The 288,358-nt window shown below is 36.9% G+C and overlaps 1 protein-coding gene and 1 long non-coding RNA gene across 4 annotated transcripts; one reads left to right on the top strand and one right to left on the bottom strand.

Annotated features, from left to right (window-relative positions):
* Positions 1 to 48,093: 48,093 nt before the first annotated feature.
* NECTIN3 (nectin cell adhesion molecule 3) lies at positions 48,094 to 181,053 on the bottom strand. Of its 3 annotated transcripts, none has more exons than XM_054481521.2 (9): positions 180,691 to 181,053; positions 140,379 to 140,720; positions 133,841 to 134,137; positions 130,556 to 130,673; positions 126,466 to 126,617; positions 107,724 to 107,862; positions 105,582 to 105,663; positions 57,068 to 57,130; positions 48,094 to 56,280 (listed from the first exon to the last, which is right to left on the bottom strand). In XM_054481521.2, exons 1-9 carry the CDS (start codon positions 180,848 to 180,850, stop codon positions 56,101 to 56,103), a joined length of 1,533 nt encoding a protein of 510 aa, XP_054337496.1. In that variant the 5' UTR covers positions 180,851 to 181,053; the 3' UTR covers positions 48,094 to 56,100. The 3 variants fall into 3 exon arrangements, with proteins under 3 accessions (XP_054337496.1, XP_054337500.1, XP_054337494.1); XM_054481525.2 differs by lacking the exon at positions 180,691 to 181,053 and adding an exon at positions 180,358 to 180,463; XM_054481519.2 differs by lacking the exons at positions 48,094 to 56,280; positions 57,068 to 57,130; positions 105,582 to 105,663; positions 107,724 to 107,862 and adding an exon at positions 117,394 to 119,135.
* A 1,806-nt stretch (positions 181,054 to 182,859) lies between these two features.
* LOC129033269 (uncharacterized) lies at positions 182,860 to 207,590 on the top strand. Its single transcript, XR_008501566.2, has 4 exons — positions 182,860 to 183,070; positions 183,389 to 183,597; positions 200,240 to 200,395; positions 206,992 to 207,590. It is a non-coding gene; the product is annotated as an uncharacterized LOC129033269 (long non-coding RNA).
* The last annotated feature ends 80,768 nt before the right edge of the window (positions 207,591 to 288,358 follow it).

Raw genomic sequence — 288,358 nt, 5'->3', positions numbered from 1 at the left:
AATATTAAACACAAGAAGAAGCTATGGGAGACAAAAAGAAAGAAAAATGGAAAGAAAACCAAAATATTATTGAGAGTGTATTGTGTACTGAGTACTTTCAATACGTGATCTCTTTTATTCTTCTGCAAGATTTTTCAGTGTAAATAACCCATTTTTTGTAGAGGCAAAAACTGATGCTCAGTGACTTTAAATAATTTTCTCAAGGCACACAGGTAATAAGAAGCTGAATATGATTCAAACCAAGTTTGTTTGTCTCCAAATCCTACACTCCCTTAATGCAACACATTGTCTCTTTGGTTTATAGTCTGTTTGGGGAGAATAGATATATATGTAAATTGAACAAAACAAATTATACCAGAGAAAATTGAATTGACAAATTGATGATTGATAATATTGATAATCTCATAATACAGATTGAAAATAGTTTTGGAGTTCAAAAGCAAAGAAAACCAAAGAAGTCTAGAGATGTCAGAGAAGTCACCTTTGCAGAAAAATTGGCCATGTTTTGTTAAGCCTTGAAGGATGGGGATGGAATTTGACTGGGGGTCAGGGGCTAAGAAAGTATGGGCCATTTTAGGAAGAAAAAATAGGAATTTCTTAAGAAAATGTGTTAAGACCAAATATGAAGCATGATATGGAATGTAAAGGATAAAGAAGTGTAATGGTGTAACCACTGGAAAGGGTCAAAGGAAATAAGAGAGAAAGATGATTTTAGGTGAAAGGCAATAAATTGTTTTTTTTAAATTGTTGAATCTAGGGTAACAGTGAATTGTACAAACTAAAGTATTAGTAAAATAAACAAAATAAAATTGATGAGAAAATAGGGCTTGGGGTAGAGACCTGAGAGGTGCTTCAACATTGAGATACTAATTGAATTTAAGCATCTTATTGATAAAGATAGGAGCATAGGACAAGAGACAGAGTATGCTGAAAATCCAGTTTCATAATTAGAGGATCTAGTGAAAGGTCATCAGAAACCTAGGAAGAGACTCAGAATGATGTGGAGACACAAAAGCCAAAGTAGGAGAGTGTGTTAGACATGACAGACTGAAGGAATGGCTTCAACTCTCCACCACTACCTACATCTACACTTTTACCTTGGCAATGGTTGTAGTGCTCCAACCTTAAACTTTGGGTTTATCCATGTGACTTGTTTTGGCCAATGTTGTGTGTAAAGAAGTGATTGTGCTAGCTCCATGCCTAGCCTTGTGAGGCTTTACATGTTTCCACTCAGTTTTTGTATCTCTACCATTTCCATGAGAAGAACATGCCCCAACTTTCTTGTTGGTCATAAAAAGAGGATGTGCAGAAGAGCCTCCCTGGATGGCATTAACATAAAGCAAAGCCACCCCAGCAGCCATGAGCTGAAGCAAGAGCCACCATAGAAAGTTATCCTATATCAACCAAATCCCAAGCAACCTACGAAAAGAATGAGCAGTAATATGTGATTGCTGTTTCATGTCACTGAGTTTAAGGTTGGTGTGCTATACAGTTACACTAAGCCTCAGGATAGTCGACTTTGGCAAATATGTCAGAAATGATATACAGAAAAGACTATTAAGTTTGTAAACAGGATAGTCACTATAGAGCTTAGAGAATGAATGATGACGTTTTAGGAAAGTAGCAAGTGCAAAAACTAGATTTCAAGGAATTAAGCACAGCAGAAGTGTCCAAGAAATAAAGTCATAAAAGGAGATCACATAGTTGAGGAATCCTGAGGTTAAAATAAACAAGAACATTTATATGTTAGTATCACATACTATTGGAAGTGTCCTAATGCAGAGGGAAGGATTCTTTGTGCAGGGGTGAACGGCTTAGGGAGGCTAATGACAGTTTAACGGAGAAGAGTTCTCAGAAATCAAATAGGAATAGAGTACAACACAGAGAATAAAATCAGTGACTTCTGCAATCACCAAGGCGATATAATAAAGGAACTGAAGTCAGGCAGTGTCAATAGGCCTCATTTCATGAAGGAGGTATTTTTTTCAGGAAAAGTATCGAACTCTGTTGATTGCCCATTACAAAGTGTAAAAGAGTATCATATGCTTGTCTCTGAAATTTCTGTTGTCCTTACATTGAAGAGGACCCTGAAGAATCAAATTTGTAATCAAGACATGCATTCAAAAAATCATAATACAGTTTTTGTGATGAGAGAAGGAAATTGACATACTCTATAAAATTCAAGTCCGTTGCTCTGATTTTAGGATATTTCTAAGTGAGTAATCGTAATTTCAAATTGGAAAGTGAAAGATCAAGTTGGTCACTATGTGAGGAAAGACACATGTTGTGCTGGTATGTTGGGAGGAAGTATGGCGCACAGATGTTGTTTCCTGTTGCCGGGCCACTCCAGGCTAACTAGAATGCTGCAAACTTAATGTTTCTATTACCTGGAAGTTCAAGATATTTTCTTTTGTTGAACTGACTCACAATCTCCAGTCAAATATATGGGCAGTATCTGTCTGGAAGCCCTTTAACATGACATAGTAGGACTATGGAAAATGCCTATAAGCAATTTATAGATGAGGCTGGTTCTATTTTTGAACACTGGTTTCCAATGATGTGCCTCAAATGTATTACAGTCGTCTGTGCAAAATGGAATGAGAGCCGCCTTCCTAAGATGTATTCTCAGCAGGGCTGCTGCTGACTCACCAGGAGAGAGAGTGAGCCCCACATCAACCATGCCATCATTGGCAAGTTCTTCTGCCTCATTTCCTTTCTAATAGCAAGTCAGGATAATATTTACTTTGTCTGCTCTCTTCCCAGTGGGGAGTTATGAAACCTGCCCCATGGTGCAGCACCCCTTCCTGCCTACATACCTCAGGCTATATCTAGATCATCGGTGAAAATTGGAGACTCAGATGTATGGTGCCACTGGCCCACTGGCTTCAGCCACACCTGTAAGCAACTGAAACCTGGGTTAATGTATCCCCAGAGCATGGTCAGGTGGGAAGAGCATACTTGTTAGGGAATGGGAGAGAGTGTGGGAGGGTGAAGGAATCATCTCTTAGGAGTTCCAGTAAAGAAAATACAAATACATTCTGCAATTGAAAGAGATGAGAATTCAGCAATCTTGCATACTCCTAGACAGTCATCTCCAGAGGCACATTTGGAAGTATTACTTGGGGCAGGAGAGAGGAGTGCAGGATGGATCTTATGATGTTAGGTAGAATAACCCTAGGTCCCCCAGGATGAGATTTAAAATTTTTCCTTTGCAGATGTCAGATCGCTGATGACTGGCATGAATAAACTATATAAATCATAAAATGAGAGTAGTTTCCTAATCAATGAATAGATAATCTGTGCTGGATATTGTCTGTTAAAAATCAGAACCACTCCATCCTTCTAAGCTCTGCTCTATAGTGCAGAGTTGAGAAGCTCAAAAACTGCAGTTCCCATACTCCTTTGGGAATCTAACTGTAGAGCCCAGTGAGATTTGGCCAATGAGAAGCACTTGTTTGAGATTTTGGGGATAGAAAATATGAGCTTTGTTCCCTAAGCTGTAGATCAGTGTGTAGATATCCGCAGATGGCAGTTGTGGCAGGGATTTTACCTGAGGCCTTCAGGCATTCTCCTGAGAGCCACCCAATTCTCCACACAGGAGTCAGCTGAGACCACTGATGACAGCTTCCTAAAGCCTGTTCTTCCAGGTTTCCTGGAAGCAACCTTTCTTACCTTTGCTTCCCCAGCCTCTCAACGTAAATCTCCAATTGTGCTGGACTTTGATTTCCTTGATTAAACTTCTTCTTACTTTAAATACCTAGAGTAACTTCTGTTTTACTGACTAAGCTCTGACTGGTAATCTATATGCTTCTGATTTTAAAATGTTTATAAATGTTAGAATATCCTGGTTCTTGACCCAAACTAAGTACAAGCAAGCCACATACTCATCTGGGTTGAAAAAGCACAGTTCATGCTCATGAATTCATGAGTACTATGCCTTCATTCATGCAAATAATATTTATTGAATGCCTCCTAGTGCCAGTGCCATTTTAGCAGTAGAAGGAGTTTACATTCTAGTGAGAGAAGAAAGATCGTAAACAAGTAAAAATACGATGCATCAGATGGTGATGGGTGCTATGGTTTAAAAGGGGAAGTAAAGGGGGCATGGTGCTGTGGGGAGGGGGTTCTTTAATATGTGGCAGTTGAGAAAGGCCTCATTGATAAGGTGATATTTGAGCAGAGATCTGCAAGAGATGAGATAGTCATGGAACTGTCTGGAAGAGGAGTTTTCTCTCAGTGTAAAGTCTTTGAGGCATGAACATGCATAGCCTAAGTGAGGAAACAATATGCCTGGGGCAGAGTGAGCAATAGGGAGAAGAGAAAGAGATTGGGTCAGAAAGGTGACAAAGTCTTATAGACCATGAGAAGGATTCTGGCTTTTACTCTAAGTGAGATGGGAAACTGCTTCACTGCATAGTTTCAAGTATGTATTGCTTTTATATGAAGAAGACAACAAACTAAAAGACACCTTTATTTTAGAAAAATAGAGGTTGAGAAAATATAGATACTCCATTCTATCCTCAAAACTACACTGCACCATGGTACCCACTGGTCAACAACTCCTCAAACATAATCCTATCAGCTTCTTGATTTTTATTTGAAAATCCCAGTTTTTTCCATCCTAACAATCTGGCTTTTAAAGTGATTATAAAGGAATTTTCCATCTAACCTTTTCCATAATTTTCTGCAAACTGCAAAATAAAGGCTGAGTTCCTTGGAGGGATACAAGATAATGTTGGATTTAAGGAGAGACAGGAGGCTGAAAAATAATAATAACTTAAAGCTAAGAGAGAAACACATGTAATTTGGCTGAGATGACTTCCCCGGGAAGAGTGCCTACTTGATATTACAGTGTCTCACTGGAGGGAGCTGCGGCACAAGTAGCACCATGAAAGCTTTTCATAGCTGCACTCCACATTCCACTGTGCTGAAGAAGACATCAAGAGGCACTCCTCCCTTGGAAGAGTTCAGTTCAGTTCTTAAGGGCTAATCACAAATACTGCACTAAGACTTGTCCAAGCTCAGGGACTCCAAGCAAACCTCCTGAAACAAGCAGCTGAAAGCCAAATGGGTATTGGAAGAAAATGATGGAGGCATCTGGGGAGGAAGAAGAGGGGAGGGAAGGAGAAGAAGAGAAGAAAAAGAAACAGAATGTTTCCTGTCCGAGGCAATACTCAGCATCTATTGTGAGGGGGTGAAGGGAATCCCTCAGCAAAACACTGGGAGACAAAGAGAGAAAAATAGCTCAGTTTAATTAACTGAGCTTAGCTAGTAACACAAGAGGAATTCTAGTTTGGCTTTAGAAACATTTTTAACTCAAAAGAATGGAAGAGGTTATTAGAGCTCCTATTAGCTGTTTGGTTCAATCAAGCCCTTTTCCTCATAAACACCTCATCTAAAGCCTCATTTGGGAAAATAACATACATCCAATAAAAAATAAAAACCATCCATCTCTATGTAGACATGAGAATATTTTAAAATATCAATTGTACAGCCAGAATTCAGAGGGTTGTTAATATACAAATAACCATATTTTTAATAAAGGCACTCCTGTCTCTAATAGCTCACCACATCAAGACCCTCTTCCCTATCCCCAGCCTTTCTCCTCCCACCCTACACACACACACACACACAATGCACACCACACTTTTTCACTTCACTATCCACTTTGGGTGTCACATATTTACACATCCATACACACAAGGTTGTCTTTCTCTCATCTACTTCAGTACTGGACACATGTCGAATGGGGATGTTCAACCTCAGGGCCATTATTCTGCTTCAGTTATTCTGTTCCTGGCATGTATGTTAGTCAGGTTCTCCGGAGAGACAGAACCAACAGGATGGACAGCTATACAGATGAATGGATAGATGATAGATAGATAGATAGATAGATAGATAGATGATAGATAATAATGATGGAGGTGATGGGATAGATAGATAGATAGATAGATAGATAGATAGATAGATAGATAGATAGAAAGAGGGGATTTATCATGAGAATTGACTCATGAGATTATATAGAGTTTGAGAAGTCCCTTGATAGGCTGTCTGCAAGCTGGAGACCTTGGGATGCCAGTAATGTGGCTGAGATCAAGTCCAAAAGCCTCAAAACTGGGAGAGCTAAAGGCCTGAGAACTCAGGGGTACAAGTCCCAGAGTCCAAACACATGAGGACCTGGATTTTCAATGTCCAAGTGATGGCAGTAGCTGCTTCAGATGGCCTGTTGCTGCCATCAGGCCAACTGCAGCAGAGAGATGCAGTGAGGCTGCATGCTCCCTGGAGCTGGCAGGAGCCAGGGACAAGTGAGAGCCCTGCCCCTTCCAAGTTGGGGTGGGAGCTCCCCAGGTGCCACTGTAACCGCCCAAATCATGGCTGCAGACCTGGGTCTCCCAGTCCTTAGAGCCCAGGAAAGAGAGGCTGCAGCTGCCCAAGTTGTGGCTGCAGAAATGAGCCTCCCTGTGCTCTTGGGGGGCCGGGAGCAGGCAGGGCTGCCCCCACCACCCACAGCTGCACCCACTCAAACCATGGCATCACTGCACTCTTGGGGGGCCTTGGAAGGCCCCCCACCCTCACAGGCTTTGAAGCACCTGCCCCCACTGCCTGGCTTCCCCCTGCTGTCAGTGCCTGCTCCCATCTCCAGGTGAGGGGCACCATGAACAGCAGGAGGAGGTAGACAGATTCCTGGGTGGAAGCAGATGGGTCCCTGATGAGACCCCACCTTCAGGCCAGGCTGCCTGTCCCAGGGACCAAAGTGGGAACTTGTGGTGCCTTTTCCAGGCCCACCCATGGCCACCAGTGGACCAATCAGCATGTTCCTCCTCCCCTCTGAGGCCCATAAAAGCCTGAGGCACAGCCAGAGAAGAGCAGATGATGGGCAGACCTGCTGCAGAGAGGAGCTACCCTGTCTGCTGATAGCAGGAGACATTAGGATGACCAGCAGCAGAGAGGAGCTACCACTTCAGGGCCTCCTCTCTGCTAGGAGCTGGGGGACAATGAGATGGATGGGATGGCTTGCCTGCAAAGAGGAAAAAACCACCCCAGGACCTCCTCTCTGCTGAGAGCTTCAGAGACCACAGGACAACCTGTCTGCAGAGAGGAACTTCCCACTCCAGGGTTTCCTCTCTGCTAGGAGCTGAACACTCATAGGGACACCCTGGCTGCAAAAAGGAGCTGCCTCCTGCAGGTCTCCTGTGAGCTGTTCTATTGCTCCATAAAGCTCTTCTTCATCTTGCTCACCCTCCACTTATCTGCATACCTAGTCACAGAACAAGAGCTCTGGACCTGCTGAATGGTGGAGCTAAAAGAGCTACAATACAAACAAGGCTGAAACATGCCCCTTGCTCCCCACATTGCAGGTGAAGAGACAAGGCTATGGCCTCTCAGGGAGCCCAGATTTGGGAGCTCCCAGAGCCAGGACTGTGACTCTTTCTTTGGGATCCTGCAGTACCTGGCATCTCTGAGATTCCAGGCTCCACTGCATTCCCCAGTGCCAACCAAGGAAGCTGCTTGCAGTTCACCTGGTCCAGCTGCAGCCTTGCAGAGAGCTGGCACCCATACTGGCACCTGGAGCTGCCCATCCAGCTGCAGCAGCCAGTGTGTCTGACTGTGCAGTGACCAGACTCCATGTTCACTCACACACCTCTCACGGCTCCATGCCTGACTTGCCCTTGGCAGGCGTGGGATCCAGGCTGGTAGCATGAGCCAAGTGCAGTTGTCAGACAGAGTGGGTGAAACAAGCCCAAGGGACCTGAGCAAAACTCAGGCAAGTGTACCACTGACCAGAGATTTCAGGCCAGAAAACTGTCACACCAAAGATCCTGTAACACATGGGCAGGAGAATGATGTGCTAGTTTCAGGAGACAGAGAATGTGAATTCACCTTCCCTCTGCTGTTTTATTCTGTCTTGTTCCTAGCCAATTGCATGATGCTCACACACAATGAAGAAGAATGTTCCCCACTCGGTCCACCAACTCATATGCCAACCTCCTTTGGAAACACCCCCACAAATACACCCAGTTATCTAGGTATCCCTTAACCCAGTGAAGCTGACACCTAAAATTCACCATTGCAGCATGACTTGAGAAGCATTGAAAGCCTCCCTCCCCAGGAGAAGGAAATAAAGGGTATTCAATTAGGAAAAGAGGAACTCAAATTGTCCCTGTTGCAGATGACATGATTGTATATCTAGAAAACCCCATCGTCTCAGCCCAAAATCTCCTTAAGCTGATAAGCAACTTCAGCAAAGTCTCAGGATACAAAACCAATGTGCAAAAATCACAAGCATTCTTATACACGAATAACAGACAAACAGAGAGCCAAATCATGAGTGAACTCCCATTCACAATTGCTTCAAAGAGAATAATATACCCAGGAATCCAACTTACAAGGGATGTGAAAGACCTCTTCAAGGAGAACTACAAACCACTGCTCAATGAAATAAAAGAGGATACAAACAAATGGAAGAACACTCCATGCTCATGGGTAGGAAGAATCAATATCGTGAAAATGGCCATACTGCCCAAGGTAATTTATAGATTCAATGCCATCCCCATCAAGCTACCAATGACTTTCTTCACAGAATTGGAAAAAAACTACTTTAAAGTTCATATGGAACCAAAAATGAGCCCACATTGCCAAGTCAATCCTAAACCAAAAGAACAAAGCTGGAGGCATCACACAACCTGACTTCAAACTATACTACAAGGCTACAGTAAACAAAATAGCATGGTACTGGTACCAAAATAGAGATATAGACCAATGGAACAGAACAGAGCCCTCAGAAATAATGCTGCATATCTACAACCATCTGATCTTTGACAAACCTGACAAAAACAAGAAATGGGGAAAGGATTCCCTATTTAATAAATGGTGCTGGGAAAACTGGCTAGCCATACGTAGAAAGCTGAAACTGGATCCCTTCCTTACACTTTATACAAAAATTAATTGAAGATGGATTAAAGACTTTAATGTTAGACCTAAAACCACAAAAACCCTAGAAGAAAACCTAGGCAATACCATTCAGGACATAGGCATGGGCAAGGACTTCATGTCTAAAACACCAAAAGCAATGGCAACAAAAGCCAAAATTGACAAATGAGATCTAATTAAACTAAAGAGCTTCTGCACAGCAAAAGAAACTACCATCAGAGTGAACAGGCAACCTACAGAATGGGAGAAAATTTTTGCAATCTACTCGTCTGACAAAGGACTAATATCCAGAATCTACAAAGAACTCAAACAAATTTACAAGAAAAAAACAACCCCATCAACAAGTGGGTGAAGGAGATGAACAGACACTTCTCAAAAGAAGACATTTATGCAGCCAAAAGACACATGAAAAAAAATGCTCATCATCACTGGCCATCAGAGAAATGCAAATCAAAACCACAATGAGATACCATCTCACACCAGTTAGAATGGAGATCATTAAAAAGTCAGGGAACGACAGGTGCTGGAGAGGATGTGGAGAAATAGGAACAGTTTTACACTGTTGGTGGGACTGTAAACTAGTTCAACCCTTGTGGAAGTCAGTGTGGCAATTCCTCAGGGATCTAGAACTAGAAATACCATTTGACCCAGCCATCCCATTACTGGGTATATACCCAAAGGACTATAAATCATGCTGCTATAAAGACACATGCACACGTATGTTTATTGCGGCACTATTCACAATAGCGAAGACTTGGAACCAACCCAAATGTCCAACGATGATAGACTGGATTAAGAAAATGTGGCACATATACACCATGGAATACTATGCAGCCATAAAAAATGATGAGTTCATGTCCTTTGTAGGGACATGGATGAAGCTGGAAACCATCATTCTCAGCAAACTATTGCAAGGACAAAAAACCAAACACCTCGTGTTCTCACTCATAGATGGGAATTGAACAATGAGAACATATGGACACAGGAAAGGGAACATCACACACTGGGGACTGTTGTGGGGTTGGGGGAGGGGTGAGGGATAGCATTAGGAGATATACCTAATGCTAAAGGATGAGTTAATGGGTGCAGCACACCAACATGGCACATGTATACATATGTAACAAACTTGCACGTTGTGCACATGTACCCTAAAACTTAAAGTATAATAAAAAAAAAGCCTCCCTGACCAAAACAACACATCTCAATTTTAGCTAGCCACATTTCAATTACTTAATAGCCACCTGTGACTAGTGGCGTCAGTCTTGCTCTGTCTCACAAGGTTGCTGTGTATAATATGATAACTTACGTGAACACATCCTATAAGCTCTGAAATGCTGCTATATGTATGGTAGTCACAAACTCAATGATCATTTCATTCTGACAGGTGCTATGTCAATGATGATGGGCTCTATTTCCCCATTCTACTTTCTTTATAATGGTGAGCCAAGATCAGGACACAAACAATGCCAATGCATTTGTAGTTGCTACTACATTTGTGGTCTCATGGAAAGAGCAGAGGATGTGGAATCAGTATGCACAGAGGTGAGTTCTTGACCACATCCTCACTATACAACTTTGGGAAAGTCTTGTTTCACTTTTCAGCCTGTTTCCTTATCTGTAAAAAGGAAAACAATACCTCTTCTATGTATACCACGAAACTGCTGTGGAGATAAATGAATATAATAGCGAGCAAGTAAATGATTATATATTATAAAAGGCTGGGTATTGTCATTCTTGTATTCTTTAAACCTAGGATACCCTCACATAATTATTGCTTAAGTACAAAGAACATAGATAACTACAAAAACTTCAAAATTTTATTTTTTAAATTTTTAAAAATATTTTAACTTTTATTTTAGGTTCAGGGGTACATGTGCATGTTTGTTATATATGTAAATTCATGACTCGGGGGTTTAGTATACAGATTATTTTGTCACTAAGTATAATACCTAATAGTCTTTTTTTCCCTGAACCTCTCCCTCCTCCACCCTCAAGTCGGCTCTAGTGTCATTGTTCCCCTTTTCTGTCCATGTGTTCTCATTGTTTAGCTCCCACTTATAAATAAGAACATGGGTATTTTGTTTTCTGTTCCTGTGTTAGTTTGCTAAGGATAATGGCGTCTAGTTCCATCCATGTTCCTGAAAAAGACATGACCTCATTCTTTTTTGTGGCTGCATAGTATTCCATGGTGTATATATACCACATTTTCTTTATCCAGTCTACCACTGATGGGCATTTAGGTTGATTCCATGTCTTTGTTACTGTGAATAGTGCTGCAATAAACATACATGTGTATGTGTCTTTGTGGCAGAATGATTTATATTCTTTCAGGAATATACCACAAAAAACAAACAACCTCATTAAAAAGTGGGCAAAGGCCATGAACATACAGTTTTCCAAAGAAGACATACATGTGGCCAACAAACATATAAAAAATGCTCCATATCGCTAATCATTAGAGAAATGCAAATTAAAACCACAATGAGATACCATCTCACACCAGTCACAATGGCTATTATTCAAAAAGCCAAAAACTAACAGATGCTGGCAAGGTTGTGGAGAAAAGGGAATGCTCACACACTGCTGGTGGGAGTGTAAATTAGTTCAACCATTGTGGAAAGCAGTGTGGTGATTCCTCAAAATTTTGAATATGTTTCCTATTCATTATCTTCTCTAACCCAGAACCACTTTCAAGGTTTGGTGTGCTGGGCTGTGCTCTCAGATGTGATACCCACAAATGTCCTCCATGCTGAAGAATGCATTGCTTTTGCAGAGAGTATGGGGACAGTGACCCAAGCAAATTCAGGTTAGAATGATGTTAAGAACATGGGATTGAGTGAGAAATAGCCAGTTGTGGATGTTTGTCCTGTTACTTGCTCTCTGAGTTATTTTCCTTTTTGAACCCCAGTTCCCCATCTGTGAATAAAGCTACTGCCTGGCATTGTTATGAGGCCTACAGGAGAAAATCTAGTAAACACCTAGCACTGTACTTGGCCCATAGTGCACCCTCTTTAATCTGTAACTTTTTCTATCATCATCTTGGCATACCAGATACCTGACACATCATGTTGGGAGAGTGAGACAGCTTTTGGTTCCAGAGTGGCCTGGCCATTTACCTAATTTGGTTTTTTTGTGTGTGCAGAGGCTGTTGGCAGATTTGTTTAGTGGGGACAGTCAGTTGGCACTCAGCTTTATAACTTCTAGTCATTTAGTCATATCCTGCTGGACGCTGGACACTCATTATTTCTGAAGAGCTAGAGAAGCAGCTCACAAGACTGATGGCTCCTTCCAGTCTGGCGCATTCTATGGGGTCTCTCTCACAGCACTTGGCTTCTCAGGGAGAAACTTTCTCTTTGATAAGCTTGGGCAGATTGAGCCCTGCCTCACATGTTCTCACATCTGCTATGCACTCTGTGAGGTTATTTTAGCAATGATCATGATTCTGGGTGGATAGTTGTATGAAGCGCTTTAATCCCATCAGATCTCAAATGACTTTCCATAGCTCACCTATTGTGAGGGGCCTCTTCTCTAGGAATGATATTGTTCCAGAGGCAGACACTGGGAGCACTGGAGGGAATGGCACAGGGCCAGAGCAATGACGTCTAGCAGATGTTTATCATTATGACCAACTGTGCCTTCAATGATAGAAGGTTGATCGATCTACCATCCCAGTTTGCCTGGCACTCAGGGGGTTGCTTGGAATGCAGGACTCTCTTCAGAATGTTGAGAAGCCCATCCTCAAGGGCAGTAGGGTAGAGAAGCGCTTTCCAAACTTTAATGTGCATAAGAATCACCCGAGGACCTTGATAAAATACAGATTCTGATGCAGAAGGTCTGAGGTGAGCCCTAAGATTACTCATGTCTAACAAGCTCCCAAAGTGAGCCACGCTTTGGACAGTGCTGGTTTAGTGGACCTACATGAGGCTTTGGAAAAACCTGGGTTGGCATCCTAGCTGCAGCTCTTCCCAGATATTATTCTCACTTTCCTTATTTGCTCCATCCTCCTGCCCTTGAGGATCCAATCACTTCCTACCAGGGCTCACTTCCAACATTGGGGATTATAATTTGACGAGATTTGGGTAGGGACATAGATTCAGACTATATCAGAAAGCCAAGAGTTTGGCCAAGCAAACATTTGCTAAGATTAGTATAGATAGAATAAAGGCAGATGCTGTAATTCATCAGGACAATGGAAAAAAAGACCCAGAAGGCATTTCTGAGAACTTTGTGGCTGCCACACCTATCACAGGCCCAGTGATCCAGGGTCTTGAGGACAGAATGGTTTCAAGGAGGAGCCCACATTGCTCTGGAGCCTTGAGGCTCACTGCCCAGGGTCACCTGAAGTTTCTTCTCCACACATTACGGAGGAGTTCCTTGGCCACCCCAACTATGGCTCATGTAGGCCAGGTTTAGCTCAGGCTGATCCTTTAGAAGGCGCAAGCACTAAACCTTAGTGACATCTACACAGTGCCAATTCTGCAGCTGTGCAGACTGCAAGAGTTGGGCAGGCATGGCTACCTCCACCTAGATTTCAAATTGATATCTCAGGGAGCCTAAGGACATAGGCTGAGAACTGCCACAGGATCAGGGCTGCCACAGAGAGCCCCCAGTAGAGAAATTCTTAATGGAGCCATGGGGCAGGGCTGCTCTCAAGATCCCAGACCTGTAGTCACAGCAGTGTGTAACTCCAGCCTGGGAGAGCCACAGGCACCACCAGACTCCAAAACCTGAGACCTGTGGCATAAGCTGTGTCCAGAAAACCTGGCTGTCTAGGGTCTCGGGGGCCCAACTCTCACACCAGGGTGTCTAGAAGACAAGACATGGAGTCAAAGAAGATTATTCTCAAGCCTCGAGGTTGCCCTTTTGGGTTCTGAATTTGGTCAGGATCCATCAATCCTTTCTTCTTTCCTATTTACCCTTCCTGAAATGGAAATGTCTCTCCAAAGCCTGTCCAACTATTGTATTTTAGAAGCCTGTAACTTGTTTGATTTCACAGACTCACAGTTGAAGAGAAACTTGCCACAGGATGAATTATACCTAGAGTTTCACACATATCTGATTCAGATAAAATGTAATTGAGACTTTGGACTTGAACTTTAAAGTTGATGCTGAAATAAGTTAACACTTTTGGGGCTATTGAGATGGAGTGAACATATTTTGTAAGAAGGAAGGACGTGAACTACGGGAGGCCAAGAATGGAATGCTATGGTTTAAATGTTGTGTGCCCTTCAAAATCTATTTGGAAACTTTTCACTTAATCCCCAATGCTGCAGTATTAAGAAGTGAGACCTTTAGGAGATGATTAGGCCTTGAGGGCTTTGTCCTCATAAATGGAATTAGTGCTTTATAACTGGGTTGGAGGGAACTAGCTAGGACTTTTTTCCTTCCACCCTTCCACCATTTGAGGACACAGCATTCAACCCTCTGGAGGACATAGCAGCAAGGCACCCTGAAAACCAAAAATAAAATTCTAATCTCCTCAACTTATTGAATGGATCTCTCTCTTGGCCAAGGTGATCCCCAAGAAACCTGAAAAGCTAGTTCAATCCATGACTGGAAGTGGGGATTGAACATGCCTCATTATTTCCTTCTCCTTTATGAGTTTAGGCACAACTGATTAGCATTAACTTTAAAACAGAGATCTTGGCCAGGCGCGGTGGCTCACGCCTGTAATACCAGCACTTTGGGAGGCCGAGGTGGGTGGATCATGAGGTCAGGAGATGGAGACCATCCTGGCGAAACCCCATCTCTACTAAAAATACAAAAAATTAGCTGAGCATGGTGGTGGGCGCCTGTAGTCCCAGCTACTCAGGAGGCTGAGGCAGGAGAATAGTGTGAACCTGGGAGGTGGAGCTTGCAGTGAGCCAAGATCGCACCACTGCACTACAGCTTGGGCGACTGAGTGAGACTCCGTCTCAAAAAAAAACAACAACAACAACAACAGAGATCTTAAGGCTAACAAAGCAGGCTCTTCGTACCATAAATATACAAAATTCCAACTTGACTTTGGTATAGCATCACATGACAGATAGTAGGCCCTGAAGCAAATCACGTATTTTACCCTAAAATATATTTCTTTGACATATTTTGAAATGGCCCTGCAAAGCTGTCTCTTGTGGGAGAAATTTGCATCCTGTAGAGAATCGCCTTCTCTTACTAGGTCTTTTCCAGAGAGTCTGGCACCTTTTAAAGTCCAGTAAGTGACATTTACCGTCTATTCTCTCTGAAGCCTGCTACCTCAAGGTTTCATATACATGACAACAACCTTGGTTTCTACAACTTCCTCTTATCTTAACTCAAGCATTTCCTTATGCTGACTTCAAACACTTCAGGCAAAGTTTGACACTTTCAGCTGACTGCAAATTGGGAAATCTTTGAATCCACCTATGACCTGGAAGGCCTCACTTTGAGATGTCCCATCTTTCCTGGCTGAACAAATGTATACCACACATATATTGATTTATATCTTGGCCTGTATCTTCTGTGCCCCTAAATGTATAAAACCAACCAATTGCCTTGGGCACATCTTCTCAAGACATCTTGAGGTTATGTCACAGGTCATGGTTCTAAACATTGCCAAAATAAACCTCTAAATTGACTGATACCTGTCTCAGATACTTTTTGGTTTACAACCCTCTTGGAAGCAGGCAGCAAGTACTTAACAGACACCAAATCTGCCAGAACCTTAGGATCTTTGGGTTTTCAGTCAAAATAATTTCATAGCTATCTCTCATAACTGTGAGAAATAAATTTCTGTTACTTACAAATGACCTAGTCTAAGATATTTTATTATAACAGCACAAACAACTAAGTCACCCACCAACACCTACTCACATCCATACAAACTTTCTGTTCCTCTTCCCTGCTTTATTGTCTCTCCCAAGCACTTATTAACATCTAAAATATTTTATTTATTTATTTTCTTTTTGTTTGCCTTTCTCTTCTGGAGAAAAAATTCTGGGAGGTCAGGCATTTTGTCTATTTGTTCAGTGTTCTAGCCCCAATACCTACTAGAGGTTCTGACACATAGTAGGCCCTGAATAAATATTAATAAATAGATAAATATTGTAAAATTTTTGATATATTAAAACCTTCTATATAACAAGATAATCAGAGTTAGCCAGATTGAGAAACATATTAACCACAAAACTAAAATGTATTCTGACTTCTATTCCCTTTATAATTTTTTTCTGTAGTATTTATGACTTGAGTTTGAATGCTTAAAAATGCCTAGGCAGGTGTCTATAAATTTTCACATGTGTACCTGGGCACAAATGCACACACATACACAGAAAGCTTAATACAGACTACAAAAAATATGCACTATAGATGCTTCTTTTGTGGGAAAGTGAATTCTTCATGAGTCCTGAAATGCAGCATGGTGCTAATTGCCTTAGCAGAAAGCAGGAGAAACTTGTCTTGAAAAGAAAGGTAGTCCTGATTTCTGTATAAAGCAGAAAGATAGAGAAGAAAGAGTATTTGTGTCTAAAAGGCTTCTTGACTGTTTCGTGATGGCCTTAATTTAGTGTTAGTGGTTTAATTTCCAGGTTACACCTCCTCCCTTCTTAAATAGCACTTAGTGTAATTGATGCCAAGTTGATCACTGTGCTGCCAAGAGAAATGTCCATAGGGTAGGAACCGCATGCTGTTTTACCTGTGCTTAAAGAGGAAAATGTCACGCATCTCTGAAGAAACAATGTTGACTGAAAAATAGCACCAAGTCTCAAGCAAGATCTTTGTGAAAAATAAAGCATGAAGCACAAAATGAGTAAATCTTACCATTATCTAAGAATTAAAATGATGATTAAGGTGATTATCTTTTTCTTCTTTATTTTTAAATAGTTTGTAAAATTATAACAATAGGTATGCATTATTTTATAATTATTGACAACATGGTGTTATGTAAAACAAAGTGTAAAACAAAGAATATTCTCAATTTTATTTGGAGCTATAAAAAACTATAAGACTATGCAGAAGCACAATAAAATGCTAACAGTGAATATCTCTGAATAGTGGGATTATTGCTAAATTTTATCCCATTCTCCTTTGCTTTTTATTGTTGTCTAAATTTTGAGCAGTGAGTGTATGCTACCTTTGTAATTTAAAAATAAAGTTGGTTAATTTTCTAAAAATTGTTACCACCCTCTATTTACAATGACAAAGCATTTTGTTTGTCTGCCTTGGGTTTATTTTTAAAAAGTTTCATCTTCTTTTCTTGTGTCATACTAATAAGAGGAGAAAAGGTTTAATTTAGGGGAAATAAAGGAGTATTTCCCTTAAAGTATATCACCTTTTAGAAGAAATCTTTCCATCCCACCTTTTCCTGTGATTCTCCATCACAGGTTGAGAAAGTGCAATCATGAAGCTTTGCACCCCAGGCTTACATTCTTTTGAATCTAGGGCTACAGCATACTTCAAGATCAACCAACACCATCTCTTTCACAGTGGAAGAAAGAGAGTTCCTGGGAGAGAATGGGATTTGTTCATGGTCACACAGTGTTATGGACATTATAACAAAGCCAGGTCTAGAACCCTGGCAAGAACATGCGTCTCTGTTTTCTATGTGTTTATTCTGCCTATTCTTTGCATTCAGAAATAGAATATGAAAAGAATTCCAAGTGTAGTGCCTTGTATATAGAATACTCAGTAAGTGAATAATGAATGAATAGGTAAATTAACTAAAAAAAAGTTGAACATCAATAATCACTACTTTATATAGTGAAAAAGAGGCTCTGGAAATAAACATCAATTCCTTTTTCTTGTCTTAATAAGAAAAAAGAAAACAGAGAAAGAGCTACCTTAAAAGTAGAAAGTCTGCCACTGTCTGTGGCACATGTTGGTAGTAGGTGCCCAGGATTACCCTCAGAGAGGCAGCCCAAATACCTCTAATGACAGAAATGCATGGAAAGACCCACATATATCCTTCCCTGAGTTTAAGTGGCCCAAAGAACTTGGAGGAAATATGAAAGTGTCTATATTTTCCTGGCAGGTAAAGAGAAAACTTGATTCGGTAGTCACAAGGGAGTTCCTGTAAGAAATTGATTGAAGCACCTCTAAAACCCAATGGGATGTTGCTTCACTCAGTGGAAACCAAAGTGGCTAACACATGACAAACTTCAGGTAGGAAAGGGAGGTTTAAATGCACCCTGGAGGCCTTAAAAGGAACAGAAAACATTTAGTCTTAAAAGCAGGGATGGTTTTAGAACCAAAGACAACATTTTCAGAATTTAGTAAGACTTACTAATAACAATGCACAGGCTTCTCAAATGATGGCTCTACATAAAATGCAGGGCTTGCTTTTCTTCTATCATATTCAAACCAATTAAATTTTCCTCAGTTGCTTGGCTTACTCTATAAGGCATACTCATTTCATACAACTTGGTAAGCCACATCATTCACAAAACATGGCAGCTGTCAGAGTTGACAGAAAATTCCCTACCATCCTCATTTCAAGATGCTCCAATACCACGCTTCATATTTGTCCATCCAGAGATACCTTTTCTGAAGATTTTAAATTGTCTTTTTTTCTTTTTTAGAGGAAAGGTCTTGCTCTGTTGCCCAGGCTGGAATATAGTTACATGATTACAGCTTTCTGCAGCCTCAGACTCCTGGGCTTAAGTGATCCTCCTGCCTTCGCATCTGGAGTAGCTAGACCTACAGGTGTGTATCATGAGGCCTGGCTGTATTTTTAAATTTTTTTGTAGAGAAGGGGGTCTTGCTGTGTTGCCCAGGCTGGTCTCAAACTCTTGGCCTAGAGTAATCCTCCTGCCTCAGTCTCCCAGGGCACTGGGATCACAGGCCCTTTTTTCATTTCTACAAATTATGGTTGTGTCAGTCTATTTGTGTTACTTGAAAGAAATACCTGAGACTGGGTAATTTATAAAGAAAAGAGGTTTATTTTGGTTCAGTTTTGAAGGCTGTACAATATGGCATCAACATCTGCTCAGATTCTGGTGAGGCCTCAGGAAGCTTACAATTATGGCAGAAGGCGAAGGGACAGCAGGTATATCACGTGGCGAGAAAGCAAGAGAGAAGGGGGAAGTAATCAGATCTCATGTGAACTCACAGAGTGAGGACTCATTTATTACCACAGGGAGGGCACAAAGCCATTCATGAAGGATCTGCCCCCATGACCCAAATACTTCCCACCAGGCCTCACCTCCAATATTGGGAATCAGATTTCAACATGAGATTTGGAGGAGACAAATATTCAAACCATATTATTTGCCCCTGGCCCCCAAAATCTCATGTCCTTACTTTGCAAAATAGAAATTGTACCTTCTCAATAGTCCCTAAAGTCTTAACTCATTTCAACGTCAAGTCCAAAGTCTCATCTGAGACTCAAGACATGTTCCTCCCACCTATGAGCCTGTAAGATCAAAAACAAGTTATTTACTTCTGAGATACAATGGTGGTACAGCCATTGGGTAAACATTCCCATTCCAAAAGGGAAACATCAGTCAAAAGAAAGGAGTAACACACCCCATGGAAATGTGAAACTCAGCAGGGCAGACATTAAACCTTAAAGCTCCAAAGTAATCCTTGACTTGATGTCCTGCACCCAGGGCACACTGAGGTATGGGGTGAACCCCTCAGGTCTTGGACAGCTCGACCCCTGTGGCTTTCCAGGGTACGGCCCCCAAGGCTGCTCTCATGGGTTGGAGTTGAGTGCCTGCAGCTTTTCCAAGCTCAGGGTGCAAGCCATTGGTGGATCTACTGTCCTGGGGCCTGGAGGGCAGCAATGCCATTTCCACAGCTCCAGTAGGCAGTGCACCAGTGGCAGCTCTGTGTGGGGGCTCCAACTCCACATTTCCTCCAAGCATTGCCATAGGAGAGGCTCTCTGTGGGGGCCCTGCCACTGTGGCAGGCTTCTGCATGGGAACCCAGGCTTTTTAATACACCCTCTGAAATCTAAGTGAAAGCTGCCAAGTCTCCTTCACTCTTGCATTTCGTGTGTCCACAGACATAATACTGTGTGGAAGATGCCAAGGCTTATAGCTTGTGCCCTCCAAAGCAGCAGGTGGATCTGTACCTGGAACCATTTTAGCTGAGGCTGGAGCTGGAGTGGCCTGGATGTGGAGAGCAGTATCCCGAGGCTACACAGAGCAGCAGAGCCCTGGACCTGGCCCATGAAGCCATTCTTTACCCCTAGGTCTCTGGGCCTGTTATGGGAGTGGCCACCGCAAAGACTTGAAATGCCTTCAAGGTCTTTTTCCCATTGTCTTGGCTATTAGCATTTGGCTCCCTTGTAGTCATGCTGATCTCTCTAGCAAGTGGTTCTCCACAACCCACTTGAATTCCTCCCCTGAAAATGCTCCTTCCTTCTCCACCACAGGACCGGACTGCACATTTTCCAAACTTTTATGCTCTGCTTCCCTTTTAAATATAACTTTGAACTTAAAGTCATTTCTTTGCTCCTGTATCTGATCTAAGCTTTAGAAGTAGCTGTGGCCCATTAAGTTCAACCTTCCACAAAGCTCCAAGACATGGAAACAATGCAGCCAAGCTCTTTCCTAGGGCATAACATGGGTGACCTCTGCTCCAGTTCCCAGTAACTTCCTCATTTCTGTATAAGACCTCATCTTACAGGTCTTCATTTCAATAGACCTCACTGTTCATATTTCTATCGACCTTTTGGTCAAAATACTTAAAAACTCTCTAAAAAGTTCCAAACTCTCCCTCATCTTCCTGTCTTCCTCTGAACCCTCCAAACTCTTTCAACCTCTGCACCTTGCCCAGTTCCAAAGCTGCTTTCACATTTTCAGGTATCTTTATAGCAATGCCCAACTTCTTGGTACCAATTTTCTGTGTCGGTCTACTTGTGTTACTATAAAGGAAAACATAAGACTTGATTATTTATAAAGAAAAGATGTTTATTTTGGCTCATGGTTCTTCAGGCTGTACAATCATGGCACCAACATTTGTTCATCTTCTGGTGAGGCCTCAGAAGCTTACAATCATAACAGAAGGTGAAGGAGGAGCAGGCATATCACATGGTGAGACAATAAGAGAGAGAGGGACATGTCAGGCTCCTTTTCAAACAAGATCTCACATGACCTCACAGAGCAAGAACTCACTCATTACTGTAGGGAGAGCAGCAAGCCATTCGTGAAGGATCTGCCCCCATAACCCAAACACCTTCCACCAGGCTCCATCTCCAACATTGAAAATCACATTTCAACATAAGATTTGGAGGTGAAAAATATTCAAACCATATTAATGACACACGTGAGAAGTTTTGTTACATATACATAATGCATAGTGATCAAGTCAGGTTATTTAGGGTGTCTGTCTCCTGAGTACAATACATTTTTGTTAGGTATAGTCACTCTGCTCTTCTATAAATCATTGAATTTATTTATTCTATCTTACTGTATGTTTGTACCCTTTAAGTCACTTCTTTTCATTCACACTTTCCTCCCACTCACTCTTCCCAGTCTCTGTTATCTATCATTCTACACTCTATCTACATGTAATCAAATTTTTTAGTTCCCACATATAAATGAGAAATAACATTTGTCTTTTTTTGTGCCTGGATTATTTCAGTTAAGATAATAACCCCCAGTTCCACACATGTTGCTGCAAATGAGATGATTTCTTTTTTATGGGTACATAGTATTCCATTGTGTGTATGTGTGTGTGTGTGTGTGCATCACATTTTCTTTATCCATTCATCAACTGATGAACACTAAAGTTGATTCCATATTTTTGCTATTGTGAATAGTACTGCCATAAACCAGTGAGTGCAGGTATGCATTTGATATATTGAGTTCTTTTACTTTGGGTGGATACCCAGTGGTGGGATTGCTGGATAGTATAGTAGTTCTATTTTTGTTTTTTTGAGAACTCTTCATACTATTTTCTATAATGCTTGTACTAGTTAATATTCTCATCAACAGTGTATAAGAGTTCCTTTTTCTCTACATTCTCACCAACAAGTATTATTTTTTTGTCTTTTCAATAATAGCCATTCTGACTGGAGACTGGGGTAAGGTGATATCTCATTGTGGTTTTGATTTGCACTTTTCTGATGATTAGTGATGTTGAGCATTTTTTCTAATACTTGTTGGCCACTTGTATGTCCTCTTTTGAGAAATGTCTTCTCATGTCCTTTGCCCACATTTTACTGGGATTTTTTTTTCCTGTTGAGTCATTTGAGTTCTTTGTGGTTTTGGTCCATTTGCATCACTGTAAAGGAAAACAGTGCGATACTGAAGCCATTTAGATCTCAGAAAGGGTGTGGGCCAGAGCACAAGCTCCTTCCTTGGAGCAGTTCCATCCCATCCCAGAGTATCCCAGAATTGGGACTGCAAATCTGTTCTGTTTCCCAGAAGCTCCCTATGTTAGTAACAGGGGTAGGGAGAGTCAAGTGATTCTCTTGTGGCCCAGATCACATAACATCATAATGGGGATGTGAGCTGCTGGAAGTCTCTCATTCACCCTTTCCACATGTTGGAAGCCACCCCCAGCTCCCAGCCAATACTGGCCAAGCAGGCTACCTCTCTTTCTTCCCCTTTCCCACTTTTGATGTTTCTTGTCACTTTTGTGTTAAATTCCAGTATTCTCTTGGATAATGTATTCGAAGTGTGACTGTCCATATACTATTTTGGTTCTTCCAAGTGGAGGAAGTGGGCATGAAATACTTCTAGTCAGCCATCTTGAAGCCCCTCCCACAAATTACCTTTTTAGGAATATTTTAACTTCAACTTTGACCCAGGTGAACCAGAATGTGAACAAGATAATCAGGCTTGCTTTCTTTCTCTCTCTTTCTTTCTCTTTCTTTTCTTTTCTTTTGAACTTTTTCTCTCCCAATTCTGAGATTTTGGTCTTGGATTTTCTTTATGGGATGAGAAAACAAGAGGTCACTAAAGAATATTGTGGCATCACTGTCTTGCGTATTATCAGGTGGGTACAATGGGCAACAATATGCATCTAGTTCTCATAAAGCTTCAATTTACTTAGATGCCTCTGTTATTGAAAAATAGGCTCCTTTCCTCAAAATGGCCTCCACTTCTTTACATTTGCTAAAACCATTAACTAGATTTGTTTGTTTAAAAGATGTTTTCCAGACATAGTTGTCCGGGCTGGAAGAAAATCTATCATGAGCTTTCACCTTTTTAAAAAAAGCCTTATGCACAGAAATTGCTTAATATGCATCCATTAGATACATAACCCATAGAAGGCAGAATAACTACCTGACAAAAGTGTTCAGATCCTAATCCCTGGAACCTATGAAAATGTAACCTTACATGTCAAAAGAGACTTTGAAAATGAGATAGTTTAGGATATTGCAGGAGGGATATTATCCTGTATTTTGTGGAGGAATTCAATGTAATTTCAAGGGTTCTTATAAGCGAAAAATGGATTCAAGAAGGTCAGAGTAAGAGAAGGTTTGAAGATGCTACCCTGCTAGCTTTGAAGATGAAGGAAGGGCCATGAGCCAAGGTGTACAGTTTTTAGAAGCTGGAAGAACAAGGAAATAAATTTTCCCTTCAAGCCCCCGGAACAAATGCAGCTCGGCTGATGCCTTAATTTTGGCCCAGTAAGACCCATTTCAGACTTCTGCAGAGCTGTAAGATTCTAAATTTGTGTTGTTTTAAGCCACTAAATGTGTGGTAATTTGTTACAGCAGCAATTGGAAACTACTACATAATCCAATTGAAAAGAAATATTTGAGAATCACTTTTCAATATTCCTCACTCTTTTCTTTAAAGAGATGATTAAAAGATGGGAAAAGCAATCCCAGAGATTTCTGATATGGACTCTTCCACTAGACTCTTCCAACAAAACCATGCCCCTATGACCCACAAGAATAAGCACAAAGAACCATGCCCACCTTCACTTTGGCCAACATGCATTTCACAAAGCTATATGCAATCACAGCAATCAATTCTAAATTAGAGAGTATTTTGCTCTGAAAATCAGCTCTCTGGCCTCCTGTTTAACTCCAGATTATAACAAATTCAAATACCTCTGTAGCACATGAAACAAAGACATTGCCTAATGTGTAATTTGGGAGGGAATTTAATGATACATCTGTCTGTTTTGACAAAGCACAGCCTTGAAGTATCTATTTAAAATAAAATCAGCAGATTGGCAACAATTAAAAATGAAAGCCTATAAAAAGTTTAGGGAAAAAAAGCATTAAAGTCTAATAGCTCTTGGTTTATGTGCCAGCACTATAGTAAATATTTCCAGCACCAAATTTCTCTACTGAAATCTTGGCATTAGCTACTGCAAAAAATACCACCATTAAACACATACACAAAATCCATCTTTTATAAAGAATAGGCAGTGAGTCCATCTGGGATCCAATAAGACTGAGAATCCCTAATATTTCAAGGTATTTTATTGGATGTTGCTAAGCATTATCTTTCAAATCAGTAAGGTAGTAGAAACACGCTATTACTTTGTATAAAGTTCCTTGAAGCCTTTCGGATACTACACTAATGTTATTTTACCTGAGCAATTTACTAAGAAACTTTGGAAGTTTGTGAGTTTAGGATATTTTAAATGATCTTGGAAATATGCTATATAGCCATAAAATGTATCTATATTTTTTCTCAAAATCTTTAGAATAATTACACCTTGAAACAATATGCAATGACAAGAGACAGATACTGCAAAATGAACTTTTAAATGAAGTTGGTCATAAAATTGCAGAAATTGTCAGTGACTGAATGATACCTGTGAGAACTCTGGGGGCAAAAGTTACTGCCTATGCAGCAGCCCCAGCCCCAACACCTACTCTGCCGGCCTCTGAGACATGAATTATACCCCAATGGCAGACCTCTGTTCCCTCTTGACATTAATTCTTCTCTGCTGTCTGGCTCTCATCATACTTTGTGTCTCATTAGGTCTTCTGCTTCCTTTTCTCAAATTAACTTAATTAATTTACTAAAATTAACTTACTAAAATATATCTTATCTGGTGTCTACCTAGTGACGTAAATTCTCTTGGGTGGGCATGGCGGCTCATGCCTGTAATCCCACATTACTTTAGGAGGCCGAGGCGGGCGGATCACGAGCTCAGGAGATGGAGCCCATCCTGGCCATTATAGTGAAACCCCGTCTCTACTAAAATTACAAAAACTGGCTGGGCGTGGTGGCTTTCCCTTGTAATCCCAGCTACTTGGGAGGCTGAGGCAGGAGAATCTCTTGAACCCGGGAGGCAGAGATTGCAGTGAACGGATATTGCGCCACTGCACTCCAGCCTGGCAACAGAGCGAGACCCTGTCTCAAAAAAAAAAAAAAAAAAAAAAAAGTATCTTGCACAAGTTCCTTATGCTATGGTGAAGGCTTACACTCAGTGACTCTCCCAAGAATTACAAATGGGGACTTCCTAAGAATTCTGTGGTTTTATGGAGCTAATGAACTGTGTAAGTGGCTAGAGATGATTTGTGGCATGGCATAGGACTGCAAATGCAGACATTTATTATCTCTATTATCATACCTACTTCCTAAGAATATAATTGTCCAGGCCTCTCCAAGAAGAAAGTAGAAGTAGAAGAGAAACTGATAAAGGAAATCATGTGTATTCATTTTTTCAGTCAATATTTATTGTATACCTACTATGTTCCATGTCTTGTGCTGAGTATTGGAAATACAATGGAGGATAAGATGGACACAGTTGTGGCCCTTTTTTTCATGGTTAAAATAAATGCTAGAGATCCAGCCATTATATATACATTCCAAGATGTAGGGAGGGATAAAAAAAAAGTGCATATCTCTTCCCTTTAAGAGAGGAGTTGCCTACACTTTCACTTAAATTCCATTGACCAAAATGGAATTTTCTTAGCTTTGTTGCAGGACAGTGTGAATATTATCACATATTTTAGCTGTCGGTCTATGTCCAGCTCAAAATTGGTAATTTTGTTTCTATGAAAGAAGAAATAGATTCTGGAAGTTCACTAGCATACTCTGACACTCCATCTTTATTTCTTTTGTATTGAATAGCATGTAACCTAACTATAAGCACAGAAAATATTTTGTTTGTATAATAATCAAATGTGACAATGAAATATATTTTGTAATCTATAAAGCGTCACATAAGTGTAGAGTATTATTACTGAAGATAAAAGTCTATTAGCTGTTAATTCAGAAAATTGGTACTTTCAACACCCATTGTCTGAAAGGTGTATAGTAGGGAAGGACAAAGATCAATTACATTATTTATCGACCTCTTCCCTGCTAAACTAGCAATTATTTCAATTTCAGATGTATTTGGTTGTTAATTTGTGTTATTTTTATTAACAGATTGTTTTTAAAATATTTAGTTAGTGTTTTCATGCAGAACATCTGTTCTCAGGAATTTCTGTCTAGAATGCACCACATACATTTCTTATTTGTTAAAATGATTCAGATATAAATTCATTCATTCACTCATTCAACATATGTCTACTGAATGCCTATTTTGGGCAGGTACTATTTTAGATCCCAGATGATAGAGCATTCAATATTTTAAAAATGCAGTGATGGTTAATTTTAGGTGCCAATTTGAATGGATTAAGAAATACTACCTAGAGAAGTGGTAAAGCATTAATTCTAGGTGTTTCCTGGAGGGTATTTCCAGGGTAGACTGGCATGTGAGTCAGTAGACTGAGTGAAGAAGATCTGCCTTCAGTGTGGGCAGGCAACATCCAACTGGCTGGGGGCCAGGATGAAACAAAGGGAGAGGATAGGATTTCCTCTCGCTCCTTGAGCTGAGACACAATCTTCTACTCCTGCCCTTGGACATCAGGACCCACAGCTCTTCAGCCTTGGGACTCCAGGACTTAATAACATCAGCAGTCCCAACTCCACCTAAGAAGGTTTTCAGGCCTTCAGCCTCAGACTGAGTGTTACACCATTGGTTTCCCTGGTTCTGAAGCTTTTGGACCTGGACTGAGCCACTATACCAGCATCCCAGGGTCTCCAGTTTGCAGTTTGCAGAAGACCTGTGGTGGGACTTCTCAGTCTCCATAATTGCATGAGCCAAATCCCCTAATAAATGCCTTCTTTTATATGTATCTATCTATATCTATATCTATATCTATATCTATATCTATATCTATATCTATATCTATATATCTTACTGTTTCTGTCTTTCTAAAGAACCCTGACTAATACACATGCTTTTATATTTTAGTGGTGGAAGAGGGGGAAAAATTAGAAAAGATAATCTTTCTTTTTCTTGCTTTTCAATTTGTGTGGGTGATACGAAAACAAAGACACAAACAAGACCACTTAATGCCTCTTCTATAATGATAAAACAAGGATAACAATGGTAAAATTAAAGGCGATACCCAGAGACAGGCAAATTTGGAGGATTGCATGAACCAGTTGAACAAGTCACTACTTTATGGTAAGAACAGGAAAAACAGTAGAACAAGAGAAAAAAGTTGATAAATGTTAATTAAAGAAATAAGCCCCCCCACCCCCCAGCATCCCATTCCCAACAAATGGTAATAGTGCAGAATGTTTTGCTCATGTGGGCATGACTGGGGATGAGAACAGCTGGAAGAGCAATAGCTTGCTTTTATTGTCCTTTGATGTCCTACCCAGTTAAAAAGCTCATGGGCTAAGTGAGCAGAGGCAGTGCCACCCAATACAGAAAAGAGATGGCATCACCAAGTTGGATATGAATGGGAATTTATTTATCCATCTAATCATTGTGCTACTAGGGCTACAGATAAATAAAATAGACATAGTCCCTGTTCTCATGTAGTTTCTAGTCTAGAAAGATTATATACATTAAATAAGAACAAGTGTATATATATATATATATATTTGTGTATATATATATACTTGTATATATGTATATACACACTTGTATATATACATACACGTGTAAAAAATATATACTTGTTCTTATATATAATATATATTCAGAGAATTAGTTATAGGTATATATAATATATATAATATATATTCATAAATTATATGAATTATGTAAATATATGAATTATATATATTCATAAATTATATACAGTTCTCTGAAAGAAAAGACAGTGATAAAGAATTATAACATGTGGTTCTGACTTTAATTGGGGATGGAGAGTGGTCAGTGGAAACTTTTCTAAGAAAGAGATATCTGAGCACAGATACGGGTGAATAGATGTTAATGGGAGAAGAGTGGGCCGCTTCTGGGAAAGCAATAAACATTAGAGGTTACTGCTGAAAAGAATAGATTTTTGAGACCAAAGTCACTCAAAAACTCACAGTGTGTCCATATTACAGATGATTCATTTAAATTATATATTGTAGAGCATTTTCCATTAGTTCAGTTTAATATGTCCCTAGCACTGGTGTGCTGGAGCCAGCTCGTACGGACTCACCAGAACCTATTCTAAGTGTTTTTCCCAAAACCTGCATTCAGTGGCATCAAAATGGTAACATGAAATCGGCCATAGCAGGAGTATTTACATTATGGAAATAATTGTAAAATTGGCAAATGCTACAAATCAGGGCTTTTCTTTCCCCCTCCAGAAAGCTAGCTGTAAAACATTTATTCCAGGATGTCCAAGTGAGAATACCTGGAGAAAGGCAATAAAAAGCAGTAATTAAATTAAATAATTCTAATTAATAAGTTGATACAATATTTTTATATTTCCATAGTGGTTTAACATCTTTATAGAGAAAGCATCAAGGTGATTTTGGGAAGAAAATAGAATAATCAGACATTCAATTTGCTGTATCTATTGTAAACTGATTAATAAAAATGATTCTAGAGTATACCAAGTCTGATAATATCACTTCTAAAGAGAAAGTTGGTAATTTTTTGACAGTTTTCAAAACTGTCACTGATTCACATTGCCTTTTATCTATTCAACTCTAATCATTCAAAAACCATTTTCTAATTACTAATTATTGTGCCAGGTTCTGTGAGGAAAATACCAAAGGAAAATAATCCTAGGATGCACAGAGTTTTCAATTTAGTTGGAATGAGACTTTAAAATAAAAAATAATATTTAAATATTAGAAGACCACAAATGTGAATGAATGGCTCAAATATTATGAAATATAAGATAGAACTGAGGACAGATAAAAGTAATGAGGGAAGGATAACCTCCCTGAGAACTTAAATTAAGCTGGGTTATCAAACATGTGTGGAATATCATTTTATTGTTATAAAAACAATATAACATATTGCTGGTAGAAATGTAAAACGGTGTAGCTATTCTGGAAAAGAGTTTGGAAGCTTCTTACAAAACTAAATATGTGCTCACCATAAAACCTAGCAATTGTATCTTTGGGCATTTGTTACTGAGAAATGAAAATTGATGTTTACCCAAATATCTGTACACAATTGTTTATAGTAGCTTTATCCATAATAGTCCAAAGCTAGAAATGAGCCATAGTTTGTTTAATCATTTACTCTTCAATGGAGTAATGATTAAACAAACTGTAATAGATCTATACCAAGGAATACAAATTGGTTAGATCTCAAGGGAATTTTACTGAGTTTAAAAGCCAGTCTCAAAAGATTACATATTATATGATTCCATTTATATAGCATTCAAAAAATGGCAAAATTATAGAGACGGAGAACAGATTAGTGGTTGTCAGGGGTTAGAGACTGCGGAGAAGGAGGGAAGTGGCTGCAGCTCTAGAAGGGTAGCCTTAGGAATCCTTCTGAGGAATTGTATTTGACTGTGGTAGTGATCACAGGAATCTATACATGTGATAAAACTGTATCAAACTAAATGCATAAACACACAAGTGAATACAAGTAAAGCTAGTGAAATCTGAATTAGGTCCATGAATTGTATCAATGTGAATTTTTTGTTTGTGATATTGTACTACAGTTTTTCAAGATGTTACCACTGGGGGAAAGGGGATAAAGGGTATATCTTCTGTATTGTTTCCTCCAACTGCTTGTGAATCTACAGTTATTTCAAAATAAAATGTTTATTAGAACGCCATAACATACCATAACATAATAGTAAATAGAAAAGAGAAAATAGTTTCCATAATGCTATTCCATCACAGTATTATAAAAAATATGGCCATTCCTTTTATTCATATGGATAATAGTCAGATAAACACAAAGAATGGGAGGGGGATTATTAGAATATCCAAATAATAATGTGTGATTCTAATAAGACAAAAAATTTCAGTCTTATTATGTACAAATATAGACTATGAGGAGAAAATAGTACAGAACTGCATTACTGACTCTGCTTTATTTCTTATTTGTCCTATCCCACCTTTGATCAGTATGCCATACTACCTGCATCATCCTTGGCTCTCCTGAGGGATACAATTTCAAGATTCATAGCTAGAACATCTGATTACCATTTAGAGCAGAATGCTATACAAACTGTTAGCTTCCTTCCCTGCCTCCTCTTAATTTTTAAAGATTCAGTGACAATCAATACCCCTATAGTGACTGAATCCCAAAGTCTTGGCCTGCTGTTGTGTTGGAATGTAAAATTTCAGGCTCAAAATGGCAGTGAACCATATTTTTTGTCAGATAACGTACAAACCTATGCATTAATCTGCCCGTTTAGTTGTAAATCAGAATCATGGGGATTGGATTTTTATATACGATACTCCCCTCCATCCTCTCCCAGCCACACATTCAAAACATGCATGTTTTATGTTCTTCTTATAAATGAATATAGAAAATTATATAAAACTTACTGATAAAAACCAAGCCATAAATTTGACATTTGAATGCTTTCTCCTGTGTAGCCCCAGGTAACATCCAAAAGTCACAATTTAATTTTAGACCCAGAGTGAAAGGTTTATGACTATGTTATTCAAACAAACACATGTTGCTGTGAAATACCACCCTGGCCAGGCCATCTGTTTATCTGGGCAATTTCATTTAGCACACAGATCTGACAGATAAATCAGCTGCTTTTTGGACTACCAGGAGACTATAGAGAAGCCCAAAGTCTGTAATTCAGCTTTGGCTCATCATTGGCCAAGTAAGAAGTTTTAACCAGAATCAGTGGCAAGTGGCTGATTTGAAACAGCAGGCACTATTTCTCTTTCTATTTCTGAAATCTCTATAGAAGATCCTTCAAGTTCAAGTTGACATAATAGTCATATGTGTGTCATATGTGTGATCCAACCAGGTATTATGTTGAGAATATTAATTATATTATTTGTCCCTTCAGTTATTTTTTATGTGATTGTTTTCAAAGCAAATATGCGTACGGTCTTAGGTTAAAAGAAAGTAGTTAGGGTTAACTGACTATTATTTTGTTGTTTAATGAAGATCTCACAGGTAAATTTAATAAATATATCTAAAAACTAAAAATATGGAAAGCAAAATAAATTCAGATATTATTCATTTGCATTTCGTAGTGTAGAATAGTGAAAGGAATACACATTGAGCTCAGACACATATTCAAATATCCACTCTCTTTCTTAACTAGCCGTGTAGCCTTGGGCAAGTTACTTTACCTCTCTGAACATCACCTCTCTGAATCTGTTTCCTCACTTGTAAAACAGCAGTAAGGAAAACTATTCCTCAAAGTTTCATGAGAAGTGACTCAAATGAGTGTTCAATGAATGCTCACTGAAGTGTTTTCATTGAGATTTACTTGAGTAACAGAAGTTTTTGGATTGTTGTAAGAATTGGCCCAATTAACTGGCACACCATAGGTGTTCAATAAATGCTTGAGATGATTGAGATTTTTTTGGGTAACAGAGTGGAACCATTGAACAGGAACTACCTTCAATCCATGGTGTGTATGTATACTGGTTAAGAGTACAGATCCTGAAGCAAGACTGCTAAGCTGTAAATACCAGCTCTGCAACATCTTATTTATAGGCTTGGACAAGTTATTTCATCTGTCTATTCATCAGTGCCCTCATCTGTAAAGTCTGGATAATAATATCCTACTTACCTCATAAGAATTAAGTGACTTAATATAAACACAAATGTAAAGCACTCAGCACAAACTAGGTTTGTAGCAAACACTGGGTAAGTATTGATTCTCAGTATTATTATTACTGTATATTGTTTAAAATGCATATTTCATAGCTTATATCTATCACTAGTCAACTATTTTCAAAGACCTTATTTTGTTTCATTTCCTATCGATCATTTAATAAAACTACTTTTTTTTCTACCGATTTATATTTTTAAATGCTTGGGTAATTCTAGCTCTCTCCCTTCCTTTCCTGGTTCATCAAGTCTTCCTGGGTGATTACATTTCAAACGAGAGAATCAATGACCTTTATGAATCTCTCAGGAAGTAGAGCAGGCTCTAAGATTCTATTGAATGTCTGATTTTTTTTCTCCTGGTAAGCCTTAAGGCTTGACATTCTCTAGGGTTCCTTCCTGCATTAAAATTCAGTGGGGAAATTCCTTTCCACTCTTGGAGATGATTAGGGAGAAGGAAACAAGTTTATCTAAACCTCCATGGGAAATAAATGATGAAAATGGAACTAAGACATTGTTTCTCCCTCCTCTTCTTTAATGGTGACTCTATTAATATACTTCAAGGCCATTCTGTCACAATGGATTTAAAAAAGAAAACCTTTTATTTGGCTTTCCATTTTATAAAACAGAAAATTCAATGGTTTTAAATAAGAACTTCTAGAACCTAGCTTCACAGCAACGTTCTCCTTTGCAGTGAAAAAGGTGCCACTGCTGTTCTCCAGCAGCAGGACAAGTATTTTGAGTGAAGTTTACCTTGGGGGATGGATTTGCACTTCTCCTGAACACTCTTAACATTCTGTCTCTCTATGCTCTGTCTCTTTTTGGTTGCCTCAGGCTAGGAACATGGGCTTTCTCCATAGCCAGGGCACAAGGCACAGCTGCCAGCCTACACCATCATCAAGCCCCTGAGGTGGTTGCGACAGTTCTGTGCTTTATCGACCAGCTCAAAAACAGTATAAGCCAAAGGGAATGGGGCAACAGCTCATCTCAGTACATTTGGCTGAGAGCATCTTCATCTTCTAAAGTAAGGGGACCAAGATAAGAAACTATCTTTAAAAGAACATCCTGAGACGTTTCTCCTTCTTTCCTAAGAAAAATTCTTGAGTTCTCATTGTCTTTCAGATCCTGCGTCACATCACATCCAAGAGATATTTGAATCTTCCTGGAATTCAAGAAAGAACAGTTCATACTTTGAAGATCAAGATCTTAGAGATAAAGGAGACCTTATAAAGAAGAGGGGGTACTTACCCACCCAGTGTGGTTCAAAAGGCTCTGGGAAGCCCCCTGAAGTTTCTCCCTCTCTGCCTACTCCACAGTTAGAATTGATTATTTAGATATTTGCTGCAAGTAATTTGTAGTTTGAGATAAATTGTCTTTAATTGACCTTTGAAAAAAATGAAACTACCACTGATAAATAGGAGAGGACAGATCTAATTTTTAAAAATGGTCATCAAATATATAGAGTGTTTTAAAAGCTTAGAAGTGAAAACACTAAAGCTCCTTTAGGAGTAAGGTTAGAGATGGCTGAAAGCTGCCAGCCTGCTAGTCCATAGATGGTAAAGTAATTATGCACAAAGTTATCCAGGAGCAAGGGCATCAGAGGGAAGACTGCTGCCAAATTTAGGTTGGAGTAATTCAGCCTGAGTTGAGAGGGAATCCCGAGCAAGACTTCATGGATTCTCCAGGGCTTTCTCAGGACAGTCAGTCATAAGTACAGTGCTATAAGAAACAGATGTGCTGGGACAGCTTGATTTCATGCATTTTTTTTTTTTTTTACTCAAAAGAAGCATTTTACTAAATATAAGTAAATATGATCTAATTTGTATATTTTAAAGACTTTTCCAAGACAAATTGAGGAAAAGTATCCTTATTCCACATGTTCTGGTTTGAGGTTAGGAAAATATAGCCTTTATAGTAAAGAATGCATAATTCAGAGCTGAGCAACTCTGTGCCAAGGGAAAAGGACTGATGTTGGGCTACAAGCTGAGGCAAGTGTGGGAGTCCTAGGGGTAGAGGATGCCTCACCTAACTAGAATGTGGGAGAGAGGCAAGGAGCTCAAAGCCTGCCTGCAAGGCCTTCCAACTGGAGCAAGTCAGCTGCAACAGGGAGGAAGGGAAGATCCTGGAGCAGTGTTTTACACTATAGTTGCACTGTGGCTCAAAACACCAGACCACATGTGGGCCCAACCCTGAAGGCATTTGAGGTTTGCCTCCTTTCTTACTTGAGGACCTGACTCCTCCATCCAAATATCCATTCTCTTACTCTTCACACAAAAGACTCCAGGGCAGTTTTTCTAGGATTTTACTTAAAAAAAGTTTGTTTCAGGGAAAATGAAATAACTTTAAAATAGTCAGAAGACACCTTTTGTTCTTGAAGTTCAAAATTACTTTCCGTCTTCCTGTGTATGTCTTGAGTCCATTTGCACTTCCTTTAGTGAGAAGCTCCACAGTTTATGCCAATATTTTCATATCCAGAGAGGGAGGACCTGATATAGTGAGCCTACTCTGTACACTTTTCTCTGGAACTCTAGCAAGAATCATGAGGACATGATGGTCAAAGTTAGCTGTTCAGTTTAAATTCTAGCACTCTTATTGCATGGGTGTGTTAGTCTGTTCTCACACTACTATAAAGACATACCTGAGACTGGGTAATTTACAAAGGAAAGGTTTAATTGACTCACATTTCTGCATGGCTAAGGAGGCCTCAGGAAACTTACAATCATGGCAGAAGGGGAAGCGAACACATCCTTCTTCACATGATGGCATGAAGGAGAAGTGCTGAGCAAAAGGGGGAAAAGCCCCTTATAAAACCATCAGATCTCGTTAGAACTCACTATCACAAGAACAGCAGCATGGGGGTTACCACCCCTATGATTCAATTACTCCCACTGGATCCCTCTTATGACATGTGGGGATTACGGGATCTATAATTCAAGATGAGATTTGTGTGGGGACACAGCCAAACCATATCAATGGGTTCATCTCAACAAAGGCAATTTTATACCACTATGATTGTCATACTGAATCCCTTGATAGTTTCCCTTTAACACGAAAAAATAAGAGTTACATACATAAGCTAAGAAGCTGAAAGGTTGTAATAACCTCAAGCAGTGTAACAAGAAAACTCACTGGGAGATGGACATTACTATTTTACTTGACTATTTCTCCTATCAACCGCTGGAGGATCCATGACTCAACAGCTCCAGTAGCTAAAAATGCTTACATTGAATTCAAAGTCTAACTATCTATGTGTTTTTTATTCTATTTTTGAGGTTATAAATGTAATACATGTTTATTATAGAAAATATGAGAAAACATAGAAACATAAAAATAAAATAAAAATCTATTTTAACCCCATAAAGGAGTGCTGTTAATGTTTTAATGTAGGGACTTCAGCCTTATTTATAGAATATACACATACACAAACACATGAACACACTGTACCACTGTGACATAACCAACATCATAGAATATAGCATTTTGAATTTTACTGTTTTCACTTAATATTATTAATATTTCCCATGCTTTAAAATATTATTTGAAAACATTTCAATGGCTGCATAATGTTCCACAGTATAAATGTATCATTATATATTAACTTTTCCCTATTAATGAGTTTTTGTATTATTTCTCGATATTTGCTATTTTAAATAATAATTTAATAAACATCTTGATACATGAATCTTTGACTGTTTTGCTATATCCTTAGGGTAGGTTGCTAAGTGGGAAATTATTGGGTCAGAGAGTATGGGCTTTTCAGAAAAATGTGTTAGTTTATATTCCTAGAAGCAGTGTATGAGAGTTTATATTATCCCATTTTCAATACTTAATATTATAATATAAAAATTCTTTATTACTACAAGGAGTGAAAAATGGACAATTCATTATTGTTTAAAGCTTTTTAGTTTTAAAGAGGTTTCCTTTTCATAGAGGAGAGAGTATAGTTGAGTGTATAGCATATTTTCTTCAAACCATGTATAGTAGGCCTACCCATAGGGCTTCCCTTAAATATCATAAATGGAACCATTTGGTAGTAACTATGATACTCTCAGTGCAAAGCACACCCTCAGAGTTTCAAGAGAAACTTACCAGACTCTGAGAGTGTGCTTTGCAGAATCAACACATCAGAATGTCAGCTGCAAAAAAGAAGAAGATGGGGCAGTTCTCAAGCCCAGGGTATCACCATGGAAAGGCCAGACTGTAGTCAGAACTCCTGCTCTAGCAGGAGGACTTTGGACACTGAGAAAGAAGATGCTGGAGGATAGAAAATAGTCTTAGAAGATGTGGAAGGAATTGAAACAAACACTGTTTAGTAGCTCCTTTTGCTGAAGATGTTCCTATTGAGAAGAAAGCTTACGAAGTTTGCTAAAGTAGGCAGAAATCATCAAACACTCATATAGCAGTGGGTATCAGAGTGAGACGCTTGCTGGTAATGAAGCAGGTCAGACCTACTCATCTGGTGAGCCAGCCTCCTGTCAAGCAGCAGATGGTAGAAAGATGTCCATCAAGGAAGGCACAGCATTCCATCTGGAGGATAAGGTGGCAGCTCTTACTCAAGCAGACAGTACTTAGCAGGGAGGAGTATCTTGAGTGATCCCTGATGGGTGTATATGACCCTAATAGGGCATGGAGAGCTAAATACACTGTCTGCCCAAATGTGAATCTAGGTCAGGGTGTTTCAACATGCAAAAGCAGACCCTGAGCCCTTGTCTGTGGCTCACGAGAAGGACCAGCAAGGGTAAGGGGGACACTGGATAACCTGAAGATCTAGACCAGTTATCAGGTCAGGTCCTTGGGTCCAGGACATCCAAACAGTAGGCCAGTTACTAGTGTTCATGTCAAGCTACAGGCTGGCAGAGGATATCCTCAATACGTATGACATTGATTCAACACGTTCTACTGCCAAGGCCTGAGATTGGGCCCAGAGCCTGCAAACAGGTGAGGGATGAGAGGTCTCAGCTATGGTATCTGAGAAGACTGAGATGGCAAGACTTAGGACTGAGAAGACTGAATTGGCAGGGAGCCAGGAATGTCTTCAGAGAAAACAAGGAAGCTGCTATCAAGGACACCCCAGATGAAACTCAAAATATTGCATTTCATTGTCACCATTCGAGCTCCTGAAGAACTGCAAACTTCAAATGATAAAATAAATTTATGGGTGAGGAAAAAAAATAGGTATATTAGAAGAGGTCCAGGAGGGATTGAACAAAAACTGCAAATGTTTAGTAGATGAAGAGGAATGAAATGACCAGCCAAAATGAAGTGTGCATTAATACCAGCAAGGGGGGATTAAAAGCAGGAGATGGATTTGTAGGGACACATTTTTTTAAAAGCCTGCTAGCAAATCAAGAGCATGAGATTAATGATGACTTTAAAATGGCTAAAGTATTGAACTGATTTCCTTAATCTGTCTTTAATAAGAGAAATGGAACCAAACAGCTATTTCAATTAGGTGGTAATGTAGAGTTTGCAAAAATGTCCACAGCTGGTAGGGAAACCTGGAGCCTGTATAAATATACAGCTCAGCAGATGTTGATGAGATTCATCCTTGAAAGTGATGCCTGCAAATAATCCACACAAGGCAGAAAAGGGGTAGCCAGAGTGGGAGAGAGCAGGAAGAATGGGGAAGGAATGAGAAAGGCAGCCAGCTATTTGGCACCTACAGGAGTGCCATACAGGGTGCTGGAGGAGATAGTTATTATGTATGTGAAATCTATAAGATATCTTCATTACAGTCCTAGAAGGCAGGCATTAAAGTGTGTTACAATCCCAGGAAATACTCATTTGGAGAAGTAGTTCAGAACACAGGTAAGGAATTGTAGGTGGCAATTAGCATCACCATGTTTTTCTATGTGTCTTTAATATATTCAATAGGTTGCCAGGTCACTATGACAAAGCTTAGTTTTGAACACTATATGTTAGATTTTATGCTTTCTAGCAAACACTTGCCAAACACATATTACATGTTTCATCTGTGTAGGGTGGATAAAGAATGCAAAAGTATATATCCAGTCCCAGCCTTTGTGAGCTTATGAACTTATGGAAGCACTAAATAATAAATCAGCAAATAGTGCAAAACGATGTAAGCCAAACTGTGAGCATGTGAGGTGCAGGTTCACAGGGCCAAGCCAAAGAACGAAGGTGCTCACACTGGCTTTCAACATTAGAGAAGATACAGAGCAGGTGGCACTTGAAATAGGCTTTCAGGATGGAAAGATCTAGGCATAAAAGAGAGGGTGGGCTTTTCTTGCAGAGGTTAGATTAGCAGGTAGTATGTGTGGGGGAGGGAGGAATAAAATAAATGGACTGGAATAGAGAGTTCATGCTGGGAAGTGGAAGGGGACCAAGTAGAAAGGAAGACTGCCAAGCTGCAAGAGGAGTACTAGAAAAAACAACAGAACATGATTTGGTCAGCAAGGAGTTATTTGGTGTTCTGGAGTAGGAAAGCAACATGAGAAAAGTGGATTTTTAGGAAGACTGAATCAGCCCTTGGGAGGCAGAAAGGATTAGAGCATGGATTGTTAGGAGGGTATGCCTTCAAAGTAAACTCTTCCCTTTTTCTGCTGCCATTGTGATCTAAATTACCACAGTCTCAGCTAAATGCTTGAACTGGTCTCTTAACTGGACTCCCTGCCGCTGTCACTTCCACCTTTGGTCAATTTCAACAGGACAGCCAGAGTGATCCTGTTAAAGTATAAGTAGATTACATCCCTCCTCTGTTAAGAACCCTCCAATAGCTCCTCTCACACTCAAGGAGAAGCCCAAGTCCATACAATGCCCCTCAAAGGAGTACCTAACCCAGCTCCCACCTCCCATTCCTTCCCAGACCTCATCTGCTATTTGTCCCCTCAGTCCTTGCCATTCTTCAAATATAGTGGGCCTAGCCCTGCTGCAGGACTTTTGCACTTGCTGCTCTGCTTAGATAATTCATAATTCTTCCCTCGAATGCAGGACTCCTCCCCCTCTATCAGGTCTTCATTTAAAGATCAACTCATCAGTGAGGCCTGCCCTGACCGCCCACCCCCACCCCCCATCTAAAACTGTTTCCCCTTCCCTTGTTTTTTGCACTTATTACTCTCTAGCACTCTCCCATGAGTTTAAAAACTCCATAATCCATGGAACGACATATGCATGTGGTTACTCATATATATATATATATATATTTTTTTTTTTTTATTAAACTGTTTACTGTCTCTTCCCTCCACTGCCCTGCTGAGACAGAGATTTTTGTTTGTTTTGTTTGTTGCCGTATTCTCAGTACCTAGACAGGAACTTTGCAGGCACTCAATCACATTTATTGAATTGATGGATGAATGAATGCAGGAAAATCACAGTAAGGTGAGAATGGTTGCAGATATAAAGTGGATGAGAGCTGAAGAAGGGAGGCAAGGGAGGTAACTACAGAGAGATTGCATAAAGATGCCAGAGGCTTTGAATGACTTCAGGAAGAATTAAGAAAATGCATGTCTCTTCAGCAGAAGCACTACCATTACTCAACACGTCTGAAAGATGGGCTGATAAGGCCAGAGTTTTATGAAGGGGAATCATCTCTGAAGCATGATAAACATCTGAATGAGACCCATTAAATGACTTGCTATATGAATAAATCTCAACTTTTTCTTTCCAGGATATTCCTAATGAGGTTTTGAAACACATACTTTCCCCCATTCTATCTTTAATTCTGCTTGATATCACTGCACAAGCACTCATTTTAATACTAGTTAGAATTCTAAAATCAATATTAGTATGTTTTCACTTTGAGAGCTCATTTTTAAGGTAGCATTTTGAGGCTTTTTATTACAAGTATTATAATTCATTGTTTTACAGTTAGAAATGTCAAGGAACCTCACATATGTGGAACTTGAAAATAAAAAAAATACATATATGAGATGAGTAATATGAAGGAAAGGAAAATGAATGTGAGAGTGAAAAATATTGAGAATAAAACTAAGAATGGATGGGGCCAATTATTTTTCCTAAAGTGCTGTTATAAACAAACACTTGTGGGACTGGAATTGAGGTTAGATCAATGCAAGAAAAAGCAAATGGGATGGGGGTGGGGGAAAGTGTGCTCTGAGATGGAAGCAGAGGACCTAGGGGGAGGCTCTGCATCAAATGCTTACCATCCTATCAGCATCTTCTGTCAATATATGGTCCAGATGGCCTAAAGACAGACTGGGAAGCTTAGAGGACCTGACGAATTAAGAGAAGGGGTAGGGATGGAGGTACCAGCACGATGGCGCCCTCTACGTATGTGAAGCAGGGTTTTAATCAGCCCATACACTTAGGTGTGCAGGAAATATCACATCTCTTTATTTTCTCCTACTAAACTTCTTCTAAATCCATGCCCCCATACAACAAAGTGAGCTGGAAATCCAAAGCTATTCTTGCAGCAATGTTCTTATGCTTACCTTTTCTATTTCAAGATTGTGCCAGAGTCCTGGGATCCCACATAACACGGTGGTGGGGTGGCAATTGGAAATTACTGCTCAGACACCTGTGTGTCAGCCCATGTGTCTCTTTAGGTCAACCACTGTGTAGTTTCCTGGCCAGGGACTAGAACATAGGACAGCCCAGCCTTCTATATTTACTCAGTAACCTCTCCCTCTGAGGCTCTGCTACATACACAAGGAAATAGGGAAATATGAGACAACATGCTTGTCTATATTTCTTGTGAGACCTTTTATTTAGTTCCAGAGAAATTGTTTTCTCTTCAAACTCTATTTTCAGGACAATGGCTTTAAGATCGGGGGGAAATTAAGAAAGGAATGGGACAAATATCTCCTAAGAGGAAACATAAAAGGGGGAACAGGTAGGGAGAAAACATAAGTTAATAAATTAAATGTCATTTTGCCATTTGTAGAATCTCCCTATCCTGTAAATAAATTAATAGTAGCCCAACAGAATGAAAGTAGCTCCAACCTCCTTGAGTTCCTCTACTGGTGTGGTAGACATGGAAATGCGCCAGCTCTCAGCCCTTCCTGTGGTAGCTCACATCCAGACTAAGGGAGGCAGGGGTATCAAAGTCTGGCTATTTCAGCCCAATGTGGAACAACTCAGATGGGCCATACCTGCTCCAGAACTCATTGCTGGGGTGGATCAGGGCCTCATGGACCTGTACCAGTTCTTCTGTCTCTCTGCCTAATCTTGCTTCCTGACCCTCCCTTCCACAATTGTTTATCTGTAGAAAAATATCCTTTGTGCCACACTCCATTTCCACATCTGCTTCTTGAGAACTCAACCTAAAAACATTTAAGAATGGCCCCAGAAAATAACTAAAATGATGGGATTTTGGAGCCAAATCCCTACCCACCTAACAGGCAATGAGGACCTAATCGATGATAGATAAAATACAGCCATCCCTTGGCACTAATTGACAGTCCAGTGGGTGGTCAAATGGAATAGTATGTCTACAGAAGAGAATGTACTAGCAGGTGAGATTTATCAGGTGTACGAGAAGTGAGAGGGAAATAGTAACTCTAAGGACAATGGGATTACATGAGTATTGCTGAGGGCCATTGATATCCTCGATAATAAAAAGATGCAGGCAATAGGCAACTGAGAGCTAAATATGTAAGCCATGAGATTTCCCTGGTAGTTTTCAGAGAGGTGTTCATATCCTACAGCAGGAGGGTAGAGGAGCTGAGGGTCGAGCTCAGAGCTAATACTGATTTCTAGATACAGTTAAACGCCCAACTATGGCAGAACTGTTACTCCAGCCATGGCTGGGGAAAAACAGGACCCTGACACTTGGGATAGGAACATCTAGGACGATTTCCTGAAAATGCTGAATATTAAGGTGACAAACTCTCTTGGTTTTCCAGTGACAGGGGAGTTTCCTGTGATGTGGGGCTTTCAGTGTTAAAACTGAGGCAGTACTGGGCAAACTAGGGCTGTTGTTCACTCTACAATGCCTCCGAATTCTGTGAGCCTAGAGAAGTGGCCTATCCTCCTACTTAAAGCTAGCATTTCCTTCTTGCTTAAAAACAATGCTGTCTCTTTCCTCCAAGACAGCACATACCCCACTCTCAATATCCGCCCCCGCCTCCACCTCTCCTCCTGCCTACTAGGTGTATAAGTAGGATTAATTCATAATCAGCCCAGGACACGCTGAGCCTGACAAGGGAAAAAAGGCACTCTATTCCAAAGAAGCTGCAAGTCCGAGCCAATATATACTGGCAGATGCCAGGGCAGTACCAGTGGGGCTAGATTTTGAGACTGCTTGACCAAGAGGAGTTGGAACATAGGATTAGAGAAGGGAAAGTTTACTGATTTGGGAACACTCTCCGGAGACACAGGATTTACACCTTGGCCTTGGCAAGGCCCCAGGAAATGTTGTCACCTTGCTACTAGGATGGCTCCTAGCAGCATGGAAAAGGCAATGGCCCATACTAAGCAAAGACGGAGTGCCAGAATTTCCCTGGCAGATGGAAGAATGGCTTAAAAGGCTCAGGGAAGTGGATATATTAGACTGGAAGTATTATATATTTATGTGAGGCCCAAATACCATCCAAAGGACTATGTTTCACAGAAAGGCACAAAGGACACACCATTTACTAAGGCCATGAGGAATACACAGGTGAGGGGGTTCAGCCTCACTAAAATGTTAAGAAATGAGGAAAGGACCTCAAATGGATAACAAGCAGTGGTGATAGGACCCCAGTATAAGAGGCCAGGTAATGATGTGTAACTGCCTGAAGCAAGGCACGTGGATACAATTATCCTAATGAGTGGCAAGGTTGGGGTGGCAGCAAAAGGTGCCTGATGTGCAGTTATGGAGATGATTACAGTGGTTCCTAGACCAGCAGCATCACCACCTCCTGGGAACTACTTAGAAATGCAAATTCTCAGGATCCTCCCCAGGCCTATGGAATCAGAAACTCTGGGGCTAGGACCCAGCAATCTGTGGTTTAACAAGCTCTTTAGGTTATTCCAATGCAAGCTAGTTTGAGAACCACTGAATTAATAGAACATGGCCTCTCAAAGATTACAAAGGTAGACAGGTAACAGAATTTGTCATTTTGTACCATCAGAAGAAATTGAGGGATATTTAATAAGGAAGCTGGAAGCTGATAAATAAAAAGTTAAAAGGTTTTGCCATTTCTGAACTTGAGACAGTTTTCAGACCTATAATTTACTGAATGACCACAGGTCTCCACGATGAAGGACCTTGCAGAATCACAGCAAGTATTTATAACAAGAATTTCCCCTGTTCTTGTCCAAAGAAACATATGGCTATTTATTTAGGCAGCTGTACACTGTGGACGCCAAATATTTCAAGGACTCTTGGGCCCAAGTTGACATTGATAGTTGGAGTCCCTAAATGTCATTACACCCTCCCTTCATTAGAATGAGCACATACAGGAAGCTGGTAATCAGTGCAGCCCTGAAGACCCACTTGATGGTCACTTCCCCAGTCAAAGGTATAGACACACCTGATAGTTGGCACAATATCCACATAGGTCCTTGGCCTGTGATTAAGAGTTAACATAATGAGGAAGTCAAAATGGAAGTCCCTAAAACTGCCTCCCTGCTGAGTCAAATAGTAGATATATAATAATATTGCCTCCCATGAGAGATGGCAGAAATTGTGCTACACCTAAGCCTTTAAAGGATGATGGTCCCTATCATATTTCCATCAAATTCACCAGTCCAGTTCTTGAAGAAACTAGATGGACCCTGGAGGATGACAGTAGACTCCCACGAACTCAGAGTAATATCCCCAATTATATCCATTGTGCTAAATGTGGTATCTTTACTAGAGCAGATTAATAAGGCATATGTGGCATATGTGGCCGTGGATATACCAAGTGTTATTTTCTATTCTGATCAAAAAAGAGGATCAAAAAGAGTTCACATCCATGTGGAATGGGTGACAATATACCTTCACAATTTTGACTCAGGACTATATCAACTCCACTGTCTGTTTCATAATGTAGTCAAGAGAAACCTGGAATCATTGAACATCCCAGGGAATACCTCATTGATCCACCATATCGATAGTAGGATGGGCTTAGAATTGGCATGACACATGTACTCCAGGGGGTGGGAGACAAATATTCCAGAGCCTGAAATGTCAGCAAAATATTCAGAAATGTGACCAGAGGTAGCTAGAATATTTCCTCTAAAGTGAAAAATAAATCATTGCCTCTTGCACCTTCCAGCATAAAAAAGCAAGTTCGAGGTGTGGGAGGCCTCTTTAGGTCCTGAAGGCGCATATTTCACACCTTGGAATACTGCTTTCAGCAGCTATAGGGAGTGGAATCCTCTGTGGCCAGAACAAAGAATGGGAGAGCGGTGGATGTTTCTGTAAACCAACTGCAGGAGAAAATAAGATTGCCTGAAAACACACCAATGCCACAGGCCATGCCTTCATATTACACTAAATCAAAAGTAGTGATTCTTTGGATTAGGGTGTAGGGCACAGACCTTGGGTGTTGAATTCAGCACGGTGACAATCACTCTGACATGCTCCAGTATTTACAGGGATAACAAGGCTGACTTTGGAAAGCAGGACTATGCCAGGAAATCCAGGACATCTGGCTGATTCACAGCAGGGCACATCTGTGCTAGAATGTCCTTTGCATTTTAGAAAAGACTTTGCTTTTTCTTTGGCCAAGAGAAGAACAGGATAGTTTGCAGATAAAATAACAAATTGTTCAAGTCCCTTTGCCCTGCATATTCCTACTTGGGAATTTACAAATTTGGGAAATCAGTAATTGAGTTCTGATTAAATGATCAGGATGTCTCTTGACAATAAATAGTTCTACCTCTTCTACACTGAACAAGGTAAGATAATACTTCTGCCCAGTAAAGCTGCTTCTATCTTTGCTTTAATTTAAATGGACAAATATAGGTGAAAGCATCAATCCTTCACTGAACTTTTGGCTTTAACACCAGTAGGAAGGGAAGTACTTAGAAAAGGTTGTGGGAGCCCCAAGAGATTGTGGATAAAAAGGATTGGTTATTCTTAAATACAGAATATGAATCTCCATTTAGAAACATATTAGACCAGAATTTCAAAGGGCTATTTAATTTTTATTTTTTAGAGATAGAGTCTCACTCTGTCACCCAGGCTGGGAGGCAGTGGAGAAATCACAGCTCACTGCAGCCTTGATCTCCTGGGCTCAAGTGATCCTTCCGAGTAGCTGGGACTACAGGTACATGCTCCCATACCTGGCTAATTTTTCTTTTTCTTTTTTTTTAAAGATGGGGTCTTACTATATTGCCCAGTGCCCAGGCACACCTTGACCTCTTGGGCTCAAGCGATCCTCCCGAGTAGCTGAGACTACAGGAACATACCTCCATACCTGGCCAATCCTTCCTTCCTCCCTCCCTTCCTTTTTTTTTTTTCAGAGATAGGGTCTCACTATATTGCCCAGACACACCTTGAACTTCTGGGCTCAAGTGATCTTCCTGCCTTGGCCTCCTAAAGTGCTGGGATTACAGGTGTGAGCTACCTTGCCTGACTTCAAAAGGTTATTTAAAATATGAGATAAAAACTTTATTTTTTGGATAATTCACCCTCTAATCTCAGGAACTTTCTTGCAGCAATTTCAGAAGGTGTAGAACAATTTTTTTTCCATGCATATTGCTGTTTTGGTAGGAACAGAAGTCTAAAGTTGAGGCTTTTCCTGGAACCTCTGGAAAAAAGAAACTCACAGGCAAAATGTCTGACTGCATATTGCATATCTAACTGCTCAGACAAATCTTCTCCAACTTTTGACTCTCACTGTTGAACTCTTGCACAAACCATCCATATGTACGGAATGTCTGTTCTGTTGCTTGCATGGCCGTTTACCATCTATTCAACACCCAACTGCAGGGTAAATGCACATGAAAGCAATAACTTAGTGTACCCTGAGAATGACCATGTATGGCATATGTACCTGAATGTGTTTGCCAAGCTAGAAAATCCAAGAGTGGCCAACCTGGAGATTTGTTCCTTGTCTATGAGGAACATCTGAGCCCCTAACCCATCCTGTGGAACACCAGCCATACAGGGGATTGAGGCCCTAAGTTTGGGTTGAATGAATTTGACAGATGAAGGTCGTTAGGTAAAGGGTACTAAGTGAGAATGTTATATAAACACCTTTTGCAAGCAGTTGCAGTTCTTCTGCCCAGCCTGCCACTCTCTTCCCAGTATGTAAGCCCCAGTGAAACCCCCCGTCTTGTTTGTTGGCTCCAAGTCTCTTCTTCAGCCTCTTGAATGTGGTGCCATCTCCATTACAGTCAACAGGGGTTTGGCACAACACCAAGATACATGTTCCAGGAAGTTTTCTGGATGGATCAGAACATGTTAACTTCTGTTGCTTTGCCTTTATTCCAGTGTGGTTTTTTGTTTTTTAAACATTTTTGGGAGGATGCACGTTTATATACTTATTTTACCTTGTGGAAATGTAGTTATGATTCCAGAGTAATGAAGGCTGAGAAAAAGCAAAAGGCTATCTGGGAGTTTCATAATACAATGAGAAGAGGTAAATATTCTCCCTCCCACTGGATGCTTGTAGGAATGGAGAAGACCAACGACAGCTTTGAAGATGTTAGCTATGTTTAGTGATTACTATATGTCATGCAGTCAGAAGTGGTTACACCAATAATGTGCTAGAGTCAGCTGGGACCAGCTTGCAAGTGCTGATAGTGCACATCCCTTCTCAGCTTGAGGTTCAGTGATGTCAAGCTGGTAGCTTAAAACTGGCCCTGGTGATATCAGGTACACCATGGAAATCAGCAAATGATGCAACTCAAGGTTTTTGTTTTTAAACCCAGCAAGTCGATTTATCAGCACTCTACCTTGTACATTCTTTTTAGTCTTCCATATCTATCTTTAACAGGTTCATGCTTTCTTCTATATTTTTTAACATATAGAGTGTACTTATGATACCTATTTTAGTGTGTTTGTCTACTAATTCTATCCTCTAGGTCAGAGGTTGGCTAGCCATGGGCCAAATCCAGCCTACAGCCTGTTTTCATACAGTTTATATTTATAAGCTAAGAATGGCTTTATCTTCTTAATAGGTTGTAGAAAACAAACATCACTAGCCATCAGGAAAATTCAAATAAAAGACACAATGCAATACCACTTTCCACTTATTAGAATGGCTATAATAATAATTAAAAAAAGAGATAATAACACATGGTGAGAATGTGAAGAAAGTAGAGCCCCCATTCACCGTTGGTGGAAATATAAAATGGTACAGCAGCTTTGGAAGACAGTTTGGCAGTTCCTCAAAAAGTTAAACCACAGAGTTGCCATATGATCCAGCAATTAGATACCTAGGTATAGATGCAAGAGAAATAAAACATGTGTTTACCCCAAAACTGGTACACAAATGTTCATAGCAGCATTATTCATAATTCATAATTATTTCCAAAAAGTGAATGACCCAAAAGTCCACCAAGTGATGAGCAGATAAAATGTGATATATATCCATACAATGGAATATTCTTCAGCAATATAAAGAAATGATACATACTACAACATGGATGAACTTTAGAAATATTGAGTAAAAGATGCCAGTCACAAAGAATTATATAGTATCTGATCCCATTTATGTAACATGTCAAGAATAGGCAAATCCACAGAGATGGAAAGGAGATTAGTGGTTGCCAGGGACTTGAAGGAGAGGTGGATGACTGCTAATGTGCATGGGTTTCCTTCTGGAGTGATGAAAATATTTTAAAATTGATTGTGGTGATGGTTGTACAACTCTGTGAATATACCAAAACCACTGAATTTAACACTTTAAAAAGATGAATTCTATAGTATCTAAAAAGTTATTTTTAAAAAAGCAGTCCCTAGACTCTGGGATTTCTAAGACCAGTAAAACATCCCCAAATCAAAGTTCAGGAATCTATTATAGATGCCAACTTTTCTTTTTTGGGGGTTGGAGTGGGGGAGGGGGACCAGTAAATGAGAACATTTAATGATCATTAAGCACCAATATAATTTTATAAAAGAAAAGACATTTTAACTCCTAAGGATTAATCAGGAATAAGCAATAATTATTTAAGTGGAATAAATGTAGCTTCACTAAAAAGGTATTAATTGTAAGTAATTACAATAATAAGTAACATCATATTAAAAAAAATTTCCAATGCTCCTTGAAGCATAAAAGCATTTCTACTATTATTTTAAAAATCTTTTTAAAAAGGACTAAAGTATAGAAACTTGGTTGCCATAAAAGATGTTGTTTAAATCTTAAATTTAAATTTTATAGTCATGTAATTAGGTTAATTTTTACATGTATTTTAATTTACTGATAATAATGTAAATGAAAAATCTTAGTTGATAAAAACTTTATTTAAAACATGTAGAGAATCATATAGTTCAAAGCTGCAAAAATAAAAGACAATTTCTTGTAACTTAAAAATAAAGTATATATCTAGAAACCACCACATTAACATCTACTATTTATAGTACAATCTCCAATTCAAAGCTAATCTTTGTATTTCTGTATTTTGCAACTTTTGAGCTAGAATCTTCCTCCCTATCCAACTATACTGTTATGTAACCCCATTGTTTTAACATTTAACAATACAACTTGGGTATTCTCTGACAAGCAAGAATATATACTATTGATCACTTCTATACACCAAAATAAAAACAGTTCAAATGACTAGAAACTAATTTTACAAAAGAAAAAAAAACAGGTTAGTAAAACATTTCTTTTGAAAACAATGGGTGAATTAGTATTCTAAATTGAGCTAGAGCACATTTTTGCTTGAAGACTCTCCATATTAGGCACTATGCATTTATATAGTACAGAACACTTGCAAAATGCTTTTCACCATTTATTAGGACTCACAACACCTGGGCGCTGGGGAATAGCCAGATTACCTCAGTTTACACCGGGAGAACCAAGGCACACTGTGAGATATTGCCAGGGCCAGAGTGAGACTTCATTAGCTTCTGACTTCTTGTAGGAAGAGCCAGATGTTTCTTTGTGGAGGACATTAATTTGTTTAATGATAGGAGTAAAAGTATGTGGGATTTGTTGTGGGAAAATTAATTTGGGCTCCATAAATAAAAAGTTCAGAGCATGGATAAGGTAGAGATTTCACTGTGAAAAGGGTCAATGAGGAGAAGTTAAAACCAGATATAAGGCTCTTTTCAGACAGATCACTTTTCAGAAATAAAAATAGCAAAACGAGAATAGGAAAAAAAAATAGCTATAGAGTTTCTCATTTCTAACCCAAAGGGCTTTGATAAAATCACTTTAAAAGAAGGATCTCTCTCTTAAAACAACCCTTAAACATCTTATTTTTTCCTCCTCATAAAACTCCTGTGAGGTAGAGAGCACTTACAGGGATGAAGCTAAGAAGCAAAGAAGAGTTTAAAACCACATGGATAGTGAACAGGCTGGAGCAGATGTTATGTCTTAAAGCATTGGCTTAGAAATAGAAACAGAAGGTAGAGAATAAACAGGAACTTTTATGGATGACAAGTGGAATAATCCAGGGATCTAGCAGCAACACCAGCTACTTAAGATTTCTTTTAAAAAGGACTTGGAATTTCAAGTATGCAATGAGGCCTAAAATGACAAACACTTGTCTGGGTATTGAAATGCTCAGCTGAAGGGAATATATGCAATATGTTCTCATAAGACCATGTGGGAAAAAGCAGAGGCATAAAAGAGCTACAACCTGGACAAGTGCAACCTAACACATTTAGGACAAACTGCTGTTACCTCTAGTTAAAATATAATGGGCACTGAGCCATCAATAAGGCTTGAAAGAGGAACTTAATTTAGCCTGATCAACATGCTAGGATAGGTTTTTAAAAAATACCAGTCATTACTGGAAAGGGTATTTAAAACCAAAACAATGGCGCCCATTCACTTGGAAAATCACGTACAACTCTGGTATTCATAGATCCACTGTGAGTTATTAGGGGAAATTAACTTCTGGAAGAGACACATAAACATCTCTTCATGGCTGACAGACACATCTGTAGTAGGATAGGCCACAGTTCTAAGCCAGCATAGCAAATCTGATATTCTGGATCTCCAGGGAGGCTTTCCCTCAAGGTCTCTAATCAAATTCACAGTCAAATTCCATACCATGATAATAAATACAACCAATTTAGGTCATGGTACTAAGGATCCTGCTGGGTCATAGGGCACCTGATTATAGGAACTTTATAAATTGTATTGCTGGGAAAAACCACAAGAGGACAACTGTTTGGTTTCCCATCTTTTGATGCAGCAAAAGAATGATACAGCTCACCTGGGTTTTGTTTATTAAAGATTGTGTGGGATGGCATTTATAACCTAATCATCTTAAGTCCATGAGTATATCTCCTTGGGTCCAGCCGATATGCCTCTTCTATAAATCATGTGCTAGTGGCAGCTGTAAACACAGATACAGAATGGGAGCTTTTAGAGGACAGTACCCTGCCCATTTTCAACTCATGAAAATGTTGTTTTCAGTAAATATATATGGTAATAATATTCAAAACGTCTATTCCTCTGAAATTACGGAAGTTAATCCTAAACCTCACAACTTTAAGATACAGAATGTAACTAGTACTTTTTGACGTAGGGAGGCATGTTGTTTGATATATATCATAACCTCAGCCCCCAAACACTGACTAGAATATTCCAGCGGAAGGATTAATGGGATGGATTTATTCATAACTAACGGAATGGAGAATGTTTTTGTCAATGGTAGTTCCTCTCTCCTTGAGACCCAGAGGGAACTTATATGTCATTGCCCCAATTGAAAACATATGACAAAATTTTTTATGTTCTTCTGAATTGTTTATGTTCCCTTTTATCTTTAGTCTACTCTGCTTCAAACTTCTACAGTCAAATTAAAACTTGAGTAGAGAAGAAAAACTCAAAAATAGAAAAAAACATAGAAGTAACCTAATGTTTCAAGTATTGAGAGAAGTTTGCAGGAGTGGGATTCTCTTGTACACGTGAACTGCAAAATGTTTTTTTGAGCTGCAAATTTTAAGTAGACATTTCTTTCTCTCTTACACACACACACCTAAGAATGAACAGGCTATCTGTCACTAAGGATAAATGCCAGTTCACCTCTACGCAGCAGGTTGTTGAGTTTAGAGTGGTAAAGAGCTCCACCCCACCCTAGTGTGAGGGTATAATAACCTGTGAAATCTTTAACAAGTTCTGTTATACTTGATATAATTTTAAAAAATTATTTTGGCATATGTTAATCAGTCATAATAGTTACTCTGGGGGTGCCTGCTTAACGTGTGACATATCCTAATTGGGAATACAACTTCAGGGCTATTAGCATTTGAAAAAAATTCTAGTCACTTCAGACACTACCACAAAAGCTTTATCTGTAGCTTAACACAAGAGACTTTGTTAATACGTAAATATTTCCAATGATTCATATTAATGGTGTTAAAGATATGTGGATTGGCCCAAATATTGTAGGGCACCCTAGACCTTCCACGAGCAGTGTATAAGAATCTGACAAGCCCAGCAGTTTGGGATTTCTAACTTATTCTTTTAGAAGTGAAACTAAGAATTGACTCGGCTGACTGAATCTGCTAGAATATTGCTGGATTCACTTCTAATAACTCTTCTAGGTAGGATAATGTTGGGTTGCACAGAAGGACAGAATTGGGACTTTTTCAAGCTTACAGGACAGGTTGCATGACTGTTCTGGTGCCTGCTTGCTCATAAACACACATGACGCAGCACTTGGTCTAAGACCTGATTTCAGTGTAAAGTACCACCTGGTGAGGTTGGGAGCCCTATAGCCCTCACACATTTCCATCTACTGAAGGCTACCAAAACAACCTAATAATTGTGAATGCCCAAACTGGCAAAGGCCAGGTTATAATTTTCTCTAGCGGAGGAAACCCAGTACTTTTATAGATATAACAACATTAATCCAGTCATAGTCTACAGTTGAAATAAGCTTGCAAATAGCAGCTTCTAGTTTAACGGGGATGAAAGTCCCTGGTCCTGCTATAAGGTCTGCAAATGACTTCGGAATGAAGGAAGGTCCTTGTCAGCCAAACACAGGAAGAAGAGAACCACAGAGCTGAGCCACGGGTGGGGACTGTGATGTTTCTATTTGACGCTTTTCTATTCTTCTGTCTTTTTGGATTCTTTCCAGTTGTCCAGTATAGGAGTGTCACCACTCCTGGGAGTTCAATAAAGGTGAAACAAACATAGCAATGAGCATATCGAGCACTAAATTGAGGGAGAGATGTTAGAGAGAAGTTTGTGCCCACTAAAATTGACCCAACTGAGATGGAGTGGTTATAATTATTTGGTTGGTTGTTTTTACAGCTATGGGTAATCTAATGAATATGAGAGTCTGAGCATTTGGCTTACCCATAGTAAAGTAAAAACAATGAGCATATGTACTTGCTTTTGTCTTAATAAACATTTCTCATGGTTTTATTCCATATACTGTCTTATATCTCTGCTTTAAAAATAATTTAAAAACTATATTCCCCACTCCCAAAAATAGATTTGAAAGAAGTAACAGCCAACTGATACTCAGCATGCCCTATGATTGTACAGCAGGGGAGTATGAGCCTGTCCGTCCCACAGGAGCTCCTGGGAAGAGGGCAAAACAGGAGTCTGGTTCTATTCTTTGAGATGATTCATGTAAGGTACTTGCCCTAGAACCCAATCCATACTACGTACTCAATGATGTTACTTGTTATTAGTAGAAATTTTTAAAATAAGAGCAAATACTGGTAATAGTAACATGCATTTTCAATTCTAGCTAAAGCCTAAGCAGCTAAGATTCAGACAAAAAGCTTTTCACATGACAATTATTTGTTATAGTAAAAGGAACTTCTCTAACTTGCACTTGGCTATACATGAATTCGATCAAACTGAATTTTTCATTTTGCCACTTGGTAATCCCTAGGGAAACTACAGTACTCTAAATGCTGGCAAGGGCCCTGGACGTTTAGGTTCAATATGCAACAATAACAGAGTCACAGGCATTTGTCAGTTTGAAGGAAAATTACAATTCTCCAATTTCCCATCCATTATCATCTTCTTTAACTCTCACCACAATTCTGAGAGGTTGCAAATGATACCCCGGACAGGTTAAGTGACTTGCCTGTTTGAATGGCTAGAAAGAGGTGAAGCTGGGAGTACCTGTTTTGATTCTTGGTAAATGGTCTGTCTTCCAAACTCCAGGGAATGAGGCTTAAAGGAAGGCTCTACCGTATATAAAGAATAGCACCGGAAAACCAGCATAGTGCAGGAAAAGAGTGAAAAATGGAAAACCGAATAGTGAATTTTAGACTACTGTGAAAGAGGTCTTAGGAAATCATTTGCAATAGCAGGATGAAGAAACTATCTTGTCCCTTTAAGTAAACAAGCCCATAGGAAAGTAATGGGGAAACCAGTTCATTGTAGTTTTCAGCACATTTCTTAAGTATCTATTATTTACACGTTACACAGAAGCCTAGCCCAGGTAAGAATTTTATATTACATGCCCCAAAGAGCATGGACTTCCTATACCATTGCACGTGGTGTGCAAAGAACACAGTGATCTGCTACTGTAGCAACAATGCATACTCCTGGAGCTTGGGCTGCCTACAAAATAGGCAATAAAGGCTGTGCGTTTAAGGTAAGCATGCACACCCCACCCAGAAATGCAGAGCTGCAACCATAAGTAGATAAGCGCTCTGGGGATTTATTTCTGTTTCAGAGTGTTTTACTAAACAAGTTATGGAAAGAGTATCTAATATCAGCTATGGATTATTCCCTAAACCTCAGTCGCTGACCTTTAAGAACCTAACTTCCAAATTTAAATGGCATCATCAAGTAGTCTAGGCTCCAAATTTAGAGATCAACAGGCTACTTTTGGATGGCAATTTTTGGTAGAGAGGGCTGGTTATCAAACCCTTTTAAAGCTGCTTACTATTTAGCCCAGTTTTTAGAGAGAACAGATGGAAGGCACCAGGATAAGCTATTATAGAGCTTATATGACCTGTGTAAAGGGCCAAGAGCCATAACATCTATCAGTTTGTTAAAGAAGTATCATAGCTGACACAAAGGCAAAGAAGATATTGAACTCACTAGCTGCAGGAGAGGTGAGACTACATCCTGAAATTTCTTTTCCATAACTACACTGAGAATTTTAAAAGGTAGACAGTGGGTTCCTCAAGGTATGGAGGGTGCTGAAGACAGGCCACAGGGCTCCTGAGAACCAGCATTCCCAGATCCCTTTCTCTGGTGCAAATGAAGACAGCTACTCCCCTAGGTCTATAGTATGCTTTTGTGAACTAGTTCAACAATTTGCTTCCCAGCAGGACCCTGGAAACCATCCCCAACATGTAAGACATTGACATTTTTAAAGCTTTCTAAAGGAGCTGATGTACTCCCTTATTGCCTCCATAACATCTAGTGTTTATGAAACACTTCCCTGTCAAGCAGAGCTCTGATCACAGCCATCCTCCTATTGGAAAACAAATGCCAGGATTCCTACACCTTCAGTTATACTAACTCAGTGTTGGCCTTCCAAATAATAAAGTTGGATATTTTCTTTGCTACAAAGGGCAGTACTCTCCTACTCTGAGGTAGCACAGTAGCAATGGGCGTCCTCGAAATTCACCCTTTGATCCTTACAGCTACAGACTTTAAAACTGCTAATTACCTAGCTAAAGCATTGAGTTGAAATCTAAGCATCCTGTCTCCCAGAGTTGCTGGTCACTCGTGTAAATGGGGGAGAATATATTTCTGCTGTAGAACTACCTAGATAATTTGATAAAGCATGGCAACTAGAAAGAAGAAACAAACACACAAAGAAGAACTAGAGCCAGCACGACATAAATTATAACGTATCTTTGGCATCTCATTAGAAATCTATGCTAACATTCTCCTCTACCCTTGAAGTTAGGCTGGAAATATAATTTATGTATTTTATTGCTTATGTCACTCTTTCCTAAACACTCTGTAGTATTTTCTATACCTCTGACACACCTCTAACCTTCCAGAATACAAAGTGAGATGCTTTCCTTAAGACGTGAGAGAAGCGATGGACATTCATGTGAAACTACATTCCCTCCACCTCTGCTCTGTAATTACCTCACTGTAATTACTACTGTCAATCTCAGGAATGGGAAGCTGGCAAAGGGAGATGAGAAAACTCAAGACACATTTACAGACACTAAAGTGTTGCGGGATACCCTAGTAGATAAATCATTATATTATTTACTTTTTAGCATCTCTTGACTCTTGGTGACCAGGTAAAGTAGGGGAGAAGGGATAAAAAACATGTCAGTTTAACATACATGCCATATTGAAGTGCCTTTTAAGTTTTCTAAATTTTCACCTAGCTTTTAAGAGCAGAAATTATTTCATGGTGACTTGCCAGCAGGCTTTTCTGAGGTAGATAAAACATGGATGATAAGTAGTCTGAAGAATGCAGAAGGGGAGGTGAAGACTGTATGGCTGGGATTAGTTTGAAAGAAATCTCAGAAGTGAAAGCTGAGCCTGTCATGTACAATATTAGAGAAAAGAGGAACAAGGTTAAAGGCTGTACACCATTTAAACAAGGTTTTTAGAATTTAATAGGTGCAAAATAGGCTAATCTAGCTAGTAAAGAACAGGACTGTAGGTACAGTGACAGAGCAAAAGAAGAGCCTTTGTTACATACAGCTAGTCAAAAGTAGGCAGAAAACAGCAAGAGATATGTATCCCTCAGGACCTCAGTGTTCAACAAGGAATATACATCATAATAACACGAAGGTTTAAAAGCAACCAACAGGCTTGAAGGTTTCAACTGCCTTTTGTTGCTGTTTGGATGAAGAGCAAATTTTGCCTCTTTCCTCAGGCCTCTGTTTGTACACAGGTATTGTAATTGTATTAAGCATGTCAGGGAAATCCAAATCCCAGCTAAATAATTAGTGAAATAGATTCTGAACTCATTTTTATGCCCGTGTGAATTACAGATGAACAGACTAGCATGCCTGAGACCCAATGAGGTTAATAGTACCAGCTGGGGCCTTTCTTTCTGGAGAATCACTGCAGTTATCACAGGCAGATGCCGTACTGTTAAATGAAAATGCCATTGTAGGCCAAATGTTAGCAGTTAAACACCATCGTCACAGAAACACACAAAGCTATAGTCAAGTTCACAAACACAGCTGGTGGTTAAGAAACCCTTAATGAAGAAAAGAAATTTGCTATTGGCTTTACGTCATTCATTAAGACTTCCAATACCCTTAGAGTGGGACTGTTCTTATATGAGAGACAGTAAAATAACTATTGGCCTTAGTTTCTCTCCCCAATGTAAGAATAAACATTTGTTAGAACGTCCATTGGAAAAAGAGAAAAGTCACACATAATGTTCTCGTGGGTCGATGTAGACTCTCTTAGGGTCGTTATTTTGATGATGTTTGCCAGGGCTCCGGTCTTGGTAGCACATCTGATTGTAAAGGGGGTACATCTGCTGAATGCCATCTTCCCCAACTGGATTCTCATCTTCATAGTCAAAACTCCTGCTATTTAGTCCATTCTAAAAAATTCAAACATTGCTTACATTAGCAGAGCAGCTGTTTGCATTTTTCTAGCACTGGTAAAAACAGGCAAGAATAGAATTCACTACAGTGTAGTGTCCCTGATTCATTATGCCAAAAACTATTGAATGGCAAGGTAAAGTTCAACAACTTATATTTTCCAGTCATTTGTTGCTTACAATACCCTGAATAAGAATAGTAGCATCTCCTAAATACAAAATTGTGACTAATGGGGACTGGGATCAGTTTCACATTTTAAAATTTGGAGTTGCTATCAGTTAAGGTAAACTGGAGAAGAACGGGGTTATAAACCTCAGGAGTCTCTCAAGCAAGGCTCAAGCTTGAAATGAACATATGAGACATACAGAGAATTAAGCCAACCAAACAAAAGAAACCTCGCCTCAGCTCTGGGGAACTGGGGAAAGGACACAGCAAAATGAACTGGCATTTGAACATATGCCTGATAAAACTGAAAAGAAACTCTCCCAAAAATATCCTCTTGTCTTGACCTTTCCTTCTGGCTTGACCTTGCCACAGCTAGCACTTATAAAATGAACCCCCCATAATGTTCTGTGGTGTCTCTGGGACAGACTCTTCTGCCCGTTATTGGTTTCATAAAACTTGATTACTTCTAAGAGTAAAATTCAAGGACTACCAGATCTTAGCAGAGACACTCAAATAGGGGAAAGATGAATAAAATGAACTTGTATACAATTAAATGATATTTTAATAAGCATGTTAGCTACCAGCTCCACCTGGGCTGATACCCACAACATAGTTACTTACAGAGTGCTGAAGATTGCCAACTTCTCTTTCTTTGAACTGAGTCTGTAAAGGCAAGTGTTCAGGCTGGAAGAAAACACAAAAAGACGTGCACTGTAAAACACATGGCAAAACATATCAACCACTAAGATTCCTATTTTTAAAAGAGCCAATCATGTCTTGTTATAAATGTCTACCAACTAAGCAAAATGTTCCACATGAGAGTAAGAAAAGCAACCATATATATATTTTTTAAATTATACTTTAAGTTTTAGGGTACATGTGCACAGTTCTTATGGGGAATGCCAGACTCTTCCTTTTGTAACCTTGGGAGATGGTCAGTTTCTTATCAGGAATGCTAGAGTCCCACTTTAGCAACCTTGGGAGACATTGTTCAAGGAGGTAAACGTTAGGCTTTGCCTTTTATGGTTAGGAATTCAGCTTGGCTCGGTAAGTTAGGAGGGGGCAGCTTTCTGCTATGTGACTTGGGTCAGCTTGTTAAGGGAGGTAAGAGGGTAGGGGAGGAAATATGCCCGGACATGTGAGGCCCATGGAGATCCTGGGCTCTGCGTCTCGTCTACCGGGACCTGTGCTGTCTCAAGAGGAACACTGACAAAGCCCTGAAGGAGAAGACTGAAACCACTCATTTAGAGGAGAATGTAGGAGGGCTAACAGATTATTTGAATGTGTGATAGGGAGTAGATATAGCAAATTAGGGACATGTTGATTTTGAGATCCCTATAATAATTTAGAAGTAGAGATGTTCAGTGTTTTTAGGTCTCTGTGATATAGAAGTAGTATAAAAATATGGCTTGAGAGCTTAGAATGGGGTTTGTGTTGAAGATGTGGATTTTGCTAATCAACATATTAGTGCCAGTGTGATTCATGGATGTGGATGAGGTACTCTTGTGAGAGTACATGGGATAATAAGAAAAGAGCTCTGGGGGCAGACAGGCAATACTGGAAAATACTGATCAGTCTTTAGAGAGTCCAGAAGAGAATTGGGACAAAGTGGTATACTGGCAGCCAAGGGAGAAAAGAGGTTTGATATCTTTATAAAATTTCTTGCATGCTTTATAATACCTGTTGCATAGTCTTAGAGGGATTTAACAATCCAGTCATTAAAGGAAATTTCTTCTCTGAAATCGGCCACACTTGATGCTGACCCTCGTTCTGTCACCAACAATATTACTTTCCTTTTAGCAATTTATTTTTTTATTTTTATTTTTTATTATTATTATACTTTAAGTTTTAGGGTACATGTGCACAATGTGCAGGTTAGTTACATATGTATACATGTGCCATGCTGGTGTGCTGCACCCCTTAACTCGTCATTTAGCATTAGGTATATCTAATGCTATCCCTCCCCCCTCCCCCCACCCCACAACAGTCCCCAGAGTGTGATGTTCCCCTTCCTGTGTCCATGTGTTCTCATTGTTCAATTCCCATCTATGAGTGAGAACATGCAGTGTTTGGTTTTTTGTCCTTGCAATAGTTTACTGAGAACGATGATTTCCAATTTCATCCATGTCCCTACAAAGGACATGAACTCATCATTTTTTATGGCTGCATAGTATTCCATGGTGTACATATGCCACATTTTCTTAATCCAGTCTATCATTGTTGGACATTTGGGTTGGTTCCAAGTCTTTGCTATTGTGAATAGTGCCGCAACAAACACACATGTGCATGTGTCTTTATATTTATAGCAGCATGATTTTATAGTCCTTTGGGTATATACCCAGTAATGGGATGGCTGGGTCAAATGGATCTCTCGGCAGAAACTCTACAAGCCAGAAGAGAGTGGGGGCCAATATTCAACATTCTTAAAGAAAAGAATTTTCAACCCAGAATTTCATATCCAGCCAAACTAAGCTTCATAAGTGAAGGAGAAATAAAATACTTTACAGACAAGCAAATGCTAAGAGATTTTGTCACCACCAGGCCTGCCCTAAAAGAGCTCCTGAAGGAAGCACTAAACATGGAAAGGCACAACTGGTACCAGCTGCTGCAAAATCATGCCAAAATGTAAAGACCATCGAGACTAGGAAGAAACTGCATCAACTAATGAGCAAAATAACCAGCTAACATCATAATGACAGGATCAAATTCACACATAACAATATTAACTTTAAATGTAAATGGACTAAATGCTCCAATTAAAAGACACAGACTGGCAAATTGGATAAAGAGTCAAGACCCATCAGTGTGCTGTATTCAGGAAACCCATCTCACATGCAGAGACACACATAGGCTCAAAATAAAAGGATGGAGGAAGATCTACCAAGCAAATGGAAAACAAAAAAAGGCAGGGGTTGCAATCCTAGTCTCTGATAAAACAGACTTTAAACCAACAAAGATCAAAAGAGACAAAGAAGGCCATTACATAATGGTAAAGGGATCGATTCAACAAGAAGAGCTAACTATCCTAAATATATATGCACCCAATACAGGAGCACCCAGATTCATAAAGCAAGTCCTGAGTGACCTACAAAGAGACTTAGACTCCCACACAATAATAATGGGAGACTTTAACACCCCACTGTCAACATTAGACAGATCAACGAGACAGAAAGTTAACAAGGATATCCAGGAATTGAACTCAGCTCTGCACCAAGCTGACCTAACAGACATCTACAGAACTCTCCACCCCAAATCAACAGAATATACATTCTTTTCAGCACCACACCACACCTATTCCAAAATTGACCACATACTTGGAAATAAAGCTCTCCTCAGCAAATGTAAAAGAACAGAAATTATAACAAACTGTCTCTCAGACCACAGTGCAATCAAACTAGAACTCAGGATTAAGAAACTCACTCAAAACCGCTCAACTACATGGAAACTGAACAACCTGCTCCTGAATGACTACTGGGTACATAACGAAATGAAGGCAGAAATAAAGATGTTCTTTGAAACCAATGAGAACAAAGACACAACATACCAGAATCTCTGGGACATATTCAAAGCAGTGCGTAGGGGGAAATTTATAGCACTAAATGCCCACAAGAGAAAGCAGGAAAGATCTAAAATTGACACCCTAACATCACAATTAAAAGAACTAGAAAAGCAAGAGCAAACACATTCAAAAGCTAGCAGAAGGCAAGAAATAACTAAAATCAGAGCAGAACTGAAGGAAATAGAGACATAAAAAATCCTTCAAAAAATTAATGAATCCTGGAGCTGGCTTTTTGAAAAGATCAACAAAATTGATAGGCCGCTAGCAAGACTAATAAAGAAAAAAAGAGAGATGAATCAAATAGATGCAATAAAAAATGATAAAGGGGATATCACCACCGATCCCACAGAAATACAAACTACCATCAGAGAATACTATAAACACCTCTATGCAAATAAAGTAGAAAATCTAGAAGAAATGGATAAATTCCTCGACACATACACTCTCCCAAGACTAAACCAGGAAGAAGTTGAATCTCTGAATAGACCAATAACAGGATCTGAAATTGTGGCAATAATCAATAGCTTACCAACCGAAAAGAGTCCAGGACCAGATGGATTCACAGCCGAATTCTACCAGAGGTACAAGGAGGAACTGGTACCATTCCTCTGAAACTATTCCAATCAATAGAAAAAGAGGGAATCCTCCCTAACTCATTTTATGAGGCCAGCATCATCCTGATACCAAAGCCTGGCAGAGACACAACCAAAAAAGAGAATTTTAGACCAATATCCTTGATGAACATTGATGCAAAAATCCGCAACCATATTTTTTTAAGAGTTTCACTCACTCTCTCCTGGCTCTTGACTTCTGGAGAGAAGAAAATATAGGGCTGGGCACAGTGGCTCTTGCCTGTAATCCTAGCACTTTGGGAGGCCAAGGCAGGTGGATAACTTGAGGCCAGAAGTTTGAGACCAACCTGATCAACATGGTGAAACTCCGTCTCTACTAAAAATACAAAAATTAGCCAGGCGTGGTGGTACACACCTGTAATCCCAGCTATTTGGGAGGCTGAGGCAGGAGAATTGTTTGAATTGGGGAAGCAGAGGTTACAGTGAGCCATGATCGTACCACTGTACTCCAGCCTGGGCTACAGAGCAACCAAGATTCGGTTTCAAAAAGAAAAGAAAATATAGACAACATCTGCTGCAGAAGTTCTCATGCAAACTTGTTTACATCTTACATGAGGGTGAGCTCACCACAGAAGGTCTCCTGTCTTTTCTCAGAAGGGTCTGATATTTTGAATCAGGTAAAAGTGGTTTGGGGTGGTAATGAGATTATTTTTTGTCTTTATACATAGATTTAAAGGATATATGATCAACCTTTTCTTGCTTGCTACTCTCCCATCCTTATCCCCACCCTCACCCCACACAGATTATAAAGGGAGTTCATTTTCAAACCTCACCCTAAGAAGAAATTTTTTCAGTTTTCCTCGGCTTACAAACACATGACTTACCCTTGAGACTTCAGTTCAAATATCATCTCTTTCATGAAGCCTTGCACAACACCCTTGAGCAGAGATGGCCACCCTTTTCTGTGCTTTCATAGCATTTATTATCACATTTATAAGTCTACTTGCTTTTCTCCTTTTCCAGATTGAGAGTGCTGGTTGAAGTGTTTCATAAACATTATCTCACCTAATCTTTATACATATAATACTTCAACAAAACTAGTATCTTTATTTTACAGATGACTAAAACTGAGGCTTAGTTACGCAAGTTGTCTCCAGTCACACAACTGGTAAGTGGTAAATAGTGATTCAAATGTGGCTTTGTCTAATTCCAAATTCTGTATTTTCACATCCCTGCTTTCATTTTAGTGTCTGGAAAATAGATGTTCAGTCAATATAATAAAATAATGCCTGAATGTCTCCACATGCAGGCATATCTATCAACAAGCTCTGCATTTCACTGTCTTTGCTCATACTGTCCCTTTTGGTTTGGAAGGACGAATCTCTGGGAGTAGAAATTCTACCTGTCCAACATGGCCTGACTAAAGTCATTCTTTTTTTCACAAGGCTTGTCCACATTGCCTGTCAAAGTTAATCTCTTTACTCCTAGGTTTTCCTATTGTTCTTGTTTTTATCTCTATTATAGCACACATCATGACTGTCTTGTTTTATAGTCCCTAATGTAACTTTCAACTCTAGTAAGTAGTGAGCCTTACTTAGCCATTGCTAATGGTCTGAATGTTTGTGTACTCTCAAAATTCGTATGTTGAAACCTAATCGCAATGTGATAGTACTAAAAGGTGGGGCCTTTGGGAGGTGAATAGGGTATAAAAGTGGAGCTGTCATAAATGGGATTAATGCCCTTACAAGGGATTGAAGAGATCAGAGCTCTTCTCTTCCTTTTTATGAAGTTATAGTGAGAAGACAGCCATCTATTAGGAATAAGGCCTTCGCCAGACACTAAGTCTGCTGATACCTTCACCTTGGACTTCCCATCCTCTAGAAGTATAAGAAATACATTTCTGTTGTTTGTTAGCTACCTAGTTTACAGTGTTTTGATACAGAAGCCTGAACAGACTAACATAGTCATCCTCCTCCATCCCTCTACCTTAATGTGGGTTTGTGCAATAAGAATAGTTCACTAATGAATTTATTGGAATCTAAACTATCATCAATTCTTGATGTCTTATGTCAAGGTTATCTATATCATAAATTATGTGACATGTTCACTCCTCCTGTCAAAGTCAGCTTAATTCTACAGTGCTTCCCACATGATCAGGTGATATTAACAGTACACACTGGTAAAAGTCCAAGGCAGGGGCAGTCATGGATGTATGGCCAATCACACAGGGCCCCTGGGGTTTAATGCTTTTAATACTTAGCAGTTGCCATCTAAGATTTCTTAATAATTTCACTGTTAATTTCTGTTGTAAGTGGTCTAATGAGACAAAAAAGCATGCTTCAGGGACTTGTAGGCTAGGCTCACAGGCATCCCTGCCTCCTGCTATCTGTGTGGTTCTTGGCCACTGCTACCCCATCTTGCTGCCCCAGGTCCTACCTGGCCTCCCCCTCCCTGTCCTCTCTCCAGTGACTGCTGCTGTCCTCAGCCCAGGCAGATATGCCTGGGCATTGGTTCAGGTGCACATGCCCACAGTCATGGTGCATATGGCAGGTGCCTGGAGGCCATGTCCCAGTGAAGATGAGACTCTCATTCACCCCCTATCTAGGTACCTAATAATGTCATCTTGACAGCCTTAATTTTTGAACATGGGGCCCAGCATTTTCATTTTGCAGTGTGCCTCAGGAATTATGTAGCTAGTCCTGGTCAAAGGAAAATAGACTTGGGAAAAAATACCTTATATTAAAATCAGCGTTTTCATTTGTTTCTTTGCCATTTATTATTCTCCATCCATTAATACAGATAATTAAGAAATGATTTCATATCACTCACTGCTGCATCTAACTTGACAAGAGGTGGTTGTAATCAGAAGCTTCTCTGTAAAGGGGGTGGATGTGAATTTCCTAAGCCATGAGAAGAGTTAATCCATTTTTTTTACAGTGGTATCTGGATATCTTTAAAAAATCAATTTACAATCTCATTTTCTCCCACTTCAAGTTTCCCTTTATTATAATAATAAAACCTAAATACATTTGTGTTGATTCGTAGGACAAGTCAGTAGAAGCCATCATAACCCACTACCTCTTTTACCAGCATCAAGGAACCTCTGACAGACATGCCACAGTCTGCTCATACCATTTTCTTCAGCAGTCCCTCATGTCTAACAGTGTGACTTAATTTCTAAGTCTGACACTTGTAGAAGGAAAAGGCAATTTAAGTGATGTTCTAAGCAACCTTGGCTTCCAAGAAGTAAACAGTAGCTACCAAATGGAGGGCAATCAAAGATTTCCGGTGGTTGTTTCCATTCCTTAACAGTAGTACAATCATGTTGAAAAGTTAAAAAAAAAAAAAAGGAAAAGAAATCTTGAACATAGCCTCTGGTAACAACATAGTCCTTGCCTATTCCTTGTGGCAGTGTGGGGGAAAGCAGGGGTACAGTCAACACTGAAAGGGAGCATATTCTAGGAACACAGTGTTTATGGCCTCAAGAGTTCAAGGGAATATTTGGTTGGAAGATGTGCTGTTCTATGCTTTTATTTAAAATTCCAAATGGTAAATTTAACATGACCAGAAAATAAATGATCATTCACACTTTGCTGAACACCCTGGGTTAAGAACTGTATTTGGTCATCACCTATTAAATGTGGTAACAACTTTCAAGTCTCTGGAAGTCAGTAATGTAGTGTCATAAGTAACAATATAACAAGTATTAATAGTATTTGAGAACTACAGAGATAATCTGTCTATTCTGCTTCAATACAAACAGATTTTAAAAGCCATAGCTTTATGAGTAATAACAACATTGCTGTCTTTTTCTCATGGTAGAAGACTTTTTTAAATAGCCAGAAGTGGGTGCATTTGACAATAAAGGACAAGAAGCGAAAGTTCTCAGACCTGAACAGGAAAAAATGGTGCCTGGACACTACAAACAATCTTCATGTGCACTGATTGGACAATAAGTGAATGGGTTTCTTTTCTCTATCCCATATTCTGAATCTTCATCATTAAATCATTGTAACTTTTGTAATATAATATTTAGTAAAATTGTGTATGCAGAAAAGGACCCAACACACCCTAAAAAAGGCCCTGCATTAGGGAATTGGGCTATGGAAAGCATTATGTATCTGTTTCTGCACTGTGTGGCTATCTAATCTCTGACAAGATTTTGTGACATTGGCTCAATATATAAGGAACTTAAATCTAATGGCAGATGAGTACATGCTCTTTCTGTCAATCCACAGACCACCTGAAATGTTGCATATACTAGCGTCTCTTTTTATTTAATCAACTTTATTTTTTAGTGGTTTTAAGTTCACAGAAAAGTTCAGTGGAAAGTACAAATAATTCCCACATATTCCCTGCCCCCATGACACAAACTCCACAACTATGAACATACTTGCACCACAGTGGCACATTTGTTACCACTGATGCACCTTCTCACACATCATCACTTAAAGTTTATAGTTTACATTCGAGTTCACTCTTGGTGTTGTAACAAACGGATTTTAACAAATGGATCACGACATGATCTACTCTTCTAGTATCATGCAGAATAATTTAACGTGCCTGAAAATCTCCTGTGTTCCACCATCCTCCCTAGCCACCCAACCTATAGCAATAACTTATCTTTTTCCAGTCTCTATTGTTTTGCCTTTTCCACAGTATCATATAGTGGAAATCATTCAGCATGTAGCTTTTTCAGATCTTTCACTCTGTAATATGCATTTAACGTTACCCCATGTCTTTTCATGGCTTGATGGCTTATTCCTTTTTAGCACTAAATAATATTCCATTGTCTGAATATACCAGTTCATTTATTCATTTGCATATTGGTTACTTACAAGTTTTGGAAATTATGAATTGAGCTGCTATAAACATTCATATGCAAGTTTTGCATGAACGTAAGTTTTCACATCATATGGGTAAATATTAAGGAGTGTGATTTGCTAGGTTATATGGTAAGAGTATGCTTAATTGTTGTTTTTATGTAAAGATAGAGTCTTGCTCTGTCACCCAGGCTGGAGAGTAGTGGTACAATCATGGTTCACTGCAGTCTCAAACACCTGAGTTCAAGCGATCCTCCTCCCTCAGCCTCCCAAGTAGCTGGGACTACAGGCACACACCACCATGCCTGGCTAATTTTTTCAATTTATTTTTTGTAGAGACAGGGTATTGCTATATTGCCCAGGCTCGTCTCAAACTCCTGGTGTCAAATGATCCTCCCACAATGTTGGGATTACAGGCATGAGGTATATGCTTAGTTTTTTAAGAAAATGCCAAACTGTCTCCCAAAGCATCTATACCATTTTGTATTCCCACCAGTAATGAATGAGAGTCTCAGCTGCTCCATGTCCTCAACAGGATTTGGTATTTAAAAAAAATAATAATTAACAAAATATCTATATTTGAAAAGTGTCTTAAGTAATACTGTACATATGTTTGGTGACTAATATATATGTACTGAATAAAACTATAATACTTTAACTGATGGATACACAGCATATATTATTCTATTATTCTTGTATCTTTTCCTAGAAAGCCTTGGGCTACTCTAAATCTGTAATACATATTTCAACTTCTCTACTTACACGTACTATATTATAGCAATTTCTATTGAGTTATAATCCATATTCACTCTCCTGATTTGCTAAAGTCACAGAGGCTTTCATCTCTAGTTTCTAAAGTGCTAATACTAGTTTTTTTCAGGCTTGTTTTTAACTTTTAAGTTCAGGGGTACATATGCAGGTTTGTTACATAGGTTAATTGTGTATCATGGGGATCTAATGTACAGATTATTTCATCACCCAGGTAACAGGCATAGTATCCAATAGGTAGGAGTTGACTTTTTGTATAACGTGTAAGGAAGGGGTCCAGTTTCGATTTTCTGTATATGGCTAGCCATTTACCCTAGCATCATTTATTGAATACAGAGTCCTTTCCTCCTTGCTTGTTTTTTGTTGACTTCGTCAAAGATCAGATGATGTTAGCTGCACAGCTTTATTTTTGGGCTCTCCATTCTGTCGTATTGGTCTATTATGTTTTTGTACCAGTACTACGCTGTTTTGGTTACTGTAGCCTTGTAATACAGTTTGAAGTTGGGTTAACATGATGCCCCTAGCTTTGTTCTTTTTGTTTATGATTGCCTTGGCTATTCAAACTTCTTTGGTTCCATATGAATTTTAAAATAGTTTTTTCCTAATTCTAATTCCTTCCCAACTCAAGCAGTTTCCCAGCTTCCCTGTCACATCCTTGGGGAATTTCCCACTGCCACTCACCGCATACTAGACATAATTAAATATTTTAATGTGCACTCACTGTTTTTTTATGAAGTACAGAGTATATGAAGAAAGTATAAATAATGAATATGTTACTTAATTACTTTGATTCTGGTCTCGTGCCTTAGAAAAAAGGAACAAATTACTATATACTGCTCTCCTATGCCTGTCAAGAAACTCTGAATCCAAGTTATAATACAACATCTTATAATTACTCTTTCCTTTTTAGTTCACTTCTATTTGTGCTTCTGCTATTCTCCCAATTCCACTGTTGACCAGGGAATTGTATCTCTTTTCTTTACCCACCCACCAGAACTTGAGATTAATACCTAGGATTCTTGTTGAAATTATTTTTCATTCAACCCTAAACAAAGAGATTTCTGGAATTACTGGATCATAGAAAACCCAGTCATTTTCTCTGCTGAGTCTTTGTTCCATGACCTTCCTACTTCTCCCTTTCGTTTATTCTCTACAAGGTGGTCTGCATCTATCTGTTGGCATTTTCCCTCTCTTCTGCTTATAACTCCACAAGGCACTGTAAAAGTTTCATTTGATTGATATATCTTGCCTTAATGCTTCTTCCTTATACTGACAAGTGATACATTTTTACTTCTGCTTCCAGCCATGATGGAGAACTAATACCAGACTAACCTTCCTGTCACAAACTAATAAAAAATTGGACAAAATATATAAAACAACAGTTTTCAGACACTGGATAACTGTGTTGTATAGGACTGGGATCCCAGATCATGGAAAAATACATATACACAAAATATCCACACACACTCGCACACACACATGCACATGTGTTATCTTTTGATAACTCTTTTCTTTTTTGGTGGCTTAAGAAGAGAAAAATTCAAGAACAGCACAGGATCTTGCTGAACTGGGGAGACAGAGTTCGGCATTTAGGAAAGTTGAGGTGACTGAAATCTGTGGAACAGGGTCCTGAAGAAGAGAAAGACACACATAGAAAAAGGTCCAGAAATCCGCATGAGAGTTCCCTGGGCGGGATACTAGGCTGGGCATGCACAGAGCAAAGAATAACTGTTTGAGAAAGAAAATTTGCTAGGGAGCTGTTATCTTAACAATTACCAGAACTTGATTAGAGTTGAGTGACACTTATTGATCCAACCAGCTGAAGTAGAAAATCCTCACTGAACATGTGAGACATCCAGCAGAGACCCAAGTTCACACCTTAGAAGGCTAAAGTAGCTCTAGAGGATAGGCTATTCTATAACCATCCTAACAAAACTTAAAAACAAACTTCCAGAAGATCAGGTTCCAGAAGATCAGGTTGATCTTGAAGTAAATTAACTGACTTCCAGAAAATAACTGAATTCTTATTAAGAAATAAGAGCAAAATTCAAACAATTGAAAATATAACATTCACAGTGTCCAGCATCCAATTAAAATGTACTGACCATGATAAAACAAAAAAGTGGGAAAAAATAAGTATATAGAAACTAAACCAGAAATAACATGTCTTAGTCTGTTTTGTGTTGCTATAACAGAATACCACGGACTGGGTAATCTGTAAACAATAGAAGTTTATTTGGCTCATGAAGGCTGGGAAGTTCAATATTAAGGTGCTAGCATCTTGGCAAAGGCCTTCATGTTACATCACTCTACCGTGGAAAGCAGAAGGCCAGGCAAGCATACAACACAGAGAGAAAAGTGGGGCTGGAGTCTCGAGATAACTAGCCCACTCCAAAGATAATGGTATTAATCTATTAATGAAGGTAGAAGGTGATTAGATCAACAGTATTACAATGGCAATTAAATTTCAAAATGACTTTTCAAAGCATAACATAACATATGATGGAATTAGCAGAGAAAAACTTTAAAATGGCTATTATAAATATGTTTAAGGCTATAAAGGAAAACATGAACACAACATGAGAGTTGACAACTATAAAAAAGACCAAAAATAATTTTAGAGCTAGAAAAAAATACAATATCTGAAATGGAAAAAGTCACTGGATGGCCTTAGTAGCAGAGTAGACACTACAGAAGAAAAAATCACTGTACTTAAAGGCAGAGTCTATCAATACAAAAGAACAGAGGGGGAAAAAGGCTGAAAAAATTGAATATAGCCTTAGTAATCTGTGAGATAATATCAAAAAATCTACCATTTGTATAACTGGAATCACAGAAGGAAGGGAAAACTATAATATTTGAAGAACTGCCAAAATTTTCCAAATTTTACGAAATATATAAACCTACAGTACTATGAAGCTCAATGAACCCCTAAAATGGTAAACATAAAGAAAGCCACTCTAACACCTTTCAAAATCTAATTGCTAAAAACTAACAATAAAGAGAAAATCAAAGATGTAGCTAAAGGGAAAAACAAGACATAGTTTAATCAGAGAAATAAAGCATTATCACTGGCTTCTCACTAGAAAAAAAAGGAGTACAGAAGACAACAAAACTATAATTTTAAAGTGCTAAATGAAAAAAAAAAACTAGAATTCTATCCCACAAAATATTCAAAAATAGGCTGGGCATTGTGGCTCGTGCCTGTAATCCCAGCACTTCGGGAGGCTGAGGCGGGCAGATCACTTCAGGTCAAGAGTTTGAGACCAGCCTGGCCAACATGGTAAAATCCTGTCTCTAATAAAAATACAAAAAAATTAGCCAGGTGTGGTGGCGGGTGCCTCTAATCCCAGCTACTTGGGAGGCTAAGGCAGGAGAATCACTTGAACCTGGGAGGCAGAGGTTGCAGTGAACTGAGACCGAGCCATTGCACTCCAGCCTGGGCAACAAGAATTAAACTTTGTTTCCAAAAAAAAAAAAAAAAACAGTGAAATAAAGAAAAAAATTGTTTTATCAGTAGATATGTACCATAAGAAATGTTATGGAAAAGGTATTCAGGTTGAAGAAAACAGACTTCAAACATAACTTTATCAGTTTGTAGTTTTAAAAAAAGATACATTATGGTTTAAAACAAAAATAGTAATAATGTATTGTCAGGTTTGTAATGCAGGGAGAAATAAAATGCATAAGATGATAAGAAAAGAAGGAAAGAAATTGAAATGTATATTAAAATTCATCTTATATATGAAGTAGCATTATGTAATATTAAGGTAGATAGTGATAAGTTAAAAATGTGTATGCTAAACTCTAGATAAATCACAATAGCAGTAACAACAAAGTGGTACAGCTAATAATTCAATAGACTAAATAAATGTATTTAAATTAAAAAATACTAAAAATACTAAATCACTCAGCTAATTTAAAAGAAGGCAGGAAAAGTGAAAAAAAAGGACAAAGATCCAATGGGACAAACAGAAGACAAATAACAAGATGATGGACTTAAGCCCAACCACAGCAATAAATAAGTTAAGTAAAAATGGCAATAAACATAAACATAGCAATTTAAGGTAAGGATTTCCAGATTGGTAACAAGGCAATACCTAACTACATGTGACCAATATGAAAATTATTGTAAATATGTTAAGACATAGATTGGTTAAAAGCAAAGGGATGGAAAAACACACACTGTACACAAATCATAAAAAAAAAAAAAAAAAGAGAGTTTGAAAACCAGAGTAGCTATAGTAATATCAGACAAAGTAACTTCAGGACAAAGAAAATTATCAGAAATCAAAAAAGATCTTTCATAAATGATAAAAGGATCAGTTTATCAAGAAGACATAACAATCCTAAATGTGTACATATCCAATAAGAGAACTACAAAAATATATGAATAACCGACAGAACTGAAAGGAGAAATGGATATATTATATTCACAAACGTAGTAGAAAATAACATTCCAATCTTAGTTACTATAGAAATGAAAAAGGAAAATCAGTACATATTTATAAGACTTGAACAACACTATCAACCAACTTGACCTAAGTGTCATTTATAAACTACCACATCCAACAACTGCGTTAACATACATCAGTTTCAGTACACATAAGAACATTCACTAAGACAGACTATACGATGGGTTTTAAAAGAAGTCTCAATATACTTAAAAGATTGAAGTCAAACAGATATATTTTCTAACCATAAAAGAATTAACGAAAAATCAATAATTAAAACATTTGAAAATTTCAAAATGTTTGTAAAATAAATATACTTATAAATAACTCATTGAGCAAAGAAAAGATAAACTAGAAAATATTTAACTGAATAATGATATCTTAAAAAACCAAAGTTTGCATAATTTCAAACAAAGAAGTGCTCAAAGGAAACTTTGTATTTTTAAATGCTTGTATTAGAAAAGAAGTTTTCAAATTAATGATCTAAGCTTAAGAAACTGAAAAAAGAAGAACAACTTAAATCCAAAGGAAGTAGAAAAAAAGAGTGAAAAATCAACAAACAAGCAAAACAAACACAGAAACAATGGAGAGAATTAATAAAACCAAAAGCTGTTTCTTTGAAAATATTAATACAATGGGAAAACCCCCTAGCAAGAAAAAGAGAAAACACAAATCAATATCAAAATGAAAAAGGTGACATTACTGCTGATCCCATATAAATTAAAAGGATAAAAAAGTGTATTATGAAAAATTTGATGCCAATTAATTTGACAACCTAGATGAAACCAACAAATATACTGAAAGGCACAATTAAAATCCTTCCACAAAGAAACTCCAGGCCCAGATGATTTCACTAGTAAATTCCACCAAACATTTTAAAGAAGTAATAACACTGCTCTTAAAAATTATTTCAGCAAATGGAGAAAAAGAGAAGACTTTGAAACTCCTTCTATGAGATTAACATCATCTGGATACTAAAACCAGACAAATATATTACAAAAAAAGGAAAAAGGTTTTTTTCTTCACAACATCCCAAAACTTTAAACCAAAATGGTCCTCAACAGATGAATGAATATAAAAAATTATAGTATACTCATAAAATGGGACACTTCTCAGCAATAAAAGAAAGTTTATTCATGCAATAACATGGGTGAATCTTAAAAACATTATACTGAGCAAAAGAAACTGGACTCAAAAGAGCACACTGGGATTCCATTCATGTGAGGTTCTTTTAAAATGGCATAACTAATATATTGTGATAGAAATCACAACAATGGTTGCCAGAGAAAGGAGGTGTGTGGGATGACGGTGGTGGGAGTGGGGATAATGATGGTGGAGGGTATACATGAGAAATTTTTCAGGTGATGGAAAAGTTCTTGCTTGGGGCAATGGTTACATCCATGTACACATTTGGCAAGGCTATCAAAATGTACACTTAAAATATGGCATGGTATTATGTAAACTCCAACTCAATAAAGTTTTTTTAAAAAAACTCTAACTTGTCATTTTATTATAATTACTCCGTTTTGGAGAAACATGAGTAGGGAGATTAAGTAAACTGAGAAGTCACTGACATAGTCTGGAATCTGCTATGATAAAAGTACATATTAAATTCTTAATAAATACTTTACAACAGACTGTCCCTGATGCAGAAGTTTCTCCCTTAAAAAGTATCCAATTACTTATTTGGATGACTGAGTTTCTAATCTACAGAGATGATTTCTCCACACTAAAGGAGCAACACATTAAGAACTGGCCACCATATATAATTCACAAAATATGGATTCTTCAAGGCATGTAGGATATTACACTGATACCTATTAAGTACCTCTCTAAAAGAATTAATATAATATTATTAAAACTGTGAACCAAAGATTGATTTCCCTTTCACTTTTTTAAATAGTTATGAGAGAGGTCTACTTTGTTTCAGGATCAGCAACTATAAAGATTGTATCCTCATCAGGCAAAATTTACAACAACATTAATTAGGCAGCTGTTTAATGAGATACATAATTGTTATTATTCTCCAAGATAATTACACATATGGGTATGCTAGTCATATGAATGTCTCTTATTATTTTAGCAGACCCTTAGTATTCACAGATTTAACATCGCTGGTTCCAAGCATTCATGAGTAAGCTTAAAAGGTTTATGACAGGTAGTAATTTGTAATTTTGTTGAGACATAAATTGGAATCAAGACCTGGAAGGTTTTCAATATGAGGCTAATCATTTAGCTATATCCACCTCTCAAGGTGTCTTTCATTCTCAACTCTTATATATGAGTTTTATAAAAGACAGGGGTATTTAGTAATGCAGGGTTTCTCAAAATTCTATGAAGTATTCTCTGTGAATGTCAATGGGGTTGCTGTATTATTAATCAAGTTTTTTCTTTTAAATTTGAAATTTTGTCTTTGTTATTATTTAAGTTAATTATTAGTTCTCTAATATCTACAATCAGTTGTGATCAGTGCAGACTGCCACCACATATTATACAAGTTAAATGTGTAAAGTCTGCCTGGATCTTTTTTTTTTTTTTTTTTGAGACGGAGTCTTGCTCTGTCGCCCAGGCTGGAGTGCAGTGGTGCGACCTCGGCTCACGGCAAGCTCTGCCTCCCGGGTACACGCCATTCTTCTGCCTCAGCCTCCCGAGTAGCTTGGACTACAGGCGCCCGCCACCACACTCAGCTAATTTTTTGTATTTTTAGTAGAGACGGGGTTTCACCGTGTTAGCCAGGATGGTCTCGATCTCCTGACCTCGTGATCTGCCTGTCTTGGCCTCCCAAAGTGCTGGGATTACAGGCGTGAGCCACCACGCCCGGCCAGTCTGCCTGGATCTTATTCCCCAAGACTTGAGATTTATTTGCTTATAGTTCCTCTGTCCCAATGTCTTCTGTCCATGTATTACATCCCATAAATCCTCTCCTGTTAACCCACTAAGAGAATGACAGATTTCTTCCAAACCACACATGCTGCTATTAGAGTAGGTGCTCAGTAAACACTTACTGAAAAGCTATAATTGCATAGAAACTGACTCTCACTTTTAGTCAGAGGTCCCCACAGATATCTTGGGTGCTAGATTTATTGAGAAACCTGTGTCAGCTGGACTAGAAATCTTGAGGTCTTAATTACTACTTGCAAAGAACAGGGCAGAGATAGGTCTGAGATGGCTCATAGGAAGGGAGTGAATGCTGTGAAAAGACGTTCTAGATCCTTGGGACTTAGATAGACTGGAGGAGAGGTTCTAGCATTTAAGAAAGAAGGCAAGAGAACATGAAAGTTGGCTCAATAATGGCAACATGATTAAAACAGACAGTATTAGGCTCAGCTTAGGTAAAACTACAATTACAACTTATAAGGACTGACAAAAGATTCTTCCCTTACTACCTGCCTTATCCATTAGCTAATACTCCTTTTTAATTTTTTACTATACAATCTCAGGCTAAAAGCTTCAAATACAAATGTCTCAGAGATTTAACATATCAATATAATTACATTTTCCTGAAAGTATAATACAGCCGAGTTTTATTACAGCCAAGATTTATAGTAAGACAAGCACTGTTTAAGATGCTTTCGTTATACTCATAGTCTTGCACTATGTCCTTGAGGCAATATCACTGTCCCCATATCACAGATGAAGAAACTGAGGCTTAGAATAATTGAGCAATGGTTCCAAGTATGTAGAGCTAAGATTCAAATTCATCTTTATGTAACTCCAAAGTCTGTGCCTTAAACCATCACATAAAACTTCTCATTTTGAGTATATCCAGTCTCTTAATCTGCTTGCAGAAGGGGGCTAAAAAATGGGAAGACAATGAACATTTGAGAGGGCAGATGGCATATAAGTGAGGACAAAGACTAGTGACGCTCAAGACTGGCAAGCTTTGCCACATGCTCTGGTTTATTGTCATCTGTACGAGTCTAAGTTACTTCACCTCCTGCTTGAGCTCCAGCCTCAATTAGAGGGAAACAAAGGCAAGGCTTTTCTCAAGCAGTAATGAGACTCTGAGAATTTCCCATTCTGCCCCAGACCAGGGCTGAACATACAGTGATCATTTGTTGTAGGATAATGCCTTAAAAATTTATTAGGAGGGCATTTCCCCTCTCTTTTTGAGTGTTTGTTTGTTTACACTCACAGTGATAAAATGCAGTACCTGAAAATGCAATGTTTAGTCCCCTAATTTATATTATAGATTGTAATGAGTCAGTTAAAGAAGAAATGACTATAGAAAGAAAGTCCTCATGGCAAACTTTCCAAACACAGGCTACTATCATGAGGTTTATTTGCAAGATAGAATATTGGATATTTTATCCCACAAGGTAGCATTGAATTTTTCTCAAATCACCACAGAGTTGTAACAGCTTAGTTGTTGAAAATGCTGTCTTAACCAAAAGGAAGGCAGTGTTTCTTGTTATCACTGGTAAATAAATTTTATTACTTCTACTGAGTATACATTCTAGGTTTTAATTTTTCAAAGCAAAATTTGATATGACACATTTTAATGAAATTTCTTATCTTGGTTTATGGTCTTGCTTAATTCTCATATTAAAATACACAAGAAAGTGATACTTTACCTAAATTGTAATATATATGCAAAGCAAAGTATCTAATTAAAGCAGATAGATGGTAAAGGTGATGAATTATTTGCAGGCAAATGATACCCAAATATAATTCCAAGATGTTCTTAATCATAAATCCTAACCATTTCTGGGGTACAAATGCACATATGCACTGTTTTCCATAACTAATAAATGCCTACACATTTTAGCACCAGAAAACCATGCTGTCATTTTCACAAGGGGCATCTCTGCTCTTCAATGTGATGCCCTAACGCTGTACCTAATTACCCACTCATACCATCTTATCTCCAAATTTTCCCATAAGGTAAACCTTAGTTTCATCCACACACCCAAACACCCTCAAAGATGGTAGCTGTCTTTTCTGTATCAAGCACAGTATAGTCACAAAGCCATCAAGTACAGAAATATCACCTATCATCATACTACATAGTATCTTAAAAAATACATGTCTTGAAAGATGTGTTCTCAGAGAAGCTATGCCAAAAATCATTCCATTACTGCCTAGATGTTGTAATGATCAAAATTTTACATGCTAAAATAAGAACCAAAATTGAATTCCTCTCTAGAGATCATTAATATGGGCCTTCCCAAATCTCATATTTAATCTAGCATCTAAGTTCCTTCTTGCTTTCATGTCTTCCTTATCTACATGTATAATAAATATCGATTAGAGAAATATTAGATATATATTTTTAAATAATAAATGAATAAAAAGGTAAAGGTATAGATAAATGTGTGCTTCCTTAAAAATGCCACCTTATTTCATACATTAACTCAGTTCTTCTTTTTAAAAACTTAATTTTTATGTCTTTTTTAAATAACCATAAGTAATTTCAAAGCTGACTGCTGACCCTTAACTCAAAGAACTAGAAAAAGACACTCTGTTAAGATTTTCTATGTGGTTAATAATTTATGCCATTTTTGCAAAAATAAGAGTAAAAATTAAAACAGAAAAGGTTGGCTAAAATCTTCAATACTGAATGTATTTCAGATCCTAAAACAACAGGCTATATACTAAGTGAAGAATGCCAGTTCCCTTATATTCCTTCCTATTGAAAGATGAGACAATACAGAAATAATTTCCCTTGCCAACAATCTATTTTTCCTATTGAGGGTGTAATAGAAATGTAGAAAATGAAATACAAAAGGGTCTCTATCCATTTACCTAATGGTTACTTTCTAGAAGCCTTCTAAGTTATCTCTTGAACATACTTAGTTAATACTTACATGTATTTTTTTGGGGGATCTTAAATTTAATTGAATGATATTTTTCAACATTTTCCCAGAAGAAAAAAAGAAATAAATAAAGGTAACATATATAGTTTCTCCTTCTGAAGAAAAATAACCTAATAATGGTTAAGAAGGTAAAATACAAAGAGAAACTGTCTGCTATGGAAAGTTAATATTAACTTTCAGGAACACCAATTTTGTAAATATAAAACCCAAAGAATATAGTTTTATTTGAATTGAGAATAACTGTAGTCTCAATTTGGCGTTTTCCCCCACAAAGACATTAAAGTTTTAAGTGACCTGCACAGAGGCAGCTTGAGCTAGAATTCAGTTTATGAGTTTAAGAGAGCCAGAGTGCATCAGTGATTAGAATGAAGGTTCACAGCACCAGTGACTTTAAAAGGAAAGTGAAGCAGATAATACAAAAGCTGGAGAATCCTTCCAGTGAAGGTAGGTTGCATGACTAATAAAATGAGTCAAGGATTTTTCTTATGTTTTCAATGCACCCTACAGTGTCACTATTTAATTTTTACATAGTGTTACTGACTTATGCTACTCCATGAGGCAAGAACAGTGAAAACTATTTTCTCTTCATGTACACGTAATTCATATGGCCAAATAGAGTTTGGATATTTTCTTCTGGACCCTAAAACAGGCTAATAACTACAAATAACAGGCCATCTACTTAGTGTGGAATTGGTAAATGTCATTGCAGGATGACATTCCTTGACCTGATGGTGAAAGGAGTCACTCTGTTAAGATAGGAACATTTTCACTGTAATAAATAACTAAATGCAGACTTTTGGAAAAATAGCAGAGGAAATAAATTTTTTAAAATACCAATGCAAAAAACATTTAACAGTTAAAAACATTATTTTACCTACTCCCTGAACAAACTGGATGGTCCCACCCTCTGGATGACCCTGGCTGGAATTGGTAATACCTATGGAGACCTCCTTGGGAGCCATCAGAGGTGTTACTGAAGCAGAAGCAGCTCTTCACCCTGTCCCAGGAAGTTAGTTAAAACACAATGAGAAGTGTCATCATGTTTGCAATATCTAGTTTGAAATCTGATGAGAATTGTGGTTCTGTGTCTATGAGAACTGAGCTCTACAGAGGTGAATGGACTGAAAATTAATAATTTGATGTTCTGAAATAATCTCATCCTAAGTAATATCTACTTGTGAAAGAATGTATGGGCCCCTGTCCTCCAGGAATTTATAATCTTGTTTCATGTGGCTTGTCATTCAAACGGTTAAACAACAAAGCGAGGCAATTTGAACACAAGTGGGAGGTCTTTCTATGCTTTTACTTGTCTTTATCTCCCATGGTACTGATACAAACAGAAGACACTGGGTAGAAGAGGGTGGTTTCCTGGCAAAGGTCCCACCCTCAAGCCTGGAGACCAGTGGCCCTAAATGGGGACAGGCATTCCTGTTTTCATGCCCAAGAAGTTGCCTTTTGGCCCACCGTGCCCACTATCCTGTACCCGTATAAACCCGAACCCCAGGCTCCAGAAGCTGACCAGCAGGCAAGGAGAGGAGGGGACAAGCAGATGGACGGCGGAACAATGTAGCAGAGAAATAGAGAAGAGGAGCAACATCTGAACACTGGGAGGAGTTTGGCTGGGGGTGGTGGAAGAGGAGTTTGGCCGCTGGATGGCCAGGCTCCAGGGGAAGATCATCTTCCCACTCCATCCCCGCTGCCAGCTCCCCATCCATCCCACTGAGAGCCACCCCCACCACTCAATGAAATCCTGCATTCATCCTTCAAGTCCGCACTCATCCATTGAGTCCGTGTGTGACCCAATTCTACCGGGACACTGGACAAGAGCTCAGGATACAGAAAGTTGTCACTCTGGCCTTCTGCCCTTGCAGAAAGGTAGAGGGTCCACTGAGCTGGTTAACACTCAAGCCGTCTACAGACAGCAGGGCTAAAAGGGCACACTGTAACACTTGCACACTTGGGCTCTTGCACCTGTCCGTCTGCATGTTTGCCCCACCCCCCACACCTCAGTGGTTTGAGCAGCAGTGGCGATGGAACAGGCAAGCCACAACCCTGCTGTATGTCCTGCAAAGGGGATCAAGGAACCCTCCTGTTTCAGTACCCAGTACACTGTAGACATGTAACTATCTGCTGACCTAGTATTATTAAATGGCTAAATCACTACAAGTCCACAATCTCTCATCTGAAACTCTTAGGACCAGATGTGTTTTAGAATTCAGATTTTTTCTGATTTTAGAAAAGTGATAGGTACATATTCCATATATTTATAAAGCACCTCCCGCAGGATATGGTACAGAACCCCACGATCAAGCACATCAATATATCTGCAGTGGAAAATTGAATGTTCATATTAAGTGAGAAAAATGATTATAAATAACACTGTGAGAATCAGTAGTTCAGCTCAGATTTGAATGCAAAATGGGTTTGGAAAAACTTGATTTGCTTAGAGAATTTCGAAATTGTAGATAACACACTGAAGACTTATAATACAGACTACAGAAATGACAGGGGTTCAGAGGCTAGAGCAATCAACATAAGCTATGAAGAGGTAAAGGTTAACCAGTATTAGTGAGGACTCACACTTTATTGGTTGGATGGGAGAACTCACTTGAACATACTGGGAGTACTGGGTTAGGTATGGTGGAGTCAGATCACATAGGGCTTGACTGAGAGTCCCAAGCCTCCAGAGCCACCCAGATCCTAGGTGAAAGCAACACAGTGAGAGTAGGACTTGAGAAACATTAATCTGGATAATGATGATGATGATAATGATGATGATGATAGCTAGGTTCTCAAAGCCCAGGAGAATCCAGGATTTTACTATCAACAATAGGGAGTGAAGAAGGGGAAAAAAAACCATGCAAAAAATACCAATGGACTGTAATCAAGTATGCAGAAGCTGCAGGTGTACAAAAAAAAAAGAGAAGAAATAAGAATAAATGTAGGCTGTATACTTTACTAAAGGCTTGTGAGACAAAAGGATATTATTTGTCTATGAAAGGATAGCAGTGTGGATAATAAAAGAGATTATTACTATACAATGAGTCTAAGAGTGAGGAGGATCATATTCTACCCAGGAAATCAGAACACAGATTTTTCAAAACAACAATAGGCAGAGAAAGGAATACCAGCTCAACTGAAGAAAGGAATGTATTACAGGGGCTGACTACAGGGAGAAGTGATTGTTCTTCAAGAGAGGACAAAGACTGTAAATTCCCTGGGTGGTGAGTGAGCAGCTCATATTACAGACATTGAACCAATTGTGAGGTTCAGGGAGGTGGAGCAGAAGGTATAGGACTGCCATGAACTGAAACAGATGCGTAAGAGTTTATAAGCCCCTGCAGAGGATCTTGACTGAAAAAATCATGTATGATTACAGGTAAGAGATCCAGAAGAGGTGGAAGCTGTTCATGTCTTGATAATGAGATGTAAGAAAATGGGAGGGACTAAATGTTATCACCTGGAGGAAAAGATCACTGGTCTTGTAAAGATGTGGAGCAGATGCAGGTTCAGAAATAGATCTTCCTTGTTCACAGATATGAAGCATCTTGTATTAAAGGGGAGTGACATGCTCTTGGAATAGGAGTCATGTCTTCCTAACAGACCCAGAAAGGGTAACACATCAAAGAGAATATGCACCATCTGTGTATTAAAGAGAAAGGCACAATTGTTTACTTTTGATTGTTGCCCTGTTTCTAAATGAATGTGGCATTTGTATGAAAGTTGCTTGGAGGAAAAAATGGAAAGTCATACCGGATATGTGACTTCAAAAGCTGTAAAAAATCTTCTATCACTTTTTTTCCAAAGCAGCTTGGAATGATTTGCTGCAATCTCATGTTTAGCTCAAACCTGAGGAAACTGGATAATATAGGGTAGAACACAAAGGTTCTTAGAACAACGTGTGCAGGATTTCACAAATAAGTCTAGGTGCTATAAAGTTAGAAAACTGAGGCCTCCAACCAATGTGCATGGTAAATGGCAGATCAAGGAAACAGGCCAGTAGGAAAAATATCCACTTGATAACAATTTGTGGGCGGAGAATTCTATAATGAGTATTATGTCACCATTAAGAACGAAAATTGAATTTGTTAGCATGTTCAATAATTCAACTTTAGGACCCACTTTCCTTTTCTTCCCTTCTATTAATAATATCATTTTTGAACACAATACCATCTTACATTTAGTAAGGTTTGAAGAAATATAAGCTTTTACAAAATGAGCACATAAAGAATCTGAGTTAATCCAAAGTTCTGTAAAACAAAATCCAAGACAACTCTAGACACTTTAAATGTGTAAAAGTAGATGGAAATGATATTATTTTTATTTCTATCCTTCCTCATCCAAGATCTAAACATGTTTATGACACCTCATATATATCTTAACATAGTATCATTAAGCCTTCTGCATCAAAGTGACAAGTGCCCAGAATAATATATGATGTGTGGGTATGCTTGTGTGCACATGCATGAGTGTATGTGGAGCTGGAAGTAGGGGAGTGATGGTGATGAGAGGCACTAAAATGAGGAAGTTAGAAGGAAGAAAGAGGATCATGAAAGGAAGCAGCTGCTACAAACACAAGGGAAAACGACAAGCACTAAGATTACAGGGCTTAAAAAATCTACTTGTAGAACTCATGGAGAAAAGTCTTAAAATATAGCAAGTGTCCATAAGAAAAAGGAGTTGTGACAGTACAAAGTATCCAATTTCTTTATTTTAAAATATCATTTTAGTTGAATCTGCCTATTGTTCAAAACAAGAAGATGCAGAATATTTAGGTAACTCTTGTCAGTAAAAATGCCTCAATGTTTCTTTATTTCATAAAATGTTGAAAATAATCTACTTCAAGTACTTGGCTACAAATCTGTGTAACAGACGTTTAGCAGGGCAAGTTGGATAATGAAGTGAATTGTTCTAAGAAAATATGTGAACTTTACATTGTAACTTTTTTTTTTTTTAACTTACCAGGAGATGACATGTGTATCTTTGAACTGTTTTGAAGAGTTTTTTTTTTTTTTTTTAAATGAGGTCCCACCCACATGTGCAGTAGGGTCATATAATATCTCTATAAACAGGTTTCAAATGTCAATATGCACTGGTGTATGGAGCTCTGTCCCACAAAGATGTAAATGCACCTGATGTGTCGGGAAATGATGGTATATTAAATTGCAGAGGTGAGCATCTCTTCTGGGTACAATCCCAGAGGCTGTGGAATAACATAACTACTAAAGTCTAAGGTTATCCTCAACAACTGATGAATGAGAAGTAGCACACTTGCTCAACCCCTTTCATTGATGAACCTAAAATGTTAGTGCAAGTAGTCCCTCACGACTATGGAGAAACAAATGCCCTCCTTTTACATGAGGAAACAGAGTTGAGGTGAAAGGATTTCCCCCAAGGGTTCACTCATGACGGAGCTGGGACACAAATCCAAATCCATGCTCCTTGACTGGTAGGCCAATGATCTTTTCAGTACTTGAAACCCATTGTAGGCTCTTGAGCTAGACTGCATGGGTTCTAATTCTACCTCAAATAGATGGTGGCACTAATGAAGTGATTAACTTTCTGAGCTTCAGTATGCTCATCTTAAAGGTGAAGATAATAATGGTATGTGCTTCACAATGTTGTTATGAGAATTTCATGAGGTAATATGTATAAAGAACTTAGAACAATGCCATACATTTAGAAAATGCTAAATAAATATAAGCTCTAATTAGTATTGACATATGTTCTCTTGGTTGGTATGCAGCAAGGAATAGAAGAACCCAAATTCAGAAGCTGTATATTAAAGATGATCCTGGTAAAATTACTTAATCCTTGACAGATTCCTTGCTTGGCCAAACTTGAGTCTTCTGAACCTTCTTCAAGGCCCATCTGTCCACTTCCTCATAAAATCTGTGTTTCAGCAATCCCTGCTAAGTTAGTTTAGCAAGAATCTCCCACCCTCAATATATGATCATCCCAGATAGCTCATCAGGTGCTTCATCCTCCACTACCTCCCAGGTAATGTCTGATCACACTGCCCTGTCTTCAACAGGAATCCTGTTATGTTGGTTTAGTCAGAAGTTCCCCTTACCTCTGATGTTTCCTCTTAGTAATTTTTCATCCACTGACCCCCACTCTGCTCCTTTGCTATAAATGCCCACTTGTATATGCTGTATTCAGAATTAAGCCCAATCTTTCCCCCCTATTGCAAGACTCCCTATACCTATTTCTATGGTCCTGAGTAAAGTCTGCCTTACTATGCTTTAATGAAAGTATCACTGAATGTTTTTTTTCCTTAATATCCCTCAGAGCCTTGGTTTCCTCACTGATAGAAGGGAGAAACAGTAATTCCTACCTGAGGGGTTGACTGTAAGGATTAAATGAGACAGTTCACATAAAGTGCTTGTAACAATGCCTACCATATAAGTAGCACTCAATAAATAATAGCTATTATTCACAATATAGTAATTCAATAAAAGCTTTAACTTTTTATCACCAACCTAATTCCATCCTACCCTCACTTACTGTCCCCCTCTACCTTTCACTTTTCTTCATCTTCATGCCTAATAAAGAAGAACAGAGCCGGAGATCTATGCTTCAACATTAAATATGGGAAGGAAGAATAAAAGTTTAAAGAGGATTTCACTTAATATGTAAACAGCCAAATTTATCCAATACATCAGTGAATAAGAGCTCACACTTTCGATAGAGACAAAGAGGGGCACACAACATTTTCAGCTGGCCAGTATATCACTTAGTAGCATAGCAATGGTTTTGTTAAATGCCAAGCTAGCTTAGTAACTAAAGAACATACTTTCCTCTCATGCTATCAGTGGCAGTGTACATTGGTACAAAGTATAAATTCATTAGCAATGACCATCAAAATTAAAATCTATGTATCCATGAGTTTTCACTTCTAAGGGATTCATCTGATTGGTATGCTTCCATATGCATTAATATTTATATTTGCAATTTCATTACTGCAGCTGAATATAACACTGTTGACCTAATTCTTAGTTTGAGATTTTAGGCATCTTTCCAGGCGTTAGTTAGGAGATAAATAGAATGTACTTGTCGCTGAGTGTTTTAATGGAGAAAGGACATCTTCACATTAGACCATGGAACTGAATGGAATAATCATCAACAACTTTAAAATGAGCTCTAGTAACTGTGCTTACAATCTATTAATTTTCTATGACAGTGCATTTTACTTATCCTTGAGCATAATTTAACAGGCAAAAATATTTATTGACAATATCCCAATATCATGTTGTATTATGCTTGATGTCAAATTTTGATTTAAAACATCAAGCATCTTGAATATCCAACTGTGCTCTTTAAAAAAAAAGTTTGCACTTGTAATCCCAGCACTTTGGGAGGCCGAGACGGGTGGATCACGAGGTCAGGAGATCGAGACCATCCTGGCTAACACGGTGAAACCCCGTCCTAATAAAAATTACAAAAAGTTAGCCAGGCGTGGTGGCGGGCACCTGTAGTCCCAGCTACTCAGGAGGCTGAGGCAGGAGAATGGCGTGAACCCGGGAGGTGGAGCTTGCAATGAGCCAAGATTGCGCCACCGCCCTCGAGCCTGGGCAACAGAGTGAGACTCCGTCTCAAAAAAAAAAAAAAAAAAAAGTTTGAATAGTCCTGATATACTAGTATAAGCTACATTTGTCCTAGGATTTCCTTTCTTTGTGAATAAAGAAAAGTATATGTTTTCTTTTCCCTAATCATTATTCTAGTAATCCGAAACCCCAGTACAAGGTAATATAGGGAGGACTATAGAATTTAGAGCTAAATGATATAGATTTTTAATAACTGCAGATCTAACCACCTATCCACCAATGTACTGAATGCCTAATGTGTGCCAGACATATGCTAAAAGGCAGCAGTAGAGGATTCAAATAATTAAGGCATGCTCCTATCCTCAATTGTGATTAGCTTTGAAAACCTATACTCTTTTGGTAGTCCCTGAACTTTCCTTTGCCCAGAATCTGCTTCTGCAAATCATCCTTATAGCAGCTTGTGAATTGTCCTCCCAAAGTATAAGATGATGTCACTGCCCTTCTCAAACACTTTTGATTGATTAATCCACTCAATAAATATTTGAGCACCAACCATTTGCCAGACACTTTTGTAGATGCTTAAGACAGGGCAGTGCTGACAAAAAAATCCCTGTCCTACTGTATTCTAATAGTATAGAAAAACATTTATATATATATGTGTATATATATATATACATGTGCACACACATATATGTTAGTAATAAGATATAAAAGGGAAAGGGGGTAGGAAGTCTGTGTATGTATGTGTGTATGAACCATATCTAGCTTATTCTTATCTTCCTGCCTCTGCTCACCTATTGGCTCTTTATGGGAATGTCTTCTGCTTCTTCTCTGCCTACTAAAATTCTTCCTATTTTAAAAACCTACTTCAAATTACTCTCTCTCTTTGCAAAGCCTTCGCAGATTCCTAACTAGAATTAATGACTCTATCTTCTCCTCTGTATTACCACAGCTCTTTGTATTTCTAGCATATTTTTTCCCCTTATCTGGCTGTTCATCCAAGGTTACTACAAGTTGAGTATCACTAATCTGAATATCTGAAATGCTCCAAAATTCTAAACTTTTCGAGCACTGACGTGACACTCAAAGAAAATGCTTTTTGGAGCGTTTCAGATTTTCAGATTAGGGATGCTCAACTGGTAAGCACAACACAAATATTCTGAAGTCTGAAATAAAAAATCTGAAATCCAAAACACTTCTAGTCCTGAGTGTTACCTGTATGGAGTGCCTAACACAGAAGCTGGTACATAATGGGTGAGTTGCCTAAGATTATAATGCTGTCCTAATCTTTTTGTTGTGAAAAGGGGGATTTTTCCCAATGACAAGTTACATACACTGATGTCTGTGGCCTCTCTGCTCACCCTGGAGCAGATGTGTATACAAAATTTAGACACAAGATACCACCAACAAAGGAGACCACTCACCTCCAAAGGTTCTAATGCCCATTTACCTACCAGTCCCCAGCATAGTCTCTCATTATTTCCCATAACTCACAGAATTATTTTCACCATCTTCATCAACCTACTCTAAGTTGTAACTACAACGCACCAGCTTTTATACTCAAATAAAAAATTGAGCTTTTATTGTTTCTTTTTGTGATTATAACAACAAATATAAAGAATAGGTCAGTTTTTGAGAGGAACTCACTTCATCCTTCTATTTATGGCTAGCATAGGCCCTTTTACTCAGGAACAGCTAGTGTCTTATTACAACTCTCAATATTAGAATAAATTGCATGTTGTCTCAGATAGTAATTATGTACTTAAAAGAGGAAAGGGGGCTAGATAATGTGCTTTCTGAGGTCCCTTCCAGCTGAAAATGCTGATTCTAATGCCTTTCTTAAAATAGTACTAACCAACTAGTCTGCTAGTCTTTATTCTTGAACTATTTCCCAGCTGCAGAAATATCTCCAGATGTAGAGTTATCTCTTTAAATATCTTTTGACTCGTTGCAAAAATTCACTTCTAATTGACGTTCAATTTTACAAAGTGAATGTGGTTACAAAATGCAAAAGTCACTTAGCTCAAATGGGTGAATCACCTACGTGTGCAAAAATTCACTTCTAACTGACGTTCAATTTTACAAAGTGAATGTGGCTACAAAATGCAAAAATCACTTAGCTCAAATGGGTGAATCACCTACATGTACATCTGGTTCAGTCACTTATGGGTTCAAATCTATCTACCTACCTACCTACCTACCTATCTTTATTAAATATTATAAACACTATTTACTACTTATATATTATTCCTACATTACATGTATTCACATATACATAGTATATAGTTTTAGTGATAAAAATTCTAAATAGAAAGATTACTAAGGCTTGTGATATAGCCAAAGAGAATGGACCCAAAGCTTTCGATCATTACTGTTAAGCGAATATCATTTCCCTCAGGACTATCAAAGCCAATATTTATACACATCTAAGAATCCATATTCATGCTGCACCCAGGAGTTCTGTCTCTTAAAGGCAGACCTTAATCTAGATTGATCCCAGATCTCAAATTAGATAAACATCAAGTAGGCACAGAAAACAGGATAATATAAGAAAGTCATTTATCTTAGGCTGATTTCCTAGTCTTAACTATTTCCCTTAACTCAGGGTCCTATCTGAGACTTCTGCAGGTTCTACAAAGGAATTAGGTAGATAATTATGAGTTTAGTTTGGGGATTATTCAATTTCCTTGCTGCTCATTGTTTTCTTCGGTTGTGTATCATGTCACAAGAAAGTGGACAGGGATCAGAAAAGGAGCACGGTGGACATAACATTGTTCACTGGTATGTTGTTCCCCTCTGTCTAGGTACTTGGGAGGATTATATAACCCATCCCCCTTGAAGTTGTGCGACGTGCTTGAGCCAATAGAATGGGAGAAAGACAGACAGCACTTGAAGCTTCAAGTATTTAATTGCTGGGGGTCAATTCTCCAGCCTTCCTTTGCCCATTCCAGTGACTGTGGAAGCATGTGTTGACATGAAACTGCTACTCTAAATTGGCAAATGGAGAGAAGCTACCCAGAAGCATCACCAAAACTTGCAGCAGACCTCAGGCATGTAGCAATCAACTTGTTTTAAATCCCTGAAATTTGAGGATTGTTGGTTCTTGCAGCATAACCAAGCTTATCCTGACTGATACAAGAAGCACCTAATTTTGCCACATTTAGCAGCTCAGGAAAACTTTTTTGAAGAATGAGTTTAGGTTACTGGTTTCTGAATTACAGCTGGAATTCAGCTATCTCTCTTTTACTTATTTTATTCATATTTGGCTACAATTCAGACCAGGCAATTTCCCAAATATTGTTCTTGAAGTAGAGTATCTTAATAATTACTAATTCATTATTCTATAACTATAGCCTCCCATTGTGCAACTAATATAAGCTTATGGAATAGTGATACTCATGCAAAGTAGCCAAGTTACTTATCTGTGATGGCTTTTTAAATTTTACAGGCAGGGTGGGCATCCAAGTTTGCCCTCTGGGAAAATCAGAACTAAAAAGACTTCCTTTGTGCTTTGTCAATGGCTAGTCTGTCAATTCCACACCGTACTCAGGCAGTATGGGGCAGTTTCAATCTTCTCCTTACATTTCCTTATTATTTTCTCTACTCATACATATTCTGGTTCTTTCAGGAAAGTCATTTTGAAGAAATCCATCTCATTCTCTAAGTAGTAAAGATCTAACATGTCATGTGAACAACTTTTGGCTGAAGAATTTCATCAGTTCAGGTACCATAATGTGGACAGCAAAAAGAATGCTTTAAAAAAAAATCTGGCCGGGCACGATGGCTCATGCCTGTAATCCCAGCACTTTGGGAGGCCGAGGCGGGCGGATCATGAGGTCAGGAGATCGAGACCATCCTGGCTAACACAGTGAAACCCCGTATCTACTAAAAATACAAAAAATTAGCTGGGCGTGGTGGTGGGCGCCTGTAGTCCCAGCTACTCGGGAGGCTGAGGCAGGAGAATGGTGTGAACCCGGGAGGCGGAGCTTGCAGTGAGCCGAGACCGAGTGGCACTCCAGCCTGGGCGACAGAGCGAAACTCTGTCTCAAAAAAATTAAATAAATAAAAAATAAAAAAATAAAAAAATCTGCATTCTGATTAAAGTTAAGCTTAGCTGTATTCAATAGTAAAATTTTGACAATAAAAGATGAAACAGGCATGAAATGTCCTGTCATTTCAACTTGCCTTTGGCATTAAGTCTAGTGCCTGAGTTACATGGTGGTGTGTGTTGAACTGTGTCCTCAAAAAAGTTATGTCTAAATTCTAATCCTGGGTACCTGTGAATGTGGCCTTATTTAGAAACAGGGAATTTTTGCCAATGTCATCAAGTTAAAATGAGGTCATGCTGATTCGGGTGGACCCTAGTCCAACGACTGGTGTTCTTGTAAGAAAAAGAAAATGTAGTTATAGAGAGGAAGAACACCATGTAAAGACTATAAGCCAGGGAATGCCAAGGATTCCCAGCAACCAACGGAAGCTAGAAGTGAGGCATGGAAAAGATCTCCCCTCAAGACCTTAGACACCTTGCCAACACCTTGATTTGGGATTTCTGCCTCCAGAATTGTGAGACAATAAATTTCCATTGTTTTAAGTCACCCAGTTTTTGGTACTTTGTTAAGGCAGTGTGGAAATACATAACATATTGTAATTTATTTCAGTCACAGTATTTGCTAATGGTAGTAACATGAGGAAAGAAACCCCCTTTGAAGGCTGACTATGCAAAACCAGCGCAGGACATGATAGTCTACAGTTGAGAGAAATAAAGTTGAAAGATTCCACATGGGAGATAGCTTCAATGCAAAGCGTCTAAATATTTAACAAATATAATTATATTTGAGGAAATTAAATATTTAAATTTGATATAAATGATATATCTTGGTAACCAGACTTTTAAAAGATGACAAATGGACACAAGGTAAAGATTGACAAAAACTGGCTCTTAAAACTATGGCATTTTGCTAACTTTCAAATCTTAATTCTAGTTAAAAATTTCACAAACATTTGACTGTCAATATATCAATTATGAAATAAAAATACTTCGCACATTTGGTACTTTTCTTTTGTACTTAAGTTTCCTTTTGGTTTCACAAATAGTAATTCTTGTTTCTTATTTGACTTTTTTTTTTTTTTCAGATTTACTTTGATAATATTCCCAGCTGTTACTTGTTTCACCTTGTCACTGGGAAATCTTTTCTTGATTCTGAATTCTGCATTTACTTTATAGATCTGATCTATCCATATATAAAAATTAGGAAATCCTCTTTCTCAAAATATTATTTATCCAAGTAACTGCAGTCATGACAATGCATAAAGAAAAAAAATCATTGTGACATAAAAATATTAATGTATTAACCACCTATAAAATGAATCTTCCCTCTCATAGCCTTCTCTAATTAATTCTTTCCTATTAGCATTAAAATTTTACTTTCAGTCTTTCATTGGTCAGCAGATGTTACGACCATCCAATGATGTATAACAATCCAATGCAAATAAGGTAAATGAATTATAAAGTGACATTACAAACCTTGCAAAGATTTACTGACCTCTATTGATATTTACCCTGCATTTTAGTTTTATATTTTCATGTTTCAAAACATTCTGGATATATGACAACACACAGAGGGCACAGATTGTATTTTCCAAAAACTGCTACAGCATTATTTCTAGTCACACAGACTTTCCAGGATACTGCCACTCCCCCATTAAGAAATGGAGTTTACATAACCTTGCCTTATGAGTGGGCCTTTGTAGTTGCTTCAACTATTAAAGTATGGTGGAAGTGATCTTTCACTCGCCTCTCTCTCTGGGAACATGCACCCCAGGAGTCCTGAGCTGCCACATAAGAAGTCTAGCTACTAGGAAGCTACCATGCTGGAGAGATCATGTAGAAAGACTATAAAGAAAGAGACCCTTGGGCAGTGGGAGTGTAAACTGTTCCAGCCCCCATCTGTTTGTGTTTTGTTATCCCAGGAACCAAACAAGTGAGTGAGCATTCAGATGACTACAGCCCCAGCCACCATCTGACTGCAACTTTGTGAGAAACCCTAAGCTGCCCAGGCTTCTCACAAAGCACCCTGTCAACTTCAGAATCATAAGAGAGAGTAATAAAATGGCTGCTGTTCATTTAAGCCACTAAATTTAGGTTGCTATACAGCAATAGAAAGCCAAAAGACTTTTACTCCTAGAAGTAGAGTGCTGCTATAACAAAACCTAAAACATGTGGCAATAGCTTTAAGACCAGGCTATGCGCAGATGTTGGAAGGGCCTTGAAGAGACAGCTAACAGAAGAAGCTTGATGGCTTTCAAGGAGGCTGTTGGTAAAAGCTTAAAGGAAGATCAGGAAAATATTAACTGGAAGCTGAGAGAAAGGGAATCCTTATTATATGGTAGGAGAAAGTTTAACAACACTGTTGGCTGTGGTTCTGTAAACAAAATTATATATATAATGAATTGGTGAATTTATCTGAGATTTCTAGGCAGTTTGATTGTATTAGTCCATTCTCACGCTGCTATAAAGGACTGCCCGACACTGCGTAATTTATAAAGGAAAGAGGTTTAATTGACTCGCAGTTCACATGGCTGGTGAGGTCTCGAGAAACTTATAATCATGGCAGAAAGGGAAGCAAACACATCCTTCTTCACATTAGCAAAAGGGGGAAAAGCCCCTTATAACACCGTCAGGTCTCATGAGAACTTACTACCACAAGAACAGCAGCATGGGGAAACCTACCCCCATAATTCAGTTACCTCCCACCAGGTCCTTCCCATGATGTGGGGATTATGGGAACTACCACTTGAGATTTGGGTGGGGACACTGCCAAACCATATCAATGATATAAGTGCCAACTATTTCCTTTTAACTATGACTGAGATTTTTTTTTTAAAGGCAGTGTTTAATTTTCAAGGTCTATGTAACCCAGAGGTTAAATCACAAAGCGTGACCCACCCCCCAAGAAAACCCTGCAAAGATATTGCCAAATTAGAGACAGAAACCTTAAGAATCTACAAGGAAAGGGATCCTAAGGGGTTGGGATCAGAATGGAAGGATCATAATGTTGACTTAAAATTTGTGTATACAGATCTGCTAAGTTGCGATTCTCGATTCAATGTATTAGAGTGGCTGGTAGTGGCTGTAACAGGTTGGTTGGCTGACTGAAATCCAGGCCCAAAGGTGGACTACACTAAATGAAGGTGAAATTCTATTGATATACTGTAGAAGACACAATCCAAATGCTTAAGGAGATAAAATGCTAAGGTGGATTTCTCTTATGTAAGATCTGTTTAATCACCTGTTAACTTTGTCCCCCAGAAGAGTAGTCACCAATCTTTTTGGAATGAGGGATGGCTTTCATGGAAGACGATTTTTTCCATGGATCAGGGTACAGGGGATGGTTTTGGGATGAAATTGTTCCATAAGGAGCATGCAACCTAGATCCCTTGCATGCGCAGTTCACAGCAGAGTTTGCGCTCCTATGAGAATCGAATGCCACTGCTGATCTGACAGGAGGTGGAGCTTAGGCGGTAATGCTGACTCCCCTGCTGCTCACCTGCTGCTGTGTGGCCTGGTTCCTAACAAGCCACAGACCAATACTGGTCTGTGGCGTGGGGGTTGGGGACCCCTGCTCCAGAAGGTCTTGAGAACATTCCCTTTACCAATTCTGAGTGAAATACATTCATGAGGGGAGATCTGGCATCCTTGCGAACTCACTGGTGGCTATTCTCTGTAGGCCCAAGCATGGCAGTGGGCTAAATTAAATAAATGGCACTTTGTGGTGACAAAGGCCAAGTGGCAGCATTTAACCACAAGAAACAAGGTGGATGTGGTGCCAGACTAACCCTGAGAGAGGAATTTCTGTTTGAAACTCTAATTACCTCATTAGTATAATATGCCTTATGTCTCCAGATTGTGTTTGAAAAGCTTCAGAAGCTCACATATATCTAACATTTCTCCCTACTCTACTTTTACTCCATACCCTCACACCTATTCTTACTTTCAAGATTACTACAGATTTATTCATTCTCTAATTCTGTTCCCAAAACTCATCTTCCCTAAACTCCATCCTTTTTTTTTTTTTTTTTGAGACGGAGTCTCACTCTGTTGTCCAGGCTGGAGCGCAGTCGCGCAATCTCGGCTCACTGCAAGCTCTGCCTCCCGGGTTCACGCCATTCTGCCTCAGCCTCCCGAGTAGCTGGGACTACAGATGCCCACCACCACACCCGGCTAAGTTTTTGTATTTTTAGTAGAGACAGGGCTTCACTGTGTTAGCGATAATGGTCTCGATCTCCTGACCTCGTGATCCGCCTGCCTCAGCCTCCCAAAGTGCTGGGATTACAGGCATTAGCCACCGCGCCCAGCGCCTAAACTCCATTCTATTTTATTCTCTCATTAGTTCCAATTTTTCCATCAGAAATAATTTTTAAAATTGGAAAATATATGATCATCACTTTGGCTGCAAAAAGAAAAAAAATCTATACAGTGCGAAAAATACATAAAGTTAAAAAAAAAACATGTAAAAAAGAGATGATGTGAAATATGGGTAAAAATAGCAAGATACTGTCTTATAACTGATTTTGATAATCCAATCCAACTGGGTTTGGCCATTTCCTTTTACTATTGTTTTGAGTCTCATCACTTTGGTTTCCCATTTTTCACATCAGTTCAGGGCACTAGAAAAATCAAAATTTATGAATCTTGACTATAAAAAAAAAACTGGCAATAAAGGAACATTAATCTAAAAGAAAGGTTAAATTTAAGGGAGAGAAACACAATTGGGTTAACAAAATGAATATATCTGTATGGAAGATGTCTGAATTGACAGGGATTTTAAGATATTAAGAAGGTAGCTAGCTGTGAAATATATATACGTACATGCAGAAATGGAAGCAGATAATTTTAACAGAAGTACAGGGATTAGAAAAGAGAAGGTTATAAATTCATTTGGCACTTACCACCATGGAGTATTCTATTTTGTTCCAAACAACGTATTTCATAAGGAATATTAGAATTCAATGAAATAGAGGGACCAGTGAGGGGAGATAAACTACATTATATAAGGAATGGTTAAAAATAATGGGAGTACTCAAGCTGGTTTAAAGAAAATAGTGAGAGCAAGTCAGAGAACTTTAAATATTTGAAAGGCTATCAAACAGTTCCTGAAGGACTGTTGCAAGCATTTAAGGTATGTATAAAAAATGGGTTAAAAAATTTATGTTCTTAATAAATGTAGCTTAAAATGCTTAAGAGATTTTTAAAAATTACAGAGATCATAATCAGGGCTAATTAAGTTGAAAGGAAGGTAGAGTTCTAATTTGCTAGCAATTTGGCCTACCAAAAAGAAATATAATGTCTTGTGAGGTAGTAAAATTGTTAATCAAAGTGTTTTAAGCTGAAAGCTAGATGATGACATTTTAGGAATGATGTTGGAGGAAATTTCGCCTTGAGTAGAAGACTGAGCTTTGAGACCTCAAATGGTGTTTTCAACTCCAGGGCAATGACTCACACTTGCCATGTGCTGCCCTGACAACTCTCTCCCTTGTCAAGTTAGGTAATTCATAATATCACATTCCTCACTTAAAAAAAAAAAAAAAAAACTACAGTGGATTACTTAATTAATTCCAGTTAGTTCATCATGGAAAATTACCATCAAGGATAGGATTACTCAGTTGCAGAGGACTTTAAAATAAAAATATAAACTTGAGTCACTTTTTGTGAGCCAAAAACCATATTCATTATAAATTTCTGTATACAAGAACTATAATGGGAGTGGAAGTGAAGGAATATTCCCTCAGAACAATATTGGTGTTTGGCCTTATAATTACATGCAGTATTTTGGGACATAAGAATAGAAAACAATAAAATATAAATCTACTAGAGCAAAAATAGAAAATAATAAAATTAAGTATAAAATGTAAACTAAGCAAATATAAAAATAGACTTACAAAAGATAAACTGGAAGCTATTAATTATAATATCAACAATTAATTCAGTCAGTCTTAATGTTAGCAAATCTAATGGATGTGCAGTGGCAATTCATTGTGGTTTAACTTGTATTTATCTGTTGACTAGTAATGTTGAGTATCTTTTCATGTGCTTATTGGCCATTAGTACATTTTCTTTGACAAAAAGTCTAAATAAATCTGCTCATTTTAAAAAACTGGGTTGTCTTCCTATTGAGTTGTAAGACTTCTTCATATATTCTGGAAGCAAGTCTTTTGTCTGATACAGCTGTTGCAAATTTTGTTTGCGTCTGTGGTTTGCCTTTGCTTTCTTAATGGTGTCTTTCAAAGACCTAATGTTTTTAATTTTAATGAAGTCTGACTTATCACTTTATGTTTTATGCTTTTATGTTCTGGTACAATTAATTTGTGTGTGTGTGTGTGAACATGCACACGTGGTTTAACAATTATACATGCAGTTCATATCTCAATGGGAAATAACCATAGTAAAATTATTCAACTCTGTAAATACCTTTTCTTAAATATAGTCTGCAATTTCTCAGGTTCTACTTAAAAGTAAAGCTACTATTTTACATCATTTTTCTAAAAAGGTATTTGTGGTTTCCATGGGAACACATACATCAATAATAAGGCATTTGAAAGGTTTCAAACAAATACATTTACATGCCATTTCTTTTCATAAACAGGATTGATAGTCTAAAGAATTACTGCCCGCCAAACATCTGAAATTGAGATTATTACCTTCTGTAAAGTGCCAATGAATTTAAACTAGGAATCATCATAAAGCTAAGCATTTCCTTTTAAAGGCCTTTAACGAATCTCATTCTTCTAAAGTTACTTATATACAAGAAATATTCCACCAATAGCAAGTTTTATATCTCATCTAATATTCATTGTGGTTAAAGCTACTGTAAAGATATCATTCAAAGTGCATTTTAAGCTTCTAGTATCTATGTGAGCTGTCAGTCATAATTGTAAAGCAACCATAAGACAATGTTTAATTCACATTTTTAAGAAGAAAATCTTGTTCTTAAAAAAAGCAAAAAAAAAATTGAAGTAATTTTTGTTTATTGTTTTTTAAATTCAATGTTATGTGGATTGGCAACAGTTCTTAAAATGAAATTCGAAAACATCTACAGAATAGTGTTGGTTACTTCTACTGTGTGTGCTTTTATAATAACCCATTAGCTAACTAATCAACTGTATAGTTAAATGTTACACTAAGAATCACATGAAGATATCTATGTAGAACACTGGTCTCAAGTAATACCAATGTTACTTTTCAATTTACTATCTACATTATTTTCCCAGGGGAAACAAAGGAGTCAAGATGTAGAACTGGAAGGGGCCTTAAAACTTAACTTTATTCCCAGTGCAGAAATGCTTCCTATAACCTACTACAACAGACAACAGCTGAGTCCAATACACAATGTCAGTATTACTTTGCAAGGTATCAGGCCCACTATGAGACAAACCTAATTATTGGAAACATCATCTTTATACTGAATATTCTAGTCTATCTTCTTGTGACCTTCATCTTGCAGTTCAAGTTCTGTTTTTTAAAATTATAAAGAAAAACTACACTCCCCAATCAATGGAACAATAAGAAATCATCATGGAGTTTGGCTCTGTGGAAAAAACAGACAAACTATGTAGTCATAGAAATGTTAAATGAACTCAAGCTGGATCTCTTGAAAAACCAGAAGTAGGCCTAAAAGAACTTAATGTATTTTAAGTTCTAAGTTTTTTGTTTGGTTGTCATGGAAACTCATCATAAAGAATGATCCTGAATATGAATGTGTAACACATGTATTTTGCTATTAATCAAAGGTAAGGAAAGCAAGTTGTGACACGTTAGTAAATATGAAAATGATTTTAACAGGCCTAATGCGTTTTGAAAAATATTTGTAAAGCAGTATCAATGATTGAAACTAAAGTACCACTCCAGATAGGTCCCCTCACCTAAAACAGAGGGTCTTACTAACTTTTCAATAATAAAATGCTGTTTAGTCTGAATTTGCAGATTAACATTTTAATTTACCTGCCCAAGAATAAACATATGTCATTGTGGGGCTTATTTCTCAGAATAAGATTCCCAAGTAGCAAGTGATATATATATTTAAAAAGATGGAGTTACCAACTGGCTAACCGCTTGCCCTGAACACATTCCCAAATAACATACACCAATAAATCAAATAATGGGATGTTATTATACAAAAACCTAAGTGGATGAACACCTTGGTTTGAAAATATGTTCTAAGAAATCAGCAAAATAAATTTGGAATCATGCCACAACCAGATTTAGCCAGTGGTGAAAACATGTCTGTGGGGAAAGAGAGAGGTAACTGTGTCTATTATCACGCCTAGAACAGGAATTTGAACTATGGTAGCTTGGTAACTATGGAAACTTATTTGACAGGCTGCCAAGGCAAACTGGGTTAAAGATTCCCATTCTCATAAGAGAAAATGGAATAATTTGGTGGCTGCAGATAAGGTCAACTCAACCAAGAATAAACTGTGGTCATGACTACTTTGCCCAAAACAAATCCTTTTGAATGTTTTTCCATTTACTCAATTATTTTAAAAAATTTCTTAATTTTTGGCATTTTAAATCTTTCTAAACCAAAATGTATGTTGAATTTAATCTAGTATTTCTAACTTATTTGAAAACTGTAGCATTTTAAAGAGTTATGGTCTTTTTTTTTTAACCAATGAACTCTTCAGAAACATTTAAATTAATTCATTCTAACATGTCTTCAAACTTAAGATGTTTCTAAATGAAAATTTTATTTTAACAAAAATTTTAATTCTAATTTCATTTTATTTAAGGCATCTGAATAGATTCAAAAACAAAAGTGTGCTAAGTATTCAATAAATTTGTTCTAAGACACTTCCAGAGTACTAGAGAAGTACCTTAGAGAGCTTTAAGCACCAGTGAAGCTGGTTATTTGAGATAAAAGTCTAAAAGAAAAGTCATGTTTTCAGTGGAAATACTATCACAGGAGTTAATATAATACCATGATTATTCAGCAACTCAAAGTCAGGCTACATGGACTTAAATACATACTGGCACTAGGACATAAATATGTGAAAAATCAGGACAATCCTGGACATTCTAGGATATAAGATTACTGTGCTAATATATAAGGAGGGTATCAATAGCCTGAGATAAAGTCTCCCCATTGGTATTTTCATGTAAACAGGTAGTAACGGATATTATTAATCTGTAATCCTGGGAAGTAAGGCAGGGACTGAGGTCTCACTGGCATTGCTCATGTCACAATATGAAGATACCTACCTTGGACAACTCTCCATTTAGGGCAGCCTTAATTTAGCCTAATTTTTATTCTCTCAAAAGTCTATATATAGACCAATTTTCTATTTTTAACATATCAAAAGAACTTCAACAAAACCATCTATCCAGAATAAAATCAACACTAAATGGCCAAATTTAAAGTTAAATTAGATTGATACTGGCTATGTAAAATTTAATTCACAAATAATATGTCCATTCTCTGACAACAATTTAGTTGCTTTGTTCTAAACATTTATAATAGTTCAGCTCTCTGTCCGGACTTCTTTGTATTTACAAAGGAACTGCTCCCAATACATAAACATCGTGCTTTTATAAAGAAAGCTACCAGGTGCTGTGAAATTGGGAGGCAATTTCATTGTACTTGGCTTACCACATTAAACTTCAATAGTTCCTTATTTCTGTTTACTCATGAGTCAATCAAGTTTTAATTAAATAAAATGACAACTAAGAAAAATAGGTCCTCCACTCCCCCATTCCAGAGGTAAAAGCATGGCACTATATTGTTATCATATAATCTGAACATCATCAAAATTAAGATTTTCTCAAAAGTCACTGTTGGCTAGGCGTGGTGGCTCACACCTGTAATCCCAGCACTTTTGGGAGGCTGAGGTGGGCGGATCAGGAGGTCAAGAGATCAAGACTATCCTGGCCAACATGGTGAAACCCTGTCTCTCCTAAAAATACAAAAATTAGTTGGGCCTGGTGGCACACACCTGTAGTCCCAGCTACTTGGGAGGCTGAGGCAGGAGAATCGCTTGAACCTGGGAGTAGGAGGTTGCAGTGAGCCAAGATTGCACCCACTGCACTCCAGTCTGGCAACAGAGCAAGACTTGTTTCAAAAAAAAAAAAAAAAGTCACTGTTAAAGAGAATGACAAGCAAAAGAATGGGAGAAAATATCTACTAATTATATAGCTGACAAAGGACTTGTATCTAAAATACATAAAGAACTCTCAAAACTCATCAATAAGAAAATGATCCAATAAAAAATGAAAAATTTGAACAGATATTTCACCAAAGAATATAAACTGATGACAAACCAGCAAATGAAAAAATGTTCTACATATTAGTAACTAGGAAAAATGCAAATTTAAACCTAAATAAAACATAACCACACAACTATTAGAATATCTAAAATTTTTAATGTCTGACCATAAGTGTTGGTAAGGGTATGAAGCAACTCACATGGCTAACAGGAACATAAATGGTAAAACCATTTAGGATGACAGTTTGGCATTTTCTTAGAAAGCTAAACACATACTTACCATATGATCCAGTCATTCTACTCCTAGGTGTTACCCAAGAGAAATGAAAGCATATATTTACACAGAGACTTGTACATAAATGTTCATAGCAACTTTGTCTGTAATAGTCCCAAACTGGAAACAAAAATGTGCATCAACAGATAAATATATAAACAAAATGCAGTACATTATAGCTACGTAAAGGGAATGAACTACTGATCAACACAACATGAATGAATCTCAAAATCACTATGAAAGAAGTAAGACCAAAAGAGAGAACATATTGTATAAAATTTGTGTAAAATTTGGGAATATGTAAACTAATACATGACAGAAAGCAGATCAGTGGTTAGTTTCCCAAAGATATGAAAGAGAAGCTGGTAAAGGACTAGAGGGGATTACAAAGGGACACTAGGACTTTTGGAAATGATAGATATGTACAATATTTTGATTGTGGTGATATTTTCCAGGTATATGTGTGTGTGCGCACAGTATACGTAAAACATATCAAATTTACATTCTTAATATGTGCAGTTTACTGTGTGCTAATACTTTAATAAAGCTCTTCTTAAAAAAGGAAGAAAGCTGTCATCATAGGTACTGTCCATTCATTAGTAAAATGTAAGCTTCACAGACAATTTTTTTTCATCTTTTATTAACTACATATTCTCAGTGCTGGCACATATTAACTATTCAAGAAATATTTATTTGATAAATGAATGATAAAGAAAAAAACTAAACACTACTATGAATCAAAAAATGTAGACTCCATATATTCTAGTTTCATTTCAAGCACTACTAAGCTTATAATAAAGGTATGGATATTTCTAAAAGAAACATATGCTAAGTTTAAATAAATCAAAGTAGCATCAGCTTTGTTTTTCTACTGAAATAATTTCACTGGTTAGCATCTTTAATATTTTTATCAAGAATTATACAGCTTCTTAAATAACAATAACAGCAAATGCACAGTAATTACTGTGTGTCAGGCACTATTCTAAGGATGTAGCATATATTAGTTGATTAATCCCTATAAAACCTTATAAAACAAGCTTATCTTTTTCTCATTTATAAAACAGACAGCAAAAGCTTTGATATGATGAAGACGTCAATCTTTTATACTTCACATATTACATCTGTATCTCCTTTAATTTTATGATTCTTGACAAATATTTTTAGATATTTAGATTTTTAATACTTCTTTTTGCTTTGAAGGGCCCTCCCCAACTAAAATTAGTTTATAAATCATTATTTTATCCAAGCTTTGTTGATCACAAAATTTTTTTTCCACCTCAGAGCAGAATAAAGCCCCACAATTCTTTCACTACTTGTCTCAATAATTGCCACTACTTACTAACTGAAGGCAATATAAAAGATGAAAACATTTTTCTACTCAAGGGGAAAACCATGCTAGAAATACTCAATCCTTATTTGAATAATCCACTCAGTCATATACTTCCCTATAATTTGGAAAAAAAATGTTAACTCTTCTATCATATTCTTCTCTCCCTTCCCTAATCCCAAAGATCATAACTACTGGTAGTGTCTGGAAACATGTTAAAATATTCAGATCCTGGGAGAAAATAAGACCATCAATGATTACTAACAAAAGCAGCCTACCTCAAAATTATTATTGGAAGATGGCAATGATGTATTAGATAAATGACTTTTAAAAAGATATAATGATGAGTTCAAGAAAGGTTTAAATGAAATATGGCCTGATTGTAACTGAATACCTGGAGAGACTTATCTCTTGAACTTACATCCTTAAAACCACAAAGTTTAGCAACATTTGAGCTCCAATCATAATTGTTTTGCTTTTCTAAATCTTCTTATAACATAAACCAGTGGAGATACATTATTCATCTTACTAAACTGTTTTTGCCACAGATTTGGATACCATGGAGCAATGCACATAAAATTCATGCTGGAATCAAAACAAAATATTTTCACATCTACTTATAAAACGTTTAGAAGTTCATCACAATTTTGTCCAATAAATAAAAAGGCAAAAGAATAACAATTTGCAGGAAAACATGGCTTTTTAAACACTTGAAAAGATGCAGAAACCCACTAAAAAGACTGCAAAATTACAATTATATGTACATGCCATTCCTATCAGATTAGCAAGAATCAAGTGGTATACATATACATACTACTGGTGATGTTGTGGAGAAACAGGTATTTTTATATATTATTGGTAGAAGTGCAAAATAGTACAATTCTTATAGAGGATTATTTGGCAATATCTATCAAAACTATAAATACATTTACTGTTTGATGTAGCAAGATAAAATTTAAAAATTTACCCTGCAGATTATACTTGCATACATACAAAAGAGCATATATACCAGGCAATTCATTATAGCATTATTGGTTTATTAAAATCTTTTGACATTACAAACTATATAATATACACACATTACAATACTACGTAGACATAAAAAAGATTGAGAATGCTCTCTGCATCTCAGTAATAAAAGATCTCTAGTATATTTTAGGAGAAAATGGCAAGATATGTAACAAGGTATATGTATATATTACTTTTATACAGGGGGGAAATAAATTAAAATGCACCTGAGTGTGTGTGTGTGTGTGTGTGTGTGTGTGTGTGTGTGTGTGTGTTTTCTTGTCTATGCTTAAAGAAACAGTGCCAAGACATAAATTAATAGAAGTGGTTATCTGTAGATGGTGGGTAGGGTAACTAGGTATAAGAATGAGAAAACACCTCTTCATATTGTTTTGTATGTATTATCTATACACTTAAAAAAATGTAAAAACATTCTTTCTCTACTAACACTGTCATGAATATTTACAAACATTTACTAAAGAATGCAATATACTATAGTAAATTCTTGGAAAGAAATTCAGTTTTTTCAGATAGTTAACGGTGCTGACACACTGCATAACCAATATGACCAGCTTAACATTCCAGGCCAGTGACTCAGGTGTTCAACAGATCTCTATTTTCTTATGCTAAAAGGCTACTTACAGAGGCGGGGAAAGGCATTGCAGAAAAAACAGAAACTACAGAAAATATAACAAAAATAATATTCACTGAGAAGTCTATTACAAAGATAACTGCTAACATTTAAAAATATTTCTATAGTCTCTTTTTCTCTGTTCTTTTTCATACATTATATATTGATATCTCATACTTGATACAGTGATATTATAGACACTGACATTAAATATACTGAAATATAGTATCTGTGATATGGATATTATAAATGATGCAGAAATTTTCACAGATTATAATCTGAAGAGAATATAAAAAAGGGCTTGATTCCTTTACCTACTCATTCAAAACCTGTTTATTGGAATATGTAAGGTAATGCATACGTTAATTTGCTTGATTTAGTTATTCCACATATATTAAAACATCACGCTGCATGTTGTATATCATAAAAATATACAATTTTGATCTATCAAATTAAAAAAAATTATCAGGTACTTATACGTGCCAAGCACTGTGTTATGCACTAAGAATATGGTACTAAACAACAGTGACATGACCCCTGCCTTCATACTGCTTACAGTTTACGACAGCAGTTCTCAAATTTTTGGCCCCAGGACCCCTTTATGAACTTTTACATTTTGAGGATTCCAAGCACTTTCACTTATAGGAATAATAGCTATCTATATTTATCATGTTATTCATTTAAACTAAGAGTTTTAAAAAATTTAATTCATTTAAAAAGAATAGGAAACCTATTACAGGTTAATATAAACAGTATCTCCTAAATTTTATAAATCTTTTAATATCTGGGTCAAAAGAGGAAAGTTTGATTTTCATATCTGCTACAGCATTCAGTCCACCATAATACGTTGTTTAGTTGAAGTATATAAAGAAAAAAAAAGCTTCACGCAAATACATTAGTTGGAAAAGGGAGACTATTTGAATAGTCCTGAGATAATTAGAAAAATACTTCTGCAATACTAAACTAAAATGTTACAAGTGGTAGTTTCTTAAGGTTGGCTGCTATGTGGAATCTAAAAACACACTAATAAGCTTTTTATATTCTGTGTCATTCATACAAGTACTTTATGCATATATTACATTTCATCACATAGAAAAATTATACACACATACACAAATATACATATTTGTGTATATATAAACCAAATGTCTTAAGTCATGAAAACTTATATGTGTTCTTATACATGAAATACTGTTCATAAAACGGTTTTAGGATTGTTAAAAATTAAAAATTTACCAAAAATCATCTGACAGATAACTACTGTGAAAATAGGTATCAGGAGAGAAAATCTCTTGATAGTTCAAGCGATTGAAAAGCTTTTATTAATATGATATGTCAGCACTGTAAAAATAACTTCAAAAGCCTCGTTCCCCATAATATTGCTGCTAGACTGAAATTCCTATTATCATTCTCAGTAGAGTCAAATAAATATCCATTTCACGGAATCTCCTGATCATGATTTCTAAGATTAAATACTATTTTAGCTGAAACACAGAATATTCTAAAAGATTTACATTTTCATTCAGATTTTTCCATATCGGAAATCCAACTATATTCAAAATACTAGATATGTTTTCCTGAAAATGTTCCCTAGATCATTTTAGTTGGTTTGGAAAATGGTTTTCACAATGTTTTTAATTCTTCAAAATCAAGGCTAAAAAACAGCATTATTCATAGAATGCAGTGTTTTCAAAAATTTTAATGCAAGGAAATTGTATACTAGTCTTCGATTATTTCATATCAGATTTAGAACTGAATGACATAAGGAAGCCCCTCATATTTATTCCCCTGAAAAATCACAATATGCAAGGGATAAAAAGGAGAACTGTCATTTGCAGCAAATAGATTATATTCCTAAGAAATGTAAAAAAAAATAAAATGAAAAACCATTAGAATGAATCAAAAATTTGATAAAAGAGGCTGCATAAGATTCATATTTTTAAACAGGCATTTCTATATGCTAATAGCCAATTTCAAAAGTCCATGGGAGGAGAGTGGAGAGAAATCCCAGTGACTATCAAAATACTTAAAATGCCTAAAGTAAACCTAATAGGCATGTGGAAAGCACATACCAGAAAAGAGATTCTATTCCAGCATGCATACATACATACATACATACACACCACACACACACACACACACACACACACACACACACACACACTACCTACCAGAATAGAGGTTTATCTGGTTTCTAGATGGGAAGAAATGACATTATTGTAAAGTTGTCAATTCTTACTAAATTAATTCAGGAGTTCAATAGAATTTTTATGGAATCCGGGAAGGTAATTCTGAAGTAGACAGAGAAAAGAAAAGTTAAGAAAAATTTTGAAAGAAGAACAGAGATAAGGGAATTTACTGAATATCAAATCATATTATAAAACAATAGTAATTGAAATAGCAGTATCTTGGTTTAGGAAGAGAAAGACATAGCAATACAACAGAATTAAGAGTTCAGAAACAGACCTAATATGTATGAGAATTTATTTTAGGATAAAAGTGCTCTCAAATCATGCAAAAGTATAGGTAATTCAAAAGTATTTGGACAACTGGTTATCCCATTGTGAAAAATGGGTCTCTACCTCTTTATCAAGTTTAATAAAGTTTCAGATTAAAATGAAACATAAACCATAAAACTATTAGTTTTCTAAGACTTTTTTCTACACTCTAGCTCAAGGAGAGAGAAGGAAATGAAAGGAAGCCATTTCAGACAATACAGAACTTCCAACAAATACAAGGAAAGAGACAAACAGATTTTTACCACATAAAAATGTAAAATTTTCTATATGACACTATAAGGTTAAAAAATAAGAGATGAATATAATACAAAAGATTACTATCCACATCAAAGAGTTCCTAAAAAACTAAGAAGCAAAGTTCAAAAAGTAACCAAAAATCTGAAAAATGATACAAAAAGATAATTTACAGAACTATTAATACCTATAGCCAATCGATCATGAAAAGCAGATCAACTTCATCTAGGAATCTACAAAACGTTTTAATGAGCTACTTTTTCAGTTATCTAACGGGCAAAAGAACAAATCCAGACCAAAATCAAAACGGAAACAAAACAAAACAAAATACAACAACAGCTCCAGCTAAGAATTTTATGACATTTCACACCACTTGTCAATTTCATTTATTTGCCAAGAGATGAGACTACACTCTTTATATGAGAACAAAAGGTCTGAAAACATGGCACATCTTCACCACCAGGACACCTAACTGTGTAAGATGACAAAGCTAGTGCCCACTGACAGTAAGCCCATGTGCCAGGGAATGCTCCTTCCTGCCCCATTCTTGGACAGTAGACTGACTATATGGTCAGCTGAGGAACAAAAGCTGAGAACATCTTGGCAGAAATTCCTTTAGAATTTTTCCACCAAATTAAATCAATGAATTGATGGGCTAATGATTTGCCTTATTCAGGCTGAAGATACAGGACATATTTTAGGAGGAAAGTATTATAGACTATGCCTCCAGAGGTTATACAACCCCAGTACAGCTTAGAGATCCAACATGTTGTATGGGTGATGGAGAAAAAGACAAAATGAACATACAAACAGAACCACTAAAGTTGAGAATAAAAGAATTCAAATATTCTGATAGTTTACAACTTTCCCAAATACCAAATACAGCACATTAATCCAGGTATAGAACACAAGATAGAAGCACTGAATCAATACTTTCACATGAATTAATAATGCGAACTGATTCCAAAATAGAATAAAATATAGTACACTCCAAGGAAAAGAAGCCCTTCATGCTACTCAACAGATATTCACTTTCTACTTTATATTTTACAATAAATCTGTATGTCAATAAAACTGTATTAACAGTAAGTCTTCAACAAGTATTTAGTAAAAAGCCTAATATAATGTTGATTTGTCTTATCTATGCTGGCCATAACTTCTTGTTTGTTGACAAAACTTGATCTCTTAAATGTTTCAGAGAATGACTGAGCATGTTAAAACTTAGGTATTGCTATGTAATCTTTAATGCATAATGACTAAACAACATTTTGAAAGAAATAATACAAATGGCTTAGTATTTTTTTTATTGTATCTTACATTACCTTAAGTGTACTCATGAACACATACCTGAAATAGGTCTTTCTGAGGCAAAGGTGGGGATCGTTCTTCATACACAGGAGGTGGTTTATGTGTGGGTGGAAGGTCAATCCTGCATTGCAAAGGTTAAAACATGTGATTGTCACATTTAGGAAAAAAAAAAAAAGAAAAAGAAAATCAAGGTTCTCATAAGTTTTGGGAATATTTTCCTCATATTATATAGATAATATACACTCTAGCCTACCTGTTTAATTCAGTTCTTACATTGCCATTAATCTATCAAAGATCAAAAATAAAAGTAAACATTGGTGTTAAAGGTTGCCATATGGAGAACCAATCATGTTTAAAGAAGGAATTAAAATAGAAGAATTGAAATTAAGTAATCCAGTATATGACTTTACTTTAGTGCATGTTTTAATATTTGACTATGTCTATCAACATTTACAGTCTCACTACACTTTCCTCCAAAGTGTCATAATGAGAAATGTTTACACTGTATTTTAGAAATACTTCTAAAACTGATTTTCAAAAGCTCTAGTCACTCTTACAATATTCACCAATTATATTTTCAACGTACAGACCATTATAAATCTTTCCATCTGAAATAAACAAAATAACCATTACATTTTTAGGGAACACATTTATGTTTTCCAAAGTTACATGAGCTATCAGAAAATCAACACTTTCATATATTTTAAATATTGTTTACTTATAACAAAGATAGTTTTAATATACCTTATAGCTCTCTGCATTTTACAAAATTTTATAAATATAGTCTCATGCTTTTGAAGATCACAGATAACATTTTCAGTACTTGTGCTTAGAAAATCAAAAAGTTATCTATATTAAAGGATAAAGGGAATGAAAGCTATAGATCCTGAAGTAATAAATTCTCTGTGGTCTAATAATGTCCCAATGAGCATAAACTAGTATTTTAAATGATTAAAACTTAAGTGATAAATAAAATCATTACATTAATTTGTTAACCTACCAGTAAATTATGTTTTTGAAATTATAGAAAAGCCAAGATAATCTGGGAATTAAGTTAACCACATGTTAGTCACTCTTGAAAGACTGAAGCACTCCAGTCCCACAAGTATTATACTGAAAGAGCATTTTATCATCTTTTATTTAAAATAATTGTTTTTTCTAATCTAACAAAAATCACAGCAAATTTCTAGCTCCAAGGTGCCATAGGCCATTTAGGTGAAAAAAATGAGGCTCATTGAGATAAAGTATTTGTTCACAGTCATAGTACTAATTTGATCATGACAGAGCTGTAACTGACACACAAATGTCTTTGATGCAAAGACTAGTGCTATAATTGTGCCAAATTAGAGAGCAAAGACATATACAAAGCGTTTATGAAGACAGAAGAACTATATTCTTTGAAAGTCAACCTTATGTCCTAACGTAAAAACATTAATAAACTACATAAGAAATAATGCCGTTTGTAAAGAGCTTCACAGTTTATAAAATATTATCTTATTCTACTATCATCTCAACCATGTGAGGTAAGTAGGAAGAGCATTATTCGTATTTCTCAGATGAAGCAACAAAGCTGTTGATAGAATTAAGAGAACTGAGACACTGGTCATCTGATTCTACAGCAAGGTGCAATTTCTGCCTTACAACTCTATCTCAATGACTAGGTCAAAAATATTGCTTACTCTTTAAATAAGAAGATGTATATTTTATAAATCACCAAAAAAAAGTATTTTTCTTAAGAAAAAATTTTTAAAATTCAATGTATTTAATAACTTGATAGTTCAGTTATATCTATACATAAGACATGCATATACAATATGAAGAAGCCATTAAAACTTCAAAGATATTTTTATATGTCTTTTGGTTACCACTTCATGAAAGGCCTACATTTCTATTCAGAAGGCAGGACAATATAAAGTATTACTATGTTACCCTTTAGAAAGATGTCTAATACGCTCTAGGTGAAAAATGTAAAGCTGTTCTATACTTCTAGCAGCCCCTTGACAATGTTCATTTACCAAGATATAGTTTGAGATATTCTGATGAAACCAGGGTCATCTAACAAAGGCCTAACATTATCCTTACTTCTATCCCTTAAGTTCTTTATGAGGAGCTGTAAAGGTAAACATAAAGATTGACACATACTGATATTCATAGTTGAACAAAGGCAAAAAAGTTACCTACACTTTGTCAAGATAGGATGGTCTTTTTTTTCGAGGAGTCAGCAGCACAGTCACAAAGATAGCAATGATGAAAAGGGCAAGAACAGCTCCAATTACCGCTCCAGCTACAGCTATGGAAGAGGTCTGCTTAAATGGAACATCTGTAAAGTAACAAAAATTAGGCTTTTCAAATAATCTTAAAAATAATTCTTGAAATTGCATACCTTTTCTACAATGTGCAAACTATTTGACTGAAGTATGTTATCCAAGAGCCAGGTTAGAGGAGCCCAAATTTCATTCATTAGGTTTAGTGGCATTATGCTAAAACCCTTCCTTCTTTCTTATATTACTTTAATACCTCAGCTTAACTTTTTAAAAATTATGTAAATATCCCCAAACATCACCAAGAGAATATATTCTCGATATGTAAAGAGTACCTGGAGAAGAAGAGAGAGAAAAAGATGAAAGTAATTTTAAGTTTGTACTCTAAAAGGTAATTTTAAAAATCAGTATTCTCTAATATAAACGACCAGTAATACAGATATTTAGCACTTTTATTCTATTAAAATAAAAAAATCTATTAACAAAATTGAAAAACAGGCGCAAAACAGAAAATATCTCAGATCAAAAAAACATTGACATTGGACACTGTAAAATTTGAAAAATATTTTTAAATATTAATATTAAAACAGGACTTGCACAAAATTTCCCTTAATTCATGCACATTTAATACAAAGTGCACTAAAAATAGCTTCTCTACTACAACATTTAAATAGAAATTCTTCCTATCTCCTGGCCATAGACATATGTCATTTCTGAATACCAACTTCTCTTTCCCACACTGCACCACAATTTTTTAAGAAAGGATTTAAAAAACATTTTTGGCTGTTAGCATTTCACATTTTCCCAAAAAATTGAATCACAATTTTATGAACTCCCAAATAAGGGAATGTACTAAAACTATTACAAGTACTACATACTTTCAAATGTTAAGTATTAAGGAATGTAACAAAATAATCTTTACGTGTAAGTATTACTTTGACAATTTCAGCTATATTAAATCCAGTAACTAAATTTTGTGGAATTTGTGAATTACAAAGTTCCTTCACACATCTGATTTTGTTTTTGTCTTTCTTACAAATAAAAAAAGATACTGAGATAACATTCTACAAAGATATTGCAGTTCTGAAGTTAAATAATCTGCCAAGACCATTCAATCAACGAATAGTAGAGAACACAGAGAGAAATAAAGTTAGGTTGGAGCAGGGTAGAAGCCTCCACTATTACCCCTTGTTGGAAGAGAAGAATGTTTTTGTTAACATATATAATGTAGACTAATGAAGATGTCTCAGTTTTACTTAAATTGACATAATCTTCACATATACTCTTAAATAATTGCAATAATTGTTGGGACCCAGACACGGCAGAGTTACAGAACTAGCACTACTGGTTTTGAAATATGTTTCACCTACTTACCATGATAGTATTCCCATATAAATACATATTTATAAGTATTTTCCAATTCTGTTTTTATTTAAATGTGGGTAACATGGTAGTTTAGATTGCCAAAAAGAATGTTTTACTTTCTTTCAAATTATAAAAATGTCTTTAGAATACTAACAATCCTGAGTTTATTAATGGCTCATTTTGTTCAGCTCATTTTGAAATAAAAATCTAACAACCAGTAAGTGCAAGTCACTCATTTCAGTAATGTTTCCAATGAATAGATTCTGAAACATTATAACTCAGTCATTCATGGTGACCTTCATATGCTAATACCAGCCTGGTTTATCTATTGTTCCTCAATTTTCTAATCTATCTCCATTTGAATATGTACTAGATAAAAAAAAAATTTGAAACCCAGTACAGCCAAATATCATTCTGCACTTGTAAATGTGAGAGAGATTTGGGATGACTTATGGATAATCTATATTATCATTTTCCCCACCATATAGATTATGACTTTGACCACTGAACACAGCCATAAAGTAGATGGTCCTACTCAATCCTTAATAATAGGCCAGTTGAAACTATTAAGGTTATGCAATTTGACCAAGGTCATACATCTCTAGTCAGTGGCACAAATAAAAAATACTAATTGTCAAGTACGTTATTTACTCCACACCAGTTATTCTAAAGGTCTTCCTCTCTTGGAAATTTTTCTTTTGCTAAAGAAGACCTATCATGTTTGCCCAACTGTACAGAATTTAAATTTTTGTTATTTTGATGACAATGTTAATACCGTAAGGGTTTTTTTTTTCAAAATTACTTTTGAAAAGTTCATGTTACTCTTTGAGTGGGGCTAAATTAAGATTCTCAATCTAGAGGTCATTATAAATTTTTTATCAAACTATACATCTCCTCTAAGAAAGCCTTTAACTTCAACAATAATCTGAGGTTTGGTAGTGCTCTGTAATAAAACCACATAATGTAGACTTTTAATCTCTTAATTCCCAACTTTAAATAGATACTATTTTTAATATCTTGAAGTAATGCTTGTCTAAATATATATTCTTAAACATTTTAATTACAATCTATCCAATTTTGTCACACCAGTCTTATAATTGCTAGCTCTAGGATTCTACGAGAGTTGACTATATGTATATCACAACACTTCCTTCTATCTTAATTTGGACATCTTCATTTCACCTGGTTCCATTCATTCTTTTCTCATATGTATCCTCTTTCTCCCATACCTCTTTGTAGTATTAGAATAGGCTGGTAGCTGCTGAAATGAGCAAATGGAGGAAAAACTAGGTATGAATCTATTTCCCCACTAGATAATCTACTTCACGTAGGTCAATTGATTACGCTAAATATGCATATGGGATATATTTCATGTTTTCTTTTCTGATTCTAATTGAGAAAAAAAAGAGGTAAGTACTTAAAGTGTTAGTAATTTAAGGGTATTAACAGTTGATGAAAACCAGTATGAAAGCAAAGGAGCGCGAATCTTTTGCATTCAAGTATTTTGATGAAAATTGGTAATTTAGCCCCAACACTGTTTCGCACATATCCCAGCCCAAATAAACAAGTATTTTGATGAAAATTGAGAATTTAGCCTCAACACTGTTTCCCCCTTTTCCCAACCCAAATAAACACATACATACTACATAGACTCTACATCCCAATAAAACCACTACAGAGGAAAAAAAATTAAGTGACCAAATGTATAAACATGGCATTTTTGAACACTAAGGTAGTTTACTGAGTGAATGACATCAAACAGTACCATCGACCTAAGGAGATGATCTACTAAGAGCAATACATGCTTACAAGAGGCAGAAAACAAGAAAAAACTTATAAAATATTTACCACTAAAAGACTGGTGCATGCATTTCTAAAAAAAGACCAGCTTGCTGTTATCACAGTAGTAATGGTAACTCATATTCACTGGAAACTTACCTCCAAAAATAGAAAAAGAGCATTCTCCAACACAACAAGAGTATACTGCCACACCTAATTAAAAGATAGCATGCACATGTCTTCTGGGGAAGATGTTTAAAAATCAACTAGTTATCAACCAATAAAAAAATGAATATGGATATAAGAAATAACTTTCATTACTTTTTGGAAAAAAAGTACAAAAATATTATAAATAATAAATTGAAGTATTTTTATCATTCAAAAACAAATAATTTTTAAAGTAAAGCTATTGAAACATGTGTACACCTAATTCACATCTAAAACTGAAATATGCCCTATTTTTTCTCTTCAGACCCTTTGACAAAACTTTAGTGATGACATCACAGGTTTATGTGTTGGCCTACAAAGTTATCTTCCCACCTTTGATTCGCTCCCATACTATATATTATTGTATTACGAATTTTTCCCCATAAATAATCCCATTCTTCATTTGTAATAGCCCCTTTAATGTTTATTTTCTCAGTATGACTTATTAGCTTTTATATCCATACGAACATTTATGTCTCACTACTTTTTTATTAAAGTGCTCTATTTGGATCAGGTCAGTCTCCTCGGCCTCTCATCCAAAAAATTACCCCAAGCACCTAGTATGTGTCAGGCCTTGTGCTAAGTGCCAGGAATGCAGGAATGAATTTTACGTGGTAATAGACAGCAAAATCCCCCAAAGTAGAGTCAAAGAATCCATGAAATATATGTCACCCAGGAAGTATAGAAATATTACCACTTATCTTTAAAAAAGACATTTCATGAAAATAACTGTTTACTAGTATATAATACATGGATTGGCACTGGTTGCTCCCCTTGTCCAAGTATCAGGTGTTTTCCTGCCACACAGAGCACCCACTATATCTATGGGGAGAGTGAAATGAGACAGTTCCACAAGAAAATTAAGTAGACAGCCCTTCACTTGGTTATTCCTTCACATCTTGTAACACGATTTATGAGAGCTCAGCTGAGTGAACTAATAACTTATCTAGATTTAATCAGTAGTCAAAAATGTAAAGGAAGAATTGTATGAGTGTCCCAAGTAACAGGTAAATAGCTAAGACACATGGACTCTGTGGAGATATCAGTGCTAATCTACATATTATATACTAGTAAGCGTTTATTTGTAGTATCATTCCTGCAAATAATTGGCAAAAAAACCCACATAACACTAATAATACTGGTACTAATAACTGGCAATAAAAATATCTTACTCTTAATACACATCTTACTCTTACTACACAAATTTTATCGGTTAGCTACAGTATGAAGTAAAATTTGCATGGCAATCTAACCAGATATAACAAGTTAACCAAAAAAAAAGATCAAATGCATCAGCAGACCAGTTAAAATATATTTACATTTACTAAACCTATAATGTGCTGAAAAACAGTAGCTAATGTGAAGGAGAAGTTATTGATTAGCAAGACATTGAACAACCAAATATCTAGAACTAAAGATAAACTCTAAAAATACTGGTTGGGATGAAAACTGTTAACATCCAAACAATCTTCTTCTTCCGTTTAAATCTATTTGTTTTTGAGAGGTGGCATTTTAGTTATCACATCTAAAAACCAAGTATCAACATGCACTGACCATGATATCAGACCTTTCAATCACTGAATCAAAAAGTATAAAATTGAAAATAAAAAATGCATGAAGAACATTCAATCATGTAGTTTTACCAAAAATGTTTTAGTAATAAAAAAGTTAACTTTTAAAATGAAATGCAATCATATTGTTTCCCCAAGTCTTAGTTTTAGTGAGAAAAAATTAACATGTTAAATATATTATCAGATAGCTAAAATTTCCACTTTTGAATATTTTATAATGCATGTAGCAAACTGCTGTAGTAGCACATGTATAATAGGAGTACAGACTAATTTTGAACTGGGAGGTACACTTAAAGGAGTTTTCACTGATCTGGAGAAGAGAAATAAAAACCAGAAGAAGATGTGAGGTTATGATAGATAAAGTTGATAGGAAGCAGCATGACAATTATTCAGACATCTAGGTATATGATATGGTAAAAGAACAGGGTTAATAGATCTAGGCATCGAGCACCAAACGGCAGCTAATATCACACACAAAAAAGTAGGCATGTGCTTTCTGATGGAAAAACAGCACCACTTATGTATGATGTAATCTTGCCCTCAAATTAAACTTCAATCTAACCAAGGCTCTAGATCTCACTATCAATTTACAGAAAATACAGAGGGATGTGTGTGGGATGCAAATGGCAGAATTTAAACTGGAAAAATTTAGAACAAATGAAGCAGTTTCTTTAAGAAATAAATTGCAAGGGAAAATGGGGTGGGGGTAAACAGAGTAAAAGCTATTTCCAGCAATCACATGAATGGATCATATTTGGAAAACCTGATTAAAACTGCAAAATACATATGATTAAAAATTTGAATGCTCACTTGACAGAATGTTAGGGAATTATTATTAATTTTGGTGTAATAATGATACTGTGGTTACTTTTTAAAAAGTCCTTATTTTTCAGAGCTATATAGTGATTTATTTACAGATGAAATAATATCAAGAGGGGTTATGTAGGTAGGGGTCTAAATTGAATAAGACTGACCAGGAACTGATGATAACTGAAGCTAGTACATGGAGGTCCATTTCATTATTCTGTCCTATTTTTATATAATTTTCCATAATAAGAAGTTTTTTGTTGTTGTTTTTTAAGAAAGGCCAAGTCACCTAGATCCTACCTTTGGCTTTTAGATAGAACTGTCACTTTACAATTAGGTTTTCCCTGGGATATTTCTCATAATTGAGACTGTACAACTTGCATATCATGTCTATGTAGCAATATTATGCACATAAGGAAATGAGGCTCTAAAACTATTCCCATGTTTTGAAGATTACATTTTAAAGTTATTGCTCTAAAAGGTCATTGCTCTAAAAGGTCACTTTCAATCAGCTTCATTAGCAACCAGCCAGAAAAAAACAGCAGCTATTAAAAGGCAAATGAAACAAGATATATCCCAAAACTGAATCATGTTTTATCCTTCTAAATTGAAATAAACATAACTGTCACGAACGTTCAAGAAAATAAATGATACCTAAGGGAATACAAGGTAAAACTTTTGTAAACAATTTTGGTTTCAAGCTCTTGATAAACACCTAACACTACTCAAGTCAAAGTGTCAAGTCAAAGTATATATGTACTTTACAAAAAAGCAGATCACTGGACTACAACAGAAAAAAAAACCCAGAAATATATAAACAGAAAGCATTTTAAAAAACAGATGAAAGTTGGTTTACTGTGCAAACCCCTCAAAGACTGTTTCATGCATGAATTTTTTTTTTTATTGGGATACCAAGAAGGGAACAAAACAACCCAGTCTAACTGTGTATTATCAAAGAAAAACCCAGGTCAAAAATCGTTTAAAAAATACAATTTAAAAAGCCAGAAATAGGAAACAAAGTGATGCATCACAAGGTGATTATAAACAATTCAAAGCAATGGCATTTCTAATCAGAGTAGCTCACAAAAAGTAATAAGTAAAAAAACACTAAATGTCAACTTAAGAAATACCTTATGAAATGTGTTAATTCCAAATTGAAAGCCAATATATAAAATTTGGCTTATGCCAAAGTAGTAGCAAAAACATCTAAAATGGGTTTTAACAGCTAGGGCTAAAGAGATAAGATAATTTATAACTATGGAGAATGTTAATTCATGATTGGGAATGAAATGGTTAATTAAAAATATTATAGTTAATGCATGCTGGGCTTAATACCTAGGTGATGGCTTTGTGTAGCAAACCACCATGGCACATTACCTGTGTAACAACATGGCACATTACATGTACCCCTGAACTTAAAAGTGGAAGAAAAAAACCCAACCACCAAAAAAAAAAAAAAAAAAAAAAAAAGGAAAAAATTTTATAAAATTTTATAGTGGCCAACATGCCAACTATCCTCAATCTGATATTACAGTCTTGTTTTAGGAAAACAGGTTTCTGATTCCCACAAATCATTAATTACATTTTGATAATTAAAATAAACTAAGTTACACACACATACACACACACTTTAGTAAATTTGAGGACAAAGAAGGTAACACAGAGCAATGAACTTATTATGGAAATATGCCTCTAAAGAACTTTTTTAACTTTTATTTAAAGATTTCATGCAAGGCTATTGGGGCTAACACCTAATACACAGGTTGGTTAAAAAAAGAAAACAAAAAACAAAAAACAAAAAAACACCAAACTCAACAAAACCAAAACTTAGCGCTGGTACAAACTAAAACACAAACACAAACACAATATACGAAAAATTTGAGAAAAGAGCTGTTTATGAAGGATGCATTTTCTAATCAACAAGTAAACAGGAAAGACAATTCAATCTACAATCTACTCCCCTATTAGAATTAAAAATTCAAAATGGGTACCATTTATTCCTTTCTTATATTTTACATTGATTACTTTCATACATAAACTTCTTACTTGTTCATATACTGTGTTTTAGCAGTATTTATCAAAAACTCAAATAAGATGTTTTCACATATAAAATGACTACATTTCTCTCAATTTCTGTACTTATACACTGTACTCCTACAGCTCCTTAATGCAAAATATTCAGCTGTGGGTTATCTTATAAAACTTTCCTGTATATGGCTATTAGAAGCAACACTTACTACTGAAAACCTTAACAGTTTCCTCAATGTTAGAGTTAGCAAATAGAACCCTACTAGGCACGTGGTAAAATACTCAATCTTTCAACTCTAAAGCACTTCTCAAATATCACTTTTAAAGTTAACCCCTAGCCTACTTTAGTTTCAATGTATTTTAATAAAAAATGGCAGAAAAATAAGAGTTGCATTCATCTTCATTACATTATTGAAATATGTTAACCAGTATGAAAGAAAACTCTCAAGTGAATTTACAAAAATGCTAAAACAGTTCAAACCATATGAAAGAAATAAATATAAATATGGCCAAAAATAGTACAAATATTCTTTCATTTTTTTTTCATGATAGTAGAATTTTCATATATACCTGTCAAATAGCTATGAATGTCACTGGTATTCAAAAACTAATTTAACAATATGTTTATTTAATGACTATTCATGTTTTCAAACAAGTCTCTATGTACAGTAAATATACATAAAGTTCTAATAAACAACAGTGCAATGCTTCCCAAAGTCTTAAGCACTAGTATCAGATTCTTAAAACACAGAAACCTTTTAGTTTGCCAAATGATTGGATTAAGGATACAGAATATGTCAAATACTCACTTGTGGCTTTCCAGGTCACCCTCTCCCACCAAACAAACACAGAAGAAACAAACAAAAAAACCTAATCGCACACATAACCACAATATAAAAGAAAGTTCATAATCAGTATTTATATTTTTCAAATATATTTCTTAAAATACATTGCTAATTTCCTTCAGATTATACTCCAGTTGAGATTTATATAGAATCCTAAATGTGATTATTCTGTTCAGATCCATACAGTATTTCAAACCATTATTTTAAAAGATGAAATTTTGATTTTAAGAAAAGCCATAGTTTTACATCTTTCATGGGAGAAATTTTAGACCCATCTTTCTTCTGGCCACCTCATCATTTAAATTAAAAATAAAGTCACATCAATCACAGTGTTTTATCAAAAAGTTTTCTTCCAAAAACTTGCACTAAAAAGTTGTAGTATTTGTATGTAAGTGATTAACCATATTAAAACCCAGACATTTGTAAGAAGATATAAGTGAACTTTATTTAACTGTATCCTTAACCTGATACTACAGTCTTATAATAAGTATTACTTTTGGGAAGAGAAATAAAAGAGGTTTCTAATTTCCACAAAATAGTGCTAGTTAAAATGAAGAAAACTAGTTTATAACCCTTCAGAATAAAGCTTTCATATTTGCAAGACACCATGAACATGTTAGAATTTTGCCCCCTAAATGTTTTAGATTTGATGAATATTGAGAAAGGGCTGGTTGGGAGGGTTTAAAAAGTACCTACTACTTTGCCTTTTTATTAACAAAATAATATATTTAATTTATGATTCTCCTACTAACTTCCACTTCATTTCACTGGCAAAATAGTCACTTTTTCAAATGACTTGGCAATAGAAAATCTATCCTTTCGGCTTCAAAACAGTTGTCATAATAATTTTGTAAGCCTCCACTGTAGAAGCAATTTAATTACCTCACAAACAAAAAGCACATCTGAAGTTTAGGTAACATTTCTTTCTCAAAAGATAAATGATTCAGAAGGAATATATGTAATTATGTAAAAAACAAAAACAAAAACCTCATGTTTCCAGTTTTAATTGTAAAAACAGAAATCTTAAAATACATACATACACTTAGGAGGAAAAAGGAGATGAATGCCAATGTCCATTAGGAAGTGTTACCGACTAATTCTATAACCTAGATTTTTCTAGTTATATCCAATGTTTTCAAGTTTACTCTAAAATTTTCTTTCTGTACATTTACCCATTTGAACAACATCAACATTAAATAACTAAAACAAGATGGTCCAGAAAATTCTTTCTATAGATTGTTGGCTGAAAGTCTCATTTCTAAAACTAGTACTTCAGTATTCTGAAATGCTCTGAGTCTTTTCATTTCTATTAGTATGTTTAGGACATAAAACATTAAAATAAGGCTACTGCTAATGTACCAAAATCCACATTCCAGAAAGGAAAAAAAAACTAATAATTATCATGTTTGAAAGGTATGTATTTTATTACTCTTGCAGGTATTTGGACAAAAATATTGACCAGCTAATTATGCTCTTCCACACATCATGTTCACTGAGTTTACTACCACAGTTTTAGTGCAACAAAATATCTTTGAAAAGCCACTCTACAGTAATTATGGCAAGGCTCATTAATATGCAGAGGTAAAGATTTCATTTGTATAGAAACTTAGAAAATAATGTTTGAAAAGGAAAGCCATTCCATCAGGCTAAATATTTTTTGTATATTAAAAAATATATATAAATATTTCTTGAATTAGTTTTATAGTCAATTTTGATGCAGTGTCATTGAGTGGTGATAAATTTTGAGAGGTATATGTTAAACAAACATCATACTTGAGATTATAGTCTTAGGTAAACATTTAATACACAATGTCAAGGTAGTTCCCTTTTTTAAAAATTTTTGTACCAAATAAGTCATACATTTAATGTTGACATTTCTTCTTACCTGTGTGCCTCACACCAATAAAGTACTCTGCATTAAAATTTAAATCTTGAGACAGTAGTACAGCATTGAAAAAAAATTCTAAAGCAGCTTAGATACACTGAACTCAGATTTTACATTTTCATTTGTCAGATTAGAATATAAAAAGTAAGGTTGAAAATCAACTTGAAAAAGCTTATTCTTCCTCAAGAAAAAGTATGAACAATCTGAAAATGATCAACTAGTGTGAATGAACATTGTACATAGTTAAGTCACATTCAGTGGTTGCTAAACATACCACTCCCTCCTGGAAATTACGGAACCATCTACATGTGAAACTAAGTCATCTTCGTTTTCATCATAATGTTCATCACTGACGAACTTCATTCCCATTTTTAGATCTTCATAATAATCCATTGGTCTTTCAAACCTATTGAGATTTTCTACATTGTTCCACTGAGTTTTTTCAGGCTCTTCTAAATAGTCTTTACGTATTAGATTGTTCACTGGATTTTTGTTTTCTTTTTTTACACTGTCTGGGTAAGAATCAAGCTCATCTTGTTGAAGAACATCTATTTGTGATTCTTTTTGCATATCTGATGGTGGAATGTAGTTCTTGGCAAAGTAGTCTCCACGAAACGTCCGTCTTCTCCTATAGCAGAATATTCCAGCCAAAACACTTACAAGTACTATGAAGAGAGCCCCACCCACTACACTAGCAATGATCGTGGCAATTGTGTCATCCTTAATTGTTGCCAAAGTTGACAATGGGAAGGGCAATTTTTTAGGTTCTGTTGCTAGATCCTCGATGTCAGCAGTTGAGGGATGCCACTGAATTGTAGGCTGAAGGGTGGTAGTAGTAGGAGGATCTAATGGAAACAGTAAAGATAGAGAAGACACAGAAAGGCAAAGAATGTCAATGCAGGCTGATTCAGCAGCAAGTTGACAAGACAGCACAGTTAATGAATATATATTCATAGTAACAATAGTTTTTCATTCTTAATCTGATTAAGAGCAGAATGTAGTGGTACTTATCTATTTAAAAAGAAAACACTGACATTTAGTCAGTCACCAATAAAGAGAAAGGAATAAAACCTATGGTGTAAACCTATGTTGTAATTCTTCCATTCCAAGTTTATGAGTGATATTGTACTCCAGAAAAGAGGTCCTTATTTTTTTAATGAAGAGTATTACTTAAGTGTCCTATTACATAGCAAGCTTAATAATTACTATAATAAAAAAGTAAATCAAGTAATTCAAATGTACATTTTCTTAGCCAGTAGCTCAAGAAAATAAAAAGAATAAAAAAATTAAAGTTTTTCTTAATATCCATTTTACCTATTAATAATATGGTTCATTTTTATAAGAGATGAGCATATCTTTAAAAGAATGAAAAACTATAGACTCTTGTTAAGTGGGCACAGTATAAGCTGTTGGTTTAATAATTCTCTCAAAAATATTTTCTTTAAATAAAACAGCTCAAAATTTTTGGAATGAGATATATAGTAAACACTATTATCTAGTAATTTAAAAAAATAAAAAAGCATATGTTTAAACTTATGTTAGCCTGATAGGCTATTACCAAAGGAAACTAACAGACAAAGTAGAAATATGTTATAAAGTAATAAAAATGTCATCACCATGTCTAACATCCTATGGGCAAGTTATCTAAACATTCAGAAATTTTAAAACTTCAACTATATCTGCAAAATTTAATGTCACTACTTTAGGATGGAGTCTCAAAAAGAACAGCTAATATTTTAGAGAGAACATTCTAATAATACTTAAATATTAGATGCAAATGAACCTGTGTATTGACATTAGATAACAGAGTAAATAGCCAGTAATATTAAAAAGCAACTAAACATAAATAGCAAAAATTAAAGACTGGTTAATTATCAATTAAGTAGTATTTATAGGTCATGTAACACAAAACTGTAGAGTTTGAAGAAAGGATAAGTTTAAAAATATTGTTTCCTTCACAGTGAAAGAAATAAATGACCCAAATGGTAATCTCCTATAATTAATTTTTAAATGAGTGGTACTGATAGAGCTTTAAAAAATGATTGTTAGAAAAATACTAAATCTACATGGGGTAAGTTATTCTAATATTACAAGCTAAACAAAAATACTTACTGAACAGGTTTCATCACGGAATGCCATATGTATAGAATGTGGTAAAAATTTAGCAAGTACAGTATAAAATTAAGTACAATATAACTAATTTTCTGAGTTTAAATTTATAACAGGTAACCCTGTCAAGTACTTTGAGATGAATATTAGTTATCAGAGTATATTTAAGTGAATCAAAGAAGTTTTAATTTATGAAAACATTCACTAATGGAACTAATTCAACCCCAAGAAAACAAGTGTAGAATTGAAGGATCGTGTCTAGTATAGAAGTAGTAAAGTCTCACGTAATTCAACTTCACAGCATTAGAACATTAAAAATATAGACTAAAAATTAAATAAGACAATTCATGTATTTTCTGAGGAAGCAGAAGTACCAGGAAAGTCAACTTTAATGCACTGAATGTCATCTTTATGATTCGCAAAGAAAAAAATATTATAATAAACTGGCATCAGCATATTTAAATTAAAGTAAAAATCATCTAATTATTTATACTTTAAATACTTTTCTGCCAGTAGAGTTTTAAAGTTTTTCATGGTTCTTTATATGCTAGTTTTTTTCAGAACAGTGACTATATTTGAGCTCTCACCAAATATGACGCATTTTTACCAAGTATCCTAAATAATGAAACCCTGACATTTATTACTTCTACTTGCAAATTTCTTTCTATGAACACAAATGGTCATCTATTGTCCATTTCACCCAGATTTAACAAAATATGGCTTTGAGAAAAATCTAACCAAAAGGGTTACTTTAAAATCTTATTTTTGTTGATGGTTCTAGAAATGTTTCAACCCACCATCCCACTCCTTAATCAGTGTTAAAAATAACTGAGCCTCACTAGTAATATCATTCCATGAAAGAGAGGCCATTTAATAGTTCATTATTTTGCATTTTAAGCAATGGAAATATGACAATGCATGCAAAATATTTTTTCTGTTTTCTAATTTACAATGACAGTCACAATTATTATAAGGCAGGACTATTTTTAATCACCATATCATGATTTTAAATCCTTCCCAAAAGTATTCCTCATTTTTCAGTTAGATATTATTTTTCATATTCTTTGCTGACTGTGTGATAAATGAGTATATAATGGATATAATGACTTTTATAGTTCTTCTCACCCAAATGAAGAACTTTAAGTTTCCTTTTCTAATGAGTTCTGCCAAACCGTAAAACAGTCATGTAATGCCCCGTAAAAGGCATATTTTAGTCTTCTAAGGTATATTTTTAGTGTCATAAAAATTAATTGGCTTATTTTTCTTTTAGACTTCATATGGGTTGTTTAAATATATGAAATAATGCATTTTAATGTTTAAGGATTGCTAAGTAAGCAAATTCTTAAGTTTGATACTACACTTGGATCCTAAAATCAATATGACCTGAAATTCAAGTTGTGCACAGGAATAAGGGTTTTAGACATGGGGCACTTATTTGACATATCAAAATTTGCTTTTCTAAATTTAAAGATAAGAAACAGGTATTAGTTAAGGGAAAAATATACATCAAAAGCAAACCAGAAAAACACAATTTCCAGTAGTCAGTAAGTACTAGTGAAAGAGCTACTATACCTCTTGAGAGTATTACTATTATATAATAGAGTACAATTTAATAACTGAGATTGAATATTGCAATCCTAAATGAAAAACCTGTTATCCAAAATCTTACATTTATCAATGTGGGAAAATGTGTAACAAAATTAAGAACAATTTCCCTCAGAGTTGCTTATTCTGTTCTGAGCAGAACTTTTCATCTCTAGTCCTAAGATGCATTTATTTTACATATATTAAAAATAATTTCTCAAATTTTTAAATATCTATTTTAATACTGAGGTAACATTTTTTTCCTACACGAAAATGTGTACATGTAACAATGAAAAAGATTAACTGGTCATTTATTTTGTGAATTATGGCTTCTTACTCTTGTAAAAGCCTACTAGGTTTTACTAAATAGTCATTCTGGAAAAGCAGCATTATACCTAGGATACCTGACATACTCCAAGCCGTTGTTAGATGAGTTAACCAATCTCAGGATAGTATGCTATGTAACAGACTCTGGATAGAAAAGTAAAGTCTAACTACTGATTACCAAAAAAAAAACATTCTCGGCAGGGTGCGGTGGCTCATGCCTGTAATCCCAGCACTTTGGGAGGCCGAGGCAGGTGGATCATGAGGTCAGGAGATCGAGACCATCCTGGCTAATATGGTGAAACCACATCTCTACTAAAAATACAAAAAATTAGCCAGGCGTGGTGGCGGCCACCTGTAGTCCCAACTGCTTGGGAGGCTGAGGCAGGAAAGTGGCGTGAACCCAGGAGGCGGAGCCTGCAGTGAGCCGAGATCACTCCACTGCACTCAAGCCTGGGTGACACAGCAAGACTCTGTCTCAAAAAAAAAAAAAAAAAAAAAAAATTCTCTGCTGGGTGCGGTGGCTCACACCTGTAATCCTAGCACACTGGGAGCCTGAGGTGGGTGGACTGCCTGAGCTCAGGAGTTCAAGACCAGCCTGGGAAACACGGTGAAACCCTGTCTATTCTAAAATACAAAAAATTAGCCGAGCATGGCAGCGTGTGCCTGTAGTCTCAGCTACGTGGGAGGCTGAGGCAGGAGAACTGCTTGAATCCGGGAGGCAGAGGTTGCAGTGAGCCAAGATAGCGCCACTGTACTCCAGCCTGGGCGACAGAGCGAGACTCTGTCTCCAGAAAAAAAAAAAAAAATTATCTCATATAATGCCACTTCTTCGAAAGTGCTGAAACTGTGATTTTGCTCATATTTACTCAAAATTTGATTTCCCTTTTTAAAGAGTTAAGTTACATAAAAGCAGATTCTGGATCTGTAAATTGATTCCTGATTGTTTTATTCCCAAATTTATTCATTCATGCAACAAAACTGTATTGAACGCCTATCATATGCTAAACATCATTGTAGATAATGGAAATATAGCAGTAAATTAAAGCAGCCTTTATGTTTAGACTTATGTTCTGAGGGTAAAAACAGACAAGCATATAAAACAATAAAATATGTAAACATTTTACATATTTACATGGCAATACATGGGGTTACATGGCAATACATGCTAAAGAGAAAAAGAAGGGGACCAATAGTAGCAAAGGGGTGAGAAGAGAGGGTATTTTATTTCAAATATAATCATGAAGGAAGACGTCACTGAAAAAGGTGAAGGTGAAGGCCTTAAGAAGTGAGGTAAAGAACTCTGATGATACCTGGTAAAAGCATTTCAGGCAGTGAAAACAGCAAATGCAAAAGACTCTGAGGTAGGAATGTGCCTGCTATGTTTGAAGAACAGCAAGGAGTCCAGTAGTGACTCAGCCAATGAGCAAAACATATAAGAAATGAAATTAGAGAGATCATCTGGAAAGAGGGCATGTACAGAGCCTTGCAAGTCATTGTAAGGATTTGGTTTTCATTGTGGGTAAAATGGGAAGCCCATGGAAGGTTTTGAGGAGAGGAGTGACATTAGCTGACATGTCCTTTAAAACAACTACCCTAGCTGCTCATTTGCTGACAAACTGAAGGGGGACAGAGGCAAAGTAGGGAGATTAAATGGTTATTGTAATAGTGAAATAAGAGTGGCTTATGGCTTAGACTAGTGTAGTAGTAGTAGTAGAAGAGTTGAAGAACTGGTAAGATTCTATATTTAACATAATGGAAGAGCTGGTATTGATTTGTTAATGAATTAACTAGGGTGTGAGAGAAAAAGCAAAATCAAGAATAACTATCAAGGGTTGTATCCTGAACAAATGTAAGGAAAGAAGTACCAGTAACTGAAAGAAGGAAGATGAGTACAGAAATATGTTTGGTATCAAGGAGCAACAGAAAGATCAGGACCTCGGTTTTGAATATGTTAAGTTGTAAATACCTATTAGACTACTACATAGAGTTTATGATCATTAATAGGCAATTGGACACACAAGTCTAGAGTACTGAACACTGGACTCAGAATGATAAAAGAGTATAAATTTAGGATATTATCAATTTAATCAGTACATACAAGAGTGTCCAAAATGAGCCTTGATATTTATTTATTTTTAATTTTTTTTTTTTTTTGAGACAGAGTTTTGCTCTGTCATCCATGGCACGATCTGGGCTCACTGCAATCTCTGCCTCCCGGATTCAAGCGATTCTCCTGCCTTAGACTCCTGAGTAGCTGGGATCACAGGTGCATACCACCATGCTGGCTAATTTTTGTATTTTTAGTAGAGACAGGTTTTCACCATAGTGGCCAGGCTGATCTCAAGCTCCTGATCTCAGGTGATCCACCTACCTCAGCCTCCCAAAGTGCTGGGATTACAGGTGTGAGCCACCACGCCCAGCCAAGCCTTGATATTTAAACGATTACATAGACATATTGAGTCTAAGGTTTACAAGTAATATCCCACACCAAATTGTGCAACAGAAACAAAATAAACAGTCCTTAAGTATATTTTAACTATGCATTTCCCTGGCTTATTCTCTAACTAAAGAGAGAGTAATATACTAATATGTAACCTCATTCAGATTTCCAGCCAAGCACAGTAGCTCACACTTGTAATCCCAGCACTTTAGGAGGTTGAGGTGGGCAGATCACTTGAGCTCAGAAGTTCAAGACCAGTCTGGACAACAGAGAGAGACCACCCCCATCTCTACAAAAAATACAAAAATTAGCTGGGCTGGTGGTGCGTACCTGTAGTCTCAGCTACTGAAGGCTGAGGTGGGAGGACTGCTTGAGCCTGGGAGGCAGAGGTTGCAGTGAGCTGAAATCACACCACTGCACTCACTCCAGCCTGGGTGACACAGCGAGACCATGTCTCAAAATAAAAAAAAATACAGATTTCCACCAAAGTACTGATACTGGCAGAAAGGGCTAGGGATGTATACAGCTCTAAGCTTCTTTCTAGAGTCATGCGAAAAAAAAAAAAAAAAAAAAGAAAGAAAGTTTGCACCTCTATCGTGTGCCAGGCACAATGCTCACTGCTAAGTATACAGTCGTGAATAAAGCAAGCACAAATTGCTGAATTGTGAAGATAAATAATAAGCAAAGAAATGAGCACACAACTAAAAACTGTGGTGAGTGCTGTAAGACAATATAATACGTGGTACTTTTCTTAGACTGATCACACAAGGACTGAGAATATAACACTTAAGCAAGCACAAAATTTCACCAAAACCTCTAATTTACCTAGTTTTAGATTTGAACAAAGATAAAACCCTTAACTATTTATTCCACAATTACCATACAAACCTGAGTTTCTTAGGTTCTCTTCCTTTTCCCTCTTAATTTTCCATTTGCTAGACAGGAAGATTGCTACATTCTTGTAATCAGTAAGGAGATGCTCAAAATATTTTATTGAATTTTTATAAATAAGCATTCTATTGATAATTTATTACTTGCAGCCGCAACCAGGAAAAGATGTATTTTTAGCTCTCTATTTTACGAATGCCAAAATTTACACTCAGCCAGATTAACAAAAATATTCACAGTGAAACAAACAGAATGTGAAAAATCTAAGCTATTAGTAGTTTAAGGACAATAAAAAACATCATAAATTTTATTTCATTAACACATTTTCAGTAGCATTCCTATTTCACCTCTCAGTAATACAATATGGTATAGTCCCATATTAAGTGGGGAACAATGCCATTTAACAAGCCAAGTCATCAAATTTAATATTCCATTTTATTTACCAGACAACTGTGTACAAAGTGGCCATCAAAGCAAAAGAAAAAATCACTATTTGTTCTTAGTGTAAAGATAAAAGAATCTAGAAAGTCATACTATGTATTAAAGAAACAGTACTGTTGAACTGAAAAATTAACTATATGTACAGGCATCAAAATGTAAATAAACTTGTTGCACAGACACTTTGACATTTCAATAAAGGATGCCACATTACATACCTATCTCAGGATAGGATTCTTTTATCATATTCCTTTTAGGTTATTTGGAAAAACTTCACACTGAGGAATCTGTATCTTTACAAGTATAAATTATTGCTTAGGATCATACTGTTATTATGATTATTCAGAAATGTTTTAAATAACTCATTTTGCAAGCAGATAGTAACTTACCTGATATGTAGATGACTTTTTGGTCACTTCTTTGACCAAGGGAATTGGTCACTTTACAGATATAAACACCAGAATAATTGAAAGTCAATGGATGGACAAAATGAAGAGTATTGTCTGAAGCCAATAAACCTTCAGGCCATTGTCCATCCAACCTAGATTTTAAAACGCATAAAATTATTTTAAATATCTTCAGACTATATTTATTGACAGCTAGTTAAAATGAGACATTATATGTTTGAGATGTTAGTCAAAATAAAAAAGCATCTCAGACAAAATTCACTATGAAAGTATAAAAAAAGCAACAAATTTTCATTTTAATAAAGATGAACGAATAAAGGCCATTAAGAACACCCATTCTTCCAAAATAGCAGTCCATGTAAGAGTGGCTCTGCCAACATAATAAAACGGGAGAAAAGCAGAGAAAAAATATAATTTAAAAAATTTTATTCAGAAAACTGGAAGTTAGAAAAATATATTATTTGAAGACATACATACATATCAAATAAATTAAAATTCTCATTGAATCAGAGATCTAGTCATGACATATCTACAATTTTCTTCATGCAAAGTCATCTCACTTAAATATGTAATGTTTTAGCACCCTCTATAATATATTTATAGAGCATCATTTAATGCTAATGCAAATAGACACTGTGCTCTATCCAAAGATAGTTTCTAAAACAGCAAAATGGGTCTTCCTATAAAATAATTTCATTTGTAAGGTGGGCATCTGCGACAATAAAAACCAAGACACCATTTGGTATCAATAACAACTCTCTAAAACAGTATTTACACTAATTTGGCTAAGAGGTCCTATACCTAGTATACATATTACTCTAAACCATGTAGAGTCCCACTATGAGAACTCTAAAGCCATTCACTGTAATGAACTAAGCATACTGCTAAAAATCACTTTTCTAACCTGAGGGTAACAAAAAAAACAACAAATAAGTGTTTTTAAAGCTTAAAGGTTTTTTTTTTTTTGCTTGTTTTTGGTTTTTTTAAAGAGGATAAGGCCAGGCACAGTGGCTCACACCTGTAATCCCAGCACTTTGGGAAGCCGAGGCAGGCACATCACTTGAGGTCAGAAGTTAGAGATCAGCCTGGCCACCATGGAGAAACCCTGTCTCTACTAAAAATACAAAAATTAGTTGGGCATGGTGGCGGGTGCCTGTAATCCCAGCTACTTGGGATGCTGAGGCAGGAGAATCACTTGAACCCAAGAAGGGGAGGTTGCAGTGAGATGAGATGGCACCACTGCACTCTAGCCTAGGTGACAGGGTGAGACTCTGTCTCAAAAAAAAAGAAAGAAAAGATTAAAAAGTCAAGTAAACCTAGGTGCTCAACTACTACAGTTTAGGCTAAGTAGATTTTCAAAAAGTTTATTCACTTATTCCTTCATTCAATTACTAGGAGCCCACTATTTGCCATACTCTGCTTTGCTGGTGATGCTGAGATACAGAAGTAAATAAAATGTAGTCTCTATATTCAATTATGTAAGCACATAGAACATTGACAAATGATTACACAGGGAATAAGAACAAACAATAATAAAAAGGTAGAAAGAAGCAAATCAACACTGAAGAATAGATAGAATAATTTTGTTTTGCAATCTCAACTGTAGTGAGTGGTAAAATAATCTGTAAAATCTTTTGGAGTTGGTAGTACTTCAATTCAGCACTGAAGGATAAAGATAATATGCTTACATGGTTTAAAAAACAAAAACAAAAGCACCTAACCTTTTTCTTTAGAAGGCTTTGGAAAGAAAATTTTTGCAAGTATCGGCTTTCAAAAGGTAAACTCTTTCTACAAGGATAACAATGAAAATAAACTATATATGTCTTAACAACTACCTTTGTACTTTGGGCTCAAAGTTTTAATCCCTTTAATTATCTGAGAAATTGTAAAATAACTTAGAGTTAGAAATATCTAAATATCACATTAAACCTACAACAAAAGCATCTTCTATGCCCTTGTGTCTATGTTACATGACTTATATTCATTGTCTGTACCTCACAAAAACTCTATGAAGTACTGTTACTGGCAAGGAAATTTAGGATTAGAGGGGTTAAATGACTTACTCAAAAAAGACATCGGAAGTTTAGACACTGGGATGAGAATCCAGAGTTGTACGGCTTTTAGAAACACTCTATCAAATAAAAATCTTAACTAATGACTGCTTCCCATTTAAAAAAAAATGTAAATGAAGAAGGTTTTCTCTACCTTTAAAATAGTATCCACGCTTAAAGACAACTGATTGACCAGATACAGTGCTTCCTAACTCCCATAAAATCCCACCAGAAAGAGTACAGAAATCAAAACGTTATTAAAAATCCTAGAGAAAACAGGAGGCAGAATTCAACAGACAAGATGTTTCAACACACTTTTAGAAGACAGAAAATAGATTTAAAAAACAATATATGCCTTAGGTCAGTGTTTCTCAACCCAGGGATGCTTCAAAACATCTTACAATTCACAGGATTGCCCACTACAAAAAATAATTATCGGCCTAAAATATCAATAGTGCCAAGGTTGAAAAGTTGTACTTTAGGGTGAAGAGTTGCTTATGAAAAACACATGGATGAGAAAGCAGCCAATTTGGTCCAAAGAATCCAAAAAAAAATTTGGAATTCAACTCACTGTACCTCAGAAAACTAGAAGGAGGCCAAGAGCAAGTTAAAAGATACACAACAAAACAACAGATTCCTCCCGACTCTGTACAAATATCAGACATTTATCTCTCGGGCAAAAAAATGCAGGTTAATTGTAGAAATAAACTGGCCACAAAATAAAGACTTCCACTCTTCTATTAGTGATATCTGGAGCCTCCCCAGGAAAATAATCACATCTCTACCTGATTACTCTAAGTGGAATCTAATGAGCAATCCTCGCTGCAGAGAGCGTCCACTAAGCATTTTATTTTAATGCTTCACTGTGAAAGACTAAACAACCAACAAGATTAAGAAATACCTACATAATGAAAGACCAAACCAAAAAATAAAAGAACTTAGAGGGAAAAGAGACAGTACGAAGAAAGCAGAAAAAAACTATCTGGGGAAGAAATAATTCCAGTATCCCTGGGAAGAAACAAGAAAGATACTACACTCATAAAATAAGAAAAGGGTGCTATGAAAATAACATATTTTTATTGTTGGCCTATTTTCAGTTTATAAGAGCATCTTCTCGTTCTCTAACGAATATTCAATGAGAAGATGCTCCGTCTCATGAGAAGATGCTCTTAAAAACTGAAAACAGGCCAAAAAAAGTTTTTATATCATTAAGTCAATGGAAAATTTTTTAAAAAATCAAGAAAACCTTCTAGGAAGAATAAGACCATCTGAAAATATAAAAGAAAGGATATTTATTATACAATAAACAAGAGTTCCAAAAAGAGTGAACAGGAATAAAAAAGAGGGAAATGACCAAAAAATAAGAAAATTATTCAAGTTGATAGATACATCTGGAGATCAAAATAGGCCCTAAATACTGACAAAATATGAATAAAAACCTTGGTATAACAGTTTGAAATTTCAGAGAAAGAAAAATATGCACATAGTAACTACACAAGTAAAAAGAGGCAAATATTAGCCATTAGGAAAACAAATGGCTATAGACTAGAGAAAACAGAAGTCTGGTATACTACTACTTAGCTCTTAGTAACATCTACCTGTCCTAGAGAAGCAAACAGTGGTTACTGAGTTTAACTAAAAATAGCTAAAATTTCGTTTGGACTATGAAAGGTAGGAATGTGTGTATATGGGTGTGTTTGTAAATGAAGGAGTAGACATAAAATTATAATTATTTATCTAAGAAGTCAATAGACAATGTTAAAAACTATTAAGTAGTAGCAGCTTAAAACCTCTGACTGTAAATAACCATAAGAAACTGCTAAAATTGCTAAAGTAGCCTCTAAAGATCAGAACTGAGGGGGTAGGAAGGTGGGGACAGGTGGGGCAGGATAAGACAGAAAATTTAATTAAAACTTTCTGCTATTACTATAATCATGTATTATATAGATAAAAACAATTTAGAATGGGGGTTTAAGAAGGTTTCACTTTTAGATAATTTCTTTCGAAGTATATAACATTACCTGCTCCACACAGATTTGAAGGGTGGTGGATTTGCATCAGCATTACATTTGAGATTAACACCTTTTCTTCCTACAAACCAATTTCCATCATATCCTGTTACCGAAACTTCAGGAGCATCTATAAAATAAATGCATAACAGGACAGATTACCTTTTGTTAATGATAAATGCAATATACATGATAAAATATTAAGATAATAGACAAAGCCTTAGAAGAACAGGAATCATTTTTCCTTAGTCTCAACATGTATAATCAATATGGAAGACACTACTCCATAAGTATTGGCTGACTGAAAGAATAAAATGGAGAATGAGTACCCCCTAAACAGGCAATTCTATTACATACAGTTTGAGTAATCAGAAACGCTGAATGTTAAGGAATATTCATAAACCTATAATCACCAAAAGCAAAATGTAAGAATCCTATTATGCGAGATGTAGAGATACAGGAACAAAGCAAATACATTATAGTATTTAATTAAATAAGACATGGCATTTAAGTACCATGTAGTACCAAGTAACCATATAAAACAGTCTTTAAAGAGATATTTAATCTAAAAGGAAATAACTTCTAAGAGATATCAGGTCAATTACAGTGACTAGATTCCCTATGTTACAATTAATTAATATATTGGGGGCATGCAGAGATGTGACACAGGCTTTTCATGACTACATACTTAAAACTGAAGTAAATTAGCTAGGGCTTCAAATGTACTAAAACATGAATTTTCATCCATTCCATGTACCCAAAAGTCTTTTAGCGTATGTGTAACGTAACTAGTTGAATGAGCAATTATCCATATCTACCAGCAATATAAATATATACTTCCAAACTACTAAGTCCAATACCTATCATTCATTCAACCATCATTCTGTTTAGCTCCTAATAAGTGCCAGGCATGGCACTTAGAAATAATACACTGTTTTGGCCCGGCGTGGTGGCTCACGCCTGTAATCCCAGCACTTTGGGAGGCCAAGGCGGGAAGATCATGAGGTCAGGAGATTGAGACCATCCTGGCTAACATGGTGAAACCCCGTCTCTACTAAAAAATACAAAAAAAAATTAGCCAGGCGTGATGGCGGGTGCCTGTAGTCCCAGTCACTCGGGAGGCTGAGACAGGAGAATGGCATGAACCCGGGAGGCAGAGCTTGCAGTGAGCCTAGTTCGTGCCACTGCACTCCAGACTGGGCGACAGAGTGAGACTCCGTCTCAAAAAAAAAAAAAAAAAAGAAAAAAAAAGAAATAATACACTGTTTTAGGTGTTTGGTATACACACAGACTTTATATACATAAAATTTATATTCTAATAGTAATAGGGAAGATGACATTTAAAAATACTTAACTAAAACTCCTTATGAGGGCCAAGAAGAAAAAGAGTAGGATGCTAAGAGAGAATATAAAAAGAAAGGCCTAATTTAAGTTGGGGATGGGGCTGGAGGTGATAAAAGGCTTCCCCAAGGAAGTGCTAGTTATGTATGATGCAGAGACTCTCTAGCTTTCTGTGAGCTACATAGAAAACTAAGTTAGCAGCACATGATCTGATGAGAAGCTAGAGAGAGAGACCAGATCAGTCTTTACCTCTGCCAGGGAAGACTGTCCTACTGGAAAGCAAAATTTACAAAATAGTGGTAAAAAATTGAACTTTTAATAAGGTACAATTATCTTAGAAATTAAAAAAAAACACCAAAGATTAACAAACATTTTTGTAACTTAAAAGTTGTACTAAAAAATGTTGCTGAAAAGAACAGTCCAGATATCTGTGAGTTTAGGCATTAAAGTATCCCAAGAGGATATCTCTAAATATTGAGGTATAAATTTGTGCTATAAGACAATATTTAAGTTTGTTTACATGTCTTATAGGTCTCCAATTTACAAAAGGAAAAATGTCATGACTATTCTAAGAACATTTTAGGAGTAAGCCAATAAATCAAAACCATGTTATAAACACTTACATTAGAAGAAAGATATCTAAGATTTCATTCAAGCAAACAAAAACAACCAAATTGAAAATATCAGTCATTATTAGACACTGGAAAGGTAAAGATATATGGATATGCAAAATACATTAACTTCCAATTGGGATCTGAATTTTATGAGAAAAAGAAAAAAGTTAACACTCTGTAAAAGCAAGGTAGGAAAAGGAAAAAGAAAAATTTTAACAGGATTCTCCAGAGAATTGAGAAAAGATGGTATTAGCATTTAAGAATGCAATGGTAGTAACATTTTGTAAACTATAGCTTTTCAAGTTAACCCTATAAAGGTTGAAAAAGATCCTGGGAATTAGCTTTAAAAACGATTACACCAAGTGTAATGAATATGTGTAATTTAAAACTCCATGCATGTCATATCAAAAAGCAAGTAAGTAGCAACAACAAAGAATAGAACTCCCTCAAAAACACCTAGATTTATAATTTGCACATGGATAGAAGTAAAAGCAGAACCTAAATACTTTTTCTAATGTTCCTAATTTTCATTATCTTTGCTATAAGCTATCTGCAGGCATCACCTTTTCTACTACTTGAAATTTTTAAATGGTATACAAATCACAAAGAATGTATTAAATACTAAGAAACTTCTCAAACTAATTAATATGCATATAGGAAAGTCAAAGAAAATAAGGCCACATGCAGTGGCTCACGCCTGTAATCCCAGCACTTTGGGAGACCAAGGCAGGAGGATCACAAGGTAAGGAGATGGAGACCATCCTGGCCAACATGGTGAAACCCCATCTGTACTAAAAATACAAAAATTAGCAGGGCGTGGCAGTGCACGCTTGTAATCCCAGCTACTTGGGAGGCTGAGGCAGGAGAATCACTTGAACCCGGGAGGCGGAAGTTGCAGTGAGCAGAGATCACGCCACTACACTCCAGCCTGGTGGCAGAGCAAGAGTCCATCTCAAAAACAACAACAACAAGGAAACAAGATGGGGAGCACTGGTGAAACTGAATAACAGCTCAATTAATTAGAATGTAGAAGTTGTTTATCCTTCAGCATTGTACATTTTGAGGGACAAGTTGCCATAACTCCCTAAGTCCAGCCTACTTTTAAGATCTTAAAAGGAAATGGTTATATAATTTTAAGTTGGAGAGCAACTTTAAAGTCCTCTGTCCATCTTTACAAAAGTGATTAAAAATGTTTTGGTTAAATGAAATTTCCATGAAAACACAAACAAAATTAAAAGAAAAACAAAAATAAACAAGGAAAAGCTATTAAATATTCAAACTAAAAATAGTTTGATAAACATGCTGACAAATATTTAAAAAGTAAATGTTACCATTTACTTACACTGTATGTCTAATATGAAAGAGTATCGGATGTCCTTTTCCAAGGCTGGATGTTTTACAACACAAGTAATTCGCCTTCCTCTAGCAAATCTGGTTGGAAATAGCTTGTACTGGCTGATAATTGTTTCCGTTTCATTTGGAAAAGAAGTTGTAGTGGATTCCATTTCACCAAGATCACCTTCCCAGTCAATACGTGCAACGGGTTTTCCAGTGGCTGCGATGCAAATGGCTGCTACTGTTTCATTTCCTCCATCAATTAAAGAATCTGGCCCTTTTATCAGGCTCACAGTGGGTTCAACTGTTTAAATATTTTTTTAATAATTAGTTACAGTCAAACAAGAATATGTTTATATCTTTCCAAGTCCCATCTAAACATATTTCACAAGCTTAAGGACAACTGCATATAAAATCTACACACACTTTTTAGGTAATGCCATTGTCAATTACACTCTTGGAAAAAAAGATCATAAGCTAGGACAAATGAGACCATGAATTCATACCACCACTACAAAGATGGCTCTACCTGATAAAGATACACATTCCTTTAGGAACGATGAATTCCTTCCAGCTTAATATATACAAAAAATTTCTGTGAACGAGATCACAATTCCCTTTATGAGATTAAAGGTATTACTTCTCCGGAAGATAAGTTTTATATACATATTATATATCTATATCTCTTCATTTTACAGCAAAAAAATTTTAAAGCAAATACTTTTAAAAATAAGTTATGATTATGACTTACTGTTAAAATGTTAAGAAATAAAAAAAGTTCCTCTGAGCATACCCATTGGAGATGAAATGTTTTTCTTGGCCCAGTAAGTGACTCAGTAATTTCATTTAAAACACTGCCTTTTGAACTTTCAACCTTTAACTACTCATATATCCAAAAGAACCAATTAGGGCTGCTGAACGTGTTCAATTACTTTTACTTACAAAATATACTTTAAGCTCATCCTAACATGTACCATCACTAATAGTTAAGTTTACTGGAATGTACATACCACCTATTTTCTTCCAATATAAGAAAGTTCCTCAGCAGGGTAAAGTAACAATGTTAGAACCTCTCAAGCTACTCTGCCCCCAATATCTCTTAGTTATCTTTTCACATTTTCCAGCAATTGTTAGGTGCTTCTGTGTAAATTCCTCAGTACTGACTTCATAAATTTTGTGTCCAGTCTTTAGTTTACTGTGTGCATTGAGTTTTTATTTCAATGATTTTTTTTTCATTTCCAGGACTTCAAGTTGGTTCTTTCAATACCATCTGTTCTTGATGGTATTGAAAGAACCAATTTTTATTTCACATTTTACTTGGAAACCTATTTTTATTTCACATTTTACTCTCATGGATATGACTATTTTCCTTATGTAGTTCCTTTCATAAGATGCATTACTGTAAAATAACAAATGAAAAAGTACATGCAACACACACAATGAACAATTTTATAGCAAACATCCATATAACCACCACACATCTTAACAAACATTATTACTGGAACCTCACAAGTCCCTCATGTTCCTCTACTGTATCTTAAAAACCTGCCTGCCTCAATGTGAAACTATTATATTGACTTTGGAGATCAATGGTTTATTTTTCATTATAGTTCTACAACCAACACATGCAAATCTAAACAACACAGTTTAGCCTGTTTCTGAACTTTTTAAGAATGGAATTGGACCACATGTATTTTTGTACTTTTTCTTTGACTCAACTTTATGTTCTGGAGATTCATTCATATTGGAATATTTAGCTTTAGCTTATTGTTTTTGGAATTCATTTTTTTACTTTTTTATTTTTAGATCATTTGGATTTACATACAATTGTATATATTATTAGTTTTAATTGCTTTATAGTTTATTAATGGACAATGGAGTTCCTGTTTCATCTGAACAATTTTACAAGAAACATTTCCATTCATGTATCTTAGCATATTTGTGCACAAGTATATCCCTAGAATTGCTACTACTTATTTTCAACTTTATCAGATAATTTCAAAAACCTTTCCACAGTACCAATTTACTCCCAATCTTAGAGCTCCTGCTGGTCTATATACTCACCAGCTGATATTGTCACCCAGCTGATATTATCACAGACTTCTCAATGTTTGCAATCTGATAGGTATATAACGGTATACCACTGAGATTTTTAATATCTCAGATTATGAATGAGGTTGAAGATCTTTTCATATGTTTATGAGTCATTTGGAATCTTTTCTTCTGCAAAATGCCTATTATAGCCAGGTGTCTATTTTTTTCTTACTGGTGAGTAAAAGTCCTACATAAATTTGGGAAAACAGTCATTTGTGATTACACGTGGTGCAAATACTACATTCCTTAAATTTGGTTCTGCTACTACCACTCCATTGAAACTCTAATGTCATCAAAGACCCCTAATCTAAAACTCAACACTTTTATATCTAGTATCTTTAACTTTGTAGAATTTGATACTTCAGCACAGCTCTTCCCAATCAGTTGAAAAGAATTAAATCCTAATGTGTTAAAGTATTTGTTGTAAGTAATAAATTAATTCCTAGGCTATGGATTTAGAATGACACTAGCTAAGTGCTGTCGTTAAGAGAAACTAAAAAATAGTCAAAACATTTTCTGTAGGGCTTACTTCTTACTGTGGAAATGGCTGCTAGAATAACATTTTCTTAAAAACTTTCATATCTTTTCTTGATATGATATTACTCTGCCTGAGTTCTTCTCATAACTCTCTCTGAAAGCTCTTCCTATTTTTTCTAACCCCTTCCTTTAAATAAATAATCAGTCCTGGGCCTGCAATTACTTTTGTATCTCACTTAAAAACTTTTATCTGATAAACACTACTACCCAGATGATTCTGAACTTTCCCCAATTTTAATACAAGGCTTGATGCTTCAGCTTCTAACTACCTACACCTGGTTATTTCCACCTATAGACCCTCAAACTCAATAAACCTAACACCAAAATTATTTTATCCTCCCAATCACCAACACCTGTTTTTCACTCAGCTGTGCCCATTTAACTAGCAGTAACAGAATTTAATCACAAACTTTCAAAAGCTATTACTGTTCAAACTTTCCTTACTTCTTATATAGAATCAGTTACAAAATTGTGCTAATTATTCCTCTGTAATAGTTCTTATCTTCATTCATGTGGCAGAAATTACAAAATTAATTGCAAGTTTTCATGGCTTCATGGCTGCGACATTATGATTTAAGGACCTCTTCATTTCAATTGATCAAAAACACCAGACCCACTTCCTAATCTTGTCATCACAGTACTCTCTAAATCAGGTCAGCCGTGAGTTAGGCATTCCTCTATGTGATGTGATCAAAGCGGTGTTTCTCAAACTTCACTGTGTACATAAGTCACTGGGGAATCTTGCTAAAATGCAGACTATCATTCAATAAGCCTAAGAGGGATCTGAAATTCTGTATTTCTAACAAGTTCCCAAGGGATGCCAATGCTGCTGGTCCAAGAACTACATTTTAAACAGCAAGGGGCTGAGAATAGAAGACAGGTGAGAGGCAGCACAACTACTGAATACAAATATGAATTTCCAGTAATATAAAGCTCAAATTCCCTATCCCAGCATTTAAGTTACTTTAACGTGGTCCTACTCTATAATTCTAAACTTTAATTCTTGTACTTCATATAAATCCTTTGAACAATCAATAAATTACTTATTCAGTGTTCTACTAATACAGGACTCTCAACAGGGGGTGATTCCCCACTAACTCCTGCTCTCCTCTTGAGGACACTTGGCAGTGTCTGGAGACATTATGAGTTTAACTGAGGAATGCTATTGGCATTTACTGGCATAGTGTTTAGAGGCCACGGATGCTGTCTACAACGAATAATACAGCTCACTACAACAAAGAATTCTGCCCCCAAACTTCAACAATACTGGGGTTAAGAAAACTTTCCCTTAATGTATAGTGGTCCCTTAGTATTCTGCGGTGGGGTAAGGGTTGGTTCCAGTGTCCCTGAGTATACCCAAATCCATGCATACTTAAGTCCTGCAGTTAGCCCTATGGAACCTGTGTACAGGAAAAGTCGGCCCTTCATATATGCAGGTTTCACATCCCACAAATACTCTATTCTCTATTTGCAGTTAGTTGAAAAAAAAAATCCATGTATAAAGGGACCCACACAGCTCTAACCCATGATGTTCAAGGGTGAACTGCATATCATTTTCTGTTTTCCCTGCCTTGGTTCACATACTATCACAATCCTAGAATACCATTTTCATATTCTTTCATTTTTGCCTACCCAAAACCTACTCACACCACTGAGGACTGACTCAACTATTTATCCTACGAAATATTTCTTTACTACCAAGTTCACTAATCCATTCCTATATCCTACTCAAGTAACACCGTATGACTGCTATATATTTGAAACTCTTATTGGCTTTAGGGACATAAAATTAAATTTTTAAATGCACACTCTCCACTACATGTTTATAGTGGAGAAAACATAATAGTGTGGTAACTGCTACAATAAAGATATGTTCAACATAACAATGACAGCCAAAAAAGCATTAGATTTGGGGAAAGGGGTCAAGAATGGCTACTAAAAGGATGTGATTTGATGAATAATAGTTACATGGAAGAAAGAAAGGCCAGAAAAAAAGGCAATCCAGGCAGAAAGACAAACACCCATAAAAGCATAGGTTAAAAGAAATGCAAATAGTTTACAATGATGATAAGACTTGGGTTTTTGAAAAAAGAGAAGCAAGGAGAATAGATGAAGCGAAAGAAGTAGGTGTGGACAACATAACGCCTAATCTTGTAACAAACAGCCTGGATTTTAAGCCAATTAAAGTATTGTATTAATTTAGAGGGAACTACTAAAATTTAAAGCAAAATAAAAAGTGATTTGATCCCCATGAGCTTGCTCTTTCACATGCAAAGTACTTGTTATTTATTTATTTATTTATTTTGAGACACAGTCTCATTCTGTTGCCCAGGATGGAGTGCAGTGGTATAATCTCGGCTCACTGCAACTTCCGCCTCCCAGGTACAGGTGATTCTCAAGACCCAGCCACCCCAGTAGCTGGGATTACAGGCATGTACTACCATGCCTGGCTAATTTTTGTATTTTTAGTAGAGATGGGGTTTTGCCATGTTGGCCAGGCTGGTCTTGTACTCCGGGCCTCAAGTGATCCACCTGCCTCAGCCTCCCAAAGTGCTGGGATTACAGGAGTGAGCCATACAGTACTTTGTGTTACCTTTTTTTTACTGATGTCCTCCATGTGAGTTTTCAGATATTCATGCCTTGCCTTCTAATCAGAAAATTTCTCAAAAACATCAATCTCTTAAATGTAAGTTACATTTCCCCATAGCTCTTAGGGCAGTGTCTTAAATATACTAAGCCTCAAATATCTAATTAAAAGAATATTTCTCAACATGAAAAAATATATAATAAATTTGGACAAAATTGCTGTCCTATACTTCAGAGACACTAATATTATGACCTTAAACATTAGGAGCTATTAACTTGTTTGCTTCTCCAGGAAGCAGACACTGTGATGTGAGAAGTACAAAAGGTTTACCAGGGAGTGATAACTGGGAGAAAAGGGAGAAGGAAGAATGAATTGAGTAAGGGGAGCTATCAGTACCCTGACAAAGTCTCCATTCAGGCCAATGGGCATATTCCATTAAAGGAGTCCACTTTGGGTGAAACTCTTCACACCACTATCTTGTTCAATCACTGGCCCCAAGAAGAGCTTACCCCTGGCTACCACTGCCTCACTTAGTCACTGGCCTGAGGTCACTCACAAAAAGAATAGCCCTGAAAACTGAAGTAATCTTAAAGGACCTAACAGCTGGAAGCTGTCAGCTACCCACACTGCCAGTAGCTGTTTGAGTAAGAATCTAAGCAGTAGATCTTCATGTGAGCAGCCACCAGTTGCTATTGCTCCTCAATCTTCATTTCTATCATTTCAAAAGTACTTATCAGCATTTCCAAATTGGTTTACATTTCACTGCAAGTAGCTTAAAGTTAACGAGTTTTTTCAACATTTTACCATAAACTTTAACAGGTATCATACGAAATAGTGGAATATCACTATTATGAGCAAAAGCACCATATTCAGATAGCTATGCAAATCTAAAATAGCAGGAATAAAATGTGATATGAAATAGTAAAACGAGATGTCAATGGCTCCTAGATGCAAAACTCAATTTTTTAAAAATGAAAAAACTTAAGATGGTAATTTGATTAAAGGCTGAAAATTTGAGGGGAGGTAATGAAAAAGATGTCACAGAAACTCAGAACTTAGTATATAATTAAAACTCATCACTATCTTTCATAAAGAAACTAGCTAAAACTATGTAGCACTACATAGATAAGTGGGTATATATAGACAAGATTTTATTTAAAGGGAACCTAGAATCATAAATTTTAAGAAGGATCTTGAAAAATCATATTTGAATTATTTCACTTTAAACCTAAAGTTAAATCAAATTTCAACCATTTTAATTTCTTAAAAATATTTTTATTATAATCTTCACCACTATCACCAAAATACATAATTCAAGCATACCTACCTAACACAGTTACAGTTGTAGAGGACTGGGCATTTCCAAGCGGGAATGTAACAGCTTTGCAGATGTATTTTCCAGAATCAGAGAATCCTATGTTATGCAGAGTAATTGTTGCATCATTAAGTGAGTAATTTTTAAACAAGACTCTTCCCTGATATTCTCCTTGAACAGAGAATCCATATTGGGGATGGTGAACTGCAACAGTCTGTGAACTTTTGCCATGTATCTTCTCCCATGAAATTTGCGTTATGGTTTCATTTACTTCAATTAAACACTTTAATGAAACATTCTTTCCCCATACAGCTGTGACATGTGGCTCCACAATAATTGGTCCAGCTAAGGCACCTATGGAGGAAAAAAAAAGTACTACAATTTTTAAAATAGAAAAAAGTGGTCAACACTCTCCTCCCTTCCTGACCCCCTGTGTAACTATCTCTAGCTACACACACACACACACACACACACACACACACGCACACACACACATGCACTCACACGCACCACACACAAAATGTACAACTGAGTAACAAAAAGAAATGAACTAGGTATTTTCTGGGCTTGATATGAGATCCAAATGTGACTGTCAAATAAATTAACAATACACCAATATGTGTTGCAGTGAAAAAAGCACTAGATTAGGACCGAGTTGACTTGGAAGTACAATCTATCCTCAATCAAGCCTTCACATGAGTTCCCAGCTCCGGCTGACACTTTGACTGCAGCCTTGTGAGAAAGACTGAGGTAGAAGATTCAGTTACGTCATGCCTGGATTCCTGGCACACAGAAACTGTGAGATAATAAATGGGTATTGTTTTAAAGCCATTATGTTTTGGGGTAAATTTTTTACACGGCAATACATAACCTATGCATGTAGGATCTCCCAAACCAAATATAATACCAAAGTATCTTCTTTTGGAGGGTCCCTATGTCAAGTATCTCTACTGAAAAGTCATTAAAGACAGATAAATTGCCAGAAAATATTAATGAAGAAATGCTTATATAAATGTAAAATAATTTTGTTTTTCCATTTCAGGGTTAAGAAAAAAAATTTCACAAGCAAAAGTTAAAATGACATCAAACTTCTTCAGTATAATACGTATTTCCTTCCTAAAAGCAATAGAGCAAAACTTACAATGTTTTGAGGGATATAAAACTAACATTCATGACTACTATAGTCAAGCAAGATGCTGCTCATTGACAAGTATATCAGAATATGTATAACAAGTCCTTGGAGGTCTACAACTCACGTATGTTCTCTAACAAAATAAGTGAACAAATACACAAACCAAGAAGTAAACCAAAATAAGCACTCAAAAATGGAAATCGCATAAACAATACCTTTAAAAGTTACATCTAATTAATATTTTTAAATGAATACAGAAATGCAGAAGGGCATCACCAGATAATCAAGAAAAATGCATTTAAACATGTTCAAACACATCCAAATATGTTAAAAAAAACTTTATGCAATATTATTTCCCTTAATCTTTTTTAGAGGAATAAACAAAAACAAAAAAGTAAATTAGAAGGCAAATTTTATCACCTAAGAGATGATTGAAGATATTACAATAAGGGACTGACAATTCACACTGACTACACTTAACAGCTACGAATTTAAGTTTCAGTTTTTTAACCATTGCTTCAAAAAAGTATCAGGCCCTGAAAATTTACTATCATGTTCTATAATCTCCTAGAGTACAGATAATTACTAAGCTTTTAAAATTACTCCAAGATATATGAAATGTGAAAGTATTCTAACGTATTTTAGCAACCTATCACAAGCTGGGTACTTTATAAACAAATAAAAAAGTAGTCTCATGAATATTAATAAAAAATTTCATTTATTATGAAATAATAGCTCTGTACTTAAGAAAACTACACAGCCAAGTAGGACTATTCTAAGAACAAAGGATATTTTTAGACTACTCATCACATTAAAAGCTCACATGACTTTCTTATTTGATGTTAAAAAGGTATTTAATAAAACTTAACATTTACTATCTGATTTAAAATGAAAATCTAACTAAGAAAAGGATTCTTAATAAAGTAGATTCTTCTCAAATCAGTGGCCATTATCAACACTAAACAGAAAGAGGCATGGGTATTAAAAAAAGATTAAGACAAGATGGTGCACTATCATTGTTCAACTGAGACTGGAAATTCAATCCAGTGTAATATGAAAAAGGAAAGGATAAATATTAGGAAGGAACAGAAAGAACTATTATTTGAAAAATCTATTACCTGAAAAATCCAAGAAGATGAAATGAAGGGCTATTAGAACCAATAATGTAGTTGCTTATAAACATATGCAAAATGTATATGAACTATATAATCAGTATGTTACAAAGGGTGATATCTTTACACATTTATTGCAGAAAAGGGTTTAAATTGTAAACATTAATATTTAAAACACTCATGAATAAAACTGTTAAAAACGTATAAACCTGACTTGAAAAAATAGAAGCTATGCCATATTCCTAGGTAGGAAAACTTATTTACATGTCAATTCTCCCCACATTAATACACAAATGCAATGCAATTATAGTGAAAACCCTGATAAAAATTGTTTAAAAACAGGGTAGAAATAACTGCCAAAAATATTTCAAAACACTAACAGACTACTGAAGAGGGAAAATATTAAAGTAAAAATAATAAAAATTTGGTATTAGTAACATAAAATAATTAAAAGTACACAAACAGACCTATATATAATAGGATGTGCTATATAATAAAGCTAATATTTTGTTTGAGTGGGAAAATAATACATTAGTCAAGAAATGCTGAAAGAGCATGAGCAAAATACTTGGAAAAATACGGATCCCTCTTTTATACTAAACACCAAAAGAAAAAAAAAAACCCTAGATGGACTGAAGACCTAAAAGTAAAAAATTATTGCCTGTACATATGTATATAGACAAAACTTTCTGTGTATTTTGTCAAATAACACTAATTACCCTAGAAAGGTAAATTTAACATTACTGAGGACCAAAGAAAGAATTTCTAGTTTTTATTTTATCCCCTTCAAATGGAGGTAAAACAACAACAACAACAAAGGGAGTAAGAGAAGTTTTATGGAATGAATGTTTGTGTCCTCCCTAAAATTCATTCTGAAGCTCTGACCTCAATGGTAGTATCTGGTAGGCCTCTGCATGATAATTAGGTTTAAATAAAGTCATACGGGTAGGCTCCCCATGATTGAACTGGTGTCCTTAAAACAAAGAAAGGAGAGCTCACTCCCTCACTTTTTCTAGGCCATGTGAGGAAACAGTGAGAAAGTGATTGTCTACAATCCAGGAAGAAGATCCTCATGAAGAACTGGATCTGCTGGCTCATGGATCTTGGACTTCCCAACCTCCCCAAATGTGAGAAATAAATGTCTGCTGTTTAAGCTGCCCAGTTTACGGTATTTTGTTATAGCAGCCTGCAATGGTTTGGATGTTTTGTCCCCTACAAATTTCATGTTGAAATGTGACCTCCCATATTGGAGGTGGACCTAATGAGAGGTATTTGGGTCATGGGAGTGGAGCCCTCATTAATAGCTTGGTGCTGTCCCTGTGGTAATGAGTGAGTTTCCACTCTCTGAGTTCACAGGAGAGGAGATCTGGCTGTTTAAAAGAGGCTGGCACTTCCCCGCTTTCTTTTGCTTTATGTAACATGTTGGCTCCCCTTCACCTTCTCCTATGATTCTAAGCTTCCTGAGGCTCTCACCAGAAACAGACACCAGCACCATGTTTCCTGTGCAGCCTGAAGAATGGCGAGCCAAAATAAGCCTGTTTCCTTTAAAATTACCAAGTATCAGGTATTCGTTTATAGCAACACAAATGGACTATAATACATACCCCAAGTTGACTAAGACAGGTAGTATTGGAATAACCTAATTATATCTCCTTACAATCCAGAAAAACCACAGCCTAGTGGGCCACCATTACCAAAAGGAGTATTGGGAGATACTGTTTGGGGGTGGAGGGAACTGACCCATTGGTTCAAAATTGTATTTTAAAAATTCTACAACATTTAGGTTGGGAAAGGCTCTCTCTCATCATGACAGCAGAGACAGAAAAATCACCCAATAAAAAAGGCTGAGAGACTTAACCAGAAGGAGTTACCCCTAATGAACAAAGTTGATATTTACAAAAAAAAAAAAAAAATTTAGAAGTGGCTATATTTTAAGGTGTTTGGCTTTACTAGTAAACAAATACTAATGTAACTATCAAGATTTATTTTTCATCTTTTATTTTAATTTCTAGGAACTAATAAGTGATTTTTACTTTCTAATTTTTCTGTATTCTGAGTTCTACTGCTTGTTACAAAAGTAAGTTTTGCTGTATTTTTTGTTTGATTCAACCCTTAAACCTTTCACCAAAGCTTTGTACTACTCTTCTAGTATTAATAAATTTGGCCCTCCCTTAGATTCCATAAGCCTCTAATTACATATCTCCTTTTTTATGTTTTAATTAGCCAGAGTTCTGTTGTTGCAAATAAAAGAATCTAATACATTTCCATTCCTGGACGAAATCCAAATGTTAAAAACCACTTCTGAATAAGATTTTCCCCCATGGAATCTTAAAACTGTGCAGAAACAGATTTTCTGTTGTAGTTCTTAAACGAAACTCCAAATTAGAATGCCTCACTACTCAGAGACTACCAATCTTTAAACCTACTACTATTTCTTCCCTCTACTTTCCCACATGAAGCTGAGTTTAACTGGAGAGCAGAAAGGTCCTGGAGAATAGTAAACGTTTATTATTAAAGAGCTAAATTATTTAAAGTTTAAGTTCATCACTACTGGTAATGTAAGTCTAGACTATAAAGAGGCAAAGGAACAGCAAATAATTGAATCTTCCGTATCTAGCAAGACTCTAACCTTGTCATAAGTTGGTCCTGGCTACTGCATACTCTAGACACATAGGAAAACCATAATAAAACAGGATACTCTGTTTCTACTCTGTCTTCCTGATTTAAAAGTTTCGTTTTGTATCATTAGCTAATTAATTAAATTGAACTTATTAGTCTTTCAGAGAAAGAGACAGACAGCATTTATTCCCCTATCTGTAGCTCCACAAAAACACTACAACCATGAAAACACAACTCTTTGGAGTCTTCATGTGTCTTTGAATAGTCATTCAGTCAATATTTACAGAGTGCCTGGGAGATACAAAATATTTGGAAATACACACATTCAAGAAGATGCTTGTGACAGAAAAGAAAATGTAATGACGTATATAACTACTATGGGTTATTTAAAAAAAATGAAGTGAGATCCATATTACAGATCACACTAAAAGTGTCTGAAATGAAAACATGAATGAAATTGCAACCACGCCCTTTCCTCCCTGACTCTCAGAAATGAACCAAGAAGAAACAGAAACCATCACAAACTTTTGATACTACACTTTTTAAAACTCTGATACTATCTTTTACCACATTTCACTTCTCAACCTACAGTAATGACATGCATATTGGACATTTCAGTTCCCAGGATCTTTCAAATGTTAAGATCTACACAATGGGTATATGCAAATATGCTATAAATGATACATTTATTTTAGTCTGTGTTCAACTAAACACCACCTTTGAAAATCTCTAAGATATGAATCCTTTCAGACTCCTCAAAATTTAGAATAATTTAGAGGCAACTAATAAAATACACATTAACAAACTAGCAAGGTAATAGCATATAGTTGTCCTCAAAAATTTCATCATACTTCAACAAAACACATTTTGGAAGAATCAAATTTATCACCAGCACATTCAGTAATTAACCTGATTTGTTTTAAACTGATAGGTAAGTCATGTCAACTCTGAAAATATAACAAAAAGGTTTTTCAATAAAATCTCCAAACAATACTCAAACAGAAATAACCATGTAAGAGTAAAGCCAGGTGAATTAAATAACATACTTAACACTATAAACTGCAAACAAATATTATCAGAGTATGAAAGAATCTCTAACTTCATCTCATGTCATAATTAGAAACGATAATTCTGGAATTAAAGGTTTCTATATTCTAAGGAGAAACCTGGGTCACATGCCAAAAACTGGTTGAGAAAACCAACCATTTCTTCATTCATTCATCAGAATGTGTTGGGTGAACAATTTGTGCCAGGCACTGCTCTAGGTGCTGAGCCATTAGACAGTTTGCATTTTAATGAGGAAACAGACAATTAGCAAGGAACTAATAATATAGAGAACAGAGGTGTAAATGTCAAGGATCCACAATGCATTCTAACATTTAAATTGAGTAGCATCAGTAAAGCTGGCCAGGGAAGCAGGAAGGGAACCAAGAGGTATCCTATACATTAAGTGAAGAAAGTACCTACAGAGTGGTCAATTATTCCAAATGCTGCCAAGAAGTGGGGGGGGGGGGGGGGTGGGGAAGCACTGGTAAGTAACCACTGAATTTAGCAACTGTTTTGGTGGAGTGGTGAGAATAAAAGCTTGATTTGAAACAGAATAGAGACCACTCCTTACAGACATGAAGGGGTAACAAGATTTATCCTTTTGCCTGAAACAACCATTTCAAGTTAATAGTCAATAGGCAACAAAGTTCTGATCCCTCAGAGGCAGTAGACGAAGTGAAGCAACAGGACAGAGAAACTAAATAGAGCTAGGCAGTCTTTGAGTTATATCCAAAATTGTACTGAAGGTTCTAGCCAGTACAATCAAGCAAGAAAAAGAAATAAATTCCAAATCAGAAAGGAACAAATGAAATCTCTTTATTCACAGAAAACACAACTGTCTTTAGAGAAAATATGATGGAATCTACAATAAAGCTACTATGACAAGGGTGTTTAGTAGCAGCCCTTATGCAGGACCTAAGACCAATATATACATATCGATTGTATTTCTATGCATTAGCAGCAGAAAATTAGAAAATAAAAAATGTAAAACACTGCTACCTAGAATAGCATCAAAAGTAGAAAATAAGGGCTGGGTGCAGTGGCTCACATCTGTAATCTAAACACTTTGGGAGGCCGAGGCAGGTAAATTGCTTGAGGTCAGGAATTTAAGACCAGCCTGGGGAACATGGCCAAACCCCGTCTGTACAAAAAATATTAAGTTAGCCAGGCATGGTGGCTCACCCCAACTATTCAGGAGGCTGAGGTGGGAGGATCGCTTGAGCCTGGGAGGCAGAGGTTGCAATGAGCCAAGATCGTGCCACTGCACTCCAGCCTGGGTGACAGAGAAAGACCCTGTCTCAAAAAAAAAAAGAAAAAAGAAAACAAGAAAGAAAAAGAAAAAAAGATGAAATACAGATAAATCTGACCAAAGGTGTGAAAAAACTGTACAGTTAGAACTGTAAAGTTTGCTGAGAGAAATTAAAGAATTATCTAAAGAAATGGAGAGACATACTTTATTCATGGATCAGAAGACACAACATTATTAACACAGTAATTCTCTCTAAATTGATCTACAGATTTAACACAATCAAATTCCCATCTTCATTCAAAACTGACAAGTTGTTCTAAAATTTATCTAGAAATGCAAATATTTGCGACCTTAAGTTAGGCAGGTATTTCTTACATATGTCACTAAAAGCACAATGAGTGGTCTTCATCAAAATAAAAAAAAATTCTGCTCTTCAACACTTATACCACTAATTAGGAGAAAATCCTTGTAAAACATGCATCTGGTAAAGGATTTATATCTGATAAGAACCAAAACACATAAAGAACTCCCAAAACTCCACAATAAAAAGACAAGCCAATAAAACATGAGCAAAAGAGGTCGGGTGCAGTGGCTCATGACTGTAATCCCAGCAACTTTGGGAAGCTATAGCAGGAGGACCGTTTGAGCTCAGGAGTTTGAGACCACCCTGGCCAACATAGTGAGAACCCATCTCTACGAAAAATAAAAAATTAGGCAGACATGTTGGTGCACGCCTGTAGTCCCAGCTATTCAGGAGTCTGAGATGGAAGAATCGCTTGAGCCTAGAAGGTCAAGGCTGCTGTAAGCTGCAGTCATGCCACTGCACTCCAGCCTTGTAGACAGAGCAAGACCCTCTCCCACAAAAAAAAAAATAAAAAAAATAAAAAAATAAAGATCTGAACAGACATCACCAAAGATACATTAACAAGCACATGAAAAGATGATCAACATTATTAAGGAAATGTAAATTAAAACTAAAATAAGGTACTGCTACATAGCCATAAGAGTGGACAAAATCAAATGGGCTGACAATAACAAGTTTTGAAGAAAATATGGATGAATTAGAACTCTCCTACATTGCTGGTTAAACTGTAAAATGGTAAAACCACAATGGAATATGCTTAGCAGTCTCTTAAACATACCATATGATCCAGCCATATCATTCCTGTGTCTTTACTCATCAGAAAAGAAAGCATGTGTCCATACAAAGACTTGTACACTTGTATACCAATGTTCACAGTGGCTTTATTTGTACACCCAAGAGGTAGAAACAATCCAAATGTCCATTAAGAGATGAATGAATATACAAATTGTGGTAAACCCATACAATGATATATTAGTCAGCAATACAAAGGGACATCCAACTAGCAATAGCGGCAACTTCCCCAGCTTGATAAAGAACATCTACAAAACAAAACACCCACAGCGAACATCATACTTAATGTCAAGAAACTAGAATCTTTCCAGTTAAGATCAGAAATAGGCAAGGATTTCCCCTCTCACTACTCCTTTTTCAACAGCATACCAGAAGTCCTTACTAAAAAGTAATAAGATAAGAAAAGGCAATAAACGTATACTGATTAGAAAGGAAGAAATAAAACTGTCATTGTTTGTGGGTGATGAAAAAACTCCTGGAGCTAATAATCAATTACAGCAAGGTTACAGAATACAAAGTTAATTAAAAAAAAAAATTCAATCACTTTCTTACATATCAGTAATGATCAAGTGGAATTTGAAGTTAAAAACACAGTACTATTTACATAGCACCCACAGCAATAAAATGCTTAGGTATAAATCTAACAAAGTATGTACAAGATCTATATGCAGAAAACTATGCAATTCTGAGAAAATCAAATAACTAAGTAAATGGGGAGATATTTCATGTTCTTGAATAGGAAGACTCAATATTGTAAAGATGCTAGTTTTTCCCAACTTGATCTATAGATTCAACAACATTCCAATCAAAATCTCAGCAAGTTATTTTGTGGCTAGCAACAAACTGATTCTCAAATGTATATGGAGAGACAAAAGACCCAGAAGAGTCAACACAATGTTGAAGAAGGACAAAGTCAGAGGACTTACATTACCTGACTTTGAGACTTACCATAAAGTTACTGTGATCAAGACCATGTAGTATTGGCTAAAGAATAGACAGGTCAGTGGAACAGAATAGAGCCCAAAAACAGACTCATATAGTCTTTAACTATATGTTAACTTTGATCTTTAACAAAAGAGCAAGGGCAATGTAATAAAGAAAAGATCTTTTCAGCAAATGATGCTGGAACAACCAGACATCCACATACAAATAAATAATTCTAGACACAGATTTTATATCCTTCACAAAAATTAACTTGAAATAGATAACAAACCTAAGTATAAAATGCAAAACTATAAAAACCCTAGAAGACAACACAGCAAAAAAAATCTAGATGACCTTAGATACGACAATAATGTTTTAGATGAAACACCAAAGGCATGATCCATAAAAGAAACTCTTGATAAGCTAGGCTTCATTTAAATTAAAAATTTCTCCTCTGAAAAACACACTATAAAGAGAATAAAAAGACAAGCCATGCTTAAAGTTACTGATCTTGAATTATAGCAGCATCGACCAGCTTTCAGCTGCCTGAGTGGAGGCGTGAAGTCACAGAACAAGATTTAACCTGGGTTGGACATTTTACCAGGCATGCACAATTTAAAAGAGAAACAGGCAAGGGAGTTGATGTGGTTTTAATGATGGATTATGAACTTTAAGTTGGTCAAGAAGTGGGGGAGGAGGAAGTAGGATGAAAGGATTATAGAAACCAATATAGCTAAAGAATTATTGCAACTAAGGTACTAAGTGGGATGAGGTGGAAAATGGGAGATGATGGGTGGATAGAGGGAAAGTTAATTTCTCTGGGACTCAGTCTTAATGTTTATAAAATGTCTCATCACCTTAAAATGGTACATTCTTGAAAACTGCCAAAAAGCTTTTATATACACCATTTCTATTCATCTCCACATCCCAACCCTTGCCCCTAAAAAATAACCCTGCTAGGCGCAGGTAATTTATTTTCCATATGATGGATCAAGAATGAAAAAGGTCAAGACTTACCCTGGGCCATATAAATTATAAGGGACAGTATCATTTGCCATAGTCCAGAGGATCAAGGAAGACTCTGCTAGATGTGACATTTAAGCTATAACTTGAAGGCTCTTATTTTCATAGGCTGAGAAGACCATTCCATGCTAAGCAAAGATTCAGTATGAGGCCAAAATACATAAGTACAAATAAGGCTGGAAATGAAGGCTGAATACAAAATGGGAAAGGACAGTAATCTGAAATGGCACAAAGAACTAAAACTAAAGTCTTGTAATTATTCTCTGGTACATTGCTTAGCATTTTCTAAAACAGTACTGTCTCAGTCACTAGCCACATGTGGCTATTTAAATTTAAATTAAATTAGGTTTTCAGTTACAAGCCATATTTCAAGTACTCAATTTCCACAATTAGCTAGTGACAATCATACTGAACAGTATAGCTACATTACATTTGCATCACTGCAGAAAGTTCTAGATAACACAATTCTAAAATAGAAGTTCAATGAAAGTCAACTTCTTTTCTAAATAAAGGTTTACAGGTTCTATGAAGCTAAAAATTCAGCTTCAAATAATTTTTAAAAGTTTACGTTTCTATAATAACTTACACATAACCAATATAGTGAATAACAGGCATAGAAAATAGCAAATTTCTACAAAAATATTTTCTACACATTAACACTAACTATAAAGTTAATCCTACTGTATCATGATATTTTTAATAATCTTTAAGTAGCAATTTCAGGCTTTTATAAAATGTTCTTTCTAAAATGGGATTTTCATCATCTATTCTCAAACAATTGCTATGTTTTAATTTCAAATAAGGACAGTATCTTGATTTAACCAACCAATATTAAGTAAGGGTTCTCTTCAGTTGAATTTACTGTATGGGTGAAAGCACAATTTCTTCATATTTTCAGAAGAAAAGCACAAAACTTTAGAACAGGAAGAGACCTTAGAGGGTATCTGATATAACCTCATTTTATAGAGATAGTGATCTGCTGTTATTACATGACTAGTTAAGGGCAAAACATAGATAAGAAGCAGCCTCCTGGCTTTCAACGGTTATCTTCCCAACTCCCTCATGTTGAGCACAAAATGAGTAAAATTGAATGTTTTATAGAAAGAAAATCTATAAAAGCTACTAGTCAGGACGTTCAAAATCTCAATGATTTTCAAACTACAAAGGTAGAGAGGTATTGCAGTTCTTAAACCAAGCACTATGCAAGCAAAATGCAGAGACAGAGTTTTCATAACAATTATTCAGATTCTACTCTTTCCATTCCCACTTCAACCTGTGAAACTGTTGCAATTTTAAAATACTAATGAATTATTTTTAAAATAATTTCAAAATTAGTTTTTAAAAAAGTCTTAAAGTTAGTTTAAATTACTATTTAAATATTTAAATGAGTTTTAATCCTAATAAAATGTATTCCCAAAAATATCACAAAAATTATATTACAGGTTGAGTATCCCTTATCTGAAATGCTTAGGACAACACGTGTTTCAAATTTTGGCTGGCTTTTTTTTTTAATTTTGAAATATTTGCATATACATGATGAGATAACTTCGGAATAGGACTAAAGCCTAAACATAAAATTCATTTATGTTTCATACACACCTTATACATATAGCTTGAAAGTAATTTTACACAGTATTTTTTAAAATTTTGTGCATGAAAGCAAGTTTGTGTGCACTGAAACATCAGAGAACAAAGTTGTCAGCTATGGAAAGTTTCAAATTTTGGAACATTTCAAATTTTATGAACTTGTAAATATCTTCTTAGAAGTTGACAATGTAAGGAACTAGCGCTTTAAAGACAAAAATCTACCAATTCTCATAAACAATAGCCTTCTATAATGGTCCAGGTAAAAATTTGTATACCCACATGTCAACATTCATTAATAATCCAAAAATCTCAAACTTGCTGTTTCAAATGAAGTACCTCTAAACAATTACATAGGGCTTATGGTTCAGTAACACATGTACTTCTAAGGCCTAAGAATGAGACTTAAAACTGTAGACGAGTAACAGAATAGAATAAAAAAAGCAAGAACTTTGGAGTTGGACTAACCTAGATTCAAGAACAGTGTGACTCTGGGTCCTTGAGCTGTTTTATCACCTATAAAACAAGACTATTATCACCTAATTAACAAGGTCTCAGTAAAATTTAAAAGAAAGCACTCAAACATGGAAATAGGTACTAACTAAGCACCAAAGGAAGAAGCACTAGAATTGTTTGAGATCCAGTTAAAACTAAAGCCTGATTCTGTAGTGGCACTAATGTACAAGGCTATATGATTTCTGCCCCACTCCCCTAACCCCAGCATCACTAGCAGCTAAGAGGTAAGCACAGAGAATGTATAGAGTCAGACTGATCCAGTTAGATTTTGCAAGGCTGATGTGACTGCAAATTTTTGTTTGAGACACGTAGACACTCTAAGACAACTGAAGGTTAAGAAAAAAGGGTGCTAATACAGGCAAAATATAGGATGCATAGCACATATTAAGTGTTCAAATATTTATTGAGTTTCACTCATGGAATATAAAGTATTAATACTACATTCTACAACACAGAAGATTGTATAGCTACAACTTCCAAGAACTGATAATCTAGAAAAGAAAATAAGACATACAAGGCAATGAACGTTATGGCTACAGTGCCCACGTAATTTGTTAACCAAGCCAAAATATTGTTTAGAGAAACACTATTAATAATTTTACCACAATAGTTGTAAACCTAGATATTCCAAGGCAAACAGGGACGTATTATCCTTATGAGAGCCTCCTAGGTAAGAGTACAAACTTCAAATGATACTTAGGAAAACCAATGAGAGAAGTGTGTAGAGTAAGAAAAGCTACATCTAGAAAGTAACATTTTCTTTCAGCTACAACTAAACTAGTAACTAATTTTGTCTGTAAGCTGTAGGAGATCAGTAGCATTTATGCTGGATGTTAGGTGAGGTGGGATTTTCCAGGCAGGGTAAAGGCACCAAAGGAAAAACAAAAGCAAAGAGACTCACACAAACAGAAAACACAAGGAAAGTTTACGAAACTCAGAAAAATCCAAGTATTGGTAACAAAATGACAGGAGATAAGGCCAGAAAGGCAAGTTCTTAATTAAGTTTGTTTGCTCATCCTTTTGTTTTAAAACTAACGTTTATTTAACAACCTACCTGTATGGGCCAGGCATTTATGCTGAGGAAGGACAAAGGAGATGAAGCATGCTCCTTACCTTGGGAAACTTCAAGTGTAGTCAGGAGGAGAAACAGAATATTGTAGGTTGAAAATACAGGAAGTCAAAAAATTAGCAAGAGTAAATAGAAAAACTGGTCTAACAGTTCACATATTGTACTGGAAAAAAGAGAGCACAGATGCAGAAAGAGTAATTAGGTGAAATGAACCTGTTATCTTATTTGGAAAAAGGAGTCTCTGAAGATGTAATTAAGTTAAAGGTCTCAGGATGAGATGACATTGGATTATCCAGGTAGATCCCAAATCCAATGACAAGCGTCCTTACAGAAAATACACACGGTGAGGTCAGAGAGAAGAGAAGGCCATGTAAAGACACAGGAAAAGACTGGAGTTATGCAGCCACAAGCCAAGGAATGCCTGTAGCCACCAAAGCTGAAAGAAGCACGGAACAAAATCTCCCTTAGAGCCTCTGGAGGGAACACAGCTTGATTTTGAAATAGGATGCATAGCACAAATTACAGACTTCTGCGCTCCAAAACTGTGTGAGAATATATTTAAGTCACTAGTTTATGATAATGTGTTATAGAAGCCCTAGGACACTAATATAAGAGAGTATCGCACTAAATTTGGCATAATACCCAGAACAACAGTAGTGATAACATGAACAAAAACAGGGAAGATGTTCAGACTTGCACACTGCTCAAGGGTCCTAGAATTAGTGTTAGTTTAGATGTATTTTTTTCTTCTCTGTTCTAAATCCAGATAACTTTACAGATTAAAACCAAAGAAAAGGACAATTATAAACTCAATAGGTTTCAGCTTCCTCATCTAGAAAAGGAAGAATCTAGACTAGAAAGTGGTTTTCAAATTGATCTCCATGTTCAATTCTAGTAATGTAACTCAAGGAAGAGGTGGGGGAAAGTACTACACAAGAGAATTTCAAAGCACAAGGCTTACAGCTTCTGTCAGAGCAGCTTCACTTTTATACATGTAAAATTTTTATATATGTGTATTAGTCCATTTTCATGCTGCTGATAAAGACACACCCGAGACTGGACAATTTACAAAGGGAAGAGGTTTAATGGAGAACTCACAGCTCCACAGGGCTGGAGAAGCCTCACAATCAGGGAGGAAGGCAAGGAGAAAAGTCACATCTTACATGGATGGCAGCAGGCATAGAGAGCTTGTGCAAGGAATCTCCCCTTTTTAAAACCATCAGATCTTGTGAGACTTATTCACTATCACGAGAACAGCACAGGAAAGATCTGCCCCCATGATTCAATTACCTCCCACCAGGTCCCTCCCACAACATGTGGGAATTCAAGATGAGATTTGGGTGGGGACACAGTCAAACCATATCATTCCATCTCTGGCCCCTCCCAAATCTCATGTCCTCACATTTCAAAAACAATCATGCCTTCCCAACAGTCCCCCAAAGCCTTAATTCATTTCAGCATTAACTCAAAAGTCCACAGTCCAAAGTCTCATTCGAGACAAGGCAAGTCCCTTCTGCCTAAGAGCCTGTAAAGTCAAAAGCAAGTTAGTTACTTCCTAGATACAATGGGGGTACAGGTATTGGATAAATACAGCCATTCCAAATGAAAGACAGCGGCCAAAACAAACGGGATGAAATCCAGTGGGGCAGGCAAAACTTAAAGCTCCAAAATGATCTCCTTTGACTACATGTCTCACATCCAGGTCACACTGATGTAAGAGATGGGCTCCCATGGTCTTGGGAAGCTCTGCCCCTGTGGCTTTGCAGGGTACAGCCTCCCTCCTGGCTTTCACAGGCTGGCATTGAGTGTCTGCAGCTTTTCCAGGTGAACAGTGCAAGCTGTCAGTGGATCTACAATTCTGGGGTCTGGAGGACAGTGGCCCTCTTCTCACAGCCCCACTAGGTGGTATCCCAGTAGGGACTCTGTGGGGGAGATCCAACCCCACATTTCCCTTCTGCACTGCCTTAACAGAGATTTTCCATGAGGGCCCCAACCCTGCAACAAACATTTGCCTGGGCATCCAGGCCTTTCCATACATCTTCTGAAATCTAGGTGGAGGTTCCTAAACCCAAATTCTTGACTTCTGTGTACCCGCAGGCTCAACAACACATGGAAGCTGCCAAGGCTTGGGGCTTCCACCCTCTGAAGCAACAGCTCGAGCTGTACCTTGGCCACTTTTAGTCACAGCTGGAGCGGCTAGGATGCAGGATACTAAGTCCTAGACTGCATACAGCAGAGGGACCCTGGGCCCAGCCCAAGAAACCATTTTTCCTCCTAAACCTCCAGGCCTGTGATGGGAGGGAGGGGCTGCTGCAGAGGTCTCTGACATGGCCTGGAGACATTTTCCCCATTGTCTTGATGATTAACATTTGGCTCCTCATTACTTATGCAAATGTATGCAGCCAGCTTGAATTTCTCCTCAGAAAATGGGATTTTCTTTTCTATCACATTGTCAAGTTGCAAATTTTCCAAACTTGCATGGTCTGTTTTCCTTTTAAAACTGAATGCCTTTAATAGCACCCAAGTCACCTCTTGAATGCTTTGCTGCCTAGAAATTTCTCCCACCAGATACTCTAAATCAACTTTCTCAACTTCAAAGTTCTACATATCTCTAGGGTAGGGGCAAAATGCCACCAGACTCTTTGCAGAAACATGACAAGAGTCACCTTTGCTCCAGTTTCCAACAGGTTCCTCATCTCCATCTGAGAACACCTCAGCCTGGATTTTACTGTCCATATCATTATCAGCATTTTGGGCAAAGCCATTCAACAAGTCTCTAGGAAGTTTCAAACTTTCCCACATTTTCCTGTCTTCTTCTGAGCCCTCCACACTGTTCCAACCTCTGCCTGTTACCCAGTTCCAAAGTCACTTCCACATGTTCAGGTATCTTTTCAGTAATGCCCCACTCTACTGACACCAATTTACTATTTTAGTCCATTTTCATGGTGCTGATAAAGACATACCCGAGACTGAGCAATTTACAAAGGAAAGAGGCTTAATGAAGAACTCACAGTTCCAGCTGGCTGGGGAAGCCTCACAATCACAGTGGAAGGCAACAAGGAGCATCTTACATGGATGGCTACAGGCATAGAGGGCTTGTGCAGGGAAACTCCCTTTTGTAAAACCATCAGATCTCATGACACTTACTATCACAAGGAGAGCACAGGAAAGACCTGCCCCCATGATTCAATTACCTCCCATAGGGTGCCTCCCACAACACATGGGATGAGATTTGGGTAAGGACACCACCAAACCATATTAATATGTAAAGCTGTTGAAAAAATAAGGGGCAGGGGAACAGGAAGGAGGCTGAATATAACCAGATTAGATGTCTGGAGTCTTTTTCTGCACTATTTAGTAACTTGTTCTTTCTTCTGCCTTCTGAACAGAAGCTGATCAAAGGTAGACCCCAGAAATGTATACTATAATACTATAATCCAACCACACTCTTTTCTTCCACCATAATTTCCATTAAGTACCTCAAGAGCAAATATTCATTAGCCTTTGAATCTCTTTAAGTTCTTGAATATAAAACTCAATATAACATGGAACCTTTTTTGAAAAGCAAATTTAGGTTCCTTTTTTTCATTGACTCCAAGATGAAGATTTTTCCCCCATGTCTCTAAAACAGAGATATAGTTGGTCTGTGTATACGCAAACTTGGTTATTATTCCTAGTGGCATGACTGACAGTATGCAACACTATGACCTATGACTTTTAAGTCAATGAGAACCCTATGTTCCACTAATTTCTTCTGGTATGATGAGAATAGCACCAGAATGAAAACTTACAGAATGGCTCTTAGAGCCTTGTAAGAAAAATCTCAGTGACTATTATCTTTTGTGTACTAATGAGTTAACATAGCAATCATAACTGCTATCCTTGAAAAAAAGACTTCCTGCAAAATTAGCCCTTAACTGGCATTGGTGAACTTAGATTTGGGGAGGGGTTCTACCATTAACTGATAATAGTTCACTCTTTGTGCAAATATGGTTTATGATGAATAACTACTTTCCTTCTAGGAGTCTGGAATTTGGGTATACGCTAGGGAGGGAGTACTTCACAATCAGCCCCAAATGAAAACCCTGTGCACTGTGTCACTAGTCTCTAATGAGCTTCTGTGGTTGGTAACATTTCATAAATGTCTCAACTTGTTCCTGAGGGAACTGAATCCATCTTGTGAGATTCTGGAAAAGGACTGTGGAATCTTGTTCCTGGTTTTTCCAAGACTTTGCCTCAGGCCCCACTGCTGATTGTGCTTGGTATCCTTTATATGTCATAAATCATAGCCTTGAGTATGACTCTTCTGAGTCCTGTAAGGCCCCAGAGAATTACTGAATCTGAGGGTAGTCTTGGTGATCTTTTAACGTATCTTTTATGAAAGACAGCATCAAATAACTCCTCATAGCACCGAGGAAAAAGCACAGAAAGGCAAAAAGCAATATAAAAAGGTAAGACTGAATATTAAAAATAGGAGTACCTTAAACATTATCCACTTATATTTCCATTTTCATGTATGCACACAAATTGTGATGATTTTTAAAACTATGCCTATGGGTGAAATATTGAGAAGTATAAGAGTATAGTAAATATAAAATAAGTCAACAGACATAAAATAAAAATTACAAGTGATATAAAAGTATTGTCACAGTTTTTTTTGTTTTGTCTTTTCCTTCCTTGTATGAAATAGAAGTATAGTAAATATAAAATAAGTCAATATATATAAAATAAAAATTATAAGTGATACAAAAGCATTGTCACAGTTTGTTTTTGTTGTCTTTTCCTTTCCTTAATAAAATCATAATATCTTTTAATCAATGACAATTTATATCCAATGAAATAAAGTAACTGTCACATTGTGATATTCTAAAGCAGTAGATCAGCATCTACAGAATAAGTGTTTCACATAAGTGACATGGCAATGCAAGTTATGACACACTAAAAGCGACTAATAGAGGTTTTAAAACAATTGTTTATGTTGTTTTTACATTCCATCCACTATCTAAATATTTAAATGTTTTAGTTACACGAATTAATATGTATAACTTGTTTCTAGAAAGGCAATAATATAAACATTTTTTCATTTCATTTGGTTTAAGAGATACATAAGGCCAGGCACGGTGGCTCATGCCTGTAATCCCAGCACTTTGGGAGGCTGAGGCAGGCAGATCACCTGAGGTTAGGAGTTCGAGGCCAGCCGGCTAACATGGTGAAACCCCGTTTCTACTAAAAATACAAAAAATTATCCAGGCATGGTGGCACGTGCCTGTAATCCTAGTTACTCAGGAGGCTGGGGTAGGAGAATCGCTTGAACCCGGGAGGTGGAGGTTGCAGTGAGCCAAGATCAGGCCATTGCACTCCAGCTTGGGTAAAACTGGGCAATAAGAGTGAAACTCTGTCTCAAAAAACAAACAAACAAACAAACAAAAAAACCAAAATAAAAAAACCACACACAATACTTAGCTTCTAATCTTGTGCATGAACACCTTTAAAATACGTTCACACTATGGAAATGTGTACATTATCAATGCATTGCCTCTCAGCTCCAAATGCATCCTTCTATATATGCTCTGTGATAAAATGGAATTCCTTAAAGTATTTCTCCTTTAATGTGAACAGTGTTGCATTGTCTTGGGAGAGGGGACTGAAAACATATCGCAGGAAGAAGAGGCTATTAGAACTAATAAAACAGTTCATCAGGGTTGAAGGATACAAGATCAATACACAAAATTCAACTGCATTTCTATAGACTAGGAATAAACAATCCACAAATGAAATGAAGAAAGCAGTGCCACTGACAATACCAACAAAAGTAAATATGAAAAAATTTAACAATGAAGTGTAAAGCTTACACTGAAAATTACAAAATAATGTTAAAAGAAATTAAAGAAAGCCTAAATAAATGTAAACTTATCCCATGTTCATGTATCAACAGAGTTAATACTGTTAAAATGGCAACAATCTCCAAAATAATCTAGAGATTCAACCTACTCTCTTATCCAAATCCTACCTGGCACAACTGCTGAAATTGACAAATTAAACCTGAAATTTATATGGAAACTAAAGGGTCTAGTAATAACCAAACAAACTTGAAAAATAAAATAAAATTGGAGGACTAACGCTGCCCAATTTCAAGACTCTCTTCAAAACTACAGTGATTAAAACTGTGTGACTGAAACTAATCAAAACTGTGTGACACTAGAATAAGAAGACATATGAATCAACAGAACAGTACTGAGTCCAGATAAACCATCACATTTATCAATTTATTTTCAACAAGAGACCAAGTCAATTCAATGGGAAAAGAATAATCTTTTCAACAAATGGTCCTGCAACAACTAGATATCCATATTAAAAAATGATGTTAGACTCTTTCCTTGCAGCATACACAAAAATTATATCACAATGGATCATAAAGCTGAATATAAGAGGTAAAACTAAAAAACTCCTTGAAGAAAATACTGTAGTACATCTTCATGAACTTGTGTTAGGCAAAGCCTTCTAGATATGGCACAAGCATAAGCAATTAAAGGATAAAAAACAGATACAGTGTATTTTATCAGAATGAAAAGCTTTTCTGTTAAAATAGACATCAATAGGGTGAAAGAAAACACAACCTACAGACTAAAAGAAATCATTTGCAGAACACGTACCTAAAATACTTGTCTCTAGAATGTATCTTGGGGTGGGGGGAACCTCTTACAGGTCAATTATAAAAATATAAATAACCCAATTGAAACATGGGCAAAGGGTCTGAACTGACATGCCTTCAGAGAACATATATAAATGGCCAATAAGCAAATGAAAATTTGCTCAACCTCATCAGCCATCACGGTAATGCAAATCAAAACGACGATACACCACCTCATACCCACTTGTGATGGTTACAATTAAAAAGGCAAATAACAAGTTTTTGTAAGAATGTGGGGAAGACTTTTCCAATGCTGGTGGGAACATAAAATGGTATAGCCCCTTTGGAAAACAGTTTGGTAGTTCTTCAAAAAGTAAAATATAATTAGCAAAACCTCCAGCAATTTCACTTGCAGGTAAATACCCAAGTGAAATAAAAATATATGTCCACACAAAAACCTGTACATGAATATTTACAGCAGCATTATTTATAATAACCCCAAAGCAGAAATAACCCAAATGTCTATCAACTAATGACTAAACAAATGTGATAGCTACATAACAGAATATTAGTTACAATAAAAAAGAATGAAATACTGACATATACAACAACATTGATGAACTTTGAAAACATTACACTAAATGAAATAATACAGATACAAAAGACTACATGTTGGCCGGGCACAGTGGCTCACGCTTGTTGTAATCCCAACACTCTGGAGGCCGAGGCGGGTGGATCACGAGGTCAGGAGATTGAGACCATCCAGGCTAACACAGTGAAACCCCATCTCTACTAAAAAATACAAAAAATTAGCCAGACATAGTGGGCACCTGTAGTCCCAGCTACTTGGGAGGGTGAGGCAGGAGATGGCGTGAACCTGGGAGGCGGAGCTTGCAGTGAGCTGAGATCGCACCACTGCACTCCAGCCTGGGCGACAAAGCAAGACTCCGTCTCAAAAAAAATAAATAAACAAATAAAAGAAAAGAAAAAGACTACACATTTTGTGGTAACATTTAATGAAATATATAGAATAGTACATGTTTAAAGACAAAGAAGTAAATTAGTGTTGCATAGTGTTAGGAGCGGTGAGGTAAAATGGGAACTGACTTATTTTTGTGGAGGAAATAGTAAGATTGACTACAGTGATAGCTGCATAACTCTATAAATATACTAACAACCAATTATCTATACACACTTTAAATCAGTAAACTGTAAAGTATGTGAATTATATCAATAAAGCTTCTGTATTTACTGCATAAAACAATAAAAATGCTTATGAGATACACACACACACACACACACACACACACACACACACACACTAGCACTAATGACAGAATGAGGATAAAGTTAAACAAATGGTTTTAAATAGGCTGGTGCAAAAGTGATTGTGGTTTCAATGACAAAAACCACAATCACTTTTGCACCAACCTATTTAAAAAGGTAAAATAAAGAAGTTTAAGGCAAAAAGAGAATTTTACAGACTTGCACTAAAGAAAATACAAAGGATGCTCTTCAGAGTAAGAAAAAGGATTCCAGATGGAAACTTTAAGAGGCCATGAAAAAACAAACTACAGAAAGGGTAAACACATATGAAAAAGAAATATTTACTGTATAAAAAAAAATGCCTTATGAGACACACACACACACACACACACACACACACACACTAGCACTAATGGCAGAATGAGGATAAGATAGTTAAATATTTGATGGTTCCTGTATTGCCTGGGAAGTAATAATATATGTACTAATTAATATGACTTTAATAAGTCAAGGATGCATCTTGTAATCTCTAGGGTAGTTAACAGTAGGGTAGTTCATGAAGTTAATATTAAAGAATATAACACCAGCAATCTAACAACAGGAAAATAGAATTACGAAGAATTACACAAACAAAAGCAATAAATGAATAAATGAATAAAACAAAGGACATATGGACCAGTAGAAAGCAAAATGTAAGATAGTAGAGCTAAACTCAAATATGTAAAGAAACTCTAATAACTAAATAGGCCAAACAAAAGACAAAGCCTAGTAGATTGATTTTCTAAAAAATATCTGCTGCTCACAAAAGATACGTCTTAAACTTAAGGACACAGAAAGATTGAGAGTAAAGGTTGCAAAAAAGATAAAATGCAAACACTAATCGAAATAAACTTATGTAGCTATATGAAAACTAGACAAAGTAAATGTTAAGGCAAGAAGTAATGCTAAAAATACAGTGCCATTTACTAATGATAAAAGAGCCACGTCCCAGGAAAATACCATTCGAAATTTGATTGCACCTCATAACCTAATATGCACAGAGCAAAAATTCACAGAATCGAAAGAAAAAATAGACAAATCTACATCATGGCATACAATTTTAATAAACTGCTCAGTAATTAACAGAAGCAAAAAAAAATCAGAAAGGGTTAAGAAAATTTGAACAATGCAACCAACTTGATCTAACCCATATACACATACATACATAGACAGAGAACACTTCACCCAACAAAGGCAATTTTTTCAAGTGTACACAAAATTGCCAAAACTGACTGCATACTGGGCCCAAAGACTGAAATCCTACAGAGAAAATTCCTTGACACAATGTTAAAACAAAAATCAGTAAGAAAGATAACTTTAAAATCCCATTTACTTAAGCAAAAATCTCAAAATAATCCATGAGTCAAAAAGATGACACGGAAATTTCAAAATGTTCTGAACTGACTACACAAGGGATGCAGTTAAAGTCATGTCTAAAGGAAAAAAAATTACATATATGTGTGTGTATATATATATATGTTTATACACACACACACACACGAGAAAGGCTAAAAATCAGTAATCTAACTATCCATCTGAAGAATGAAAAAAAGAATAAGAAATAAGCCCCTCTCCAAATAAAAATAAGCAGAAGAAAATAAGATAGAAAAGAAAATAATGAAATAGAAACAAACATAAAATAGAATCAACAATGAACCAAAAGTGGATTCCTTGAAAAGTATAATAAAATTGAAAATCTCTTGGAAAGACTGATCCAGAAAATGAGAAAAGGCACAAAATACTAACATAAGAAATGAAAACATAGGGCATCACTACCTATCCTCCAAGCATTAAAAATAATAAGAAAATATTATGAACAATTTTGTCAAAAGATTTGAAAGCATGAAGTTGACAAATTCCTACAAAAATGCTAAGTGCCAAAATGATACAATCAATTTGACTAGTACTATAATTATTAAAATATTAAATCTGTAATTAAAAATCCTTCCCTTAAAAAGAAAACTACGTGCCCAGATGAATTCTGCAAAACAAAGAAAAAATTATCCATCTTAAACTCTTACACAAGACCAAAAAAAAGATGAACACTTCCCAACTTTTTAATGAGTCCAGCACCACCTTGACACCAAAAGGTGGCAAAAGCATTTTAAGGAAGAAAAATTTTGGGCCAATGCAATTCATAAACATATGTGGAAAGAAAATAAAATAGCAAATAGAATCCAGTGATATAATAAGGGATATATTCATCAAAACCAAACTGAGATTACTCCAGAAACACAATAATGGTTTAATGTTTTTATAAATGTAATTCACCATCAGTAGAGTTGTATAGCAGAAGCATGTTGGGCCCATAGAAATGTAATTTACCACATTATTAAAAAAATGGGGGAAAAATCATATCCTCAACTTTAAGATAAAACATTTGATAAAATTAAGTACCCAGTCACGATAAAAATTCTTAGAAAAAATGAGAACAGAAAGAAACTTCCTGCTTTAGTCCATTTTGTGTTGCAATGAAGGAATACCTGAGACTGGGTAATTTATAAAGAAAAAAGGTTTATTTAGCTCACAATTCCGATACCTGAAAAAGTTTAGGTCTGGGTATCTGAAGAGAGCCTTAGGACACTTTTGGCATGGCAGAAGGCAAAGGACAGCTGGGTTGTACAGAGATCACATGGCAATGGGAAGCAACAAAGCTAGAGAGGAGGTGCCAGACTCTTTTTAACAAACAGCTCTTGCAGGAATTAATAAGAGTGAGAACTCACTCTTCTCCCTCTACCACCCCAGGGAGGGCATTACTCTATTCATGAGGGGATCTGCCCTGCAACACAAACACCTTCCAACAGACCCCACCTCCAATGCTGAGGATCAAATTTCAACATGAGGCTTGGCAGGATCAAATTTCAACATGAGGCTTGGCAGAATCAAACATCCAAACTATATTACCTCCCTAACCTGAGAAAAAGGCTTCTTCTGCCAGACACAGTGGCTCACACCTATAATCCCAACACTTTGGGAGGCTGAGGAGGGTAAATTGCTTGAGGTCAGGAGTTCAAGACAAGCCTGCCCAACATGGTGAAACGCCATCTTTACTAAAAATACAAAAATTTGCCAGGCGTGGTGGTTGGGCGCCTGTAATCCCAGCTACTCAGGAGACTGAGGCAGGAGAATCACTTGAACTTGGAGGCGGAAGATGCAGTGAGCTGGGATCATGCCATTGCACTCCAGCCTGGGCAACAGAACAAGACTCCGTCTCAAAATAAAAATTTAAAAAAAAAATTTAAATTAAAATAAATTTTTAAAAGGATGTTTTCTTTCTTTATTTTTTTTGAGATAGAGTCTCGCTCTGTTGCTCAGGCTGGAGTGCAATGGCACAATCTCCGCTCACTGCAACCTCCACCTCCTGGGTTCAAGTGATTATCCTGCCTCAGCCTCCCAAGTAGCTGGGATTATAGGTGTGCACCACCACACCAGGTTAATTTTTGTATTTTTAATAGAGACAGGATTTCGCCATGTTGGCCAGGCTGGTCTTGAACTCCTGACCTCCAGTGATACGCCAGCCTTGGTCTCCCAAAGTGCTGGGATTACAGACGTGAGGCACAGCACCTGGCCTGGGGTCTTCCATTTTTTTAAAATGTTACAAAAAAATTATACTTAATTTTGAAATGCTCAACACTTTTACCTCTGAGATTACACATGTAACAATGCTTGTAGTCACCGCTTTAATATCACACTGGATGTCCTAGCCAGTGCAATAAGGAAAAGGAAAAGAAAAACAATACAATCATTGAAGAGAAACAGGCCTTCTTCATCATAGATGGCATGCTTACATAGATGGAAAATCCAAAAGATTCCACGAAGTATTAGAAATAAGTGAAATTAAGCAAGGTCTCTTTACATAAGGTCACAGTACCAAAATGGATTGCATTTTACATGCCACAAACAATGAGAAAACATTTTATAAATATTATTTATAATAACATCAAAAAGCCAAATAACTTGAAATAAATTTATAATTAAAATTAGATTAAGTTTAATCTTAAATTTACAGTTACATAAGACGTCTACACACAGAACAAACCAGAAGATTTTATTTAAGGAAAACCTCAATAAATAGATAAAACAGGTTCACGGATTGGAAGACTCAGCATTAGAAAGATGCCAAATCTAGCCCCACATTAATCCATATAAATTTAATGAACTGCCACTAAAAATCCTGCAGGCTTTTTATGAAAATTAGTAAACTGCCACTAAAATTTATGTGGAAAGGAAAAAGGAACAAGACTAAGTACAATAAACCTGAATAGGTGAGCTTACTCCACCCAATATGAGGATCTATTATAAAGCTATAATGAGACATTATGATACTTGTACAGAGATAGAAAAATGGACCACTGGAACAGAGTCCAAAAAACTCCAGGCATATATGGCTACTTGATTCATTATAAAGCCAGCAGTGCACAGCAGAGAGTCTTTTCCATAAATGGTGATGGCTGACTAAATAGTAAATGGGGGAAAAATATGAACCCTATCTTATATAATCACAAAAATAAATTTTAGATGTACTACACTAAAGGCAAATAATAAAGATTCTAGGGGGAAAAGATTTCATGATGGTGTACTGGAGAAAGATTTCCTAAACAAAAACACAACAAATTAATTGTAAAGAAAAAGACTGGTTTTGACTACACAGACAGATATTCAGGAACTGCTTTGTATCAACAGAAACCATTCATAGAGTGAAATGGCCAGAGTAGAAGATATTTGCAATACATATAATTAATAAAGGGTTCATATTTAGCAAATATAACAATTCCTAGGAACCTATAAAAAGATGAAAGACAACCTAATTGAATAAGAAGGAAAAAGACTGAACAGGCACTTCACAAAAGAGGATATTCAAATGGCCCATAATCTTAAATCTCAATCATTAAGGAATTACAAATTAAAATCACAATCACCATTACATGCTGACCAGAATGGTTAAAAGAAAAATACTGATATTACAAAGGACTGGTGAGAATGTACAGCAATTGAAACTCTCAAACATTATTGGTGGGAGTATGAATTGTTATAAGCACTTTGGAAAATTATTCCAACAAAAATATGCATAATATGAACCAGCAATACCACCACCAAAAACAGGCACAATGATGTTCACAGTAGTACCATTCATAAAAGCCTCAAAGTGAAAATAACCCAAATGTCTGTCCAACATTAAAACTGATAAATTATGGAACAGTCATAGAACAAAATACTGTACAGTGGTAAAAAAAAACAAAATACTGCTATATGCAACAACATGGATGAATCTCACAGTCTAAGCAAAGAAGTATTACAAAGTTCAAAAACAGGAAAAACTAATGTGTGGTGCTAGAAGTCAGAATTGTGGTTAAGAGAAAAGGATTTGTGACTGAGGAGTATGAGAGAAGGACTTCTGGAGCCAGGTAATGTTTTATTTTTTGACCAGGAAAATGGTTTCAGGAATATCCCCACATTTTAACAGTTCATCCAACTGCACATTTACGTATGTATTTTTCTGATGTATATGTCAATTTAAAAGTTCTAATATTTCATGAGTCTCTCTCAAGTTTCATTCAAACCACCTCATACCTCACATCCTCAAATGCTGCATTTAACTGGCACTTTGACTTTAATCAAGCCTAAAATCTCACAGCTTACACAGTCAAAACAAAAATCATCATCCCTGTATTACAGGCTGAATTGTGTGTTGAAGCCCTCACCTCTACTGTCTGTGAATGTGAACTTATTTGGAAATAGAGTGTCCACAGATGTATTTAAGATGTAAATTAAGATGTGGTCATACCTGAGCGGGGTAGCCTTTAATCCGATATGACTTTTGTCCTGTTGAGACATACAGGGAAAACATCATGTGACAACAGATCAGAGATTGTAGTAATGCAGCAGTAGGCCAAGAAACACTAAAGAGACACAGCCACAACCAGAAACTAGGCAGAAAAAGGTAAGGAAGGATTCTATCCAGAGTTTCAAAGGAAACATGGCCTTGCTTACACCTTGATTTCAGACTTCCAGGCTCCAGAACTGTGAGAGAATAAATTTATGCTGTTTTAAGCCACCCAGTTTGTGGTATTTTGTTATGGCAGCCCACCCTTCCATGTATGCAACATCTAATTCCTACATCAATCTTCCATTCAATAACCTTTACAGTATTTTCCCATCTGTCTGAAAACTCCACTGATTTTCCTCCATTTCTTATATCCTAGAATTATTAAGAGGTATTATTTTACCTTTTAATTATCTCGTTTCTAAACCTTTCCCTTCCATTTCTACCATTACAACCCTACTTTAGGCCTCAATAATATCTGTATTTCTTAAACCCTACCTTGCTTATATCACCCCTGTTCTCAAACTTTCAGACACCCTATCACATCACATCCAAAAAGCACTCAGTCTGACTCTATTCTACTTCTTTCCATAATAAACACAAGTGGTTCCCAGAACACATTTTGTTCTTTATCGGCTAGTCTTTCACAGTACCTAGAATAGTCTCTGGTAGACCTAGTGCTCAATTAAATATTAACATCCACACAACATAAACTTACTACTGCCTCCACACCATCTTTCACGTTTCACAAGTCCATGTTATGCCAATTCATGCCTTCAATACTGATTCATTTCATTCATCCTTAGTTGATGTCTTATTCCATTTTTCACCACCGGTTCTATCCTAAGTCCCAACATCACTCCACACTCATTCTAAAAGTTTATCACTTAAATCGCTAAAGAACAAGACCTTTTTGTAACTTCCCTCTCTCACACCTAGAAGTGTCTCAACATCTTCACCTATCATTTTCTTTTCCCTATCTAGTAGAAAGAAGTGTCTTCCATTTCTAATACTAGCGTCTCTCATCTGTGTTTTTAATGTTTCCACTTATCTCTCTTCCTGGACCTTGCCGTATCAATGAGCTTCTCCTGGTTCTCTCCCAAAGACACAGAAGTCTCATCATATAAATTAAATTTTTTTAAAAAAAGTTTTTCAACTTTCTATAGTGGACACTTGTGGACAATATATTTTCTTGGGCTATGGCAACAACAACATCCAGTTTCTATAAGCAGCAAAGCCAGTGTCAGAGACAAGGCTATAATATCCAGCATCCAGGAGACAGCAGATAATGACCTTAACAAACTGCCCCTCAATATAGTATCTTAGCTATGGTTCTGGATATAGTTCTAGATGCCTACCCTTCTTTCAGTTCTTGATTTCCATGCCTGAAGCATCCAATATCTTTCAAAAAACTGTCTTTTAACCACGGGGTCAAGTTTCTGATGTCTGTGAATAAAACTTTGACTGATGTCTTGGCTTGGGCTGCTGTAACAAAATACCATAGACTAGCTGGCTTCCACTCTTTGTTACAGCTCTGGAGCATGAAAGTCTGAGACAAGGGTGCCAGCATTATCAGGTTCCTGGTGACAGCCCTCTTTCTGGCATGCAGATGCCTGCTTTTCTGCTACATCCTTGCATGATGGACAGAAACAGCTCTAGTGTCTTCCTCTTCTTATAAGGACACTAATCACATCATAAGGCTCTACCCTCCCGACCTCATCTAAACCTAATTACTTCCCAAAGGCCCTATGCCCCCTGATACCATCATATTGAGGGTTGCGAGCTCAACATATGGATTTGGGGGAGAAGGGGAACATAAACTTTCAGTCCATAACAACTGACATAGTCTTCTTCCCTCACAAATTACTCTTTTTTCTCTTTCCTTTCTTTGCCAAGAGTTGTCCCTACTCTCCTTCTTCACTATCCCGTCATTTCTTAATCCTTTAAGACAGGGGTCTCCAACCCCCGTACGAGTCTGTGGCCTGTCAGGAACTGGACCGCACAGCAGAAAGTGAGTGGTGGGCAAGCAAGTGAAGCTTCATCTGTATTTACCAGCCACTCCTCATCTCTCATCCGTATTTACAACGGCTCCCCATTGCTTGTATTACCACCTGAGCTCTGCCTCCTATCAGATCAGCAGCAGTATTAGATTCTCACAGGAGCACGAACCCTACTGAGAACTCCACATGTGAGGGATCTATGTTGTGCACTCCTTACAAGAATCTAATGCCTGATGATCTGTCACTATCTCCCATCACCTCCAGACGGGACTGTCTAGTTGCAGGAAAACAAGCTCTGGGCTCCCACTGATTCTACGTTATGGTGAATTGTATAATTATTTCATTATATATTACAATATAATAATAATAGACATAAACTACACAATAAATGTAATGCACTTCAATCATCCCAAAACCATCCACTGCCCCTAACCCCAGTCAATGGGAAAACTGTCTTCCACAAAACCGGTCCCTGGTGCCAAAAAAGTTGGAGACCTCTGCTTTAAGATGTGACACTTTTCTCCTAACCACTTTTATTAAAATTACTAAGAGACACGAATGCCCTTACCTCTACTAAAAGTATTCATTTATTTATCAACTAAGATTTTTCCTTGAACATTATTTTTCTTCTCTCTCCCTCCGATAGCTTATCCAATCAAAATACCTCAATCTAAAAAAAATTTCTGGCCCCATCTACTATTCCCTTCCCTCTCTCCACTTTTCTTTTTCTTCTCTCCCTCTCTCTCTTCTGCCTGTGTTCCCTTGTCTCTCTGAAACAGCTCATTCAATGCAAATACCTCAATCCTGATAATTCCCAGTTTCACAACCTACCTCCTACCCCTCATACCTCACCCTTCTATCCCCACCTCTCACAAATTTCCAGCTACAGCTCAAAAGTACACCACAAATGCATGTGAAACCTTACTGGATTGATTAATCAATCCTCTCATCACCCTTTCCTAGTTATTCCAAGTTGGTTCATATCTAACTCCTCCTTCCTCACCCACAATGATATCCAAACACCATATCATCTACTTCTCAGATCCAAGCCTCCCTTCAAATCCCTTTGCAAAATTGCCATTTATCTCTGTAATCCTCTCTTTTCCATGGAATATCACAATGGTTGTCACCTTCACTTGTCTGTCATAGCTCCAATATATTTTTTACATTTCTGCCAGAGCTATACAATCTATCAAGTCATGGATGGACTCAACAGTTGCCTGCCTTCAAAAGCTCCTCAGTGGCTACCACAGTCTAATCGCCTCAGCAAAGTATTTAAAAATCCATGACTTCCCTCCATAAAGTTCATGCTTGAGTCACATGGGAACACTAATTCCTTCTAGAGTCCTCATCTCAGTGGTCTTTAAGTTGGAACGCCTTCTTTTTCGCTGACCTTCCCTCACAAACGGAAATCAAAGCTATTCCTTCAAGATTCAGCTAGAAAATTAGCTCCTCTAAGTCTTCTTCCATCCCTAGTTAAATTGGTCCTCTTTCTATAATCCGACAATACTTTGTTTAAATTTCTAACATAAGACAAGTCATTTTTGTTCACTGTATTGTTTGTGGTATTTACATAGCACTTTATTGCAATTTAATTTCATAGCAATTCTGTGAAGAAAGTATTATTTAGCCAATTTAACAGGGGAGGAAACAGGCAGAGAAGTAACTGGGTTAATACACACACACACATATACACAGAAAAACATCTTTCATTCCAATCTCCTGACAATTAAGTTTTACATTTTTTAAGGACAAAGACTCCACAGAGCCTAGCAGAGTCCTTTCTACATAAGAGATGCTTTGTAAGGTTTTGGTTTTTTTTGTTGTTTTGTTTTGTTTTTTGTTTTTACGGTGAGACAGAGTCTTGCCCTGTTGTCCAGGATGGAATGCAGAGGCAAAATCTTAGCTCACTACAGCCTCAACCTTCCGGGCTTAAGCAATCCTCCCACCTTAGCCTCCTGAGTAGTTGCTACTACAGGTGGACTCCACCATGCCTGACTTATTTATTTATTTATTTTTTGGTAGAGACGAGGTCTCACTGTGTTGCCCAGGCTGGTCTCAAAGAATTGGGCTCTAACAATCCTCCTGCCTCAGCCTCTCAGGGATTACAGGCATGAGCCACCGCACCCAGCCTGCTTTGTGTTTTACATATGTTTAAAACCACCCTGTTTTATCTGTCTGAACTCTTGAAGACATAGCTCAAAAGTCTCATTTTTAACTCTTCCAGCCCTAATATTTCTGTAAACTATATCATATCACTTGGCATGTTGTTACAAATGTCATTTGATATATAAGCATGCCATTAATCGTACTAATGAGTTCATAAGCTTTAGAGGGCCAACATGCCTCATTCCACCGTGGTATCCTTTATACTCCCTAGCACATGGTTGTTTCTCAATAGTCCCCAATTTATCCCTTGCTCAAATCTCTAAGTCCTTTTTTTTTTTTGCATGACAGATATAGATCAACTGTGACTAAACTTTACTTTCATAACAGTAAATATTATTTAACCCATTCCTGAAATATAAAGTTCATACATAGGTCAGGGAAAAAGTATTCTAAGTATCCGAAGGGAGAAAAATCTAGAGTGACTATTTTAGATGACTGTAGAGGGCAGCAAAGCAACAGTAGTATCCTCAAAGAAAACCATGTATTTTTCTTACGGAACTTCAAATTTGTTTTATATTTCAAGAAATGCTGTCAGGATTAAAGCTTCTGAAGGAAAAGGGGCTTTGGGGGATGTCAAATACAAATTTCACCAGCTACTTATATATTTAAACATTTTTACTATTAACTATAAATATAATGAAAATATATCAATGCCCAGATACTTTTACATGAAAAACAAGCTTGATAAACAATGCAGTTTCAAAATAGCCACCATAATTGCTGAGTACTTTAAGAATCCAGAAGTTGAAAATCTTTTCTCATTGAAAACTGCAAACATAATTTCTTAATTTTATTTTCTTAAATACAGAAAAGAATGTCAATAATCTAGATAGTCTTATTTCCTGCTAATTAGTATTACTAATTCTAAACTTGATATGCCTTTTTGTTATTCAAAATCAGTCAACTGTAGGGTCTATACCAGTTTAAAAGAAAAAAATTATAAATCCTTTGGCACTGTACTAGTATACAACAATAAACAATGCAACACCTTGAAAAAGAACAGAAATTCCCTTACTGTTATTTCAATATTGAAGTTCACTCTGCTGTTAATATGAACTAGGCAGAAAAACTGCATCAAGATAATCATATAACCTCAGAAGTGTTTATAGGAATGGGGAAGCTACTATAAAAGTTGACATTAAATACAACTGTATTATTTGCATGTTTCTCAAAGATTGTGTTGGCAGTAATTTTTTACTTCCTTTAAATTTAACAAGCAGAAATGCAGAGTTTTAGAGTGACTGCAGTAGCCATTAACATAAGCAGGCTTATGATTTAGTGAGAAATGCTGCTATCATGTTTTAGCCCTGTGCCCTTAAAGAGAAGTATAGAACTGTTAGCTATATGCCTTCTTCCACTTGATTCTCTTCCAAAAAATTAAAGGAATGCAGAAGGACTTTTTTATTTTGCATTTAAAATAAAGTAGGTAGGGCATCTCTAAGCAGGTTTTAAAAACTAGGCAGTTTATCGTCAGGCTTAGTATTAAATTAAATGTATAGCCATGAATGATTATCTCTAAATCAAATTAGTAGGGAATCTGAGTCTATAATGAAAGGACATTTAAACATTTTTACTATTAACTACAAATATAATGAAAATATATCAATGCCCAGATCCTTTTACATGAAAAACAAGCTTGATAAACAATGCACAGTTTCAAAATAGCCACCATAATTGCTGAGTACTTTAAGAATCTAGCTACAACTAAATGAGAAATTTTATTAATAATCTTCAAAAACTAGGGCCTAAGATTTTCAGTAATAGCAATCATGTCTATCATGAATAATTCACATAGTTACTATATTAAACTGATTTTACTACAGTTTACCAATACTAGCATTTCATTAATATTTTTTTCTTCTGAATTGAAGCAACAGAAGAGTCAAGCACACTCCTGACATTATATATAATGTTCTCAGACACTTAGTTGGAGTCCCAGCCCTGCACAGTTTCACATTAGCATACTTCCATTACAAAATAGACTATCTTAAATTTACCCACTTCATTCATAAAACTCAGTTCCAGAGTCAGATGTATCATACATAAAGTACAATACATCTCACAGAAGCTGCTTAAGCTAAACAGGTAAATAATATACAGCTGATTTTGAAATAACAAAGCAGAAGACCACTATTCTCACAGAAAGTCAATTCTGCAAACATCTCAAATTCAAAATGGGTGAGGCAATGGGAAATAGAACTGAAGAGAGGAAAAATAAGTTTTTAAAAAGGAAAAATCAGTGGAGAACTATCTCAAGTAACATCTTTAAGTCTATAACCTCTTCTAATCATCAAGAGTACAAATCTCTTTAAGAATATATTCCTATAGTGTATTCTGCATAACATAGCTTCAGCAACATAATATATATTACACCAAAGAATTTGTTTAGTTTGTTAAATGGGATATTTTACTGAAGAATTTCTTAGACCATTAATAAACTAATTCACATTGTAACTTTCCATGAGGGGGTATATCATTAGCTTTTCCTATTGCCAAATGTATTAAACCATGGTACTTTTTCTTCCAAAAACCTACCTTCTGAGACTAGTGTTTCACAGAAACACTTTAACAAAGACTGTTCTAAACCTGAAAGCATGAAAAAAATGAAAACAGAATTGCATGCTCACTGTATGCAAGAAGTGGTGAGGGAAGCCTTCCTGGAGAAAGTCAAAATTAAACCAAGCCCTTCAGAATTTGATTAGGTAGGAAGCGCAATGTCATTCTAGGCCTTATGGGTAAAGACCACAAAAGGGCATAACCCACTTTACAGAAAATTAAAAGTTTGGACTTGAACTATCCAAACTGGTAGCCACCAGGAATATCACACTTGACTACAAAGTGCATTAAATGTGGCTAGTCCAAATTGAAATGATCTATAAGTATAATATATCTACTTGATTTCAAAACATTACTATGAAGGAAAATGTAAAATATCTCAATTTTTAATAACAATTGCATGCTGAAATGATATTTTGGTTACACTGTGTTAAATAAAATAAGATTAATTTCACCTATTTCTTCTTCACTTTTTAAATGTGGCTTCAAGAAAACCTGAAATTACATGGCTTGCAATATATTTCTATTGAAACGTGCTGGTTTGGACTAACCTTGATTTCGCCATCAAACTCTTGAAATAAATATGAGTGCCTACTACATGCCAAGCACATGGGAATACAAATAGTGAACAAAACAGTGAAGCAGATTTCTTTCAGAAGATTGATAATATTTGGTCAAATCGTAAATGAAAATGCTATAATAAATAGCACTTGTCAAGAGAAAAAAGAATTATCTGATGTTGTCTTTCAAAACACAAATGTCCCAACCCTTGGACTCCACACCTCACCCGTCTTACAAAAATTGTTGATCTAGTAAGTCCATAGTGGGGCCTGGCCACATTGCTTCAAAAAAGATTCCCTAGTAACTATGATTTTAACTCACACATCCTATCTTTGCAGGCTCTAGCTATTTGAGAATAGCTATTTACAGCCCCACTCCCTTTTTCTGTTATTTTATTTCTTGTGATAAAACCTAGGCTGAGAGCCTAAAGGGCCTCTACTGGGTGCAACAGCCAACCTATTTAAAGTAAGAACAAGTTTGATCTTTTTTTTTTTTTTTTACCATTAAAGTTGAAACCAAAGTTTTTTACACATGGCTCACATTCCAGTTTATGAATATCTACTCACAATGCAACAGGTCTTCCCTACTCAACTTATTTAGCAGAATGAATGGTGGGCAGTCAATAGTCTTGCAAGAAAAACAATCTCCTGGATGCTATACTAAAGGAAACAAGTAAAATTCAAAATATAAGTATATAATATCCTTTCTAAAATAACTATAGTACCTGCAATATGGCTATATCTAGACTCATAGGTCTTCTCTACTCAACTTATTTAGCAGAATGAATGGTGGGCAGTCAATAGTCTTGCAAGAAAAACAATCTCCTGGATGCTATACTAAAGAAAACAAGTAAAATTCAAAATATAAGTATATGATATCCTTTCTAAAATAACTATAGTACCTGCAATATGGCTATATCTAGACTCATAGGAGGCAGGCCTCATTAAAATTTGTAATTGATAAGTTACATTATAATTAGTAACTCTTTTAGAAAAAACCTTGAAGCTACCCTTAATAAAGTTTCAGAATTTTTTTTTTTTTTTGAGATGGAGTCTCACTCCGTCACCCAGGCTGGAGTACAATGGTGCAGTCACAGTTCACTGAAGCCTCCTCCCCCTCGGGTTCAAGCAACTAGCCTGCCTCAGCCTCCCAAGTAGCTGGGATTACAGGCTCCTGCCACCATGCCCAGCTAATTTTTGTATTTTTGTTAAAGACGGGGTTTCGCCATGTTGGCCAGGCTGGTCTCAAACTCCTCACCCAAAGTGATCCGCCCTGAAGCAATCAGCCTCCCAAAGTGCTGGGATTACAGGCGTCAGCCACCGTGCCTGGCCTCACAACAGATTTTAAATAAATGATTAAACTATATCGGAGTTTATTCTAATAAATAAAAAGCATAAATTTTATAAAATTCAGTAAAGAATATAGATTCAACAACTTAAAGACCATTTTAGACAAAAATATATGAAGTAATCAAACATATGACAGATTAATGGTGCTCAGATTTTTGGATCTGTGTGCATGGTACACAAAATTGTCTTTAAAGTTTCATTATTGACTTAACTGTTATTTGATTTTTAACCTACATTTACATATTAATAGTAATTATTAACTGTCTCATCTTCTGCAAACCATGTAGTGCTTGTCAATTTTTATGAAGGTTTTAATAGATTACAGAATATGTTATAGCAATATATTATTTACTCACTAATTTTTAACGGTTAAGTTACAGAATGTCAAAGTGCTCTCTTTTAACAAGGATTTTCATAACCAGTTTCCCTTCAATAATTTTCAAGTAATTAACAATAACCCATTAAGTTTTATCCCTTAACTATACACATACAAAACATACATCAGAATTGCCAAATTACTAAATTGTAAATGATGAAAGTATAAGTGACATAAACAAGGTAAATATATATAATACACACAATTGCCCAGCTTTTCCAATTATTATTTCTGATGTTGTAGATAACTGCAAGAAAGGAAGATTTGATCTTTCTCCTTGCTTCTAAATTTGGGTTACTTTCCAAAAATATCTGTTTAGGATGCAGAAAGACTCATGCAGGCAATATGTACTATAGACCCCAACTGATACCATCAGTAACTTAAAGCAGAAGCAAATTGTGAGTCCCTTCTCCAATTCCTATCTTCAGTATAATCACTAACATTCTAAGTGACCTTATGGAACTGCCAAATCTTAAAATGCACTGGACATCACTAAGGGAATAGTCAACTAGTTTCCATACAATTATACAACTGAATTATTTTGACTATATTCTAATATTCTGAACACTCATCATTTGTATATTTATATAAAGTAACAAATATTTGAAGATCACTGGGCTAAGACTCAATATATAGATGTAAAGTACAAATACAGCAAGTCAACTTGAAAACTCAATTATTCAGCACATCGGTGTAGAATTTAAGAATCACTAATACCAGCCTGGTTAGTTTATGCTGTGCAATATAATAAATGCTAACATTTGAGTGTTACTATATTTCATGCACTCTCCTAATTGTTTTATTCTATTCTGTCATTTAGTTCTCACAAGATCTCCATCAGCAAGGTAGTAATCTCTTTTTAAAACAAGAGAAACTTCAAGTTTCCAAGGTTAAATAACCTGCCAATGATTTACACCTAGAGAGAGAAAGAGAAAGGGAGGAAGGGAGAGAAGGACAGAGAAGGAAGGAAGAAGACATCTCAATAAGATCTGACCCAAATGATGTTTTAAAAGTGACTATTTTTTTCATTGCACATTCATAAGTCTTTACCTAATGGGTTAGGTGTCCCATTTCCGGGCAAATCAGAATACCTCATAAACACCAAACTGTTCTACAAACATGTTTCCTTTAGGTCGAACCCAAACTTATAAGCATCTTGAAGCCAGGACTCTGTCTTATGCGTGTGTTATGTCCCCAAGTGCCTATCAAGTAGTCAAAGTGCTTTTAAAAGTTCCATATCATATCAGATCTTCTTTTCTGTGCTCTTTTAAACATCCATCTTAAGATGAAGCCTTGCTGAAAATGGAAAGAGGCATAGAATCCCAGAGCCAAATGGGACCTTACAAAGGTCAGTCGATCTTGTTATTCATCATTACCATACCCATGATAATATTCTCTATGTCCCCCCCAAAAAAAAACGGTGGGAAGTAAAAGTGAGATAAATCTAATCATCTATGAATTGATTATTGCCATCATAAAGAAACTTCAAATTTCATAATTAAATGACGTTTATCAAGTCAGATGATGATGTAAGCCCAGTCCCCTTGACACATACCTAGGAATTTCTTAGGCTTAAAAACAAAAAAAAACCTGGCAATTTGACAACCTGTAAAACTGTCATTTTAAAAGTTCAGTTCTCCAAATAAGATAATGCACACTCCCAAAACAAACGGCCAGCAAGTCTGAAATAAACATTTTTATAGCCTTCAGAATATCAGGTCCACCAGTTTTGATGGATATTTTTAACAGTTAAATTAACACGATAAAGTTAAGGCCACGTTATATATCAACCATATCAAAATATCAAAAATAGTAGCAAAAGGAAACATCTATATGTCATAAAACAAGTAAAGCATTCTCATCAACAAATCATTAGCTACAGTCATCTTTTTAAAGCTTAAAAATCTTTTCAACTCTAAAACTGGCTCCACGCAAATATTAATTACATGCCAAACCTTGTAAGCAGTACTATGAATGTCATTATAACTCTATTAACTAAAACAGTAGTTAAACCAACAACTTGTTAGACTAACAGCTTACTTGAAGAAAATTTTGCTTCCATACCACTAAGCTTCCATAAGTCACAACAACTGTGCCCTATTCAAAGACTTAATTCCAAAATAAAGGTTGATGGAAAAAACTCGTTGTAAGGGTTCACAAATTAGGGTGTCATAACACTATAAGCCAAAAAAGGAAGCTGTTTAAATGAGTAGCACACAGGAATACAAAACTAGTGTCTACCTCTACAACAAGAAGAGTTGACTCTAAACACTACACCTGCTCTAAAACACAGTCCATTTGCCTACACTGCTTAAGTTTTTAAGCTCTGAATTAAAAATCAAGTCCTTCCAATGCGACATTGAGATTTTTTAAAAACTGTTTTCTTCTTCCGTGTGAAAACCAATGTGTTCCTTCAAAAAGTAATCAACAATTCATTTTCACAACCACTAAGAAATCATCATGTAAATAATTCCTGCATCGGCTATGCATATTACCTGGCTTCGGTCTTCCACAGAGCTTTGCCTAACTAGAGCTGCCTCTGTGGAGGTATAAATATTCTCTCAGTCCTTAACATAAACGAAGTCAGGAGAGTAAACTGGTTAAGGTCTCCTCCAACTGTCCTCTCACTCAACTGTAAGCAACATCCCCAATTCTCCTTCAGGGAATAGAACAGTACACAAATTCAATCTAGACTCTGGCATCAATTTAAAAAGGTATAGCATTAAGAACTTTGTCTTGGAACCAAGTATCTGGGGAGGCGGCATGCAGAAACAGCGTACAATTAATAACATTCCATTTATAATACTAGACTCTGTGTAAATCAGATTTCATTACAGTGCTGGAAACGTGGTGGTAAACTGTTAGTGGAAATTCTCAGCCCAGAAGAGACACTCAATCCCACCATGCAAACTTTGCTTCCCTCATAACCAGCTACCCTGACTCACCTACCGTGTAACAGGATTCTCCTCCTTCTAAATCACACTATTCAAGAAATGTGCACAAATCTCTCCTTTTAATAAATACTAATAAAACTTCAGTTTACGGTTTTATGAAATACCGAAAACCAATCTTTGAGCAAGCTTAAGTTCTGCCCCTCTACTTTTCTTACCAAGAGCCCTCAAGTAAATAACGTCTCGCAGTGTTCTGATACTCCTCCTCCCACCAAAGACTGGTGTCCTTATTTTCCCAAATCACTGCCTCCCATTAATTACCACTTAAGTCCATTTCTCTTGCATGAGGCAGACTTTTTTTTTTTTTTTTTTTTTTTTTACCACGGTCCTTAATAAGCAGGCTTCTAGTCTGGCATACCTGGGAACAAAACTCAGAGACTAACTCCCAAATATGACAGGAAAACAGTAACATAACACGAAAGAAGAGATGGGAAACAGGCGCGTGACTGTTTTGGTTAGAACAGCCGGGGCACACAGTCCATGAAATCAGGTTTTTAACACGTAAATCTTGTTCCTGCGGATTGGTAAAATAAGCACGGGCAGTGTGAGAGACGTCCCACAAGCTGGAACGCAGGGACGAGGGTCAATCTAGAGAGCTCCAGAAGCTGCCAGGGCAGAGCCGGGGGAGGGGGGCACAAGACGGAAGAAAACTAGCTGTAGGGGATTCTGCGGCTGGATGGGCTAAAATGGTGCCTTCTCCAGGGTGGAAGGCCATGAGAGGTGGACCGGGAGGCTTCATTCCATCGGGCTCCGGTCCCTAGGGTTTCTGGGCTCACAGCTCAAGTTTCACCGGGAAAAAAAGAAAGCGGCAAACGTGCATCCCGGAACCTTAACCCACGAGGGTTCCCAAAGAATGAGCGAGGAAGTAACGGTCCCCGGAGCAAACCCGGAGTTCGGCGCACGAAGCACCATCGCCAACCCTCGGCCATCCGCACGGCGACCCGCGCGGCCGCGGGGGAGGGGAGCGGGCCGCCGGCTCAGCATTCGCTGGCCCGGCCCTTCCAGGGCCTCGCCCCGGGCGCGGCGAAAAGTTTCCAGCCAAAGTCCTCGGCACTCACTCGCACAGCCAACCGCCTCGCTGCCCCGGAGAACGGCTGGCAGAGCCGGCCGCGTCGCCCGCACCCTCAGTGGCGGCTCCCTCAGCCCACGCCGGCCGCCGAGGTTCACCTACCACAGAGCCTGGAGAAGAGCAGCAGCGGGAACAGCAGCAGCAGCAGCGGAGGTGGCGTCGGGGGCTGCAGCAGGAGCCCGGCTCCGAGGAGAGAAGCGGAGGAAAGTTGTGCTTTGCCGCCTGCAGGACACAGCGGGGACGGCCGCAGGGTCCGCGCCATCCCCCACCCTCCCCCCGGCCCGCTCGCCCGCCCGCCCCCCAGCTCCCCCGGCCCAGGCGCCTCAGGCTCTGGGCGGAGGCTGTGGAAGGTCCGGCGCGCGCGTCCCCAGCTCCCAGCTCTAGCGCCGTCGCTGCCGGCTGACACTCGGCCGAGCGCTGGCGGCTGCCTCGACACCGCCGTCGCCGACGCCACTGCTGAGGCTGAAGCGGGAGCCGCCCGCCGCCGCCGCCGCCACTCCCCTCCCCCCGGCACCCGCCCGCCTCGAACTCCTGGGAACTCGGAACGCACCACCCCGCCCCACGCGAGAGGGGGAAAAGAAACCGACCCTCAGAGCGGGCGCCCGACTCGCCCGCCCTCCCCGCGCAACTACAGCTCCCGTCTGATCCCCGGGCGCAAGCCCTGTCTCCTCCCACCCCGCCCTCCTACACATGCTCCTCCCCTTTCAAAAAAAATACTCTTTTCATCCACTTTGATAACGGGGTTTCTCCCAAAGCAGAGATTTAAAAGGGACAGGAAAATCTGGAATAGTTTAGTCGGCCCTGCCCCTCGTTCCTGCCTGGTTTCCCCCCTTCCCTGCCTTTCCAATGGTCTCGCCCACTCCACCCCTCGCGGGTCCACGGAGGCCCCGGCGCCGACTGAGGCGAGGGCTGCGGGACGATCACGCTTGGCCCTCGCCTCTCCCGGGCGGCGCTCTCCCAGTGGCGGGGACCTGGGATGAGGGCGGGTGGGGAGGGGAAGGCAGGAGGGGGCTGCCCTTCCGTTGCCCATGCTAAAGGTCCCTGTGTAGGAAGCTGGACGCAGCTTGCTGGACTAGTAATCTTCCTCCTCGCTGGGGCGCGGGGGACTGAAGGGAGAGACTTTCTCCTCCTTCCTGTTCCCCGGGACAGCTGTGCTCTCCGAATCCCTCCCTTCTTCCCAGCCCACTTATCCCCCGCTCGCCAAGGCACGTTTGCACAGGCGTTTTTCCTGCTCTTTTCTCTGGGAGGGCGGCTTGGTAGAATGGTCGGCGGAGCTGGGCGAGGAGAGGGGTCTCAGAAGGTTTGCTTTCTTGCTCTTCCTTCTCACTGGCCGCTGGGCTGTCCACTTTCCGCGCCGGGCGACTGGCAACAGGAGGCCATGGATTTCCCCCAACGAGTGCGTTGGTGTTTTTCTTTGGTTTTGTTTCATTTGCATGTTCGTATGTGTAGTTGTATTTTCTTGCCTGTTTTCCTTTGATCGCAGAGAAGCGACCTCGGGAAGTATTAAACATTTGCCCGTATAAGAAGAGCGTCTGTGGTCCACCATGACCCTCGCTCACCCCAGGTGGCTGCCCGCTCTGCCCTCTCCATCCTCCCGCCTCGCACAGTACCGGCGGCTTGACCTTGGAGCCACTGCCACATCGGTTCCGCGGGGGGAGTAGGAGGGTGGACAATTTGGACTCTCCGGCGTAGGGGGCGAATTGAAGGCAGAGGACACCAGTCCTCAGGCCTGACACTATTAATTTTATGTAGGTCCTGTCATCTCCACGAGATAGCGATAAATGTGTTCCAGTAACAGGAAAGCTGAACAAGGATCAGCCGCTCAGAAATTAGCCGGTCGCAGCTAAACTAATGCATGCTTGCGGCCAAGACCACGCTGTCCTCGGCTTTCAGTCAATAGGGTCTTCCCACCTTCCGCCCGCTGGATTACAAGGCTTTACTCACCTCCAAGGCTACAAGCCATTCTACACCCTGCCCACCTCTTTTTTCTTTCTTAACTTCTGCCTCCCTTCCAGTCTCCCAGCGCTCGGTCTAGTGCCTTTTTCCCTCCATCCCTTTCCTCTTCCCTCCCTCCCTGTGCCTGTCTGCCTCTGTCGTCCCCTGTAAGCTTGTCTCCTGCAGCCAAGGCTTTCTATCACCTATCCTCAAGATGCACTTATGAATAAACCTTGTCCTGCATCGCTCCGGGAGATCCCCTGATGATGATCATAATTGACAAAATGTGGCTATTGTGACATTCCTCAGCTGTGCTGACACCACCGTTTCCCTTGAGAAAATTTTTTTCTATATTCGCATTCCCTAAACCTAATTTCACTGCTAAATTTAGACAGCCCACTGCGCAGCCACTAGCTAATTATCTGTTTAGATAGCACTTTAACACGTTGTTGAGACTCAGTTAAATGTTAAACAACCAAAATTTTAATATCACTAGCCAATTTCATTCCCCCAGGTTTTCCGTGATGGCTCCACATCTCCAAGAAAAGTAATTTAGCCAACATTTCAAAAAATACCAAAGGCTTAACTTGGGTGGGGGCCATCAGGCAATTGCTACAGAGACCATAAGGAATTAGCAGGTTTAGTTCGTCTCAAAAAGATGACATGGAGCTTTAACAAATATATTTCCTCCATACTTATAGAAATTGAATAGTGGTCTGCTATGATCTTCTCTGACCTAAAGTGAAGAGAGAGCATGGAAGAGCATTATTTATAGATGTTATATAAGCATTAAAAGAGCACCATGCTGGTGTTTTATGTGCATATATGTATTATATTCTAACAATAATAATTTGTGTTTATACAGCATCTTCAACTAAAGATGTCAAAGCACAAGCTCACTTCCCGCGGAAGGTAGCAGTTACTATTATCTACTTGACAGCTACAAGAACCTAGGCACAGAGGTTAAGTGCTCTGCAAATAATACCAGCCAGTGGTGGTAGTATTTGCCAGAACCAAGTTCTTGCCTTCCAGTGGACACCATTGACCTCTCAAGATTATTCTTTAAGTTAAAAAGTAAGATAACTCAAATTTCTACTTTCTATAATAAAAGTGCCCAATCTTAAATTACATTCTCCTCACATGAATGAATTTTAGACGTACTCACCCCAAGCTTTCCTGTTGGAAATTTTTACTGGCCACAGAAAAAGATTTTACATTACATATACAACTCATGTTTTTCAAGGGCAGAAATACTATTAATTTTTTAAAAACCTTTAGCATAAGAGTATTAGTGCGTTCTATGCCGTTTTTAGCCTTCTAACTTTATAGATAAGTTCACATTGTTGGAGTAACAAACTGTTTAAGGAATACTTAATTATAGCTAACTTATTAATATTTCTGACACCATGGAATAACAAAGTATACATGCATTTTTTGAGAAAAAAATTATCTGAACAGAAAGCAACGTAATCCTAATGCCAACAATAGTTTCATTGTTTTGGGTTAAGAGTACTGATGGTGTCCATCCTACTTTCGGCTCAAACATTGTTTGCCAATTGTCAAGGTTCATTAACTCTTAACTAAAAAACAAAGGTTGACATCTTAACAAAGAAGTAATTATGTACAGTGCTGGGCATTTTACATTTACTCAAATAATCCAAGTGAAAGGTTTGAGACTATTATTAGAATTTCATAGCTGACTCTGAAACAAAGGAGGTGTTTTATAGGAGAGGTAAGACATTATGTACTTCAGCTAATTCTTCTTAACATCAGCAAATTTTTTATAAACTGTTGTGTGAGGAAGCATAGCTTTTCCTCTAGTAGAAGAGGTGAACGATATTTTGTAGAATATTTGAACTTTGTACTATATTTGATAATAAGCTTATGTTACCCAGTTAGGATCACAGTTTTTGTAAAGAGAATTATGCAAATAATAAAAAACAAACTGCAAAACCACAGAAAAGTCCATCCACTTGCAAAATGTTCACCAACCTTACTCTTATTAAATGCAAGTCTTTCTTACTGAAGAGATCTTCCCTGTATGCTCATATGACTTTCTCCCTCCTATTTCCTTTGAATCTTTAATAAAATTTAACTTTATCATTGAGGCTCTCCAGGACCACATCGTATGAAAGAGCTGCCCCCACCCTAATTCCTATGCCCTTAACTTGCTTTATTTTCTTCATTGCCCTTACCATCTGACATATCTCTAATTTACTGTCTGTTCCCTTTCACTAGAATGAACATTCCACAAGGGCAAGCAAGTATCTATATTTTCACTGTTAAAACTCAAGTAGGCCAGGCACAGTGCCTCCTGCCTGAAATCCCACCACTTTGGGAGGCCAAGGCTGGCAGATTGCTTGGGTCCAGGAGTTCAAGACGAGCCTGGCAACATGGCTGTGTTAGTCTGCTCTCATGCTGCTAATAACGACATACTTGAGATTGTGTAATTTATAAAGGAAAGAGGTTTAATTGACTCACAGTTCCACATGGCTTGGGAGGCCTTAATCATGGAGGAAGGCAAGGAGGAGCAAAGTCACATCTTACGTGGTGGCAGGCAAGAGAGCATGTCCAGGAAAACTCCCCTTTATAAAACCGTCAGATCTCATGAGACTTATTCACTATCAGGAGAACAGCACAGGAAAGACCTGCCCCCATGATTCGATTACCTTCCACTGGGTCCCTTCCACAACACGTGGGAATTGTGGGAGCTACAATTAAAGATGAGTTTTGGGTGGCGACACAGCCAAACCATATCAATAGCAAAACCTCCTCTCTACTATAAATACAAAAAAAAAAAAAAAAAAATTAGCCGGGTGTGGTGACATGCTCCTGTAGTCCCAACTACTTTGGAGGCTGAGGTGGGAGAATCACCTGAGCCCAGGAGGTCGAGGCTGCAGTGAGCCAAGATCACATCACTGTACTCTAGCTTAGGCAGCTGCAGAAAGACCCTGTCCCCCCCAAAAAAACAAAACCAGAACAAAACAAAACAAAAACCCCAAGTACCTAGAATAATGTCTGCCATATAGATTCCAACCTGGATGATTAAATGATTATTATGTCATACCATACTCAAGTGCATGTCTCATTCAGTAGAGATTTATACTTCTTTAAGGTCTTGAACATAGGATTGATCATGTATAGTTTTTTTAAGCTGGAAGGTGGTTACTCTGACGACTGCTTAACCCTCTTGATATAATTGTTATTAGTGCTGTTTATTAAACTATTATCTCTCCACTCTGTATTAATAGTTCTGCCCTGGTTTTGTAAGGCTGGTGCTAGGACTCTGCAAACTGTGTATCTCCTTTACTGACTGGCTTCCTGACAGATTCTATCAATAGAGGTCACTGGAGGAAATGTGGACCCCTGGAGTAAGAGAAAAGGGACTTGTTCTTTTCCATTTGCTTCTTGCTATCAGCATCACCTCAGCAGTAATAACCTGTCATCCTGTCTTTAGCAGCTGATTCCAGCCTCCCACTTCTTTTACACTCTAAGTCCCAGAGTCCTCATGACTCCTCAAAAGTACCAGCCCCAGCTAGGCTGTTTCTACTTCTCAGAGGTCCAAGCCCCAGCTAAGGAGGATGGCTCCTCTAAACTGCTGAGTTCTAATAACACAACCCTTCCCCCTTGTCCTTCTAGCTCTAAGGGTAGTAACAGCTTCCCACAGCTTATATCTCTAGGTCACCACAGTGCTTCCCTTTTTGATCTGGAGAACCATCCCCACATCCCTGTGTAGCATTTTCATAATATTCCCTTGGTTACATAGTATAGTTTCTGTATTCCTGATTGGACCTCAACTTATTTTTCAGTGACTATTTCCCAAAATCTTCCCTTGTAACAGTGACTTTTTTTCTAAGTTGAACTGCTTAAAGTCACAGAGCTAACATAACTCCATCAATTAATGTAAATAAAAACAAGGCAAATGAACAAAATTTATTCTTTCATTGACAGTAATCCAGGTTAGCAGAGATAGGTTGGAAATAAGTAAATTTGGAGGTAATTATGTTGTCATTTCAGCAATATATACATATGCTATGTATTTTTTTGTTGCTCCTCATCCAGGTCATGGTAAAACAAACATAAATTTCTCATTTTTAGATGGTTTAGGTGATTTTTTTTACGAACTTAGCACTTGAGAATTATTATGAAATTAAAAACAAAAGGAATATACAATTTGATAGAAGAAAGAAGACCTTGTGTTTGATAGGTCACTAGGGTGACTATAGTTTACTATAATCTATTATGTATTTCAAAATAGCTAGAAGAGAATAATTCAGCTGTTTCTAGCAGAAAGAAAAAAAAATATTTAAGGTGATGGATATCCCAATTATACTGATTTTATCTTTACAAATTACATGAATGTGTTGTCACATGTACCCCCCCAAAATATGTACATCTATTATGTATCAGTACAAACAAATGAAATTTTAAAAATTATTTGAGAAAAGATTATTTGGACTTTTCTCTTAAACTTACAATGAAAACAAACTTACAGTTTACATAACTATCTAAAGCTTAACTCTATTCATAGTATACAACTCCTGTAGAGGTGCTGGTGTTCCAAAAAATATAGTTTGAGAAACTGATATTCAGGCAGAAAGAAGAGCTATACTATATCATTATGGTGGGTAGGTTAAATAATAGGGTAGGTAGCTTTAATAAAGATGATTAAACTACTATATACTGGGGTCTATGTTAGGTACTGGATATAGAAAACCCCAAATCCTGACTCCAAATAGTAATAACAATATTCTTGCAAACATTGGAGGGATATACAGTATGTGAGAGAGCAGAGGAGGACTCTCAGGTCTGCCTAAAAGAGACTGGGAATCCTTCACAGCACAGATAATATTTGAACAGTCTTAAAGAATGACTAGAAATTTTACATATGGATGCAGGAAAAGTAGCAGAGGGAATAGGAGAATGATAGATGGAAAGTTACAGAGGCATGACCAAGTATGATGTGTTCTGTAACCCACAAGCATGCCTGTGCTGCTAGAGAGTACCACACAAAGGGGAATTGGGAGATAAGGTAAAAATGAAGTTAGATGGATAAGTAGGGATTGTTTGTACCTTGTAAGGGACTTTGGATTTTATCTGGTCGATCATAAGAACAAATGAATTTTGAGTAGGGGAATGACAAGATTAGATTTGCTGGAAAAGTCAGAGAAAAATGTGAAGACGGATATATTGTTGGGGGATTTGGGAGAATTATAAGTAGGAGTTTAGTAAAAAAAAACTTGTTATAAGGAGCAGAGTGAATGAAGGTCTGAACTTTCATTCATGGATGAAATAAAGTGATAAAGCAGATGGAAAGGAGAAAATGAATTCAGTGGAATTTTAGTATTTTAAAATAAAATAGTTTATTTCCAGAGTGGGTTGAATATATGGTGTGGCTAGCTAGGAGGTAATAATCTAGGCAACTGAGAGAAGCAAAAAACAAAAGGCATGAGAGCAAAGTGATGAAAAAAAAGCACTCAAAGAAGGTAATGAAAATATGGGTAGAGGCAGAGAGATACTAGAAGACAGAACATAGAGAAGAAAATAGGGGTGGAAAAACCAAATGACAAAGGTTTACAATAATGCAACTAATGATTTTACAAATTATTGAGCAAAATTTTAGGGCAGATTTTATCATTTACTTCCACTAAATATTGTTCCTTGGAGTCTCATGTCTGAGTTAACCAGCTTTATGTAATGTCCAGTACAGTTTATTTTAACATTGTCAATAACCAAAAAATATTTGTTGAAGACAGGAAGAGAGGGAAAAGAAAAGAGTAGATGGTTTTGCTGTTGTATTTAGATTGAACTGAACTAAAGAAGTTGGTGTCTGTGTAGGTTCAGTACAGTAAAAAGCCACTTCTTCCCCCATGGGTATTTCAAAAGATCCTGCCCTAATTAATCACCTAAAGCATTGTTTCTAACTTGTACACTTTGATATCTAACCCAAAGTGGATATTCATCAGACACGCCATGTCCCCCAACCCAGAGAGACACACAGAAGGAGTCTGTATAATGTAATGGTAAAACCCCTGGAGCCACATTGCCTGGGTTTCAGTTCAAATCCTCACCTTATAACCCTGGGCAAGTTACTATCTTACTTTCCTCATGTGAAAATAGGGAAAATGATTATTTCTTCCTCACCATATTTCAGGAGAAAGTTAGTTCATATAATTAGTTTAAAAAGGGCCTAATACACAGAGCCCAAGAAATGTTAGGTGTGGTAGTAGTTTTATTATCAGTAATATTAATATTAGTATTTTATTATACTTCTGAGACAGGGTCTTGCTCTGTCACCCAGGCTGGAGGGCAGTGACACCAGCACAGCTCACTGCAGCCTCAATTTCCCCAACTCAAGTGATCCTCCCACTTCAGCTTCCCGAGTAGCTGGGACTAGCAGCATGTACCACCATACCCGCCGATTTTTTAATTTTTGTAGAGATGGGGGGGTCTCACTATGTTACCGAAGCTGAATTAGTATTTTAAACATATGTTTAGAAATTGCATATCAATCATAGCAGCCGGGAGTGGAATTTTGATTAGGCTCATGTTGCCAACAATCCAATTGAAATCTCAAAACCAATTCTGATAAACTCTGACTTGCATTAACCAGATTATGTTAATTCAGCATCATTCTTTTTTGTTTACAAACCTCTGCAGTTTACTTCCTGAATAACACTCGCCAAGAGGTCTACATTTTAATCTCCCAAACCTGTGAACAATATATGGCAAAAGGGGATTAAGTTTGCAGATAGAATTAAGATTACTAATCAGCTGACCTTAAAAATAGGGAGATTATCCTGGATTATCCAGTTGGGCACAATGTAATCACAAGGGTCCTTAAAAGTCAGAGGAAGGTAGAAGACAAGAGTAAAAGAGATGTGACCACAGAAGAATGGTCAGTAAGACACAGGTTACTGGCTTTGAAGATAGAAGAAGGGAACAGTGAAGCAAGTAATATGGCACTATCTAGAAGATTGAAAAGGCAGGCTGGATGCAGTGCCTCATATCTGTAATCTTAGCATGTTGGGAGATCAGGGTGGGAGTCCAGGAGTTTGAGACCAGCCTGGGTAACATAACAAGACCCTGTCTCTACAAAAAATTTTAAAAAGTAGGTGAACATGGTGGTGCACACCTGTGGTCCCAGCTACTCTGGAGGCTGAGGTAGAAAGATCACTTGAGCCTGGGAGTCTGAGGTTGCAGTGAACTGAGATCTCACCACTGCACCTCAGCCTGGACAACAGACGAAGACCCTATCTCAAAAAAAAAAAAAAAAAAAAAAAAGAGTAAAGACACATCTTCCCCTTAGAGCCTCCAGAAAGGAATACAACCCTGCCCATACCTTGATTTCAGCCAGTGATATCTGTGTTAGACTCCTAACCAACAGAACTATAAGATAATAAATTTGTGTTGTAAGCCATTGAATCTGTGGTAATGTTATAGCAGCAGGAGAAAACTAATCCATCCCCCAATCCCCTTACCTTAACTTCTTTAACCAACACTCAAGAACCTTAACATAAAACTCAGTTTATTTATTTTTATTATTATACTTTAAGTTTAATACATGTACAGAACGTGCACGTTGGTTACATAGGTTACATAGGTAACATGGTTACATGTGCCAGGGTGGTTTGCTGCACCCATCAACCTGTCATCTACATTAGGTTTTTCTCCTAATGCTATCCTTCCCCTGGCCCCCCATAACATGACAGGCCCCAGTGTGTGATGTTCCCCTGCCTGTGCCCATATGTGCTCATTGTTCAGCTCCCACTTATGAGTGAGAACATGCAGTATTCGGTTTTCTGTTCCTATGTTAGTTTTCTGAGAATGATGGTTTCCAGCTTCATCCATGTCCCTGCAGAAGACATGAACTCATTCTTTTTTATAGCTGCATAGTATTTTATGGTGTATATGTGCTACAGTTTGTTTATCCAGTCTATCATTGATGGGCATTTGGGTTGGTTCCAAGTCTTTGCTATTGTGAATAGTGCTGCAATAAACATACATGTGCATATGTCTTTGTAGTAGAATGATTTATAATTTTTTGGGTATATACCCAGTAATGGGATTGCTGGGTCAAATGGTATTTCTAGTTCTAGATCCTTGAGGAATCACCACACTGTTTTCCACAACAGTTAAACAAATTTACACTCCCACCAAGAGTGTAAAAGCGGTCCTAGTTCTCCACATCCTCTCCAGCATCTGTTATTTCCTGACATTTTAATGATAGCTATTTAACAGGCATGAGATGGTATCTTATTGTGGTTTTGATGTTCATTTCTCTAATGACCAGTGATGATGAGCTTGTTTTCACATGTTTATTGGCTGCATAAATGTCTTCTTTTGAAAAGTGTCTGTTCATATCCTTCACCCACTTTTTGATGGGCTTCTTTGTTTTTCTTTTCAATTTGTTTAAGTTCCTAGTAGATTCTTGATATTAGTCCTTTGTCAGATGAATATATTGTAAAATTTTTCTCCCATTCTGTAGGTTGCCTGTTCAGTCTGATGATAGTTTCTCTTACTGTGCAGAAGCTGTTTAGTTTAATTAGATCCCACTTGTCAATTTTGGCTTTTGTTGCAATTGCTTTTGGTGTTTTAGTCATGAAGTCTTTGCCCATGCCTGTGTCCTGAATGGTATTGCCTAGGTTTTCTTCGAGGGTTTTTATGGTTTTAGGTCTTACATTTAAATCTTTAACCCATCGTGAGTTAATTTTTGTATATGGTGTAAGGAAGGAGCCCAGTTTCAGTTTTCTGCATATGGCTAGCCAGTTTTCCCAACACCATTTATTAAATAGGGAATCCTTTCCCCATTGCTTGTTTTTGTCCCGTTTGTCAAAGATCAGATGGTTGTAGATGTGTGATGTTATTTCTGAGGCCTCTGTTCTGTTCCATTGGTCTATATATCTGTTTTGGTACCAGTACCATGCTCTTTTGGTTACTGTAGGCTTGTACTATAGTTTGAAGCCAGGTAGCATGATGACTCCAGCTTTGTTCTTTTTGCTTAAGATTGTCTTGGGTATATGGGCTCTTTTTGGATTTCATATGAAATTTAAAGTAGTTTTTTCTAATTCTGTGAAGAAAGTCAATGGTAGCTTGATGGGAATAGCATTGAATATATAAATTACTTTGGGCAGTATGGCCATTTTCATGATATTGATTCTTCCTACCCATGAGCATGGAATGTTTTCCCATTTGTTCGTGTCCTCTCTTATTTCCTTGAGCAGTGGTTTGTAGTTCTCCTAGAAGAGGTCCCTCATATCCCTTGTAAGTTGTATTCCTAGGTGTTTTATTCCCTTTGTAGCAATTGTTAATGGGAGTTCACTCATGATTTGGCTCTCTGTCTATTATTGCTCTATATGAATGCTTGTGATTTTTGCACATTGATTTTGTATCCTGAGACTTTGCTGAAGTTGCTTATTAGCTTAAGGAGTTTTTGGGCTCAGATGATGAGGTTTTCTAAATATACAATCATGTCATCTGCAAACAGAGACAAATTGACTTCCTCTCTTCCTATTTGAATACTCTTGATTTCTTTCTCTTGCCTGATTATCCTGGCCAGATCTTTCAATACTATGTTGAATACGAGTGGTGAGAGAGGGCATCCTTGTCTTCTGCCGGTTTTCAAAGGGAATGCTTCCAGCTTTTGCCTATTCAGTATGGTATTGGCTGTGGGTTTGTCATAAATAGTTCTTATTATTTTGAGGTACGGTCCATCATTACCTAGCTTATTGAGTGTTTTTAGCATGAAGGGTGTTGAATTTTATCCAAGGCCTTTTCTGCATGTATTGAGATAATCATGTGGTTTTTGTCATTGGTTCTGTTTATGATGGATTATGTATATTGATTTGCCTATGTTGAACGAGCCTTGCATCCCAGGGATGAAGCCGACTTGATTGTGGTGGATAAGTTTTATAATGTGCTGCTGGTTTCGGTTTGCCAGAATTTTATTGAATATTATCACATCGATGTTCATCAGGGATATTGGCCTGAAATTTTCTTTTTTGGTTGTGTCTCTGCCAGGTTTTGGTATCAGGATGATGCTGGCCTCATAAAATGAGTCAGGGAGGAGTCCCTCTTTTTCTTTTGTCTGGAATAGTTTCAGAAGGAAGTGTATCAGCTCTTCTTTGTACCTCTGGTATAATTCGGCTATGAATCCTTCTGGTCCTGGGCTTTTTTAGGTTGGGAGGCTATTAAGTACTGCCTCAATTTCAGAACTTGTTATTGGTCTATTCATGGATTCGACTTCTTCCTGGTTTAGTCTTGGGAGGGTGTGTTTATCCACACATTTATCAATTTCTTCTAGATTTTCTAGTTTATTAGCATAGAGGTGTTTATTAGTATTCTCTGATAGTAGTTTGTATTTCTGTGGGATCCATGGTGATATCCCCTTTATCATTTTTTATTGTGTCTATTTGATTCTTCTCTCTTTCCTTCTTTATTATTCTGGCTAGTGTTCTATCTATTTTGTTAATCTTTTTGAAAAACCAACTTCTAGATTCATTGATTTTTTGAAGAGTTTTTGTGTCTCTATCTCCTTCAGTTTGGCTCTAATCTTAGTTATTTCTTGTCTTCTGCTAGCTTTTGAATTTGTTGGCTCTTTCTTGCTTCTCTAGTTCTTATAATTGTGATGTTAGGGTGTCAGTTTTAGATCTTTCCTGCTTTCTGATGTGGGCATTTAGTGCTATAAATTTCCCTCTAAACACTGCTTTAGCTGTGTCCCAGAGATTCTGGTACATTGTGTCATTGTTCTCATTGGTTTCAAATAACTTATTTATTTCTGCCTTCAATTGCTTATTTACTCAGTAGTCATTCAGGAGCAGGTTGTTCAGTTTCCATGTAGTTGTGTGGTTTTGAGTAGGTTTCTTAATCCTGAGTTATAATTTGATTGCACTGTGGTCTGAGAGACTGTTATGGTTTTCATTATTTTGCATTTGCTAAGGAGTGTTTTACTTCCAATTATGTGGTCGATTTTAGAACAATTGCTGTGTGGTGCTGAGAAGAATGTATATTGTGTTGATTTGGGATGGAGAGTTCTGTAGATGTCTATTAGGTCTGCTTGGTCCAGAGCTAAGTTCAAGTCCTGAAAATCCTGGTTAATTTTCTGTCTCGTTAATCTGTCTAATATTGACAGTGGGATGTTAAATTTCCCACTATTATTGTATGTGAGTCTAAGTTTCTTTGTAGGTCTCTAAGAACTTGCTTTATAAATCTGGGTTCTCCTGTATTGGGTGCATATATATTTAGGATAGTTAGCTCTTTTTGTTGCTTTGATCCCTTTACCATTATGTAATGCCTTTCTTTGTCTTTTTTGATCTTTGTTGGTTTAAAGTCTGTTTTATCAGAGACTAGGATTGCAACCCCTGCTTTTTTTTCTTCTTTCCATTTTCTTTGTAAATATTCTTTCATCCCTTTATTTTAACCCTATATGTGTCTCTGCATGTGAGATGAGTCTCCTGAATACAGCACACCAATGGGTCTTGACTCTTTATCCAATTTGCTAGTCTGTGCCTTTTAATTGGGGCATTTATCCCATCTACATTTAAGGTTAATATTGTTATGTGTGAATTCGATCCTGTCATTATGATGCTAGCTGGTTATTTTACTCATTAGCTGATGCAGTTTCCTCATAGTGTCAATGGTCTTTACATTTTGGTTTGTTTTTGCGTTGGCTGATACCGGTTTTTCCTTTCCATATTTAGTGCTTCCTTTAGGAGCTCTTGTAAGGCAGGCCTGGTGATGACAAAATCCCTCAGCATTTGCTTGTCTGTAAAGGATTTTGTTTCTCCTTCACTTATGAAGCTTAGTTTGGCTGGATACGAAATTCTGAGTTGAAAATTCTTTTCTTTAAGAATGTTGAATATCAGCCCTCACTCTCTTCTGGCTTGTAGTGTTTCTGCGGAGAGATCTGCTGTTAGTCTGATAGGCTTCACTTTGTGGGTAACCTGACCTTTCTCTCTGGCTGCCCTTGGCATTTTTTCCTTCATTTCAACCTTGGTGAATGTGATGATTACGTGTCTTGGGGTTGCTCTTCTTGAGGAGTATCTTTGTGGTGTTCTCTGTATTTCCTGAATTTGAATGTTGGCCTGTCTTGCTAGGTTGGGGAAGTTGTCCTGGATATTATCCTAAAGTGTGTTTTCCAACTTGCTTCCATTCTCCCCATCACTTTCAGGTACACCAATCAAACGTACGTTTGGTCTTTTTCACATAATCACATATTTCTTGGAGGCTTTATTCATTCCTTTTCATTCTTTTTTCTCTAATCTTGTCTTCATGCTTTATTTCATTAAATCGATCAACAGTCTCTGATAGCCTTTCTTCCATTTGGTCAATTCAGCTATTGATACTTGTGTATGCTTCATGAAGTTCTCATGCTGTGTTTTTCAGCTCTATCAGGTCATTTATGTTCTTCTGTAAACTGGTTATTCTAATTATCAATTTCTCTAACCTTTTATCAAGGTTATTAGTTTCCTTGCATTGGGTTAGAACATGCTCCTTTAGCTCAGGAGAGTTTGTTATTACCCACCTTCTGAAGCCTACTTCTGTCAATTCATCAAACTCATTCTCCATCAAGATTTGTTCCCTTGCTGGTGATGATTTGTGATCCTTTGGAAGAGAAGAGGCATTCTGGTTTTTGGAATTTCCAGCCTTTTTGCACTGGTTTTTCCTCATCTTCGTGGATTTATTTACCTTTGATCTTTGCTGTTGGTGATCTTTGGATGCAGTTTTTGTGTGGTTGTCCTTTTTGTTGATGCTGATGCTGTTGCTTTCTGTTTGTTAGTTTTCCTTCTAATAGTCAGGCCCCTCTGCTGCAGTTCTTCTGGAGTTTGCTGGGGGTTCACTCCAGACTCTTTTTGCCTGGGTATTACCAGCAGAGGCTGCAGAACAGCAAAGATTGATGCCTGTTCCTTCCTCTGGAATCTTCATCTCAGACAGGTACCCACCAGATGTCAGCCAGAGCTCTCCTGTATGAGGTGTCTGTTGGCCTCTGTTGGGAGATGTCCCCCCGTCAGGAGGCACAGGTGTCAGGGACCCACTTAAGGAGGCAGACTGTCCCTTAGCAGAGCTCGAGCACTGTGCTGGGAAATCCACTGCTCTCTTCCATGTCGGCAGGCAGGAACGTTTAAGTCTACTGAAACTGCACCCGCAGCCATCCCTTCCCCCAGGTGCTCTTTCCCAGGGAGATGGGAGTTTTATCTATAAGTCCCTGACTGGGGCTGCTGCCTTTTTTTCAGAGATGCCCCGCCCAGAGAGGAGGAATCTAGAGAGGCAGTCTGGGTACATCGGCTTTGCGGCACTATGGTGAGCCCTGCCCAGTCTCAACTTCCTGGGGACTTTGTTTACACTGTAAGGGGAAAACTGCCTACTCAAGCCTCAGTAATGGCAGATGCTGCTCCCCTCACCAAACCTGAGCATCCCAGGTCGACTTCAGACTGCTGTGCTGACAGCAAGAATTTCAAGCCAGTGGATCTTAGCTTGCTGGGCTCTGTGGGAATGGGAGCTGCTGAGCTAGACCACTTGGCTCCCTGACTTCAGCCCTTTTTTTAGGGGCGTGAGCAGTTCTGTCTCACAGGCATTCCAGGCACCACTAGGGTACAAAAAAACAACTACTGCAGCTAACTTGGTGACCGCCCAAACAGCCGCCCAGTTTTGGGCTTGAAACCCAGGGCCATGTGCTGTAGGCACCTGAGGGAATCTCCTGGTCTATGGGTTGTGAAGACCGTGGGAAAAGTGTAGTATCTGGGCTGGATAGCACCCTCCCTCTTGGCACGGTCTCTCGTGGCTACCCTTGGCTAGGGAAGGGAGTTCCCCAACCCTTGCACTTCCCGGGTGAGCCAACACCCCACCCTGCTTCAGCTTGCCCTCCATGGGCTGCACCCACTGTCTAACCTGTCCCGGTGAGATGAACCAGATACCTCAGTTGGATATGCAGAAATCATCCGCCTTCTGCATTGATCTCACCGGGAGCTGCCGACCGGAGCTGTTCCTATTCGGCCATCATGCCTGGGAAATCAAAACTCAGTTTATTTCTAACTAACTTATCTAGCTTGCCTCCCTAGGCCCTAGGCCCACTCCATTCCTGAGTAGTCTCTTTTTTTTCCTCATAAGGCCCTTAAGGACCCTGTTCCACCATAAACAAACATCTCACTCTAGCTTCTCAAACTAAATGAAACATGAATTTTTATCTTAAAATTTAAGATCTTCGGCAGCCTTTTCTAAAATAAAGCTTCTGTTTATTCCACTTTCTTCAACCCATGTTGCTTGAAATAGGGCTGGGTAATCTACTTCTAGACCATTGTTTGTAGCCCTTCTTCAACAACCCCCCTCCCCTGCTTTGGACTTCTGTGTCTATTTTTTTAATTCTGCTTCTACTTGAAGTCCTTGACAAAATCAGTTGTTTTCAATCTCCTGAGAACTTCTGGTCTCAGAAGGAATTTCTCATTTAAGAGTTTTTTCTATCCTAGCCTCCTATTTTCCTACCAATTTATCATCACTGTTAAATTTATTCCTTGTCTTCCAATTTTTGTCTTAGAATACTTATCTCCAAATCCATTACTCCCATTTAGCTTTTCTGCCTTTATATTCAGACTGGACTTCATGGTAAACTTTTCAATAATGTGCTCATCAGCCCTTGTGTGCTTTGCTAACCCTCACTAATGGCATTCAGCACTCCTGCCATACCTATCAGTAGTTTCATAAAATCTCAACAAGGTGCCAATTATAATTCCTGATATTTCATGGTGTCAAACTTCTCTTCAGGTTCTCAAAGCTATGCAAGAATCTATAGTCATCTTTTTGAAGCCTTTGCAGTGACTGCTTCAAATTTTTCCCTTTCTCCTCAAGCCTCCATCCATTTCCTTAGCGCATACAGTCTTATTGGATGACACTGCTTCTTATTTCTCTGAGAAAAAAGCATTCCTAGATGAACTACATCAATTACCTTCTAATGTGTTGGGGTGATCAGACCCAACACCAGGCCGTGGGGGCTACAAAGTCTGGTGGAGTCAAAGGAATGAGAAAAGACAAATTAAGAGTGCATAAGGTGGATCCAGGGGGCCAATGCTGGTATGGAGGCTGTGAAGGTCCTGAGCTCTGGGAGCCCACACTATTTATTGGTGATCAAAGAAGCAGGTGGTGAGGACGTGTGGATGTGGGGATAAACAGGTGATGACATGAGGACGTGGTGGTAGAAAGATAGTGGTGCATCAAGCGCAGCTGTGACGGTTTAGCATTTTCTTTGACGCATATATAATATGCTCTGCTACCTGAGATAATGGAAAACATGTTTATGAGCCTGGGAGAGCAACCAACAAGTCTGTGCACATTTCAGAGGCCACGAGGAGTTTTATGCCCTGAGCCCTGGATTCCATCCAAGCCATGAGGGGTGCTATGCCCTGGGCTTAGATTTGTAATGTGGTAGGACAGCCTTCCACCCTTTGGCACAGAGCTTGGTGTCTAAAAGGCCACGAGGGGTTTTAGACCCTGGACTCCAAACATCTTCCAAGATTCTTTTATATTATGACAGACAAGCCAGTCTGGCCTCAGCTCTTCTACTAACACTAATGTAACTTCTCTTGTCACCCTTTCCTCTCTCTCAGCAATAATTTCAAAGTTCATTGACTGTAATATTATCTCCACCCTCCCCCACAAATCAGAACCTATAAATGGCTATATTATAAGTAGCTGAAGATGGAAGAGCATAGGTACAATTCACCTCTTAAAAATAGATCCAACACTGAATATTAGAATTCTTAAAATCTAATTTCAGAATCAGGAACCCAGCTTCAAAGATAACAGTCTGCTGATAGTTCAGCTGTCCTCTTGTACTACCCTAGAGTCTTTTTGTTATGGGAATAAAGAGCCAAAGGAGTTGACCTAATAGATAGAATTAAATTGGAGCACTATCAGCCAGCTTGTCAAAGGAATCAGTTCTATTTGTTTCATAATCAAATACTTTAATGCTCAGCTGTTGCCATTCACTATTTGAAAATATCATTATGGCATAAAATGTATGTGAATATTTGGGTAAACAGATTTTGTTGATTTCGTATTCCCAGTAGCTGGGACCAAGGTGTGCCCCACCATGTCCAACTAATTTTTTAAATTTTTTTGTAGAGACAGGATCTTGCTATGTTGCCCAGGCTGGTCTCAAACTCCTGGACTTGCACCTTGACTTCCCAATGTGCTAACATTACAGATGTCATTGTTTTTATATTTTGTTGTCTTCAAATCTGTGAAAATCAGTTTTCACAGATTTTGTTGTGTTTCTGTAACTAGATGTGCTAGAACCTCAAGATTAGAGGGAATCTTTGCTCTCTAATTATTCTCTTTTTTGGGACTCCTTTCCTATCTATTTTCATAACTATCTTCATGGTTACTTAAATTAATGTGAAATATATTCAATTATTGAAAAATATCTAGGCATTCGTGCTTCCAATACAATTATATTAGTCAGGGTTTTCCAGAGAGATAGAACCAATAGGATACATACGTAGATAAGTAGGTAGGTAAATAGATAGGTAGATATATGGTTGATTTATAGATAGATAAATAGGTACATAGTAGATAGATAGATAGATAGATAGATAGGATTTATTAGAGGAATTGGCTCATGTGATTATGGAAGCTGAGAAGTCTCACCACAGGTTATCTGCAAGCTGAAGATTTTGGAATGCCAGCATCATGGCTCAGTATAAGTTTAAAAGCCTTGGAACCAGGGAAGTAGATGATGTAATTCTCAGTTTGAGGTCAAAGGCCTGGGAATCCAAGGTGGGGTTGCCACTGGTGTAAGTCCTGGAGTCCTAAGGCTAGAGAGCCTGGAGTTCTGATGTCCAAGGACAGAGAGAGGAGAGCATCCAACCTCCAGGAGAGAGAGAGGGGAAATCTTTTTCTATCCTTTTTTGTTCTGTTGGGCCTCCAGCCAATTGGATGGTGCCTGCCCAAATGGAGGCAGATTTTCTTCACTCTGTCCACTGACTTACAGGCCAATCTCCTTTGGAAGCACCCTCACAGACACACCCAGAAGTATTGTTTTACAAGTTCTGTGGGTATGCCTTAGTCCAGTCAAGTTGACACCTAAAATTAATCATCACAATGAATATGTCACTTTTTGGTAAATTTCTGTATAACATAAGAGAAATCCCTGAGAAAGGGACTCTTTTGCCTATGGTAAAATAACCATTCCAAACAGTTTTTGTCCCTGAAGGGATTATTAACAATAAATGAAGGAACTGCCTTTTTGAATACTCTAATAGAAGATACACTGCATTTATTCAGCAAATATTTATTCCACATCTTCCATGCTCCATCCAGTGGAGTTGTAGCAATGAATAAGTCATATATGTCTTTCATTTCTATGACTTTTCAGTTTGGCATGAATGGTAGATATTAAATGAATATCATGCATTTAATTATTTAGTCTCAATTTTATGAATGTTATGAGGAAAGGCACAGGGTGCCAGAAGATACATACTGAGGGAACAAAATTAATATGTTGGGGACAAAAATAGCTTTGTTGATGAACTGTTGTTTAGGCTAAGACCCAAAGGATAAATTAATATTAACCCTATGGAAAGTGCTTGTGTGTGTGTGTGTGTGTGTGTGTGTGTGTGTGTGTGTGTGTGTCTTGATAGAGGGGTTTAGAAGCGAAGTTTGGTTAATTTGAAAAAATTAGAGCAGGAACATATGCCTTTTATTTGTGTTCCCCTCTCAATCACAGGAGCTGAAAGCCTGCAGACTACATTTTGTTAAGTCTTTGGTAAACACATTTCATATTAATTTCTGTTACAAGGCAGCAGAAATAGGCACAGTGCCTCCAACATATCAAAGGAAAGTAAAGGCTAGTGGAAGGGGATAACAGCTTCCTGACCTCCAGGTAATATTTCATTCATTGAAACGGTTCTTGGATTCTGTTTTTCCAGCTGTACACTGACTAATACAGGATAGAATAATGGCATAAGAGCCTAATGATGTCAAAAGGGACCAGGAAAAAGATATTCTTATGGGTTGTATGAAGTATATTGGATTTCATTGTAACAGCAACGGGAACCCATTGAAGGATTCACAATAGAGAAGATATATCAATTTTCCATTTTTAAAAAGAGCAATTTGGCTGCCACGAAGAGAATGGATTTGGTGAAAATAAGAGTGAATTCAAGAGTGAATATAAGAATTCAAATAAGAAATTACGGTAGTTAGATCCAAAGTGATAAAAGTGGAGAAGTTGACAGAGCTGAAAAGAAATTGATAGGACTTGGGGCTTGGTTGGATTTAGGGGGTAAGATGGAAAAAGTGAAGGATGATTCTAAGATTTCTGACATGAGCACTGGGTAGATGATGATGTAATTCACTGAGATAAGACAATTTTAGGGACAAATATCATAACTTTGAGTTCAAATTGCATATGAGATATACAAGCAGATATGCTGAGTGTAGTTATATATGTAGATGTAGAACTCATAACATCAATCTATGCTGCAAAGTAAGTTTAGAAGTCATCAGCAAATTGATTATATTTTCAGCCATGTAAATATATGAGATCTGTTAGGACATGAGCATATTGTGAGAAGATAAGGTCTAATCCTAAGAAATGGGAATATTTAAATGACATGCTGAAGAAAAGGTAGTGCCAGAAAAAGAAAATGAGAAGTGGCCACAGAGGAAAAAGGGAAATTAAAATGTGGCATCATAGAAACTGAGAGACAAGAATATTTCTAGAAAGAGGAAGTAATTATGTTGAATACTATGATTGAATGAATACATTGGTAATCTCAGCAAGAGCAAGTAACAGAAAGCAAACAATTGCTAATATAAACAGACACTGAATTTGTTTAAAGGATGTTAGGTAATGTATTAAATCTCTGAGAGGTGTGGTAAACCACATTAGAGTCCAGCAGCGGAAACAATGCCCAACCAAATGTTGCAGACGTAATCAAGAGAAGATACTGTTGATGCAGTCAATGGACACTAGCTGCCACATTTGGCAGCAGGGAGACTTGAACTATGCATTAGACACGACTTTTTACACTGCTGCCATGATCACTTCTGAAGCTCAGTTTCCCTGCAACTGTCACTACCACAAAAGACTTTCTTCAGGACCACATTATTGACAGGTCAGTGCACCTGACCTACCTAGTAATGGAAACAGAAGCTAGGTTGAAACTAATGGTGGAATAAATGGAAGACGAGAATTTGAGAAGAAGAAAAAAAAGAATACAGTTGACGTTTGAATGATGCAGGAGTTGGGGTGCTGACTCCCTGCACCGTCAAAATTCCACATGTTATTTTTGACTTCCTGAAACTTAACTACTAATAGTCTACTGTTGGCATTACTGATAACATAAACAATTGATTTACAGGTATTTTGTGTGTTATATGTATGATATACTTTACTCTTACAAGAAAGTAAGCCAGATAAAAGAAAAGGTTATTAAGAAAATCATAAGGAAGATAAAGTATACTTACTATTTATTAACTGGAAGTGGATCGTCGTAAAGGTCTCCATCCTTATCATTTTCACATTAAGTAGGCTGAGGAGGAGGAAGAAGAGGAGGGGTTGGTCTTGCTGTCTCTAAGTTAGCAGAGGCAGAAAAGAATCCACATGTAAGTGAACCCATGGAGTCCAAACCCATGTTGTTCAAGGGTCAACTGTAGATAACTTTTCCAAGACATTTAAAAGAAAGGTGAGAGAGCAGTGGCTGCAAGTCAGCATGACATCCACAGAGAGTTTTTCAAGATTAAAAAGATCTAGCAAGTAGGGAGAAACTAATAATATTAGGAAGTTAGAAGGTGTTTTAAGATGTAAGATTACCTGAGTAACAAGACAAGAATGCTTACTATTACAATATTGTCTAACATTATTCTGAGGATACCAAACATAGAAAATGAAAAAGAATTTTGAGGTTTAAATATGAGAAAGGAAGAGGTTAGATTATTATGATTTGCAGGTAATATAATTATATTTGTGAAAATCTTAAGACAATTAACTTTTTTTTAAGATCAGAATTCAATAAGGTGACTGACTAAAAAATTTGTATGCAGAAATTAGCAGCCCTCATATATTGAAACAACAGTGAGTTAGGAGATCTAATAAAAGACAAAATCCACTTACAATACCAATAAAAATGATAAAATACCTAGAAATGATCTTAACAAGAAATACGTAAAATTTATATGAAGAAAACTTCAAAATATAAATTACAAAAGTAATAGAAGAAACCATAAGTTTTTTTTGTAATCATGGATTAGAAAAGGATTTTCCAAGTATATAACAAAAGCCAGAAGTCATCAAAGTAAAACTTTAATAAATCTGATTATAAAAAATTTCCTGCATGGCAAAAAAAAAATACAACACACATTACAAAAGCCATCTTTACATATAAATAATGTCTACAATTCAATTTCCTAAAAGTATAACATGAGAAAATAGGAAAAGGATATGAACAGAGAAAAGCAATCACAAATGGATTTTAAATATTTGAAGAGACTCAATCTTATAATAGGCAAAATGTTAATTAAAATTATGAAATCAGCAAAACCTTTGTGATGGCCTTGTGTTGGGTGAGTTTTACTGCTTCTTGGGGCTTAGAAAATAATACCCCAAAATGAAGGCTTCAGGAGTAGCCTCAGAAGCAAAGGTGTTTCTTTGACCTTCTCCTACCCTCCTGTCTCTGGCCTTTCATTCTTCCTTGAGGCTAGCCACAACTAGAATCCATCTTTCCCAAGGCAGATCACAGAAACCAGAGCCCCTTTCCCCTAAAACCAGCCATAAAACTTAAAAATATTACTCCAGTTTGCCCCCATGCCCCCATTTTCTGTGTAAAAATTGGCCATAAAGAAATTATCTGACTTGTCTTGTTTGATTGTAGGTCATAAGACTTCCAGAGAGGGTCCTGCCCCATATCCAGAAGGAAGAAATGCATGATTGAAAGGTCAAGAATCTAGGCAGACAGGCCTTACTGGGTTTCCCCACTCAGTCTATTAGCATTAGATCATATCCTTTGTGTTCAGTCATATTTCTACATGGCTGTATATACTTCATTTAACCTGAGCATAAAAATAGACAGTTTTCCCTGTTTCTTTGGGTATTCATTCTGAAAGCTCCCATATACATAAAAGTATAATCAAATAATTTTATATGCCTTTTCTCCTTTTAGCCTGCCTCTTAGTGATTTTCAGCAAACCTTCAGAGCGCAAAGGGGATGTTTTCCCATGGCCCCTACACTCTCATACATTTTTGGTGGGACTGTCATTTGATTTGATCTCTACAGAGGATAATTTGGCAATATTTATCATAATTACAACGGCATTTACCCTTTAGCCAAGTAATCCCATTAATAGGAATTTAACTCATAAACATATTTTCAGATACGTGAAATAATGTACACAAATATTCATTGCAATGTTGCTTATAATATTAAAAGTTTGGAGACAATGTAAATGTCCATCAATAGGGTCAGATTAAATAAATTATGCAACATCCATAATTTATACTATGCAATTTAAAAAGAATGAATCAATACTTTGTGAATTAATATTGTGTCTAAGATATAGTTTAAGTGAAAAAAGCAAGATATGCCACAATGTATAAAGTGTGTTGCTTTTTTTTTAAGCTTGAGAAAATGTTTGTATGGATTTACTTAGGTGTGCATAGAATATCTCTGGCAGGACACCTGCCCCTAAGAGAAGATAGATGACTGGGGCTAGAAATAAAAAAGAAATTTTCTGTCTTAATCCCTTTGTAATTTTTGAATTTTAGACATTTAAATATGTTGCTTACTGAAAACAGTTAAAACTTGAGCAAAAAGCATGAGATTCCTGGAAATATATAAAGGAATAGATGCCAGAATAGTGGAGAGATTAGCCTTGCATGTAAGAGGAAACACTTCCTCCATTTTTACAGATCAGAAAGAATATAGGGGAGTTGTAGCATTGATTTGGTGCAGGAAGTTGAAGGGTTGAAGAAAGTTTTTGAATGACACTTTTTTTTTAAGAGAGGATGCAAAGTCATGAGAGTATAAGAGATGAGTAGATGTTTGAAATAATTATTGTGAATATAGGAGAGTGAGTTGACTACAGGAGTGTAAAATTGCAAGGCAGTATTAAGGGCCAAGTAAAGGTTAGGCATTAGAGATCAAAACTGATTTCTACTTGCTCAGTTGTCTGATATTTCACCATCAACTCTTAGCTGGCTGGGATGAGACAAAAAGGTTAATGAAAATGAGATGTTCACTTTTCTTGCTAAGAGGAAGACTGAAGGCAAAATTATCTCTATGAGTGGAAGAACACCCTAAAAATGGGTGATTAAGCTGCCAGGAAATGCCACCCTGGTAGGGAAGAGTACCATTTGACTGTTTGCCATCATCTGTCACAAAGAGACAAGAACAAATTTACAAAGATTTGCTTACACAGAAGCAACACAAATCCTATTTGGTTTTCCTAAATTCTCAGAAGTTTTGTAAGATCCTGACTAGTTTAAGCTCTATCTGTAAAAACTATAAACAAGTTGTCAGCTTGCAAACTCCTTTTAACTCATTTGTTACTCATGTTAAATTCAGTATAATAAGAATCTATTTTGAGAGGTTTCTTAAAGGAACTTTAAAAAGAATAATATACTAAACTGGATTTAAAAAATATTACCATTTAAGCCAAACTTAGAAGTAGAACTGTTATATCCTGAATCATGCTGATTTATAATTATTACAATATTGAGTAGAAAGAATGTGTGTATCTGCTGTTCTTGACATATTAACTGTTAAAAATTGAAGGACATAAAACAAATAATGAATTATTATTTTTAAGCTTTTCAGCTTGAATATAGCACTCTATTTCTGTTCACTAGAAAGCCTTTTACAATACTAATTTTTAAGATTAAAAATAAATGTCATTTCTCAGTAATTTAATCTTCAGATATATTAAGTCCCTTTTGTTATTTAAAACTCTTAAAATTATAATATATGTGAGAAGATCCAATAGCTTATTTTTATTATGATAACATGGCCTCCTATTGAAAATGAAGGTAATATTCATTCCCAGAAAGTCTGTTTTTGCAAATCCTCTTAGAAAGTGCTTTAAAAAGCTCTTACTTTATTCATATGCTTATGGAGGTAGTTCCCAGTCAGTGCCCAAGCATTGCCTCCCACAGTGATATTGAAATAGCAACAATGAAAAGGCTGCTTCTTCAGGGTTCTCATTGAAAAAGAATTTTCTTTATGCTGGGTGCAGACTGAGGACTTGATTGATAGTCCTTTAGATATTCTTCAGTGATAGGCCAGTAGTTCTGTATGTATTAGTATGGAAGTATAAATTGTACATTCTTAAACAATGCAAAAAATTATTTGGCTTTCCATGTAGGTCCAATGGAAAAGTCCCATTACATTGACTAGGACCCACACTTCTGAAGAATTATGAAAACACAGAGCATTTTGCAACAAATTATATAATCATGTAAATAGTCAACTAATAATAAACAGTAAACTGATAACAGCAAAATATATTTAAAATTTGTACTGTTACATATCTTCATGACACATAAAGATAATGCTATTTTAAAAAATAAAATCAGAAGCTTGAAATGTGTACAGTACTTCTTTTATTGCTTATGAATATGATTAGGCCAATGTACTTTTTGAATCAGAGAATTTTTTGACCTAAATGGATTTAATCCTCTTCTTTATACTTTATACATAAGGAAACAGGCTTGTAGAGAAGAAAAGATTTCTTTTCTCACCTATTGCTAGTTTTATGGCTGAGGCCTCTATTAAAAAAAATAGGTTAACAAGAGAAAAATCACAAATATTTATTTACTATAAAGTTTATGTGACATGGGAGACTTCATAAAGAAATGAAGATCCAAAGAACAGGTAAACCTATGTGTATTGTATGCTAGGTTTAATGGAGAAGTGGATAGTCATGGAGAGGTATGATTGGACTAAGTGGGTTAGCAAGGCAGGTTTGTACAGATTCTTCTCTATGTCACTGGGTCTTCAAAGACAAGGATGTTTGTTATTTCCAGGAATGGGAATGGTACTTCTAAGATGTGGGTCTTATGACCTTGCTTCAGGGAAGGAGGGTGGGAGAAGGTCAGAGAGTAACTTTCCTGCTTCTGCTATTTTCTCAAATGCCAAGGTGACATATTTTGGGGTAATATGTCCCTGGGTCTTCACAGACAAGGATGTTTGTTATCTCCAGGAACAGGAATGGTACTTCTAAGATGTGGGTCTTTTGACCTTGCTTCAGGGAAGGAGGGTGGGAGAAGGTCAGAGAGTAACTTTCCTGCTTCTGCTATTTTTCTCAAATGCCAAGGTGACATATTTTGGGGTAATATGTCCTGAACCCCATCGCTTGCAAGTTTTTGCCTTATTCAGGGACTTCTGTCCTCTTTCTTTTGCATTCTTTGTAATGAAATATACTCATGGCAGAAATGCATCTGTGAAACTGGGGGTTTCACCTTAGTCAAGTTTGTCTCCATAGGCATGAATCACAAAGGGCCTCAAAACCACATTAAAATTTAAGATTGATCTGCTCTTCTGCTTCTGAATGTGAGAGCCTATACTGGATCTCTGAAGAAAATAAAGATGAGATGAGGTTCTGATCCCTTGGACTTCATGAAGTTATGTGACAGAAAGTATGATTGTCTAGCCGACACTTGACTGTGTGTAACCTTCATCTTCTACCCCTGAATCCTGAGGGACAGACTCAGGGGCCCTCTGGCTCATGATTAGGGTTGTCAGGATGATACAACAGCAAGACCATAGCCTTTGGCGTCAGAATACCAAGTTTTGAAGCTCAGTTTCCCCACTCACTAATTTTCAATGAGCACATACATAATTTGAAATCTGAAAATGGACAATAATGCCTACCTACTTCAAAAATTTGGTTTGAGAATCAAGTGAAATATTAATATATATGTAAGCATTTTATGAACAAGGAAGCAAGTTATAAATGCATTATCTTGTTAATTTAGTCGTTTCACTAGGGGTGGGTCCAATGTGGGCCTCCTTTGAGGTAGACTGTATTTCATGAATTTATAACAAAATTCTAAAGTTTAACAAAGACAGTATCTGGAAAAATTACTTTTTCATGTTTTTATGTTTTGTGTTCACTCTGTTGCAGTAACAACACAGATATAAAAGGATTTGAGTCTGTTTATAGTATTAATCAGATTCCCACTTTCATTCATAGTGAGATTTTAAAACCTTTTCTTATACATCTAAAGGAAAGTGTATCTGACACAGTGGTTTTTTCTTTACCCTGTCACTTTATTTAGTATGCCTCATTAACATCAAATAATAAGGTATTTTATTTGGGGTCTTCTCTCATAGTACTAGAAAATGCAATTTTGCTAGATGAAATTGGTTTCAATCCTAAAAAAACTTAGTATTTCTTTTCTTACAAATAAATGTTTATACTTTTTTATAACATTCATTTTCCAGATAATGTAGACTTGCTCAGAGATAATATTGTATCAGAAGATATAGGAGAGTAATTTGTTGAGAATGTATAGAATCATCCTCAAATTTTTTTAATTTTTTAATTTTTTTTTGCTTTTTGCCTCCTTTTATTTATACATAATAATTTACATATTTATGGGGTACATTTGAGTGTTGAACTCACAGCATGTATAATGATCAAGTCAGGGTATTTGGAGTATTCGCCACCTTGAATGTTTATCATTTTTACATGTTAGTATCATTTAAAGTCCTCTCCTCTAGTTACTTTGAAATATACATAATATTGTTGCTTAGTCACCCTAGTCTGTTATCAAACATTAGAACTTATTTATCTCATCTAACTCTATATTTGTACCCATAATCAACATCTCTTCATTTCCCCCAGCCTCCCTCCCAGTTTCTGTTATTGTTCTATTCTATATGTCCACAAGATCAAATATTTTAGCTCCCACCTATGAGTAAGAGCATGAGGTATTTGTCTTTCTGTGCCTGGCTTATTTCACTTAACATAATGACCTTCAGTTCAATACATGTTGCTGCAAATGACATGATCTTATTTTTTTTCTATGGATGAATAACATTTCATTGTATACATATGCCACATTTTCTTTATCCATTTGTCCATTGATGAGCACTTAGGCTAATTCCATATCTTTGCTATTGTGAATACTGCTATGATAACATGCAAGTGCAGATACCCTTTTGAAATATTGATTTATTTCCCTTTGTGTAGATACCTAGTAGTGGGATTACTGGATAGTATATTAGTTCTATTTTTAGTTTTTTTGAAAAAATCTCTGTATTCTTTTCCATAGTGGTTGTACTAATTTACATTTTCACAAACAGTGTGTAAGAATTCTCTTTCCTCCACATCTGTGCCAGCATCTGATATATTTCGTCTTTTTAATAATCACTGTTCTAAATGGGGTGAGATGATATCTCATTGTGGTTTTGATTTGCATTTCCCTGATGATTAGTGATATTGAACATTTTTTCATATACCTGTTGGCTATCCAGATGTTTTCTTTTGAGAAATATCTATTCATATTCTTTGCCCATTTTTTAATGGGATTATTATTATTATTTTAACTGTTAATATATTTGAGTTCCTTGTATATCCTGGATATCAGTCTCTTGTCAGATGAGTAATTTTCAAATATTTTCTCCCATTCAAGAGGTTAGGGCCAGACACAGTGGCTCATGCCTGTAATCCCAGTGCATTGGGAGGCCAAGGTGAGAGGTTCACTTGAAGCCAGAGTTTGAGAGCAGCCTGGGCATTATAGCAAGATCCTGTCTCTACAAAAGTAAATAAATAAACTAGTTGGATGTGGTGACACACACTATACTCTCAGCTATTTCGGAGGCTGAGACATGAGAATCAGTTGAGCCCAGGAATTTGAGGCTGCAGTGAGCTATGATTGTGCCACTGCACTCCAGCCTGGGTGACAGAGCAAGACCCTGTCTCTAAAACCAAACAAAAAAAAGGTGTTGTCTCTACTCTGTTATTTCTTTTGCAGTGCAGAGGCTTTTTAGTTTAATGTAGTCCTGTTATTTTTGTTTTTGTTGCCTGTGCTTTTGAGGTCTAAGCCATAAAATCTTTGCCTAGACCAATGTTCTGAAGAGCTTTTCCTATGTTTTCTCCTAGTAGTTTTATACGTTTGGGTCTTACATTTAAGTCTTCAATCCATCTTGATTGATTTTATATAAGGAGAGAGACAAAGGCCCAGTTTCATTCTTCCACGTATGCTTATCCAGTTACCCCAGCACCATTTATTGAAGAGGGTACTCTTTCCCCAATGTATATTCTTGGCAGCTTTGTCAAAGATCAGTTGGCTGTAGATATGTGGCTTTATACCTGGGTTCTGTATTCTGTTCCATTGGTCTATGTGTCTATTTTTATACCAATACCGTGCTGTTTTGGTTACTTGTAATATGTTTTGAAGTCAGGTAATGTGATGCTTCCAGCTTTGTTCTTTTGGCTTAGGAATTGTTTTGGCTATTCAGGCTGTTTTTGGGTTCCATACTAATTTTAAAGTTCTTTTTCCATATCTTTGAAGAATTATATTGGCATTTTGATAGAGATTGCATTGAGTCTATAGATTACTTTGAGTAATATGGACATTTTAACCAACAGTCCTCGAACTTTTGGGCACCAGGGACCAGTTTTGTGAAAGACAATTTTTCCACAGACTAGGGTCAGGGGAGGGGGGATAGTTTCAGAATGAAACTGTTCCACCTCAGATCATCAGGCGTTAGATTCTCATAAGGAGCACACAACATAGATCCCTTGCATGTGCAGTTCACAATAAGGTTCGTGCTCCTGTGAGAATCTAATGCTGCTGCTGATCTGACAGAAGATGGAGCTCAGGTGGTAATGCTCGCTTGCCTGTGGCTTACCTCCTGCTGTGTGGCCTGGTTCCTAATAGCCCACGGACCAGTACTAGGGGTTGAGGACCCCTGATTTTAACAATAGTAATTCTTCAAACTATGAGAATGAGATGTCTTTCCATTTGTTCATGTCTTTCCAGTTTCTTTCCTCATTGTTTTGTAGTTTTCCTTGTAGAGATCTTTTAGCTCTGGTTAAATTTATTTCTAGGTGTTTCTTTTCTTTCTTTTTTTTTGTAGCTATTGTGAATGGGATTGTCTTGATTTCTTTTTCAGCTATATTACCATTGGTATGTAGAAATGCTACTGACTTTTGTATATTGATTTAGCATCCTGCAACCTTAGTAAACCTGTTTATAAGTTCTGAGAGTTTTTTGAGTCATCTTTTGTTTTTTCTAGCTATAAGATTATGTCATCTGCAAAGAACAATTCGACTTTTTCTTTTCCAATTTTTGTGCTTTCTATTTCTTTTTCTTGTCTGGGTACTTTAGCTAGGACTTCCAGCACTGTGTTGGATAGGAGTGGTGAAAATGGGCATCCTAGTTTTCTAATTCTAGAGAAAAGGCTTTCAACTTTTTTGATTCCGTATGATGTTAGCTGTGGGGTTGTCGCATATGGTCTTTTTAATTTTGAGGTATGGTCCTTTCATGTCCAATTTGTTGAGAGTTTTTTCGTTTTTATCATAAAGGGTGCTGACTGTTGTCAAATGATTTTTCTACATCTATTGAGATGATTATTTGGTTTTTGTTCGTCATTCTGTTGTTATGTCACATTTGATTTGCATATGTTGAACCATCCTTGCATCTCTGAAATCACACTTGATAATGGTATATTATCTTTTTGATGAGCTGTTGGATTTGGTTTGCTTGCGTTGGTGAAGATTTTTGCATCTGTGTTCATCAGGGATATTAGGCTGTAGCTTTCTTCTTTCATTGTTGTGTCTGTGTTTGATTTTGGTGTCAGCGTAATGCTGGCGTCATAGATGAATTAATGAGAATTCCCTCCTCTTCAGTTTTTTAAAATAGCTTGAGGAAGATTGCTATTAGTTCTTCTTTATACATTTGATAGAATTCCACAGTGAATCAATCCAGTCCTGGGCTTTTATTTGCTGGGAGACTTTTTATTACTGATTCAATCTTGCTATTCATTATTGGTTGATTCAGGTTTTCTATTTCATTCTGATTCAATCTTGGTAGGTTTTATGTTTCCAGAAGTTTATCCATTTCATCTAGGTTTTCAAGTTTCCTAACATATAGTTGTTCATAATAGTCTGATCTTATGTCTTCTTGCGGCATCAGCTGTAATGTCTCTTTTTTCATTTCTGGTTTTGTTTATTTGGGTCTTTTCTTGGTTAGTCTAGTTAGTGGTTCGTATGGTGTATTAACCTGTTTTCACACTGCTGATAAGGGCATACATGACACTGGGTAATTTACGAAAAAAAAGTTTCATGGACTCACAGGAGGTCCATGTGGCTGGGGAGCCTTCACAATCATGGTCAAAGGTGAAAGGGACATCTTACATGGCAGCAGGAAAGAGAAAAATGAGAGCCAAGTGAAAGAGGAAACCCCTTGTAAAATGACCAGATCTTGTGAGACTTATTCACTATCACAAGAACAGTATGGGGGAAACTGCCCCCATGATTCAATTATCTCCCACCAGGTCCCTCCCACAACACATGGGAATTAAGGGAGCTAAAATTCAAGATGAGATTTGTAGTGGGGACAGAGCCAAACCATGTTATTCTTCCCCTGAGCCCACCTAAATCTCATGTCCTCACATTTCAAAAACAATCACACCTTCCCAACTGTCCCGCAAAGTCTTATCTCATTTCAGCATTAACTCAAAAGTCCACCGTCCAAAGTCGCATCTGAGACAAGGCAAATCCCTTCCATCTATGAGCCTGTAAAATAAAACACAAGTTAGTTACTTCCTAGATACAATAGGGGTACAGGCATTGGATAAATTGGAGAAACTGGCCAAAACAAAGGGGCTACAGGCCCCATGCGAGTCCAAAATCCAGTGGGCAATCAAATCTTAAAGATGATCTTCTTTGACTCCATATCTCACATTCAGGTCATGCTGACGCAAGAGGTGGGCTCCCACAGACTTGGGCATCTCCACCTCTATGGCTTTGCAGGGTATAACCCCCCTCCTGGCTGCTTTCACGAGATGGTGTTGAGTGCCTGTGGCTTTTCCAGGTGCCTGGTGCAGGCTGTCAGTGGATCTACCACTCTGGGGTCTGGAGGATGGTGACCCTCTTCTCACAGCTCCACTAGGCAGTGCCCCAGTGGGGACTCTGTGTGGAGGCTTGCATCCCACATTTCCATTTTGCACTGCACAGAGGTTCTCCATGAGGGCTCCACCTCTGCAGCACACCTCTGCCTGGACATCCAGGTGTTTCCATATATCCTCTGAAATCTAGGCGGAGGTTCCCTTGCCTCAATTCTTGACTTCTGTGCACCTGCATGCTCAACACCATGTGGAAGCTGCCAAGGCTTGGGGCTTGCACCCTCTGGACCCATGGCCTGAACTTTACCTTGGCCCTTTTTAGCCACAGCTGGGGCAGTTGGGATGCAGGGCACCAAGTCCCCAGGCTGCACACAGCAGGGGGGCCCTGGGCCTGGCCAACAAAACCATTTTTCCTCCTAGGCTCCCAGGCCTGTGATGGGAGGGGTTGCTGGAAAGGTCTCTGACCTGCCCTGGAGACATTTTCCCCATTGTCTTGGTGATTAACATTGGGCTCCTTGTTACTTACACAAATTTCTGTAGCAGGCTTGTATTTCTCCCATTCTCTTCTGTTGCATTGTTAGGCTGCAAATTTTCCAAACTTTTATGCTCTTCTTCCTCTTGAACATTTGGCCACTTAGAAATTTCTTCTGCCGATACCCTAAGTCATCTCCCTCAAGTTCAAAGTTCCACAGATCTCAATTTGGGCAGAGGCAAAATGTTGCCATTCCTTTTGCTAAAACATAGAAAGAGTCACCTTTACTACAGTTCCATCAAGTTTCTCATCTCCATCTGAGACCACTTCAGCCTGGGTTTCATTGTCCATAGCATTATCAGCATTTTGGTCAAAGCCATTCAACAAATCTCTAGGAAGTTCCAAACTTTCCCACATTTTCCTGTCTTTTTCTGAGCCTTCCAAACTATTCCAACCTTTGCCTATTACCCATTTCCAAAGTCGCTTCCACATTTTTGGGTACTTTTATAGCAGTGCCCCACTATTTGGTACCAATTTACTGTATTAGTCCATTTTCATGCTGCTGATAAACACATGCCCAAGACTGGGTAATTTATGAAGAAAAGAGGTTTATAAAGAAAAGAGGTAATTTATAAGGAAAAGAGGCTGGGGTGACCTCACACTCATGGTGGAAGACAAAAGACACCTCTTACATGGTGTCAGGCAAGAGAAAAATGAGAGCCAGTGAAAGGAGAAACCCCTTATAAAACCAGCAGAACTTGTGAGACTTATTCACTAACATGAGAAGAGTATGGGGAAAACCACCCCCATGATTAAGTTATCTCCCAATGGGTCCTTCCCATAACACATGGGGATTATGGGAACTACAATTCAAGATGATAGCTGGGTGGGGACACACTCATCTTGAATTGTAGCTCCCATAATCCCCAAATGTCACGAGAGGGACCCAGTGGGAGGTAATTGAACCATGGGGGTGGTTACCCCTATGCTGGTGTTCTCATGATAGTGAGTGGGTTCTCACAAGATCTGATGGTTTCATAAGAGGGTTTTCCCCCTTTTGCTTGACACTTCTTTCTGCCACCAGGTGAAGAAGGTTGTGTTTGCTTCCTCTTCTGCCATGATTGTAAGTTTCCTTAGACCTCCTCAGCCACGCTGAACTGTGAGTCAATTAAACCTCTTTACTTTATAAATTACCCAGTCTCAGGTGTGTCTTTATTAGCAGTGTAAGAACAGACTAATACAGTGGTTTATCAATTTTATTTATCTTTTTGAAGAAGCAACTTTTCATTTATTGATCCTTTATATTATTTTTTAGTCTTCATTTCATTTGGTTCTGCTCTGACTTTTTTCTTTCTTTTCTTTTGCTAATTTTGGGTTTGGTTTGTTCTTAATTTTCTAGTTCCTTGAAATGCATCATTAGATTATTTCAAAACTGTTTTTTTAAACTTAGGGGCTTATTTTTATAAACTTCTTTCTTAGTACTGCTTTTGCTGTGTGTCACATGTTTTGATATGTTATGTTTCCATTTTCATTTGTTTCAAGATTCTTTTTTTGATTTCCATGTTATTTGTTGACTCAATAGGTGTCAGGAGCAAGTTGTTTAATTTCCATATATTTATATACTTTCCAAAGTTCCTCTTGGTGTTGATTTCTTGTTTTATTTGATTGTAGTCTGAGAAGATACTTGATGTGATTTTTACATTTGTTGAGACTTGTTTTGTAGCCTAACATATGATCAATCTTAGAGAATGTTCCATGGGCTGATGTGAAGAATGTGTATTCTGCCATTGCTGGGTAGAATATTCTGTAAATGTCTATTAAACCCATTTGATCTAAAGTCCAGCTTATGTCCAATGTTTCTTTGTTCATTTTCTGTCTAGATGATTTGTCTAAAGCTGAGAGTGGGGCATTGAAGTTTCCCATTATTTCTGTATTGCAGTCTATCTCTCTTTTTAGATTTAATAATGTTTGCTTTATGCATCTGTGTGTTCCAGTGTTGGGTGCATATATATTTAGAATGGTTATATCCTCTTGCTGGACTAGTCTCTTTATCATATAATGACCTTCATTTTCATGGTTTTGTTGTTTGTTTTTGTTTTTTACTGTTTTTGACAGAAAGCCTGTTTCATCTGATATAAGTATAGCTACTCCTGCTCACTTTCGGTTTCTGTTTGCATGAAATATCTCTTCATCCCTTTACTTTCCATGTCTATGTGTTTTTACAGGTAATGTGCATTTCTTGTAGGCAGCATATAACTGGATGTTCCTTTTTTGAAAATTAATTCATCCAGTCTGTCTTTTAAGTAGAGAATTTAATTCATTTACATTCAGAGTTATTATTTATATGCAAGGGTTGTTTTCTGTTATATTTCTGTCATATTGTTGTTTTCTGGTTGTTTTTATATTCTTCATTTCTTTTTTTTTCTCTTATCAATATTCCTTGTGTTTTGCTGATTTTCTGCAATGGTACCATTTGAGTCTACTGTCTTCCTTAGTTGTTTGTTTCCTTTACCAGTGAGTTTTATATTTTTGTGTGCTTTTTGATGGAAACTGTCATCCTTTTGCTTCAAGGTTTATAACTCCTATGAGAATTTCTTGTAAGGTCATTCTAGTGGTGATGAATTCCCTCAGAATTTGCTTATCTGGAATAGACCACATCTCTCCTTCATTTATGAAGAAGATTTTTGCTGGATATAGTATACTTGGGTGGCCATTTTTATCTTTCAGCACTTTGAATATATCCTTCCATTCTTTCCTGGCCTATAAAGTGTCTGCTACAAACTCTGTGCTTAATCTGATAGGGGCTTCTTTATATAATGAGACACTTTTCTCTTGGTGCTTTTAGAATGTTCCTTTGTCATTGATTTTAGACAATTTTATTATAATGTGCCATGGAGAAGAACCTTTTTCATTTTATCTGTTTGTGGATCACTGGGCCTCCTGTACATAGGTGTCTAAATCTCTTGCTAGACTTGGGAATTTTTCATCTGTTATTTTGTTAAATAGGTTTTCCAACCCTTTCATTCTCTCTTTGCCTGGAGATACTGATGATTTGTATATTTGGTTGCTTTATGATGTTCTGTATATCATGATGATTGTTATCATTCTTTTTTATTCTTTTTTCTTTTTTTTGTCTGACTGGGTTATTTCAAAAGACCCATCTTCAAGTTCTGATATACTTTCTTCTGCTTGATCTAGTCTATTGTTGAATCTTTTGGGTATATTTTTTATTTTGTTGAAGAAGTTCTTCAGTCCCAGAATTTCTGTTTGGTTCTTTTTTATAGCATCTACCTCTTTCGTAAATTTCTCATTTATATTCTTAATTGCTTTTTCTGATTTATTTGCATTGTTTTTCAGAATTCTCTTGTGTCCCACTGAATCTTAGTACCATAATTTTGAATTCTTTTTCTAGGATTTCAGGAATTTCTTTTTGATTGGGATCTATTACTAGGGAATTATTATATTCTTTTGAAGTTGTCATATATTCTTACTTTTTCATGTTTCCTCTTTCCTTACTTTGATATCTGCACATCTGGTATAATAGATACTTCTTTCAATTTTTTGGGTTGACTCCATAGGGGAGGACTTTTTCCGGAAGGTGTATCAATATTATTGATTGGGTAGGGTGCTCTGGCTTTGATTTTGGGTATATGTAGTAGAGTAGTCTCTGTATGGTTTCTTTGTCTATTATCAGTAACAGCGGTATCTGTGATTCCTCAGTGATTTCAGTTGGGGTTATTAACGGAGGCTGTAGTGAAGTTTTGCCAGGGACAGGGGTGCCAGGTGGGCCAGGCTTTGGGCCCCAGTTGTGACAGTGATTGGCTTAGTATGCCTGGCATTAGGCACCATGGTATTTATACTGGCACTGGGGATATTTGGATCAGGCAGGCAAATTCTTGGACCTACAGGTGGCTTGCTCAGATGCTGGTAGTGGCAGCAGTGGACCAAATGGGTGAGCAGGTTCTCAGATCCCTGAGTAGCTGGCGTGGATTGGGTGATGGCAGTAGAGTGGCATAATGACCCTCTGGGTCCTGAGCTTTACATGCTGATGTTGGCGGTTGCCATGGTGCAGGATCACCATCCACAGCCTTAGACACACAGCTCTCAGGTTCACTGCTCTTGACAACAGAAGTGCTGCAGCACCATGCAGAGGGGAGGTACCCAGTCCTTCATGTGCAAGTCCAGGCATGAAGGCCACACACCAGTGGGGATACAGTCACCACCCATAGGCTCAAACAGACAGTACGCTAATTCACCCACCTCAGCCTTCAGTGGCAGCAGTAGTGGCTGTGCCTACCAATCAATAATATTGTGGTGTACAAAGGAGGAGAAAGGGTTCCGCTATCTATGGGTGAGCCTGAGCACAGAGGCCACTCCTCTGGTGGGAGGAGATCTCACTCTCCATGGCTGAGCACAGAGTTTGTGCCACAGCTAGGGGTGAGGTCATTTCTCACAGCTACAGAGAGGGAGCTCTCACGCTCTGAAAAGTATGTATTTTGTTTTCCTTTGTCCCAGGGGCTGCCTTTTTTGTTCAGCATTGTCATTTCCCTGTGGGATAAGGTACTAGGGACCCTGCAGCACCTTTGGGTCCAGCCAGCATTATGGCACTGTAGCCCTCCAGGTAGATACTGGGATATGTCATTTGGAGCTCCCAATATGTAGATATATGAGATCTGTGGTTCCCAGGGCAGCATGTAGCCCCATCACTGCTGTGCTCTCACAATGACAGCCTGCTGCAGCTGCTTAGGTCTCAGGGAGGTGAGTGACCCAGCATGAGTTCCCTGTCTGGTGCAATGACCTCATGTGGAGTCTCCAAATCGCCACTCATGCTAGTGGCAGTGTTAGTGTGAATAGAGAAGCTCTCCCATGGTTCAGATCATAGCAGTGCATGGTGGGGATGTGGACAAGTAATCTTCTCTCACTTAATTTTTCTTTGCAATACCAGACCCACCTGGGCTCCCAGCCAGTTTGGCCAAGCTAGCCTTTTGCTTCCTTTTCCTTCTGTGCTTTAGGTATTTCTCGTGACTTATCTGTTGGACTCCAATGTTCTCTCCTAGATGTTCTGTTTGTGGTATGATTATCTATTTGTAATTTTGTTTTTGGTTTCTGGAGAGGGAAGATATTTGAAGTTGCTAGTCAGCCTTCTTTAAATAGTATCCCTTTTCAGATATTCACATGTGTCATTACCTCAGAAAATTTTTCCTTGACCTTACAGTCTAAATTAATTATACCTGATTATTTATTCACATAGCAAATGTTTATTTAATTTAATGTGTAACTCACAAGAGTATAAGCTTCATTATGACCTTGTCTATTTTGTTGACTACCATATACATACTCAGCATTTAGCTAATATTATACATTGATGAATTCAATAAATATTTGTTAAATGAACAAATAATAAAAGCAAATAGCTGATAGTGCTCTTAATGAAACATTCCATGTTTATTTACGTATGTCCCTCTTCCATAAAGCATGGTAGAAAAAAACATATAGAGAGAAGAGAAAAGAGTAATTTAAAAGGCATTCTTGTACTGAGATTTTCCTCTCTTTAGAAGTGCTAAACCTGAAAATTTGGTCCAGAGGAAGTGGTATCAAGCAGTTCTACAAAATCCGGTTTAATTTTTCAGTGTTTGTGGCAAGATTAGAAGTACTTTTTTTTGCCTATCTATACAAACAGTAAAGTTTAGAGGGAAAACACAAGGCAAAACAGTAAGAGACATCTGGGGATGGGAAGCAGGTGAAGGAGTGAGTGCTAGACAATTATCCCCTAGCCTTCCCTTCCACGGAGAAAAGGCAGGCATTGCCGCCATCCTGTCTATTCAGTTCTCTTTGTCAGCTTTGCTCAGGACAAGGGCACATTCTACCTCAAAAAAAAAAAAAAAAAAAAAAAAAGCTTTCCAAAGAAAGGTGATGCTGCTAACTATGAAACTGGTTGATGCTTTCGAAGCTTCCTCATATGCTGTCCTGCTAGTTGTGGTTATTATCTTGAAGTAAAAAAAGTAAATGTATTTGAAGCAATCTTTTCATGATTTTTTTTCTCTTGGAGTGCATGTGTGTGTAACATTGTGGAGTAAGTGAGATTAGTAATATTTTAGTAAATTCGGTTTCTAATTATATAAACTGTAACTTTGAGTTACTCTTTTAGTTTTATTACATAAACAATCTCAGATATGTGAATCATTAAGGGGATCCTGTTTAAAAAATGGTTTCGAGGTATTCAAGGAAATTGTAGCTCCAATTTCATTTTTTTCCTCAAGATACTGGATTTCCTGTTACATTATACAAACATTTAATACAGTCATGCATCACTTAACCATAGGAATATGTTCTGAGAAATGCATTGTCAGGTGGTTTTGTCACTGTGCAAACAAAGAATGTACTTACACAAACCTAGCCGGTATAGCCTACTACACACTTAGACTATATGGCATAGCCTATTGCTCCTAGACTACAAACCTGTAAAGCAAGTTACTGTACTGTAGGTAATTGTAACACAATGGTTAGTATTTGCGTGTCTAAACATACATAAACGTAGAAAAGGTACAGTGAAAATACAGTAAAAAGATAAAACATGGTACACCTGTATAGGGCTCTTACCATGAATGGAGCTTGTAAGAGTGGACATTGCTCTGGGTGAGTGAGTGACTGGTAAGTGAGTAGTAAATGAATGGTAAAGGCCTAAGACATTGCTGTACACTACTGTAGACTTCAGAAACACTGTACACTTAGCCTACACTACATTTATAAAAAAATTTTCTTTATTCAATAATAAACTGAGCTTACTGTAACCTTTTAATTTTATACACTTTAAATATTTTTTCACTTTTGTCTCTTGTAATAATGCTTAGCTTAAAACACAAACATATTACACAACTGTACAAAAGTATTTTCTTCCTTTAATCCTTATGTTATGAGCTATTTGCTATTATTATTTTTTATTTTTTTATTTTAAAATTGTTTTGTTAAAAGTAGCACAAACATACACATTAGCCTAGGCCGACACAGCATCAGGATCATCAATATCACTATCTTCCATCTCTACCACTTGTCTTACTGGAAGGTCTTCAGGGGCAATAACATAAATGAAGCTGTTATCTCTTGTGATAACAATGCCTTCTGCTGGAATATCTCCTGAAGAACCTTCCTGAGGCTATTTTATAGCTAACATTAAAAAAAATAAGTATAAGGAGTACACTCCAAATGAACAATAGAAAGTATAGATAGTAAATTCATAAACCAGTAGTAGTAATTTATTATCATTATCAAGTATTTTGTGCTGTATATAATTGTATGTGTTGTACTTTTATACTACTGGCAGCATAGTAGCTTTGTTTGTACCAGCATCCCCATAAATATGTGAGCAATGTATTTACCTATGACATCATGATGGCTCTAATGACTCCAGTGATAGAAATTTTTTAACAGTACTATAATCTTGTGGGGCCACCATATATGTGTTCCTTTATTGACAGAAACTTTGTTATGCTGTGCATGACTGTACTTGATGTTTGAGACGTACCTTTGTTTCTAAGAATTCCTGCCATATTCTTTGGCTCAGGGAATGACCAGAAATGTACACGTATCCAAAGGCCTTTTCTCAAGGCAAGACAACCCACAGTGACCTACTATGCCACTAATCTTCACAATTGCGAGGTACACAGAGAAACTAGAGTCAGAAGCCAGGAACTGCCTGTTGGCCACAGGGCAGCAATTTGGTTCCTGGAAGTTTGTTGTTTTTCTCAAAATTGGAAGTACACTGAAAAGGATTCTCCCTTGTAGTATGCAGGATATAAGCTATAGAGTTGAGGCAGGCACAAGATAGAGTAATTTATCAGGCTTCCCACAATTTCTCCCAGACCTGAAAAGCCTGAAAGGAACATGAGATCTTATCACCCTCATTGAGAGGGTAAGACAGCCATAAAGAAGCTATTTAATTTTTACAAGGAGAATTACCTAAAATTATATTCATGTTAAATAGAAATGGTGGCTCTAACAGCTATTTACTGTCTGAGTCCTCTGGAAATAAGCAGAACTTTAAGACTGAGCTTTCTTGTCAGTGTGTGTATTTTGCTAATTGAAAACTTTGGGGGAATAGCTGGGTGGAAGGTGAGAAGTTGTAGTCTAGTCTACCTGTAAAACATGAGATCTCATGAGAGCCTCACAGTGCCTGCAGTGATGTATAGGATGACTCTAGGAGTCACTTTTTGGACTAGCTACAGTCTAATTTCCATAGGTATGCTGGATCAAATATATTCAATTTCCTTGTTTGCTGTATAGTGAAGGGAAAGAGGAAGAAAACAATTGAAGCCAAATATTACCACCTCTTCCCCCTACATGTATTTCCTTATACCCACACACAGTTTACTGAAGGAATCTTAGAATTTATAAGGGTCTATAGCGATCAGCCCATTTTAATGTGTTGCTTTTTGCTGATACAGCACAAGTGTATGCAGAACTGAATCAATTGACCTAAGGTAACATGATATGAAAAGGAGGATGCTGTATAGAACAAGATAAATGGATTCAAGTCCAAGATCTGTCACTACAGAGCTTGACCAAATTAGCCAATCTCTTTGGGCCTCGGCTTCCTCATCTTAAAATAAAGCGTTTGGATTATAGCAATGGCTTTCAAAGAGTTGGGGATGGATGGAGCTTCCCAGTTGAGACCCACTGAAATTAAATAATTGAGTCAATCCTGGAAGTTCTAACACTCCAGTATTCTAAAGCTGTGGGATAACAAAGTCAGGGTCTAAATATGTTTTCATTCACTTCCCTGTAGTTATGTAGCAACTGATTTAAAAAACATAATAAAGAGAAAGGAGGAGGAGGAAAAGGGGAAAAAGAACTACTTTTGAAGTGTCAGTGGAGAGCAAACATGAAATACAAGTCAATCTCCCTGTTTTAATATCATGAAAATGTGATTACATTATTATGTGAAGGTCATTCAACCCTGGGTTGATTTAATTACTCTGATTGTAATGACCCAAGTGGACTACCATATAATCAGTTTAGCTTTAGAAATAAATATTTAATTCCTAGGCATTTAAACATTTGGATTGGTGACAATATGATGAATGTCAGCAGGCTTGTACATATATTTTCCAGCCATTCATCATAAAATCAGTGCATATATGTTGTGTATGTTGCAATCTATGTTGTAGTACAAAACCTCTGTCAGGTACAAGACCAATCTCCCTAATAATGCTGATAACCAACAGGTCACATTTCAGCAGGAGAAAATGCTAAATAACCTGTATCCGTTTCAAGGTAATTCGCTTTTTAAAATTTAAGGTTTTAAAAAATTTCTCACGGATTTCTAAAAATTGATTTTTAAAGCATTCTCACTTTTTTTTCCAGAAGCAAAATTTAATATTCACTCTAAATCTGGGTTGGCACTTAGTCACTTGTGCCTTTTAAAGAAGATGTTTCTAGTGGAGCTTCATTGAGGGAGCAAACTGGTAATATGATGTTGTAGCCTCACAATAGGTTACTGGTGGATTTTTCCACCAGTATAATTTAAAACTAATTAATAGACTTCATTTTTTTGAACAGTTTTATGATCCAGAAAAACTAAGCAGAAAGTTCAGAGCATTTCTGTTTTCCCTACCTCCCCAGTTTTTCCCTAGTATAAACATCTTGCATCTGTGACACATTTGTTAGAATTGATGAGCCAATATTGATACAGTATTATTATTAACTAAAGTCCATACTTTGCGGTTTGCTCTTTGTGTTATTCCATCTATGGTTGTAACAAATATATAATGACTATTCTCTTTTGTTATAACAGATGTAGTAGACTGAATAGATTAAATAGACATTAATTTATAGCAGTAATAAACTGAGGGATATCTTATGTAATTGCCTACTTGCAAAGATTTTCAGCTGCCACTAGACATTGCCAAACACATGTTTCACTTTACCCACCATGTTTAAAACTCAAATTTATTGTATCCTCCTCTAGGAGAAATTATCTTTCCAACTCTCTAGTTCTGTCAGTGGCACTACTTTGCTTCCAGGCAGAGAAGCACCCGCTTTACATGTTGGGGACCCCATGACACAATTAGTCCTTATGTGGTTATGAGTGTTAAATCCTTTAACTAGTTTTGTCTTCGCCTGCCTACTGCAATCTCAAAACAATAAAATTTAGTGGTAATTAGATTAGATTAAGACCCAGAAAATTTAGATGATAATCTTAACCTTGATATTAACCAGATGTGAAACTGCAAATACACTCCTTTACCACTTTGAGCTTCAGTTTCTTGTAAAATGGGGACATGAGAGTAAATGATCTCTCAGGTTTTTTCCAGCTCTAATGTAGCAATTTCCCTCTCCTGCTGACTTTTCTTTCACTTTCTCTCCATCTTGCAGCCATCAGCCACCTGGTCAGTTTATCCCATGCCTATGTTAACCTAAACAAATATGTATTAGACTCTTTGGAATCAGGCTCTTCCACACTCCAAATTATCATCCATAAACTGGCAGGTTAATTTCCCTGAAACACTACTTTTATCATTGCACACTCATGCTCAAAATATTGAATAGTTTCCTATTACTTGTCATATTAAGCATCAAATATTAATTAGTTTGTTTCTCCCGGGCAGAAGTTGCAAACTTAAATGCTTACACATGCCAAGCAAAGCAAAGTGAAGCCAACTGAGCAGGTCTTGTAGCCAATCAGAGAATATGTCTTCCTGAAAAGGAGGTTGCTAAAACTTGGCTTCCTCAGGTGACTGCCACATGGGAAAGTAGACTCAGAAATACCAGCCAAATCTTTCAATAGTTCAAGAGAAAGAAAATTCAGATTTCTTTGAAATATCCCGATTTTTAAATGTTGACAACTAAATCAATTTTTTCTTTGTGATTTCATTTTTTGTTAATTATGTCAAAACTGTATCCCAAAGTCAAAATGATATTACCAGTTACATTCACAAGTCTTCCTTCCATTTCCTTTTACTGTAGTCTGTTTCATCCCTCTTATAAGTAATTTCTTTAATTAGTTTTTGTTTTATCCTCCATCCTATATTTTTGAAAATAAAAACATTGTGTATATTTACACCCATATTTCCTTCAATTTTTTAAACAATAGCATACTATAAACACTGTCTGACCCTTGTTTTTTTCACTTACTACATTCTGGATCCATATTAGTATATGAGTATCTTCCTCATTTTTTGGGGCAACTATACAGGGTCCCATTATGGGGATGTACCATTGTTTATACCTATTTTTTATGAACTTCAAGCTAAGAATCAGTTTTATGTTTCTAAATGACTGAAAACAAAATTAAAATAACAGTATTTTTTAAAAATGAAAATTATTTAAAAGGCAAATTTCAGTGTTCACAAATAAAGTTATATTAAAACACAACCATGCTCATTTGTATATTGTCTATTGCTGCTTTTGTGCTGCAATGAGAAAGATGAGTAGTTGCAACAGAGACCATATAGACCACAGAGCCTAAAATATTTAGTATCTGGCCTTTTACAGAAAAATTTTGCCAAATCTAGTTTATTGAGCCGATCTACTATTAATAGATGTTTTGGTTGTTCCAGTTTACTAGAAATAATAAATAAATAAAGCTTTAAAGTATAGCCTTCGACATAAGTAATTTTGTATTTTTGCCAGTATGTCTTCACAACAGATGCCTAGAATTGGAATTGCTGTGCCAAAGGGCAATGCATAGGTAATTACAGTAGAATTTGGCAAATTCCTCTCTGTAGGAATTGTATGATTTTTGCTTCCCCACCAACAATGTGTGAGAGTACCTGTTTACCCAAGCCTAGCAACACAACATATTGCCAACTGATTTGTTAATTCAAGTGGTTTTAATGCAATAGAAGATGTCAACAAAATATGTCCAAACACAAGCTGCAGTTAGGGATCCACTCATTTGTAGATCTGCAATGTATTATTAGTTAGGTTGTGCTGTGCAAGAGTGTTCAGTTTTGGGGATGCAAAGGGAGACTGAAAGCCATCCTTCTTTACCTTATTGTGTGCCTAATATGGGTCTGCTTACATCGCTGGAGGAAAGTGTGCCTTCCCTCATGGGTCCAGCCAGAGAGAGTTGCCAATTTTTAGCCTACTCAGTGGGTGTGGCTTTTTGCAGTGTATTGCTACAGGAAGTGGGAGTTTGGGGAAGTGAGGCAGCTTCACAATTTGTGTCATATATTGTAGGTAGGTCATTCAAATATAGAACTCATTTCACCTACCTATTTATTTTTTCTGCTTTCCCCTAATATCTATTCTGCAAATCCACACTATCTTCAGCTAGCTTAGTTCTAATCTTCCCAGTGGAGTCTTTTTAAAAATTATTTCCATTCCACCTATCCATCTTTTATTTTTGAATTTCTATCATCTTGTCTGTAACTCACAGCCTATCACTAAACTGTTTCATTTTCTTGATAGTTTTATCTCACTACCTTTTTTTGTCCCTTTCTTCGTCCCCAAACTACCCTTCTCTCTACCTGCTATACCCCCTCCCTCTTACATACTAGAGTCTCAGGTATATAGCAGATGTGTAATATACATAGTGGGTGAGTGAAATGCACTAAATTTTCCAAAAGTGCATCCAGAATGCACTTGGAAATTCCCATTGGATTAACTTGCTGGAGTGGGGTTTCATATCTGAATGGGATCCAATGGTCTCTTCCATCTGATTAGCAGGAGCTGATGTTATTGGAAGTAAATGTGAGTTGTGGTCAAAAGTGAGGTCAGAGCCGTCAGGGCAAATGCAGATATCAGGAGATGGATGAGGAATCAGGAGTTGGGAAGTCAGGATGGTTTGATGGTGGAATGTGAAGTGCTACAGGAGATCTGTTTCCAGACGGAGAAGCAAAAATGTGAGCGTACTAGAATGGTCTCATTGGATTGTGGCAATGTAGCAAGAAGTCAGGACTGGTCTAGTGGGGGTGGGGGTTCAGTAAACTTTTTCTGTTAAGATCTGGATACTAAACGTTTTAGCTTTGCAGGCCATAAGGTTTGTGTTGTAACAATTTAAGTGTTGTTATATCTCAACAGCAGCCATAGACAATATATAAATAAGTGAGTATGGCTGAGTTATGATGAGACAATTTATAGAAACTAAAATTTAAATTTCCTGAAATTTTCTCACAAAATTTTTTTTCAATCATTTAAAAGTATAAAAACTCTTTTTATCTCAAAAGCTGTATAAAAGCAGGCAGTGGGTCATAGTTTCAATCCCTGGTCTAAAAGCACAGGGCTGATCTATTAAGAAGCTGAGTACTAATTTCTGTCCATGAAATTATATATTAGAATGTTTGAATTGGGTTCTTTTGAAATAATTTTCTTGTATAAAAATTGATATGCTTGGTTATTTTAAAAATAAAATTACTATTCCTGTTGTTCTAACAAAATAATAACAATAGTGGCAACTGTTTGCTGAGTACCTTTTATGTGTCTGAAATTACACATATATTAGTTAGTCCTCACAAGAACCCTATGAAATTTGAAAGATTTTGTAATTTATTTGACGTCACACAGTTAGTTAGTAACTAATCCAGGATTCAAACACTGAAACAGAGCATCTGCACAAACTTACAAATGAATATAGCTTGAAATTGGGTAAAGGCCTATCATTTTAGCAGCATCACCAGGTGAGACACAGAGCACGAGGTAGATTGAGAATCCAAAATCCAAAAATCCGAAATCCGAAGTGCTTTAAAATCTGAAGCTTTTGAAGCACTCAACATGACACTCAAAAGAAATGCTCATTGGAGCATTTTGGATTTTGGATTTTCAGATTTGGGATGCTCAGTTGAATAATGCAAATATTTCAGAATCTGAAAAAAACCTGAAATCCAAATGCTTCTTGTCTGAAGCATTTTGGGTAAGGGATACTCGACCTGTTTAGTAAATCACACTGTGTTATCATTCATATTTCACAACTTAAGGCAGATTTAAGTGCTGACTAAAATGCCATTGGTAAGGTGAAATTATGCTAATTTCACCTTTTTTCCATAAAAAGTTTATTAGTTTTGGGTTTCAGATTATGATGTGATTTCAATAATGTGTTACAGCTTCAGTTCTACAAAACTCGTCTTGGGATAGCTCTAAAATATGTATTTGAAGTATTTGAAGCTGTGAAATGTCTGTACAGTAGTTATCCATCTGTAAAAGAGGGTACAATGAAGCACACATCAACCTAACTCTATCAATGATACAGGAAAGTATTCCACATATAATAACTATTTTTTACACTTTTATGATTTACATACTGCTCACACATATATTATTTTATCATATTATATATAAGCCAACACAATCCATGGTTGGAAGGGAAGATACCATTATCTTCCCTTGCTTTAGAATTGGAACTACAGAATTAGAACTATAGAATTAGAACTTCCTGCTTTAGAATTGGAACTATAAGGCTCAGTGAAATGAAGTGAGAGATTGAAGATTAAAGAGATGGTCTATATATCCACATCTTAAACCAAGGCCAGCTTCACAGGCATGTGACCTGTGCAGTTGAATAGGGCCTTGAACTTAAAAGGCCTTTGTGGGCTGGGCATGGTGGCTCATGCCTGTAATCCCAGCACTTTGAGAGGCAGAGGCAGGTGAATCACGAGGTCAGGAGTTTGAGACTAGCCTGATCAACATGGTAAAACCCTGTCTCTACTAAAGATACAAAAAATTAGCTGAGCATGGTGGTGGGTACCTGTAATTCCAGCTACTCGGGAGGCTGAGGCAGGAGAATCGCTTGAACCTGGAAGGCTCAGGTTGCAGTGAGCCAGGATCATGCCACTGCACTCCAGCCTGCTGGATGACAGTGCGAGACTCCATCCATCTCCAAAAAAAAAAAAGAAGCCCTGTGTTTGGTCTAATACTGTACTGTCAATATTTTGAAATTCCTCATAACTTATTAACAAGGGGCTCCACATCATCATTTTGCATTGGGCTCTGAAGATTATATAGCCAATCCTGCTTTAAACCAAAATCTTGTTACCATGGGATCTATACCATTTTTTTATCCTCCAAGAGTTATTTTTTTTCTTTCCCTTAAGGTTGTAGCGTATCAAAACATTCTCTAAGAATTCTTTACAATATTTACATATGGGGGTGCCAAACTAGACCATGGCATGTGTAATCCATTACCTTCTAGTGTATTCATTGTTAGTAATATATTTTTTATATGTATATTTTATTATACTTTAAGTTCTAGGGTACATGTGTACAACGTGCAGGTTTGTTACATATGTATACATGTGCCATGTTGCTGTGCTGCACCCATTAACTTGTCATTTAGCATTAGGTATATCTCCTAATGCTATCCCTCCCCCGTCCCTCTACCCCACAACAGGCCCCAGTGTGTGATGTTCCCTTTCCTGTGTCCAAGTGTTCTCATTGTTCAATTCCCATGAGTGAGAACATGTGGTGTTTGGTATTTTGTCCTTGCAATAGTTTGTTGAGAATGACGGTTTCCAGCTTCATCCATGTCCCTACAAAGGACATGAACTCATCATTTTTTATGGCTGCATAGTATTCCATGGTGTATATGTGCCACATTTTCTTAATCCAGTCTATCATTGTTGGACATTTGGGTTGGTTCCAAGTCTTTGCTATTGTGAGTAGTGCTGCAATAAACATACGTGTGCATGTGTCTTTATAGCAGCATGATTTACATTCCTTTGGGTATATACCCAGTAATGGGATGGCTGGGTCAAATGGTATTTCTAGTTCTAAATCCCTAAGGAATTGCCACACTGTCTTCCACAATGGTTGAACTAGTTTACAGTCCCACCAACAGTGTAAAAGTGTTCCTATTTCTCCACATCCTCTCCAGCACCTGTTGTTTTCTGACTTTTTAATGATTGCCATTCTAACTGGTGTGAGATGATATCTCATTGTGGTTTTGATTTGCATTTCTCTGATGGCCAGTGATGATGAGCATTTTTTCATGTGTCTGTTGGCTGCATAAATGTCTTCTTTTAAGAAGCGTCTGTTCATATCCTTTGCCCACTTTTTGATGGGGTTGTTTTTTTCTTGTAAATTTGTTTGAGTTCTCTGTGGATTCTGGATATTAGCCCTTTGCCAGATGAGTAGATTGCAAAAATTTTCTCCCATTCTGTAGGTTGCCTGTTCACTCTGATGGTGGTTTCTTATGCTGTGCAGAAGCTCTATAGTTTAATTAGATCCCATTTGTCAGTTTTGGCTTTTGTTGCCATTGCCTTTGGTGTTTTAGACATGAAGTCCTTGCCCATACCAATGTCCTGAATGGTATTGCCTAGGTTTTCTTCTAGGGTTTTTAGGGTTTTAGGTCTAACATTTAAGTCTTTAATTCATCTTGAATTAATTTTTGTATAAGGTGTAAGGAAGGGATCCAGTTTCAGCTTTCTACGTATGGCTAGCCAGTCTTCCCAGCACCATTTGTTAAATAGTAATCTATTGTTTTTAAAATTCGGATGGGAAAATGATTTTCTACCTAGAATTCTATACTTATACAAAGTATCAAGTGTGAGGGTGGAGAAAAGAAAAACATTTTCAGTCAGCAAAGACTCAGAACATTTGCCTCCAGCAATACAGGTAGTAAATCGGAAGTAGGAAGACATGAAATCTAGGAAATTGTTGCTGCAAGCCAGAAGAGTAGTCAAGGGTAGTCGCAGGATACCTATGCAGCAGGTCTGGAGAGCAGCAGCCCCAAATGAAGCAGAAAATTGAGATAGAAACTTTCTGTGATTAGGGTTGGGGAGAGACAGGACTCATTTTATAAATACCTGATATTATGAGACTTCAGAAAAAAAAGTAAGAATGACTTTAAGAAATAATATATAAGAATAAAGTGAAATAATTAGGAATTCCAGAAACAAACCGAAAAAGCTGTGTAAGAAATAACTATAGTAAAACTGCTTGGGTGAGGGTCCAACTACTTGACTGCAGTGATATTTATGTATCTCCAAAATATAAACACTGTTAGGTTACTTAACTAAAAATTATATAACTATATTGGAAGGAATTGGGGAGAGATTGTGGTTTTGTTGTAAGAGCTAAATCCTCACATATTAGAGAAAGACGTAAATAGTGTCTAACATTGGTAAATCAAGAATAGCAATATAGGCTGCACGTGATGGCTCATGCCTGTAACCCCAGCACTTGGGAGGATGTGGTGGGAGGAAGGTTTGAGCCTAGGCTTTGGAGATCAGCCTAGACAACACAGTGGGACTTGATCTCTGCAAAAAATAAAAAAATTAGCCAGGCTTGGTGGCATGGCTGTGTTCTCAGTTACTTGGGAGGCTGAAGTGTGAGAATCGCTTGAGCCTGGAAGGTTGAGGCTGTAGGGAGCTGTGATGGTGTCACTGCATTCCAGCCTGAATAACAGAGCAAGACACTGTCACTAAAAAAAAATAGCAATATAAACATATTATTTATAAATGCAGCAGCTTGTATTAAAAAGAGATTATCTCTAGGGAATAGAATCTGGTGTTGGAGAGATATGGAGAAAAAATGGTTGATATATTCATTATAACTTTTTCAGTACTATTTGATTTTTATAAGCATATATATTGCATTGCTTTTATATAAACAAGATTTTAAAAATTCTTTTCAAATGATTCTCAGAGTTCAAAAGTTTTCAAACCTCTTTTCAGTTATCAAAATGATGAGAATATACAGACTGGCTGTGCTGTAATCTATTCAGTTTACTTTGATTGATATAGTATGAGCCCCTATTTCTTAAACTAGCCTATGTGGTTTTAGTCTAGGTGTTCTCATTCTTACCTTACTGATGAAGGTGTCTTAAAAGTTAATTAGCTAATGCCTATAAAGGGATTTCAGGTACTTGGGTAAATGGCTTAGTCAATGTTGAAGCTATTTTTTCTAATGAGAAATTTTAAGGTACATTTAGCTATGACTTTTATTTGGCATCAAATGACAAGAAAATATAGAAAACGGAACATTAGAACAACCACTGTGACATTCTATTACAGTCTGTTGTAGTTTTTAAAACTTTAGATATTTTTTAAATCAAAGGAAATGTATTTTATACTTCTTAGAGGTCACCAAAATGAAGGAGGAATAAAATATAGAGGGTAAAGTTAAATCAAATTTTAAAAGTAACAAAAAAGCATCCTCACATCATTACCTGGTATCAGATGATATTAAAGAAAGAGAAAAAGGTTGTGATATAAAAATTTAAATCATATTTATTGAGCAACTACTGTAAGTCAGACCTTGTTGATAGCTTATTTCAAATAGAGCTGACTTTTGAACAATATGGGTTTGAGCTGTGTGGACGTGCTTTTATGTGTTCTTTTTCTCTAACCAAATGCAGACTGAAAATACAGTATTCTCAGATGCAACCCAAGTATATGGAGGACTGACTTTTCATATACATGGGTTGTAGGGAGTCAACAGTCAGACTTAAGTATGCACGGATTTGGTTATACGGGAATTACTCTGGAACTAACAGTCCTCCACGTGGATGACTGTACATAATCTCTTCCAATCCATGTCATTTTCATTGTGCAGATAAGGAAATGAACTTCAGAAATCTTAAGTGACTTGTTCAAAATTACCTAGGTAATGTAAATTTATAGCTTAGGCCTGTACAATCTAACTCAAAGTTGTACCCAATTCAACATGCTGTGAGGTTTTCTGATAAAGCATGTGAAGCAAAAATGAAGATAATGAGGGAGATAATACTAACAGGGTACAGTGGCAGTTGTCGTGTATTTCTATCAAATTTGAAAGGCTTTGAGTTCACAAGTTGGGCCTCAAACTTTCCAACAAACTTGGGTTTAGTTTGGAAAAGTAGAGAATGAGGATAAAAAATGATTTGGGGATGTTTAGACATAGGCTGTTGTTGAGTAACAGGGAAAAGAACTTAAACTTCTAGATTGGTGGTTCTCAAAGTGGGGTGTCTGGACTAGCAGCATCGACATTTCCTGAAAGCTTATTAGAAATGCAAATTCTTGGGCCCCAGTCTAGATCCAGACATGTTTCTCAGACCTTAGTTACATAGGAATTCCATGGGCAGCTAGTTACAAAAATTCCTGGGTCCCACCTTCAGAGATTCTGATTCAGTTGGTGTGAGGCGGGGACTAGAAATTTGTACCTCTAACAAACTTTCAGGTGACGTTGGTGCTGCCATTCTGCAGACCATGTTTTTACTTGAATTGTAGATCACCATATCCCATAATAGGTTATCAACTAATTATTGTTCAAAGAGTGAATATATGAATGTGTGAACTTTGCATCAGGACAAGGAATTGGTACAGTGTAGTGGGATGGGTAGAAAGGAGGGTAAGAATGGAAGAATCAGGTTGATAGGCAGAACAGACAGATCAGTCAAAAGGCCTAGTAGTTAGGTTTGTACCTAGAGTGGTTGATGTTTACATCAAGTACTTATGTTAGGGGATGATCTAGAATATTTCTTAGCAGCCCTAGTTTGGTTTTATTCATCCTCCATTTATTAGGTCTGAAACACGGCAAGAAAGGGGCTCTTTTTATTAGTGAATGCAATTACTTTTAACCAAAAGACCATGAATCATTAGAGGGAAGAAGCAGCAAGTAGCAATTAATATTTTAAGTTTTAGCATCATATTATTATTTTTTCTTCCAAGGCAACTCCCCAAATGGGATGTCTAACCAAGACCTTGTCAACATCCTCTAATCTTTCCCTTTCACATCAGGAGTAAGAAGTAGTGCTTGAGGATATATAATTTTTTTTTTAAATCAAGTTCCTTAGTATAAAAATTCTAAAATAAAGATTTAAAACTTAAAAAAATTAAGTATAAAACATATTTTCATCTCAAAAAAAATCCCACACCCCCTATACCTTTACATCATTTCCGACTTCTTACCCAAATCTGGAAAGATATGTTGATGTCACACTTACAGATTCAATGGAACATACTGTATTTGTTTTCAAGAACAAAGGTTCAGAAATACATTGTGTAGGTTGTTTGTAATTTGAGGGTCATACTTAACAAAAACAAACACCTCCATACAGAACTCAGAAATCCATAGAAAATTACTGTGTTTTGTGGTAATAGGTATAGGGCAACTTTTTCATTTCTTGTAGAGAAATACCAGAATATTCACTGAATTATAGAGTGGGGAGGAATCTTGGGAGACTCAAACCCTGTTCATTCAGACCAGGGGGTAAAATAAAGGGAAAAAATGTAGTTTGATTTTGTGTTCTACATACTAAAAGATAAACAAAAATACAAACTCTAAGTATTTGAATTAGAAGACTGAGGAGGAAAGGACCCACTATACTGGAGAAATCTATTTTTCAAGTAGTCAAGGGTATTAGAAATGTCTCTCTCAAATTTTAGCTTATGAATCTATATTATATTGAGTTTCTCCAGAAACAGACCCTGAGATAAGGATTCAAGTCCAAGTGGTTTACTTGAGAGCTGATTTCAGGAAAAACCAGTAGAGAAGTGAGGAAGAGAGATAGAGAAGGGAAGGCAGCCAATAAAGAGTGCATCATCATGCAAGTTACCACTGAGGATAGAAGGAGCTTCATCCTGCCGGAGAACACTGGAGACAATGTAGAACATGTGCCTCAAAAATTCTCCCACTAACTCCAACAACCAGTCATTAGTTAAGGGTAGGGTGAGGAGGGTGGGAATTGATTCTCTGGCACTGCTGGTCTGCCATGTGTATGGGCAAAGAGAGTTCCACTCAGGGTCAACTACAGGATTTTTGTGGCTTGGAGCAAAATCAAAATGAGAATGTGAGATCCCTTGTGGAAAAAGGCTTTTGCTATTTCTCTGTCTCTCTTTCTCTCTGTCTCTCTCTCTCTTCTCTCTCTCTCTTTCACACACACACACACAAACACACACACACTCACACAGTGTGTGTTTACTCTTTAATGTCGTGCTCCCTCTGGCATGTAGATACATGCAGGGAGAGCGCAGATCCTCATAGTTGGCTGGTCCCTACCCCATTTTGTCCCAAAATTGGGCACATAGGGTATGCTGCACACATGTGTCTAACCCTGACTCTCATCACAACTTGTGTCCAGGCGCCCTCTATGGTAGGAAGGTAGCAGAAGTCACTGGGTCTGGGTAGGGAATAGGCAGGGAAGCAGCAGGAGCAGGGAGTGTGCAGAAGTGGTGGCTCCAAGCTCCCTGTGCAGTTCTATTGTCCCATTGAACTTCTCTTACAGAACGAAGATTCAAAGATAAACAGTAAGAATTTCAGTACAGCAAATGCAGAGAATCAAACCTCAAGCATGTGGTACCCACTTTTGAGTACAGGGCCCTGGGTGGCTGCACTGGTCATACACCCATGAAGTTAGCTCTGGTTCTGCCAGCTAGACGAGCCCTTTAGCAAAGAGATGAAGATTTGGTAGTTGGAGACTAGCGTGGACTACAATGGTTATAGTCCAAGTGAGTACGGATAGGACACAAACAGTACATGCTAGAGAGTCAAAGATTTAAACTGTAAACACCCATTCCTGTAATTAATTTTACTTTTCAAATGAGATCACAGGAAGTTCTTTAAGTGACCCTGAATAAAGTTACTCCAACACTTCTGGATGATCTTTCCTTTTGGCTCATTCCCATACATTAGGGATTCAAGTCATATATCTTGCATTAGCAGCTGTGGAAACCAGTATGGTTTTCCCAAATAGGCTCAATCGTGTATTAAATATATTTGTTGACCTCCTAATATGTACCAGACACTGTGCTATGTACTATAGATACAGTGATGAACAAGACCAAAAAGCTCCCTACTATAGTGGTAATTATATTCCAAGTTTCACTTGAGGAGTCTGCTACTTGTATCTCACTGAAATTCTCCTCACATCTAGGAAGTTGTGCTAGTACTTGGAAAGAAAGAGAAGAAATATTGTTATTTCATGTCGATTGCAGCCTTTAAGAGTTATTCATGAAAATGCAATAGCTATATTCTTGCCTGCCTTTTAAATCCATTTAGAATCCTTGCTAAGCTACAAATTTGGTGGAAAGTCCCTTGGGTTAATCATAGATTTTGTAAAAATAGTTCTTTCTATTCCTTTTCACAATGACAAGCTCACCGGCATATCATCCAGGATAAACATATAAGCAGTCGCGTTTAGTATACTGTGGTTCCTAATTGTCCTAAGGTTGCTCTAAAGAGCAATGCTTTGTAATAAGTCATCTGTACTCCTGTCCTAACTCATGGGGTTCAGTTACTCTTATCAAAGTGAATGAAAGTGGAAACAGTCTTTCCTTTGGTACTTCACCAGTTATGATCTTAAAACTGCTCGTGAATATTTGGATCTTAACTTCTCTTCAGTGCTCCTTTACAACATGAAAGTAGCACTATATTGATGGCTTCCCTCCTTTTCTCTCTTTTTTACTTCATCTTTGGTGTGAAGAAGATTTTAAGAAATAACCACATCAACAAGGCTTTCAGAACTGTGAAAGAAAAATCACATCATGAAACAAAATAATTCTCACTTTGTTCTTGGAAGAAAATGACCATTGTTTCTTATCTCTGAGGTAGTTCTTGGGATGATGGCTGAAATGGAAAGAATAATTGAGAAAAATACCTATGTGCATCACAAAAGCCAAAATGCATCTTTTCTATTATACAAATAATCATCAGCTCTTACTGACAGTTGATATGTTCTATTCAGAGAAGAGGCATTTATCATATCTAGGAATCTAGGTATGATATGAAAAGCCTCTTATCTCTCCTTTACCATATTTGTAGTGATTTAAAACACCATTTGCAGCATGCTCTATGCATTCTGTACACATAGGGATGAAAAGTATCTTAGAACATACTTATTTCAAATGATGCTGTTGGTAGACTACTTTATACATCTGATTCTAAAAGATAACAAATATCTCGCATAAGAAATATTAAAATAAGGGAAATCACATAGAAGTCAACTTGGTTTTCAGCAGTGTTGAAATATATATTGATGGTATATGTATACTTTACTGATAAAACCATTTGGAAAGAAAGGTTTTAGACATCTTAAATGCCATTTTGTGTCACTTTAGGACTTGCATTTTCTATATCATAGTATAGAAAAATAATTCCAAAACATTCCACTAGCAAAAAAATGGCAATATGGGAGGCAATTTCCAATTTTTCATTTATAAAATCTCTAACACCACAGAAACATATAAGAAATTCTAGATGAGCCACACCCTATTTCAGTGAAATAAATATTAAATTGACTTTAACATCTGTTTATATGGCTTTTTTCCATACTTAGTGCAAAGCCTCCAGCTCCAGCCTCCTGCAAACTTGGCCACAGTTATTTCTAAAGGTTCCCCTGGGGAAGTTTTATTACTATTCAAAGTTTTATCAGCTATTATTATATGATGCTTTCCATTTTCTTTATCTGCATTTTCCTTATCTCTAACTCTGACCTGTAGCTGAGGGTGTCTGATGCTGAGGGATTTGTTGTCTACGAGGCTACAGGAAGGTGCCCGAAAACAGCTGTCTCTGTTTCCCACAAATGTTCTGTTGGTATCTTGCTCTGATAAGCTGCTATGATAGGAAGGACTCTTATTCTTTTGGGCATTGGTCTCTCCTGCCAGTTATTTCCTTCTCCTACTAAGTTCTTAATCAAGTGACTTGATAGAGTCCTCCAAGAAGTCAAAATTTCCGCTACTAATTAAAAACTTGTCTTGCTCTTGTCATAAGCATATATTCTCTGTTAAGCTTTCATACTTCCAGTGCTTAAGTTTCAAATCCTGAATCAACTTTGATTCCTTCATTTCCTTCACTCCCTACATCTAATCCATAATTAAGCCCACTTGAATCTACCTTTAAATCTATTCACAATCTGACCAGTTTTCACCCCATTTACCTTTATCACCTTAATCCAAGTCTCCATCACCACTTCTTGCTTGGGCTATTATAATAGTTTCCTAACTGATGTCCTTGTTTCCAACTTTGCAACTAATCCGGCAGCCAGAATGATCATTTAAAAACCTAGTTATAATTCTGCTCTAACCACTTCGATGGGTTCTATCTTAGAATGAAATACGAAAGATTTATCTTGTTTTGCACAGCCCTTAGTAATCTAGCTCCTGGCTTCCTAACACCTCTTCTTTACCTCCCCCTCGCCATATCTCTCCTTCACCATATTTGTAGTGATTTAAAATACCATTTGCCACATGCACTATGCATACTGTACACATAGGGATGAAATGTATCTTAGAACACACTTATTTCAAATGATGCTGTTGGTAGACTACTTCATACATCTGATAAAGTAGATGTAACTCACCTTAAACCCCCAACCCCTGTGTTCATAAAGCCCTCTTACTTTATTTTCTGCTCTATGCAAGTATCACCTTCTCAGAGAGGGCTTTCCTAAACTAACCACCTTACATTAAGAAAACTACCTTTCCCTGGCTAAGTGCAATGGCTCATGCCTGTAATCCTAGCACTTTGGGAGGCCGAGGCGGGTGGATTGCCTGAGCACAGGAGTTTGAGACCAGCCTGGGCAACACGGTGAAACCCTGTCTCTACTAAAAAAAAAAAAAAGAAAGAAAGAAAGAAAAAAAAAATTAGCTGGGCGTGGCAGCATGTGCCTGTAGTCACAGCTACTCAGGAGGCTGAGGCAGGAGAATTGCTTGAATCCAGGAGGCGGAGGTTGCAGTGAGCGGAGATCGTGCCACTGCACTCCGGCCTGGGTGACAGAATGAGATTCCGTCTCTAGAAAAAAGAAAACTACCTTTCCCTGTCTACTATATCCCACTTACTTTCTAGCCCCTTAATTGACTGTTTTTGTCACAGTACTTTTTGCCATCTGATATATTAAATGTTTCTTTGATATATTTATTTATGATCTGTCAGTCCAATTAGAATGTCTATTCTGTGAAAGTAGCAATGTGATTTGTTTTGCTCATTACTGTAACCCTAGAAGTTGGCAAATGGTAGGTGCTTAATATATTTGTTGACTGAAGGAATGGGTGTTTCACCCCTCCTATGTGAAAGGTGGCTACTGGGACAAAATTTGGTATTTCTGGATCTTTGGTTAAATATTATAATAACAGCACTGTATCCTAATTTCTTAGCTCATTTTGTGTTGCTGTAAAGAATTACCAGAGATTGGGTAATTTATTTTTTTAAAAAAAGGTTTATTTAATTCATGATTCTGATAGCTGAAAAGTTAACGACTGGGCATCTGTATCTGGTGAGGGCCTCAGGCTGCTTCTACTCATGGCAGAAGGTGAAGGAAGGCTGGCTTGTGCAGAAATCACATGGCAAGAGTGGAGGAAAAAGAAAGCGGGGAGGTGCCAAGCTCTTTTGAACAACCAGCACTCATGGGAACTAATGGAGTGAGAATTCACTCTCCCTCAGTGGAGCGAGGGCTGGCCCTCATGACCCAAACACCTCCCATTAGACCCCACCTCCAACACTGGGAATCAAATTTCTACATGAGGTTCAGAGGGGACAAACATCCAAACCATAGCACCCACTATTACTGCAAGTTATTATAGCCAACAATGATGTTGATTGAGAAATATGAATGAGAAATGTGATTGAAACATATATTTATATATATATAATATCTAAGGTTTTTCTCAAAAGTTACATTTTATATATTTTTTCTTTCAAAGTTAAAGAAATATAACTAGCTGGGTGCGGTGGCACACACATGTAATTCCAGCACTTTGGGAGGCCGAGACGGGCTGATCACAAGGTCAGGAGATCAAGACCATACTGGCCAACATGGTGAAACCCCGTCTTTACTAAATATACAAAAATTAGCTGGGATGGCAGCATGTGCCTGTAGTCCCAGCTACTTGGGAGGCTGAGGCAGGAGAATGGCGTGAACTCGGGAGGCAGAGGCTGCAGTGAGCCGAGATCACACCACTGCACTCCAGCCTGGGTGACAGAGTGAGACTCCATTAAAAAAAAAACCAAAAAAACAAAAAAGAAAGAAAGAAAAAGAAAAATAACTAAGAATATATACTAAAGAGGAAGAGGTCTTAAAAAAGAAAATTTCTTAGTCTATTTATAAGCTTAAAAAGGAAAACATTTTGTAAATGAGTGGTGAACAGAGAAAATGCACTGAGCTCTCTGCTGTGTTTTTTCTTCTATACTCTATTACAATACTTAATACTTTGCTCTGGTTACCAAATGTGTGGGGGTTTCTCCTACACCAATCAATGCTCTGACACTAACTCTGTGTCTTAGAATTCAATTCAATTCTGACACTGACCAGTTAGCCCAGACCCCACTGGTTAAGGGCTGAGTCCCATAAGGCTGCCCTGCACTTAAGGCGCCTTTCACAGATAACTAGGTTCACAGGTTACCCACAACTTCTGTCTGACTTGACTACAAATGAGAGGTTCTCACAACCCCCTTTTCCGATTCAATCATTTATTCAAATGGCTGACAGAGCTTGGGAAAACACTTTACTTATTTTTACCTGTTTATTATTAAAGGATACAACTCTGGAACAGCCAGATGGAAGAGATGTATAGGACAAGGTATGGTAAAAGGAGTGGGGATCTCAGTACTTCCAAGTATTCACCAACCCAGAAGCTCTCCAAACCCTGTCCTTTTGGGTTTTATGGGCTTTGTTATGTAGTCACGATTGATTGAATCATTAATTATTGCTGATCCGTCCAACCTTCAGCTCTTCTCCTCTACCCAGAGGTGGGGTGCCATAATCTGTGGTTGAAAGGTCCAACCCTCTAATGATTGGTTCCCCTTGCAACCAGCCTCCATCTGGAGGCTATTCAGGACCCTACAGCTATCAGTCATCTCATTATTCCAAGACTCCAAGGAGTTTAACAGCTGTGTGCCAGAAAACAGGGACAGACACCAAATATATATTTCTTGTTATATCAAAATGTCACAGACAAGAAGTTTTCTTTGTACATAGCTCATATGGATTTATGTAAGAGGGAATGTGTTTTCCTGCCTTTGTCTTCAAATGTCTTTCTCCTTTCTAATCAAAGTTATAATTTATTTTCTTTATAAATTGACAGCGCATTTAAAATCCTTCTTCAGAACAGTGTAATTTAAAATGAGCCTATTAGAAAGTGGGCCATTTGTGTGCAAGACGTTTGATTAGGCCTAAACAACTGTCCAAACACATATTTTGAAAGTTGTATAAAAGTGTTGTTAATATCCTCAGTAAGTCTAAACAGTTTTCTAATCTATAATTAGCTTCATTAATCTCTGGACAATATTACTAGCCTCTGAGAGCTCTGTAGACCAACAAGGAGTATCTGAGAAGCATGGAGAAGCATGTAGGAAAAAGAAACAAAGAAATTCAGTTATAAAATAGATAGTAATCAGTTCCATTATGTTAAATACCATTTGTAACATTTTTGAAGTCCTCAGAGGTTTCATGCCTGGGAAAACTAGGAAGGTGAGAAAAATGAAATATGAATATAGAATGATCTTGAAACACGGAATAACAGTATAAAAACAATACTTAATACTTTGCTCTGGTTGCCAAATGTGTGGGGGTTTCTCCTACACCAATCAATGCTCTGACACTAACTCTGTGTCTTAGAATTCAATTCAATTCTGACACTGACCAGTTAGCCCAGACCCCACTGGTTAAGGACTGAGTCCCATAAGGCTGCCCCACACTTAAGATGCCTTTCAAAGATAACTGGGGGGGGGGGAGGGGGACTTTCTCTGAAATTTCAATTCAAGTTCTTGAATTAAACAACCTCATTAAACCAGCATTCTCTGTCATTGCCACAGTATCATTTCTGTAGTGCTATGATTATGGAGAATGCCATAATTAGAATCTTCAATAGCAAAAGAAAAATTACTGTAATACTATTGCAATACTTTTCACCTGAAAAATGAAACTTGCCCGCTTTTATCTGAAATAATGTAATGCTTAAAATCTGCTGAATTGCCATTATTTTGGTTAACCTTTATCCTAGGCTGAATGATTAATCCATCAAGAATATGTTTTCTGGTGTTTTGATAAAGAATTCATTTTTATCAGTGGCCTAGATTTTCCCCTTTTTCCAATAAAAGTCATTAGATTAGAATGGTTTAAAGCTGTGGTTCTTAAACTGTAATGCATCTGAGTCACCTGGAAGTCTTGTTAAACTTGCTGGGCCCCACTCTCAGAATTTTTGACTCAGTAGGTTTGGCATGGAGACTAAAAACTTGTATTGCCAATTAAGTTTCTAAGTGGTTCTTGTGCTGCTGGTCTGGGAATTGTGTTTTGAGCACAATAAACCATTAGTTTAAATTAGGCAAGTAGTTACCCCACAGATAAATTTTTTTTTGAATTTATATTCTGTTCCTTTATTGAAATATATTATTGATCACCTAAGGAAAAATGTTTAAAATACCTTGTTCAGACATGGTTTTTAAAATGCACTGATCTCTCTGCTGTGTCTTTCCAAATATTACTTGGGGCTAGCCTACGATGCATGTTCTCAAGATTGGAGGCCTATGCAAAGTGTAAAGTTCTAGCCATAGAAGAACATCTATATATTTAAAGTTATTGGCCCATGACTTCTTTCTCTTAATAACAATCAAACTAATTAAGAGAAGTATAGATAATGTTAAACTACAATAAAAATCTTCTAGTTTTGATTATATTCACTGATTGTCAGGTTCACAGTTTATTGACACTGCACCAATTTCTGGAACTCTTTAATAGTGCTCTGAACCTTCCTTACTTTGAAAGAGTCCTGGTCGGGCGCTGTGGCTCGTGCCTGTAATCCCAGCACTTTGGGAGGCCAAGGCAGGTGGATCACCTGAGGTCAGGAGTTCTAGACCAGCCTGGCCAACATGGTAAAACCCCGTCTCTACTAAAAATACAAAAATTAGCTGGGTGTGGTGGCAGGCACCTGTAATCCCAGCTACTCGGGGGGCTGAGGCAGGAGAATCTCTTGAACCTGGGAGGCAGAGGTTTCAGTGAGCCGAGATGGCACTTTCGCACTCCAGCCTGGGGGACAAGAGGGAGACTTCATCTCAAAAAAAAGAATGAAAGAGTCCTTCATCTAGTCTGTACTTTTTCATATCTCTCTTTCCTGAGAAAAAGTTTGTATGATTAGATGTGTGATGCCAAGCTATTAAGATATGATTCACAATAGATTCCTATTGGTAAATAAATTCCTCATACCTCAACTATCTTTTGGTTTAATTAAATATTCGGGTTGAAGGTTATGGAAGCTGCAATTGAAATAAAGATGAGAAACAAAAGAGTAAAAAATTCACTTCCAGGTCATGACAATAAAAAAGAAATTATTCTCTCAACAGGTTTTTCTTTTATTTGGCCAAACTGCATTTGTCTCTTTGTACATTGTTATGTTAAGTTTTATGTTAGAAACTGGTTTCTATTGTTCATTTTTTCACATATTATCTTCACAAATATACCTAATACATTGACTTCTTCTCTCACCCTGTCTCTTTCCAGCAAAACACCAGAATTTCTCTTGTCTAGAGGAGACTGGCAGCATCTCCTTGGACATATTGCCAACAAGGTTATATGGAATCGATAACGTGTCATCTTCTTTACAACCCCAGAGTGACTTTTGTTATTTTCACTTTTCCTCATGGCATAGGTATTTTATGTTAAGTAGCCTTCTCAGGCTTCTGAGTTTGCAGAGATGTTTCTGATTTATAAAGCAATGCATACCCTTTTAAGTGTATCTTTTCTAGATAATATAAATACAAATTTCCATGGATAAAATAGTCTGATGAAAATTCAAATGTGATATTACTAAAACTATCATATATAAATATTATAAATAAATTTGACACTGAACTTCGGAACATATGGAGTGGACAGCATATTCCCAAAAGTCAAACTTTTGCACACTATTAGAGCAACATAGCACCCTTTTAGAAGAGATGCTATTCTTTCTTTCCTGCCTCCACCTTCCATATCTTAGAGAACTTGTCCATTTCACATTCTCAGAGATCACTCTCAATTAATGTCTGTGAACTGGAAAAAAATGGACATGTGAATCTAACACTCCGGTAAAGCTGACTGACATAGGGGACAATCTGGGATTTAAAATGGGATTTAGAAATTTTATTTTAGTAAAATAAGGATTCATGTTTTATGGCTTCTCCCACTCTATAATGTTTACAAAGTAAAACTGCTAGTTAAGATATGAAGTTGTAAATTTCTTATTTGGAATTAAAATAAAGTAAGAAAAAAATTGTGGGCACTAAACTAACAGTCACTCCTTCAATAAATACAAATTAAAAGCAGGATGAATGGCCCTTATATAAAGTACTGCACTGAAAATTACAAACAAAATATATTTTAGGAAACGTCTTACCTCATTATTTGAATGAGATATTGTTGGGAAAATTCTAAATAGCTTTTTGGATAAATTATCATTCCTTTCCATAAGTGCATTTGAGTAGAAACATAAACTATTTTTGATAATATTTATTTTTACAACATGTACTCGTTTGTATATTTTGTATTAAAAAAACTTCATAAAGCTCATATATATCTCATTCAATACAAGCCTAAAGTCTTTGAAGTGAAGGTTGACACATTCACAGAAAAAGCTACAAATCAGTCTTACCACTGTAAAGTAATGAAATGGTTATAGATTTCTGCTCACACAACTTCAGGAATTGTCCAATGAAACCCTCTGTAATTTGTGAAAAAAAGAAAGTTTAGGGAGTTGGCTATAAAAGCTAGTTTTAGAAAATAATGTAGATTCAGAAATGAAGGACACTATCTCTTATGCACAGAAAAATGAGGAAAATTGTTTACACGTAGAAAAAGAGAAGAGGAAAGCAAATAATCATAGAGGAGCAGAAAGAAGAGAGCATTTGGGATGGAGGGCTCCCGCCAGCTTTCTTTCCAGTTCCTGGCCATTCTTTTTCTTTTCTTTTTTTTTTTAAATCTTTTTTTTTTTTTTAATTATACTTTAAATTCTAAGATACATGTGCAGTATGTGCAGGTTTGTTACATAGATATACATGTGCCATGCTGGTTTGCTGCACCCATCAACCCGTCATCTACATTAGGTATTTCTCCTAATGCTATCCCTCCCCTTGCCCCTCACCCCCTGACAACCCCAGTGTGTGATGTTCCACTCCCAGGGTCCATGTGTTCTCATTGTTCAACTCCCACTTATGAGTGAGAACATATGGTGTTTGGTTTTCTGTTCCTGTGCTAGTTTGCTGAGAATGATGGTTTCCAGCATCATCCATGTCCCTGCCAAGGACATGAACTCATTCTTTTTTATGGCTGCATAGTATTCCATGGTATATATGTGCTACATTTTCTTTATCCAGTTATCATTGATGGGCATTTGTGTTGGTTCCAAGTCTTTGCTATTGTGAATAGTGCTGCAATAAGCATATGTGTGCATGTGTCTTTATAGAAAAATAATGTATAATCCTTTGGGAATATACCCAGTAATGGTATTGCTGAGTAAAATTGTATTTTTGGTTCTAGATCCTTGAGGAATCGCCACACTGTCTTCTACAATGGTTGAACTAATTTACACTCCCACCAAGAGTGTAAAAACATTCCTATTTCTCCACATCCTCTCCAGCATCTGTTGTTTTCTGACTTTTTAATGATCGCCATTCTAACAGGCGTGAGATGGTATCTCATTGTGGTTTTGACTTGCACTTCTCTAATGACCAGTGATAATGAGCTTGTTTCCATATGTTTGTTAGCTGCATAAATGTCTTCTTTTAAGAAGTGTCTGTTCATATCCTTTGCCCACTTTTTGATGGGGTTGTTTTTTTCTTCTAAATTTGCTTAAGCTCCTTATAGATTCTGGGTATTAGCCCTTTGTCAGATGGATAGGATGCAAAAATTTTCTCCCATTCTGTAAGTTGCTGGTTCACTCTGGTGATAGTTTCTTTTGCTGTCAGAAGCTCTTTAGTTTAATTAGATCCCATTTGTCAATTTTGGCCTTTGTTGTCATTGCTTTTGGGGTTTCAGTCATGAAGTCATTGCCCATGCCTATTTCCTGTATGGTATTGCCTAGCTTTTCTTCGAGGATTTTTATGATTTTAGATTTTATCGTCTTATGTTTAAATCTTTAATCAATTTTGAGTTAATTTTTATATAAGGAAGGGGTCCAGTTTCAGTTTTCTACATATGGCTAGCCAGTTTTCCCAACACTGTTTATTAAATAGGGAATCCTTTCCCCATTGCTTGTTTCTGTCACGTTTTTCAAAGATCAGATGGTTGTAGATGTGTAGTGTTATTTCTGAGGCCTCTCTTCTGTTCCATTGGTCTATGTATCTGTTTTGGTACCAGTACCATGCTGTTTTGGTTACTGCAGCCTTGTAGTATAGTTTGAAGTCAGGTAAGGTGATGCCTTCAGCTTTGTTCTTTTTGCTTAGGATTGTCTTGGCTATGCGGGCTCTTTTTTGATTCCATATGAAATTCAAAGTAATTTTTTAAATTCTGTGAAGAAACTCAATGGTAGTCTGATGGGAATAGCATTGAATCTATAAATTACTTTGGGTAGTATGGCCATTTAAACAATATTGATTCTTCCTATCCATGAGCATGGAATGTTTTTCCATTTATTTGTGTCCTCTCTTATTTCCTTGAGCAGTAGTTTGTATTTCTCCTTGAAGAGGTCCTTCACATCCCTTGTAAGTTGTATTCCTAGGTTATTTTATTCTCTTTGTAGCAATTGTTAATGGGAGTTCACTAATGATTTGGCTCTCTGTTTGTCTATTGTTGGTGTATAGGAATGCTCGTGATTTTTGCACACTGATTTTGTATCCTGAGACTTTGCTGAATTTGCTTATCAGCTTAAGGAGTTTTTGTGCTGAGACAACGTGGTTTTCTAAATATGCAATTATGTCATCTGCAAACAGAGACAATATGACTTCCTCTCTTCCTATTTGAATACCCTCTATTTCTTTCCCTTGCCTGATTTCCCTGGCCAGAAATTCCAATACTATGTTGAATAGGAGTGGTGAGAGGGCATCCTTGTCTTGTGCTGGTTTTCAAAGGGAATGCTTCTAGCTTTTGCCAATTCAATATGATATTGGCTGTGGGTTTGTCATAACCAGCTCTTATTATTTTGAGGTACGTTCCATTATTACCTAGTTTATTGAGTGTTTGTAGAATGAAGGGTGTTGAATTTTATCCAAGGCCTTTTCTGCATGTATTGAGATAATCATGTGGTTTTTGTCATTGGTTCTGTTTATGATGGGTTATGTATATTGATTTGCCTATGTTGAACCAGCCTTGCATCCCAGGGATGAAGCCGACTTGATCGTGGTGGATAAGCTTTATAATGTGCTGCTGGGTTCAGTTTGCTAGTATTTTATTGAGGATTTTCACATTGATGTTCATCAGGGATATTGGTGTGACATTTTCTCTTTTTGCTGTGTCTCTGCCATGTTTTGGTATTAGGATGATGGTGGCCTCATAAAATGAGTTAGGGAGGAGTCCCTCTTTTTCTATTGTTTGGAATAGTTTCAGAAGAAATGGTACCAGCTCCTCTTTGTACCGCTGGTAGAATTCAGGTGTGAATCTGTTTGGTCCTGGGTTTTTTTTGGTTGGTAGATTATTAATTACTGCCTCAATTTCAGAACTTGTTATTGATCTGTTTAGGGATTCAAATTCTTCCTAGTTTAGTCTTGGGAGGGTGTACGTGTCCAGGAATTTATCCTTTTCTTCTAGATTTTCTAGTTTATTTGTGTAAAGGTGTTTATAGTATTCTCTGATGGTAGTTTGTATTTCTTTGGGATCTGATCCCCTTTATCATTTTTTATTGTGTATGTTTGATTCTTCTCTCTTTTCTTCTTTATTAGTCTGGCTAGTGGTCTATCTATTTTGTTAATCTTTTAAAAAAAAAGCCAGCTTCTGGATTCATTGATTTTTTGAAGGGTTTTTCGTGTTTCTATCTCTTTCAGTTCTTCTCTGATCTTAGTTATTTCTTGTCTTCTGCTAGCTTTTGAATTTGTTTGCTTTTGCTTCCCTAGTTCTTATAATTGTGATGTTAGTGTGTCCATTTTAGATCTTTCCCGCTTTCTCCTGTGGGTATTAAGTGCTGTAAATTTACCTCTAAACACTGCTTTAGCTGTGTCCCAGAGATTCTGGTATATTGTGTCTTTGTTCTCATTGGTTTTAAAGAACTTATTTATTTCTGTCTTAATTTTGTTATTTACCAGGTAGTCATTCAGGAGCAGGTTGTTCAGTTTCCCTGTAGTTTTGTGGTTTAGAGTGAGTTTCTTAATCCTGAGTTCTAATTTGATTGCACTGTGGTTGGAGAGACTGTTTGTTATGATTTCCATTCTTTTGCATTTGCTGAGGAGTGTTTTACTTCCAATTATGTGGTCAGTTTTAGAATAAGTACTATGTGTGCTGAGAAAATGTATTTTATGTTGATTTGGGGTGGAGGGTTCTGTAGATGTCTAACATGTCCACTTGGTCCAGAGCTGAGGTGAAGTTCTGAATATCCTTGTTAATTTTCTGTCTTGTTAATCTGTCTAATATTGACAGTGGGGTGTTAAAGTCTCCTACTATTATAGAGTGTGAGTCTAAGTCTTTTTAGGTCTCTAAGAACTTGCTTTATGAATCTGGTTGCTCCTGTATTGGGTGCATATATATTTAGGATAGTTAGCTCTTTTTGTTGCATTGATCTCTTTACCATTATGTAATGCCCTTTTTTGTCTCTTTTGATATTTGTTGGTTTAATGTCTGTTATATCAGAGACTAGGATCGCAGTCCCTGCTTTTTTTTGCTTTCCATTTGCTTGGTAAATCTTCCTCCATCCCTTTATGTTGAGCCTATGTGTGTCTTTGCATGTGAAATGGGTCTCCTGAATATACACAGATAGGTCTTGACTCTATCCAATTTGCCAGTCTGTGTCTTTTAACTGGGGGCATTTATCCCATTTACATTTAAAGTTAGTATTGTTATGTGTGAATTTGATCCTGTCATATAATGCTAGCTGGTTATTTTGCCCATTATTTGATGCAGTTTCTTCATAGTGTCGATGGTCATTATATTTTGGTATGTTTTTCCAGTGGCTGGTACCAGTTTTTCCTTTACATATTTGGTGCTTCCTTAAGGAGGTCTTGTAAGGCAGGCCTGGTGGTGACAAAATTCCTCAGCATTTGCTGGTCTGTAAAGGGTTTTATTTCTCCTTCACTTTTGAAACTTAGTTTGGCTGGTTATGAAAATCTGGGTTGAAAATTCTTTTCTTTAAGAATGTTGAATATTGGCCCCCACTCTCTTCTGGCTTGTAGGGTTTCTTCAGAGAGATCCTCTGTTAGTCTGATGGGCTTCCCTTTGTGGGTAACTTGACCTTTCTCTCTGTTTGCCCTTAAAATTTTTTCCTTCATTTCAACCTTGGTGAATCTGACGATTAAGTGTCTTGGGGTTGCACTTCTCGAGGAGTATCTTTGTGGTGTTCTCTGTATTTCCTAAATTGAATGTTGACCTGTCTTGCTGGGTTGCAGAAGTTCTCCTGGATAATATCCTGAAGTGTGTTTTCCTACTTGGTTCCATTCTCCCTGTCACTTTCAGGTACACCAATCAAACGTAGGTTTGGTCTTTTCACATAGGCCCATATTTTTTGGATGGTTTGTTTGTTGCTTTTCATTCTTTTTTCTCTAATCTTGTTTTCATGCTTTATTTCATTAAGTTGATCATCAATCTCTGATATCCTTTCTTCCACTTGATTGATTCAGCTATTGATACTTGAAGTTCTCGTGCTGTGTTTTTCAGCTACATCAGGTCCTTTATGTTCTTCTTTATACTGGTTATTCTAGTTAGCAGTTCCTCTAACCTTCTATCAAGTGTCTTAGCTTCCTTGCTTTGGGTTAGAACATGCTCCTTTAGCTTGGAGGAGTTTGTTATTACCCATGTTCTGAAGCCTACTTCTGTTAATTTGTCAAACTCATTCTCTTTCCAGTTTTGTTCTCTTGCTGGTGAGGAGTTGTGATCTTTTGGAGGAGAGGAGTCGTTCTGGTTTTTGGAATTTTCAGCCTTTTTTGTGCTGGTTTTTCCTCATCTTCGTGGATTTATCTACCTTTGGTCCTTAATTTTGGTGACGTTCAGATGGGGTTTGGGGGTAGGCATCGTTTTTGTTAATGTTGATGTTATTGCTTTCCGTATGTTAGTTTTTCTTTTAACAGTAAGGCCCCTCTTCTGCAGCTCTGCTGGAATTTGCTGGAGGTCCACTCCAGACCCTGTTTACCTGGGTATCACCAGCGGAGGCTGCAGAACAGCAAAGATTACTGCCTTGTCCTTCCTCTGGAAGCTTCATCCCAGAGAGGCACCCACCAGATGCCAGCCAGAGCTCTCCTGTATGAGGTGTCTGTCGACCCCTGCTGGGAGGTGTCCCCAGTCAGGAGGCATGGGGTTCAGGAACCCATTTGAGAAGGCAGTCTGTCCCCTAGCAGAGCTCAAGTGCTATGCTGGGAGATCCCCTACTCTCTTCAGAGCCTGCCGTCAGGAACGTTTAAATCTGCTGAAGCTGCACCCACAGCTGCCCTTTCCCCCATGTGCTCTGTCCTAGGGAGATGGGAGTTCTATATATAAGCCCCTGACTGGGGATGCTGCCTCTTTTTCAGAGATGCCCTGCCCAGAGAGGAGCAATCTAGAGAGGCAGTCTGGCTTCAGTGGGTTCTGACCAGTTTGAACTTTCTGGGGGGTTTGTTTACACTGTGAAGGGAAAACTGCCTACTCAAACCTCAGTAATGGCAGACTCCCCTCCCCCCACCAAACTTGAGTGTCCCAGGTCAACCTCAGACTGCTATGCTGGCAGAAAGATTTTCAAGCCAGTGGACCTTAGCTTGTTGGGCTCCATGGGGGTGGGATCTACTGAGCAAGACCACTTGGCTCCCTGGCTTCAGCTTCCTTTCCAGGGGAGCGAACGGTTCTGTCTCACTGGTGTTCCTGGGGCCACTGTGGTACAAAAAAACAAAAACAAAAACAAAAAACTCCTGCAGCTAGCTCCGTGTCTGCTTAAATGGCCGCCCAGTTTTGTGCTTAAAATCCCAGGGCCCTGGTGGTGTAGGTACCCGAGGGAATCTCATGGTCTCCAGGTTGCGAAGACAGTGAGAGTGGGACAAGTATACTATCTAGGCCAGATAGCACTGTCTCTCATGGCACATTCCCTCATGGCTTCCCTTGGCTAGGGGAGGTAGTTCCTCAACCCCTTCCACTTCCTGGGTGAGGTGATGCCTCACCCTGCTTCTGCTCACCCTCCGTGGGCTGCACCCACTGTCTAACCAGTCCCAATGGGATGAGCTGGGTACCTCAATTAGAAATGCAGAAATCACCTGCCTTCTGCATTGGTCTTGCTGGGAGATGCAGACCAAACCTGTTCCTATTTGGCCATCTTGCCTCACACATCGTTCCTGGCCATTCCATACTTCCTGTCCTCTGCAAGAGCTTTAAGTTAACTCAAGTGAATTTCTATTTCTTACAACTAAACAATGCTTGACTCAGACGATGCTTATGGTTAAAAGTTCTTTGTTTCCAATTGAAATAACAGAGATAACAGACTCAGAGCCATGATGCTGTCTAGTTCAAATGTTTTCTATTATAATTTTTTCTTTATTAATAATTTATTAATATTTGAGGTGATGGATATGTGTATCATTCCACACTGTGCTAAAAATCATAACATCACTTTGTAATCCACAAATATATAGAGCTATGTTTTTAATTTATAATCAAAATAATTTAAATTAGAAAAGTAAAAAGTAATATAGGCTCCATGTACAAAAACATCAAATAATATGGAAGAATAGAAGGTGAAGACGCATATTCCAAGTCTTACTCTCTCCTGATGACATTCCTCAGAAGAAAATTCCTGTTAAGTGTTGTTGCATATCCTTTCAGACATTTTAATGTATATTTATAAATAGAAAAACCTATATTAATATACATGTATATGTATGTATGCATGTATCTATCTATCTATCTCTCATCTATCTATCCTATTTCAATTTAAATGCGATATCTCCTGTTTGTTCTTCTCCAGCCACAGGAAACATCTGCTCAGTCTCTGTATAAGCCTTCAGGAGTCTGAGGTCAACCATTAAGGGCTTTTTAATTTTCCTTTCTCCTCGTCAAATAATCTCAACTCCATTAACTTTTCCTTGGTAAATCTATTTAAACACTATTTTTTCTCTTTCTCACTATAAAAGAGAAATTGGTTTGTGAATTAAGCGCCCTAATAAAAATTTTAAATATCTCTAATATTATGTTTTTAATACTGGCTAGCTCTGGATCAAAGTCTCACCATCTGTGTAAAGGGGTCATTGACCATCCAGTCAGTTTTGCAGCCTAATTTTGTTTGACATTCAGCCGATTACTCTCTGCTAATAGATATTACAGTTATGTAGAGTGGGATGTCATCTCAGTTAATTCATTGTCATTTTTTAAATTTATACTAAATAGTAACATGAGTTTCCTGTTTAACAAGATGTGACTACCTTAAAGCTGAAGATAGATGATAGATTTTCTTTACAGATATTCCTCATTTTTCCACATTTGCTCCACAATGGTGATCATCTAAATTATCTATTGTGCATCAATGTCTGAATACTTACCTAGAGAATACCTAGAGAAAGTTATTTTTAGTAGAGTAGCTAATTAATTTTTAAAATAGTTTTTATATTCCTGAGATATCGAAATAGAAAAAAATCTCCCAGTGGCTTCCATTTCATTTATTCTTTAAACCTCTGTGTAAAATTTTTCGAGATATAGGTACACACAGAAAAGTATATAAAACCTATCTGTAGGGCTTAAATAATAAAATAAATATCTCTGTACCCCCCACCCAGGGTTAAGAAACAGGATATAACCAGCACCTTGGAGGCACCTTGCCAACTGCATCCCTCAAACTCTCTCCCAGCGATTAATCTTGTTCTTACATTTTTATTCTCCTTGCTTTCTTTGAAGTTTTGCCATCTAGATATCTATCCTTAAACACTTTTATATTGTTTATTCTACATTTTATTGTTTTATTATTATATTTAAAATCTTTTAAACTTTATATAAATTGAATCCTACTCTATGAATTTTTGTGATTTCAGCAAGATGATTTTGAGATTCATTCATATTGATGAATATAAGTTGAATTAATTAATTTCAGTCACAAATAATGTTTCATTGTATAAATATTTTACAATATTTATTCATTATATTACTAATGAACTTTTGGGTTGCTTTCAGTTTTGCTATTATTGATAATGCTCATGAACATTCTTAGATATTTGCCCAGCACAGGGATTGCTTAGTTCCATCAAAAAAATTTATTTTAACATCATGAAAATCTTTGCACATAGTAGGCCCTGAGAAATGTTTGAATGAATTAATTTCAATAATTTGATAGTAGATTAAAGTCTCTTTAATATTCCCTAGCAAATATGTACTGGGGAACAAATACATAGGACATATTTGGAGATGGAATCCAAGGTAAAAACTTAGTAATTGTTTAATTTGATTTACGTGTTCCAGAAGGAACTAAACCCTTGTTGAAGAAAACACAGCACAACTAGAAAGGAATAACTCATTGTCATTAAGTGTGTTCATGCTAGACCACCAAGCAAGAACGTATTTGCCCAGCTAAGCTCTTTTAAAACCTTTAGGGGCAAGGACAGATAGAGACAAGCACAGTAAGTCAAATATTTGCCCAGCTGACTCTTCCTGTCATGTTGGTCTTATATAGGTGGCAGTAAATTTTCCCTTCAGGTCTCTTCATGGTCCTTCTATTCTGATTTACTACATTCCAATTCCCATCAAAAAGTATTTATTAAGTGCTTAGTTATTCATTGTATTGCAAATGAAATCATGGCTACAAAGTGGATTAGTATTCTTTGTTGCTGAAAAAGCTGAATAACTTTGTTTAACCTCTACCTTATATCAGAACTCCAGTTGTACTATCAATTCTTCCCGCACAGTTTGAATGATTTATATGATATGCAAAAGCCTACACATTTGGAACACAAGGGTAACTATGATGACATCCCTGTAGTCACTTGCAGCCCCAGGGAGACTAGTTTAGTCACCATCTCCCTCTGGCAGGAAATATTAAGAAATCAAGTACTTCCTGCCTTGGAATTAAGCTTTTCTGAGTTCTTGTGGCAGGGGTGTTGATTAAGACACAGTTTTATGGGTTCCACATTTGCTTGCCCTGACATCAGTTACTCATCTGATTTTTTTAGCTTCTTACCTGAATTCCTGGCTTCCAAAGCTTAGCTTATTTCTTTAATTTCTTAATAATTCTAATTCTTTATTTCCCAAGTGATCATTGTAGATGTAATTGGAGGTGTCCTGACTTATAGCTTGGGTGTGAATAACTGCTCCCAGCAGTGAACCACATTTCCAAGTATTATATTTGACTTTACTAATTTATATTAGTAGGAGAACAAGAAATCCAATCTCTTCCTGACACTCACCTAACCTCCCTTTTGTATTCCAAGGGCTGGGCCTATTTTTGTCTTTTGCTAGCTCTACTGCTTTTATTTTTCATGCAATTAAAATGCCCAAAACAATTCCTATGGTTAAAGTTCTCCTTTAAATCTAAGATACAATGACTCCTAGCTCAAGAGTAATAGGACCCCTCTTAAAAAGTGAGCTCAGCTGCCATCTGCTATCTTTTCTCTTTTTTGTAGTATCTACTTGACAAGGTGTTAAAGACACCATGAAGTCTAATGCTAATGTTTTCTATTATAATATTTTCCTTAGTAATATTTTAAGTTAGAAAAATGAGAAGTAATATATAATTACCCTGCTAGAGTGTGAATTTGGGTTCATCACCTGATAGAGTTGCTGGAAAATGGATGCCCAGTTAATCACGAATTTCAGATAAACAACAAATAATTTTTTAGTATAAGCATGTCCTATGCAAAGTTTGAGACATACTTACACTAACAAAATTATTCATTGTTTACCTAAATTCAAATTTAACTGAGCACTTTGTATTTTAGTTTGCTAAATCTGGCAATCCTACCTCTTGAGCTGGAGGATTTCGCAAATGCCAGTAGATGTTGGTTACTCTTAAAAACCACTACCTTCTCCAACGCATCCATCTGTGTACTTCCTTGTAAAATCCAGTTTTAGTAAAGAACCCAACTAAGTCAGTTTAGCAAGAACCACCCCCTCCAACATCTGATCATCCTCAATATCTGATTGGGTTCCTCATCCTTCACTGTTCCTCAAGTGATAAATGATCACTTCAGCCTGTCTTCAGCTAGAATCCTGTTAGGTCAGCTTAGCCAGAATCCCTCTAAGCCCTGATGTTTCCTTTTAGTAATTTTCTGTCAACTGACTCCCACCTTGCTCCTTGGCTATAAACTCCCACTTGCCCATGCTATTTTCAGAGTTGAGCCCAGTTTCTCTCTTTCACTGCAAGACCCAGGTGCAGTGGTCTCTATACCTATTATGATTGTCCTGAATAAAGTCTTCCTTACTGTGCTTTAACAAATATTATTGAATAAGTTTTAGCAATGTACCATAAGATGAAACTTATGATGATGAACTATAAAATCCAGTAACTTTTGTATCAACCATTGCAGATCACTGCCCAGTGATTCTTCAATATTTCTGAGAAGGATAACCTTTCTCCCTAACACCCTCCTAAGTACTCTCTGGAGACAGTGGTGTTCCATAATGAAATTGTCCTGAGGTCCCAATATTCTAGTTCTTTAGATTTATGCACATAGTTACTTCGGGAAGACATAAGGCTGCCCATGGAAAGACTAATTTGGGATATGACTGGGCCCCCTCACCTATGCAGAACCACTCTTCTCCCAACAGTCATGTGGCTTGGGCTTAGCTTTTTCTGCCCTCCTGGTGACCAAATTTCTGTGGCTTCTTTGCCTTTCATTGTCGCTGAATCACTGTTGGGGTTATCCTAATCTAACCAGTTTTAATAATCTTGAGTCTTGGGGGGAACATGGTTTAAGCTCCTATACTTTTACATATCTCAGGAAGCCCCTAATCTTATGCAAATATGTTTCCTTCAAGTAATCTCAAAGATATGGCTAGTAGCATTAGTTTATCTTGACAAATGAAGGAAGGCAAGAAGGACGGAAAAGGATGGGAAAGGCAAGAGGGAAAGAAGAAAGGGGGAGGGGGGAAGGAGGGAAGGAGAGAGAGCAGGAGAGAAAGAGGAAGAGAGAAATAGGGAGAAAGACAGAGGGATGGAACGTTCCACGTCTGGGCATACCAAAAAAGAAGAAAGGAAGAAAAAAGTATTTGAAGTTCTATTTCAATGGACACAGTTTAATTAGTATTAAACACAGTTTAATACTTAATCAATAATTATTAAAATTAGGGGAAAATAAAGCAACAATGATTCCCAAATGTAGCAGTGATCACTATTACTATAACATCTTGGGACTTTCAAAGATTTTTCTATGCATGTTTGTGTAAGTGTATATGTGTATTTTTCTGTGGGAGTGTCTACATACACAAACAAATGGATTTATACTCTACAGACTATTTTTAAATATACATATATATAGATATTCACTTAATAGTATATTATATTTTTTCCATATCATTATACATCTAAAATATCATTGTAGTAACTATGGAATATTTCACTGATTGTAATGCTTAATGACTTTATGGATTGGATTCTTAACAGAAAAAAAAAACTATTTTGTACTTTTATTTCCAATTAACATCTTGTGGCTAAATTTTTGCACATATCTTTATTTCCTTAGTGTAAATTATACAGTTGTAGAGTGTCTGGAACTGGGTAAAGGGTATTTTTCATATATATATATATATATATATGTTTAATTTTATTTTGAAATAGTTTTAGATTTAGAGTTGCAAAGATAGTGCAGACAGTTTCTCTATACTCTACATCCAGCTTCCCGTAATGGTTAACCTCTTACCCATAGTACATTTATCAGTACTAGGAAATTAACACTGATAAATACTCTTAATTGAGCTACAATTAGTAGTATTATAAGAATAATGTCTTTTTTTCTGTTAAGAATCCAATCCATAAATGCATGTTACATTTAGTCGTCATTTTTAAAAATCTTTTTCAAATTGTTTTTCATGACCTTGAAACTTTTGAAAAGTACCAGTTAGCTAATTTGTAGAATGTCCTTCAATTGGAATTTGTGTGATTTTTTTTCATTATTAGGTTGGAAACGTGTTCATATTGTTTAAAGGTTTTTGACATATACATTAGAAGCCATCTCACCCAATATGAGTGATAGGTTAAAGAAGTTGTTTAAAGCAGGAGATCTTTTAAAATGATACATGTATATACGTATATATATATATATATATATATAAAATTTGCTTTTTATGACTTCACTTAGCAATATTTTTATGTTGGGCCAAGGTTTTGTTTGTTTTTTGTTATTAGTAAATTCTACTGCTTGGAGTTCTAAATCATCTTCCTTTCATAAATCACAAGTAGAATGAATAAATAATTCATGATTCTAGTTTCAATTTGTTTAAAATGGAGAGAGAACTTAAAGCACTTGAAATTCAAGATTTTTACAATTTTATTTTGAATTTGACTCACCCACATCTGACAATTTTCTTTTTCTATTTTCTTTTGAAATGCATATTCATTGAGCGTTTTCAAAGCACTTAGTTTTCATTAAAAAAATCACTTTTTAATCTCATCATACTGTATAATATTTATTAAATAAGCATTATAATAAAGAATACAACTGAAATGAGTAAGTTTAGGAAAAACAAAACTGACTCGGTAGATAAATCCCTTTGGTCACTAACCATTGAGAAAGCAGCAATTCTTAGGTGAACTTGAGAGAAGCCTGCTAGCTTCAAATGTTCTGCATGCAGAGAGTACCTGGTGCTTTGTAGAGGGAATGGTGAGTTCCGGTTAATCTAGAAAGCTGTTTAAGAAGAGACCAGTTAAGAGAGCTGCTGATGTATTTCCAATTGTCCTCCAGTGGAATTGTAACCTATTTATGTTCCCAATTACATGATAGGAGAATTCCTGTTCCTCTGTCTTTGGTAACAGTGAATAAGAGTATGTCAAACTTGTAATATTTCAAAATAGATTATATAGAAATAATTTATGTTAATAGTAGAAAATTATTTCTTGGTGATGACCAAAAAGACTGATTCTCTTGGTTATTTTGCTTATTAACCACCTGCATTTCTCTATTTGTTTCTGATCTTAATGTGTTTTTACATAGATAGCAACCAAATTCTCTGACCTGCTTTTATTTCAAAGTTTCTAGACGGTGACCTGCTTCAAATACCTGGTAACAATTGTTCTATTAACTGCTGTATTATGAATCTGGGACAGAATTACGTTTCTTTGAATCACTCTTTGTCTGGTGACTTCCAGTATGAACATTATAAATATCTTCTGTATTTAAAAAGCCAGATAGAAAAAGAAAAGAATCATTCACCAACAAAGGGGGGATTTAACATGGGGATTAGAAACAACATGTCCAGATAAGCCATGCTACTTGCATTTATTTCATCTATCACCTCTCTACATACACTCCTACTACTCTTCTTTCACTGGCCTTCCTACTGTTCTTGGAACGCACTGGGCACATTCCCACTCTGGGTCTTTCTGCTGGCTGTTCCCTTTGCCAGGAACATTCTTCTCCCAGTTATCTTCATGGCTAGCTCCCTTACCTCTTCCAAGTCTTTGCTCAAATGATATATTTGCACAGAAGTCTGCCCTGATTACGCTACTTAAAACTTACTACTCCAACCACTTTTGACTACCCTGACTTGTTGTTTATTTTTATAGCACTTACAACTTTCCTCATATTATACCATTTACTTTTTAGTCATATACATTAGTTTTTTAAAAAAATTATGAGTGTATAGTTGGTGTACATATTTATGGAGTACATGAGATATTTTGATAAAGGCATACGATGTGTACTAATCACATCAGGGTAAATGGAGTATCCATTATCTCAAGCATTTATAATTTCTTTGTGTTATAAACATTCCAATTATACTCTTAGTTTTTAAAAAATTTATTTATTTATTTATTTATTGTTTGAGATGGAGTCTCACTCTGTCGCCCAGGCTGGAGTGCAGTAGCATAATCTCATCTCACTGCAACCTCTGCTTCCTGGGTTTGAGCAACTCTCCTTCTTCAGCCTCCCGAGTAGCTGGGACTACAGGTGTGCACCACTATGCCTGGATAATTTTTGTATTTTTTAAATAGAGACAGGGTTTACCATGTTGGCCAGGCTGGTCTCAAACTCCTGACCTCGGGTGATCCACCCACCTCGGCCTCCCAAAGTGCTGGGATTACAGGCATGAGCCACCAAACCTGGTCACTCTTAGTTATTTTTAAACGTACAATAAATTATTGTTGACTGTGGTTACTCTGTTGTGCTATAAAATACTAGATCCCATTCATGCTGTTATTGTACTCATTAACCATCCCCACTCCCCCTCCCCTTACTACCATTCCCAGCCTCTGGTAACAATCATTCTACCCTCAGTCTTCATCAGTTCAATTGTTTTAATTTTTAGATCTCACAAATGGGCGAGAATATGTGAAGTTCATCTTTCTGTACCTGCCTTATTTAACTTAGTGCAATGAGCATCCATGTGGTTGCAAATGACAGGATATCATTCTTTTTTATGGCTGAATAGTACTTCATTGTGTTTATATACCACATTTTCTTTATCCATTCATCTGTTGATGAACACTTAGGTCGCTTACAAATCTCTGCTCTTGCGAATAGTACTACAATAAACATGAGAGTGCAGATATCTCTTTGACATACTGACTTCATTTCCTTTGCATAAAGAACCAGTAGTGGAATTGCTGGGTCATATGATAGCTCTATTTTTATTTTCCTCTGGAAGCTCTATACTGTTCTCCATCTTGGCTGTACTAATTTACATTCCCACCAACAGTGTACGAGGATTCTCTTTTCTCCACATCCTCACCGGCATTTGTTATTGCATGACTTTTGGATAAATGCAAATTTTACTGTGGCAAGATGGTACCTCACTGTAGTTTTAATTTGCATTTCTCTCATGATTAGTGAAGTTGAACACCTTTCCATATGTCTGCCATTTGTGTGTCTTCTTTTGAGAAATGTCTATTCAGCTCTTTTAACCATTTTAAATTGGATTATTAGATCTTTTCCTATTGAGTTGTTTGAGCTTCTTGCATACTTTGCTTATTGATTCCTTGTCAGATGGATAGTTTCCAAATATTTTCTCCTATTCTGTGGGTTGTTTCTTCATTTTGTTGTTTCCTTGCTGTAGAGAAGCTTTTTAACTTGATGTGATCCCATTTATCCATTTTTTCTTTGGTTACCTGTGCTTTGGATGTATTAACTAATAAATCTTTGCCCATTCAGATTTCCTAAAGACTTCCCCCAATGTTTTCTTTTAGTAGTTTCATAGTTTTAGGTCTTGGATTTAAGTATATAATCCATTTTGTTTTGATTTTCGTATATTGTGAGAAATAGGGGTCTAGTTTCATTCTGCATATGGCTATCCAATTTTCCCTGCACCATTTATTGAAGAGACTGTCCTTTTCCCAATGTATGTTCTTGACACCTTTGTTGAAAATGAATTCACTGTAGATGTATAAATTTATTTCTGTGTTCTCTATTGTGTTCCATTGGTTTTTATGTCTGTTTTTTCTGCCTGTACCATGCTGTTTTGGTTATTACAGCTATGTAGTATAATTTGATGTCTGGTAATGTGATTCCTACACTGTTGTTCTTTTTGCTCAGGATGCCTTTGGCTTTCCTGGGTCTTTTGTGGCTCCACATACAGTTTAGGATTATTATTATTTTTATTTCTGTAGAGAATGTCATTGGTACTTTTATAGGGATTGCATTGAATCTGTAGATTGCTTTGGGTAGTATGAACACTTTAACAATATTGATTCTTCCAATCCATAAACATGGAATATCTTTCCACTTTTTTGTGTCCTCTTCAATTTCTTGCATCAATGTTTTATAGTTTTCATTGTAGATATCTTACACTTCTTTGGTTAAATTTATTCTTAGGTGTCTAATCTTATATGTAGCTATTGTAAATGGGATTACTTCCTTGATTTCTTTTTTAGATTGTTCACTGCATATAGAAATGCTACTGATTTTTGTATGTTGCCTTTGGTTTCCTGAAAATTTACCAAATATGTTTATCAGTTTTAATAGTGTTTTTGGTGGAGTCTTTAGGTTTTTCCAAATACAAAATCACATCATCTGCAAAGAAGAATAATTTGACTTCTTCCTTTCCAATCGGATGTCCTTTATTTCTTTTCTTGTGTGATTTGTATAGCAGTTGTGGGTCTGCGATTTATAGCTTATATTGTTTTGAAGTAAGGTCTTTCTATCCCCAGTTTTTTTTAGGGTTTTTATCATGATGGTATGTTGAATTTTATCAAATGCTTTTTCAGTATCAATGGAAATGATCATACCCTTTTTTTGTCCTGCATTCTGCTGACGTAATGTATCACATTCATTGATTGGTGTATGTTGAACTGTCCTTACATCCCTGGGATAAATCCCACTTGGTCATGCTGGATGTTATTTTTAACTTGTTATTGAATTTGGTTTGCTAGCATTTTGTGGAGACTTTTTGCATCAATGTTCACCGAGGATATTGTCTTTTTTTTAATGTGTTTTTTTCTGGTTTTGGTATCATGGTAATATTAGCCTTGTAGAATGAGTTTGGAACAATTACCTCCTTCTCTATTTTTGGAATAGTTTGAGTAGGATTGAATTTAGTTCTTTAAATATTTGATCAAATTCAGCAGTGACGCCATTGGGTCCTGGGCCTTTCTTTGCTGGGAGACGTTTTATATGATTTCAGTCTCATTACTTGTTATTGTTCTATTCAGATTTTGGATTTTTTCCTAGCTCAATCATTGTAGGCTGTATGTGTCTAGGAATTCATCCATTTCTTATAGGTTTTCCAATTTATTGTCATAAATTAGTAGTTGCTCATGGCAGCCTCTAATGATCCTTTGCATTTTTGCAGTATCAGTTGTAATGTCTCCTTTTTCATCTCTGATTGTATTTATTTGAGTCTTCTCTCTTTTTGTCTTATTTAGTATGGCTAAAGGTTTGCTAATTTTGTTTACCATTTCATAAAACTAACTTCTTGTTTTGTTGATCTTTGGTATTATTTTTGGTTTCAATTTCATTTATTCTTGCTCTGATATTTACTATTTCTTTTCTTCTGCTAATTTTGGGTTTGGTTTGCTCTTGCTTTTCTAGTTCTTTAAGATGCATTGTTAAGTTGTTTATTTGAATTTTTAAAAGCTTTTTCAATGTAAGGACTTATTGTTATTAACTTTCCTCTTGTTGCTGCTCTTGCTCTATCCCAAATGTTTTGGTATGATGTATTTCCATCTTCATTTGTTTCAAGAAATTTAAAATTTTCTTTTTAATGTCTTCATTGACTCACTGTTCAGAAGTCAGGAACATACTGTTTAATTTCCATGTGCTTGTATAGTTTCCAAAGTTTCTGTTGTTATTGACTTCTCCTTTTATTCCATTTTGGTCAAAGAAGATACTTGATATAACTTCAATTTTTTGAAATTTTAAAGACTTGTTTTGTGGCCTTACATATGGTCTATGCTTGAGAATGATCCGTGTGTTGAGGAGAAAATGTATTCTGCAGACATTGAATCACTATCACTATTGAATATCTATCAGGTTCATATGGTCTACAGTGTAGCTTAAGACTGATGTTTCTTTGTCAACTTTCTGTTTGGATGATCTGTCCAGTGCTAAAAGTGGGGTGCTGAAGTCTCCAACTGTTACTTTATTGAGGTCTATCTCTCTCATTAGCTCTAATAATATTTGCTTTATATATCTATGTGTTCCAATGTTGGGTGCATGTATATTTACAATTGTTATATTCTCTTTTTTGACAAAATTGACACTTTTATCATTGTATAATTACCTTCTTTGACTCCTTTTATAGTTTTTGTCTGGAAATCTGTTTTGTCTGATGTAAGTATAGCTACTTCTGCTCTTTTCTGGTTTCCATTTACATGAAATATATTTTTCCATTCCTTTATGATACTTTCTGTTTGTATTTATAGGTGATATGGGTTTCTTGTAGACTACAGATCATTGGCTCTTGTTTTTTTTATCCATTAAGCCTTCTATCTCTTCTGATTGGACAATTTAGTCCATTTACATTCAGTGTTTTTATTGATAAGTAAGGGCTTACTCCTGCCACTTCATTATTTGTTTTCTAGTTGTTTTGTGCTCTTCTCTTCCTTCTCTCCCATCTTCCTTTTACTAAAGGTGATTTTCTCTGGTGGTATATTTTCACTTATTGCTTTTGATTTTTTATACATCTATTGTAGGTTTTTTGATTTGAGTTACCATGAAGCTTGCAAATAATGTCTTATAACCCATTATTTTAAACAGATGACAACCTAACACTGATTGGATAAAGAAACTAACAATGAGACAACTTATAAAAATTCTACACCATCCCCCACACAACTTTTTAACTTTTTGTTGTTTCTATTTACATCTTATTATATATACTATGTCTTGAAAAGTTGTTTTTCAAGTTATTTTTGATAGGTTCATCTTTTAGTCTTTCTACTGTAGGTATGAATAATTGCACGCCACAATTACAGTGATATAATGTTTTCTGTGTACTTACTATTACCAGTGAGTTTTGCACCTTCAGATGACTTCTTATTTCTCCTTAACAGCCTTTTCTTTCAGATGGAGGAATTTTCTTTAGCATTTCTTATAGGACAGGTCTGGTATTGTTAAAGTGCCTCAGCTTTTGTATGGAAAAGTCTGTATTTCTCCTTCATGTTTGACAGATATTTTCACCAGATATATCATTCTAGGATAAAAGACTTTTTTCTTCAACACTTTAAATATGTTATGCCACTCTCTTCTGGCCTGAAGGTTTCCGCTCAGAAGTCTGCTGCCAGACAAAATGGAGCTCCTTTGTATGTTATTTTTTTTCTCTTGATGCTTTTAGGATCCTTTCTTTATCCTTGACCTTTGGGAGTCTAATGTATTGAGGTAAGTCTTATTTGCGTTAAATCTACTTGATGTTCTACAACCTTCTTGTACTTGAATATTAATGTGTTTCTCTAGGTTTAGGAAATTCTCTGTTATTATCTCTTGAATAAACTTTCTACCCCTTTCTCTCTTTCTCTACCTCCTTTTTAAAGCCAATAACTCTTGAATTTGCTTCTTTGAGGCTATTTTCTAGATCTTGTAGGCATACGTTATTTATTTATTTAATTTTATTTTATTTTGTCTCTTCTGACTATATGTTTCCAAATAGCCTGCTATTTGCTTGTGATGGTTACTACGGTTCTGAATGAAAGGGGATGAATGCAGAAATGAAAACTAAGATAAAATAATCTGTTTTAAAGAAGGGGCCAGGCGGCTCCTTGTTTCTAGTGAGCAAGGGCCCTGAGCTTCCACAGCCCTTCATATTTATTGGGTAGAAAGAGCAGGGAGGAGGAGCTAATGTTGGCCAGCTGCTTGATTTATCACAGATTCACATGATTGCTAACAGGCTTCAGATGTGCCTGTAGATAATCACCAGAAACACTGCGCCTGGGGCGTGACTGCACTCAGTATTCCTTCTGGGTGGCAGACACAGTTTGCCAGCTTGCCAACATCCTGCTTTCATGAGAACAGTTTGCTGTTTGCTCATATAGCCTCCAGCGGTATGCTGAGTTGATCATGACCCTCATTCCTTCGGCCTCCAACATTTGCTCACGAATACTTTCTTCTGTTTGATGAATTCTGCTGTTAAGAGACTCTGATGCATTTTTCCATATGTCAATTGCATTTTTAGCTCCAGAAATTCAGCTTGACTCTTTCTAATTATTTCAATCTCTTTGTTAAATTTATCTGGTAGGATTCCGAATTCCTTGTCTGTGTTATCTTAAATTGTGTTGAGCTTCCTCAAAACAGCTATTTTGAATTCTCTGTGTGAAAGGTCACATATCTCTCTCTCCAGGATTGGTCCTTGGTGCCTTATTTAGTTTATTTGGTGAGGTCATGTTTCCTAGATGGTCTTGATACTTGTGGATACTTGTCAGTTTCTGGGCATTGAAGAGTTAGGTATTTATTGTAGTCTTCACAGCCCGAGTTTGTTTGTACTTGTCCTTCTTGGGAAAGCTTTCCAAGAATTTAAAGGGACTTGGGGGTTGTGTTCTAAGTCTTTAGTCACTGTATTAGGGGCACCGTAAGCCCAGTAATACTGTGGTTATTGGGGACTTCTAGAAGTACTCCCCTGTTGGTCTTGAGTAAGAGCTGGCAGAATTCTCTGGATTAGCAGGCTGAGACTTTTGTTCTCTTCCCTTACTTTTCTCCAAAAGGAGTCTCATTCTCTGTGCTGAACTCCCTGAAGCTGGAGGAGGGGTGACATAAGCACCTCTGTGGCCAACACCACTAGGCCTCTGCTGGGTCAGATCTGAAGCCAACACAGCACTGGGTCTTGCCCGAGTCTGGTAGTGACCACTGTCTGGCTACTGCCTATGTTTACTCAAGGCCCATGGGCTCTACAACCAGCAAGTGGGGAATCTAGGGAAGGCTTGTGTCCTTCTCTTCAGGGTGGAGAGTTCCTCTGGACACTGGGAAGTTCCAGAGATGCTGTCTGGGACCCAGGGCCTGGAGTTGAGACTCTGAGGACTACCTGTTGCCCTAGTCTACTGTGGCTAAACTGGTATCCAAGTTATAAAACAAAATCCTCTTTACTCTCCACTCTCCTCTCCTGAAGCAGAAAGAAGGATCCCTTGGAGCTGCAAGCTGAACTGCCTAAGGTTGAGGAAGGGTATCACAAGCACTCCCTTGGCTTCCCTTGCTCGTGTCTCACTAGGTAATGTGCATCCCAATTCCACTGGCTCTGAGCCCAGCACAATACCAAGACTTGCCCAGGAATTGCAGTTCTTGTAGCCCAGACTGCTTTCAAGTTTATTTGGGACCCCAGAGCACTTTAGCACATGGCACTGGGGCTTCCCAGAACTCCAGTTCTGACTGGTGGCATGGACAACTTGCCTTTGGCCAGGGCTGGTTTAAATGCCCCCTCCATGGGGCATTTAGTGTGAATAGTTGTTCAATATTGTGTCACTGTGTGGGGAATGATTGCTGGAGGCTTCTGTTCAGCTATCTTGCTCTGCCCCCTCTACATACATTGTTTAATTCTGACTCCCATTACTAGAATGGAAACTCCATATCATAGGTAAGAATCTTGGTTTTGTGATCTGATATAGTCCAACATCCCAGGGCAGTGCCTAGAACATGGTAAATACTCAACATTATTTGTTAAATGAATAAATCAATTTAAAAAGAAGGTTTCTACACATGCAAAGGAGAGACACAGTAAAGGGACGTCCCTAGTAGGATACTCTATCTGGGAAAACGCTAAGTGTTTTAATCAGAATCTTTTGAAGATGTTGTCCCCTCTTTGTTGGCCATCTTCATAGGAGTGACTTTTGGATCTTTAAGGCACATAGGTCCATCCTACGTATCTCTTCTAATGGTTTGGTTTACCCAAGTAAGCCTATCTTGATGTTACACAAAAGCCACTTCATAACTAAAATCTCTCTAGATTAGAGATTTTCATAGTCCAGTGCCAAACTATCACAGTTTTTGTTGGTCTAAGGAATTTTTCTAGACAAAATTCTTGACTGTCAATACTGAGTGATCAGGACCCTGAGTTATGCAGGCCTGACTATGAGAAGCTAGAGGAAACACTTCTCACACTCATCTTTTAGAGCTTACCAGCAGGGTATTTGGCCTAAAGCGATAATGTTTTTTTCTAAGTCCTTTGAGGAAAAATCCAGAGAAAGTTCTGTAGGCAAAGACACTGTTGTTCCTCATTTTCTTTCAATTCACTGTGAATATTAAAGTCTGATTTAAAAATTTTATAAGAAAGTTTTAAGAATGTTTTATTTTAGAAAATAGTGAAAAACTGGAGGTTCCACTTCTGCTTAAGGATGTAGAAAAACGCAAAAAAATCTTGCCCCCATACTAACAAGAAGAAAATTCCAGATATAATCTAAAAAATATCTTTTCTTAAATTCATCATATAACTGAAGTTGCAAAACAGCTAAGGGAATTGAATCCCAATAAGTATCAAGCCCCTCTGTGCAGGGATAGGGCACATGATCTGTTTCATCTTTAGCACAGTATGGGAGGAAGAGGTGGCTTCCATGAAAGCAGGGAAGAGAGCAGCTAAAATTTCACCACATTTCTAAATGCCAAGTGTGGGCTAGCATATCAATTTAGAATAACTGGGAGCTCCATTCACAGTCATTTACAAAATCTTCTCCATGGGCTTACACTGGATGCTCACAAGAAAGATTGGAGGTCAAGGAAAAAGAACAATAATAACTGTTCTTGGAGCTGCCAGAAACAAGAGGAGGTTTGTTTGCAAGGAGATAGAGGCAGGCATGCTAAGAGGGCCCTGTTTCCAAGGCCCAGGTGCACAGATTCTGCCTAACACTAAGGCTAGACCAGAAGTACGGGGCATTACTACAGTTCCCAGCATTAGCTTAGCACCAAATAATAAGCAATAAAAGTCTACTGCTGAGGGAGGGGGCAAGCATTTGGAGAGACATGCCCTCTGAGGCATGTGTGTTCAGGGTCTGATGAAATCTAGTGGTAGAGCAGGGACACTGAGAAGAGCCCTTCAGCACTTCCATACCCCACACTACACGCAAACGCATCACTGGAGAAATATGAAGATTGGTGTGCTGAGAAAATGACAGCAACAACAATATTCAAACAGGGCTTTCAGATTGGTTGCAGAAGAGTTAAGAAAACATAAATCTGATGGTATAATTTTTCAATATTTTCCACATTACATCTGGATCAACGCTTTTGATCTTAAAAAAAAAAATAAGTGTTTGTGTTTGAGATTTTTGGTAACTCCACTGTTGGCAGTTGAGGCCCTCCCATAGGAGGTAACTAGGAAAACAGTAGGTTCAGGGGAGGAGGAATTAAGAAATTATCCTTCTGCACTCATCTCTTTGGTCCTCAGTTATATCAATCTTCAGCATTCTTTGGTTCTAAATCAAATGTTAAGGGAAGAATCTAATTTTTGGAGTCCCATGCCTGCTTTCACCTGTTGCTGCAGTTGTCGTGGTTTGATTTGGTATCTACTGCCTGGTCCTTGCACCAATATTCATGATATTGAAGCCAGACTAATGGCTATGGCCAGGGTGAATTATAAGATAATTCATTTGTCATCATTTCCAGTGGAATGATTTTTTTCAAATATTACATGCTGGAAAACATGTACAGGCAAATTTTGCTTTACAAAACTTCTGCTAAGGAAGTCAATACAACATAGACAATGTTAAATGTTAAGGTTATTTTTTAAAGCAATATTTCCCTAGATTTTCCAGCACATTCTCTAGCAATTCTTCTATAAATTCTGTAAATATTCATAAAAGGCTGTAAATAGTTGAAGAGATCATTCATTTTTCAAGGTTAAATTTACTTAGAATGCCTTCTTTTTAGAAAGCTCTCCACTTTATATTCTGCATGTAAACATAATAGCACAGTTAGGAAACACAAACTCCAGTATGTTGATTACAATATAATTCCCATCACTTCATATATGAATTGCCCAAGATTTCAACTTCAACTTTAAATATAACATATTTAATATATAAAAGAGAGAGAGGAAGAAAACAGTAACAACATGTACTCATACTGTTCTTCAGAATTTCAAATGAAAATTTGTTGATTACTAAATCAAAGTTGGAATTCAAGATTACACTGAATGTGTACAGACACAATTTTTCTAAAAAAAGCAACAACCACCAAAAATAACTGTTTTGTATTCAAATAATGAGTTAAAAGCAACTGACAAATTTGGTTTGTTTATAAATTATAACATAGGTCTGTTATATGAAAAGCAGAAAAAATACCTCTATCTTAAATCAATTTCCTTCCTATTCTGAAGAAGCTGGAAAAAAGACAACATAAACAAATTAACATTTCTTTTGCTTGTGGTAATGATAGTCCTAAAAATAAAGTCAACTCTACCTATATTAGAACTTTAGTACAAGAATATGATGATTTGTCAGTGTTACAGAAGGTAGTCAGAAGAATAAAAGAAAAGAAAACCCATGGCATCCCTCCTCCTAGCCTATCTTCAGACATCAGTTTTCACCAAATAAAACTTGGAGTATACACTCTGTTTTTCTCATGTCCTTAGGGCAAGGCTGATCTTTTTCAATGTCTATATACCGACATAAGCAAAAATGTACAAATATATAGATATACAATATTTACATATTTATTTATTTTTGTTTCCTAAGATGGTCTTTGATCTTCTTGTTAAGGTATTTTAACCTGTAGAAAAATGTAGTAGACACTTGATTTTCTGAGGCCCACACAGTGCTTTAGAGCTAGCTCTTGTTATAAAAGCCATTTTCTTCAATAGCTAATTGTCACACAACTTCCGAATTAATAGAATTTCAACTTTATTCCAGTGTAATTTGAACATCTAGCAGATTGTATAAATCTTATCTTGTTTTTTTTTCCATGCTGTCTCTTTTTTTAAGTACAGGAGTAATACATATTCATTATATATAATTCAAATATTACAGAATTTGTCTCCTATATGCTTTCCCAAAGACATTAATAGTTTACACCAGTGGACTTTTAATTTTGTAGCTTAAAGCAATGTGATGATAGTCTGGGATATGGGGACAGATGGTATTCATAGACAATTAGAATATTTGTTAGGTTTCTAAGATGTTACCGCAATGTATGTGGCTCTAAAGTTAAATATCTATCTTCTGACCCTTCTTAGACCATATTTTGAGTATATTCTTTCCTTACAAATTATGATATGGCTATTTTCAATCCAGTGTAAAGAATAGCTTCAGGCTGAGCTCAAAATTTCAATGATGCTATTAGTAGTTTTCCCAAAGGAATCCATTTTGTTTGAATTTAGATCTTGGCTCACTAAAAATATCTTTAATTTACTTTCCAAATGATGAAAAAATATATAGGCCAAAAAGAAAACACTGGAACTGAAGGAGTTTTGGCTTAGTATCATTCATTTAAAATTTACTAAAGGTTATTTATTTAAATTAATTATATTTGGTAATTTTATTATACTACTTATGTACAGTAATACCTTACCTACTTATAACTTTGCCAGTAACCTCACCTCCCCAGAATGTAGACTGAAACAAAAAATAAAACCAAATGTATGACATGAACTAAAGCTCTTGCGGGAAGAACCGAAGTTTTCTTGTGGGAAGGTTTTAAATTAAATTTCCTTAATTTATATACCATTATTCAGATTTTCTTTCTTTCTTTTTTTTTTTTTTTTTTTTTGAGACGGAGTCTTACTCTGTCGCCCAGGCTGGAGTGCAGTGGTGCAATCTTGGCTCACTGCAACCTCTGCCTCCCGGGTTCAAGCAATTCTCTGCCTCAGCCTCCTGAGTAGCTAGGATTACAGGCACCCGCCACCACGCCCAGCTAATTTTTGTATTTTTAGTAGAGACAGGGTTTCACCATCTTGGCGAGGCTGGTCTTGAACTCCTGACCTTGTGATCCACCCACCTCAGCCTCCCAAAGTGCTGGGATTACAGACATGAGCCACCATGCCCGGCCCTCTTTTTTCTTTCTTTTTTGAGACAGGTTGTCACTCTGCCACCCAGGCTGGAGTGCAGTGGCATGATTACCACTCAATGTAGCCTCAACCTGCTGGGCTCAAGGGATCTTCCCTCCTTAGCCTCCTGAGTAGCTGGGATTCCCATTGCCTACCACCACACCTGGCAAATTTTTGTATTTTTTTTAGAGATGGGGTCTCATTATGTTGCCCAGCCTGGTGTCAAACTCCTGGGCTCAAGCGATCTTCTTGATTCAGTCTCCCAAAGTGTTGGGATTACAGGTGTGAGCTACAGCGCCTAGCCAGATTTCCTTTTTTTTTTTTTTGTATTAGTTCAGACTATCTGTCTTTCAAGAAATTAGTTCATTTCAATGATGTTATCCAAGTTATTGACATAAAGTTATTCATATTTCTGTCTTTTTTTGTTGTTTTTTTGTTTGAGACATGGTCTCATTCTCACACCCAGGCTGGAGAGCAGTGGTGCAATCATAGCTAACTGTAACTTTGAATTCCTGGGTTCAAGCAATCCTCCCACATCAGCCTCCTGAGTAGCTAGTACTACAGGCACCTGCCACCACACCCAGCTAATGTTTTTATTTTTTGTAGCTACAGGGTCTTTCTATGTTGCTCAGGCTGGTCTCAGACTCCTAGCTTCAAGGGATTCTGCTGCACCCGCTTCCCAAAGAACTGGGATTACAGGCATGATCTACCACAACTAACCTATAATATTTCTTTATTATAATTTTTATATCTGAGTTACCCCATGAGATATCCCTTAATATACACTTAATATACTCTTATACTTTGATATGGGTAATTAATGTTTTCTCTCTATTTTTTTCTTAATCAGTCTAACTAGAGATTTATTGGTTTTATTAATCCTGACAAAGAACCAAATTTGTTTTTGTTGAATTCATTTTTAAAAAATTGATTTCTCCTCGGTTTTTATTATGTTCTTTCTTCTACTCACATTAAATTCAATTTGTTCTTTAGCTCCTTAAGGTAGAAGCATAAATAATGAATTTTAAAATATCTTTCTTTTCTAATATAAATATTCAAGGCTCTTATTTTTTCTCCAAGCCCTGGTTTAATTATATTTCATACATTTGTGTATATTTTGTTTTCATTATCATTTAATTCAAAATGTAAAAAATTGCTCTTATAATTTCTTCTTTGCCCTAAAGGTTATTTAGAATTATGTTGTGTAATTTCTAAGCATATGCATCTACTTAAAGCATCTTAATTTTTTTTCTTCTAATTTAATTCTACTGTAGCCAGAGAATATGTGTATTGTTCTGATTCTTTGAAATGTATTTCTGTAAGGTCAAATATATTCCTTGTCTTAGTAAATATTCCATCTGTACTTGTAAAGAATTTGTATCCTCCCGTTTTTGAATGCAGTGTTCTATAAAATCAATTAGTTTAAGTTGGTAGCTACTGTTGTTCAAATCTTCCATACACTTTACGCTTTCCTTTTGCCAATCTTACTTTTCTGTCAATGCCTTAGGAGAAGTTTTAGAACCTCCCACTCTAATTTAGCTATTTCTATTTCACTCTTTTGATTTTTGCTTTATTTTGAACCTTTGTTACTAGGTACATACACATTAACAATCATTATGTCTTTTTGGTAAATTAATTCCTTCTTAATTATCAAATGTCCCTCTATACCTCTACTACTTTTTGTCTCAATGTCTATTTTGTCTGCTATTAATATAGTCACTTAAACGGCAGCTTGTCACATTTTCATGTTTTTTTTTCCTTATTCTTTTACTTTTAACCCTCTATGTCAACTTATTTCAGTGACATTTCCTTTAAACAGAATGTATTTTTATCTCACTTTTTAAATACAGTTGACAATCTCTGCTTTTAAATTTGTATGTTCAGTGCTACTACATTTAACATGTTTATTGATATTGATAGATATTGATATTATAACATTTAACTATGCCACTTCTCTTTTTATTTTCTATTTGTCCCATTTGTTCTTTGTTCATTTTTTCCTTCCCTCTCTTTTTTAGACTAATTTATATTTATAAGTATTTCATTTTATCTCATTTCTTGGCTATGGAGTTTTGATATAACTCTTTGGTTTCTTGTTTGTGTATGGTCTCTGCAAGATTTACTATATGCATCCATAACTTATAACAGTCTACCTGGAATTAATATGCTATCATAGGATGCATAATTTAAGACTCTTAGAATATACTTACATTTATCCTCTTCTAGATTATTGTGTCATTACTGTTATTCATTTTACTTGTACTTTTATATTTCCTACAATTAATTTTAATTATATTTTATTTTAAAAAGTAAATTTTCTTTCAAAGATATTGAGAAACAGGAAGAAAATGTTTTCTATTTACCTGCATATTTACCCTTTCTAGTGCTCTCATTCCTTGGTATAAGTCCGAGTTTTTATCTAGTCTCATTTCACTTCAGACTAAAGAACTTCTTTTAAGATTTCTTGTAGTACAGATTTACTGATTTAAAAAATTTATCCCTTTCTTTTCATGCCCATAGCCATGGCCACACCTCCAGGGTCATTAGATCCTGCATTACCAGGAATCCTTCAGTTGGCCCCTAACTTGTCCTTTTATCACTAATGTCATTTTCTTGGTATCTACTCTTCACATTTCTGCCAGAATCATCCTTCCAAAATGTAAGTCTGATCCTATAAGTCTCTCCTTAAAATCTCCAGTGGCTTCCAATAGTCTTCACGGTAAATGTCAAACTCCTAATTTTGGCATTCAAAATTCTTTGTTTTCTAGTCTATGCCTACTTCTCCACTACTATCTCTTTTAATTCTATGACCTGTACTCCATTAAAGTGCCAAACCAACCCTTTGAGTTCCTAGAATTCCAGCTGTAACTTGTTTTTAGTTATGTAATTTTAGCAACAATGAAGACAACCATTTTGTTGTATACAATAGAAGAAAACCTTAGTTTATCAGGCAAAATTACAAAGTACTGTCTAAAATATAGAGCAGAAGGGAACAGAGATTTCTTGCAAAGAAATACGTCAACATTTCTTTTCGCTTAAATTATCTCCTTTAAGACAGGTAGGTTCTGCCATTTTGAGTAAGGATCAACAAGTCTTGACCCATTGTTAACTCTTACCTCTGTTACAAAAGTTAATTATAGTCTCCATTTGTTATTTGCCTTGATTTGGTACCTTTATAAAAATCAGTAAACTAAGAAGTGAAGCAATTTGCCTCAGGTAAAACAGAGGTGGTAGATAGTATTTAACCTCGGCCCTGTATGACTATAAACCCTATAAGTATCCTACTAAACACTCTGGAGTACCAGAACCCCTTCTGTTTTCATGCAGTAGACTATTGTTAACCTAGATAGTTGTCAAAACTGTCCTACTTTTGTTGATAACCATGGATCATAAACACAGAACCTAATGTAGGAATTGTTGCTACCTGTTTAGTTTTTTTACTAGTGAATAACTCCAGCAATATTCTAGTTTTCTTATTTGTAACATTTTATTCATAATCATTCCTTACAGGAGAGAATAAAAATTATTTGCGAGATATTATAAGATATTTCTAATACAAACAAATGCCTTATAAGCCCCTTTGAGTTGCTTGAAGAAATGTGTAATGTGAAGACAAGTTTTTAGTGGTTGAAATGTATTTTCCACAAGTCCCACCAGTTGTTTTAAACACAATCTCATGGTAACAGTTTGTTCATCCAAGATTAACATAAGCCAATATACACATTTGTAGAAAAATGTAACCCAATTAATTTGAGGAACACTGACATAATTTAGATCAAAATGCCAAAAAAAAGAATTTTCTTAATAATTAGTTTCAAAAATGACATTTTTAAGATAAAAACTGTTCTGAAAAACACCTCTATGCCCTTATGTTACATCTATTTTACCAGATATTGAGTAACATAAGTGGGCAAAAATAACAAGAGCAATTCATCTCAATAGTTATAGCTCACATTTTTTTTCTTGTTGACATATGAGGCAAATTGCCTTAAAGGTCATTAACCACGTGTTTTGCAGATAAATCTCACAACTGTTGCTGTTTATCTTGGCAGCACTGAAAAATATTAGAAAGCTTTGATTAAAATTCTAAGTTTCTGTAAAGCCCCAAAACTTTAAAATTTTAAGCTATGAAAGGATTTATTCAAGTTTTTATGTTGTAAAATCAAACAGTAGCAACTTCTGGCTCTTTCACCCGCTCAAATACAAGTATCCCTTTCTTGTTCTAGAGAAACATCTAAAGATATATAATGGCTAAGAATTCAATATGCATATGTGATATTTATTAGAACTTTGGGAAAAAGCCTCGAGAAATATACCCATTATATTACTTTACTTTGTTATTCAGAAGATTAAAGCAAAATTAACAAGACTATAAGGCTAGATGAGTAAATTTTAACAAAACATTTTGGAGATGAACACTAGGCAAGAACTAGCTAAAAATTATCATAATTTCAGATGTTGACTGCATGAAAAAAATTATAGCAAATGAATTAAAGCATTTTAGAAGTTATGAGAGCTGATAGGTAGAAGGAAATTTAGAATAGATCAATTCTAGCCTTAAATCATATGTGTAAAATGTGTTACAATTTGAAATTCTTATTTCATCACAACTTGGTATAATCTTTCATACACATAGTTCTTCAGCTCCCTGGGCCTGGAACACAGTCTCAATTCTTCCTAAATTTTTAGAGGCTACTGATTCTTCAACATCGAGGTCACATATCACTCAATCCTTCATCTGAACAGTCATATTATTTCTTGTCTAGATCATTCATTTGGACTACCTGGGGTTACTCCTGAACTATTATCTAAGAGTCTAATTTAATTCTTCAGGTTTTCATGCAGAAAGCAAATCCTTTACTTATTGCTATGCCTCCTATCACCTAACCTAGTAGAGAAACTTTAAAATTCACTGAAACCTGTCAGGTAAACATGGCTGATTAAACGAATGTGTTAATCTCTGCTCCCTCTCAAATTTCCAGCAAAATTACAAGAAGGTATAGAAAATATACTGATTCAAACTATGACAAGACAATGAAAATTGAAGAGAAGACTGCAACAGGCAAGAAAGAGAAAAGTTAGGAATATGACAAGAGGATGAAAGAAACAATAAGGCACAGGAAAATGAATCTTAAAAGCAGGCAGAAGGAGATAAGGTGCAAACCTATTGATGTGTCAAACCATGGAAATATTGAGATATTAGAGGTACCAGTTATCAAGAAGGAGGGGTATGATGGGGATTAAAAACAAAGGAATTGGTTTGAAATATAAATAGATTTAAGATATGAATTAAAATTAGGCAGACATCCAGGCCTTCACCCCTATCTGAGAAGCATGTGCCCATCCTTCTGCCACCTCCAAAGGAGATGAAAGGTTTGATTTCACAGAAATGTCACCATAAGGACTAGACTTGTAGTTAGCAGTCACAAAGGGTAAGTTGTCTAAATCAAATCAGAATAGATTAAGTGAAAGTGTACAATATATGATGAGAACACATCTTTCCCCGTTTTCCTGCACAGCTCTCAGAAAATCAGCAGTCACCTCCTTCCTGAGGCGGGAACCTGGAGGGTACCTTTCTGAGGATATTGAAGAGCCAAAGTGAAACTAACCACAGATATTGACATGTTGTATACCCTAAAAAAGGAGCTAGCTGGCCAATCTGCACAGTGAAGTGAATATTCTTAAAAGACTCACCCACGTATGGAGTTTCCTATAAGCTTTATTGTATATCACTTTCAAATATGAATAAATCATCAAGGATAACCTGACATTTGAGGAACTCCTCCTAACAAGAAAGCAGATAAAACAAAGAAAAAGAAATTGACAAAAATAGAAGCAGTACAAGAATCAGAGAAAAACTAAAAACAAATTATGATTCTCATTCTCAGAAAAAAATGAAATGATGTCATTTTCATTAAAGAACTAGATGCTAAAAAGGTAAATTATTGAAAATTAAGAATGAAGTCATAGAAAATAAAACATGATACCTGAAATAATAAAAAAAATCAATATGCTACTTGGAAGTTAAATTAAGGAAATTTCTCAGAAAATCGAATGAAAAGGTAAAAAGGAGAGAAAAGCTTAGAAAAATCAAAGATCAATCCAGTAGTTTTTATAGTGGATGAGAACACATCCCCCATCTGTTATAGATGACTAATAGATGATCTATAAAGAGACAATAAATAAAATGGGAAAAAAATCTCCAGAAAATAATACAAGAACATTTCCATTAATAAAAGGCATGAATCTTGAGATTGAAAGGGACTTCTGAGGGATTAGAATAATTAATTTACAAAAACAAAAAGCAGAAGGAAAAAAGTAAAATAGACCCAAACCAAGGTATGCCCTCATGAAATTCATACCAGCAGGATAATGAGACAATCCTAAAATTATTCACAGAATGAAACAGATTGCATATAAAAGATTGGGATTAAGAATGCCATCATATTTTTCAACAGCCATCATCAGAAGTAATTCCTTAAAAACTCTGATAAAAACAATTTTCATTCCCCAGACTCAATCTACAAACAAATTATAAAGAAATTGTAAGAATACCATAATGTCTAAAAACATTTACTCTCCTACCCTATTTTTTAGGTGGTTACTTTAAAATGAGGGGTTAATTCCAAAACCACAACCACCAAACAAAAACAAGACAAAATCTGGAAATAGGAGATTCAACACTAGGGAGGTGAAAGCTCTTTCCATGATGATGGCAAAGAAAAGTGCCAGGATGAGAGTTTTTGTGCTTCAAACTTAGCAACAAGCTAAGAGAAGGTAGAGTGACTTTGGAAAAGCATAGAACTCATGGATATTTAAAAAAATAAATGTGACTGTGGAAAAGTGAAACAAGAAATTGTTGGAAGCTGCAAGTAAAGTTAAAAATGGACCAAAAAACGTTAAAGATGTACAAAAAAAAGAAGAAACTGTTAACTTTAGGGAAAACTGAAATTAAGAAAGAAAATTTAACAGTACATGGTCTTGCAGAAAACAATGTAGATACTAAATACCAACTTTATAAAAAATATATTTTTAATCATACTAGGTGGAGAAAGAGAAAGCAGAGTAAGACTGCTATTATCTTCAAATACCATAAAATCAGAAGCCTAACTTGATAAATCAGGACATAACAGATTAGGCATACTATTTTTTAACATGAAGTTAAATGTCAGAAAAAAGATCCACAACCTTGTAAGTGACTGTATGGTAGGATAAGTTAGAGGCAGGGGACTGCTGTTTCCATTACAAGCCTTTACATTCTGTGCATATATTACTCTGATAAATATAAGAATTAGAAATTAATTATTAAATATTGGGATTTAACTTATTTACAATAAGAAGGTTCATTCTATTTTACCTTGGTGCCTGTGGTGTCCAAAGGTCTCTGGTTCCCTAAAGGAGTGGCAAGGAAAAGAGAGGCACCTATTTCTCCTTTCACCCTGAAATATTGCTTGGAGTGTAAACTGCAGGCCTCCACACTACCTCCATACCATGATCTCAAACATCAACGCAGAGAGAGGGCCCTTTCTCCTTCCAAATATTCTTTAAAAAGGCCACACTGATGTTCTCAGAGGCAAGGCTCAGGATCTCTGTAAGGAACAATCTTCATTTTCAGCTCCTCTAGTTTCCCGGAGGAAGACTTTTCTTGTAACACTTACGGTATCCTCTACCTCTCACTGGCTCCTCCCTGAGCAAGGAAGAAGGACTTGATCATATTAAGGGATAGGAGAGGAGGAACTGGGCATGCCTGTTTCTGCTCCTTCCAGTCATCTTGGAAGTGCGCACTTCTAAGGATGTTCAAACCGAAGCCTGCTCCCCTGTGTTGTACCAGGTATCGTCTCTCACCCGGAAGGCTCTGAATGGGGAAGTCTAGCCGTTTATCCAGAGCTGCCAGTGACTGCGTGGGGTTAGTCTGCTCATTTCTGCAGTTCACAATTAGGAAGTCCATTACTGCCCCATACCTCTACTGGAGCTTTCAGTAGTAGTAAAGGTAATGTTTTGGTTCCATTAGCCAACTATCCAGTTGTCCATAGTTATTATTTATGGGGCCAGAGCTAATTCAACATTAACTCTGTCAAATATCTGACTGTGGTGTCTTTGTGTTTCTTGGTTCTCCCGTGGGATTTTCTGTGGTCAAGCTGGTGGCAGTATATAAATACCATTCTAGTAAATTTTAAATGCTATGGTCTTATGTAAAATTTCTTTGCATTATTGGGGTTGTAAAGTCAACTACTTAATGCAAAAAATGAAGGGATTAAGTTAAATTTTCTTTATTTGCAAGCAACCAACGTTGAAAATGTAAATAAAAGCTGTCAGTTGAAAGATAGAATAGCATTTACATTCTCCTCCTGGGAAAACATGAAAACTAGGAATTTGAGGACTCAGTTAAGGGAAAAGATAGTGAAAATGTCATATATTTTCATATTGTATCCCAAGAGAAGTTGGGATTGTAATATTTCATATTGTATCCAAGAGAAGTTGGTCATCTTAAATTAGGTAACTGATTTATATAACAAACATACTTTGTAACATAGAATTATTGAGCATCTCCTGTGTGCCAGGCATCTTCTGTGTACCAGGCACTGTTTTAATGTTAATGATACAAAATTTGATAGTGATAATACAATAGTGAACAAACAGACAAAAATCCCTGCCCTTGTGGAGATTACTTTCTAAGAGAATAAACCGTAAGTAGGTAAAACATATGGTATGTTAGAAGATAATGAATGTTATGGAGCAAAAATAATTTATCTAATTTTGGTCATTGTAGAAAATAAAATAAGTAGAGGTTCCTCTTCAAAGGGACTTTCCTCCCAGTCTAATTGGGAATAGATAGTAACCTCTCTTAGAAGCAAAATTTACTCAAAGAATTGTGCTAATGTTCTTAAACATCTGCTAGCTGTAATAAAGAAATCAGTATACTCTGTGTTCTTAGCTCCCACATTTTAGCCTAGGTATTTGCCCTGGCATGCCTGAACCAGTCCAAGCAAGCATTAGGTCATAGCCTATTCCTCTTCCGTATTTGGAAGTGCGTTTGCCTCTCTCAGCATTCCACAAGTTACTTCCTCTCTTCCTTTGTTTTCCTCTGCCTTTGCCTCTTTTGGGAAGTTCTAAGTTGCTAGCCAGTTAGGGTCGAGTACAGAATGTAAGGTCCCGTTCCAGCCAATGGAAATTGGACACAGCAGTAAGGTGGACATGTCAGGTTATAAATGACCGTGTCTCCTTTGTTCATGTGTGCTTTCCTGGCAAGACTGCTAGTGAGCAGCACCCTTTCTGCAGAAAGTAAACTAGCCTTGCTGAGAGATTCTTTGTCTCAGTGCTGATTTTTGCAACACCGAGCACTGGTTCCCAACTATTTGGTGGCCCGTATGGGGTATAACATTCCCCTCTGGGACAGTCTTTGCCACTCTCTCATGGGGAGGCGCCCTGCCACCCGTTGTTGCAGCGGCCCCAGCAGGAGAGCCGGGACCTACCTGGTGCGAGGAATATACTTGGATTCTCAGCAACACGGGGAAAGAGAGAGGCTTGTGGGACCTTGGTGACCAGGTGACTCCATGTGTGGGCCAAGGTAGGAAAAGCTGCAAGAGGGTGGTAAAGTACTTCCTTGGTGGTCAGCTTTTGGAGGCTGAGTAATTGTGTGTATGTGTGAATGATTATCCGTGCTACGAGTCCTGCTGTTCGGCAGAATGTGTGAACACAGACGGAAAGAATGTAAGGGACCTCCAAAAGGGAGAGGGAGGAAGGTTAACCTCTTGGGAAAGAGAATCAGTGAGACATCTCTGGTTTGAGAGATTGAGCCTGTAGCAAGCTTTTAAAGACTGGACAGGTGAGAAATCTCCAGTCTGAAGGATCTGGGGGATTGGGCCTCCCCGGGAGAAAGATAGGTAAGACATCCCTAGTATGTGGGATTGGACTTACCTAGGATCAAACATGGGAAAAGGCCCTTGGCAAGCCTCCAGAGGAAGGGAGGATGAGAAGCCTCTAGTAGAAGAGGTTGAGCCCTCTTCTGTGCACCCAGGAGTGCTAGAAACCTCCAGCAAGGGGGGTTGAAAGTTCCAGGGAAAAGGCCTATTCTAGTTAGGCACCACCCCAAACCTTCAAGATAGGAAATGTTCCGAGTAAAACAGGGAAAATAAAGAGCTGCAGCTACGGAAGTATTAGTTGAAGAAGGTAGAAAATTAACCTTTTGGGGAGAAATTAATTGTAAGCATGCCCCACCAAGTTAGAGCTATTTTAAATCAAAAAGCAGGAAGATAGCTTACTGACTCCAGAATCTTAAAATATAAGGCTATTTTGCTAGGAAAAGATGATTTCATCTTGACTACTGATAATTCACTCAACCCAGCAGGTTTCTTGTCAGGAGACCCAAATCTTAAAAAAAAAAAAAAAGAACACTTGTGTCTAGATTTGATTGATTACCAAACAAAAGTCAGGCCAGATCTAGGAGAGGCCCCTTTTAAATCAGGGCGACACTCGTTTATAGATGGTTCCTCCAAAATAGTCAAAGGAGAAAAACATAACAGGTTTTCAATAATTGGTGGAGAAACTCTTGAAGAAGTAGAGCCAGGAAGACTGCCCAATAATTAGTCTGCCCAAACCTGTGAACTGTTTGCACTCAACCAAGCTTTGAAATGCTTGCAGAACAAAGAAGGAACTGCTTATACTGATTCTAAGTATGCCTTTGGTGTAGCACAAACAGTTAGAAAACTTTGGGCTAAGCAAGGTCTTATTAACAGTAAAGACCAAGATCTAGTCCACAAAGAAGTAATTGTTTGTGTTCTAGACAATCTCCAGTTGCCAGAAAAGATGGCTATTGTACATGTCCCAGGGCATAAAAAGGACTTTTTTTTTTTTTTTCCACAAGTTGGGGAAATAACCAAATGATCTTGCAGATCAGATAGCCAAACAAACTGCTGTTTCTTCTGAAATGTCTTTCACTTAACTCCTTGCCTTCCTTCCCCTACTATAGTCCCCATCTTCTCTTCCACTGAAAAAGAAAAGCTAATAAAAATAGGAGCTAAAGAGAACACAGAAGGAAACTGGATATTACCAGATCAAAGGGAGATATTATCCAAACCTCTCATAAGGGAAGTCTTAACTACGGTTCTCAGAGTTTATAAGTGTATTGGAATTTATACCCTAGCCAAACAGGTCACAGACAATTGTCTAACATGCAGGAAAACTAATAAACAAGCCCTAAGAAAATCACCCCTTGGGGGATGAGATCTGGAGCTAAGACCATTCCAAAGTGTTCAAATTGATTACACCGAAGTGCCTCCAATCGGTCGCCTGAAGTATTTATCAGTAATAGTAGATCATCTCACTCACTGGATCGAAGCTATCTCCTTTCCAAATGGAACAGCTAATAATGTAATTAAAGCATTAATTGAGAATATACTTCCCCTTGTGTTAATAGAGAATATTAACTCAGACAATGGAACCCATTTTATGGCACATATTATTAAGAAGCTGGCCCAAGTGCTAGACATAAAATGGGAATACCATATTCCCTGGCATCCCTCATCCTCCAGATGAGTAGAAAGAATGAATCAAACCCTTAAGAACCATCTGACTAAATTAATTCTAGAGACTCGTTTACCATGGACCAAATGTCTTCCCATTGCCTTATTGAGGATCAGGACAGCTTCTTGAAAGGATATAGGCCTGTCTCCATATGAAATGTTATATGGATTGCCCTATTTACATTCCTAGCTGATGTTCCTATGTTTGAAACTAAGAATCAGTTCCTCAGAAATTACATACTTGGTCTCTCCTCTACCTTTTTTTCTCTTAAGATCAAAGATCTCTTAGCACAGATGTCATCACTAGAATTTCCAGCACACCAGCACCAACCCAGGGACCACGTTCTCATCAAAGGTTGGAAGGAAGGGAAACTCGAGCCCACCTGGGAAGGCCCCTATCTTGTGCTGTTAACCACTGAGATTGCCATCTGCACAGCCAAGAAAGGATGGACCCGCCAAACTTGAGTCAAGAAATCATCTTCCTCATCAGAATCATGGGTTACTGTACCAGGATCGAGTCCTACCAAGTTAAAATTAAAGAAAGCTTAATTTTCATAACCTTGTAATATTGCTTCCTTTCCTCTCCTTATTCTGTTACTAGCTCCTTTGTTATTAATGTTACTAAGTCTGACTCACCTCAGACCATTGCTTTTGATGCTTGCTGCGTCATACCTTGTGGAGATGTGAAGGATCAACAATAGCTAGCCTTTTCACACAAATATTTATGCCCCAGCCCTCTAACTGACACAGTTACTCTTAGCACTCATCGTTGTGGTCACCTGTAGCTGAGATGCCAATTTTCTGCTCCTACAGCCTGGCAATCTTGTAGTAGATGGGACTACGTCCTTTGGACTACTCAGGAGCAAGGTTGGACTTCTAAGGAAGAGGTTTGTGCAGATCTAAAACCCCTCCTCTATTTCACTAAAGGGGCTACCTCTTCTCAGGCTTTCTCTCTATCACCACCTCCACCTTAACTGACTCTAGACCTGCCCTTAGTTGCTTCTATGGTATGGGGATTGATGTAAATGGGAAAGACCCCCTAGGCATTTTTAAGATATGCAATATTCCCCCGTCTTGCCCTTATTCAGTAGCTTCAGTTTTAGATCCCACATTGGTTGCTTCTACACCTAATAATAAAACCAGGTTGTCTATTATGAAGGTAAAAGATCTAAGACAGAACTTAGCCATTGAGACAGAATATCGAAATGCAAATGCCTGGCTGGAATGGAATAAATATTCACACTTTAAATAAGAGTGATTGTTACACTTGTGCTCACGATAGGCCAGAGGCTCAGATTGTCACCTTTCCACTCAGATGGTCTCCTCATTGACCAAGTATGGACTGTATGGTGACTCTCTTTCAGAATCCCACTGCTTGGGATAATCCATCATGCTGAGCTCTCTCTGCTGTTTCCTGAAGTTCAACACCCTGTGGGTCAGCCCCCGAGGGCAATCCAACTTCTACCTCTAAATGCCAAGTTTACTTCACGCCTCTCACAGCAAGGGGAAAATTTGATGTTCCTTGGAAGCATAAAAAGATGCAAGGAGCTCAAGCCTCTCCAGGAGCTTGCCCATCAGTCTACGCTTAGCCATTGCCAAGCAGATGTATGGTGGTATTATGGTAGACTTTTACTGGACACTCTGCCAAGTAACTGGAGCAGAACTTGTGCTGTAGTCCAGTTGGCTATCCCTTTCACCCTGGCATCTCAACAGTCTGGGAAAGTAAAAACAAAATGTCATAAGCCAAAAGAAACTCCTTATAAGTCCTTTGATCCTCAAGTTTATAAAGATGCTATTGGGATTCCATGAGGAGTGCCAGATAAATTCAAAGCGCAAAATCAAACAGCTGCAGGATTTGAGTCTATGTTATTCTGGTGGGTAACTATTAATAAAAATGTAGACTGGATAAACTATATCTATTACAATCAGCAATGATTCGTAAATTACACTATGGATGCCATTAAAGGGATAGCTAAACAATTAGGACCTCCCAGTCAGATGGCCTGGGAAAATAGAATAGCCTTAGATATGATATTGGGGGAAAAAGGAGGTGTTTGTGTTATGATTGTGACCCAATGTTGTACCTTTATTCCTAATAATACTGCCCCTGACGGAACTATAACAAGAACACTGCAGAGATTAACAGCACTATCTGATGAACTTGCCAAAAATTCTGAAATAAATGATCTTTTTTCTAAAATAATAGAACATTGGTTCAGTGGATGGAAAGGAATTTTGACTTTAGTTCTTACCTCGTTTGCTCTTGTTATTGGTGTACTTATTCTTGTAGGCTGCTGTATTATTCCCTGTCTTCAAAGTTTTATACAAAAACTTGTCTCTGCTACTCTCACAAAATTATTTCCTAACTCTCTTCCACCCTATTTGGAAAGATTACTTCTCTTAGAAGGACAAACAGAAGTTGAGTCAAGACATAGTATACAAGTTTGAAGAGGAATTATAAAATAAAAGAGCGGGGAATTGTAGAAAATGAAATAAGTAGAGGTTCCTCTTCAAAGAAACTTTCCTCCCAATCTAATTGAGAATAGATAGTAACCTCTCTTGGAAGCAAAATTTACTCAAAGAATTGTGCTAATATTCTTAAATATCTGCTAGCCGTAATAAAGAAATCAATACACTGTGTGTTCTTAGCTCCCACATTTTAGCCTAGATATTTGCCCTGGCATGCCTGAACCAGTCCAAGCAAGCATTAGGTCATAGCCTATTCTTCTTCCTTATTTGGAAGTGCTTTTGCCTCTCTCAGCATTCCACAAGTTACTTCCTCTCTTCCTTTGTTCTCCTCTGTCTTTGCCTCTTTTGGGAAGTTCTAAGTTGGTAGCCAATTGAGTTGAGTACAGAATATGAGGTCCCATTCCAGCCAATGGAAATTGGACACAGCAGTAAGGTGGACGTGTCAGATTATAAATGACCTTGTCTCCTTTGTTCATGTGTGCTCTCGTGGCAAGACTGCTAGCAAGCAGCACCCTTTCTGCAGAAAGTAAACTAGCCTTGCTGAGAAATCCTGTCTTAGTGTTGATTTTTGCGACACTGAGCACCAATTCCCAACAGCCATTCAATGCTTTTTTGCTTTGTCAAGCGTGTATACTGGTTCCTGATCTTTTAACTGTGAGCAAAAAAAAATTGCTTACCTGTTAAATAAGAACATTGAGGCTGGGCGTGGTGGCTCACCTCTGTAATCCCAGCACTTTGGGAGGCCAAGGCGGGCAGATCACGAGGTCAAGAGATCAAGACCATCCTGGCCAACATGGTGAAACCCTGTCTCTACTAAAAATACAAAAATTAGCTGGGTGTGGCGGCAAGTGCCTGTAGTCCCAGCCATTCGGGAAGCTGAGGCAGGAGAATCGCTTGAACTAGGGAGGTGGAGGTTGCAGTGAGCTGAGATCGTGCCACTGCACTCCAGCCCTGGTGACAGAGTGAGAATCTGTCTCAAAAAAAAAAAAAAAAAAAGAACATTGAAATATCTGTTATGAAGATTCCCAAATGTGTTTCTTTCTAAATTGTCTTTGTATTTTTATGCATCTTCTAAACTGTCTTTGCAGTTTTATTCATCTTCTAATTGTTTTTATTTCAAAGAAAGATGTGTTCCTTTTCCTTTTCAAAGCTGGTTTACTTTCTGTGCCTGGGACCCCATAACCTCAATCTTTTTTTGGACTTTGTCTGAACAACCACTCTCTCTTGCATCTTTTACCATCTCCTTATATACTTACTCTTTTTCCTGAACCTATTCATTTTATGAAATTTCCCCTGTCCTAAAACAAGAAAAAAAAAGGACCACTGGCACAAAAATGTCTTCCTCTATTGTTACTATTTTTATGCTTCCTTTTATTGCCTAATCTCATTTTTAAAAAACTTCATGTTTTTTTTAATTACAAAAGTAATATACACCTCAGAAAACTTGGAAAACAAAAAGCTCAAAGGAAGAACACAGTTGAAAGATTATTAACATTGTAGGGTATATTCTTACATTATTTTTCTAATACTGTACTTTTTTCTGTGACCAATATGGTATTATTCAGTTTACATATATCTTATAGTGCACATTACAAATTGTGATATATTGGCAACATCTTCTCATGTCATTATTTTTGTTTGCCTATGTTGTTTGCTTCAATGTTATTTTAATGGCTACATAGCATGCCATTGTATAAATATACCAAAATTTACTTACCAACTTCATAAATTTTCTTATTGCTACCAGAAATTATATATTTATTGTTTAGTTTTTAATGGTTTGTCTCTCCCACTAGCATAGAAAATCTGTGGAAGTAAGGTACTTGATTTGTCTTACTTCCTACTGTCCAGTGCCTAGAATGGCTCTTGGTACACAGTGGTCACTGAATATGTATTTGTTAAATGAGTTTATGTATGGTTACATATTTAAATTACTTCTGATTTTGACTATTATAGATAATACTGCAAGAAAATTCTTATACATATATCTGCACATTATGATTTGTTTAGTATATGCTTTCACAAGGTAAGTTTCTAAGTCAAATTATGCAAAATTTAAGGTTTATAGTAAATTGCCTAATATTCTCTTGAATAATCATGCCAATATGCACTCCCATTAGCTGTGCATGAGTGTGCCTATTCTAGCAACTTTTTCCAAAGTTGTATTTTAGTATTAAAAAATTATTTCCAAGTTAGTAGGTAGATTCATTTTTATGTGCATTCATTTGATTATATGATAAGTTTGAGAATATATTTGTTTAATTTTTTTGTATATGCTAAATTTTTTTTATAGCCCAAAATATGGCCTATCTCGGTGAATGTTTCCTGTACTCTTGAAAACATGTGTATTCTGTTGTAATTGGGTGGAGTGTTGTACAAAATATCAATGAGGCCAAGTTGGTATTAGGTTTCTATATCCTTTGTCTACTTATTTCTTCAATTACCAAGAAAGGAGAATTAAAATTTTCAACTGTAATTGTGAATTCATCTATTTTTCCTTTCATTTCTATTAGTTTTTACCTTATGTATTTTGAAACTCTGTTGTTAAATGCATAAATATTTGGATTATTATGTTTTGGATTAGTACGTTTTCTTGAAGAGTTGACCTCTTTATCATTTTCTAATGTTTCTGTTCATCCCTGGTAAGATTCCTTGTTCTGAAGTTAGCTTTGGCAGATATTAATGTAGGTACTCAATCTTTCTTTTTATAGTGCTTACACAATAAATCTTTTACTTTAACCACTCTATGCCTTTATATTTAAGATATCTTACAGACAAAAATAAGTTGTGTTGTACTCTTTTATCCAGTATGATAAATTTGCCTTTTAACTTGATATATTTAGACCCTTTACATATAATGTAATTATTGAGATGATTAGCTAAAATCTACCATTTTGCTGGTTGTTTTCTATTCGTTTCTTCTTATTGTTTCTGCCTTATTTTAGATTGAGCATTTTTTTGATTCAATTTTTAACCACTATTACCTCATTATTTGTTCTTTTTCATAAACTATTTTAGTGGCTTCTCTAACATTTTTAGTATTCATCTTTAAATAGTCAAGGAATATATTATGGCACTTAACATGTATTGTAAGAACTTTATAACAATATACTCTCAATCTTTCACTCTCATTGTACTATTGTCATACATTTTATTTTTACACATACTATAAGTTTTTATACATACATACACACAATACATACAATACATTGCTACTATTTTTGCTTTAGGCAGTCAGTTATCTCTTAGAACCAATTAAAAATAAAAAATAATTTTATATCCACATTCATTATTCCATTTCTAGTGCTATTCATTTCTTTCTGTATATCCAGGTTTCTGACTGGTATAATATACCTTTGCCTGAAGAACTCTCTTAAAATTTAGCATAATGCATTTCTGCTGGCCATGAATTCTCTCTGAGTTTATTTGTTTCAGGAAGGTTTTATTTCTCCTTTATTTTTGACTGATATTTCACTGGATATAGAATTGAGGATTAACAGTTTTTCTTTTGGCACCTAAGATGCCACTCAGTGTTTTTCTTTCTTGCATTATTTCTGATGAGAAATCTGGTGCAATCCTTATTATTTGTTCTTCTGTACATAATGTATCTTTTTTTCTGCCCCTGGTTGTGTTCAAGATTTTCTCTTTGTTTCTGGTTTTCAACAGTATGAATATGATATGCCTAGTTACTTTCTGTTTCTTTTTTGTGTTTATTGTGCTTGATGGTCTCTGAGCATCTTGGATCTATAGTTTGGAGTTTGTCATTAATTCAGAAAAATTTTTACCCATTGTTTCTTAATTTTTTTTGTCCTATCATCTTCTCTTTTTGATATTTTAATTGCACACATTTTAAACTGTTTGATATTGTTTCATTACTCTCAGATGCTCTGCTCACTTTTTTTTTTTCACCCATCGTTCCCTTTGTGTCTTTTTTTTTCTTTTGGTTAATTCCTATTGACTTATCTTACTTATCTTAAATTTCATTTATTCTCTTCTCTGCTGTGTCAAGTCTATTGCTGAGCCTATTGAAGGCATTCTTCATCTCTATTATATTTTAATTTCTTGGATTTCCACTTGATTTTTTGTTGCAGTTTCAGTTGTTACTGAAATTACCTACCTGACTTTGCATGTTGTCTAATTTTTCCACTAAAGCTGTTTATATATTAACCATAGTTATTTTTAATTCCTAGTCTGATATTTTCAACATCTATCCTATCTGAGAGTGGGTATATTTTTGCTTTGTTTCTTGACAATTTGTTGTTTTTTATTTGCTTTGTCGAATGCCTCTTAGTTTTTTGTTGGCATTTGGACACCACATCTAGGATAGCAAAGACTGAGATAAACAATTTTTATGCCTGGAAATGGTGTAGTACCTTTCCTTTTGCTAGCCCTTTTGTATAAGGAGAAGTTGAGTCAGTTAACTCAGAAATTGGGCTCTAGTTACATTTTGTTGTTGCTATGGTAACTTTTTTGTGCAACACCAGCTTTCAATCTTAGAGTAAGGGCTGGTTTGCCAGAGGTTGTTTTTTGAATGTTTGCCCCACCTCTGCTTTATATCTTCTCAGAGAGCTTCTCTCTTCAAGGTCTTTCTCCTTTTCTTTAAGCACGCTGTTGTTCCTTGACGGATAGTTCAGCTTTAGTTGCATGGCGGTAGATGTGTGTGTGTTGTGGGGTGGTGGTTGGGGGGCTGAGGTGGGTGGTAGGGGCAGTATTTTCTGTTGTTTTGATAAAGCTGCAGACTTAGACAGGCACTGTGTTCTGGGTCACAGGAGTGGGACTTCTCAGGATGTCTCTGAGGAAACCTTTAATGATCTGGGCCCAGCACTTGTTCCAGCCTCTCCCATAGTGGTAGAGAGTTTTTTTTCTATTCCCACTC

The sequence above is a fragment of the Pongo pygmaeus genome, chromosome 2 (genome assembly GCF_028885625.2).
Source record: "Pongo pygmaeus isolate AG05252 chromosome 2, NHGRI_mPonPyg2-v2.0_pri, whole genome shotgun sequence".
NCBI classification, from domain to species: domain Eukaryota; kingdom Metazoa; phylum Chordata; class Mammalia; order Primates; family Hominidae; genus Pongo; species Pongo pygmaeus.
This window is presented reverse-complemented; position numbering and strand designations above follow the sequence as displayed.

Bases quoted from the DNA above. Each gene is read 5' to 3' on its own strand.
- NECTIN3 (XM_054481519.2), bottom strand. From the start codon at position 180,850: ATGGCGCGGACCCTGCGGCCGTCCCCGCTGTGTCCTGCAGGCGGCAAA. The intron at 130,674-133,840 runs GTAAGTAAATGG...TTTATTTTATAG, and splicing joins TTTCATATTAGACATACAGT to ATGCTCCTGAAGTTTCGGTA. The intron at 119,136-126,465 runs GTAAGTTACTAT...TGTTTCCATTAG, and splicing joins AAAAGTCATCTACATATCAG to ATCCTCCTACTACTACCACC.